This window comes from Ixodes scapularis, unplaced genomic scaffold (assembly GCF_016920785.2).
Source record: "Ixodes scapularis isolate PalLabHiFi unplaced genomic scaffold, ASM1692078v2 PGA_scaffold10__122_contigs__length_95168666, whole genome shotgun sequence".
Taxonomy (NCBI): Eukaryota; Metazoa; Arthropoda; class Arachnida; order Ixodida; family Ixodidae; genus Ixodes; species Ixodes scapularis.
The window spans coordinates 86512538-86799109 of NW_024609836.1; the positions used below are offsets into that span (position 1 = coordinate 86512538).

The following is a 286572-nucleotide window of genomic DNA, read 5'->3' on the forward strand; positions in this document are numbered from 1 at the left end:
GTGTGTGTTTTTTTGTTTTTTAAGACGCCAGAAGTGAATATTAGGACTATCAGGATAACCTCCTGGCAACTATAGCAAAACAATTAATCTAACACGGCAGCGCCAGGCGTCACCACCAGCCGAAGGAAGCGCCGACCTTGTTTGAGAGGTGTTGGCAGCGCTCCTTGAAGTTTTCCACCTTTCCGACCTTGCAAGTCGAAAGAGCCGTCGTAAACTTCAGCATGCAGTTTCCGTCGGTCTAAGCCTACTCGATGTTAAAACAATCAGTGTTATACTGATACTAAGTACTGAACGCGTGCACTTTAATTTAAAAAAAAAAGAAAACTCTGTTTCGTTTTTTTTTTTTTTTTTTTTTTTGTTACATTTTATAATATTGTTGAACGCAGGACCGAGCGTTGCTTGCTCGGTGCTGCTTTTTCCTGCGCAAGAAGACTGTTCAAGGAGACTACCAAGACCCGAGGAAGCCGCCACGCCAAAAGTCAGCCCCCGGAATTTGGACTTCTACCGGACCACCCAGAGGACGAAGTCGACGAAACCCGCTATGGCCTCACGGGGCCTGCAAACTGAGACTCCCGCCGCTGCCTCCCCCGTCGTTTACCTGCCCGTCACCCCTCGTACGCAGACGTCCTTCCACGACGAGATCCACGAGGACTTCGAGGACTGGATCCAACACTACGAGCGCGTGGCACGCCACAACGGATGGACCGTGGAGCAGTACTTGTAGAACCTCTACTTGGCGCTGGATGGTACTGCGTGGCACTGGTTCGAGAACCACGAGGCCTCGTTTACTTCATGGGACATGTACGTCGCCGAGATGAATCGGACCTTTACGAGCCAACACCGACGACAGCAGCAGGAAGATCTGCTTCAAACACGGATTCAGGCCCCCAACGAAAGCGTAACCAGCTTCGTTGAAGACTTGCTACGTGTAAGTGCACGCGCCGACCCACAAGCCACTGAAGAGAAAAAGTGGTGCTTTCTCATGAAAGGCGTGAAGTGCGAAATCCTTGGCGGACTTCTTCACAAGACCTCGACGACCGTTGAAGAATTTGTGACCGAGGAAACCAACATCGAGCGAGCGCTGTGCATCGACTGTTTCCGCCTTCTCAACATCTATAGCTTTGACGTCGACGATGACGGTATTGAACACCTTCGCCAGATCATCTGCGACGTCGTCTAGGACGAGCATAAGAAGCTACTTCCAGCTCCTAACTGCTCTGATTCACTCTCGATCGTCGAAGTAGTTTGTGAAGAGTTAAAACGAGCTTTCCAGCCGGAGGCTTTCACCGACGTGCCAGCTCCCGAGAAACCAACGCTGAGCTACGCCGCAATGGTCCCACGACCGCTACACCGTGCTTGGCCCTGCGCGCGGCAATATATAGTAAACGAGGTCGCTACGGCTTGACGCGACATAAACTCAGCAATTTACCCCTCTAAAAAGCAAAGCCAAACTTTTTAATGTTACTTTTTAGGTTACGAAAGCTGATGGCTGAGGTGAAAGTCGAGATTGGAGATCCGGAACCAGAAACGAGAAGGGTGTTCAAAGGTCAAGCACACAGAGATCGTGAAATTTAGTCCTTCATCAAGCCTGAAGGTAGAGCGCCTGGAACTTGTCCTCGTCTGCATATGTCCAGTGTCCGATCCTGCACACCAGGATTGCGTCCGGCGAAATGACATGTCTCTGATGTTGTCAGGCGGAAATCGAGGCCACCCCTTTGAGCGCGGTAAACACGCCAGTCGAAGACGCGTTCCAGACACCCTACTAGAGTCATCTATTGTTGGGAGCACTCGGATTGAGTTGACATGTTCATAAATAAGCGCGGTCACACTTTGTCATACTTCGTGGAAGTGTCTTTGGCCACTGGTCATAGGGGCACGTAAGGATCGAAACTCAAATATATATCGAGCTGAGGAGCAAGACAAGGTTGCTGTTGTACGCGTTCACCAAAAAGAACCAAATGGCGTTACTCCTTAACGTGTCAGGACACGTTTCCTGCACCTGTTCGCAGCAAGTAAACTGGGCGTTAGATTTTAAGAGTCCAGTATGATAATTGGGTAGATGTACCAAGCAACTAGTTAAGAAATTGATCTCTCTACATTCGTGAAACATAACGTATGACTAAGATGGTGACTAAAATGACTAAGGTTAATAATTTATCTCGTCCTCGAAACCCCGTTTCTCACGCGACCTAAAAGCCCGATCCTAAACAAAACGGGCAAACAAATCGGATTTATCTCTCGGCGACCAGCAATTCACTTTATCGCACCTGCTGGAGCTTGAACACAAAGAACCCATAAACAGTCGGATGAAGCGAAGCAGTAAAACAAAAATGCCGCAGTCAACGGAGGCTTCTGAACACGGCGCAAGATAGCAACGCTTCCACACAGTCATCTTCATCAAATTCAGCTCTGATGATGCTGTCCGTTAAGGCGAGTATTCATTATGTTATTGCTACAGAAGTTGAAGAATACTAATGGGCTTGTTCAGTTTTTCAATAGACTGAGAAGGTTACCGCCCGCAATCGTACTGAAACAACGTATTCTTTTTATCAACCTGCCTTCGCCTCCCAGACAATGCATTTGACAATTTCACAGATATTGATACGTGCATGTTTGATATTTATCATCCAAGGCGAACGTCGATAAGAGTAATTAACAAAATGTACCTCCGACACGCTGTAATCTGATAGCGGGCAAGGGGTGGGGGAGGGGGGGGGGGGGGGGGGGGGGGGGCTGGCTGAGGAGTTATCGCGTCCTCTTCAGACATTTCAGGCATTTCTAGTAAACAATACGGTACAATGTCTGACAAGAACAGGGTCCCTTCGCTTTTCCAAGAAATCGTGAAACTTTCGTATTAATCGATGCATGCCACTACAGGTCTGAATGTTCGAGGCACGTTACGTTATTTCTTGTGATATGCGTTCAACGTGTATCGGTAAACGAGGCAGAAAAGTCAAGCAGGTTTGGTTTTACAGTTGACTATGTTTAAAAACGATTGGCGTGAAGTTGCTCAAAAAGGATATAAAAGACACTATTATACCCAAGTAAGTTACACGGACACCCCTAACTGGAGTCGCATCAGTCAGACTTAACTGCGGTTAATGTTGGAAGGGTAACTGGGATTATGGTTAAGGTGCCCGTGTAGCTAACGTATTAGAAGACAATCTCCTTAGCATAGTGAACAAATCTGTCTGTGAAATTGTACGTTTTTGGTTCTGCATTTGATGTGATGAAAGCTCGAACAGTTTTTCAAATTCGTTTCGGCATCAGCCTTTGTGCGAATTTATGAGACTGCAGAGCGTCTATGTTTTAACACTGAGCGCGTTCTTGGGCTCGTCCCTTCCCCCTCTCTCCACCCTTTGCGAAAGTATAACGACAAACGTACGTTCACCCACTAGATATTGAGGATTTAGTTTAAGTAAGCAATCCTTGACCGCATATTTTAAACGCGATTTTTGTCAGACATGACGATAACAGGCGGCTTCTATTTTCCTTTCACTACTACGTTTCTATAGCGAGGAAAAATAACAAAGGCGGCACATTGTTTGACTTTTTTTTTAATAATTCCAAGACCGTTTTTTTTATGCACCACTGCATGAATGTTCACTTGGAGTCGTGTTCGAATGAAGCCCATCCTCAAACGCACTCGTAACTTGTGACTTCACGGTGATTTTGCCAGGGGCGCTCGTACACCACCGCAGTGCAGGTTGCCTTGGGCTGAAATAGGACAATAGCTCGGTATAAAGTTTTTGTTTTGTTTAAGCTTTACAGGTTTGTTTAAAAAAAGCCGTGAAAGTTACACCTATGCGGCTTGTGGAAGTGAGTTATACGGCCAGGGAGACATTATGTTGGTGACTAATCTTTGCGATAAGTCGGCTAATTAATTAAAATTCGTTAATTAACTTTTTTAATTAATGAAAATCGACATATGGTTCCAATTAGAAACTTACTGAGCGTTATCGAAAACTACTACATGAACTATTTTGAGAACGACTTGAAGCTCGTGGGAAACTCGGGGCCGCACCAAAGTTACCACTTGTGAAGCAGGCGCAAAGCTAGCAGTGGCGGAACGCGATGATAATCTAGCCATCCGCGTTCCGCAACCGCTAGCCTTGTACCTGCTCTACGAGTGGTAACTTTAGTGCACTAGTACGCTTCTCACGCGCTCAAATTTTTTTCTGAAAATTACTGATTTAGTGGTTGTTGATGACTCGAAGCAAGTTACTAATTAGAACCATATGTCTATTTTTATTAAATAAAAGTTAATAAACGAATTTTAGTAAATTAGCTGTCTAATCGTTACGATTAGCCCCCTATACTATGTCCACCTGGCCGTATAACTCACCTGCACAAACCGCATAAAATGCAACTTTCACGGATTTAAAAAAAAAATCTGTAAAGCTTTAAAAAACAAACAAAAAAACTATATGTTAGAAGTGAGTCGAATTATTGATAGCAGCAGATACTTGGTATCCTGATACTAGGTTTGTGAATCCCTGCAGTCACTGACGACTTAAGAACAGTAGTCGATGAGATTGCGACATTAGCCAATATGAGCGCCAAAGCACGAATCACGATGCAAGGAACGTGAATTAGCGTGTCTGTTTTCCTTAATGAATCTGTCGTTAACTATACGGTCTGCCGTAGCCATCAAAAAGCCAAAGATCAAAGAGCGGGTTGGTAAAAATACAAGAGTCAAAGAAAGAATAAAAACACTTAGAGACAAGGACAGACAGCACAGTTCTTTCAGAACTGTGCTGTCTGTCCTTGTCCCTAAGAACTGTGCCGTCTGTCCTTGTCCCTAAGTGTTTTTATTCTTTCTTTGACTCTTGTATCATCAAAAAGCGCTCGTCTTCGATACGGAGTATTTCATTACGGACTGTCTCTCCTTATCTCTTGTGTAGCTTGGTGATCAGCAGCGTTCGGCCAGGTTGCCCGTTTGTTAAATCGTATCTCGTGATTTGTACCACGAGGTGGCGAAGTGTAATCGGCCAGGCTAAAGCCCCGTGATAAAAGCGTTTTTTACAAGTACCGCCAACCATTGTTGTGGAAGCGCTCGAGACACGTGCCATGAGCAGGTGCTCCGCCGCCATTCGCTTCCAAGGCCCGCTCATTTCAGTGCTGCGCCGCCATTTGCTTCCAAGGGCCACTCGAGACATGGGCCTCGTGCGCTCGCGCATTTGACGCCACTTGCAAGACGAGCGCAAACACATCGAGGGGCTTTAGGCCAGGCGAGCGGCGCTGCTGATAAAAGGCCGACGCAGAAGTATGCTCGAGGTCTTGGAATCGCGGCGCGGGCGATAGTGGTCAATAGATGACGACGTGCTGTTGAACCAGTGCGTTGTGTCATTCTCCGAAACGAGTACAATGGTGTAGATTCTGGGAATTCGAGAGAATTCCCAGAATCTACACCTCGCGCTAAAGGCATTGCAGCGAATCACGACGCACTCAGAAACCGTGGAAGTGCACTCGACAACGGCACGCTGGAAACACCATTCATCGTTCCCCCTCTAAGACGTTAAGCCAATGAGGAGCGTCGTGTAAATCAGGACAAAACAAATATTCATAATTTGCAAAAAAAAAAAAAAAACAGAAAACAACGGAAAGAAGGGGGTCCAGGGGGGGGGGGGGGGGGGGGCGGGGGGCGGAGAGGGGAGGGGAGGGGCTTCTTTGGCCGTTTGGGCGCGTCACTCGCCTTATTGGCTAAACTTCAAACAAAAAAAATATATATATTTTTTTTTTTTTCTTTAGGGTTGAGGGGTTATTTATGGCGAATTCCACTGGTAGTTTTGGAGTGGGCCGGGATCAGTAGACTAGTTCCGAGATGGAGCAGGCGATCCTAACGGAGTCGCTCCGCCCCGGATCTCCTGTTGAACGTGACCGCTCCTCCGAGATGCCTCCCGTCATTCACCTTTCCGGGAATCCCCTTTCCGCGGTCCCGGCGAGATGCCCGGCGAGAAAGGAAGTATCGCGTGCGCGCCGATGGCTGGCCAGGCTGGCTTCCGGTCGGACTTTTCTCGGACCCAGATCGAGATCGGGAATGGGAGCTGATCCAAGACGACGAGTGGCGAAACACGTCCGCCTCGATCCCAAATCGCCCCCAGTGAAAGGCACGTTGCAGAAAAGTCGATCCCAGCGCGCTCCAACACGACCAGTTGAATTCGCCGTCGGGTATGAACTGTGTTCGGTCGTGGGCTGTCAGAATCTTTGATTTTGTTTTATTCTAATGGCCGATTTGATTAGATGAGATTCACATGTCGAGTTGTAGATGTCACCATGCAACGGCATTTATTACACTCCGTTCCACATAAGCGCAAGCGAGGCCGAAGCTACAAGCGCGAGCATGTGGCCCTGAAAAGTGCTTGCACTGCACGAGAGCGCGTGCTTGGTATGGACGCTGGAAACCCGGAGCTCGCACTTGAGGCTTCCGCTACGCTCACTCTTCGAGTGAAACGGAGTATTGATGGCATATCCATCGAAGGAAGCAGTATTTCTGCCTTGTGAACAGGAGTGAGTGCATTATAGGATTACTTATAACCCAGTGAGCAGGCTACTTCCACACGTGGCTATCTGGGCAGAGTCGCCGACCCCCACCCATTGTGAATGCAATGAACATTTGAACCGGTATTCGCGCACCCCCACCAGCAACCTCGTCTTCCGCCGATGTCCCACCCTGGATTGCCACGTTTGGCTGTCCGAGCGCTTCGTGGGAAAGACGGCACTCCAGATTGTTTACAGTGTTCCCGCTACTGGTTTAAAATATCTAAGAATGCAGAGCCCGTGACTATGGTAAGCAGCGTTCCGGTCTGTTCTATTATTCTACACATTGCGAGTTTCTTTTCCTAAATCCGACGTCTTGTCGTCAGTCAACGTCAAAGAGAATATCACTACGGGTCGGAGGCTACAGGAGCGCACCTCTCATTTAGATCCGATTGGCTGCGGCAAAACTGATTTTACATTAGAACGCGAAGACACAGCTAGCATACGAGTACTTATACGAACCAGATTGACTTTTGGCAGGCAGCGTTCCCGGGAATATTCATCCACTCCGACTTTGCAGGCAGTCTCAGCCGTGCTGAACTTGAGTCGGTAGTTCATTCCAGCGACAACCTGGAATGCCAGAAATCACAATCATGCAGCCGGTTTTTGAAGCGAGAAGTGGTTTCAGCGGCTTAGCACCAAATTAAAGTTGCACTTTTTATATTATCTGAGTGCCCAGTGTTGTACGGTAAGCATATCGTTGGCCGTTTTTACTTTGTCGCCCCTAAGAGCGTTATGCGTAAACCATTAAGTATCCATATCGTCGGTGGCGGCGATTGAATCTACGGAAATTTATATTCTATGACTAGTACGAACAGATCGATCGTAGAGATAGTCGAAGCTGAGAAAGGAAGAAATCTACAACAACCTCCAGGAAGCCTCATACTGGAAGATGACATTTCGTTAAGAAAAATACTTAGGATGCTAAGCATCTTATTGAAACTTTAAATGCAACTTCGAAAGCCAGGGTCACACTGCTAAAACATCATGCAAAATACAGTCTGCAAACATCAGTCGCGGGATTCGTGGTTCGAGTGCCGCGTGCCAAGTTTCTTCTTGAACTCGTTGCCGTGCAGCATTTGAAGCACGTATCTCGTCGTAACTGGCTTTCGAATCTGTTTGCAGACTGCCGTTTGTATGATCTATAAGCAGTGTGATTGCGGCTTAAGCCCCGCTCACACACTTGCCCTTGCTTAGGACTGGGCTGTTGTGATTTCTTACGACGACAGGACTAGCTGGAACGCTGGCGTCATCTATCGGGTGATTCTAGAACGCTAGAGCAAAGGTTTTGCGCTATTTGTGATGTCAAACGTATGTACATATATCTATAATAACATTGTCAGTTATAACATTGTCAAAAAAGTATAATAAGGCGCGAAATAATAAAAATTATGAACGGAAACTGCGAGTGTTAGTCGACAGACAACGCCATGTGTTTCCTAGTCGAAATAGATTTTAAAGGCGCACCCAAGTGGATTTTGATATATTCTGCCTATGGTGTTAACCCAATCCACGAGCTCTAATAATCGTAAAGAAACCGAAGTCAAACTTATGGGGGCCCAAGTTTCCTTTTTTAATATCTAATCAAAACTTCTGTCGCGCCCTTCTTTCTGCGTCTTGGAGCACACAACAGTGGACACCGTCAGATGGCATTTTCAAACAATAACTGCTGCGTTACGTCTCCTATGTGCAAATGTATAACGACTTTGTCAAGATATATCATATAATGCACAACGCGCCTAAAAAGAGCATTTGAACCTAAACTTCTTTGTTCCAGCACTACCGTGCTGAGAACACCAGACAAAAAGCGTCCACAAGGTAACTTGACTGGGTCTGGTGTCCCTGCATTTTAATAAAAAAACACTACGCAATATAATATGTCTGAACAAAACACGCGCCTATATCGTTTTGTCTTAAACAGTGAATATTAATGCGGTATATAATAAACTTGTTAAGTGACCTAGGCAGGCCATGAGCAGTTAACTGCCGCGCTTTAATTCTTACAAAGATGAGGCACATTCCAGAACTCTCTGCGTCGGATATGAATAGAAGATTCAGGTCTTGTGAGGTGGGATAAATTAGACAAATAAGAAAGAAGTAACTAACGCATCCGTTGACAATAAATAAAAACATAGCAAACCGTACACTAGCAACTCTCATGACGTTCGGAATCTCTACGCATTTAATTGTTTTATTGGTCAAATCTAATGGAGGTGGTGGGAACCCGAGGAGGCCCCCCATGAGAAAATAGGGCCCGTGTATATTTCTATCGTTGTTAGTTTTCTAGGGCGCCTTTCCATCTAGAACTGCTCTATTCTATTGACTAAAGTTCTTCCCTAGCTTTTCCTAGATCCTGGCTCTACAACACGAATTACTGGAATGGAGTCGGGCTTTTAAAACGGACGAGCAACTAGAACAACTCGGAAACATTGGAAGCGGAAGCATCCAATCAGGGACGCAATATTGTCACGTAACAACCCTGTGGCGATGAGGATGACAACTTAGGACGGGGTTTAACTTAAGTTTACCTTGGTTCCGGTTTGGATTTGATTGATTTTGGGAATAAATAATGTCAAAACGTTGAGTTGGTACATTATCAACGTCATTTAAGTATATAAAAGCACGTTTACAGCGCGCAACTGTGTGTCTAAATAGTGCAAGAAAAGTTCAGTTGTAAGTTAGCGCTGTGTCTTTTTATATCTCCCTCGTTTGTGTCTCGTTGCGTTTTTTAAATATCGTAAATCACCAGTTGGCCCAACTTTCTACCCTTGTAAAAAAATTAAAATGTAATGATGATGATGCCGATGCGCAGCAATTCGATTGCTGCGTCTGAACGCGGGGTGTTGCTTGTGTTTCGACGTCAAGTTGCAGCGGAAAATTGCTCCGTCTGAAGCGGGCCTTTAAGGGACACAATCGTAAGCAGTCGCAAGTGCGTGAGCCAGCCATAAGCCATTCATGGGTTACCTCAGTAAGAACTCCAAGAACAGGAGCACCAACTGACCTGAGTCTCCACTTCTAAGAGCTCCAGGACAGTGTCATAGAACTCGCTGTCCCCCGCTTGGCTCGAAACGGCGTAGTGGGCCAGCTCGGCGTACGCGGGATCGCTGTAGACGTCCCTCGACCTCCAGCCACCAGGCAGCGATCTTCCCGCCAGGGTACCGCAGACTGCCAAGCTCAGCAGGACCACGCTGGTGCTGAACACGCCCATCTTGTCTAACGTCTTCGTTGTCGTCGGCTTTGAAGTCGATGCGTCGGGGAATCTTCTGAGCACTTTTATATCAGACAGTTTGCGCCAGCTGCCAGAAACTCGCACGGGGCAGCTCCTTCGATGCGTGAATAAAGCGCGATAAGATAACACGGCGGTTTTCTTCCTATAGAGGCGGTACTTGCCGCTGTTGAGATAGAGATGATAAACAATGTTTGCTTCACTGGGTAAGTGATGTTAGAAGTAAGCATACATATAACGAAATATGAAAGCGAAGGACGCCTCCCTACGAGGTTGTACGAAAAACCACCTGTTCACTGTCCGTATACGTCATGTGACCTACAGTGCAAAGTTGCATTTGCCAGGAGATTATCAGCCGGCCACGCGGATGTGTGTGTCGGCGGAGTCGGCTATCGCATCGGACTCAATCAATGTCATCGTGTATCTGTTGTTACAATTTCGTGCCGCAGGTACGCTGACCTTAGTGTATTTAAATGGCTGTTTTGTCCTATTTCCAGCTGGCGTCTTCTGGAGCTTTTAGTCGGGAACGATCTCCCTTCGCAACATGTTTGTTTATGCGGAGAAAACACTGGCTTCACGTCCGGGTGTTTCGAAATAGAACCTGTCGTTCCCATTTTATTCTGATTAAGACAAAACAGTAATGGCATAATGTTTTGTTCTTTTTTGTTAACGCTAATGTAATGCATATTCAAATTCAACGATTCCTTGGCAGACATGTTGGCGGAACAATTTTGGATTAGGATATATAGTGTCAAGTAAATCAGGGGGGCTATGTTGCACGTTTTGGACTCCCAGGAGACTAGGAATAAGGAAGTGACGTCAACAACGCTCTTTGGATGTTGATTAGTGGAGTCGCTGATGACGCCTTGCGTGGTGCTGCTAAGATACGTTCATTCACACCTACGTCACTTCCTTCCCCCTAGTCTCCTGGGAGTCCAAAATGTGCAACATAGCCCCCCTGATGCTGCACATACACGGAGTATAAATTACATAGTGGCAAATGACAATGCCTTTAAAATGCTGCCCGAACTCGCGTAGAAGCTGGTATCAGCGGAGTTGCGGACGTTGCTAACCAAGCTTTACTCATTTGATGCATATACCAATGGCATATACACACTAGGCGCCATATTTGAGTGCACTGTTCACTGTGCACGTTTAGAAAGAGCTCACAATGGTAGGTTCCCAAGACCAGAAATCTTGGTGGTGCGGAATGCACGCTGTAAAAGCTCTGTGGAAGCTCGCCATTAACATGCGCTGACTCAGCTATGGCCGCCAAGCCCCCCACCGTTATTAGATTACGTCAGTTCTGGAACTCTCGCAGATGGGAGCACCCCCCTCCCCCTCACTCCTGTTATTCCGTCTCCCGTCGTTTGAAGGAAATCGTTCAAAACTGTGTGTCCCGTAGAGTACCATGAATAGGTGAATAGATGGCGGCTATCCCCTTTGTATCGGGCGGTGACTTGCTCTACCTAGCTAAGCAGTGCTGTTAGTTCCACGCCAAATTTTCACTGAGTCAATTTAATCAAACTTAATCTGTCCGTCTCTTGATTTTCGCCGCCCTTCCTCTAAGCTCCCTTCACTGATTTCTACTTCTTGGAAACGGTTAGCTTCACCGTTCTCATCGAATCCCAGAGCCCTGAGGAAGTCAGCCTCTTCGCGTGATGTTCTTGGGTGGCCGAGCCCCCGCACACTCCACAGTGACATGCTCTGGCGTTTCGACTCCCTCCCCACATGTCGTCCATGTTTTATCGTAGAGTACTGTGAAGCGCCATCTAGACGCTGTGCTTTGAAACATACGTATTTCATCATGGCCCCCGAGATTCTCGGCGCGCAAAGCTCTCCTCCGGCCTTTCCAAACTATCGGTTGCCCGGGAGAAGGAGAGTGTAGCACAGCTTCTCCAGAGCTCCGCAAAATGGGACGGATGCAGAACCGTGTATCCAGAAATAGTTCAGTTTATTTAGTTGGCCACTTTGTCCAGCGGATACAGAATCGTTGTTTGTGAGCGCTTGCTGCCACGCCCGATGGACCTCCATCAGCTTCCATCCAAAAAAGTGCTACCAGACGCCCTGGGTTTCTCGATAACGACACCAAATCCAGGAAATGCAACCGACGAAGTCAGTGAAAACGCCTGCACAACCAGCACAGGCGTCCCAACAACGTAGAGAAAGGAAAACGGGCCGTGCGTGCTGTGCGTGCAGACAACGAAAACAAGACTGGAACACTAGTGGAGAAAGATTCTAGAGAATGGAAGATAATCATCTTATAAACTTATTTTACAGTTTGTGTTAGTGAAGAATTTTAGAGCTTGGCCGCTACAAAGAAAAAAAGCCGTATTATCATCATCTACAAGCACGACCGGTACGCCGTTTATACCCATTCAATGTTGGCACTAAGGATTTGATGCGAGGAACCAGAAGAAATTATGAGTAGCCTGCTGAACACGTGGTCGCGGCGGGATGATGTCCTGACCACCTGTGCTGTGCTCGAGGTTACGTCGAACGAAAAGGCTGTTCAGGCAGCAGCCACGCTTTGAAATGTCAAATTTGGATACCTTTTCCCGGAGCTGAGGGCAACATACATTAACCTCAGCAAAGATCTGCACGGCGAGGACACGACCATGGACGAACTACAGTTCAATGAAGGAAAAAGAAGGAGGGCAGCAGACCGCCTGGGCCCGCGTTATAAGTCGTTTCTTTTTTTTAGATGTACGTCGAGGGGATAAAAGTTTAAAACAAACAGAATGGGCCAGCCAACAGTGGCGAGAGAGCAGACATCAAGAGGCAACAGTGCGGACTCGAGGGTGGATGCAGAAAAAGACCTTAGAGCTCAGTTGGTCCAAAATGGCAGAACCAAAACGCTCATATAGGCACGCACTGCATGCAGAGACTCAAGAGAAGCTACTTGACAGTGCAGCAACACCGATCTTCTAGTTTATTTAGTGAGGCAGGTAGAGCGTCACACGCTTATTCTACAGCCCACGTATATTAGCGACACTTTGTTTTGCAGGCGATCTATTATGGTTTCTATCCCTGACGTCACGGCCGATATGATTAGTAGCGACTAGCGACAAGTTCGATGGTGCGTAAAACGCGCGGAGGAAGCCTAGTCATCACGTTCCTAAATCAACACCCTCAAAGTTGAGAGTCTAACTTTTTTTCTTATTCCCGTCGACGAGAGTAAAACTAATCCTACTTTAGACGCCATTGGCGACGTGAGCGACCAGAAGCGTCGCTATGGTTGGCCCACCACAATGGGCCCAATGCTGACTATGACGTCAGCAAAGGATGTTTCATCGACGGAAATAAGAGGTATGTAAGAACTCAATTTTGACGCTGTTGGCAGTGTTGCTTTGAGAACACTATGATTTCAGGCGTTCACCATGCTCATTATAAACACCATCGAACTTGTTGTTCACAAGGTAATGACGTCACGGAAGGTAGCCGAACGAGGGCGCCACCGAAACATCTCGCCGCTACGTTTTGACAATCGTGGGAGGCAGAGCCGTGTGTTAGGAGAGTTTGGACAATGGGGGCGGAGCAAAGGCCGCCGCCAGCGCGGTTAGAGCGTAAACTAAAGGTACGACACAGCGTCGACCAATCAGGAGACCGCGACGTCACAATATTGCAAACGACCTTTAAAGCTTGAAATAGAAGCGTTCAGTCTCGGCGTCTCTACTCCCTCTCACAAATGTATGCAGTAAAGGCAAAGGCACAGGCGCGTGAGCCTAGCGCAGCGAAACGCTTTGGTTTGTACGAGAACTCGTGCAAAGGAGGCACTTTCCAAAGCCACGCGCTCGTGCCCATGCCTTTGTCTGCACTGCTGATGTTTGTGCAGATGGAGTATCGGTGACAGTTTGCTCTGGACTGGCTTGCTAGAACAGCGTCACAGCTGCAACTGGCTGAAAGAAAGCAGCGCAAAGGGTGGGGCGCGCGAGCGTCTTGAGACGCGGAGTCCCGCTCGGCTCGTGCGCTGGCTTTGGCAGTGCTTTCTTTCTCCGTCTCAGCTGAGACGCTGTTTGTAGCAAGTCGGCCCTGGTTTGGAGCGCACGTTTGTTTATTCTAAACTTGAATTTTGGCGTGACGAAAACCTCACATGCGCAAAGTTTTCAGTCACCGAGAGCTAAACCTTTTCACCATAGCTTCGCTAAAACGACTTAAATTAGCCGTGACACAAATTTAGAGCACACGACCACCACCGCTAGGGGCTGTTTCGCGGCCTGTGGTTGACCCCGAGATGCTCGCCTATTCAAACCAATGTATGGCCAAACTCTCTCAATAAACGGCTCTGGCGGGAGGATGATGACAGCGACGATTGCCAGAAAAAACGTACGGCACGTTTGGTTATGCCGTAGTCACACTGCTTATACATCCTACAAACGAAAGTCTGCATACTAATTTGAACGCGAGTCACCCAGATATTCTTGCTTCGAACGCCGCATGACAACGAGTTCAGGGTGAAACTAGGCACGCGGCATTCGAAGCACATACATTGCGGTGACTCGTGTTGGAAGATTGTATTTTGTTGGATGTATGAGCACTCTGACCCCGGCTTTAGCGTAGCTCATTTAGTGACTCCAGTTGACCCGTGTTCTTAAAACCTGTTCACCATTTTGTGCCTCGTATTAGTTCTTAAATTTTTGTCGGTGTCGCAACGATAAGCTCGGCAAAACGAGCTAACACGAAAGGTCAGTGGCAGTAGATGGGCTGTGCTCAGCTATTGTCCCTTACCCTTCAGTTGTCGAGACAACTCCCATCCGCTTCAGCTGGCTTGGTGCAAGCCATCTCACACACATCGATAAGTTGAGGCCGCTGTCGTCGTGCTGCGAGATTCATGCTCAGTGAGAGCCCTAAAAAATCGGCGAGGGAGCTTTGCGATAAGGTTCACTTGACTCTCCAAATACTCCGAGTCACATCTCGCTAGAAACACCGTAGTAACTTCCCGGCGACTTCCGTAGATGAGTACTTAAGCCTCGTGTATTTTTCCTCTTCATTGACCCCTTTCTCGTACAGCTCAAAGGTCGATTCAATAATCACAAGAGAAAACTTGAACTCCTATCAGCCGTACTCCCCATAAACGTCTCCAAAGGGGAGAAAGAACCTTATGTAGACAAAATCGATAGCCTCTATGGGGTATTCATTTCCTGAAACGAGCTGCCCGGGGAATTTCTTCTTTGGCCTCACAAGTGAAAGTACCACGATGCTTTGCACGTTTCTGCAGTGCTGGCGATGTCTCTTTGCGCGAACGCCCTGGATCCAAACATCCACAAACTATTTCGAACCCTGGTAACCCTGTCTGTTAGCACACCCGAACCGCAGCGCTCGTTTTCAACTCTGTGAAAGATGGAGACATATATAAAATCGTCCTCGTCCCAAGATCGCCCCTGACGATTCACTGAGACATCCCTCTCAGCCAAAAGAACGTTATATCGTCTCTCTGCATCGATCGGCGTCGGCTTTGATTGGATGTGTAGAAAGCTGTTGACTTAAACTGGTGTCAACCAGTCAGTGTAAGGACGCACAATACTGACGACTGCTTTTTTCTTTTCGTGTTTTTTTTTTTTTTTTGCTTTTTTGTGAAAGTGAGACGTTATGACTTATATTTCTGATTTTTGATAATATTGGTAATATTGCTTGCAGTTTTCTATTTCTTCTTATTGCATGCTTAAGTCATGAATTTTTAATATGTATTATAAGATACATTCTAAATGTGCAGATGAATAAGCCGTATTGTTAAACCAATCAGATCAACTGTAAAACCTGGGCCGGCACTGTGATCTGAACAGCCCCTTGTAACACTTCCGACAGCACTGTTAGGCCTTCCGGTCTCATATTCGACGTTTTAACCACCACAGCAGCTCTAAGATAAACTGGAGGCACAAGACACGGCACACAGGTTTGTGGGTCTTTTCTGGACGAAACCACGTAACTCATCCTTCCAAATGCCACTGCTGGGCATTGTAATATTACATCACGACTTACAAAAAGAATATAGGAGAGCTCGTGATTTCCAAATCCCAGACCCCCCCCCCCCCCTCCCCTTTCTTGTTACACCACTACCCAGCTCCACCCAGGGCAGTAGAGAGCGAAGCACGAACTAAGTAGTTAAGTGCAGGCGCCTCGCACAGTCGGGCTGGCACTTGCATCCGGTTCAAGCAAGAATCCCAGCCGGAAGTCGACGACAACCCACGAGCCTCCCCCCAAAATACGCTACGTTACCCCAAACGGCGCAGAAAGCCTAGCACGAAAACACGGGTGAGAATGTTAGGTGATATCATGCTGGAGTAAAAACGCACGACAAGAGTGGCTGATTAAGTCAGATTTTGAGGCAGGTGAGTCCGGGCAGAGGAGGGCGTTACGAGAAAGCTTTCGATGACATTAAAGAGCACAAAGTGTCGGTGGCGGACAGTTTGTGCGTGTTGGAGAACAGGGGTGTTTGGTTCGCTTAGCTAGCCTAACCGATGAGTGCAGGTAGGCACCATCCATGGAGCCGTCTAGAAGCCTGTGGAGGAGTCGATCACGTGCCACAATTCTTCTGTGTTGAAGTGGCTGCCATTTGAGTGCCATTAGTCTCTTTCCGTACAGTGGCAGAGGCTCCCGCAAATGAAGAAGGCGGGAGTGAGGAGTCCGAGTCGCGCGACGCTAAAATGCCTTCGAGTTTGGAAGTGAGGTGAGCCTGGGAAGGAGACCAGACGGAGCTGTAGTACCCCAACCTCGGTGGTACCAGGGCAGTATTGAGCACTTGCAGGGCTTCAGGGCCACATGATCTTAATATCTGTGTTACGAAGCGAAATGTGCGTCGGTGTTTTGCCACTGTGTCTCCGATGTGCGTGGAGAAGTCTAGAGATGGAGTGAATGTAACGCCCATGATAGGAAGTGACTGGACAGCCTCGTTCGGGGAATCTGCAACTGGCGGATTGCCCGATCATGGCGGTGTGTCAGGCGGTGACTCTGCTGCTAGATATGCGCATAGCGGCACTGTTCTCAGTGCTTACGCTGAGATGGTTGGAGAGAGCCCAGCTATCGACAAGTTGAAGGTGGCTCTGGAGATCTGTAAAAGAAGGAGACGATGTAGGGGCTAATATTACGGTGCCGTCGGCGTATTGTCCAAGCAGACTTCCTGAGGAGTTCGGCATGTCGTTGACGTACAGGATGAATAACGTATATGCCAGGACAGTACCCTCAGCTACCCCTGATAGGACAGGCAAATTTTTTTTATGCTTGGCCGTGGAATAGCACACGGTAGGAGCGATCAGCGACGTAGCGCCTCACCCAAAGAAGAAGAGGTCCATAAACACCTGAAGGAGCAACCTTCAAGAGAAGGACAGAGTGGCCTAATGTGTCCAAGGCGTTTCGTAGATCGAGCTGGAGGGCTAGGTTAGACATATACATGCACATTTTAAAAGGCCATGGAAGTGACGTATTGGTGTTTGATTGGTGGAGGGTGCCCTGGATAACGTTTGTGGGGAGGCGGCTGTTCAGGTTAAAACTCACACAGTGAGTCACAGTGGCCAGAGCAGTTTCACAGCTGCGTTTACGCCTGAACCCGAGCTGGGAGGCCGAGAGCACATCGTTGTCTTCTATCTAGATAGTAAAAAAGATGATGGTTGACGGACCGTTTAATTGTGAAGCAAAGGATGGAAGTGATTAGAATAGGTATGTAACTTGATAGGTCACAGGGGGGCTTTCTCTTGCTTTTGTGTGTGGGTGTCACGAGAGCCCTCTTTCAGGTAAAATAAAGTGTCCTTCGTGAGCGCTGTATGGTATTGTTTTAAATGAGACGCCAATTTATTGGGCCTCGCTGTTTTTTCAGTGCAAGAGTTGATTTTAACGCGAAAGAAGCCCAACGGCCAGATTTTTTAACTTAACCCTTAATAAACCATCAAAATCACGTTTGCGGTTTGTTTTAAGAAGAAGTAAACTCTCCCCCCCCCCCCCCCCCCGCCCCCCAAAGAAAATAGGGTAACTAGCGCCACCGGAAGCGTCTTACGGGGTGGCCATATTTAATCCAATTTAATCGGCGTGATTAATTAAGAATGCATGTCAAGTGTTTTTGGTGAGCGTTTATCAGTAATATCAGGCTTTCAAGGGGACGTATAGACCCTTTTACTATTTATAAACATGGCCCGCCATTTGCGTCCCAAACGACTTCCCGTCGCTCCGCATTTAGAAGCCTGTCGAGCTTGCTTATGCCACTAGTGCTAGAAAGCATAAATGCTACACATGCATCAAAGTTGGAAATTTAACGAGGGCCTTTGACTGTGCAATTTAACGTCTTGGAGGAGGCAAGTTGGTTTACAAGAATATTCGAAACTTTTAACATATCGCGCTTCTTCGTCCTTTGGCGTTCACCTGGAGAATTGGGGGCTAAACGCTTCTTCAAGAGTTCAAGCAGCGGTGTTAGGGTGGGTTTCGTTCATTATATTTAAGAACACGAAGTTTTCTGGGGCGTCAAAGGCTGGAGCACCACCTGGTAACGTTTGCCATGAAAAGAGTCTATATTTCCCAGCTCTAGCTCTTTCTACCAGGAGCGGGGTTGACTTGAGGGCACTTCTCAAATCTCCCAAGAAAGAAACAGAGCTCCAGAGCATTTGACGGTGCGCTCCTTACAAGATATTGATAACTTATTGAGTTCCTAGCCTTGGGTTGATAGAGTAAGCCTTGCGAGCAACTGATCGGCCAGTGGGGGAGCCTTGTCCAAGCGGTTTAGTTTTGAAAGTGCGCTTCTTGGGTTTGACAGCAAGACCGCCCTTTCAGGTGGAAGGTCTACAAGCACGTCTAATGCGGCTTCCAGTGCCGTTAGCACTGCTGTTGTTGAGATTGTCGCAAAGTTAAATCACATGTATTTCTCAATGCGTTCTTAGGGACGACGAGCGGCCACGGTGGAAGTTCCTGTGGCGGGATTGGTTGAGCCATCTGTGTAAACTTGCATCCAGGCCTGCAGTTCCACGTGAGTTGGTTTGCGGCAAAGAATTTTACAACGGCGCGGACCCAGTCTTTCTTTGGCAAAGGAAGGGAGTGTCTCTTCGACAACATAAATGGTATGGCGAATAGGAGGTGGAAGGCGAGGATGATGCTCTTTGAACGGACCTATTTACTACGTAAGTAAAATGCAAACAAGAAAAAAAAATATGTTGAACTTCCCTTTGGCGAAATTTACTGATCTAAACCGCGGGATGAAATATAATTTTTCAGCCATGTTGTTTTTGGAGAAATTATCGCTCAACCAGTGTGCAATCACGGGTTTTCTCCACACCTGGAAGCTCCCATTAAAACACATCGTGAGTACTAAAGAACAAATACTTCTGAGCTCACCTTGCATGGAGTGCAACCAAATAATGTGAAAACTATAGGTCGCTATAAGCTATGAGAGCAACCACAAGCTCGGTAAAAAAGAAAAGCGTCAACCGTTAACATTCTTTTCAGAAAGGACATTTTATTTACTTTCCTCGGTGTCTCCAATATAGAGGTGACAAATGAAAGCGTGCTTGCAATACCACCTCGAAGACGAGGCCTGCCAATGATGTCATCATTAATAGATCCCCGACTCGCCCCAAGCGACAAACACGCTAAAACTCGACTTTGCGTCGCCGCCTGGGAGCGTCGCGTTCTTTGCGAGACGCTGCAAGAGACGCTGGTGGGGATGCTGACGCAAACTAAGCGGTGCTGCGAGGATCCACCAGTGGTGACGTTTCGGGGTGTAAAAGAACCGGACCTCGTCTTCTAGGTGTTCTGCGGAGGACAAGTTCGTCTGCTTCTTGCACACGGGTTGTGGTGACGTCAGAATGACACCAAGCTCTTATTGGCTGATTGAAAAAAAAAATAGTGGGTACACCTCGAGGCATCTAGCGTTAATGTCTACCCACTATCCTTTCAACCAAAGCCAATCAGAGTTTGGCGTCACTCTGACGTCAACGCAATTCCTGAACAAGAAGCAGACGACTTGCTCTCTGCATTGGTTCACGCCAATCATTCAGCTCGCTTCACACCGTAGACACGGTCGCTGCAGTCGTATGACTTGAGGCTGGTTCTGTGCTCCCAGGGCATATAGTTGACCACGGCTGTGCACAGCATGTAAGGCTAAAAAGTAGAGAAAGACATCGCAACTTGAAAGGCCAAGCACGATGGGCCGAAACAAAAATTAGGACCCTCCGCTCATAGCGGGGGAAGACAGCTGATCGCAGAATACGTTTAAATGGAGCTCGTATATCGTTCCGGTGACTCCGATAACGATACGCGATACCCCTTCGGCACCTCGACAAGGGCATCGCATTGGTATCGGGTTATCATTATCGTTATCGGAACCATCTACTAAAACTTACATATGTCCGGTTTGCTTTGTTGCCATCCCACATGCAGTATTGTACGCGTTATCCGAAAAACATAATCAATGATAAGTACTGTTATACGCTTGGTTAAAAAGTATTCAATCAGATTCCCAGATTACCTGAGAAGACAAGAAATGGGCTTCTGCTTGTAAACGAAAGTGGTACTTTTACGATTACTTGAGATTTTCATATCGACAGATTTTTCTGCCGGTTTCAAAATGTGTCTTCTTGTACTGTCTATTATTGGAATAGAGTCATGAAATTATAAACTACGTATCTTCTTAAGCCAACAATTTCGGTCAATTATCCTCGGAGACTGCGTTCCGGAGAACTTTTGGAAGAAAACTTGTAAAAAACAAAGGGCACCATTAGAAAGGGGATGAAAAAAATAGTAACGGTTAGAAATAATATTTGTACTTTCAAAAGTAATCATATATTTTTATGTAATTACTTGTTAATAAATATACTCAAATTATTAGAAAATTACTCGAAAATTAATCGATTACAAGTAGTTGATTATGCTTGTAATGTGTAAAGGTACAGAACGTGTGATGGCATTAAGTCAGCAAGCGCATTACGCGTGCGTTGTATAGTACTAAACATTTTTACTAGAAAATATAGTTGCAAGTTTTAAATTATTTTAACAATGAGACACAAATTACCTATGATGGATGGTTTATAGATGCACAGAAATAAGACGCTTTCAGAATGAAAGTATCTAGTTCATACTCACAACGTCAACCTTGAGGTAGCAACGCTCCCTGCTGTACGAGTCCACTCCAATCACGCAGTAGGATTCGGCAACCTTCATCTTGAGCTTGTAGTCCACACCCGCAATTACCTGCGATTGTACGAACACAACATCCTCCTATTTGACAGGTTTCTAGACACGAGAAAGTTGAAAAACTCCAAATGACAAAGTGGTACTTTCATACACACGGAAAGGATGATGAGAGCTCTGGTTTCCGCTTCATTTATACTTCTACGCTGGAGCATTTACGGGAATCTTGAAACTCATATTCCGGTGATTCCCCATTGAAACCTTTTCCTCTAGAAAGAGACTCAGTACCATCTTACAAAATTAAAGTAGTCCACTTTTTTTTAGGTCTTCAGCAAATTGAAAAATCAGACTCCAGCAAAAATCAAAGACTTTAGAAGCGTGGATAAACTAAAATTAGAGAAAGCCTGTTTTAGTTAAAGCTTAGTTATTACATGAACCTGTCCCGACAATCATGTTATAATATATTTTTTTCTACTTTTGGTTTTACGACTGAACGACGTTGACTCCTCAAAAGATGCAATCCCCACGATGAATAGTTCATAAACGTGCGTGATACTCAATGGAGAGGCATCGTAATTGATGTTACGGCTAGCTGGCACAAAAATACGAGCCCAAATAGAAATTCCACCGGTTCCGTAATCACTCGTGACTTTTAGTGTTTCTTGCTGCAAGGCGTGTTTCTGTTAAAGACCAACGCGCTGCTTGCAGACAAGGCCGCGTTTCGCAGGAGTGGGCACTGCGCATTCGCAGATTGGGGTGAAGCGTCTGCGGATGCACCGTGCCCACAGCAGCGACACCGCAGGGGCTTGACTATCCGAAAATACTAATCGATTACAATTATTCTCGATTAAAAGGTATCCAATTAAATTACTTGAGTATTGAGAAGAAAATAAACTGGCCGGCACTCGAAGAATTAACAGTCGTCTTGAAGACGGGTCTTTCCTATTGTCCGTTATTGGATGAAAAACACCCAACTATAATCTATTAATCTCGTTAGTTCATCAATTTTGGTAAGCCATATCCTCCCGTTGTACAATCAAGGTACGACAGTAGAAATGGGTTGACAAATAGTAACGGTCTCGAGAAATTTTACCACTTTCAAAAGTAGCAACTTTTGCGACACTTCCTAATAATTATATTTATATGATTATAAAATTACTTCAAAATTAGTTGATTACGAGTCTGCTTCAGAACCGCCGCTTTTTATTCTATAGACAAGGACCCGAAACTGTCAACATCTCCTGTACACATTATACCTGAGACTCGACGCTGATGAGCGTCATGAGCGTGTCGTAGTTGGTCTTGCCCTCGACCTGGGAAGAGATGGCGAAGTGGGCCCACTCCCTGTAGCGGGGGTCAACGTCCGGATGGTGTTTCCTCCAGACCCCGGGAAAGGCCGTGGAGACACAAACGACGCCGAGGACAAGGAGCGCTGCCTTCACGATACTCATCTCGATCCGGTCTCGAACGGTGAAGCTCTGGCGCTTTTTGGAGCCCATTTATACTGTCTTCAATTGACATCCAGCGAGGCAACGACGTCGAGCCTTCGTTATCGGTGATAAAGTAGAGGCAGGTGATAATCTAAATTCGCCCGTCCACAAAAACAAAAAAAACACTTGATTGCAGGAATATATTAGAATTGATAACAATACATCCAGAAAATGTTGACAGCCTCTCTATACACGAAGAGGTGGCGCCGCCGTGGGCCCGGCACACGCCCAGACGCTTCCTCCCACGCGAATCTGGTGTCTGCGCACGTCCCTGCACAGCCGGCCTTGCAACACGGAATACTGCAAGCCAATGGCGATCGCAGCACGATTGTAATTTCTACGGGGAGTAAATATCTCTGCACCAGCTAGCCACAAGAGTAAATGCGATGCCTTCATTGAGCACTGCGCGCGTTCTTCGACGAACTCTCCAGGTGAATGTTCTTCGAACATTCACCTGGAGAGTTCGCCTTTTGAGGCGTCATCAAGGTTCACTTGTGAAACACGAAATTGAAACAAAAATATTACAAAGTGGTTGTCGGGACTGGTGCATGAACAACGAAATAGCTAAAAAAAGAGGTTTCTGTGAGGAATCACCAGCGTCCGAATATCTAGGTACATATGCTTTCGCATATAGATATAAATGAAGCGAACATGAAAGTCATCCTTTCCGTGTATATAAATGTACCGAATTGTCATTTAGAAGTTTTGAAATTTTTCACATTTATACACTGCCAAATAGCAGGTACTGTTTGAGACGCGGTTGTGATTGTTCCATTTTTTTTTTTTTATTTTCCTTCGCGTCCGGGTTTTTGTGTGTGTGTTTTTTTGTTGTTTTTTTTTCAGAACGGTCGCTAATTAGCTCGCATGCTCAATCGCCAATATTTTTAAAATTACTTTGTCGGAATTTTCTTATTTATGAAAGGATCGACTTGGTTGCACAAATTCGGGGATGATGCTTGGTTTCTTATATTGTGAGATAATAAAGAACCGCACTCAGAATTTAAACAAATTTTACGCAGTTGTCGTTTTAATTTAATTCTAAGGAAAGTCCCACAGAAGATGCTAGGCCTTGTGCTGTCGACAAACAAAAGAAGCTAGGTTTAGAAATAGAACTGGCAAGCAAACGAAACAATGCCATAATTTCTTATATATTTCCGCACTCAAGTGTATCATTTCATGGACGCGCGAAATTGGAAGCTCATGTGCCTCCAACTGTATCTCTGATAACGAAGGGTCGATGTTATTGTCCCGCTCAGTGGCAATTAAAGATTAAAGATAATCCCTGGTAAAGAGGGGAAAGCAAATAACAAAACACAACGCCGTCTAAACACAGATATAATGGAGATGGAGCAGGCGAACTTGTGGGTGATCATAGTGATAAACCCCGAAGACCGTGTATTTTTTGTCCGCTTTGTTTTTTCAATTGTCTCCAATGTTTTTTCAGAAAAAAAGTAGTGTTCGTTGTTCAATACGAGAAAGAGAGGAGAATGGTGTGTCTGAGAAGGGAAGAACGAGCTAACGAAACGTCTTCAGATTCCCAGAACGTCACAAATTAAGAACACAATAATGTAAGCAACCTAACGTCCAACAAACTTTCTTATTTTCCCAAGGTCATCTTTATTTGAATTCCGGAGTATACATTTTGACGTAATAGTTGCTGAGAGTGCTTTCGGCTGACAGCGCAGCCACAGCTCGGTCTGGCGGGAGCGTGCTCGTCGTCTTTTCTTGGAGAACGGTGTGTGCCGCAATACATAACACAGAATCACCACTGGCTCCCTCGACGCTCCAAAAGGAAGGTTGACACTTTAGTTGGGGCCGGTCAGCTCTACTTGGAACTCGGGCGATGGGCGTTGTTGGAATGCCGGTGCTCCAGGTTCCGGCGACGGAATCTCCGATGTAGCAAATTCTGGTGGAATGTTTGTGGCCGTGTCCTTCAAAGCAATGAGACTGACTCGTTTTCAAAGTTGCTTTACTTGGCGATGCCAACTGGTTCCATCTTCCAGAACAACCTGCGATAAAGAACCCAGTCAGGATCCCGATCGGAAGTTCTTTGCCAAAACCTGTTCTCCGGGTTTAAGTGGCGGCTGTCGTTGAGCTCCGCGATCTTATCGTTCTTTCTGTTGTAGCTGTCCGAGTAGAACCTTAGAACGGACGTCAGGATGCAGTAAGTTCCCTGCAGCCTGCAGTCTCCATCCCATAAGGATCACGGCAGGTGTGGGTCCACTAGTTTTATTATGCGTTCTGCGGTACTGCAGGGGGCACGTGAAATCTTTGTCTGGAAGTCTACCACCGAAGCCTTCTTGAACGTTTTCTTAATTGTCTGGACAGCTCTTTCTGCAGCACCATTAGATTCAGGGTGGTAAGGTTTAATTCTCATTCCCCGAATGCCGTTCCTCTTCAGGAATTCCGAGAATAAGAAACTTGTGAATGCTGGCACCTTGTTACTGACAACCAGGTCAGGTAACCTATGCGTTGCAAATACTGTTCGCAGCCAATTCACTGCTGCCTCCGCTGAATGTGACAGAACGACGATCACATCCAGCCACTTCGAATGGGGATCCACGCGGACCAAAAAATATTGTCCTTCAAATGGCCTTCGAAAATCGGCTTGAAGGTGCGACCACGACTTTTCTGGAAATGGCCACTGTGTTGCTGGCATTGGTGGCGTCGCTCGCTGTTTTTCTTGGCACACCGAACAGATCTCAACCTTTAGCTTGATGTCTTCGTTGATGCCAGGCCACAAAACGTGACTTCATAAGACCATTTTCGTTTTAACGATTCCCGGGTGTCTGATCATGACGAGGATCTAGCACACTTCGTGTCAGTGGACTGGGAACGACCACTCTCGGACCCCATAGCGCGCAGCTGACCTGCACGCTGTGCTCTTGCGTCTTGGTTGAGTATAGGGCTGCCATTCTGGGGCCCATAGCATTTCCCGTTCTTTTGATAAGACGAGATCTCGATCCGTAGCTTGAGAACATGATAGCGCTTCAAGACAGAGACAAGAGTAAGAACGAGACAACATAATGCGCATTGTGTTGTCTCGTTCTTTCTCTCGTTCCTGTCTTGAAGCGGTATCATGTTCTCAAAGTTTTGTTTGCAGTTCTGGCATGTCATATTAGCATAACAACTCGCGGTTGAACTATGTGGTTTCTTGCTACGGAAGCATCGTGGCTTGGCAGCCTGCGCTGACAGGCGGTTCGTCTCGACATCTGATGTCGTTCCAGTCTAACTCGTAATTCCTTGGAAGTCTTTTGTCGCGGCTTCTATGGCAGGACAACCTTGATCGCTTTTTTCAAAAGTCAGTTCTGTAGTTCTGTATCCTCTAAAATGCAGGTCTGCATGATATTATTACTGATTCCGCAGACTAGCCGATCTTCAAGTATGTCGTTGAAGACAGTGTCAAAGTCGCAGGAGTTTGCTAACTGCCGAAGTGACGTAATGAAGTCGCTCACAGACTATCCTTTCTGACGAACTCTCGAGTGAAACTTGAGGAGGTCTCGACAATAATGAAATTATGGATTATGGGAGACAGAACTTAAAATGCATTCGGCTGGCAACGCAGCCACAGCTCGGTCTGGCGCGAGAGTGCTCGTCGTCGTCCTTTGTTGAAAACCGTTGTGTGCCGCAAGACATAACGCCTACTGTCTAGCAAAATAACTGAAAATATTTCTTCAGCATGAACACAATGTTTCAGCAAATGTTTATGAAGACTGTGGCTAGCGCAAGCTTTTTTATCTTCGAGGTAAGCTCTGAGCAAAACAGACCCTTTTTTTTTGAAGTGCGCGCCGTCTAGCAGTTGCTGCGCCGACTCTCGGCGTCCGCCATTGTTTTTGCACGTAATATGATTATGTATTTAACTTTAACACGAGATGTGTGTCAGTGTTCGGCGCGAATTCAGCTTCGCTCGTCCCGAAAACGTGTACTGCGTCAGTGTTCGTTGAGATCTCTGATTCAATCCTATGATTATGGCCCCAGAAATGCAACCGGTAATGTTATGATAATAATAATAAATCTCTATTGTGTTTCATCACCGAAACGGGGGACCAAGACAAAAAGCTGCTGCAGTAGCTTGACGGTGGTCCTGGTCCCCTTTACAGCAGGTGATTCTCAAGCAATTTCAAAAACGAACAAGATAGCTACATTGAGAGAAAGAACACTATTTTAAATGTACTATCGGGGAAAAATGCAATGCGAACAGAGGAGCGCGTGGCTCGCGGTACAGGCTGCGCCACCTGGAAGTGAGCCTAGGGCGAAGGTGCGTGGCCTATACTCCGACGTGTTCACGCCCCTCCCTCTGCGCTCCCCAAGCTTCAGGAGTGCGCCTCTTAGTGCGCTGAAAGCTATCACCGCTATCTTTGCTGGCTCAGCGCGTGCGGTGCAAAGAAGCTCGCCGCACTCGCCGAGCAGGCAAAGATAGCGGTGACAGCTTTCAGCGCACTGAGAGGCGCACTGACGAAGCTGGGGGAGTGCCAATCGAGGGGCGTGAACACATCGGAGTAGGCCACGCACCCTCGCCCCTAGGTTTACTTCCAGGCGGCGCAGCCTGTACCGCGAGCCACGCGCTCTTCTGTTCGCATTTCATTTTTCCCCGATAGTACAGACCACAGATCAAACAAAACAAGAGAAAAAATGAAATTAATACATTCATTGTGGTATGCAATGGTAGAGTAATCCGTATGCCTTAGCCGTACCTCAGAAAACAACCCTAAAATAATGCTAGTACCTCTGCCAGCGTCATTGCATGAATATCAACACCTTTTAAAAATAATTAATTTAATAAAGAAGTTAATTGGTAATTCAGCGTGTGGTTATAATATAATGTATGTGATGGTGAAACAAACCATTTTTCTTTAGGGAGGAGTTGATATGAGGAAGTGAAAGAGACTAGGTTACATAATTCCTCAAAAACTTTATTCTTAGACTGCGTAGACTTCTTGTACGCCACAAGAAATCGGGACCTGTAAATATTTGAAATTGGTTTTATGTTAAACAATGAGAACAAGTGTTCAGTATGATCATAGTATGAAACATTGGCAATAGCACGCACAGCTTTCTCTTGTAAAATATGTAGTTTATTTATATTTGTTTTGTTGTATTTCCCCAAACTAGATGACAATAATTAAGTTGGGAATATACCAAAGCATTGTAAAGTTGGAGCTTAACACAATGGAGGTAACAATGATTTAAACTTGGTTAGCAACCCCACTGTTTTCGACAGTTCAGACGAAAAATAATCAACATGTTTATTCCAAGACATACTATTTGTAAACCAAACGCCCAAAGTCTTAATAGTGTCGACAAATTCAATTTCTTCATTGTTCAAAATCAGTGGGTTTGGGATCATAACTGTAGCATGCTGACTTTTAAATAAAATGACTTTGGTTTTTTGTGAATTTAACTTAAGGTGATTATCTTGTGTCCATGTTTCTAAACGACCAAGAACGCTATTACATTTAGTTACTAGAGCACGGATATCTTTATTGGAAAAGAAGATGCTAGTGCCATCAGCATATATAATAAACTCAACTTTAAGATCACGATTTACATTCACAATATCGTTAATATAAAGAATAAAAAGTAGGGGGCCGAAAATGCTGCCTTGGGGCACACCATTTGTTATTTTTTCAAATATCAGATCTAAAGTTTGATATAGACACGAACTGGGTACGATTCCTTAAGTGAGATTGTAACAAACTTAATTTTTTCCGACGAATGCCTTAGCGTTCTAATTTTGCTATGAGGACATTGTGATTTGTTGTGTCGAAGGCCTCAGAGAAATCTAAATATATACCGACTGTTAATGAGTGATTGTTTTAATAATGCTAACTCAGTGGAATAACTTTTACGGAAACCAACTTGAGAATTTGTAATTAAAAGGTATTTCTCAAGATGGAGAGGCAATTCTATTTGAAACTATTTTTTCGAGTGGCTTAGAAAATACAGGAAGTATAGAAATTGGTCTAAAATTGTTGATATTATTTAAATCACCACATTTATGCAATACACTAACTTTGTCAATCTGCATTTTGATAGGAAACTCACCGGACTCAAGTGCGAGATTTTATATAAGTTAGGTATGGTGCTAGGATATCTGGAACATGCTTTGCTTGTTTTATTTGCATAATGTATGCATCAATACTTCTACTATTGTTTAGGCTCATAAATTGTTATAGACTTTGGATACATCAATGGGAAAAAGAAATATAGAATTAGACAAGGGTGAAGGCATGCACTGAAGTGCATTATTTACAGTAGTAGTAAAAACAGGAGATGTGGTGTGATTTACAAAATAGCTATTAAAAGCATTCATCATATCCGTCCCCGACATTATACAACCATTTATGTTAATTTCAACTGACCTAAAAACCTGTGGTTTGTAGTTAAGCAATGTTTTGAGTCTGCCAGATCACGTCAATTTAACATATATCATCGATATTAAACATATTAACGTAATAATCTTTCTTCGCTTGTCGCAGCATGCTTGTTAGTTTCTTTCTATATTTCTTAAAAATATCAAGTATCGAGTTTTCCCTAGATTTCAAAAACTGACCATATAAGTTGTTTTTTGTGCGAATCATAGTGAGAAGTTTTGGTGTAACCCAATGTTTGCGAGAGTTTTTGGAGGGTTTCACGGTTTTAAATGGAAAATATTTGCCATATATTCCAATATTTAAGTCCAAAAAAGAATTATAAGCATCCTCTACCGATCGACTTTCAAAAATAGCAGACCAATTTGTATGCTCAATGTCATAGCGGAAAGCATCTAACTGGTGCTGCGTGATAGGTTGGTATATAATCATCCAGCTAATGTAACGTTGTCTAAAGTGACGTTTTTCTACCGATATAAAAATCGGAATGTGATCCCTGATATCTGATGAAATGACGCCGGCAGAGAGTACGGAAAGTTCGTGGTTTGTAATAAACAAGTCAAGAAGAGAAGCTCTTGTACTAGTTACTCTTGTAGGGTTCTTGATGACATTAGAAAAACCAAAAGATTAAACAGAGTTGTAAACACAAATTGCAAGTTACTATCAGTAAAAAAATCAATATTAAAGTCACCAGCGATGTAAGATCTATAGTTATGATCATTTGAAAATCCACAGAGCTCTTCAAAACATTGAATAAAAGGCGCAAAGGCAGCACTTCGGGGACGATAAACTACGGGAAATATAGTATCATTAACAAGTATCATTAATTAACATTAACAAACTACAGAAAATACAGTATCACTAACGTTGCTTGATGGGGCCCAGAAAAAAATCTATTACAGCAAGATTGCTCCTTAATATGAAAGTATTTAAGTCAGCATAGTGTTTCTAGGAGGCTAATCTCACTTAAAACGGCGTCCAGAATCGTTATAGTTGACTAAGAGCAAGTATAAAAAGCCTCTTAATTCTGTTCCTAGAAAGATGAAAAAACGTGCAGTTATATTTGCAATTTTCAGTGAAACTGAAGAGCAATATTCCGATCATCGTCATTCCTTTCTAGAGATTGCAGAAGCGCATGACTGGAGACGAGTGCAATTAAAACAATTCCCTTTCAATGGGCGTATCGACCAGTGCATTGTCTGGGATGAAAGATGCCTGCAACCTCAAAAAGCGGCCCATACTCGGACCATCACCCGTGACAGAGTTATCAATAGTTGCAAGAGCGTGGCAAAACTATCCTGCTTTATCATATCTCTCGAAAGGATTACGCACTGCAGGTGCATAGGCAAAATGTCTATAAAATGTAGCCCAACAAGTACCGCTACTGTATCGCTCGACATCGAATAGAACCCGAGATGAGTCTCCTGAATGCAGCCCTTGTTTGTTCCGTCGTCGTTTCGCTTTCCACGGCCTTTCCCGGGATCTGGAGGAGGCACCACCCGGACGTAGACCCCCGCTACAAGGAGTGGGCACACTTCGCCATCTCTTCCCAAGTCGAGGGCAGGACCAACTACGACACGCTCCTCAAGCTCTTGAGCGTCGAGTCACAAGTAATTGCTTATTTTTTATTCCTTTTCTTATTGTAAAATATAATCAGTGAGGACTATAAAAAGAAAGACTGTTTACGAAAAAGTCAGCGTTGGCCCCCACCGGGCACTGCGCGTTCGTAGAGACCAGCCTCGCGTTTGTTTATGCGCCGTGCCGACCGCAGCGACACCGCCGTCAGGTCCGAGAAACAACACAAACTTGAACGAGAGAAACACGATACAATTAGGTAATTTAATTTTCTGAAATGGGTCGTCCAAACTGCTGAAACAAAATGCAACGGAGCAAGCAAAACGATTCTCAGCAGCAGGCTACAGGGACACAAACGCATGAGATTAAGAAATCCATAAGAGAGTCAAACTTAAACCCACAAAAATTGCGTTGCCTTTTGCTGTCTATTCAGCTAATAAGAAAAAAAAATAATACATAAATATTTTATTTTATGGTTTCTATAGATGCCTCGTAAAAGTAAAAAAATTAACGAACAAATTCGAGGGAACAGCATGAGACACCAAACAACGTCTTCTGGAAGTTGCTGATGGTTTAGGGAAAGAGGGAATCTCTAAAAGCAAATAATGACCTGACTCGCTTTAGAAAACACTAAAAATCCATATTTGTTTACGCATAACGAGTGCGTAAAAACAAAAGATGGCATGTATTCCGTACCAACTTCAAAACCAGCGCCTGTCACGATCTCATGCGGTTCGCCCAGTGAGTATCCCAAATATTTAAATTGGCACAAATCGGAATTTAGAATGTTTAGCTGCTCTCCATTTGTTAATAAAGCGTTAGCAGAGTCAGACGCCAAGAAGGTTTGGCGGCGCATTTTCGTGGTTGAGATCCGTGACGTCATGACCAGAATTTGCCTCGTAGTGACGTAACGAAATGTGACCCTAGCTACTTACCACCAGTTGCGACGACAAGTTCGGTGGTGTTTTTAAACGGCACACTGGAAATTAGAAACCATCGCGTTCTGAAACTGACACCGTCGACGTTTACAGACTGGCAATGCTCTTATGTGCGTGGTTTGACCAATTGTGAAAAGCCCGATGCTTTTGGTCGTGCAAGTCGCTAATATCGCCCGAAACACACGTAAATATCTGTAAATCTGTAAATGTCGAATACGTTTAAACCGCTGCCAACGTCCCGCATGCACAAGAAATCGGTTGTAACCTGGGCTGTCAACACCGTAAAAATGGTAGGACTTGAAGAAAAAAAATATCCTGTAATTTTTCGGATTACACAAAGCCAGAAGCTTTGAGAGGTCCTTTAACTCTGTGCATCTAGTGAACGTTATACAGGAAGAACTCTGTAGTGTAGTGTCGAAAATAATGCCTGGAGAAGGAGAACAAGAGGGACAAAGGACAAACACAAATCTCCAAACACAGCCAGGTGACTGGTGCGCGACCAAAAGAAATCCGCCTGGTCCGGGCATCGAACCCGGGACCTCTCCATTACAGGTGGAGCGCTCTACCAACTATTATCTTCGTCATTCTTGTTCAGCTAGCTTGCACCTTTGCATTTAATTGCATTATAATCGTAGTGTATTGTGTTGTTACAGTCCATTTATAATTGTAAAATCACTCGATTATACTATACCTTAGCATGAACTAAGAGCAAAGGCTGTAAAAGTGCGAGTGGCTAGCCTTGAGACTGCCTTGACTGGAGCCATGGCCTGCTATATACTGACAAAGCCTGGCAGATCGCCACGAGAAGCGGCCACTGAAATTGAAAAGGTAGCGCGGCAGACAACGGATGAGAGGAGAGCCACGTGACGGGCGCCCCGCTGCGGCGAGTCGCCGAAACACACTTCTCCTGAGCGAACCAGTGTGTTTCGGGGCCTCGCCGCTGCAAAAGCTGCGCGCTGACGTCCAGGTTTCCGGAGAACTGGCTCTTTGAAGCTCTGCGCTACCAGATCCTCGCGCTCCAAATCTGTGACCGTCGTCGAACTGCCAGGCTTTGTGAGTGTAGGAGGGGCTATGGCCTGAGGCAAACAAAAGCGTGTGAGCAGAGGGTAGTAGGGTGGTAAGTTGGGCTAGTTGGTAGTTATTCATCGTGGTTTTAAAAGCGCACAAAAGACGAGGACAGAGTAAGAAACACAAACGACGGACGAGCGCTCACTCGCAACTGATAGGTTTTGTTTTTCATGAGGTTCCAATAAAACCTATCAGTTGCGAATGAGCGCTCATCCGTCGTTTGTGTTTCTTACTCTGTCCTCGTCTTTTGTGCGCTTTTAAAACCAAGATGAGCAGAGGGTAAACGAGCGAGGCGCTCAAGGGGAAGACGAACTTGTGAAGGTCATCTAGAATGTTTTCCGACGTGAATGCAGGTGATTGCGGGTGTCGACTACAAGCTCAAGATGATGGTAGCCGAATCCACCTGCGTGGTCGGGAAGGACTGGTACAGCAGAACACGCTGCCACCCCAAAGTGGACGCTGTGAGTATGCAGCAGCCCAGCACGCCCGTGTTCGTCGCTTCCGAAGCCGCGGGCGACGCACGCGCCTTCCGGCTCGAGCTTGCAGGTTTCACGTGTGCTAAAGAGGCATTGTTCCCCCGCTGCTTCCTTGTATGGTGTTTGTGATTGAGCAGCGTCGGTAACGCGGCCACTTTGAAGACATTCTGCTTTCCATTAAAGTGATCGCGCCTTTTTGGCCCAAATACTTCGGGACTCAACATTTTTGTATTTAAAACCAACAATTCGTGTGCGTTTTAACAATTGCGTGTGCGCGCCCACGCGCGCGCGCGCGCGTGTGTGTGTGTGTGTGTGTGTGTGTGTGCGCGCGCGCGCGCTTTGCGATGGGGGAATCATAGGAGGGCGCCTCCAAAACATGTTTTTGTGGCGCCCTCCTACGGTTCCCCCTCGTGACGTCATTACCTCCCGAAGAACAAGTTCGATGGTGTTTGTAATGAGCATAATGGAAGCTGGAAATCATTGCCCTTTGAAAGCAACACTGCCAACACCGTGAAAATTTAAGTTCTTGCATTACTGCTATTTCTCTCTACGACAAAGCCTTTGCCGGCGTCATAAGCCTAGTTCACATGCAGCGGTTTTGGCTCTAGAGCGGCGCGATTTCTGCCGTCGCAGCGCTCTGACCAGCACCAGCAATTCTGCGGCACGAGCGCCGCGACGGCAGAAATCGCGCCGCTTTAGGGCCAAAATCGCTGCATGTGAAACCCGCTATAGTCAGCATTCGGCCAATCGTAGAAAGCCAACCACATCGACGCTTTCGATAACGCACGTCGCCAATAGACACCTTCAAAATCACGCTCACTTACGGTCGAACTCAAAATACTGCAAAGTGGCGTGCGCAAAAGGCACCATAAAAACGGAAATCTTCCAATTGTATACAGCCCTTTGGAAGAGAGTATTATAGACTCGCCAGCTTATTGGCGTTTATTTTTCAGATCGACCGTAAGAATTGGCGTAATTTTTGAAAGTGCCTTTATCTTCTTTGGTTGATAACTTGGTCTTTCTACAGCCCCACATGTTCTGCACCGCCGTCGTCAACTATATTCCCTGGGAGCACACAAAAAGTATCAAGTACTACAGCTGCGGCGAACCTGTCAACAACTCCTAGAGGTCTGAAAGACTGCCGCCTGTTTCGAACCAAATGGGAGGCTCTACCTTATTTTACAGGAAGAACGCCGAATAAATAATTCAATAACGAAACTACAGCGTCTGCATTTTTGTACACTTCTCTCTTCATATTGGGGGGATCGGTGGCCGAGTGGGCTAGCGCACACCAGGTTGGACCACGTGGAGCGAAAGCTCGCGCTGCAGAACCCAGACATCCTGGGCTCAATCCCCGCTCCTGTTCGTTTCAATCTGGATGAGCACCGTACAGGCGTGCGGTCGTGTATCACTACTGCGTGGTGCACGTTAAAGACCCCAGGGTAGTGGTCGTACTGCACTGGCTAAATTGCTCATCTATAGCTGAGACACCAGACGCCCACTGAAGCAGACTAACTTCCGGCTGTATAAACATACACACAACAATTTGATTTCTCTTTATAATACAAAATATTTAGATAAAATCAATAAAACAATATAATTCTTAGCCCACTAATACTGAAAGGGGCCAGGTTCAGACATATGAAGGTTAATTTAAAGGCCCATTTTTAAGGGGCAAATGTTCTGCGAAAAAACTACGAATATCACCCGGCGTTCTTCTCTCGGGGCATGGCGCCAGAAAAGTTCATTTTGTACCGCTCGGATAGCCGTATATTCTTTCCATGCTGTGTTGCCGAATCATGAGCACTTTCAAATATTCGACATTTTCAAATATTTTGCTCTAGGTTGTATTCTGGAATATTGGACTTTCATTGCGTCTGGTCCCAAAACCACTGCTCTTTGACGCTTTCTGCGTCATGCACAGATAAAAGACTTATTTCATTTTAATTGCACGGTTCACCAACCGAGCTGCACTCAGTGTTGCCACACATGCAATGTTTGTACTCGGCGCCAATCATCAGTGAGCGCATGGCTGCAGGTTCAACGCTGAAACTGTGAACAGCGTGCATCGATCAGACAGTGCCAGGACTAACTGATAGTTATGTCGAACTTGTCGAATATGATGCGCTGTCTTCAAAGGATGTGCCATGCATTTTATGGTGTGTTTTATTGCGAAAGCATTAAGTGTCCCATCGAGCGAAGCCGACGTTGTCTGTAACCGTCTGTAGCAGAAAAAGCGGCAGCTAAATTCCCATTGGCTGCGACGCGACATAGGGCTCCTTAACAAAGGCTCCATCGTTGCTAAGGAGCTAGCCGAACTGCTGTCGGCGCACTGTGAGGGGGCGACGCGAGTATGCGCTGTCCTGACGTTGCGCGAGTATGCGCTGTCCCGTGCCATCTCTTTCAGTTCCCTAAACAAACGCCCCCTGAGATGTGGGTGAAGCGTGGGTGGCCCTGACGGGTAGCACGCGCTACTTTTTCTGCAGGTGGGGCCGTCTTGTCAGCGAGGCCATACCGTGCCTCTGGAAAGCCCTTACAAACCCAATGAGCGACTCCGGTGGCTGCTGTGTGAGTGCACAGAGCTTGTCCTGCATCCGGATTTTGTAATCCGACGGCAGGAACTCCTTTCTGAATCGCGAAACAAAATCCGCCATACTCGAGAAACTTTGTTGTCTCTTTCTCGAGAACGCTACGCTATCAGTCAATGCGACCGGCAAAAGGAGAGTGAGCACGGTTTCATCGTCGATTTCCGACGCAGCTTGGTAGTCCCGCAGTTTCGAGAGGAACTTCGCCACATGACTTTCTGTCTGCGTACCCCGAAAACGCCAGAATGCTAAGCGAGAGCCGTACGTATTCCTTGGGGGGCGGGGTTCCAGAAGGTGTAGGGCTTGAGCGCGTCATCTGCTCCCGTTGTAAGTGAAGGAGCATGGCCATGGCCATCCTTAATTCTGCTAGACCCCCTCCGATGATGCGCCTGCCGGGACCGAAACTACAGGCTTAGCGTCTGCGTTTTTGTTGTTGTTGTTTTTTTTTTTTGTCGCTGGCGGCGGTATTTCTGGGTGCGCCGAGTGTCAAATCGTCGTCACTGCAGCAGCTAGCCAACGATGGCACCATGCACTGGAAGAAGAGAAAGACACGACGGACACGGGGGCACGATGCAATAAAAAACAGGCATTCCGAATCGCCATTCTGGCTGATGCGTGCTGCTTTGTACATGGTGGCAGCGGCTAAACTTATTGTGAGCGAGGCACGTAAGTGACCAGCCTATGCAGGAAGCCAGACCTGACAACAGTGGCAACGCGACAGAAGACCGCGAAGGACGCCCACGAGACAGACAGCGGCATCATGACCTGTCTGTTGCCCTCGTCGCAGCAGCTAGACCCAACTGGTGAACCTTGGAATACATGGAAAACGTGGATCACGGAATTTGAACTCTTTGCGGTGGCAACGCACCTGAAGGACCAGCCAAGCAATGTTCCAGCCGCAACGCTCCTCGTCCGCTTCGGAGAGGAAGGTAGGCGGATTTACAGCACCTTCACATTCGAAAACGACCCAGACAGAGAGAACATACAAGTTCTGAAGGACAAGTTTGAGCAGCACATGAAGCCAGCTATAAACCTAACGACGAATTTGTTTTTGGAAAGAGAGATCAAAAAGACGGAGAGAAATTCGATGAGTGGTTGACCGAGCTAAGGATCCTCGTGCGAAACTTCGAGTACGGTGGTGTCGAACAACGCATGTTGAGAAGCCGAATAATACTCGGGACTAGAGACAAACAGCTACAGCAAAAGCTTATCAACGACAATCTCACTTTTGCGAAAGTACTCGAAATGTGCCGAACAAAGGAACGAACGCAGGAGCAGTTCAACGAAATCCGCAGAGAGTATGACCGAAATGAGGATGACCGAAGTGAGGACCCACCAGGAATACAGGCGCTGCGAAAAGACCAAGCGACATGCCGCTGTTTTGGTTTCGTACACCGCACGAGCGCATGCCCGGCTACAGGAAAGCAGTGCCTTAGCTTTGGTAAAGTTTGACATTTTGCAAAATGCTGCAGCAAAGGTCCACAGTCATCTAACAGCCGACAGCAGCGCCAATGAAAAAGATTGATTGATTGATTGATTGAGTTTGAATGGCGCAAAAGCATCTAAGGCTATAGAGCGCCAAAGTCCGACTATTTTATGAATGGTTTCTAGAGAGGAAAGAGGGCTCTAGTGGCCAGTGATAAAATAAAAGGATGTGCATGAATCTGTATATAAATAATGTGGGTGAAAGATTTAAAATTGCAAAGCAAGTTTAAAGTTGACGTAAAAGTCCAGTGCTTTCTAGGAATTTAAAAACATGCATGAGGTATAAAAGGTTCATCTCCAAGCAAAAGAGCAAGGTGTAAAGGCATCTGTGCTGAATAAAACTGGGCGAAGTAGAATTGGCGGTATTTGTGATATGCGGGGCACTCAAGATGGATATGCACTACAGTTAATGGTTCTGAACAGTGTTCGCATGTAGGTGGATCCTCTCGGCGAAGCAGATACCCATGTGTTAGATGTGTGTGGCCAATTCTTAACCGACAAAGAATTACCTCGAAAAAACGGTCCCTATGACGGGCACTCGCCCACTCCTGGATCGTCGGCTTCGCAACATGGAGTTTGTTGTTGGTTTCGCGGGACCATTCCTCTTGCCATTTACACTTGATACTTTTCTTTATGGTCGTTTGTAATCTTGGTAGGGTATGTCGTGAATGTCAACCTCCCTTGAAGCACATGTGGAAGCGGCACGATCAGCAGCTTCATTGCCGGGAATACCCACGTGACTAGGCACCCAGCGAAAGACTACCTGCAATTTGTTGTCCCTAGCCGCAGCAACCACTTTATGTTGTAGCTGAGTTATTAAAGTGTTTTTTGCTATCTCAAGGGATCTGAGTGCTCTCAGAGCACTTAGTGAATCAGTGTAAACAACAGAGTATGGATGCCTATTTTTGATAATATAGTCTGTGGCCAATAGTAAACCGCATAATTCAGCAGTCAAGATAGTTGCACTGGAATTAATTCTCCGCACACATTTAAGTGATGGTCCAATCACGGAACAGCCGACACAAGAATCGGTTTTTGTTCCGTCGGTATAAAAGTTGGTGCAGTCTTTATATGTATTTTGTAGCTCAAAGAATTCCTGTTTTAAGACTTGTGGTGGGGTATTTTTCTTAGTGTACTCAGTAAGTGACAAGTCTGTGATGAGCAGACCATGTTCCCATGGTGCCACTGTTCCCAGAAGCTGAGCAACAGGTGGGTTTGTCTCAAGGCTAGCCAAAACGGCCGCGGTCTTGTTCCGCAACGAAAAGGGAGGCTTAACAGCGGGCTTGCTTTCGAAGGTTCGTTCAAAACGTGTTTCCTCTACTAGTTCGCGACACGGATGTTGTACTACAGACAGTATCCTAAGGGAATACATTAGACCTAGGATATCTCGCCTTTTCTCTAGAGACATTTCATTAGCTTCAGCATACAGGCTCAGCACAGGAGATGTACGAAACGCACCGGTGGCGAGCCGGATCCCTGCGGGATGGATTGGATCCAACATTTTCAGTGTTGATGCACTCGTTGATCCATACACCAAACATCTATAATCTAGGCGTGACCGCACAATCGATTTATAGATTCTTAGGAGGCACAGTCGACCGGAGCCCCAAGTCACGTGGGAGAGAACTCTCAGAATATTAAGGGATTTCTGGCATTTTTGTTTTAGCATTTTGATATGCTGGCTGAAAGAGAGCTTGGAGTCGAATATAAGCCCTAAAACTTATACTCCGTTTTTACCTGAACTGCTGCATTGTATATGGTCAACGAAGGCGTCGGCATCACACCATGTTTTCGTAAAAAACAAACACAAGCAGTCTTCTCCGTGGAGAACTTAAATCCGTTATTGTCAGCCCACCTTGTCACATTATTAATAGTCAGTTGAACACGCCGTTCGCAGATTGCGAGGTTACATGAGGAAACAGCGATCTGGAGGTCATCTACATACAGCGAGTAGTGGACTGAAGGTGGTATGACACGCGCGATAGAATTGATTTTTATAGCAAACAGAGTAACACTTAGGACACCGCCCTGTGGAACGCCGTTTTCCTGTACGAACCATCGTGAGTGTACAGACCCCAGCCTTACTCGGAAAGTGCGTCTACCTAACTAGCTCTCAATGGCATGGAACATGCGGCCCTGGATACCAATGTCAATCATGTCCCTCAAAATTCCATACCGCCAGGCAGTATCGTATGCTTCCTCAAGATTGAAAAACACAAAGAGGCAGTACTGTCTATTGACGAACGCCTCTCGAACAGTTGTCTCCAATCGAATTCATTGATCCTGCGTCGAGCGGGACGAGCGGAAACCACACTGGTATTTATCCAGGATGCAATGTTTTTGCAGGTGCTGCATCAGTCGCCTATTAATCATTTTTTCAAGGGTTTTACACAAGCAGCTCGTCAATGCTATTGGCCTATAACTAGTAGCAGCATCCGAGTTCTTTCCTGGTTTAAGCAGGGGGATAATTGTAGCCGTTCTCCAAGCTGATGGAAAACGTCCCTCCTCCCATATTCTGTTGAAAAGGTATAATACCAGATCAAGTGTAGACGGGTGGAGATGATTCAACATGAGGTAGTGGATACCGTCAGGACCAGTTGCCGAGGGCTTGACGCTATGAAGGACCATCTTTAGCTCAGTAAGAGTGAAGGATCTATTATACGGTTCCCGTGCACCAACAGGTGCCTGTGAACGTCAACGTGAATGACAGCCACAAATCCAGAGGCGCGACATGCGCAGGGTTTCGGTACAGTGGCTGTAGTTTCGGTTTCGTCTTTCTTTTCGCTCAGGATGACTTGAAAGTGAGCGACGCGACTGTGGCTCGAGCGATACATGGAAAGAGAAGAAAAAGAAAAGGAAGACGCGCGAAGGCCGGGAAGAACGTCGGTCGGGCCACCTTTCAATCTGTACTGTAAATAGACGTTTCTTTTTATTTCTCTCTCACTGATGGAGTCCTTTCAGTCATTTTTTTAGACCATCAACATCCGCACACCATTGGCGTTCCCAGTCATCGGGTCCCTGACGCAATCCCAAGAAGAAAACGAACCTTCACTGGCGCAGTCGACCGGATTGCGTCAGCGGGCCCCGCCGGCTGGAACGACCCAGCAGATTCAGCGGACAGCGACTCCATTCAACAAGAAGAGAGGCGGCAAGTTCCTGGGCCTCGGCAGCCGTGTTTAACGAAGAAGACTTGGATCGCCGAGACTTCGCGTCGACGCGGCTTCGGAAGTGCTGCAGACCCACAGCCCTGCGAAGCGTCTACACGACTCGGACACCGTTATCGGGCCGGACTGTTCCGATCGGCAGACTGCGTGTGCTTGCCATAGGGACTTGTCAACCTTCAAGGGTAAGGTGATTATTTTGACTGGTGCCCGCCATGGAGCTACGCAGTGGGGAACGGCTTAGGCCGGTTACCTTGTTGGTTCGGGATGGAGCTAATGATAACGATGTCGGCGAGCGAGGTGAACCGTCACCTCAGAGTAGACCAGCGGCGACCGTGGAGACGCACGAGGAAGGGGTCCGGGATGGCCAATCGAGTAGCTCACTGATTGAAAGAGAAATTGAGCTCGTAAGAGAAAAAGAACGGCTAGTGCGTCTAGAGCTTGAACTAGAGCGAGTTCGTGCAAAAAACAGACCCAGAACCAGTGGAGGCGGCGCAGAACTCAACTTGAGGGAGGAGGTGCTTAGCTTTTCCAGGCTCATGAAGGGTGTGTTCACACAAATGCCGTCGTCCGAACTGCTCGTACCAAGCTGGTTCGACGGTGTCGAAAATGACTTTGCGACATATGAGGTGCCTGAGCGCCTGAGGGGTTCGCTCGTGCGATTTTATTTTACAGAGCGCATGCGGGCGCTGGTGAATAGGCTACCTCTCGGCGAAGCGAGTGATTACGGTGCGGTTAAGGAGCGAGTTCTCTTGGAACTCGAACTGTCGCCGGCTGAGTACAGGAGACTTTTTCTCAAAGCCACTAGAATGGAGAAAGAATCCTGGACTCAGTTTGCGACACGGGTTGAGAGCTGCTTTGAGTATTATGCTCGAAGTCGCTCGATCGACTCTCTTGAGGACTTGCTAGCATTAATGGTTTCTGACCGCATTAGAGATTCCTTGCCCGTCGACATGCAGACCTATGTAACGCTAAATGAGACCGGAAAATGGCTTAAACCAGCAGAGGAGGCTGCGCTGGCTGACCGTTTTGAAGAGGGAGAACGATGCAAACAACGCAACAACTGCATATGCGAAAAACCGCGAGTCTGAAAAGAAAAGAGGGTCCAGTCCTGTCGGGAAAAAGCATGATAAGGTAGGGCCGGGCTCAATTTTGAACCAACCAGGGTGAAATGTTTTAATTGCAAGGGTATGGGACATTTTTCCCGTGACTGTCCTAGTAAACAAGCGCGGGACCGAGACTTGAAGAATAACTCCGTGGTGGGTTACATCTCAACAAATTTAACACCATCCCAGCAGAGTATATCCCAGGACATAAATGTCAATCAGAATGGTACGCGCGCTGATTTGCGGAGAGCGGACATGAAATGCGGCCCGAGGATGGTGCAGACGATTATCGATTCCGGAGCAGATGAGTGCCAACCCTCACGACTTGACGCTCAACATCGAGTGCTACAAGAACGACTGGGACGTTGCGGGCAAGCTGAAACGGGAGACCTTCGAGACCATGTCCACCGAGCTGCTAGCGCGTGCCGAGCGTACCATGGCGTGGGCGCTGATGGTGGCCGGGCTGCGGCCGACAGACGTGGAGTCGGTGGAGCTAGTCGGGGGCGGTACCTGGGTGCCGGCGGTCAAGCAGCTGGTTTGCAAGGTGTTCCAACGGAAGCCCTCGACGACACCGCACCAGGACGAGGTTATCGACCGGGGCTGCGCCCTGCAGTGTGTCTTGCTGTCACCCATCTTCAAGATGCGAGACTTTGCGGTGGTGGACGCCCAGCTTTACTCCATCGAGCTGTGCCACGACCCGGGCAAGGGATAGGACAACCGGGCAGAGGTGTTTCACCGTTGGCACCAGCTGCCCCTCGGCAAGATGTTCACCTTCTACCGGAACAAGCCTTTCAACCTCGAGGCCAAGTACCTGCAGGAGGCGGCGGTGCCCCACGCGCACCTGCAGCCGGGCAGCTTCACGGTGAACAAGGTTGTCTCCGCGGCCGGGGGCGAGGTGTTCGGGATCAAGGAGAAAGTGCGTCACAACCTGCGGGGCACGTTCTCGGTGGTGTCCGCCTCGGCCGTGGACCGCAAGCCCGACGGTCGACAGGCAAGTGTTGGGTGTGCAAACGATGGCTACCTAGCGGTGGCGGGGGCGGTGACTGGCGAAGAGGCACCCCCGAACCAGGGTGGAGACCCCGACAAAGTGGCTGAGGGCGAACCTGTCAAGAAGGAGGATTGGCCCAGCCCAAAAGTGAAGCAGGCCAAGGCCACAGAGCTCCCGGTGGAGGGCCGGGTGTCGCAGCTGAGAGCCTTCGAGATGGACCAGCTTGTGGAGCGCGAGGTCCACATGGTCCGCACAGACCGCATAGAGAAGGAGCGACTGCTTTGTCAAGCAATGGTTTTTGGTTCGTCGCATGCGCGAACCGAAGTTTCGGTGTGTCTTTTTAAATGGATTGTATACTTTAAGTTGGTGAGATTTTTTGTTGTTGTTGGTATGACTGAACGGGCAGTTGGGGGTTTTGGGAAAATAGCCTGGTTTAGAGAGAGCATATGTTCCGCGTACGCCTTAGCAGATTTTTTTAGATGCATGTTTTAGTTCATATTATGCAAGCCTTATGGCACTTTTGGTAGTAACGGGGTGTTTAGAGCCTTGGCGGGCACATTCAAAATCACCTTACCAGAGCGACCAGTGTATGACGGGGGCCTTTTTGTTTTTGTGTGTGATAATTTTGTGACATTGAGGCCCCAAAATTATACTTGTTGGGGAGGTGTGAAGGTCAACGTAAATGACAGCCACAAATCCAGAGGCGCGACATGCGCAGGGTTTCGGTACAGTGGCTGTAGTTTCGGTTTCGTCTTTCTTTTCGCTCAGGATGACTTGAAAGTGAGCGACGCGATTGTGGCTCGAGCGATACATGGAAAGAGAAGAAAAAGAAAAGGAAGACGCGCGAGGGCCGGGAAGAACGTCGGTCGGGCCACCTTTCAATCTGTACTGTAAATAGACGTTTCTTTTTATTTCTCTCTTTGGAGCTCCAATGCTCCCCACACAAATCCGCTCTCCTTACCTTTACGCCGCCTCGTCACAAACCCCTCCAAAACCCCCCCATCCAACTTTTTATACACTCTGACCTAATACCACACACACAACAAGCTCGACTTTTAGGCCTCACCCTCACACACAACAGATCACCCGCACCCACCCTCCAATACGTAAAGAAATATGTTACCCAAACCTCACACCTCATTAGAAGGATCGCCACTAAACACCACGGCATCAAGGAACAGGACCGCCTCCGACTCGTCCACAGTTTTCTACTCAACCGTATCATATACCAGCTACCCTACCTTAACCTTACACCCACCCAACTCGACTCCCTTGATGCGCTCCTCCGGAAGACATATAGACATGCTCTCCTACTCCCTCCTCACGCCCCAACGCACCGCCTGCTCGACCTCGGCATACAAAACACAATACGCGAACACCTAGACGCCCACCACATGTCCCAACTCACCCGCCTCGCATCCTCACCCACAGGGCACTACATTCTTAACACTATAAACATACTCCCCCCACCATCCCAATGCCCCCACTCCCCATTCCATCGCACATACGTAACCGCATTCGAGTCCACCCAATCCCTCGCCACATGCACCCAACTTTCCATAAAGCCCGGCGACTAGCACGAGCCAACATCCACGCCAAACTATACCCACCATCACCATGCACACTACACTGATGCCACACCCTACCCTCACAAACCTGCACACTGTGTAACTGTTCTCGGCCAACATCCACCATCAAACGTCACGGCGGCCACCATCCTCACTACAAACACAACCACGGCGGAGGAAGCGGCCATTGCCCTTGCGCTCGCCCAGAGCCCCACACCCCAATTCGTCCTATCTGATTCTCAGCAGGCCATCCGCAATTTTATTCGCAGCAATATCTCCCCCATGGCCTTCCAAATTCTCGCCAACAACCCTCCATCCGACATTGTGACCCTGCTGTGGACACCAGCCCACACAGGCGTAGGCGCTAATGAGATGGTGCACGATTGTGCTCGCGAACTTATCGACCGAGCCGCCGTTTCAACTGCGCCTACACGCGATGCCCCTGCAGGCAAGCCTACCTCCCTCCTGCAATACAGGGATATTGCCCTACACTACCGACTCCTCCGCCGCCGATACCCACCTCCGCACCCCCACCTCTCCCAAGAGGCAGCACACATGCTGCGCCTCTTACAAACACACACTTTCCCCCACCGAACACAAATAATACACACTCACCCAAACCTCTTTACCACCCCCGCCTGTCTTGCCTGCGGGGCATTCGACACTCATTACCATTCCCTTTGCGAATGCCCCGCAGACCCATACCCCCCTCTTCCCTCCCCTCACCTCTGGGAGCAGATGTTGCGCGACCCGGAGGAGTCAGCCCAAGTCCTGACCACCTCCCGGGCCCTGGCGATCGCGGCGGCCCTCTGGGCCTCCGCCACCCCTAATACCTGATCCCGGAAGAATAATAAAGTTTCCTCCTCCTCCTCCTCCTCCTCACTGATGGAGTCTTTTCAGTCATTTTTTTAGACCATCAACATCCGCACACCATCGGCGTTCCCAGTCATCGGGTCCCTGACGGAATCCTAAGAAGAAAACGAACCTTCACTGTGCCTTTATGGCCCTGGCTTCTTTCTGCTGTTTTAGCCGAAGAAATGATGGTAAATAGTGCCTGGAACTTGAAACAGATTCGAAATGTTTCCCGAGAATATCGGCTTGTTCCTCTAGACTTTCTGGACGGGTTCCGTTGCAGGATAGCAGGGGGATGGTGAAAGCACTATAGGATCCATTGATTTTGTTAATTCGGTCCCAGACCTCCTCCGGTGATGTGTGGCTATTTATTGATGTCGCATACCCTTGAAAACTTGTTCTTTCCGATTGCCGGCGAATGTACCGTGCACGGGCCTTCATTTGCTTGAAGTGAAGACGATTGCTTGATGTCGGATACCGTCGAAATATGCTCCATGCCTTGTTTTGTTTTTTTTCGTGATTCTGAGCATTCTTCGTTCCAGCAAGGCTTGGGACGGCGTGGGAGGCGTCCTGAGGTCATGGGGATTGCCATTATGGCTGCCTGAAGGATACAATTCGTTAAGTATTCGTTTACTTCATCAATTGAAAGCTTGTCAAGAGATGTGCATGCGAGCAGTGAGAATTCACTGAATTGTGACCAGTTTGCCTTCTCAAATTTCCAGCGGGGAGTTCGCCTGGGGAGGGTCACACCAGGGTTATTTCGTCTTAAAACAATCGGCATGTGGTCACTACCTAAAGGACTATCTGTAACCTTCCATGAAAAGAATGAAAATAAAATAGGTTCACTTATAGAGAGAACAATTGATGTCAATGAGTTTGTGGGTGCACTAAAATATGTAGGTTTTTTTTTTCCGTTAAACCGACACAAATTTGTAGATAAAATAAACCGTTCGACAATTGCTCCACGAGTATCGCGTCTAGTACTGCCCCATAAAGGATTGTGTGCATTAAAATCGCCAAGAATAATGACTGAATGGGGGAGTTGCGCGATGAGTGACTCAATATCTTCACACCTTAAATGAAAGTTTGGAGGAATGTAACGTGAACAAAGGGTTATCAGGCGGTCTGACAGAATGCGAACAACCACTGCTTCCAAGGCGGTCTGCACGGGAACCTCAGCACATGCAGCTGATTTTTGCACTACTATGGCCACGCCGCCAGAAGAGTAAGACGAGTGATCGCTATCCTTGCGGAAAAAATGAAAGTGCCTAAAGACACCTCACTGACTTTCCTTCAAGTGAGTTTCCTGGAGACACACTGCCAGTGGACGATATTCCTCCAAAAGGGAGCAAACATCGTCATAATTATGTAGGAGACCTCGGCAGTTCCATTGAATAAGACTCATTGTCGGTTACAAGTTTGAAACTCAGGACCTCGAGTTCGTAGCCTTAGCGCATAAGCAGCTAAAGCTGTAATGCACCACTCACAAACTAGGGTTCTAAGAAAACATCTAAAAACTAATTTAATAAAAACCGAAAGAGGACATGAATGGGTGTGGATGTCAACAGGAGGGCAGTTCCGACCAAACCTTCGGGGAAAGACAAATAGAGGTAGTGCCCCAGGCGAGGGAGTCGCCAATAGTCCTCTGGCTGATCCTTGTGGAGCTGCCCCCTCTGACCTCCGAGGGGGTCAAGACTTTGGGCCAACACCACTGGCAAGGGAGTCGCCATTATTCCTCTGTCCCAACTGATCCCTAAGAGCGAGTGAGGTAATGCAGGTGAGCGACAAAGAACAGTGATGCTGTGAAGTGTATGAAGTGATAATGAAATTTGTTGGGAGTTGGAACAGCATCCACGACTAAGCACTTGCTATGTGCCAGCTTCTGGACCTGTCGCTTTAGTCTTTTTCTTTGGGTCCTCAACTTTTGAGGAGATTTTACCACCCTTCGGGGCAGGTGGAGGCTCCGGCGGGCTGCTGGAGACATCCATTGCCTCAACCTCGCGATGCGAGGAACATGAAGGGCGCCCCTCAAGGCACTGTGACTCTGTCGTCACAGTTTTCTCACGAGGACGTGCGGGCATACGGCGCGGGGCCGTCGCCTTTGAGGATGCGGTTTGAGTTGAATCCCTTTGTTCTTGAGGAATTCCAGGTGAGATTTTGGGGGCTTGAGGTTTGCGCGGGGCAGAAAGGTCGAAAAGGCAGACCTGTGTCCCCACGGAAGCCGTTGTCGGTGCAGCCCCCTTGCTGACCGCAGCGGCGTAGGTGCCTCTCTGTAGGAATGAGAGGCGTTTTCGGGCTTCAAAGTAGCTTAGATTTTCTTTGGTTTTCAGTGTTAGTATTTCTTTTTCTTCTTTAAACTTTGGGCATGAGCGGGAGTATGCAGGGTGAGCACCTGAACAGTTCACGCATTTGGAAAAATCACTTGCACAGTTGTCCGTAGGGTGATCATTGCTTGAACATTTTCCGCAGGTTGTTCGTCCCCTGCAAGTGGCTGCCCCATGTCCGAAACGCTGGCAGCTAAAGCAACGTCTCGGATTGGGGATAAACGGTCGAACCTTGCAGTTGAGATAGCCAGCCTTGACCGTCTGGGGGAGGGTCGTGGAGTTAAATGTAAGCACAAGGTGCTTCGAAGGCTTCTCTTGGTCTTCGCGACGAAAGGTAATACGCCTCACTGCAATCACACCCTGATTGCTTAGTCCTTCAAGGACTTCATCTTCAGTACTTTCCAACAGATCATCTTCGGAGATCACGCCCCGAATGGTGTTGAGAGATCGGTGTGGCGTTACTGTGACTTTGTGATCAGCTATACTAGTAAGTCCAAGGAGCGCCTTACTTTGTTGCTCAGTTTCACCCTCGACAAGGAGGTCTCCAGAGTGAAGCTTCTTTGATTTGTAAGATTTTGCAACACATGGTTCCAAGGTTTTTGCCACAAGGAATGGGGAGAGCTTTCCAAGTGGTAGTTCGTTTTCGGAGTGCATTACTAGAAACTTTGAGAAGGCTTGAGTGTTATCTGTAGTCCTTAGAGGAACGGTGGCTTCATTGCGAACTCTTTTCAGAGATCGATCAGAAGGAAGTTTTGCTTTGGAACCCATATAAAAATGGAAGATCTTCGACATCTGCGGTGTGCCGCCCACCATGGAGCCCAACATGGGACAGGGTAACGGCACATAACAAAAATGGCTTTGCTGTGCACGTTACTCAAGTAGCACCTACCCAGATGTTATACCCAAGAATGGGTCTAGACTAGCGTCCTTCTCCACTCAAGGTTGGCCCTTGCCGCCAAGAAGGTGAAAGGGGAATGGAGAGAAAAGAGAGAGGAGAAGTATAAGTAAAGGTGGGAGTGAAAGATCGGAGGGAATACTAGAAGAAAAGGCGACTAGACTGAATCATCCTGGCCGGGCCTTACCAGGACTCCCGTCTATGAGAAGCGGGGGCCGAAGTGGTGTATTGCCTCACATGGGGGGCCCTGAAGGGTCCAAACCTACCCCGGGCTCGGCTCAACCACCAGGATGCCCTTTTCCCCGGACACGGGAAAGCCACGCACAGCCAGACGTGGGCGGGCGAACCCGCATGGCTTGGGGTCCGTGGATTCGCCACTCTCCAAACACCTGGATCGCAAGGTTGGACATTTGAGAAAAGGTACATGGAAGTGACGTAATGCAAAAAGGGAGCGTATCCTAGCAACACTCAAGTGGCGGCTCTACCCACTTTGACGCCGCTACGTCATCGCAAACTTGACACCCGTCACCCGTTTCAGAAACGTCCGGAGCCAACCACCGACGAGCGGAAGTAGCTACGCATTCCCTGAGGCGTCCCTACGCGCGGGATACGGGGTAGGATTTACTACGACGCGGGGAGCAGTTCCTGCGTTTAGCGAAGGAACGGCAACCAATCCTGTGCGTCGCTGGCCGTCGCATCTGTTCTAGTACAGGTAAAAGTATTGAAAAACAATGAAAACCTTTTGGGCGTTGTTAAAACAAACCGCTTTTTTGTACCCTTTTGCAATACATTTAAGAATTAATTGGAGAGAAAGTTGTTCCAATATTATGCGGGATGTGCGCTACGCGCCTTCTTCAAACCAATATGTCGAACCACTAGGAGCCGGGTGTGCCGAGGGCAGCGGAGGGGTCGGCGGAACCAACGGGGAGCGCGCGAGTGACGGCTGCTTTAGTCAGAAACAATTTTTTTATCTTTCGAGAACTTGCTATTGCTGTGCTCAAATAAGAATGTTTGGCGCAACATCTGTGACAATTCTTTCAAAGTGGTCCAGTGTTTATATGGTGGTATGCTAGTCAGAGAATATATATATTTTTTTTTCCTTTCGAAATTTAACTATTGTGCTCAAATAAGACCAGAGTGTTCAACAAGATACCTGTGATATATACTTAAGATTGCCCAATTGCTTACATGGTTCCAGTCGATGCTCAGTTTTACTTCCAAGAATGAAATATTACATTCCATGTTATCACACTTTTATTCATGAAGTCACAGGTTTTTCTTTAAGAAATAAAGCAATTTTCAAAACAAACTACATGTGCACTGTCTTGAGATAACACAATCACCTAACTTTGATGAAGTACCATAAAAGAGATAATAAAATGGAGCAGAAGGCAAGACGCTTTGAAGCATTTGTAAAATGAAACAATGCACATGACAACAATATCCCTGGTTCAATCAGCAACTAAGAAAGCAATCTCTGCAAAAGCAAGCATTTCTTTCTAGAGGTAGTCTAAATTACTTCTGAGTTCTTTGCAGGGGCAATCCAGGTGATTTGTTGGTCTGGCAACTAAACCTCCGAACCTTTTCTGTCACTGTCGACTGCGTCTCGTGCCTTCTGCTCATAAGAATAAAAAAAAAAGGCTGTATCGATTTCACCGCGATGCACTCGACACGTATCTGGAGGCAGCACGCTGGCTGTGCGACGAACTTCACAAGGTGTAGGAGCTGAAGAGAGCATGTAGCTTGTGGACGGCGATGACTGTGGAGCAGGAAGCGAAGTGTGCACTTTACGGCTTCCACGCGTGGGGCTTCACTGAGGGCAAGGATGTGACGGGGTCCTTGGTGGTCAGGACCTCAGTCGTGGTGGCGAGAGGTTCCCTGTCGCTGGCGGCATCCGTGCTGGGCACCACCGCAGCGAGGGCGCTGAGGGGCTTCCCGACGGTGTCCCTGGTGGTCGAGACTACTGTCGTGGCGGCGGACCCCTTGCGTGTGGCGCTCCGCACGGGCACGTCTGCGGCGGGTTCCGAACCGGGCGACAAGGCGCTGCCTCAGAGCCTTCCCCCTGTCCGAGAGGCCGACCGGAAGGCCGACCGGAGGGCCGGCAGGAGCCAGCTTCTCGGGAGCCGACGCTGACCTCTCCGAGCTCGGCTCAGACTCCAACTCTGACTCTTCAGGGTCGCAGTCTGACTCCGGTTCTGGCTCGCTCGATGCAAGGCAGATGTTGTGGAGCACTGCACATGCCGAAATAATGGCGGTGGCTGTTGAAGGGTGGTAATACAGAGCCCGGTGCCTTTGCAGACACCGGAATCTGTTTTTCAACAGCCCGATGCAGCGTTCCACAACAGACCTGATCGAGGAATGCGCCTTATTAAACCGGCCGCAAGCGGTGGAGGTCGCGTGGTTCCAGGGGACAGGGGTGATGAGCCAAGGCTCCAAGGGGTAGCCGCTGTCACCTGCACATGTAGAAGATGGAACATATTACATTCTTTACTTTTTAAAATAAAAGGCAAGAAAACAGCTGTGTGCAACTATGTCAATTATAATGTAACTTAAGTGGGACTTAAAAGTGTGTTAATATTTCTGCACTACAGTATCAGTTTACATTATGATTAATTAGCACCAGCTTGCATGCAAACTCCCTGTTATTTCATGTAACTATGTGTTTTCCTGGTGGGTTGTATGGGATGAGTGCACAATTTCTTAGGGGTGCTGTGTTGTATGCAAGTGCATTATTAGACCCTTGCATCGGACAGATAAAAGCTCTGTTGCTTTTGGGAGTGTGGCCGTGACCTTAGGCACGGGCAGAGCAGAACACGCTGGCCTTGTCTTTGGCAAGCAAGGGGATAAGGCGCCAGTTCGACGAACCTTTTCCCAATCCTCGGTGGAGTTGGAGATGGGGAAAAGAGAGGGGGTGGTTAGATTGGAAAGGAGTCAGGTCCTATTGGGACACGGAGGGTCTAATAGGAGGAGCTATATAAGCAGACCGAAGAAAAAGGGTCAGGGAAAAGAATCCAGTGTGTGAGACAGAGTCGACCCGAGGACAGATTTGGCGAGCCCCAAGTGGCCAAGGAGGAATTGATGCCATTCCGTACAAACTGACGACCGTCAAAGCGACCAGGCGAGCCCCCAGGTATCAGTGAAAGATCTCCAACTTCATGCAAAAACCAACCAGCAAGAGGGTACAGGCAGACAGTAACAGTGAGTGGGCCGAACCGGACAGCGACTCGCACTGCGGTCGCATGCCTTGCATAGTTTGTCACTGTCGTGAGATTGGTGTAGTGTGGTTTTCGTAGCCTGCAGAGTGTGAGAGTTATGTGGACATAAACAGAGATTAATGGCCAAACTTTGGGTGTTGTCTCACTTCAAGGAGTTCCAGCAACTGTGTCTGTGTGCCTCACAACAAGCACAGTATATGTGGTACTGTGGCTTTCAAGCAGTGGGAGCCACCGTGTGCGTAAGGAATGAATTTAGTATGCTCACCAAGCAGGAACCGGCCGTCGCGTGGCACCTGCCCTTGCTCGAGTTGGCTTCGGAGCCAGGAAAATTGCCACACGAAGGAGTCGTGCACCGACCCGGGATACCGTGGGTCGATGCACATTATCCGGCAGTCGGCGTCACACACCTGAAAGTGAGAGAGATATTGACATGTAATTACCTAAATCCACAAGTAGTAGATTGTACTTATGGTTCACAAAGCAGTCGCAATTTCAGAACCTTTTAAGTTATTTTGTCTGACACATGCATGTCAACACACCTTCCTGGAAGCAAGGTACAACTAACTACCTTGAAACAAAAATAATGTTTTTTTTTGTTTTTTTTACGGATGCTTGCACGTTTTAACAGACAAGTATTATTTTTGGGAGAAGAGTCTCACGGCTCACATGCTACGTGGAGCACACGCTCGCGCAGTCGTGAGACCCCACAGCCCGCAGTCATAAAACGGCCTACTTAAACCGTATTGGCAATACGTTTTTTTTTCTACAGATTTGGGGCGCGTTTTGACAACGTAACATGAGTGTACTTACCACCATCACGTTGAGGGCGTAGAAGTACTTGCGGCACCAGTACGCCGCCTTCGTGACGGTGGGGTCGTTCTTGGACGGGCCGACGATGGAGACCATGGTCCCGCCCACGCAACCGATGACGCCGGGTATCCTGCCGAGCAGCCTGAAGCCCTTCTCCGCGTCGAACCTCTCGCTCGGCGTCTCGGGGAAGTGGATCCAGTCACGCTGGACCCCGAGACGACGCACGATAGCGACGGACACGGCGCGGACCGCAACGCTGACTGTCTTTTGGTCCCGCGCTACGTGTTCGTCGCTCGCCACCATGCCTTGGAAGCTCCCCGTGCCGTAGAAGCGCAGTGCACACAACACTTGAAGCTCCACAGTCATGACGTGGTACGCACTCTCCTCACCTCCGGTTCCTCGCGAAGTTCGTCGCACAACCGCCGCACCACGATCTTGGGCAGGCGGTATTGCTTCCGAAAGATCTCCTCCGGGAGCTCGAATGCATCGCGGTGTTCCCGATACAGCCTTTCTGGCTGACGAGACGAGACGGTGACACCTCGCCGCCGAAAACATGCTGCCAATGACACCTAGTTCCGAGCAAGTACCTTTTGAAACGTACTCGGTACAAAACGAAACGTCATTTCGTTGTCACGTCCGGTAGCCGACTCCGCCCAATTTTGCCGACTCCGCCCACATTTTTGTAGGGAAATTACGTCACTTTTGTTTCCAACCAATCAGACGTGATGACGTCACTTCCGTGTACTAAAAAAAGGTACATGTACAATGTCGAACCTAGCTATCCTGCTTTCACAGGTGCCCCCTGCGGGGCGCAGCAAGGTGATGAGCGTGCCAGAAAACCGGAGGGCCCGGAGTGGTTCGGATGTGGTGTACAGTGGTGTGTCGCACATTCCGTGGCAGCCCGCTGGGTCGCGTTAAACCGAGATATTTGGCGAGTATGGCGCGGTACGGCGAAAGGCTTTCCACATTAAGTACTTTAATGCTGGGCTGGTGGGTGGTCGTACGCTGGCCCAGCGAAGAAAGTCCCGCTCTCGCGTCAATGAGTTGGTCGTGACGGCGTGTTGTGTCCGTTTTCCGTGTCACCAGAAGTGAAATACTGTGTCGTGGTGAAGAACAAATCCCGACATAGAAAAAAATGACCGCATCTCCGCGTGGTGAATGATGTTGATTGGGGCGAAGCTCTGGTGGTGCTGATGATACTGATTTTGTTCATAGGTAGTGCTGATGGTGCTGATCTTTTTTTTATTGCTCATAGGCAGTGCTGAGTTCCGGGTTGCGTTGGTATGGAACGTAGTTATATACGCATTTGAGCATATGACCGCAGCGCCCTCTCGTCTATAAACGTTGAGCGAATGCATGCAAAGTTTAACGCGATTATATACACATTTGACCACAGCGCCCTCTCCTGTATAGACGTTGAGCGGCTATATGCAACGCTTCATACATGGCATCCCCAGCTCTTGAGTTACTACCACATCTCAGAGCCCCCTACTCGTCCCGCAGTCGTGGCCGAGTGGTTAAGGCGATGGACTAGAAATCTATCGGGGTCTCCCCGCACAGGTTCGAATCCTGCCGGCTGCAAAAACATATTTTTCTTTTTTTAAGAAGACAGATGGGATGGCAATCGATGTGACCACGGACGCCGGACAAGGCTAGACCCTAAGGAGCTTCGCCCCTAAAAGAACGGCCAGTTTATTGGCCATGGCAGCGGCGGTCGGCCAACGTTCCGGTGCATCGCGTGCCTGGGTAGCAAGTCTTCTTCTTCGAGCTACGTAGCATAGCGCACGGCCGTGCTTCACCGAGGCAGACGACGACGAGGCGAAGGCTGAACGCCGAAATGTTGGGGATAGCGCGTCGACACATATCTCTGTTTTCTTTTTTCATCAGTCCCTTCGTCTTGCTTCTGCTTTTTTTTTTTTTTTTTTTGCTTCCGACACTTCAATTGTAAGGTTCAACAGCTCCGTTTTCGCCTTTCTCTGTCCATTTTGCAGGGCAAGAACGAATTAGTCGCCTTAACGAATGTCGTCGCAGTTGTCATGACCTGCATTGGGTCTTTTAGTATTTATTTCCTACCGTCTGCAAGCTTGTTTCCGTTTTCAGTGCTATTTTTTTCGCTTGGAATCGAGCTCTTTAAAATGTTAAGACACCTACCGTCACCTCCGCCAGAGGCGATGGAACTTGCTTCGCGGAGGGGGACCTCAGAATCCTCATTAAAGGGGTATTCACACGAGGGAGAAATCCCAGGGATTTCTCCCCGGCTTGCGCGCATCACGAGACGAAAACGCGAAGCTTTTGCACATCGCAAAGATTGACGTTTTCGTCGCAGGATGCGCGTGCCGTGGAGAAATCCCCGGTATTTCTCCTTCGTGTGAATACCGCTTTAACCGCACAGTACTGTAGAATGGGCTCGCAATCAGCATTGGAATACGCCTCCACCTCTGGACCTCGCGCTGTTCAAATTATGGGTGGTGTATCCAGGTAATTTAAAAACGTTTATGTCATCAGAGTGCCATTTCCCGGAGAACAATATGACATAAAAAAAAACCTATCTGGGTAAAAAAGTTGTCAAGTTTAACAATCTCGTTTTTGGCAGATTGTGTATGTAAGTAATAACATTTCATCGAGGGTTTATGCCCTCGATGAATGATTTATAGTGATTTATTTCAAAAGAAAGAAAACTTTGCAAAACTATGCCGTGTGACATCTAAATGTAGACAACGTTTGTTCCAGCTAAACAATCTGAAGAAGGTCATGTTCATTGCTGATTCGCTCCAGGCCAGATTTCTCCGCCTTCTTCATCAGTATTTTTCTCTAAGATATCCACAGAAATCTCCAGTTGTTGACCTTCTTCTGAGTAGCCTTCCCAAGCAACACTTTGTTCTCTGGGCACAAACGTTCAATCACGTACACTCGTTGTGCGAGATGAGGTGCACAATTCCATTTGGTTTTGCCTTATCTTTTGTCGGGACACAAGATAAAATATGTAGCGTCTTGGGCTGTTCCAGACTCGACTCGGTAGTTAAGCTGGTCTGGAACGGTTGGTAAGAACACTAACGTTTTATTTAGTTAAGATTTGGCCGAATTTAGAATAATGATGAAGACGCGATGTCGGCGTCTGTCCAGGCCACTGGTCCGAAGTCGTTCTGTTGTGCGCCATCTCCTGTTGCGTCTCCTTGTGTCGTCCTGCGCCGCATTCTTTTCAACCCTCGGACCACTTCTCGGTGGCGTGAAGCGGTGCAATCGCGAAGCAATACGGCTGCCAGACGAGACATCAGTGTCCCTTGTGCTGCGGTGAGATTGCCAGGATATTATCCAACGTTATGCAATGGATATTGCGCGAAACTGATGTAAGCAGGCGGCAAGGTCGGCCGACGATCCAGGGGCGCCTGAGCCGGGTAACCTCACCCGAGGCTTTCCGGAGCCGTTCGGGTCGAACGGAGAAATGCAGAAGCGCTGTGTGTCGGTGTGGATTGCAAAATTTATGTGAAGGTTTTGGTCAGACAATTAAAGAGTGTCATCCAATGCCTTGTAGGGTCGCACCAGACATGAGGCAGAAAGGAGTCGAATTATTGGCACTAACGTTCATGTTGCGAGATGCATTTTGGAAGGTTGTAACGCTCTCGAGGGACGAGTCGCAATGTCGCAGCAATGTCGCAGCTCGACCTAGACACAACTTTTGATTATGTGTCACATCAGGCACTTTTTAGTGTTTTGGAACATGTAAATGCTGACTCTATTATAATTAAGGGTGTGAAAACGTCGTACGCGAGTTGTTCTACATAGTGAACAAAAGTGTAAAATAAACAGTTGAAGGTCGGTCCTCTGTGCGACAACGTTGCCCGTTGTCGCCCTTACTTTTTTCCATTTTCTTAGAACCGTTTTGTTTAAGGATCGTCAGAAATGCTAATATTTGGGGTTGTAAACGACACTCAGCGTTACTAAAACACTGAATTGGGAAACTCACCCTTGAAACCTGTATCGCTGGCGTCTACCAATACCAAACTGAATACGATAACAGCGCCACCCTTTGGCGACGAGCTGAAACATGACCGCTAGCCCCTGTTTCCTTGAGTACCAAACTCCCGGCTCGAGGGGCTAAGATGGCTGCTCAATTTTTTTTTCTTTACTGTGGCGAGCGTGAGCTTTTAGAAAGCATGTTTTTGCGTAAAAACAAACGAAAAAAGCTCTTTTTGTAGAAAGTTTTTCTTGGAGATTAGTATAGAATAACAGGAGCGTGATGTTTTCATATAATCTTTAGTTTACAAGGTTTTGCGGCACAATTAATATTGTTTTGATACAACCTTGCCTCACCGCTGATTTCAGGTAGCGCGTCCTAACTTCGGTGATCAATTGCGGCGCGTCCGCTTGGGAGAGGGGGGTTGGCAGCCCTGAAACTTTTGCCATTCTATACGTTTCGGCGCCAAAATGGCCGATCAAAGCCAAAATCGAACAGTAACAGCGAACGCTATCGAATGTGATACCGATACTCTGGTGTATCCATGCAGTTCCCGGAGTGACCGCTGCAAGAGAAATGGCGGCGTTGCTATAGCAACGCCGCCATTTCTCCTGCAGCGGTCACTCCGTTCAGCACTCGAGAACCAAACTAAAAAAAAAAGGCTCCGTTCAGCACTCGAGAACCAAATTAAACACGATATATCGTGTTTAGTTTGGTTCTCGAGTTCTGAACGGAGCCTTTTTTTTCATGCAGGCTCCTATGGCAGTTTCCCGAGTATTCTAGTAACGTTGACTACACTCTAGCGAGGTGAAAATCCATTCATACGCAGATGATATTGCCGTTTATTTTTTTTATTTGATCAGAACAGTTTGTGCGAGGTAGTCAGCACTGCTTCGTCTTATTGTGCGAAATCGGGTAGCTAATTAACTGGGGTAAATGCACAGGACTCTGGCATGGTAACTAGGACGCCACACCTAATGATTTCTTAAATGTTCAATGGACGACCTTGTCGGAGAAATGACTCCGTCGTGCCGCTAGAGCATTACCGAGATACTGCGCCATATTGGAACGATGAGACGGAGAGGGTTAGGACGAAAGCGGAGAATTGGAAGGGGCGGGATTTGGTGAATGTTTGCGCGTTCCACTCTCTGTAACCTGTTTTTGACTTCAAAATATGGTATGTTTTGAAAATTTTTGTCCATGTTGCGTATCAACGTGCGGAGACTGCACAGAGTGTTCGCTGCCTTCATCTGGAGTTCAGCCTGGGAGCGCACAGCTCCGACGAACTTGTTGTGATCAGTTCGAGGGGGTGGACTAAGCTTGTCTCACTTGTTTATTCAGCATATTGTATCTAAGTTTATGTTTCTGCGCCATCAGGAAGATTTGTTTTTTACGCAGTGTTATTCAGATGCGATTACGGAACTCGTTGACCGGGTTTGTAGTGTCGTCAAGTAATGTAATCTACACGAGTGTCCAGGGTTATTTGCGCGGACTGGTGCATAAAATTGTTAAAAGTGCGATTTTCTTTAGAGTATTTGGGTTCGGTTTCACACACACAAAAAAAAAACTATAAGGATTTAGTGGAGGTCCTAATGCCAATCGCCCCCGGTACAGGTTCTTATACCCAGATATCCAACCTTGAACGTTTTGAAAAGATTTTAAAAAATGCCGGTAAAGCCCACCGTTATTTTTTTTTAGATTACACTGCGGCGCACTGGCAGTAAAGACATGGCTGGAGGAAGGAGGCTTATTTGGACCGTGGTCTACCAATTGCCTTTTCTTTAAAGAGCCTGAAACCATAGAGCATGTATTTAGCGGATGTTGCGACGCCATCTTTCACTTAGACATCCTCCAACACATTCTTAAATTGAGTTACTCATAACTGCGTGAAGAATTCGCTTCCTGCCAGTCGAAAACAACGGTTTGGACCGCTATGACATCTTTCATAATATATGAAAGCCGGGGATGCGGATGCGCCACGCGGATGTGAACGTCCGCACGGTCAGAGAGAACTCGGTTCAAAGTGTGGCCTATATCTAGGGTTCAATGTTTTCGGAGTTTATTTTTCGTCACATTCGGAAGGTGTTTCTTTCGGAGTTTATGTTTTGCCGAAGATTCGGAATTTGTTCGGAGTTTATATTTGTTTGATTTCCCATTCTCCGAAATTCGAAGTTTAATTTTGCAGTGTTTTCTTATCAAATAAATATATAAATAATAACCGGATGTAAACGTATCCCAGATAAAAAAATAAAATAAAATGCCCTTGTATCAATTAAAGTTTTTTTTTTTTCAGTTGAATTTGGCGTTGGTGCCATTTCTATTGGTAACACTAATCGGTCCCACGACAAAAGTCGCAAACAAGTGTTGCTTCGATAAACATCGAAACCTTAAAATCAATAAACTGCCGGAGGTAGCTCGTAGTCATCCCACCAACCTATCCCGCGGCCGCGCGAAGTGGAGTGGTTAAGGATGTAACAGAGATGTTACAACTGCCTCCCTTCCATATTTTATACAATATCTATGGTACATAGCTTTCAGTACTACAAAAACATACCCTCTCGTTTATCTAAATCACAAATCGCATAATCCGAACAGGAAACCGAAAAGAGTAGCTTTTGTCGTGACCCGAGTATGCAATGACCTGTTGCCCCGAATCAACCTTGATAAGACAAGCGCTAAGACTCCTGTTGACAACGGTCGGAGTTTTCAAGGATAATTACGGTGGCATTTTCCCAGGACCATTGACCCTGCGCTGCTCAAGTTGTAAAAAAAAAAAATAATAATAATAATAATTTGTGGCGGGAGGGGAGGGGGCATAAAAAATTTTAGTTTATCTGATAAATCCGAATTGACCAAAACTCTACTGGCGGGTGGCTGTCGGAGTTTTTCGGATTTATCCAAAAACACGGAACCTAGTACCATCCTTGAAGTGCATCGGGCGTACCCTGTAGCCTGTACCCCCTAACTCGTGGCCAGTCCTGAATGATTCGGTTCCCCTGAAGATATTTTCATGTAACCACGTCGACAAAGAATTAATTGACGTGTTTGAGCGTTTTCTCTATTTGTTTTGTGTACCAAAAAAAAAAGTAAAAAGAAATAAAAAAAAAAGAACGAGCGCTACTTTATGTTTAAACTTTTTTGCGCGTCAAACGGTCGTGCTCAGAGTATCCCAGCCGGACAACCACATTTTGATTTAGCGTTTCCACCACGAGTTTGGGACCGCGACAGGCCCGTGCCGGGATGCAGCCTAGGATATGTTTAAACCGCGTCCTTGACAGCCCCTGTCCAGGCATCGACACGTGCCGCGGCGTGACCTAATTATGAACCAAAAGGTCGGGTTGACTCCTTTGTGCAATGTTCCATATTACTGCAAAAAACAATCGAGAGCAGAGATACAGGAATCCATCCCATTGTTGAGGGGTTGTTCCCCGTCCGATATCGTCATCGCAGCGAGATAACTCCTCGCTCCAAGTCGGCGACGTGATCCGTCGTCACGACAGGTAACCTTATAAAGCGCTGATTATTCTTCAGGAGTTTCAGACGACCAGTCGCCAGCACGATGGCTTTCTTCAAGGCTGCCGTATTCCTGGTTTGTGTGGTCCTCGCAGCGGCCGGGTCGGTGAGCAAATTGAAGGGGGCCCTGATCAGAGCCTGGAGGGACCAGGACCCAAGCAACCCCAAGTACGAGAGTCTGGCGCACTACGCAGTGTCTACCCAAGTCGAAGGTCGAGAGTACTACGACACGGTCCTCGGGATCTTGGAGGTGAAGACTCAGGTGAGAATGCCCCAGAATTTTTGAGCGCTAAAAGAGATCACGCAGCGAATGTTCCTTGTCTCCCGCGTTCGAGCTGCCTCTTCGGGACGAACGCATGACATCAGGTGTTCCAGCCATTGCCTCTTGCACTATGCTTTCGCTGCTTTGCTACGATTGACATCTGTGTTATATCTTTGTCAAGCTCGATTAAGCGGTTTATTGGCCGAACAGGGATTATCGGGGCTCTCCGGTCAGGCGTGTCACCGCGCAGATCCGTTGCTAAAACTCTAAACCTCTTTTGCGCCTCATCATCCACCCAGATTGCAGCGGTGAACTCTATTAAATGGCCTGTGGCAGATAAACACACCGGATTTCATTGAGTGTAATATGATTAGCCCTTTCGCAAGCTTGATAATGTGTAAAGCCTATGAGCTCACGTCTGGCTCACCTTTTGGGACTTTCTTTCCGCAACTTTAATCTCAACTTTCACGTCGGCCATCAGATAAAAAAACGCAAAGAGTAGCATGAAAACAGTTTCGCTATTTTTTTGTCAAGTAAAGGTTTCGTCAACCGGTAACAACCTTAGTTATCTTGTGAACACGTGGAGAGAAAGGGAGCTCAGTGTCGTCTTTTCTTAACGCACCTGTCTTATGCTCGGTATCCATGCAATTGTGTTTGCTATTGCATCGAGCAGATTGTGGACGGCGTGATGTTCATGTTGAAGTTTACAACGACTCAATCGACGTGCAAGATCGAAGCCGGCGTGGAATACTCCAAGCTGAACTGCCATCCCAGGACAAGCAAGGTTTGTGCTTGCTTTGCACGGCGTCGTCGCCAGCCGCGCCGCGGGTATTTGCCATCATATTAGATCATTCTTGCTACAGCTGCGGGTGAGAGCCATGATAGTTGTCTTCTTAATAAAACGCAAGATTATGCTAAACAGTTCATTCCAAGCTGATAATTTATTATTTCATATTCTTTATCAGTAAGCTGCTTTTAGCTTCAGTCGGCATGAAGATTATAAGAACGTACTATATGTCGGGCGTGAGTCTAGTTACCGAAATTTTAATATTGTTTTCTTTTTACACGTGACTAAATATCATATACAATGTTGCGGTTTCACGCATTAAAATTTTCATCCGCATAATTTATCTCGCAATGATTAGATTGACATGTTTTTTTAATGCAAATAGGGATGAACAAGGCGACATGGAAAAGCGATAGTCCTTTTCTTTGTATTCGCCTACAATCATGCCTTGTGAACATAAACCGTTCGCCCAAAAGTCGCCGATATTCTGTCCATCATACTGAGACAAAACTGCACGTATTTCCCCAGTTCTTCGCCAGAAAGTTTGTTCATATAGATCGTTGTGTATCTTAACCGGAACTGTAGTAATAAGACATGGGAATGTTGTTTTTTTTTTTGAGCACCATGCACTGACTAGCTACTAACAAGTTTTGTTGACTTGCATAGGTCGGTGGCGTCAACCAGGAGCCAACAGAAGCAAATTCAACTAAACGCAACTGAAAGCGGGTGCAGCGAGAGTGTTCGATTGTGTGCTTCAAAGGCGTTTCAGCGATCCTGCAGTTTTCTCAGTTTGCTTGTACGGATGGGTTACCCATTTTTTCGATATTGATTCGTCGGGAGTTTTTTTAAACACACTGCTTTTTAAACACACGTTAGCAGTTGGACGATTCCCTGCTAAGCGGAGTGTGACTTTCGTTACACAGCAGGTTTTAATCCTACCTGGAGCAATCAAGCGGAAGTTACACAAGATTTGCTACCCGGCGTCAATGTGCTGCTTCTATCTTGAGTTGACAGGCAGAGCGAAACTTATATATGTATTGGTGGCTCTGCATGGGGACAAGAGTCAGCTCCTCCTGCAAGTCCTACTGAGCCATATTTTCATTCTGCCCTGACAACTCGCCGGCTGTTTCTAGTATAGTCGGTTGCAAGCTAAGAACAATCTTTTAGCTCCACCCACAAGCGCATTGCGCCCATCTGAACTGCCTCCGCTGTCGAGAAAGTAGTTCGCTAGCAACGTTGCTTTTTCTTCCTCCAGGAAACGTGTCTTAAACTACTACATTATTTATTTAATTCTTTCAGGACATTTAAATAAGTTAGAATACGTTTTGTCAACGAAATAGCTGTTTATTAAAGAAAGAAAGTCATGTCCAATGTACCGTCTTCCCAATTCATTTTCTGTCCAAGATACTGTCTAACATACCGTCTTCCAGCGCCTCTGATTGAGGGAAAGCCGCTGGGGAAAGCGAAGCACTTATAATTCCTGCAAATAATAAATATTTAGTGATTTACTTAGTTTTGTGAGCTTTGCGCACGAAATGTGTGTCTTTATTTTGTTGGATGAATAGAAAACAAGAATAATTATACTTTTCGGGTTTTGACAAATCGGCACCCTCCCAAGTCATCGACACCACCACCGCGCCCCGCTCTCCTTGTCTAGAGCACTATATAGCTCCTTCGGAGCAGAGTAGCGCAATCTACAACGCCGCCTCTCGGCGACTAGCGGCGAACGCCAGGAGGTTCCAACTGCGGTCAGAAATACATGGAGAACGTGAGAAAATCGTTGTTACTTCAGTGTTGTGGGAACGTACGGCATCGCAATCATTTTTGACATAATAATGGAACACTTTAGAATACTTTGCGCTAAGTTTTGTGCCCCGCAAGGACCTGACTTTTTTTTAAAAATTGCCTGAGCGGCATCAAGCAGCAGACGACACGGCGACGTCACACCATTCACGTGACCCGCTCCGGCCAACCCGAAAAGCCCATCTCCGCTGCGAGCAAAAATCGTCTGCTTCAAACGCCATTGCCTTGGAAATTGCCTTCTCAAAATTTGCACACGTATCCGATATTGTTAAAACTTTGATCAAGTGTTTAGGGCTTTACTAACTTCTCGACAGACTAGTTTTGAAAAGCGTGAACTCGCCGTTCATTTTTTAATCAGCCGTGTTGTGTCGATCTCCATGTATTCTCCCATAGGGCGGGCCGCCTCCTGGAACCCTGAGTACCACGTGACTCGCGCCGAGCCGCTCTGTCGGCCATGTTGTCGGCAAAACACGGAGTTCAAAGGATTGCGCTACTCTGCTCCGTAGGAGCTATATAGTGCTCTATCCTTGTCTTCCGTCATGGATCTCACTGAGGTGACATCGGAAAGCGATTCCCCTGATTCTTCTTGGACGAAACAGCCTGGTGCAGCCTTACCGGCGAACCCAAAGCGGTTCTTCAAGAAGCACAATCCAACGAAGCAGACGACGTCCGGCGTAGCTTCTCACCTCTCAGCAGTGCTAAGCCTCGCGCCCGCTTCGAAATTTTCGTTGGCGATAGCGTCGCTGGATTCTCACGTTGTCGCGCAGAAACTGCTGCAAACGCAAGCCGATACCATTAAGATCTCGTGGCGTAACCTCGGGTACGTAAAACACGGTGCAAAAAAGCAGAATAATTGTCACGAGAAACTAGCGTCGCGTTGCTAAGGCCAGCAGCCATGTTGAGCTTTTTTTTTTTTCAAAAGGATCGCGATTGGTCCACAGAATCGTGACGTCAAGAAAACGATTGGCTGGCGTTTCTCGGCGTAGGATTACATTTTCCTCTGAGAGGCATTTCCGGTTTTTTCTTAGCTTGCAACCGACTATAGTAGTTAGTGGTGAGGGTAGCGGAAAGCCGGAACATGTTGGCCACTCCTTTAGTGGGGGCGAGTTAGTTCCGAGGAAGGAAAGGGGAGGAAAGGGAAGATCAGAAAAAGTTAAAGAAAGTAGAGAGGTCAAGAAAAAGAACGGATTGAAAAGAGAAGAGAGATAAATGGGAGGAAAAGGGTTCAAAAAGAAAAAAGAAGAAAGAATAAAAAAAAAAGGAACGATTGGTCAGCAGTTCTTGTGACTCGGTTGTTGATGAGTTGCCATCGCCCAGTGTATGTCAGACACCGGAGTTAGAGGCGGTCAAATAAACTGGTGTCCTCCAAGAACTTGAGAAGTGCGGCGAATGTTCTCGAGACATCGCGTGCAGAACCTGGGGGAAAAAGAATATCCTGTGTTGTAGCACTTGCTACGCCTAGGGTGCCTCAATGTCCTTCTGTTTAGGGTGATGCCACCCTTTGTAGTACCACATGCCGACAGCACGCGCTCACGGGAAAAATACAAAGAAATCGACGAAAACAAAATGTCGCCATAGCACAGTCAGCGCCACAAGCGCGTGCAGGGACACGCTCTTTCACGCGCTTCTGAACAAAAAATAAAAATAAACGTGTGTGACAAAATGGCGAGATGCCACCACCCTAAGCAGAGCGCACATGAAGGCACCCTAGCTACGCCTGCTTGCCGCAGCCCGCCGAGAAACGATTTTCTTTTGTCCGCTAGAGTAGGGCAGGTCCAGAGGAGATGGTCCTGGTCCTCGGGAACATCACAGGATGGACAGTTTGGGTTTATTGTTGGGTCCATACGGTGAAGGGCTTTCGCAGTAAAGGCCTAACCAGTGCGAGGTCTGTGGAGTAGAGAAGCGGAGGCTCGGGACAGCTTTGGAGGCACGCGTGCGGGTGGCTTCCCGGTAGAGACGCGCGTGTCCGGATGTAGTTTCTCTATTTCTTTGTGAATAATAAGTCTGGCCTCATACATCTTCGGTATAACAAGTATTAGTACATGAATGTGGTGAGGTGCATTAGCGAGACGATCGGCTGTCTCATTGCCCGAGATACCGACGTGTGATGGGAGCCACTGGTATGCTATGTGCCATCCTTTAGACTCTAAGTTTCTTGTCATGTGTCCAATGTATCTGGCATATTGTGGGGCGTCTTCAAAGCTACCGAGAAGTTGTAAAGCTATTCTGGAATCTGTGAGGAACACTGCTTTCCACTGTGAGGAATACTGTCGAGGATGTCAAGGCCTAGCCAAAGCGCCGCAAGTTCGGCAGTGGTAGATGTAGTGTGAGAACTCAGTTTCCTTGATTTGGCCATTTTTAGTTCCGGTATAAAAACTGCTGCAGTGGATGATTTGCGGCTATTAAGCACCGAGCCGTCCGTATATACACGCATCCATCCTGGAAAATCGACCTCAATTCGGTATTCTGCGAGGGTTCGAGCGAAAATTTGTGCAGTGAAGCGTTTGCTTCTGAGTTCCGGAATAGATTCACTGATGTTCAGCGGCGAGGCGTAAGGTGGTGGTGCCGGGTAGATAGCATTAAGGTGCCCACAATTCCTTCAAAGACTCTAGAGAGATCCAAGGCGAGATTGAGGACAACTTCGAATATGCTTCAAGAGGGCCCTGTTGACCGGCAGGAGGTTTGCCTTGCGATGTGGCGAAGTGTCAGCTCTCTGCCGTGGTTCGCGACAAGGTTAACCTTCGCTTCAACCAGCGTTGGAATGTTCGGGGAGTATCTCGGTAAACCCAGACAGAAGCGAAGTGCAATTCTTTGCAGGGTCTCAATGCCTGCAGACTGTGCATTGCTCACGTGAATCAGCGGCAAGACGTATAATAATCTCGAGAGAATGAGGCCTCTGTATAGCTGTAGCATCATGACCTGAGACGTTCCCCACCTGCTGCCCATCATTATTCGAATGGCGTTGGGGTGTCGGCGATATCTGATTAGTGTTGCCTTGACTGCAAGCTTCCAGGAGATGCGGTCATCCAGAAGAAACCCCAGGTAGGAGTACGTCCGGACACGTGCTACGTCTGTTCCGTTAATTGTGTAGATTCTGTTGATCGATGCTCTAGCCGTTGGATCATATTGAAGGGCAGCTGTTTTGGAGGAAGAAAGCGTAAGGCCTAGTCTAGAGATCTCGTCTACAACTATAGTCAATCCGTCCTGGAGGGTTTGTTGCATCTTGCTATATATCTTAGTCGGGGCGGTAGTCCAGAGGGCCACGTCGTCAGCGCATATAGCGATGTTAATGACTGGTCCCGATGACTTCATACGCCGGAGAGCCTCGGGCAGTGCCGCCTTCGAATTCCACCTAGGCGTACGTGCATAGACCTTCCTGTAAGAAAGGCGCGTACGAATGCCAGAGCTCGGCCTGCGACCCCGAGCCTTGTAAGCTGAGCAATGATGGTTTCTTGTGGAATTGCATCGAATGCTTTCTTAATATCGAGAAATAGTGCTGTTGTAGCTTGCCCTGTTGCCTTTGATTGTTCAATGTCTGATACGAGGCTGGCGATCGCGTCTGTCGTACAACGTTGTTTGCGGAAGCCAGACAGCTGATTAGGCAGGGCGCCCGATGTCTCGAGCTGCCAGTCAAGGCGCCGTAGGACTATTCGCTCCATCACCATCCCTAGACAGCACGTAAGAGATATCGGTCCATACGAGCTGGTGGCACCTATCGGTTTTCCTGGTTTATGAATGGGAACAACCTCAGATCTGAGCCAGGCAGTAGGAATATCAGACGAGCGCCAAATATGATTTAAGTATTCCAGAAAGCCTGGAAGCGTCGTATCATCAAGGTTACGAAGCGCTTGAAAAGTTATCGCATCTGGGCCTGGTGCGGTGCGTTTCCGAGAAGAACGCTGAAAAGCATGCTGCAGTTCACTCAGCGTGAAATCGGAGTTGCCGGCAACCTGCGCTGGCGTGCTGGTAGCAGTGGCTGCGACAAATCCCTGTGGCGGAGCAGGAGCAGAGGTGAATTCATCAGCAGGGAGTTCCGCGGCTTGAGGCAACGTGTTGTTCTGCGCGATAACAAGGCCGAGGACCGGTGAGCGGGGAACAGCATGACCCGCCAGGATGCGGGCCATTCGCCATGCTTGCCTTTCGCCACCGGAAGAGTGAAGGGTCTCACATCGCTGTTGCCATTGTTTCCGATGTAAGCGCTTGTTATGCCTACGAAATGCCGCATCAATCCTTCGATACCGTTGTATATCCTCTTGCCTTGATGTCTTCAAGGCACGTCGTTGTGCTTTGGGGCGCGAAGCACGTAGCCTTAAGTATTTTAGGTCTGGGTTGGGTCTATATATAGGAACCGTAACTCTCCGTGTCGCTTTGCAGAGCGCCTGAGAGATAGCGGTCGTGTGATCAGTGGTGCCAGTAGATACTATATTTTCGAAGTACACTCGGTAGGCATCCCAGTTTGTTACAGAACAAGTCTTATGGGTCAAAGGTCTTTTCTCTGGAGAAGTGAGTATAATAGGGAGATGGTTACTGCTCCAGCTGTCGGGTTCGGCGAGCCCGAGCGCACGTACTGCAGCGGTGGCCAAACTCAGGTCGAGCACACTGTTCTCTACGCCAGGTTTCACAAATGTTGCAGTGCCGTCATTTAGACACCGGAGGCCAATAGCTGTAGTGGTATCCTCTAGAGACCGGCCACGAGCGGACGTTTGCTTGTCCCCCCAGGCCTCGTTGTGGGCGTTAAAGTCCCCAAAGATCAGCGTGGCCGGCTCACACCGAGAAAGAATCGTGCGTAAGACGGAAGGGTTCCATGGAGATGTAGGCTGAATATATACCGATATGATTGTCATGGCGCCCGAGTTGTCTTTTTGTATCGTGACAGCCACGTATTCTGCGCTTGGTCGCAGAGATGTGAAAGATCCACTTGGAACTGAGGTAAATCTCTGTGTATAAATAGAGATGCCTTAGGTGCGTCTGTTGTTGTTGATGTTGTTCGGGGAGTACTAGTGTAGATAACATTGGGAGATAGTCGGATCGCTCCTTACTTCAAGTTGGTTTTCTGAAGGGCGAGTACCTGGACTTCGTGTCTCTGTAAATGTTGCCGTAAGTCATTTATCTTGTTTCGAAGCCCATTGGCATTCCACTGTATTATTGTGTGAAATAAGCTGCTTTTATTGCAGTGTTTCGTTTTTCACTTTGCGATGTGTTGTTCCCGATGAAGCAGTCTAGTTGCACCAGGAAGTGGCAAGTGGAACAACAATGTTGATAATTGGGATCATTGCTTGAGTGATGGGTGACTGGAGAGAAGTGAGGAAGGAGCGCAACAACGTTGGCAATTGTGCACAACCCATTACCAAGGCTTTGAGACTTGGGCGTTGCAACTGATCTTGGCTTCGTTTGAGCTGGGTATTGTCTTGCCCCTTTTCTTGGTACTTCTTGGTTCTTAGAAGTATTTTGGGTCGAAAAAGCTTCTGCATTCTTGGCTGAAGACTCTGGCTGCTCTGCAGACGGGACCGTTGGTTTCGGCATGATTTCTGACGACTGCGTATCCAACGGAGGGAAATCGGTTTCATTCATCTCTGGGATGATAGCTTTCTTGTCTCCTTTCAAGCTTTGCTTTTGCTTGTGGGGAGTGCGGTGCTTCTCCGGTCCTCGAACCTTTGTTCATTCGTGATGACAGTTTTAGCAGACGTATAGTCGACATTGTTCGAGCTTCTGTTGTTAGTTATCTGCTTTTCAGCTTTGTAGGCTGGGCAGTTCCGGGACGTGGCATCGTGGCCTCTCTTGCAGTTTATGCACCTTGGTTGTTTCGCTTCGGACTCGGTGACGACATGTTCTCCCCCACATCGGCTGCAGCGTTGCGTTTTGGAGCATGTGCTTGCCAGATGTCCGAAGCGGTTACACTTAGGACACTGCCGCGGTTTTTCAAGGTAGGAAAGGACACTGTATCGTGTGTGCCCCACAAAGACGTATTCTGGAGAGGTTCTGGTGGAGAAGACAAGCTTTACCGCCTCTGTCTTGCCGAGTCTCCTCACTTGAATGACTGGTGCTTTTTCCCTTATTGATGCCCACAGGTCCGCGTCTGTGATTTCTGTTGATACGCCGCGAATAACGCCAACATTGGAAGATGGGGTGCTGGCTCATACGTCTGAACTTGGATTGTGCCAAGCTTCTTCAGTTGAAGAAGGGACTTCGTTGATTCTATATTTCTTGCATCTATGGCCAATAGATTAAGGTGATAATTTGGTCGAATTTGGATTACTCCGTCTGGTGTCAGGTTTTCCAGCATCTGTTTCAGAGCCAGAGGATTCATGTTAGTGATGATTGTGGTCGGATTAGTAGGTTTGACAATGACCACAAGGTTGTGAGTCGGCTGAGTGATGATCGTCGCCTCACTGCAATTGGATCCGTGGCGTTGTTTCTTTGCTGCTTTGGTGATCCATCCACCTTCGTCATCAGACTCCTCCATGACGTTATCAGGGGAGCACTCAGAGATGTTGGATGATTCGGCTGATTGATCTGCGCTGCATGCTTGTAGCGGTGCGTTTAGATGGCTCATTTTCCTTAATCCCCGTTGGTCGGAGACGGGTCACTGCTTCAAGACCGGGGACAGCTGCCCCTCGTTGAAGAACGAGGGGTTGCGGCAGAATCGGTGGCAGATATATATGTAAAATTGTTATTTACCTCTAGAGCAATGTAGACAATGGTCCTACCGGACTCGTCGTCGTTTTTCGGCTGTTTCGACAACAGACAGTCCTTGCTGACAAGGTCAAGGGAAGGCGAATGATATCGTAAATTATTAAAGTGTTATTGACTTTTCTACTTTCTGAATCAACTTTTGCACGAAGTGACGAGTGTAATTTTTTGAACCGTTACCTTTGTTTCACTGCCGACTATCATCGATGCACTCACCTCATCATCTTCTGACTTGCTCTTTATATGAATCTTTGCAGGTTGAAAATGTATGCACCGCAGTCGTCTACACGGTTCAACGGCAGAAGATCAAACGGGTTGTGTACTACATATGCGAAGATCCTGAGAGCGAATTGACGGCGGCCCCGTTCGGAGCCTGGAAGACGCAGGCCCGAATCGACCCCAAGTACGAGAGTCTGGCGCACTACGCAGTGTCCACCCAAGTCGAAGGTCGAGAATACTACGACACGGTCCTCGGGATCTTGGAGGTGAAGACTCAGGTGAGAATTCCCCAGAATATTTGAGCGCTAAAAGAGATCACGCAGCGAATGTTCCTTGCCTCCTGCGTTCGAGCTGCCTCTTCGGGACGAACGCGTGACATCAGGTGTTCCAGCCATTGCCTCTTGCACTATGCTTTCGCTGCTTTGCTACGATTGACATATGTGTTATATCTTTGTCAAGCTCGATTAAGCGGTTAATTGGCCGAACAGGGATTATCGGGGCTCTCCGGTCAGGCGTGTCACCGCGCAGATCCGCTGCTAAAACTCTAAACCTCTTTTGCGCCTCATCATCCACCCAGATTGCAGCGGTGAACTCTATTAAATGGCCTGTGGCAGAGAAACACACCGGATTTCATTGAGTGTAATATGATTAGCCCTTTGGCAAGCCTGATAATGTGTAAAGCCTATCAGCTCACGTCTGGCTCACCTTTTGGGACTTTCTTTCCGCAACTCTAATCTCAACTTTCACGTCGGCCATCAGATAAAGAAACGCAAAGAGTAGCATGAAAACAGTTTCGCTATTTTTTTGTCAAGTAAAGGTCTCGTCAACCGGTAACAACCTTAGTTATCTTGTGAACGCGTGGTGAGAAAGGGAGCTCAGTGTCGTCTTTTTTTTAACGCACCTGTCTTATGCTCGGTATCCATGCAATTGTGTTTGCTATTGCATCGAGCAGATTGTGGACGGCGTGATGTACATGTTGAAGTTTACAACGACTCAATCGACGTGCAAGATCGAAGCCGGCGTGGAATACTCCAAGCTGAACTGCCATCCCAGGACAAGCAAGGTTTGTGTTTGCTTTGCACGGCGTCGTCGCCAGCCGGTCCGCGGGTATTTGCCATCATATTAGATCATTCTTGCTACAGCTGCGGGTGAGAACCATGATAGTTGTCTTCTTAATAAAACGCAAGATTATGCTAAACAGTTCATTCCAAGCTGATAATTCATTATTTCATATTGTTTATCAGTAAGCTGCTTTTAGCTTCAGTCGGCATGAAGATTATAAGAACGTACTATATTTCGGGCGTGAGTCTAGTTACAGAAATTTTAATATTGTTTTCTTTTTACACGTGAGTAAATATCATGTACAATGTTTCGGTTTCACGCATAAAATTGTTCATCTGCATAATTTATCTCGCAATGATTAGATTGACATGTTTTTTTTTTTTTAATGCAAATAGGGATGAACAAGCCGACATGGAAAAGCGATAGTCCCTTTCTTTGTATTCGCCTACAATCCTGCCTTGTGAACATAAACCGTTCGCCCAAAAGTCGCCAATATTCTGTCCATCATACTGAAACAAAACTGCACGTATTTCCCCAGTTCATCGCCAGAAAGTTTGTTCATATAGATCGTTGTGTATCTTAACCGGAACTGTAGTAATAAGACATGGGAATGTTTTTTTTTTTTTTGAGCACCATGCACTGACTAGCTACTAACAAGTTTTGTTAACTTGCATAGGTCGGTGGCGTCAACCAGGAGCCAACAGAAGCAAATTCAACTAAACGCAACTGAAAGCGGGTGCAGCGAGAGTGTTCGATTGTGTGCTTCAAAGGCGTTTCAGCGATCCTGCAGTTTTCTCAGTTTGCTTGTACGGATGGGTTACCCATTTTTTCGATATTGGTTCGTCGGGAGTTTTTTTAAACACACTGCTTTTTAAACACACGTTAGCAGTTGGACGATTCCCTGCGAAGCGGAGTGTGACTTTCGTAACACAGCAGGTTTTAATCCTACCTGGAGCAATCAAGCGGAAGTTACACAAGATTTGCTACCCGGCGTCAATGTGCTGCTTCTATCTTGAGTTGACAGGCAGAGCGAAACTTATATATGTATTGGTGGCTCTCACTGATCTCTATGTCTATTTGCTGGATCGCGTTTGACCAGCTCCTCCTATGGACCGGAATGCGGTCACTGGCGGCCATCTTTAGGTAGAGTTATATCATCTCTAGCCATCATAGTAATATGGCGGACAGTGCAATGGCGGCAGTCTGCCATAAAATAGCCGTAGATCTAGTACACGGTACCGTGGGTGACATTTCGTGCTTGATTGAAGTTGTTCGACGAAGCATATTCTTGAAACCCGGCGTGAACGGTAGCCTCATCTTTGAGGACCCGGCAAAAGTAATACGAAAGCGCAGCACCGGGGGAAAGCAGCGCAGCTCGCATCAAAAGCAGACTCCGTACCGTCGACTGCTTTCGATGCTTCTTTCGATGCGACTTTTGATACGGGCTGTGCTGCTTTTCTCCCGGTGCTGCGATTTCGTGAAACTTTTACCAGGTCCTCAAAAACCGGACTACTGTTCACGCCGGGTTTCAAAAACATGTTTCGTCAAATAATTTTAATCAAGCACGCAATATCACCCACGCTATTTTGACCGCAGCCTGCCAACCCACCTGCCAAAACGCTATCTGCCATGGATAGATGATAGTGGCTGCAGCAGCTTACATTGGCTAGAGGTGATATAGCTCTACCTAAAGATGGCCGCCAGTGACCGCATTCGCGGAGCGGGCAAACGCAATCCAGCAATTGTCATAGAGATCAGTGGTGGCTCTGCATAGGGACAAGAGTCAGCTCCTCCTGTAATTCCTACTGAGCCATATTTTCATTCTGCCCTGACAACTCGCCGGCTGTTTCTAGTATAGTCGGTTGCAAGCTAAGAACAATCTTTTAGCTCCACCCACAAGCGCATTGCGCCCATCTGAAGTGCCTCCGCTGTCGAGAAAGTAGTTCGCTAGCAACGCTGCTTTTTCTTCCTCCAGGAAACGTGTCTTAAACTACTACATTATTTATTTAATTCATTCAGGACATTTAAATAAGTTAGAATACGTTTTGTCAACGAAATAGCTGTTTATTAAAGAAAGAAAGTCATGTCCAATGTACCGTCTTCCCAATTCATTTTCTGTCCAAGATACTGTCTAACATACCGTCTTCCAGCGCCTCTGATTGAGGGAAAGCTGCTGGGGAAAGCGAAGCACTTATAATTCTTGCAAAATAATAAATATTTAGTGATTTACTTAGTTTTGTGGGCTTTGCGCAAGAAATGTGCCTTTATTTTGTTGGATGAATAGAAAACAAGAATAATTATACTTTTCGGGTTTTGACAAATCGGCACCCTCCGAAGTCATCGAAACCACCACCGCGCCCCGCTCTCCTTGTCTTCCGTCATGGATCCCACTGAGGTCACATCGGAAAGCGATTCCCCTGATTCTTCTTGGACCAAACAGCCTGGTGCAGCCTTACCGGCGACACCAAAGCGGTTCTTCAAGAAGCGCAATCCAACGAAGCAGACGACGTCCGGCGTAGCTTCTCACCTCTCAGCAGTGCTAAGCCTCGCGCCCGCTTCGAAATTTTCGTTAGCGATAGCGTCGCTGGATTCTCACGTTGTCGCGCAGAAACTGCTGCAAACGCAAGCCGATACCATTAAGATTTCGTGGCGTAACCTCGGGTACGTAAAACACGGTGCAAAAAAGCAGAATAATTGTCACGAGAAACTAGCGTCGCGTTGCTAAGGCCAGCAGCCATGTTGAGCTTTTTTTTTTTCAAAAGGATCGCGATTGGTCCACAGAATCGTGACGTCAAGAAAACGATTGGCTGGCGTTTCTCGGCGTAGGATTACATTTTCCTCTGAGAGGCATTTCCGGTTTTTTCTTAGCTTGCAACCGACTATAGTAGTTAGTGGTGAGGGTAGCGGAAAGCCGGAACATGTTGGCCACTCCTTTAGTGGGGGCGAGTTAGTTCCGAGGAAGGAAAAGGGAGGAAAGGGGAGATCAGAAAAAGTTAAAGAAAGTAGAGAGGTCAATAAAAAGAACGGATTGAAAAGAGAAGAGATGTAAATGGGAGGAAAGGGGATCAAAAAGAAAAAAGAAGAAAGAATAAAAAAAAAGGAACGATTGGTCAGCAGTTCTTGTGACTCGGTTGTTGATGAGTTGCCATCGCCCAGTGTATGTCAAACACCGGAGTTAGAGGCGGTCAAATAAACTGGTGTCGTCCAAGAACTTGAGAAGTGCGGCGAATGTTCTCGAGACATCGCGTGCAGAACCTGGGGGAAAAAGAATGTCCTGTGTTGTAGCACTTGCTACGCCTGCTTGCCGCAGCCTGCCGAGAAACGATTTTCTTTTGTCCGCTGGAGTAGGGCAGGTCCAGAGGAGATGGTCCTGGTCCTCGGGAACATCACAGGATAGACAGTTTGGGTTTATTGTTGGGTCCATACGGTGAAGGGCTTTCGTAGTAAAGGCATAACCAGTGCGAGGTCTGTGGAGTAGAGAAGTGGAGGCTCGGGACAGCTTTGGAGGCACGCGTGCGGGTGGCTTCCCGGTAGAGACGCGCGTGTCCGGATGTAGTTTCTCTATTTCTTTGTGAATAATAAGTCTGGCCTCATACATCTTCGGTGTAACAAGCATTAGTACATGAATGTGGTGAGGTGCATTAGCGAGACGATCGGCTGTCTCATTGCCCGAGATACCGACGTGTGATGGGAGCGACTGGTATGCTATATGCCATCCTTTAGACTCTAAGTTTCTTGTCATGTGTCCAGTGTATCTGGCATATTGTGGGGCGTCTTCAAAGCTACCGAGAAGTTGTAAAGCTATTCTGGAATCTGTGAGGAACACTGCTTTCCACTATGAGGAATACTGTCGAGGATGTCAAGGCCTAGCCAAAGCGCGGCAAGTTCGGCAGTGGCAGATGTAGTGTGAAAGCTCAGTTTCCTTGATTTGGCCATTTTTAGCTCCGGTATAAAAACTGCTGCAGTGGATGATTTGCGGCTATTAAGTACCGAGCCGTCGGTATATAAACGCATCCATCCTGGAAAATCGACCTCAATTCGGTATTCTGCGAGGGTCCGAGCGAAAACTTGTGCAGTGAAGTGTTTGCTTCTGAGTTCCGGAATAGATTCACTGATGTTCAGCGGCGAGGCGTAAGGTGGTGGTGCCGGGTGGATAGTATTAAGGTGCCCACAATTCATTCAAAGACTCTAGAGAGATCCAAGGCGAGATTGCGGACAACTTCGAATATGGTTCAAGAGGGCCCTGTTGACCGGCAGGAGGTTTGCCTTGCGATGTGGCGAAGTGTCAGCTCTCTGCCGTGGTTCCCGACAAGGTTGACCCTCGCTTCAACCAGCGTTGGAATGTTCGGGGAGTATCTCGGTAAACCCAGACAGAAGCGAAGTGCAATCCTTTGGATAGTCTCAATGCCTGCAGACTGTTCATTGCTCACGTGAATCAGCGGCAAGACGTATAATAATCTCGAGAGAATGAGGCCTCTGTATAGCTGTAGCATCATGACCTGAGACGTTCCCCACCTGCTGCCCATCATCATTCGAATGCCGTTGGGGTGGCGGCGAATATAATTGGGTTGTGGGGATATTTATACAGCGTGTAGTTGGTCTGCCATTAATGTTGCGACGAGTCACACGCTGTAGATGAGCAATTTAGCCAGTCCAGTACAACCGCTAGCCTGGGGTCTTTAACGTGCACCACGCAGTAGTGATACACGACCGCACGCCGGTACGATGCTCATCCAGATCGAAACGGGCAGGGGTGGTGCTCGAACCTAGGATCCCTGGGTTCTGCAGCGCGAGCTTTCGCTCCACGCGCGTCGAGCTGGGTGTGCGCGGGGTGGCGGCGATATCTGATTAGTGTTGCCTTGACTGCACGCTTCCAGGAGATGCGGTCATCCAGAAGAAACCCCAGGTAGGAGTAGGTCCGGACACGTGCTACGTCTGTTCCGTTAATTGTGTAGATTCTGTTGATCGATGCTCTAGCCGTTGGATCATATTGAAGGGCAGCTGTTTTGGAGGAAGAAAGCGTAAGGCCTAGTCTAGAGATCTCGTCTACAACTATAGTCAATCCGTCCTGGAGGGTTTGTTGCATCTTGCTATATATCTTAGTCGGGGCGGTAGTCCAGAGGGCCACGTCGTCAGCGTATATAGCGATGTTAATGACTGGTCCCGATGACTTCATACGCCGGAGAGCCTCAGGCAGTGCCGCCTTCGAATTCCACCTAGGCGTACGTGCATAGACCTTCCTGTAAGAAAGGCGCGTACGAATGCCAGAGCTCGGCCTGCGACCCCGAGCCTTGTAAGCTGAGCAATAATGGTTTCTTGTGGAATTGCATCGACAGCTTTCTTAATATCGAGAAATATTGCTGTTGTAGCTTGCCCTGTTGCCTTCGATTGTTCAATGTCTGATACGAGGCTGGCGATCGCGTCTGTCGTACAACGTTGTTTGCGGAAGCCAGACAGCTGATTAGGCAGGGCGCCCGATGTCTCGAGCTGCCAGTCAAGGCGCCGTAGGACTATTCGCTCCATCACCATCCCTAGACAGCACGTAAGAGATATCGGTCCATACGAGCTGGTGGCACCTATCGGTTTTCCTGGTTTATGAATGGGAACAACCTCAGATCTGAGCCAGGCAGTAGGAATATCAGACGAGCGCCAAATATGATTTAAGTATTCCAGAAAGCCTGGAAGCGTCGTATCATCAAGGTTACGAAGCGCTTGAAAAGTTATCCCATCTGGGCCTGGTGCGGTGCGTTTCCGAGAAGAACGCTGAAAAGCATGCTGTAGTTCACTCAGCGTGAAATCGGAGTTGCCGGCAACCTGCGCTGGCGTGCTAGTAGCAGTGGCTGCGACAAATCCCTGTGGCGGAGCAGGAGCAGGGGTGAATTCATCAGCAGGGAGTTCCGCGGCTTGAGGCAACGTGTTGTTCTGCGCGATAACAAGGCCGAGGACCGGTGAGCGGGGAACAGCATGACCCGCCAGGATGCGGGCCATTCGCCATGCTTGCCTTCCGCCACCGGAAGAGTGAAGGGTCTCACATCGCTGTTGCCATTGTTTCCGATGTAAGCGCTTGTTATGCCCTACGAAATGCCGCATCAATCCTTCGATACCATTGTATATCCTCTTGTCTTGATGTTTTCAAGGCACGTCGTTGTGCTTTGCGGCGCGAAGCACGTAGCCTTAGGTATTTTAGGTCTGGGTTGGGTCTATACATAGGAACCGTAACTCTCCGTGTCGCTTTGCTGAGCGCCTGAGAGATGGCGGTCGTGTGATCAGTGATGCCAGTAGATATTATATCTTCGAAGTACACTCGGTAGGCATCCCACTTTGTTACAGAACAAGTCTGATGGGTGACAGGTATTTTCTCTGGGGAAGTGAGTATAATAGGGAGATGGTTACTGACCCAGCTGTCGGGTGCGGCGAGCCAGAGCCCACGTACTGCAGCAGTGGCGAAACTCAGGTCGAGCACACTGTTCTCTACGCCAGGTCTCAGAAAGGTTGCAGTCCCGTCATTCAGACACGGGAGGCCAATAGCTGTAGTGGTATCCTCTAGAGACCGGCCACGAGCGGACGTTTGCTTGTCCCCCCAGGCCTCGTTGTGGGCGTTAAAGTCCCCAAAGATCAGCGTGGCCGGCTCACACCGAGAAAGAATCGTGCGTAAGACGGAAGGGTTCCATGGAGATGTAGGCTGAATATATACCGATATGATTGTCATGGCGCCCGAGTTGTCTTTTTGTATCGTGACAGCCACGTATTCTGCGCTTGGTCGCAGAGATCTGAAAGATCCACTTGGAACTGAGGTAAGTCTCTGTGTATAAATAGAGATGCCTTAGGTGCGTCTGTTGTTGTTGATGTTGTTCGGGGAGTACTAGTGTAGATAACATTGGGAGATAGTCGGATCGCTCCTTTCTTCAAGTTGGTTTTCTGAAGGGCGAGTACCTGGACTTCGTGTCTCTGTAAATGTTGCCGTAAGTCATTTATCTTGTTTCGAAGCCCATTGGCATTCCACTGTATTATTGTGTGAAATAAGCTGCTTTTATTGCAGTGTTTCGTTTTGCACTTTGCGATGTGTTGTTCCCGATGAAGCAGTCTAGTTGCACCAGGAAGTGGCAAGTGGAACAACAATGTCGATAATTGGGATCATTGCTTGAGTGATGGGTGACTGGAGAGAAGTGAGGAAGGAGCGCAACAACGTTGGCAATTGTGCACAACCCATTACCAAGGCTTTGAGACTTGGGCGTTGCAACTGATCTTGGCTTCCTTTGAGCTGGGTATTGTCTTGCCCCTTTTCTTGGTACTTCTTGGTTCTTAGAAGTATTTTGGGTCGAAACAGCTTCTGCATTCTTGGCTGAAGACTCTGGCTGCTCTGCAGACGGGACCGTTGGTTTCGGCATGATTTCTGACGACTGCGTATCCAACGGAGGGAAATCGGTTTCATTCATCTCTGGGATGATAGCTTTCTTGTCTCCTTTCAAGCTCTGCTTTTGCTTGTGGGGAGTGCGGTGCTTCTCCGGTCCTCGAACCTTTGTTCATTCGTGATGACAGTTTTAGCAGACGTATAGTCGACATTGTTCGAGCTTCTGTAGTTAGTTATCTGCTTTTCAGCTTTGTAGGCTGGGCAGTTCCGGGACGTGGCATCGTGGCCTCTCTTGCAGTTTATGCACCTTGGTTGTTTCGCTTCGGACTCGGTGACGACATGTTCTCCCCCACATCGGCTGCAGCGTTGCGTTTTGGAGCATGTGCTTGCCAGATGTCCGAAGCGGTTACACTTAGGACACTGCCGCGGTTTTTCAAGGTAGGAAAGGACACTGTATCGTGTGTGCCCCACAAAGACGTATTCTGGAGAGGTTCTGGTGGAAAAGACAAGCTTTACCGCCTCTGTCTTGCCGAGTCTCCTCACTTGAATGACTGGTGCTTTTTCCCTTATAGATGCCCACAGGTCCGCGTCTGTGATTTCTGTTGATACGCCGCGAATAACGCCAATATTGGAAGATGGGGTGCTGGCTCATACGTCTGAACTTGGATTGTGCCAAGCTTCTTCAGTTGAAGAAGGGACTTCGTTGATTCTATATTTCTTGCATCTATGGCCAATAGATTAAGGTGATAATTTGGTCGAATTTGGATTACTCCGTCTGGTGCCAGGTTTTCCAGCATCTGTTTCAGAGCCAGAGGATTCATGTTAGTGATGATTGTGGTCGGATTAGTAGGTTTGACAATGACCACAAGGTTGTGAGTCGGCTGAGTGATGATCGTCGCCTCACTGCAATTGGATCCGTGGCTTTGTTTCTTTGCTGCTTTGGTGATCCATCCACCTTCGTCATCAGACTCCTCCATGACGTTATCAGGGGAGCACTCAGAGATGTTGGATGATTCGGCTGATTGATCTGCGCTGCATGCTTGTAGCGGTGCGTTTAGATGGCTCATTTTCCTTAATCCCCGTTGGTCGGAGACGGGTCACTGCTTCAAGACCGGGGACAGCTGCCCCTCGTTGAAGAACGAGGGGTTGCGGCAGAATCGGTGGCAGATATATATGTAAAATTGTTATTTACCTCTAGAGCAATGTAGACAATGGTCCTACCGGACTCGTCGTCGTTTTACGGCTGTTTCGACAACAGACAGTCCTTGCTGACAAGGTCAAGGGAAGGCGAATAATATCGTAAAATATTAAAGTGTTATTGACTTTTCTACTTTCTGAATCAACTTTTGCACGAAGTGACGAGTGTAATTTTTTGAACCGTTACCTTTGTTTCACTGCCGACTATCATCGATGCACTCACCTCATCATCTTCTGACTTGCTCTTTATATGAATCTTTGCAGGTTGAAAATGTATGCACCGCAGTCGTCTACACGGTTCAACGGCAGAAGATCAAACGGGTTGTGTACTACATATGCGAAGATCCTGAGAGCGAATTGACGGCGGCCCCGTTCGGAGCCTGGAAGACGCAGGCCCGAATCGACCCCAAGTACGAGAGTCTGGCGCACTACGCAGTGTCCACCCAAGTCGAAGGTCGAGAATACTACGACACGGTCCTCGGGATCTTGGAGGTGAAGACTCAGGTGAGAATTCCCCAGAATATTTGAGCGCTAAAAGAGATCACGCAGCGAATGTTCCTTGCCTCCTGAGTTCGAGCTGCCTCTTCGGGACGAACGCATGACATCAGGTGTTCCAGCCATTGCCTCTTGCACTATGCTTTCGCTGCTTTGCTACGATTGACATATGTGTTATATCTTTGTCAAGCTCGATTAAGCGGTTTATTGGCCGAACAGGGATTATCGGGGCTCTCCGGTCAGGCGGGTCACCGCGCAGATCCGTTGCTAAAACTCTAAACCTCTTTTGCGCCTCATCATCCACCCAGATTGCAGCGGTGAACTCTATTAAATGGCCTGTGGCAGAGAAACACACCGGATTTCATTGAGTGTAATATGATTAGCCCTTTGGCAAGCCTGATAATGTGTAAAGCCTATGAGCTCACGTCTGGCTCACCTTTTGGGACTTTCTTTCCGCAACTCTAATCTCAACTTTCACGTCGGCCATCAGATAAAGAAACGCAAAGAATAGCATGAAAACAGTTTCGCCATTTTTTTGTCAAGTAAAGGTCTCGTCAACCGCTAACAACCTTAGTTATCTTGTGAACACGTGGAGAGAAAGGGAGCTCAGTGTCGTCTTTTTTTTAACGCACCTGTCTTATGCTCGGTATCCATGCAATTGTGTTTGCTATTGCATCGAGCAGATTGTGGACGGCGTGATCTACATGTTGAAGTTTACAACGACTCAATCGACGTGCAAGATCGAAGCCGGCGTGGAATACTCCAAGCTGAACTGCCATCCCAGGAGAAGCAAGGTTTGTGCTTGCTTTGCACGGCGTCGTCGCCAGCCGGTCCGCGGGTATTTGCCATCATATTAGATCATTCTTGCTACAGCTGCGGGTGAGAACCATGATAGTTGTCTTCTTAATAAAACGCAAGATTATGCTAAACAGTTCATTCCAAGCTGATAATTCATTATTTCATATTGTTTATCAGTAAGCTGCTTTTAGCTTCAGTCGGCATGAAGATTATAAGAACGTACTATATTTCGGGCGTGAGTCTAGTTACAGAAATTTTAATATTGTTTTCTTTTTACACGTGAGTAAATATCATGTACAATGTTGCGGTTTCAGGCATAAAATTTTTCATTCGCATAAGTTATCTCGCAATAATTAGATTGACATGTTTTTTTAATGCAAATAGGGATGAACAAGGCGACATGGAAAAGCGATAGTCCTTTTCTTTGTATTCGCCTACAATCATGCCTTGTGAACATGAACTGTTCGCCCAAAAGTCGCCCATATTGTGTCCATCATACTGAGACAAAACTGCACGTATTCCCCAGTTCCTCGCCAGAAAGTTGGTTCATATAGATGGTTGTGTATCTTAACCGGAACCATTGTAATAAGACCTGAGAATTTTTTTTTTGAGCACCATGCAGTGACTAGCTACTAACAAGTTTTGTTAAATTGCATAGTTTGGTGGCGTCAACCAGGAGCCAACAGAAGCTAATTCAACTAAACGCAACTGAACGCGGGTGCAGCGAGAGTGTTCGATTGTGTGCTTCAAAGGCGTTTCAGCGATCCTGCAGTTTTCTCAGTTTGTTTGTACGGATGGGTTACCCATTTTTTCGATCTTGGTTCGTCGGGAGTCTTTTTAAACACACTGCTTTTTAAACACACGTTAGCAGTTGGACGATTCCCCGCGAAGCGTAGTGTAACTTTCGTTACACAGCAGGGTTTAATCCTACCTGGAGCAATCAAGCGGAAGTTACACAACCTTTGCCTCCCGGCGTCAATGTGCTCCGTCTATTTTGAGTTGACAGGCAGAGCGAAACTTATATATGTATTGGTGGCTCTGGATGGGGACAAGAGCCAGTTCCTCCTGCAAGTCGTACTGAGCCATATTTTCATTCTCCCCTGACAACTCGCCGGCTGTTTCTACAAGAGACACTCCTTGCTGACATGGTTAAGGGAAGGCGAATGATATCGTAAAGTATTAAAGTGTTATTGACGTTTCTACTTTCTGAATCAACTTTTGCACGAAGTGACGAGTGTAATTTTTTGAACCGTTACCTTTGTTTCACTGCCGACTATCATCGATGCACTCACCTCATCATCTTCTGACTAGCTCTTTATATGAATCTTTGCAGGTTGAAAATGTATGCACCGCAGTCGTCTACACGGTTCAACGGCAGAAGATCAAACGGGTTGTGTACTACATATGCGAAGATTCTGATTATGTCGAGGTCGCTTGACGTCAGCCGCATGTTAAATGACATGAAACGATGCATGGAGGTTATAAATATAGAATGATTCAGCATTAAAAAACAACAACGTTTTGATAATGCGCTTTTAAAATCCTCTGATTGTATATGGGACCCAGACAGGCTCGTTACAGTAATTCTTCTTGCATCAATTAATACGTTGAAAATGCTCACTGCTATCATCTTCCAGTGCTGATGCAGTAACACTGGACGCAGGATGAACGCAAATGGTTTTTCCGGACCACCACCAAAGCGACAAATTCGGTCAAATCTAGAACGTGTCTCGAGGTGGTTTCTAAAGGTTGCTTGCTTGATGTTGAGTAAAAAATAAATACACAAAACTTGACTGTTTGGTTCTTGTTCCTTCATCTCGACACACCTGTATCTTAGGCGAATGGTTCCTATTTTCTTTTTTGGGGGGGATATTTGAATAAAGTGAGCATCAAGGTTTACAAAGCTTGACATACCTTGTCGTTGTTGAGTTTCCCTGCAGTCTGCTGGCTGCATTGCGCAAGTAGAATAAATATGTATAACCCAAAATCAAACCATTCGTTTTATTATATTCGTCTTTTACGAGCCAATGCTTTATTTCTTGTGTTTGTGTACGCAATAAATTGTTTTATATCCTCAAGTACGTAAAAAAATGTTCCAGAATGTTACACCTATGACGATACCTTTTCTGCACCCTTATTTAAAGACATGCACTCTTTAAAGTGGTAAGGTAGGGCGTTGTGGCATGAATCACTGTTCATTATTTCAACGGCGTAAAAATTTGAAAAGGGGAGCTGGGGCGTAATATGGCGAAGCGATAATATATCCGCCTTATGGTACGTTCATGTGGATCAGTCAACAGGCCTGCGATGCGGATCTCTTGTCTGTTTTGCGGCGTTCTACGTCTGCATTCGTGTAATGCTGTTGCCAGTGAACGGTATGGGGCGCAGAGCTCCGGAAATGATATTTGAGGCTTGTCTAGGATAATCTTGATATTCAAAGTAAAAAATAAAAAAAAAAGAAATTAAAAGGCGTAAAAATTGTAGTGCATGCAAATATAAATATTTAACTACGCAACATATTCCCTCTGTAATATTTAATTCTTAAAACTCACAGCTATGCGTTCCCGACTAAAACAAAAGGAAAAGTGCAGGCTCACTTTGCGGAGCAAAAAGCTAGATGACTAGTTTTCAATAAGGCGGCCGAGTACATCAGGAATACAAGAACGCGTTCAATCGTCATTTAGGTCATGCTTACGCGACTCCGCTTAAAATTGTCAGAAGCCAAGAATCAGCACCTCGTACATTTTTTCACGGGATGACAGGTGAGTTTATACGGGCAATACTCGGCATCAATATGGATGTGCGAGGTTTTGTGACGTAACTGAAGATTTCCGCACTCTCAAGCAGCTTTGCACCTATGGTCGCTAGAAACAGCGACGCTGCCAAATCAGCAGCAACGCTGACGGACAAACGTGCGTCACAGCAAAATAATAATGAAAAATAATTTCTAATATCTTTAGAACTAGAGCAAGGATCTCCACGTGAAAGATGTATAAAACAAGTAAAGAAACCACACTATTATCACATTGGTGTGGCCGTGTACACAGCGTATCATCAACTGACACCCACCCCTTCAAGTATGACATTTCGTGACTTATAAGCACACTACTTGCCTCAAGAAACGCTAGAGAATTTTTTTTTAGAATTTGTGTGATTAAAAGTTTCATGAGTTCATGTAGGATCAGGGAAACCAGTATCACATTTGAGGAATCGTCACATGAGCGTCTTTGTTTTTGTCAAATGTCTGCTTTCAATGGTCAATACACTCAACCAAGCAAGCAGAGAATCAAAAAGGGCAATAAAGTGACTGCGAAGAAGCAGTCAAGCAGTCAAGCAGTCAGGTACATCCTCGTGCAGCCTAGAAGGCGACTGAATGGGTACCTTCAGTGAGATGTGCTTCGGGAAGAGCTTTGGTAGCACTCCCCAATTTGCTTTATGACGTTATGCCAAAGAACTTCTCAAAGCAGCCGTCTCATTCCTGTGTATTTGACAGTACAATGCGGACGAATTGTCCTTTAGTTCGTTTTCACAGATATAGTGTGGAGCTACGGCAGTTTGCCGTTAGCTTCAAGTATTTCAGGGCCTCGCCGCCGACGCCGAGCCAACGGTCGGGCTTCACAAGTTTCGGACGCTATGAAATTCGACTTGGACATCAACCAATATTTGTCGTAACTAGCGAAATCAGAATAAATATGAGTGTGTGTTTCAGTGACTACGCTGAAACGCACCAAAACCGTGCAAAAGTTTGGTCGATTTTGAGAGATATGAATGGAACCTTTTGAAATTTAAACGCTATGCCCAAGATAATATATATATATATATATATATATATATATATATATATATATATATATATATATAAATATATATATATATATATTATCTTGGGCATGGTGGCGGGAGGCCGGAAGGGCGCCACGAGAGCGCACGACGGGAAAGCGCCGCGACACGAGAGCGCACGTGCGCGCCTTGGGAGTGATAGGTATTGGAGTCTTCAAACACATGTTTTCTCGGATAGCGCAGTTTTTTGCACGTAAGTTAGTTGCCCAATAGATCGTAAATTATATGCAACATAGAAGGCGTTTTTTTTTAATTTCTTTTATCAATACGATATTTGTTTTTAATGTAGGGCTTTGTGCTTTGTGGATTTTGTCTTCAATGTGTGCTGTTCAAAGTTGGTGGACATTAGAGGTGCCAATATACGGTAAAATGTGTACGTGTCCAACGAGGACCAACAATCACGTCGAGTCCTGGCACAATGCATTCCACACGTACAACCTAGTGGCCGCCTTCCAAAGAGAGCAAAGCTTGACAAAGCAGAAGCTGGAGGATGTACTTTTTGGAGGGCCTCAAAGGAGCAGCAAGGCCTCAAAGGAGGGCCTCAAAGGAGCAGCAGACCTACGTTCGCGTAGCGAAGAATCGGACAAGCTAAATAGTTGAAGAGTGCGACTATAGGTGCATGCTAGACTATTTCCGCTGTTTCGCGCAATCATTCAATCGATAATTTTTCTTTTTTTTTCAACTTTTGAATTTCGATTGATAAAGATTTATATTTCCGAAACTCTGTATCTTGCTTCTTAATTTCGAGTTTGCGAAAATTTTTATTTTTTAGACTTTTCACAGGTCTGCGTAGTCAACAAATAAAATGACGTAAAGCGTTCGATCCGACAAAACATGTGTTTGAAGACTCAAACATCGATCATTCCAAAGGCGCATACATGCGCCCTCGTGACGCACGCTCTAATGGCACGCGCTCTCGTGTCGCGGCGCTCTCCTGTCGCGCGCTGTCCCGTCGGCGCTCTCGTGGCGTGCGCTCTCGTGTCGTACAGCCCGGGAGGCCGAAGGCGTGGGCTTATAAATGAGAAGAAAAAAACCCTTGGTGAAAACAGCAACAACGGACGATTTATTCTTCGACGTTTCGGCCGGAGTCCGGCCTTCGTCAAGAAGACAATTATATATATATATATATATATACGGTAAGAAGGTTCAACGGGCCGGCTGGACGTAACACGAAAGTGGAGGAGATCCAGGAAAGGCCTTTCTTTACTGCACCGACGTTTCAAGCGGGGACCTCTTTTCTTCAGGGTGAATGGTTGTGAAATGTCCTCTTCTTCTTGTTGACGTTCGTGTGGAAGAGGAAGAGTTACTATGAAGGGTATTCAAAATATTCAGAACAGGAGCAAAAAAATTATCGTAAATCTTTGAAATTAGTAATTATAAACAATGTTAATCCAAATCAATAAAACGAAATAAATTGATTTGTAGTATTTGGCACAGTCTTTGTCACAGCTCCTAAGCACAATGACCCCCGAGCAACCGGAGCGCACACAAAAGTAGCAATGAGGATGTGTTCGGGATTAACACCGCTTCGAGATCGGAGATCTAGACAGCGCAAGGGTGCCGTGGCGGTTTTTTATGAAGTATTTATGTCATATTTGAATGATGTTTACGCGCCCAAGAATTTAACGCAGCGGAAGGATTACCACGGGACGCACGCTCACGAGGATGTTCACGAGAGGCGTGGAACGAGCTCACGATGGCAGGCGCCTTTGGTGCAACAATGTCATCGACGCGCTCGGCTAGTACAGTCCGTGCAAAACGAAAATAATTCTGTGGCCTCGGTCCTACACACAGCGTGGCAGCCAAGTGAGCACGCCTGGACTTGCATTAATACCACAAGCAACCGAATTGAATTTGTGAATGAAAAAAGCCTCCTTCAACTCTCTGTCGTGATCAGAGCTAAATACAGATTCCAGAAGGATGACACGTATTTTTTCAATGCTATGCTCTTTAAGATGCATGTGTTTTGAGAAGGGGAGCGAGGGTAAGGACTTGATATGAGACTTGTGATTGTTGAAACGCAATCGAAATGAAGTACTGGTTTGTCCTATATAATCCATGTTACATAGTTTACAGCGTAAAAGATAAATAACGTTACGCGTACCGCAGTTGAGGTTTCCAGTGATTTTGAAAGAGAAGCCAGAGTTCGCGCTAGTGACAAGATTGGTGGTTTTGACATATTCACAAATTTCACACTTGGGCGCCTGGCAAGGTCTACAACCAGAAACGTCAGAAGTTCTATTTTTCGAGCGCACCAATATGTCCTTAAGGTTTCTACCTCGTCGATATACCACGCGTGGTGATACCGGAAAAAGGGTGCGTAGTTTATCGCTTTGCTGCAAAATACTGTGATGTTTCCTGAGAATATTGTTTAAATTTGGAAGGCGGGCTGAATATGTAACCACCAGGTTTGCGTGCTCGTTTTGTGACATTTTGGGTTGGGGTTGATTGATAATTTGCTCTCGGTCGAGAGCACGTGCTTTTTCAATGGCCTTATCGACAATGGCTGGTGGATAATTCTGCTTGGATAGCACGAGTTTCAGATTGCTGGCGTTGCGTTCGAATTCATCTAAACTGGAGCATATTCTCCGGAATCTTTGAGCTTGAGAAAAGGGAATGCTTGTTTTGCAATGTTTAGGGTGGAAGCTCTTGAAGTGCAGGTATTGTTGACGGTCCGTCGACTTCCTGAAGAGTTTTGTTGTAAGAGCATTCCCGCTGATCTCGACTGTCACGTCAAGAAAGTCAATGCTCGTTTTAGAATAAAAAGATTTGCATAGTTAGGGGCCATCTTTGTGCCCATTGCAGTTCCCCGAGTCTGTAGAAAGTGTCGTCCTTCGAATTCAAAGTTGTCGTGTTCTAAAACTAACCTGAGAAGTGTTGCGAGGACGTCGTTGTTGACACGAATTGTTGGAGGGTCATTGTTATACGCCTTGATTACTGCTTCGATGCCATCCTGGTGAGGGATGTTTGTATATAAGGACGCAATATCCATGGTGACCAGGATTGCGTCAGTAGGAATTACAAGTTCTGTTATTTCTCGAAGAAAGTGATTTGTGTCCTTTATGTATGATGGCATCGTAGGAGGAAGGTTCATAATAAGGAAATTGACAAAGCTAGAAATTCTCTCTGTCACCGTGTCTATTCCGGATACAATTGGTCGTCCAGGATTTCCTTGTTTGTGAATTTTAGGTAATGTGTAAAAGCGGCCAGCCTTTGGATAGGCCGGCTTCATTGCTTTATGCATCTCCTCCGAAATGTCTCTATTATCCAGCATTAAATCCAAAGTGTCCGTTATTAGTTTAGTGAATTTCTTGGTCGGATCTGCTTGAAGTTCTTTGTAAAATTGTTGGTTCATTAGCTGGCGAAATCCTTCATTTAGATAGTCTTGCTTATTCATAAAAACTATGGCTCCTCCTTTGTCAGTAAATTTAATAATAATATCATCTCTTGAGCTGAGTTCACGCATACCGATGCGTTCAGCAGGAGTGAGATTGTGACGTAGACATTTTCGTTGTTGATAGTTTCTGATCACATCACGCTGTACCGATTCGATGTACAAATCAAGGTACTTGTCGCGTTGCTCTTTTGGAGTCCATGACTTATTCGAAGTATTAGGAATGCGCTCTCTGGTGTCTTGCGGATGATCGTGGAAATACTCTCTGAGTCTCAGGTTTCTCGCGAAGTTATCGAGGTCCTTATATATTTGAAATTCATTGTATTCTCCTGACGTGGGGCAGAAGCTGAGGCCTCAAGAATAACACTGGACAAGTTTATAATATTCAGCGATTGGATGCTCATTCCTCCGGTAGATGAGCACTCAGTAGGTGCAACTTGTGTGCATCGTTGTGGTTGGTTTGAGGTAGTGAATTGTGAACGGGGTTGAATGTTAGTATGGTCATCTGAGATATGGATCATGTCCGTACGGCGAGTGACAGTGTTAGAAGGAGCAGCCGATAATCCTACCACATTGTCGCGTGCCAACTTTTTATTTTTGGTTACGTTAATTTCATTTAGTCTTTTTCGCTCGTATTCTTCAAGCGCGTTTTTCTCGGTGTGAGATAATAATTTGCTAGACTTCTAACTATACTCTGTGACGGCAAGGTCACCGGCGCGTCGTTCACTATGTTTGACAATAACATTAACTAAATCCAGAGATGCTTTTTTTAAGACGTTATTCCACTCATTCATTTCTCCTTCGTTAAGAGTATTCATGGATGGAGTCAAATGTAAGCTTAGTCCCCTAGGCGCGGTGCCACAATTAAGATAGCTACGGAGTGTTTGAGCATGAAGGTGAAATCGTATTCTCTTATCTATAATTTTGCGTGCCTCAACTGCGGTACGCGTAACGTTATTTATCTTTTACGCTGTAAACTATGCAACATGGTTTATATAGGACAAACCAGTACTTCATTTCGGTTGCGCTTCAACAATCACAAGTCTCATATCAAGTCCTTACCCACGCTCCCCTTCTCTAAACACATGCATCTTAAAGAGCATAGCATTGAAAAAATACGTGTCATCCTTCTGGAATCTGGATTTAGCTCTGATCACGACAGAGAGTTGAAGGAGGCTTTTTTCATTCACAAATTCAATTCGGTTGCTTGTGGTATTAATGCAAGTCCAGGCGTGCTCACTTGGCTGCCACGCTGTGTGTAGGGCCGAGGCCACAGAATTATTTTGGTTTTGCACGGACTATACTAGCCGAGCGCGTCGATGACATTGTTGCACCAAAGGCGCCTGCCATCGTGAGCTCGTTCCACGCCTCTCGTGAACATCCTCGTGAGCGTGCGTCCCGTGGTAATCCTTCCGCTGCGTTGAATTCTTGGGCGCGTAAACATCATTCAAATATGACATAAATACTTCATAAAAAACCGCCACGGCACCCTTGCGCTGTCTAGATCTCCGATCTCGAAGCGGTGTTAATCCCGAACACATCCTCATTGCTACTTTTGTGTGCGCTCCGGTTGCTCGGGGGTGATTGTGCTTAGGAGCTGTAACAAAGACTGTTCCAAATACTACAAATCAATTTATTTCGTTTTATTGATTTGGATAAACATTGTTTATAATTACTAATTTCAAAGATTTACGATAATTTTTTTGCTCCTGTTCTGAATATTTTGAATACCCTTCATAGTAACTCTTCCTCTTCCGCACGAACATCAACAAGAAGAAGAGGACATTTCACAACCATTCACCCTGAAGAAAAGCGGTCCCCGCTTGAAACGTCGGTGCAGTAAAGAAAGGCCTTTCCTGGATCTCCTCCACTTTCGTTTTATATATATATATATACATATATATATATATATATTGTGGGATTCCCCTTTGAGGGTGTACCACTTAGAAACACAGAAAGGTTCCATGGGTCCGGATAAAGACGTGTTTATTGGTTGCAGTGCCAACACGCTTCGCTCTTAGACAATGAAAAGTCTGGGCGCTGGCTCAATTGCCAGTATCACCCGGTCGGTTTCCCGCGCTGCCGCATTAGACAGATTCACGGGAAGTCGGAGGCCCACAAAGAAAAACCGAGCTCCGTAGAGCCAGGGCCTCCGCCGACGAGAGCCCCTGGCCCACCTTCGGGGCCAGCTTATGTAGCCTCGGAGAATGGACGCGCCCGGGGAGGCCACTAGCAGTCGCGTCCATTATAACTCTGAAGGGTGTGCCGAAGGCGCGTTCACCCAAATGGGCAAGGGAGAGCCGGCCCCTTCGGGAAATTCGGCCTCGTGGTTCCTTGTATCCGGGAGGCCGACGCCATTGGTGACGACGGCTCCCACGGCCTGCTTGAAGCTAGGCCTGGATAGGGATAGAGGGAACCCGATGGTTCCCACAATATATATATATATATATATATTTGAGGAAGATATTTGTCAGACTTGTAACTTGAAAAAAGGTTATTACTGTCAAAACTATTGAATGGAAGTTAAACATAAACACTAAAATGTTATTAGTCTTATAAGTTTGCAGTTGTTCGACTCGATGACTTGCGGCAAAATGTGCAAATATTTCTTTAATCTTTGCCACTTTTTGTGGTTTCAGGGAATCTCCCATAGAAAACCATGCTGAAGAAATCAGTGCTTGCGGCCGTCCTGAGCTGCCTGGCCCTGGCTTTGGCCCAGGCGACACCAGAACCAGGTATGTGAGACTTACTTAAACAGAGCAAATGTAGTGGGCTCAAAGAACTATACTGTTAACAAATCTGGCAAAAAAAGCGAGGACGCGCATCAATTTTATGAAGATAAAAGTTTTAACGCTGTAAACGAGTGTTGTGATACATCACCTGTAAATACGTAAACGCATCAAAACACAAGCGTCAAAAATTTTTTTTCAAATATCATTCTACATTATTCTTAAAGTACTACATTTGTACATGAATTAATTGCAAATATGTTTACTTTAAACTTGCGAGGAACGTAACTGGCCGAGCACAATGCATCTAATATTAAAACCTAAACACATCCGAAACGTTAGTCGCTGCCAGGGGCGGACGCTGGTGGTTATAGAGGGGAGGGGAGGGGGGATGTCAGCGAATCACATGTTTGCGAAAACACCCCTTCCCTTCTTTTACCGCCCTAAAACATTACAGACGCGAAATTTTAGGGTGAAAAGGTCAGCACCCCCTCCCCCCCCCCCCTTTTTTTTTTTTTTTTTTCTTGTTCTACATCTACCACTGGTCGGTTCGGGCTGCATTAAGAGGGCGCGGTACCTCTATTTATTCTTCCGTTTCAGCCACCAGATGGCGCGCGGCTCGAAACGTGGTTGAACGCGCAACTTCTAGATGGCGCCAGTATCGAGGTGTGAAAAGGCCCGCGTTATCCGCTGCGTGAAATAGATCCCGAAATGTGCCGTGTTCTCCCGGCGGAGGAAGTTTCTCCCTCCCTCGCGCGCGCTTGGTATGTACGGGCGGTGGCCGAGTCCGGCCTCTCCGCTGTGTGATGCAGTGGGTGGCGCTCGTTTCTGTTCGGAGGTAGGAATAGAAACGCCGGTCCCCTTTTTTACGACGCTCGTTTCTATAACTTGTTTTTCTTTTTTTTCTATCTCAAGTTACCTACAGTACCGCCTGTTCGAAATCGTCCTTTGCGGTGAGCGATTGAGAGTCAGGTTAGCATTTTATTTGGGTCAGCACTACACGTTCAATGGAGACCTCGGGCGGCGATGTAAATATGCATTGCTCCCCAAAGTGTGTCCAAGACGCGCAATGACATTGAAAAGGGTATTGAAGGCGCGCGACCGTCGGCTGGTAAAATACGTGCGTCAGATTCACTTATTCAGTCTAATCATTTTGTCAACGTCTTTTATCTGTTTCGACAAATGACATGGTCGAGTCTATTGATAATCTTAGCTAGATTGGACGTACGGAGTGTCCGGGCTTTAAATAAATTTGCTTCGTTTATGTGAATGAATAACTGTTTTCTCTTTTCCGTGCTCGGTGCTATGCAAAAATCGCTGAGATGTTATGGTAGCTCAGTATGGCGGCGTTTTGCACGCTGACTCGCTATTGCATTCGCTGTGCACAATATGTGTTCAGATGGAATGTGCCAAATCGTATTTCCGATCGATATGATAGATTTACTTTGCTACAGTGTTAATTATATTTTCCTGATTTAAACTGGTTCGTCCCTGATCTGAGCCTAAGTTCAAATTCGAAGGGCAGACAGACTTAGCGTCGTAACAGCCGCAATGCGCAGAAAGAAATTAGTACCATGAAAGAAAAACAAAAGGATACGAGGTGGCTCGGTGTTATAGAAGTAATGAGTGTGCAAAAGATGCCATCGTACGTGTTTTTTTTTTTTTTTTTTTTTGTGTTTTTTTTTTTTTTTTAACTCTCCGCATCGCTGGGAAACGCTCAAGGTACCAGCAAAGACAGCGAGCTGGCGTGAAATTTCCATCGAGGGGAAAACGAGTGTCATTTTTATTTCATCATGCGCTTTCATTTTGATATGGCTCAAAATGAGCGCGAAATAGTAACAGGTAAGGCAACAAAATTTAGATGTTAGGTCTGGAGCACCGCCATACTCAGCCGTGTTGGGGGCATCTCTCGCGAGTCATTACGGCAAAGGTATTGCGCGTCGAAATGTACGTGAGAGTTATCCATTTCAGCGAAACCTTGATTTCGCAAAACTATTGTGGCTCGAGTCGTGGCTTCCAGTACTTAGAAGCCACGAGCGAGAAATAAATGACAGTTGATTTTGAAGGCCAATCGCGACGTGGAAACCCATAAAAGAGAGTTCCAATAAGACGAGAGCTTCCCCTTCTTTTCAAGTGCGTGGGTTACGCTCTCAATTCTGTACCTGTGGTAACACTGCAGGCTCCTAAAATCGCTTTGAAAACGTTCCTGATCGCAACAACGTTTTTTTTTTTTTTTTGTCGAGGCGCTATTTCATTTTTTTTTTTCTTTTTGTCTACCTTGATACCCTATCAACAAAAAAACTACCATAAACTAAAAAAAAAAAAATAGTGGGCATACAACACAACGCACCCACTGGGACCCGAGTCAAGGCAAGAACAACTAACTACTAAAAGGGGAAAAAAATCATGTTCGCATACACAGACAGAACGCCTCCATCGAAAGAAATGAATCATGCGCTTGTTCTGCCAGTCTGGTTGTGCGTCTGTCAAAAGCCACAAAGGAGAAAGACAATCAGCGCCTACACCACCCCCCCCCCCCCCCCCCCCGCCCCGACCACCCCTAAAAAGAAGAAAAAAAAAGGTTTCTTGGGCGCGCGCGCGGTCGCCCAAGCGATGACCTTGGAAGAGTATGCGATTGTAGCACGTTTGTCCCCCGGTTGTGCCCCTGTCTCAAATGCCACGGTCCGTTCCTCCCAAGTGCCCGTCTTATCTTCCCGAGTATCAGTTCCGCAGTGATTCTGAATCATTCCGATGCTTTCCAACGTTGCAAAACTGTTAGACGAATATTTGCACAGAAGTATACACTGTTCGCAGAACTATCTACGGCGCTAAAATTCAAAGGCGCCGTGTTGGATTCAGGAACTTGTGTAGGTTTAGCTCATTGTTGGAACATTCTTATTCACTCGATGAACTCCACAAAACGTGTAAATATTAGAATGAACTTTCCAGAGAACGATAGTTGTTGTCGGGGTTCCAGGCGACCGGACAGGTCGCAATTATTGGCTGATTAAAAATTTTATTTCATAATAACAATCGTATCATCAAGGGCACGCCATTTCCTCATCACTTCTACGAAAAGAGTTGCTGTATTCGTAGCATACACAGACGGAAACGGTTGAGACTGTGCCCAAATAATATCTTCTTTTGGCAGGTACTGCGCAGCGATTACACACAATGCCTCTAACATAAACATGCTGCTCCACATGTCTCTTCACAAGATGCAATACATCGTTCTCCCAACTTTGTTGAAATGGGCATGAAAGCGCGTAACCGTCACTTTTTTGAAGTTCTACTTAAGGCCCGTTCACACTCTTGCGACCTCTTAAACCTAGGTTCCTTAAAACTTCTTAAACCAGAGAATACACTGGCGCCATCCATTGGGAAGCAGTGTAAACTCGGCGGTCCGGCATATTTTTTTTTTTATTTATCGCGCATTATCCTTTCTTTCTTGGCTCGAAAAACTTTTGTCAATGTTATAAACGAGCCTTTCTAGGGTTATTACGCACATTTGACCTCGGAAATCCCGCAAAACCTTCGCTCTTGTGAAATGCAGTTCCAGGGTCACCGCATAGATGGCGCCACAATACCAGTGTGTTCCCTCATTCTAAAAACATTTAAGAAGTTTTAAGAAATCCTCGTCTCTCTCAGTCGTACTCGGTCGTACTCGGTCGCAAGAGTGTGAACGGGCCTTTAGAGGTGAAGTGTTTACCGTAAAAGGTCGTCAATTATTTATTTTTTTCCGTTCCACTACAAAGCTCGATTCACTTAAATTTTTGTTTTTATATCGTCTCTACAGCGCTTTTACGTCGGTACTTTCGTGTTAGAGGACATCACATAATTTGCGAAAAAAAACAACAAAAAAACGGTAGGATCGATGCTGCATAGCCTTTTTTTTTTTTGTGGACATCAAGAAAAGAAAAAAAGATAGTACTTGTCTTCACTTCGCACTGCATGTTTTAGCACGGAAGTTCCTATTTGGTTATAATGTCTTTATTTTCTTAAAAATTATACACAGTAATTTAAATTACCGAATTACAAAAACGTCGAAATTGTATAATTGCTTTTCGTTGGGACGCCATGACGACAGCGACACTCGTGTTCCCTCGTGGTTTTCGCCAGCATTTCTACGATGAATTGCCAGGATCGCGAGATGCAACAGCGTGACACTCCGTCTTCTGTGACGTCATTTGTTGCACTTTGGGACCACTTTTGATGTATGGCCAGCATAAGACGCTAAACACACCAGTCGGAGATGCGCTGCAGGCGCCATAGTACTGCTCCTAAAAGTAGCTGTCACGTGCTTTGCTCCGCGACTGTGATTCCCTCACAGCAGCTCTGACTGAGGGTTGCCAAATTACGGTGAAACGGAGTATAGACAAAACAGACCGGAAACGAGCTGCCAGTACACGTTAGTCAAACTTCCAACAAAAAGGATTAGTTTCTTCCCAAGCTGGACGACATTTACCGGGCAACTTTAGAGCTGCGAAGCTCAAAATCACGCGTACTCATAAGATCTTTTTTCTCGCGTGTTTGTGATTTTTATGGTGTCCTGCAAGCAAGAAAAAAATATATATGGTGAAGTCACTCCGATAACCGATACCGATAACTGCGAGCCACGAACATGAAGGATTCGCTAACATCCGTCAGGAGTGTGAACGGTAAATCGTCACGCAAACATATTCTCACAAGCTGCAAATATTTATTTGGCTTAGAAAGTAGAATACTAGTATACTAACGACATGTGATTATTGTACACAAGATACCATTTCTCGGTTCTTCAAAACCATTTCCCTAGTCTGAACGGTCGCGCTACGGGCCGCGGCTAGCCGTGCCCTCGATAGACTACAGAGCTGCGTTGTGTCGTCTGCTACTGTACCGCCAACAGGAGAGCGACAGCTCTGTGTGCTCCACAGATGCGTGTTGCGGTATAACTCTGTACGTCTGTCCTAGATGAAGACAAAAAGATAGGCTCTGTGACCCCCTCCTAAGCTAACAAAAACAAACAGAAGTATACGCGTTTGGACTGAAAGGTTTACAAAATAGTGACCAGACATTGGAAAAGCATATGTCACAGAACTTGGTTTATGAAATGGCATCATTGTTTTGAGCAAGAAATCACCTGCTCACCACTGAGACGATGAAATCGTCACTATTTATTGCGTCAGGTATATTTGCGCTCATGAAGAAAATCTGAACACATCCTTCTCCCAAAGTCTTATGTCGAATAATAAACACTTTTTTAAACAGCTATGCACAAATAACTCATGTTTTTCTACACTTGTATATACACGTTAATTAAACGACGTCAAACCGCATTTTTGATTAGATCTTGATGTCTACACCAACTACATTCATATTTTTTAGGGCTTTATTGAACGATAACTTCAACTATAGTTAATGGAACACGATGGCTCGATCTCAACAAAAACCTCAACGTGCGAAGCTTCCACAGACGGTCGCTTGCGAGTATTCTCAATGTGAGACTTCAGAAGCTTTCGCTTGCCATAGGGAGCTTGCTTTCGACTACAGCACTGCACGGGCCCGGAAAGCGCGGAGCGCGCTGCTGTGGGGAGAGGTTGACTTACAAGATGACGTGTTACGTGGTCACGTAAGATGGCGTCATTTCGTGCAGTGTGATCACGTAAGATGACGTCATTTCGTGTAACGAGATCATGTAAGATGACGTGTTTGTGTCACGTGATCACGTAAGATGACGTCAGTTCGTACGAACTGACGTCATCTTACGACAACGTCAACAACATTAGTGTCGTCCGGAACCATTGACCTTAGAAACGCGCCTCTTCGCTTGAAGAGCTGATATGCGTTGATTGTTATTTGTTTCTTTTGCCTACTACAGACCATTCAAAAACTCGCCTTCTGGGTGCCACCAACTTCGTCACTGGGCTGTGAAGCGCGTTCGAGCGTGCGCAATACCTCTCTAGGCCGAAAGATTGTACACTGAGTATGCGTTCACAGCTCAAAGACTTAGGCATTTTTCGTCAGGATAGATGCTCCCACGAGAAGAGCGTAAGGGATATGTGAATAGAATTGGAAATTTGAAATGTTCTTGTCCGATCGCATTTTTCTTTGGTTATCAACGCTTTTTAGCGTCATCACAAGACGTTCAACCCACAATACACTGGTGATTAAAAAATAAGCACCGAAAAACATGCACCGATTTTCGCTCAAAAATAAACACCGGAAAAAACATACCGTAATCATTACCCATGTCACCTTTTTGGGTGATATGTGAATTTCCAGAAGAACAGCGAGTTATCACCCTCCCCTAGGAATACCCTGACTACAGAGCAGGCGACCCGTTTTTCCCCGCGTTAGATTGCGGTGACCACGACCCGTACGGAGGTCACAGGACGTCCATGAAAAATAAAAAGGAGGCAAACAACGATCTACTCTGTGCACGCCTCATCCCCGATTTCCACGATCCCAAGGCCGAAGGACGTTTGTGTGAAGGATAACGATATAATAAAACTTTGCGTAAAAAAAGAAAAGCCCGTTTTTAAAAGAAAAAAAAGTAGAAACAAGCACAACGCGTTGACGGACCGCGAGGTTGTGGAACACCTCGCGGTCCGCTTGCCACAGGACGGTTGTCTTCGACCCATAGCTCCAAGGTGAATTTGCCACTTGCGAAAACACGGAGACCTACCCAGCGAGAACCAGGAAAGCAAGACACGCACACTGATGCCTCGGCGTGCAGAATGAAACAGCTAGGATACGGCCGCGGAAGAACACCTCGCACAGTGCCGATCCGGCCGATCTCCGAACGGACGATTTCGCATTTCGTGGACAGCGAGCGCCACCGCACGGGAGAGAGAGGTTCCTTAAAAACGACGAAAACAAGCACCGACACCTTGGTTCTTTATATTTGCTGTAGTTACGGAACAAATCGACTTGCATGAATAATTTGAATATTATTCGATTCCGTAATAAATTTAGAAGACATTAAGCGCAATAATTCTTATGTTTGAATTTAGATAATTTTGTAAATTCGCTCCGAACGCAAGAGTGCCAAATTAGCCGATTTTGATCATTTTCATGATTTTTTAAAGAATATAATTAAATTTATGATGAAACATTTGTTGCGCTTAGTGTCTCGATAATGACTCAATGTCTTTAAAGCCGAAATTTTCAAGAAGATCCGCGCAGCCGTTATTATGTGAGAATTGTTTTAATTGGGTGAAAAACCTCATGTATTCTCTATGGGGCTCTGTGGTGCGCCCCCTCTTAATTTTAAACTCTTGAGAGCAGAAACACGTTTTTATCTTATTTTGCTTTGGCCGAAACTTTTGAAGATAAGTGGCACAAAGTGCGCAATAAAATCTCTTTGCTGGACCGAAATTTGTATGTCGCAAAAATAAGGCCGCAGAAGCGTTGAACAGGACGCTACGAACTCTAAAACGTCACTCATCTCAAATGGATAACCGTATTTTTAGAAAAAAAGGGCGCAATCAAGCGAGGATTGTGACGTCATGGTTAGTATGGAACAGTTGAGAATGAGGGGAAGCGGCCTCGCTTCTCTCCTCCTCGCTTCGATTCACCTGCTTGAAGGGAACGAAGCGAAGAAAAGAGGGAATCAGAATCATGACGACACCTGTCTCGTCGGCCCCGTCGGCCCTATTCAATCGCGAAATCTTTTTTTTTTTTTTAAACACGGCCATCCGTTAGTGATTCCGCTATATGAGCGTTGTTTAGGGGTCTTGTAGCGTCCCGTCTGTCGCTCCGGCCTTGTTTTGTGAGCTCCGAATTTCGGTTCAGCATTTCTTTAAACTGAACATTGCACCGAACACGGTACCATGGCCAGCTAGCCGTATCTTTAGCGCATGCAATACATCACATTACTTGGAATACCAATCCCATATTTTTCTCTACAGCTAGTTCAGCCAATGAAAAGGTTAATAAGTATTATGCCTCAATATTAGTGCAGTAACACAAGCATGAGGATTATAAGCATCATTGGAAATTGCCGTATGTTCTAATCGTCACTGATACTGCCTGGCCGTTGGAGACACCTAATTCCTTTCTTGATGCCTGAACAGATTGAAATAAAAAAAAATTATCTGTGTATCGATCGTATTGAATTCCAGCACACACTCAAGGAATTCTGACAGAGAGTATGTCTTAGCCATGAATCTGAGAGTGAAACTATAAACGAAGATCCATCCTTTTTTTTTTCGCAGAGGACTGTTTAGGGCTTCCAGCCGACTGGACGAAAAGGACGGATAGCATGCTCGTGCACCTCCCTGAAGGGTACAATTCAGATATTGGCATTATAGGTGTCCTCGATCAAGTGGTATTTGGAAACGCAACCATGACAAACATGAGTCAAAATCTGGAATTGGACATCGCGTTTAGTACGTTCTGCTATGGGGACAAGAGACTCATTGTCTTCAGCATACGATGCCGGCACGAATGCCTTCGACTAAGCTTGCCCTGCAGTCACGCGGGCCTCGGACTCTCTGGCGAAGCTGTTTCGTTACTCAGGGAACTCGAGCTTCAGGCAGAGGTAGCGGTCACCGAGACCGAAGACCGTAACGTGTACGATGTAGTAAGAGTCACTCCCAGGAAGCTGGAAGCCAGAGCGTTACACATTGCAGCTTTTCCCTGGTGGGCCAAGCATGCGATCAAAGTGCTCGTGGACCTGTTTCTCAATCGTACGTTGCAGGAACTTCTCGCAAAGAATCTTTTCGGTGCTTTCAGACGCGCCATTGAGCAGAATAGCCCCTGAAATGTACCGAGTCCACTCTAGTTTTTTGCTATTTTTTTATTGAGCGCTGCAACATTGCCTCGATAGCATGCGCTAGATTTCACGTGGGCCGTTGTTCAATAAAAAAAAATAAGATTTGAAGAACAAACAACGCGTGATATATCTTAGCACCTCTCGGTCACATGCTTCGTGGCGCAAGCTAGTCAGGCACGCGTGGCATGGAACCGGAAGATCATCCTAGTAGACTGGCTGCAAAGAGAAGTACGTTGTCTCTAATAAACATTTAGATCTATATGATTTTTAAAAAATACAAGACGATTCATTGGTGGATTCTCAGGGAATATGTTAGCATGACCCTTGGGAAACGCCACACGTCTTCCTTTGGGAACCGCTAACGCCGACCCCTTCACTTTTCTGTTTTGGCTTTCTCTTAGGCTACCTCTATTTTCTGCTGCCTAGTTTTGACCTCTTTACGGGGTCAGTGTTAGCGTCTCTCAAGGGTCATGCTAACGCACAGTAATACCACTCGTGGAAGGCACCGCATCCATCGTTTTAAATACACACACACATCACAGCCACCGTACCGTTACTACGGAAACCCACAGCGAAGCACAACCGGCGACGGCAGAGCGGCCACCGAGCACGCCAGCATTCCACCGCGCCGCGGCGCGTCCTCTCTGGCTCCGCGCCAGCCGTGCGACGCTCCTTTGACAAAAACAAAAGCACTCGTTTTGACTAAAAACACGGTAGTGTGTGTCAGTTTGTCTGCGCCGGGGAGAGAGAAAGAGAGAGGGGGAGGTTGACGCGTGCTGATGTCAGCGCCTCGGACCAATGGAAGCGTCGCACGCGTCACCCTCTCCCCTTGGCACTGACAAACGACAGACATCGCCGGGTTTTCCTCCAAACAAGCGTTCTAATGCTAACTCATAAAACATAAATCGTTATGTTAGCTTTTCAGATATGAATTTATACGTAAAGCAGAAGTTGAATACCATCTGCTCCGAGAGTGTATATCAGACCAAGCCACGAAATCTGGATTCTACAAAACACGCTGCAAAAGCGTGCAACGGGATGCTACAAACACCAAAACATCACTCATTCAGCGATATATCCAACGGATGACCGTATTTTCTAAAAAAAAAAAAGGAGGCGCATTTCACAGATATGTTTACGTCTTGCGTTTCTGAGGAGGAGAGGGAACGGCCTCGCGTCTTCTCCGCCTCGCCGCCTTGAGGGGACCAAGCGAAGAGAGGAGGAAACGAGACATCTTGGCGTCACCCACCTCGTCGGCCTGGTTCAATCTCGACCTTTTTTTCAAAAAATACGGCCGTCCATTGGAGATATCGCCTTACGAGTATAGTGTTGTGGGGATCGTAGCGTCCCACCTATATCTCCTGCATGGTTTTTCTGAAATCCAAATTTCGGTACGCCATCCGTTTAAGAAACATTTAGACAAAACGTCGTAATATTTGACGTGTGGTCGTCCTAGGTGATACTGAAGAGGGCTGCATTTTTTTCTTTTTTTTTTCAAAAACAGAAATGAAACGGAGGTGCCATTTAATAGACAGAACGGATGATTACTAATTTCTGAGGAATTAGTAAATTTGCCCCATAAACTTCAAGAATATAGCAAAAAAAGGACAATTATTTTGAAATAAAGTTACGAATTTTAATTGTGATATATTTGCCACGTGTGAAGGACGCACAATCCGCTAAGCTAAGAAAAAAATAAGAAAACCGGTGAGTTTTTTTTTTTTTTTTTTTCATTCGCTAAAGGTTCGGCTATTTGTTCTCCGCATCTGCCAGTTTTTGTGGTGAACTTTTCTCAGGTGAGCTTTTCTCCGTCGCCCTTTCGGAATACTGCCCTCTGTTGGCAGTTTGGGAATCCGTGCACAATGGCGGACTAAAGCAACAATGTTACGGCACACATGATACGTTTGATTGGATTAGAAGGCAGACGACACACCCACAAAAAGGGTGGTTAGCGCAGTGACGTCGCACTTCCGACGATGTTTGATTGGTTCGTCGGCAGCTATCGTTTGTCGCACACAGACGTTCGCTATCTTATGAAATGACTTGCATATTCCAGGCTGTCAGTTGCTCCGCCATTCTGCAGTGGTTCTGACCTAGTAATCGGCATGTAACTTCCGAAAGTGGTCTACTGAGAAAAACAACCCGGCAATGCTAAATCGGCGAACAAGCAACGTGTTGTGACGTTGCGTTTTCCCTCTTTTTGTTTCCTCTGTCTCGGGTGATAGTATGTGGAGTAAATAACAACCAGCTTGACTGTCTAGTAACGTTGTCTTAGCTGTCTTCAAGAACCGAAGTTCTGTGACTTGTATTGATTTTATTGAAGGTTGTGAATACCAGCATCACTGATGAAGTAATGAAATAATGTCTACTACCAGATGCCTAGTTCTGAAAAAAATTAACGATATACAAAAATGAGTTGAAATTTTTCAAACGTCGAGGTGAGATTAACCTTAAAATGCAGGCCGTTCACTCTTGTTGCTGTTAGAGTGGTGGCGGCCGATAAAACCCCTTTGCTATATTGACGTCTAACTCCTGGTTGCTTCAGGCAATAGAGCGCTCCACTAGAGATGGACGGTCCCTGGTTAGGACGCCAGGACTAGGCGGATTTTTTCGGTCGTTCACCAGTCACCTAGCTGTGTTTGAAGATGTGTGTTTGTCATTTGTTTCTTGTTCCCCTTCTCCAAAGATTATTTTCGTCATTTTCGTCCAGCTCGCTTGCACCTTTGCATTGATTGCACTTTCTCCATCGCAGTGTTTAAAATGTATTACCTAGGCACAATTATGTTATAGTATTCGTCAGTCGTACTAGGGAAACGGATAGCTTCGCCCAGCTGGAATGCTTTCATGGCCAGTCGAAGTCGGAAGTGAGAACATCATATCGGCTGACTGAGGCGAACGGTAAAGACTCGCAATTGCTTTCCTGGGATACATGAACGGCAATGGTAACCTGGAAGGCAGGATGAAACCACTTGTTTCCAAGCTATCAGTGGTTCAATGAATGACATCAAAGGAGATCAAAACAATCCTAACGAAGTTCACCGAGGCCCTAATTGTTTCCTCACATTCACGACGAGCATCGCAAAGAAGAAAAACAAACAAAAGAAAACATGACCTGATTGTTATCTTTTTACGTTCGATAAGAGCGCTGCATCGCCTAATAAGATCCTAAAGGGAGAAGTGGGAACATAAGAAGCGCTTATTAAGTTTGGTTTTGTGCGTATGTTTATGCACCCTCAAGTTTAGTCTGCATTGGTGGGCGTCTGATGTCTGAGCTGTAGACGAACAATTTATCCAGTGCAGTACAAACCGCTATCCTGGGGTCTTTAACCTGCACCAGGCAGTAGTGATACACGACCGCACGCCGGTAGGCGGTGCTCATCCAGACCGAAACGTGCGGGGGTGTGGATTGAACCCAGGATCCCTGGCTTCTGCAACGCGAGCTTTCGCTCCATTTGCTCCGAGCTGGTGCGGGCTAGTCTACTCGGTCACCGATCCCCCCATAAGCGCTTCTTATAAGAGCACTAACATCCCCCGCCCCCAATTTTTTGTTTTTCCGCCATGCAATTTACTATGTTGTCAGAAGACTACCCAATCAAAGTTTTACTACAGCGTCACGTATATTATTAAAAAAAAAAAAACGCAACTGCTCGAAACCAGATCAGAAAGTGGACTGGGGAGGAAGGAGAAATGTAGGTTGTGCTCCAAACTTTACTCGATCCGACTTCGGAGTAAAGGTTTCGTACCGTGGCGCTTGATTGAAACTGTTCTCGCGCTTACTCGATGACGTCACAACTCGCGTTCCAGAAGCGGGTTGTTTCCTCCGGAGTAATTACTCGCGCTACCCTCCCCCGATCGGTGCGTAACGTGACTAATGACGTCACGTGATTTGTTCGCCGTCTGTTCGTGATCTGCTTTCTGCACTCACAGCCGTCGAAGCTCGTCTGCTTTCTTGGCTTTGGTGGCGGGTGTTCTAAATAGCAGGAAACGAGGTGCAGCCTTTTATATATGGTCATAGTGATTTGCCGTTTTCAACATACAAATGGACTGTGCACCACATCCAAACCGTGCACCTTCCGCGGGAAGGTGAACGGTTAGAGTGCGATCGTAAACCGGAGCTTATCCTCTTCTTTGGCGTTGGAGTGAACACTGTGTTCTTACGTTCAAGGCTGAAGATGGTCGAGCGCAGTGAATGATCTAGAAGTAATTTTGTTTTCCAGAATGTGCATAATGGCGCTTGTAAGCCAGGGAATGCTTTGAAGACTTCATGTATACGATCAGTCAACCAACCCCACCCTTTCTCTCATCCCAAGAAAAATATTGGTTTGAAGGTTCTCTCTGCAATTTTTTTTTTCGTGTCAAAGCTAAGGTGATTAGTTTACATGCATCACTGTTACACCGTGTGAAGCGGATTCTGAATTTCCGCAGAACGTAATCGATGCAAGTTACAATGTGTGGAACGCGTACGCTTAGGGCACCTGGAGTAGAATTGAAGCTAGCAGTGCCAGTTAATAAAAAACAAATGTTTGATGTCTAAAATAAAGTAGTAGTAGGTCATTTTGATCTTAATATACAACCCCAAAAGGAAGGTGACTAAGTAGAGCCGGTGGAGCCCGCTCCGAAAACACTATGTCGTCACGGTCAAAGAAAAACTTCACAGCAGTTAATACTATTGTCTCTTCGAGTGCTTTCTTCGCGATCAAAAGAAAGATGTGTTGTCCCGTCCCCTGTCTTTACGTATACAACTCTTTCTAAACCTACATCATTACCAACGCGCTCACTAAAAAGTGTCAAAAGCGAACGTCGGCTGTTTTCCGCCTTTGCTGCATGCTTTCTTTTTGCCATAGCCTAAGGCGAAGCCGATCCACGTACAAACCAGGTGAGAAATCCCGGCCGTTCAAAAATCGAGTGGCGGATCGTTTATTCGCCAAGTCACGTGGTATCACGTGACTTCGCGTGGGTCACGTGGAAGTCACGTGGTCACCCGTTGACGTAGGAGACAGGTTGCTCGGGCAGGATTTGGAACATAGCCATAAATGGAGGAGAGTTGCAGGAAGTCACGTTGCTACACGCGACCGCGTTTTCTTTTTTCTTTTCCTTCGTCATGTCCGCGTTTTGCAAGCTTTTACAAATTCGCGTTCGTAAGACGAGCGATGTCTTCAGCCAAGAGAAGGGGCGACGACTCGGCGACGTCTTCGTGCGTATCAGCTTGGTGGACGGCCGTCTCGTACGGAATAAATCTTAACTGTTTTGATCGCTAAACCATTTCTCTTTCGAAGCTAGACAGATTCGTCGGTACCGCGAACAACAGCTCTGAAGTTGAGGTCCCACGCCCGCTGTCCGCCGCCATCATTTAGTCCGCTCCGTTCAGCCGTCCAGCCCACGACTGCCACGATACGACGCCATGTTGAGGATTATGCAGAAAATACACTGACTGCTTCCGGTTCTCTGTGCAACTTTTTTTTTTTAATCAACGTATTAGCAGTTTTCCAGAAGCCACAAAAAATGGATAACATATTCGTTTTTGATTATCGGGTGTGTGCCTTCGATGACCCCCCGCTTTGATTATATTTGATGGTTGTGTCTAAACCATAAAAAACGGAACATGACCACGGAGAAGAGAGTGAGCGCGTCTCAAACCGGCCACTTCTCAATCGGTGGTTTTCGGGCGGAAAGATAATGACTTTCGAGCCGCAAATTGTGTTCTGGGTAGTTGGGCTCTCATGTGTCATGTACAAATAAAAACCCTGGCAAGCATAAATACTCTGTCACTGCCCCTTCAAGCTGTCAGTGGCATTACCTTATGGCCCGGGCTGAGAAGGCTCAGACCCCTACCCGTCCTTTTTTGAGGGAATTTTTTAATGCTGAGCCTCGGGCCAAAATATGCTCGAACCAAGCAACAAAGCGAACCTTTCATACGATGAAAACACAGTGAGTGCGCAGGCGAGCTGATGATAGTTTATCATGATGTTTAAAACCCGAGACTGTGGTGAGGGAACATAGAAAAAACTTTGAAGGCGAAGTTTTCATTACAGTGAACCCGTTGTTCTCTGTATGCTGTATGCAAGTAGTGCGACAGCGACTTCACGCCGCTGTCGCACCACTAATACATCGCACAAAAGATAGTGTGCAGTCACTGTACGAAGTGCACTTCTTCCATTGACGGCTCTGTCAAATTGGGCATAGAAAAACTTCGACTTTAAAGTTTCAAAGTTTTCTCTCACCACCGTCTGGTTTTAAACATCGTGACTCTTATACGAGGTGCCTCAAGTAAGTAATGAAACCGCTGTCATAAGTACGGCTTATTTTTACAATATTACAAATACACTATTAACCCTTTCAACATGTTCCCCACCCCTATCCATGCGCTGTCACGTACGAATTTCGTATTTCTGGAAACAGTGCTGCAAGTCATGTCTTAGGTGAACCCTTCCCTCAGCGCCGCAATTTTCTCGTTTACCGCGTCCACAATCCTTGCCTTTCCATTTGCAATCATTTTTTTTTTCGCCATCATCTTTTGAAGATAACGGAATCTCAATAACAAATTTCTACTTTATTTTTTTCTATTCAGTTTAAATTGTGGCAGCTGGTGCATGATACTAACGGCGTCTCTCAATGACTGATGTGAATAATTAAAAATCCCCGACTGATGTTCTGAGGACATCGCGGTGCACCGATTTGTGAGTCTGTACGACAGTGGTTCTCAAATGAGGGTCCGCGAATGAATCCTAAGGGTCCGCGAAGACCTGCCTCCCGGCAATAGGGAGTATTCACTGGCGGCCATAGCTGTGTGCGCGAATGCTGAGCGCGTGCTGATGGCGAGCTTCCACAGTTCTTTTCCAACGTGCATTCCTCACCATCGAGAGTGCCGGTCTTAGCAGCCTATTGATGTGAGCTCGTTCTGAGCATGCGCTCTAAACAGCACCCACAAATATCGCGTCCAGTGAATACTTCCTATCAAAGTTGTTTTTTTTAAAGACTGAGATTAGACGTTCCAATTTTGGGGTGAGTTTCCTCGTGTGTATGTCAATAAGAGATGTCTACTTCACACTAGCCCTTAACTATATCCATTTATTAAATCATTCTTATATATAACCTATAACTTTCCTCTCCTCTCACCACGAACGGGGTCCTCCGTCATCTCCGCCGATCTACAAGGGGTCCGCGAAACATCAGTGGTTGAGAACCATTGCTGCAGGGTATAAGTATTACAAAGTTGAAGACTCGAATTAGACAAATAGTCATATATTTTTGCGTCAGCACCGTCTTAGTTTTTATGATAACGGATAAACACACTCATAAAATATGCCCAGTCGGGGGGAATATAAGCCGACACAGCTGAGCGGCAGCCGAAGGCGGTGAAATGCAGCGCGGTTTAATAGCTTAGAATGCATGCTTTCAGCACGCCAAGGCATAGGCCTTCCTGCCGCGATGCCACAAAGTGAACCTGGCCGGTCCATTCCAATCTCTCCATTAAAAGCGTAAGGCGTCAGACGGCTCCCCGTAGAGCACTTTGTCAGTCAGGACTGTACATCGCTGTGCCAGCTCGTATTGTCGCCTCCTTACACCTACGTAAAAAAAAAAAAAAGGCTAGAAACAATATTTGATTTAAGCGAGACAGACTTCGAACATGTATGAAGAACGCCTTTTATCATCGTTCTAAGCAATTCTTAGGTGTCCCGAGATTTTTACAGCGTGACCGACTTTTATTAAGGCGTAAACAAATCGTATTACACAACCTTGACCCGTGGCCTCAATTCTTCATAAAAACAAAGTAGAAACCAGCCCAGATGTGATAATGCATTCAAATGAAAGATTGTACCGCCCTTCAGTGTGGCGTCCTCTTTTCTCTCCCGCACTTAGCAGCGAGCGTTAGTTCCAGAGGTTGAGGGGTGAGGCTCATGCTGTGAGTAACCTCCGCAAAACGGTGCCCCACATAACTCCATGCTAAAGTTGTGAAACGTCGCTGTCGTCACCGACACCTTCCACAAACGACGATATTGCGACGAGAAAGTTCAGAGTATTCACAACAGTCTTGGGTAAGTTACTTTTAAAAAGTAATTCGTTACAGTTACTTTCAGAAAAAAGTAGCGAAGTTACCGTTACAGTTACAGCAACAAAGGAGAAACTCGTTACAGTTACAATTACTCTTAAAAAGTAACGGCGTTACTTTTCAGTTACTTTTGTACACAAAACAATTAAGAAAAAACTAGAAAACGCCCTCACAAAGTTTTATTGCGTAAAATTAAAGAGTACGCTTTTTACTTCATATTGTAACTTAGCAGCAATTGCTTCTCCAAGTTTGTGTTTGAAAGTTTCCGCGCTGGAGTAGGGGCACAAATCAAAATACGAAACATGCGCAGTGCCCTCCACGTGTATTGTTGTTTCACGGTATTCACCCGATTAAAAAGCGTTTGCACAGAAAAAAAACAAACATAGATAGTGCTTCAAGACACTAAGATGTAAGTGCTCAGTCACAAAGTACAAGCGCGTGCGTAAAGGTAACAAGATCTTTTTTTTTTCCATAAAATCTACACGTGGCTATATTCGGGTCGTGACTCGCGAGAAAGAGCGTATTCACAACTTTGTGCAAGGCCGACTTGACACTCGAGATGTCGGAATAGGTACGATTTGGAAAGTGCAGGGAATGGCTAAATTGCGCCCTCATTCAGTGATATATTATTCATAAAACACTGGAAAGTAACGACAAACGTAACGTCGTTACTTTCATCGTTACCTCAGAAAAAAGTAATAGAACTACAGTTAAAGTTACATTTTTAAGAAGTAACTCGTTACAGTTACAAGTTACCAAAAAAGTAACGAAATTCAGTAACGCGTTACTATTCAAGACTGATTCACAGCCCACCTAGGGTCAATCTAGAAAGCATTGACTTTAAGCGTGGTGTACAGAGGTAGGGGCACGCGGGCGCGACGTCATGAGTGTAGTCTTTCAATCGGCTGTCTCGCGGTGTTGCTTGCACCAGCTCCGATGAAGCTCGCTACGAGTTTTTGTTTCATCATGGCCTCGTCTATACTGACAGAGCCTGGCAGATCGCCACGAGACGCGGCCGCCGAAAGTGAAAATGTACAGCGGCAGACAAAAGTTATATAACGGGCGCCCCGCTGCGGCGAGACGCCGAAACACACCTCTCCCGCGCGTTGGAATGTCCGCTCGTGCTTCTCCCGCTCCTCGGGCTACCGCTTCTTTTCTCGTCGGGTTTGAATACCATGTTTCGGGTCCTCGCCGCTGCAAAAGCTATGCGCTGTATACTAGACTCCCCGAGTAATGCTCTGTGCTACCAGGTCCTCGCGTTCCAAATCTGCGACCGAGCACTCCATGGCTCCGTCATCGAACAGCCAGGCTTTGTGAGTGTAGAGGAGGCTATGGTTTCACAATCTCGCTGGAATTTGAGCACCGAGGAAGTTTGGATGATTGACATCTTGTCCCGCGTGACACCACCGTCGCGATACGGTGGTGTCGGGCACGCTCCTCACACTCCGCGAACTTCGCCCCCATATGTGTATTTGACGAGTTTAGCGACCCAGCTATTAAAACTATTGGCGACATGCGTTATCGAAAGCGTCCCTGTGGTCGGGCTGCCACGATTGGCCGAATGCTGGCTTTGACGTGAGCAAAGGATGTCTCATCGACGGAAATAAGAGGAATGGAAGAACTTCAATTTTGACGGTGTTGGCAGTGTAGATTTGAGAGCGCAGTGATTTCAATCTTCCACCATGCCCATTAAAACGCCATCGATCTTGCTGTTCACAAGGTAATGACGTCACGAAAGGTAACCAAACGAGGGCGCCACCGAAACATCTCGCCGCTACGTTTTGACAATCGTGGGAGGCCGATGACAGCGACGCTTTTGGTCGCGCGCGTCGCCAATTGCCATAAAAACGTACGGCACGTTTGGTTATGCCGGAGTTACACTGCTTATACCTCATACAAACGAAAGTCTGCATACTAATTCAAACGCGAGTCATTAGGAGATTCTTGCTTCGAACGCCGCATGACAATCACTTCAGGTGAAACTAGGAACGCGGCATTCGAAGCACATTCATTGCGGTGGCTCCTGTTTGCACATTGCATTTTGTTGGATGTAGGAGCAGTCTGACCCCGGCTTTAGCGTAGCTCATTTAGTGACTCTGGTTGACCCGTGTTCTCAAAACGTGTTCACCACTTTGTGCCTCGCATTACTTCTTTCATTCTTGTGGGTGTAGCGATGATAAGCTCGGCAAAACGAGCTAAGAGGAAGGGTCTGTGACAACAGCTGAGCTGTGCTCAGCATACACGGGTAAATTACTTTCAAAATGTAATTTAATTACAATTACAATTACTTAGCTCACCAAAGTAGTTTAACTACAATCGCAATTACTACTACGCGAAAGTAGTTCATTGCAATTACAAATTACTTTTTAAAAGTAATGCAATTACTTTACAATTACTTATTTCTGAGAGTTACCCACCTTGGGCCATATAACTGTAAACGAGTTATATGGCCGCTGTATAAATGTCACACATTGTACTATCCTTTTATCGAATTTGTTATATGGATTATAGAACCTAATAGTTTGGAGTAAGGAACTCCTGCGTTCTTATATTCTAAAAAAAAAAATAAAAAATAAATGGCGACAAAATCCACAGGTGCGAGCTGAATTTCCCTAGAGCTTACGCAAATGGTATCCAAGTCAAACCAACAAAAAATAAACTTAGAAATAATGCAAGGAAACAAATATGCGACAGTACTGGTATAATAAAACTCACGTAAAAATGGCTAATAAGAGAAGCTTGTAAACGACGTCAAAGATTTAAAGAATACGACAACTTACGAAAACATTTCAGCTACGTTGATTCGCTGCCTCTCCCTGTCTGTGGACTTGTAACATGCCGGATGTGGGTAACCGTAGCACGCGAACTGTGGTCGCTTCCACAAAACTAGTGTCACAATAGTAGCAACTCTATTGCCAGGGATTCTGGGTTAATTCAGTGCACGGTAACACCCAAAAAGCTCTTGAGATAGATAAAAAATGTAGGATCGTCATGTAGCTAATCATTAGGATAGCAATGATTGTATCGATGTTATGCGTCTCATAAAGAAGACCGTTTTGGATTTAGCATGGCAAGAACAACCTCGAACAATTATGATACACTGTAAACGACTTTATTTTCACCAATCGCCTACAATTCGCGAAAAATAAGTCCCGCGAGCACTTCCGGTGAAATGTAAACACATTGAAATCTATATTGCGACCCCATCGCGTCGCGAAAATTAGAGTCCGCGAATTATTCCAAAACTGCTGCCTCTTGGACGCCTCGATTTTATGAGTTACTTGAGCGTGTGTCAACTGCGAGATATAGACGATCCATTATTATTTTTTTTTATAACTGTAAGTATTATTGAAAATGACCAAAACGTTTCCTACCTGCAAATGTTTCCGCAAATTGAAGGTCGCCTTTCGGTTTGTTGAATTTGTTTTCAGAAACAGTGCGGAGAGTTTGCACCTCACGATTATATTTTTTACATTGCTTCTAGTCTGTTTAAGGAATTTTTGTAACAAAGCCCGGCAGCCTTTCCTTTTCCATTGTAGATAAGACTGTTGCAGGTTCTCAATGCAAAGCAGCACTGCGCGCTTCGGGACGGTTCCACAAGCCAGGACGAGAGGACAACGCGTGGAGGGTCACGATAGAGGTGTAAAAACAAGGTGCAAGCCAAGCCCTTTATATATAAAAAAAGAAGCCTTGAGAGAACAACAAATGTAAAAACAAGCACCCTACAGTCTAAAGCCGCGGTTTGTAAGTTTTGGAATCTCGTCCAATAAGGCTGACAAACGGTTGAAAGGGTTAGGTACACCGAACACTAAATAATGAAGATTTATACAAAAAGGTAGACGAGGATTGGGAGAAAAAAGAGAAGTGTAGCAACAACAGTTGGAAGTAAGGCAGGGTGAGTCGTGTTAATGAGACCTGCTGCTTCTTTGCTTCTTCGCCTCGATGTTAGAGTAGCACGACTTACTGTTAGTGGTACCAACATACGAGGTAGAGGAGAAGGACTTGAAAAGCTCATAAAGAAAAGAGAATAATTTCATGAACAAAAAAGTCCCCAAACTTGACTGAAATATGTAAGCGAATATGCTAGGGGCGAGGACGCGTAAGGAGAACCTCGAACCTCCCCGCCTCGACCGGATGATGTGATCGGAGCCAACCAGCTCGACTTCGACCCCCGATGCCCCCGTGTGGGAATGAGAAATAGAAAGACCCCTAGAAGCAGGAGCAACAGGAAGCAAACGAGACGAAGAGTCAGATTCAACTACGACAGAAACGAAAACGGACGCGAATGTAGCCCTCATTTATCAAATTATTTTTCAAATTCTTCATTAAATCGTTTTACAGTCTACAAAATCCTTCATTCCGTTCTATCCCAGCCTCTCTTTCCCATCCCTCCTTTCCATATTTTTTTAGCAGGTTGGGAGACGCTCTCTCCCCTGTCGCTTTGGCTGTGTTGTCGTCTCCGGGGCCAGCGGGGAAAAACGCCGCCTCCGCGCAATCTTGCAAAAGTAATTGTAATTGTGCCTGAAATTTAGCAATTACTGACGCTTGAAACTAATTAAATTACAATTACAATTCCTTTTAGCCAAAAGTAATTATTACAATTACAAATTACCAGGAAAGTAATTAAATTACAGTAATTCAATTACTATAATTGATTTACTAACCAAGCATGGTGCTCAGCTATTGTCACTTACCTGGTGTCGAGACCACTCCAACCCGCTTCAGCTGGCTTGGTGCTGGCCGTCTCATATTTCGACGAAATTGAGGCTGCTGTCATCGTGCTGCGAGATTCGTGCTATGTGAGAGCCCTAAAGAAACGGCGAGGGAGCTTTGCGATAAGGTTCACTTGACTCTCCAAATACACTGAGTCACATCTCGCTAGAAACAGCGCAGTAACGTCCCTGCGACTTCCGTTGATGAATACTTAAGTCTCGCTGTATTTCTCCCCTTCATTGACCCCTTCCTCGTGCAGCTCAAAGGTCGATTCAATAATCACAAGAGAAAACTTGAACTCCTATCAACCGTACTGCCCATCAACGTCTCCAAAGGGGAGAAAGAACCTCATGTAGACAAAAACGATAACCTCTATAGGGTATTCATTTCTGAAACGAGCTGCCCGGGGAATTTCTTCTTTGGTCTCAGAAGTGAAAGTACCACGATGCTCCGCACGGTTCTGCAGTGCTGGCGATGTCTCTTTGCGCGAACACCCCGGATCCAAACATCCACAAATTAGTTCCAATTCTGGCAAACCTGCATCTTAGCACCGCAGAGCCGGAGCGCTCATTTTCAACTCTGCGAAGGTTGAAGACATATAAAATCGTCCTCGTCCAAAGATCGCCTTCTGGAACTCGCACTTCTGACGATCCACTGAAACATCCCTCTCGGCCAAGAAAACGTTATATTGTCACGAATGACAAGTGATGAGGCGGTGAATAACTGAGTAAACTGAACTTTTAATGGGGCGAACTTGTGCCCAAAAACAAAAGGAAAACGAAAGATAACAACAGAGCGTCGCGGGGGTCGAAGGCGGCGAAGCAGCAGGATCGAACGCTGAGGCGAAAAACTGACTCGACAAGGTCGCGGGCGGCCTCTAATCTAGAGTGAGTCACTATCTCGAAGATTCGGCGGAGAAGGTTCGAGCGTAACGCGCTCGGGGCGAGAATGAACAAGCACTTTCTAAAACAAAAACAGGGAGAAACGATAGTTATGTCCGCAGCAAGAATAACGAGAACTTTCAACAAGTCTGTGACCCTGCGCGCGGCAATATCGTCTCTTTGCATCGATCAGCGACGGCTTCGATTGAATGTGTAGAAAGATGTTGACCGCACAATACTGACGGCTCTTTTTTTTTCTCGTGTTTCTTTGCTCTTTTGTGGAAGCGCGAGACGTTGTTAATTGTATTTCTGACCTTTGACGATATTGTTAATATTACTTGCAGTTTTCTATTTCTTCTTATCGCTTAAGTCATGAATTTATAAAATGTATTATAAAATGTATTCTAAATGTGTAGATGAATAAGCCGTAATGTTGAACCAATTTGATCAACCGTAAAACGTGGGCCGGCACTGTGATCTGAACCGCCCCTTGTAACACTTCCGACGGTACTGTTAGTCCTTCTGGCCTCATATTCGGCGTGTTAACCATCACAGCAGGTAAAAGATGAACTGGAGGCACAAGACACGGCACCTAGGTTTGTGGGTCTTTTCTGGACACAACCAGGTAACTCATCCTTCCAAATGCCACTGCTAGGCATTGTAAAATTACATCATGACTTACAAGAAAAAATACAGGGGAGCTCCTGATTTCCTAATACCAGCCCCCCCCCCCCCCCCTTTTCCTTGTTACACCACTACCCAGCGCCACCCAGGGCAGTAAAGCGCGAAGCTGGAACTAAGTATACTTTGTCTCACCTTGTGTTGTACCGCAGGAAAGGCTACAAGCGCGAGCTCCTTGCTCTAGAGCACACCTCGGCGGCACAAGCTCTCGTGCACCATGGGGCAACTGCCAAAGCTATGAGCTCGCGCTTCTAGCCTTCGCTGCGGTACACCATAAGGTGAAACGGAGTATAGTTAAGTGCAGGTGCCTCGCAGAGTCGGGCTCGCACTCGCATCCTGTTCAAGCGCCAATCCCAGCCGGACGTTGGCGACAACCCACGAGCCTCACCCGTAAAACACGCTACCTTACCCCAAACGACGCAGAAAGCCTAGCACAAAAACCCGTCACACGGGTGAGAATGTTAAATGATATCATGCTGGAGTGAAAACGCACGACAAGAGCGGTTGATCTGATCTTGAGGCAGAAAAGTCCGGATAGAGGAGAGCGTTACGAGAACGTTTTCGATGACATTCAAGAGCACAAAGTGACGGTGGCGGACAGTTTGTGCGTGTTGGAGAACAGGTTGTTTGGTTCGCTCAGCTAGCCTAACCGATGAGTGCAGGTAGGTACCGTCTATGGAGCCGTCTAGAAGCCTGTGGAGGAGTCGAACACGTGTCACAATTCTTCAGTGTTGAAGTGGCTGCCATTTGAGTGCCATTAGTCTTGTAGCGTTGAGGCTACATAAATATTTAATACGTTATTTTAAAATACATCCAGTTCGAACCACTAGCCCCGACGAGATCGGTTCCTCCAATCTTCTGTCTCGAGATCCGCGTTTCTTCTTCCTCCCCTTCGGTCTGGCCGTTCACTACAATATTCCCCCCCTAGCGAGGAAGCGCAGCGACCAAGCGGTTGTGTCTTTCTTTTCTTTTTTTAGAGGATTAAAGCGAAGTGGGCTTGTTGGTGGTGTCTGTAAAATGAGTCAGATGGCAGAGGTCGCACTGTTGGAGTCCAAGTGGGCGGGCTTGACGCGGTCGATGGACACAACTTGTTGTTTGTTTTTGATTAGCACCGTGAAGGTTTTGGTGTCACGACAAACCACCGGAAAAGGGCCATCGTAAGGAGGTTGGAGAGGCGCTTTGACACCGTCGTGCCGAATGAATACATGTGTACACTTTGCCAGATAAGGGCTGACGAAGGTACTCCGTGTGGAGGGAATTCTTGTAGCAACGGGGCGTAGGTCTTGCATTAGAAGTCGCAACCGCTGAGCGTAGTCCTCGGCGCTGTCAATTGGGGGATTTATGGCTCGTTGGAAAAATTCTTGGTATTCGGAGAGACGTTCCATAGACCAGCTCGGCTGCACTGCAGTTCAAGTCAGTCTTAAACGCTGTGCGGATGCCGAGCATTATCAAAGGCAGGGTTTCCGTCCATGACGCAGTCTTGTCCTGTGTTTTGATGGCAGCTTTCAATTGCCGATGAAAGCGTTCTACCATTCCATTAGACATTGGGTGGTACGCGGTGGTGTGAATATGCTGTGCGCCCAGCAAGTGAGAGAGGTTTTTAAACAATGAAGATTCAAATTGTCGTCCGCGGTCCGTGGTGATGTTTTGTGGCACCCCGAAACGACTCACCCACATGTCGACACGGGTCCTAGCGACCGTCAGTGCCGTTGCATCTTTCATAGGGGCGACCTCCGGCCATCGCGTAAACCTGTCGACACATGTCAGGAGGTATCGGTAATCGCGTGATGGAGGAAGTGGGCCCACAAGGTCGACATGAACGTGAGCAAAACGAGCGTCAGGTGGATTGAAGGCGGTCAAGGGGGTTACCGTGTGACGTTGAATCTTGCTCCGCTGACAGTCTATGCATGTTCTTGCCCATTCGCGCACGTCAGTGTTCATACGCGGCCACACGAACCGGGAACTAACTAGTCGTTGGGTGGCTCGTATGCCAGGGTGGGCCAATGTGTGGATGGCCTCAAAAACTTTATGCCGAAACGAAAGAGGAACGAACGGGCGGGGTTGACCAGTTGACACGTCACATACCACGGTGTCAAAAGAACCATGCCTGGGGACATCCTCAGAAACCAGTGTCTTAGATGATGTCCGTAAGCGTTGGAGTTCCGCATCGTCGTTTTGACACGCTATAAATTCGGTATAGTCCAACGAAGCACCTTCGGAGATGCAGAGAGGACGCCTATTCGAGAGAGAGCGTCTGCTGCAGCATTATTGGAGCCTTTAACAAAGCGAATGTCGGTGGTAAATTCAGATATGTAGAGCATTTGCCGGACCTCTCGTGGTGTGTGTGCCGCGCTGGACGACGAAAAGGCGTACGTGAGTGGTTTGTGGTCTGTAAGTACAAAAAAATTGACGGCCTTCGATGAAGTGCCGAAAGTGTCGTATGGCAAGGTAAATTGCAAGCAGCTCCCGACCAAAAGTGCTGTAGCGCGTTTCTGTAGTACTGAGGCCTTTAGAGAAGAATGCGATGGGATGCCATGTGTCCCCAACAAGCTGCTGCAGGACAGCTCCAACTGCCTTGTCCGACGCGTCGACAATGAGGGAGGTAGGAGCGTCACTTCTCGGATGCATGAGCATGGTAACGGTTGCAATGGTTTCCTTGACTTTAGTGAAGGCGCCCTCTGCTGCGTGTGTCCACTGTAGTGGTGTCATTTTTGGTTTCGGGTTCTGCAGCAGATCGTGCAAAGGCTGGGGAATATGAGCGCAGCGGGGAATAAACCGACGGTAAAAGTTGACCAGTCCCAAAAACTCTCGTAGCTTTGTAGCCGTTGTAGGCCGTGGAAAATTGCGAATAACGGTCACTTTGTCAGGCAGCGGTTGGATTCCGCAAGCATCTACGTGATGGCCGAGAAAATCCAGTTCCTTGACTCCGAATTCGCACTTCGTGGCATTTGCAACGAGGCCGTACGACGTCAGGCGCGTAAAAAGCTGTCGAAGGTGACTGGCATGTTCATCAGGTGTCGAGCTGAACAACAGGATATCGTCCAGATACGCGAAGCAGAAGGACAGTCCACGAAGGACTTGGTCTACGAATCTTTGAAACGTTTGAGCTGCGTTGCGGAGGCCGAATGGCATCCGCAAGAATTCATACAGCCCAAATGGCGTTGTGACTGCAGTCTTGGGAACGTCTTCGGGTTCCACTGGAATCTGATGGTAGGCTTTAACAAGATCGATTTTGCTGAAGATTGTCGCGCCTTGAAGCAACCCGCCGAAATCTTGTAGATGGGGTATGGGATAACGGTCAGGTATCGTAGACTGGTTGAGTGCTCGATAATCACCGCATGGCCGCCAGTCTCCTGTCGTCTTCGGCACCATGTGCAGAGCTGACGACCAGGGATTGGAAGACGGGCGTACATAGCCTAGTTCAAACATATGTTCAAATTCGTGTTTGGCTATCTGAAGTCGGTCTGGTGGCAGTCGTCGTGGACGTGCGAAGACAGGGGGGCCTGTAGTCTTAATATGGTGTGTGATACTGTGCTGGATTTTCTGTGGAAGGGCATGTGGCCCAAACACCGAGGGGAACTCATCCGTGATGCGCTTCCACTGAGAGTCCATCTCCCCACGTGGGAGAAAAGGACGCAGTGGCGGTGTCTTTGATATTAACACTTGGGCACTGAGCTGCGTCTCGGTATCGATGAGCTGGTATTGGCGCAGGTCGACAGTGAGCCCGAATCGTCTTAGAAAATCCGCCCCGATGATGGCTTGTCGCACGTCAGCGATGATAAAGATCCAGCGAAATGTCCGCCGGAGCCCGATGTCTAAGGTCAACGACTTTTCTCCATACGCTTTTATTGTGGCTCCGTTGACCGCTTGCAGAGGAGGAGCTTCTTTGCGATATTTACGATCCTCCGGCGTAGGGGGTACTACGCTAACCTCGGCACCGGTATCTACTAGGTACCGAACATTGGTTAAGCGGTTGGTCACGTAGAAAAAACGGCTGGATGACGAAGGGCCCTCGACGTTTGCCGCCTTCAGTGAGTGCCCGTGCCGTTTCCCGATTGAGAGCAAGGCTGTCTGCAAAATCGGGCGGCGTTCCCATAACGACTATGGTACCAGCACTGACGTTGGTTAGTAGAGGTTCCAGGCGAGCGAGTGGTGTGGTGCTCGACATTGTCTCGAGTGCTTGCGGCTGTGGCCTCCGACCGTAGCGTCCCTCTTCGAGAGTGGCGCTGCATGTTTTGGAACTCGCGACTGAGGTCGTCAATTTTCTTTTCCATACGTGCGTAGGCCGCGACCAAGTCAGGGCTTTCCCGCTGGTAGTCGTTTTCGGGAGCAGGAAGATGGGAGCTGGGCTGAGCCGTTTCGTGGTGAACCGACGAAATGTTGGGCGAGTAGACGTCCATTATATCGTCCGCTTTGCGGGCCAGCGTCAGAATGGAGTTCGTGGTTTCCGTGGTTAGGACCATCCGGACTTGCTGAGGAAGACGCTGGAGAAAAAGTTCACGCATGATGGACGCATCCATCGTCGCCGCCTTGCCTCCGAGGAGTTGCACCATTCGTCTAAGGAGTTCCGTGGGTTTTCTGTCGCCCAACTGCTCCTCTGTCAGCAGCTGCTGAAGACGTCGGGTTTCCGATTCTGTTGTACGCCGTATCAGTTCCGTGCGTAAAGTCTCGTAAGGTTGGTTCTCTGGTGGGGACCGTAAGATGTCGCGGACTACGGCCGCCGTCGACTGCGAAAGAGCGGCGACTACGTAGTCGAACTTCGTAAGCGACGCTGTGACTCGATGCTTCCGGAAGACGGATTCGACTGTGAGAAACCAGAGCTCAGAATCTGAGGACCAAAACTCTGGAATTTTAATCGGGGCCGTGGTGGCTCTTACCGTAGGTGAGGCCGAGGAAGTCGCGTCGCCTTGAACGTCCATCGTTGGAAAAAGGCGGAGGTATGTCCAGCTCACCTCAAACCCAGGGTAAGGAAGGTTGCCGATGTTACTTGTTTCGGGTCACCAATATGTAGCGTTGAGGCTACATAAATATTTAATACGTTATTTTAAAATACATCCAGTTCGAACCACTAGCCCCGACGAGATCGGTTCCTCCAATCTTCTGTCTCGAGATCCGCGTTTCTTCTTCCTCCCCTTCGGTCTGGCCGTTCACTACAGTCTCTTTCCGTACAGTGGCAGAGGCTCCCGCAAACAAAGAAGGCGGGAGTGAAGAGTCCGAGTCGCGCGACGCGAATATGCCTTCGAGTTTGGAAGTGAGGTGAGCCTGGGAAGGAGACCGGACGGAGTTGCAGTAGTCCAACCTCGGCGGTATACCAGGGCGGTATAGAGCACTTGGGGTCTTCAGGGCCACGTGATCTTAATATCCGTGTTACGAAGCCAAATGTGCGTCGGTGTTTTGCTACTGTGTCTCCGGTGTGGGTGGAGAAGTCTAGAGATGGAGTGAATGTAACTCCCACGATAGGAAGTGACTGGGCAACCTCGTTCGGGCAATTAGCAGTTGGCGGATTGCCCGATCGTGGCTGTGTGGGGCAGGCGGTGACTCTGATAGATATGCGCATAGCGGCACTGATCTCAGTGCTTCTGCTGAGATGGTTGGAGAGAGCCCAGCTGTCGACAAGTTGAAGGTGACTCTGGAGATCAGCAAAGGAAAGAGCCGATGTTGGGGCTAATATTGCGGTGTCGTCGGCGTATTGTACAAGCAAGCTTCCTGCGGAGTTCGGCATGTCTTTGACGTGCAGGATGAATAACGCATATGTCAGGGCAGAAACCTGAGGTACCCCTGATAGGAGAGGCAAATCTTTTGATGCTTGGCCGTGGAATAGCACATTGTAGGAGCGAATAGCTGAACGAGCAACCTTCAGGAGAAGGACAGAGTGGTCTAGAGTGTCGAAGGCGTTTCGTAAATCAAGCTGGAGGGCTAGGTTAGACATTTACATGTACATTTTAAAAGGCCACGGAAGTGACGTGTTGGCGTTTGATTTGTGGAGGGTGCCCTGGATAACGTCTGTGGGGAGGCGGCTGTTCAGGTTAGAACTCACAAAGTGAGTCACAGTGGCCAGAGCAGTTTCACAGCTGCGTTTACGCCTGAACCCGAGCTGCGAGGCCGAGAGCACATCGCTGTCGTCTATCTAGGTCAGGGGTGGCCAGGCTGACCCGGCCTAAGAGCCGCAAACAAAACCACGAAACTTCCAAGAGCCGCGGGGGAGGGGAGGGGGAGAGGGAGGGGGGGGTGGCAACTTTTGTTTAGAGCAATAAACGAAACTCGAACTACTTTCAACCTATCCGAGTCAAAAGCAGTCCAACTGTACGTAAGGTAGCAGTGGCACAAGACTACCAAACCGCAACCTGCCTTTCGATTTAAAACTAGTTCCATTTCTCTTTTGAGGGAAGCGCTCGTGTGACCGGGATGGAGGCGGAGGAGTAGGGGGGGGGGGGGGGGGGAGGTGATAGGGGAGGGAGTCGCGAGCCGCACTTTAACACGCCAAGAGCCGCATGCGGTTCGCGAGCCGCAGCTTGATCTAGGTAGTGGAAAAGATGATGGTTGACGGCCCGTTCAAATGTGAAGCAAAGGATGGAAGTGATTCGAATAGGTCTGTAACTTGATAGGTCACTGCAGGGCTTTCCCTTGCCTTTGTGTGTGGGTGTCACGAGAGCCCTCTTTCAGGTAAAACAAAGTGCCCTTGGTGAGCGCTGTATGGTATTGTTTCAAATGAGACACCAATTTATTGGGCCTCGCTGCTTTTTTAAGTACAAGTGTTGATTTAGGCGCGAAAGAAGCCCAATGGCCAGTGCTTTAACTTAAGCCTTAATAAACCATTGAGAGCACGTTTACGGTTTGTTTTAAGAAGAAGCCAACTCCCAAAGAAAAATAGGGTAACTAGCGCCACCGAAAGCGTCTTACGGGTGACAATATTTAATCCATTTTAATCGGCGTGATTAATTAAAAATTCATGTCAAGTGTTTTTGGTGAGCGTTTGTGAGTAATATCAATCTTTCAAGGAGACGTATAGCCCCTTCTACTATTTATAAACATGACCCGCCATTTGCGTGCCAAGCGACTTCCGGTCGCTCCGAATTTGGAAGCCTGTCGAGCTTGATTATGCCACTAGTGCTAGAAAGCAATTAATGCTGCAGGTTTAACGAGGGCCTTTGACTGTGCAATTTAACGACTTGGCGGAGGCAAGTTGGTTTACAAGAATATTCGAAACTTTTAACAGATCTCGCGCTTCTTCGTTCTTTTGGCTTTCAACTGGAGAATTGGTGACTAAACGCTTCATCGAGATTTCAAGCAGCGGTGTTAGGGTGGGTTTCGTAGAATATTTTTAAGAGCAGGAAGTTCTCTGGGGCGTCAAAGAATGGAGCACCACCTGGTGGCGTTTGCCATGAAAAGGGTCCATATTTCCCTGCTCTAGCTCTTTCTACCAGGGCGGAGTTGACTTGAGCGCACTGTTCAAATCTCACAAGAAAGAAACACAACCCCAGAGCATTTGACGGTGCGCTCCTTATCAGACCTTGCTAACTTATTTAGTTCCTAGCCTTGGGTTGATAATGAGTAAGCCTTGTGAGACACTGATCGGCCAGTAGGGAGCCTTGTCCAAGCGGTCTAGCGCTGAAAGTGCACTTCTTGAGCTTGAAAGCCAAACCGCCCTATCAGGTGGAAGGTCTCCAAGAACGTCTTATAAGGCTCCCAGTGTCACTAGCTCTCCTGTTGTTGAGGTTGTAGCAAAGTTCAATCGCATGTATTTCTCAATGCCTTTTTGGGGACGACGAGCGGGCCACGGTGGAAGTTCCTGTGGCGGGATTGGTTGAGCCATCTGTGTAAACTTGCATCCAGGCCTGCAGTTCCACTTGAGTTGGTTTGCGGCAAAGAATTTTACAACGGCGCGGACCCAGTCTTTCTTTGGCAAAGGAAGGGAGTGTCTCTTCGACAACATAAATGGTATGGCGAATAGAAGGTGGAAGGCGAGGATGATGCTCTTTGGGCGGACCTATTTACTACGTGAGTAAAAAGCAAACAAGAAAAAAAAATATGTTGAACTTCCCTTTGGCGAAATCTACTGATCTCACCCGCGGGATGAAATATAATTTTTCAGCCATGTTGTTTTTGGAGAAATCATCGCTCAACCAGTGTGCAATCGCGGGTTTTCTCCACACCTGGAAGCTCCCATTAAAACACATCGTGAGTACTAAAGAACAAATACTTCTGAGCTCACCTTGCGTGGAGTGCAACCAAATAATGTGAAAACTATAGGTCGCTATAAGCTATGAGAGCAACCACAAGCTTGGTAAAAAAAAAAGCGTCAACCGTTTACATTCTTTTCAAAAAGGACATTTTATTGACTTTCCTTGGTGTCTCCAATATAGAGATAACAAATGAAAGCGTGCACGCCATACCACTTCGAAGACGAGGCCTGCCAATGATGTCATCATTAATAGATCCCCGACTCGCCCCAAGCGACAAACACGCTAAAACTCGACTTTGCGTCGCCGCCTTGTAGCGTCGCGTTCTTTGTGAGACGCTGCAAGAGACGCTTGTGTTGATGCTGACGCAAACTAATCGGTGCTGCGAAGATCCACCAGTGGTGACGTTTCGGGGTGTAAAGGGAGCGGACCTCGTCTTCTAGGTGTTGTGCGGAGGACAAGTTCGTCTGCTTCTTGCACACGGGTTGTGGTGACGTCAGAATGACACCAAGCTCTTATTGGCTGATTGAAACAAAGAAATAGTGGGTACACCTCGAGGCATCTAGCGTTAAGGTCTACCCACTATCCTTTCAATCAAAGCCAATCAGAGTTTGGCGTCACTCTGACGTCAACGCAATTCCTGAGCAAGAAGCAGACGACTTGCTCTCTGCATTGGTTCACGCCAATCATTCAGCTGGCTTGACACCGTAGACACGGTCGCTGCAGTCGTATGACTTGAGGCTGGTTCTGTGCTCCCAGGGCACATAGTTGACCACGGCTGTGCAGAGCATGTAAGGCTAGAAAGTAGACAAAGACGTCGCAACTTGAAAGGCCAAGCACTGTGCGCCGAAACAAGAATTAGGAACCTCCGCTCATAGCGGGAGAAGACAGCTGATCGCAGAATACGTTTAAATAGAGCTCGTATATCGTTCCGGTAACTCCGATAACGATACCCAATACCGCTCCGGCGCCTCGGCAAGGGAATCGTCTTGGTATTTGGTATCGGCATCGGAGTTATCATTATCGTTATCGGAACCATCTACTAAAACTTACTTATGTCCGGTTTGCTTTTTGCCATCCTACATGCAGTATTGTACGCGTTACTCGAAAAACCTAATCAATGATAAGTACTATTATACAGTTGGTTAAAAAGTGTTCAATCAGATTCCTAGATTACTTGAGAAGCCAAGAAATGGGCTTTTGCTTCTAAACGAAAGTGTTACTTTTACGATTACTTTAGATTTTAATAACGAAAACTTTTTTTGCCGGTTTGAAAACGTGTCTTTTTGTACTGTCTATTATTGGAATAGAGTCATGAAATTATAAACTACGTATCTCCTTAAGCCAACAGTTTCGGTCAATTATCCTCGGAGACTTTGTTGCGAGGAGCTTTTGGAGGAAAACTTCTAAAAAAACGAAGGGCACCATTAGAAAGGGAATGAAAAAAATAGGAACGGTTAGAAATAATATTTGTACTTTCAAAAGTAACCATATTTTTTATGTAATTACATGTTAATAAATATAATCAAATTATTAGAAAACTACTTGAAAATTAATCGATTACAAGTAGTTGATTATACTTGTAATGAGTAAAGGTACAGAACGTGTGATGGCATTGAGTCAGCAAGCGCATTACGCGTGCGTTGTATAGTATTAAACATTTTTATTAGAAAATATAGTTGCAAGTTTTAAATTATTTTAACAATGAGGCACAACTTACCTATGATAGATAGTTTATAGAAACGCAGAAATAAAACGCTTTCAGAATGAATGTATCTAGTCCATACTCACAACGTCAACCTTGAGGTAACAACGCTCCCTGCTGTACGAGTCCACTCCAATCACGCAGTAGGATTCGGCAACCTTCATCTTGAGCTTGTAGTCCACACCCGCAATTACCTGTGATTATACGAACACAACATCCTACTATTTGACAGATTTCTGGACGCGAGAAAGTTGAAAAACTCGAAATGACAAAGTGGTACATTCATATACACGGCAAGGACGATGAGAGCTCTCGTGTTCGCTTCATTTATACTTTTACGCTGGACCATTTACGTGAATCTAGAACCTCATATGCTCGTGAATCCCCATTGAAACCATTTCTTCTAGAAAGAGTCTCGGTATCATCGTACAAACTTAAAGTCGTCCACTTTGTTTAGGTCTTCAGCAAATTGAAAAAATCAGACTCCAGGAAAAATCAAGGACATTAGAAGCGTCGATAAACTAAAATGAGAGAAAGCCTGTTTTAGTTATTGCTTAGTTATTACCCTGTTCATGAACCAGTCCCGACAATCATGTTATAATATATCTTTTTCGACTTTCTGTTTTACAACCGAATCACGTTGACTCCTCAAAAGATGCAATCCCCACGATGAATAGTTAATAAACGTGCGTGATACTCAATGAAGAGGCATCGCAATTGCTGTTACGGTAAGCTGGCACAAAAATACGAGCCCAAATAGAAATTCCACCGGTTCCGTGATCACTCGTGACTTTTAGTGTTTCTTGTTGCAAGGCGCGTTTCTGTTAAAGGCCAACGCTCTGCTTGCAGACGAGGCCGCGTTTCGCAGGGGTGGGCTCTGCGCATGCGCATATTGTGGTGAAGCGTCTGCGGGTGCACCGTGCCCACAGCAGCGACACCACAGGGGCCTGACTACACACCAGCAGTGTTGTATACATCACCCGAAAATACTAATCGATTACAATTACTCTCGATTAAAAGGTATCCAATTAAATTACTTGAGTATTGAGACGAAAATTAACTGGCCGGTACTCGAAGAATTAACAGTCGTCTTGAAGACGGGTCTCTCCTAGCTACAAAATACTTATCTAGTTAGTTCATCAATTTCGGTAAGCCATATCCTCCCTTTGTACAATCAAGGTACGACAGTAGAAATGGGTTGGCAAATAGTAAGGATCTCGAGAAATTTTAGCACTTTCAAAAGTAGCAACTTTTGCGACACTTCCCAATAATTATATTTATATGATTATAAAATTACTCCAAAAGTAATCGATTACGAGTCTGCTTCAGAACCGCTTTATGTTGGTCTATAGACAAGGCCCCGAAACTGCCAACATCTTGTGTACACATTATACCTGAGACTCGACGCTGATGAGCGTCATGAGCGTGTCGTAGTTGGTCTTGTTCTCGACTTGGGAAGAGATGGCGAAGTGGGCCCACTCCCTGTAGCGGGGGTCAACGTCCGGATGGTGTCTCCTCCAGACCCCGGGAAAGGCCGTGGAGACACAAACGACGCCGAGGACAAGGAGCGCTGCCTTCACGATACTCATCTCGATCCGGTGTCGAACGGTGAAGCTCTGGCACTTCTTGGAGCCTATTTATACTGCCTTCAATTGACATCCAGCGAGGCAACGGCATCCAGCCTTCGTTATCGGTGATAAAGTAGAGGCACGTGATAATCTAAATTCGCCCGTCCACAAAAACAAACAAAAAAAAACACTTGATTGCAGGAAAATATCAGAATTCATAACAATACATCCAGAAATTGTTGACAGCCTCTCTATACATGAAGAGGTGGCACCGCCGTGGGCCCGGCACATGTCCAGACGCTTCCTCCCACGCGAATCTGTTGTCTGCGCACGCCCCTGCACACCCGGCGTTGCAAAAGGCGGGCTTGCTTGGAGACAGAGCCTGTATCAATAACACGTCTTGCAACGAGAAATACTGGAAGCCAATGGCGATCGCAGGGTGATTGTAATTTCTACGGAGAGTAAATATCTCCGCACCAGCTAGCCATAACAGTAAACGCGATGCCTTTGTTGAGCACTGCGCGCGTTCCTCGAACATTCACCTGGAGGGTTCGCCTTTTGAGGCGTCATCATGGTTCACTTGTGAAATACGAAATTGAAACAAAAATATTACAAAATGGTTGTCGGGCCTGGCGCGTGAACAATGAAATAGCTAAAAAAAAAAAAAAAAAGGTTTCAGTGAGAAATTATTAGCGTCCGAATTTCTAGGTACATATGCTTTCGAATATAGATATAAATGAAGTGAACATGAAAGTCCTCATCATCCTTTTCGTGTGTAGGAATGTACCAAATTGTCATTTAGAAGTTTCGAAATTTTCCACATTTATTAACCGCCAAATAGCAGGTACTGTCTGAGACGCGGTTGTGATTGTTCCATTTTTTTTATTTTCCTTCGTGTCCGGGTTTTTCGTGTTTTTTTTTTTGTTTTTTTTTCCAGAATGGTCGCTAACTAGCTCGCGTGCTCAATCGCCAATATTTTTAAAATTACTTCGTCGGAATTTTCTTATTTATGAACGGATCGACTTGGTTGCACACATTCAGAGATGATGCTTGGTTTTTTATATTTTGAGATAATAAAGAACCGCACTCAGAATTTAAACAAATTTTACGCAGTTGTCGTTTTAATTTAATTCGAAGGAACGTCCCACAGAAAGGGGCAAGGTCTTGTGTTATCGACAAACAAAAGAAGCCAGGTTTAGAAATAGAACTGGCAAGCAAACGAAACAATGCCATAATTTCTTATATATTTCCGCACTCGAGTGTATCATTTCATGGACGGAGGAAATTAGAAGCTCATGTGCCTCCAATTGTATCTCTGATAACGAAGGTTCGATGTTATTGTACCGCTCAGTGGCAATTAAAGATTAAAGATAATCCCTGGTAAAGAGGAGTAAAAAAATAACAAAACACAACACCGTCTAAACACGCAGAAATAATGGAGATGGGACAGGCGAACTTGTGGGTGATCATACTGATAAACCCTGGAGACGGTGTATTGTTTGTCCCCCTTTTTTTTTTAATTGTCTCTGGTGTTTTTTCAGAAAAAAAGTAGTGTTCGTTGTTTAATAGGAAAACGACAGGAGAATGGTGCGTCTGAGAAGGGAAGAACGAGCTAACGAAACGTCTTCAGATTCCCAGAACGTCACAAATTAAGAACACAATAATGTAAGCAACCTAACGTCCAACAAACTTTCTTATTTTCCCAAGGTCATCTTTATTTGAATTCCGGAGTATACATTTTGACGTAATAGTTGCTGAGAGTGCTTTCGGCTGACAGCGCAGCCACAGCTCGATCTGGCGGGAGCGTGCTCGTCGTCTTTTCTTGGAGAACGGTGTGTGCCGCAATACATAACACAGAATCACCACTGGCTCCCTCGACGCTCCAAAAGGAAGGTTGACACTTTAGTTGGGGCTGGTCAGCTCTACCTGGAACTCGGGCGATGGGCGTCGTCGGAATACTGGTGCTCCAGGTTCCGGGCGACGGAATCTCCGATGTAGCAAATTCTGGTGGAATGTTTGTGGCCGTGTCCTTGAAAGCAATGAGACTGACTCGTTTTCGAAGTTGCTTTACTTGGCGATGCCAAGTGGTTCCACTTTCCAGAACAACCTGCGATAAAGATCCCAGTCAGGATCCCGATCGGAAGTTATTTGCCAAAACTTGTTCTCCGGGTTTAACTGGCGGCTGTCGTTGACCTCCGCGATCTTATGGTTCTTTCTGTTGTAGCTGTCCGAGTAGAACCTTAGAACGGACGTCAGGATGCAGTAAGTTCCCTGCAGCCTTCAGTCTCCGTCTCATAAGGATCAAGGCAGGTGTGGGTCCAGTAATTTTATTATGCGTTGTGCGGTACTGCAGGGGGCACGTGAAATCTTTGTCTGGAAGTCTACCACCGAAGCCTTCTTGAACGTTTTCTTAATTGTCTGGACAGCTCTTTCTGCGGCACCATTAGATTCAGGGTGGTAAGGTGGAATTCTTATTCCCCGAATGCCGTTCCTCTTCAGGAATTTCGAGAATAAGAAACTTGTGAATGCTGACCCCTTGTCACTGACAACCAGGTCAGGCAACCTATGCGTTGCAAATACTGTTCGCAGCCAATTCACTGCTGCCTCCGCTGAATGTGACGAAACGACCATCACCTCCAGCCACTTCGAATAGGCATCCACGCGGAACAAAAAATATTGTCCTTGAAATGGCCTTCGAAAATCGGCTTGAAGGTGCAACCACGAATTTTCTGGAAATGGCCACTGTGTTGCTGGCATTGGTTGCGGCGCTCGCTGGTTTTCTTGGCACACCGAGCAGATATCAACCTTTAGGTTGATGTCTACGTTGATCCCAGGTCACCAAACGTGACTTCTTAAGACCATTTTCGTTTTAACGATTCCCGGGTGTCTGATCATGACGAAGATCTAGCACGCTTCCTGTCAGTGGACTCGGAACGACCATTCTCGGAACCCATAGCGCGCAGCTGACCTGCACGCTGAGCTCTTGCGTCTTGGTTGAGTAGGGCTGCCATTCTGGGGCCCATAGCATTTCCCGTTCTTTTGACAAGACGGGATCTCGATCCGTAACTTTTGCGACAACTTCAGGAGAAAGACCTTTGTAGTCATGTTCTAGCATGAAAACATCTGCAGTTTTGGGCACTGTAAATTTTCTGGTTGACAGTGGCAGTCAAGTCAATGCATCTTCATGGCCCAGGCTCTTTTCGGGACGGTAGGCTGTCTTAGTTGTAGCTTGCATGTTTCAATGCTCCCCTTTGGATTCTTGTTGAGCACTGCAGGGGAATTCCTTTGTCAGCCCCTATCAGACCCAAGAGTGGCTTGTGGTCTGTGACTGCCTCAAAGTGTCTACTCTATAAGTATTGATGAAATTTAATTATTCCAAACATCAGGGCTAGGGCATATTTGCCAAGGTGGCAATAGTTTTGTTCAGCCACCATTAACCGACGTGATGCGAATGCAATGGGCTTCTCCTCTCCCGTTGAATCCCTGTGTGCCAGCACATCTACAAACCCGTACGGTGGAACATCGGAACTGAATACGAGGTACTTTTTGAAGTCGTAATGCAGGAGGACACCAACAGAAGTCAGTAGTTTCTTCCTGCGCTGGAAAGAAGCCTTTTGCTTTTTCGACCGATTTCAGCACGCACCTTTTCCAAGCAAACGATGCAAAGGCTCCAGGACGCTTGAAAGGTTGGGCAGAAATCTTCTATAAAAATTGATAAGGTCCAAGAAGCTCTGCTGCTCTTTAGTGTCTTGTATGCTTGGTGTCTTTACAATTGCTTCTACCTTATTCTGGGAAGGGTGAAGACCGCTGTGGTTGATCAAGTGCCCTAAGTACTCTAGTTTTTAAAATAAGAACTCATAATTTTCAAACCTCAAATTCAGGACTGATTCGCTCAGTCGTTGAAGTACCCTTTCGAGGTTTTTAGTGTGGTCCAAGTCATCCATCCCCATTATCAAGATGTCCTCAAAGTAGACGATCACGTGTTTTAGGTCGCAAAAGAGATTTTCAAGTTTAAGGCGAAAGCCTTACTTGTTCCATTTCGCGAAGAGGCGGCTGCGTTGTGCCCGAACGATGGCCATAAAAATATGTCATCCGGTGCACGCGCAGCTCAATTGTATGCTCAAAAACGACGTCGTCCTCTAGGCGTCGTCCTTGACGCCGTTCTCGATGCCGTCCTAGACGTCGACCTTGAGATCGTCCCAGAGATCGTCCTACAAGTCGCCCTAGACTTCTTTCCTGACGTCGCCCTAGAAGTCGTCCTAGACGTCCTCCATGCGTCTTTCTCGACGTCGTCGTACACCTCGCCCTTAAGGAGGTCCTAGAGGTCGTCCTAGAAGTCGTCCTAGAAGTCGTCCTAGCCACCGTCCTAGCCGTCGTCTTTGACGTCGTCCTCGATGTCGTCTTAGAGATCGACCTTGACGCCGTACAGGCGTCGATCTCTAGGACGTCGTCCCTGACGTCGTCGTATACGTCGTCCTAAATTTTAATACGCGTAGAAGCATCACTCAAAACCATTTCACCCGCGGGACTATAATGCATTCGCGTTCCTACACGTAAACAGTCTTAAATGTCTTCCTGTGATTTTTGGCTAGGAAATCGCAGACCCCGATGATACACCAAATGGTAGCCTGGTGTGTTCAAACATTCATTTATGTGTGTTGACTGTTACATGCTTTCTTGAGGCTGGAAATAGGATAACCTGCTGGTATGCATCATTGAGATCAAGTATGCTGAACTTGACGTCTCCGGACAGCTTCATTCACAGCTCTTCGACTCTCGGAATCGGATATGACCAATACCACCTAGAAGACAAGGTCTGTGCATGATGTTTGGTTAGTAGATCCCCGACCCGCCCCAAGCGGCAAATAGGCTGAAGATTCACGAATGTATGGGCCGAGTCACAACTACGTCCCATTCATTGGCGGCCACAGCTGTGTGCACAACTGCCGAGCGCGAGCTGATATACTCCGTTTCACCTTATGTTGTACCTCTGCGAAGGCTAGAAGCCTGAGCCCATAGCGTTGCCAGCTGACCTTGGTGCAAGAGTGCTTGTTTTGCCGAGATGTGCCCTAGAGCAAGGAGCTCACGCTTGTAGCCTTTCATGCGGTACAACACAAGAAACAGAGTATAGCGAGCTTCCACAGTTCATTTGCAACGTGCACGCGACACCATCAAGATTGCCGGTCCTGGTAGCCTATTAATGTCAGCTCGTTCTGAGCAGAAGTTGAGATGCTACTCAAGAGGATGTGACGAATCCCCTTTGTACATATAATAAATACGTTTCGTATATAAAGACACTTTACACACGCGCCAAATTACAGCCGCCACTGCTGCCCTTCTCTTGTCTTTCCCAGATGCCGAGCCACTAAAGCGGGCGTTGACAAGCCTCCAGAAAGGTCAATGCTGTGGAGAAGGACACTGTAGAAACTAAAATGGCAATAACCTGCCCCGCTATGGTAACGATGAAGTGAAGTAAATGTAATAAGAGGAAACAAGATCTGAAGTCGGTTATGTTGGCGCCCATGCACAGCTGCTGCAAAGCGTCTATATACCGTAGTTGAGACTGCAGTAAATGTTAAAGGCGCGAGCTAGGACTCGCTCCTTGTTTTGAGACGTGCATTTCTAGCGTGAGAGCTCCTGAGGAAAAATGCTTCAAAGCAGCGACCTCAAGCTCTCGTGCTTGTGGCATTGGCTGCATTCTCTGCTCAAAAGTGAACGGAGTATAAATAGCGCCCTCATAAATCTTCAGTCATCGGAGCACCGGCCTCCCTGAACAAGGAAGGCCGTGCGTTACGGGACGGCTCGCGCGCTTTGACCAGCTTGGGCGCGCGGGCCGCCCGCTGACAAATTGCTACGATCCACATTTTGATCGCGGCGCAAGACTTAGGGGAAATTTCCGACTCCTTTTTCTGATTCGGCTTAATATTAGGTTTGTGCAGAAGGGCTGCTTGGTGGTGCTTGGGACTGGTCACGGTGCAAGATAATACTAGGTGAGGACAGCGCGGTCCTCAGAACGTGCCGATGAAGTTCGCTTTTCACTTTCTCCCTTTCTCTCTCTCACTGTGTTTTAAAGCGGCGCCGGCAGGTGACTCGTCGACCGTGGGCACGGTGTGAGACGCAGGAGGCAGGCAGCAGTGCACAAGACGGCACGTGCCGCCTCATGCTCCACACGCGCAGAGCTCCAGCGAGATTGCCCCACGTGCAGAAAGACCACGGTGTACCGGGGTGTTAAGGCAACGAGATAATTTTTTTCGCTCTCACACAGTTTCGCCGTTCGGCCGCCGGCGACACTGTCAGCCGCGGGCACGGTGGCCGCAGAATGATGCAGTCTTTCGGATGCCCGTTGAACGAACGGTATCTTATTCCTCGCGCCGCGCAATCAGCACCGCCGTGTCCTCACCTAAAAAGTGTATCTTATACCGTGGGACTGCTGTATTTCTTAACGGCCTACTAAGAAGACAGACACAAGATCATAGCTCGACTAACTGTGAAGGATTAGACCCTTCCCCCGACCACTTCACCGGCCGCTTCGCTCGGCTGGGATGGGCGCCTTCGGGCGGCTTGGCGTTGCGCGGCGGCGCGAGTTGGCGGTGCGACTCTGCAAAGACACCACTTCTTTTTCTCTCTATATCCTCTGCCCCCCTCCCCTTCCCCTTTAACAAAGGTGTCATACCAAGCCACTAAGTCAGGAACACTTCCTTTGATTTCGTTACTCTCAAAGCTCGGACTGACTGACTGCGTCCAGTGCCAGCGTCCAGCGTCTAGCGAAAGTTTTGCAGCCCTTCGCACATCAGTAAGGCATTTTCACTCATGCATTTGACGCTCCATGTGAGCGTCTAACTTCATCGTATGTTATAGCAACAGACACTCGGCGTGAGCATATGTTTCATCATCTGCTACGCAAAGCACTAAAGCAGTCTATGGAGCAGACGATGTTGCAGACGATGGAGCAGACGATGGAGCAGACGATGTAGCACATTCGGGCTAGCTAGGGGGCACTGAGAGGATCTACTAGTGATGACGTTTAGAGGGGGAAACGCGCAGGCCTTGTGTTGTACGTAATATTGATATGACTCTACACGAGCCGCTGCGTTAACGAAAACTTTGAAATCTCCACAAATTCCCACCCGACCTTCTTTCTTGAGTACCAATACAATCGGTGCCGCCCTGTCGGACGTCTTCATTTGCTGCATAATTCCTTCCCGCTCAAGTCGTTTCACCTTTTGGGTCACCAGATCTTGCAGTGCAAAGGCAGCTAGCTGGCCACGGTTTGTAGTTGTGACCCATCTGGGGCGCAAATATTGGCTTCCACGTTCTTGAGAACCCGCACTGCCTTGTAGAATACATCTGAGAACTTGCGAAGAAGACCCTTCACCGTGGTGTTGTGGATGTTGACAATGTCAGCAACTGGAATTCCCAGCGCATGAATCTAGTTTCGCCCTAGTAAAATCGGAGAGGGTCCACTCACAACTTATAAAGGAAGGAGCAACCTGCACTTCTGGAAATGTCGCTCAGGAGTGTCTTTCCTCCATTACGGAGACGCCGGCCCCAACTTCCATCTCCATGTCGATGGATTTGCCTTGAGCAATGAAAGTTAAAATAATTTGTGGCACATGTGTCGCCTTGAAATGCCACATTTTGTATGTCGGCTGGTCATCTTCGCCGTCTTGATCGTCGGGGTCGTCCAGGCTACGAACTGTAACGGCCAATGCAGCTTTCATTGGCCTGCGCCCTGGTGAATCCCTGGTGAAGCAGAGGCATGGCTTTCCTGCCTCTGTTGACGCACCTCGGCTCGTCCCATGGACTTGCGGTATAGATCGCAGTCAAGTGGCCAATTTATTTATTTTTTTTTTTTTTTTTTTTGCAATGTGGAGTTTTGGGCGATTTGCTATTGAAACTTTGAGAACATGGTAGAGCTTCAAGACAGAGACAAGAGTAAGAATGAGACAACATAATGCGCATTGTGTTGTCTCGTTCCTGTCTTGCAGCGCTATCATGTTCTCAAAGTTTTGCTTGCAGTTCTGGCATGTCATATTAGCATAACGACAAGCGGTTGAACTATGTGGTTTCTTGCAGTGGAAGCATCGTGACTAGGAAGCCTGCGCTGACAGGCGGTTGGTCTCGACAGCCGATGTCATTCCAGTCTGACTCGTAATTTCTTGGAAGTCTTTTGTCGCAGCTTCTATGGCGGGACAACCTTGATCGCTTTTTCTAAAGTCAGTTTTGTAGTTCTATATCCTCTAAAAGGCAGGTCTGCATGATATTATTACTGATTCCGCAGGCTAGCCGATCTTGAAGCATGTCGTTGAGGACAGTGTTCAAGTCGCAGAAGTTTGCTTACTTCCGAAGTGACGTAATGAAGTCGCTCACAGACTCTCCTTTCTGACGAACTCTCGAGTGAAACTTCAGCGGGTCTCGACAATAATGAAATTATGGATTATGGGAGACAGAACTTAAAATGCGTTCGGCTGGCAACGCAGCCACAACTCGGTCTGGCGCGAGAGTACTCGTCGTCATCTTTTATTGGATACCGCGTTGTGTGCCGCAAGACATAAAGCTTACTGTCTAGCAAAATTACTGAAAATATTTCTTCACCATGAACACAATGTTTCAGCAAATGTTTATGAAGACTGTGACTAGCGCAAGCTTTCTTATCTTCAAGGTAAACTCTGAGCGGAATAGACCTTTTTTTTAAAAGTGCACGCCGTCTAGCAGCTGCTGCGCGGACTCTCGGCGTTCGCCATTGTTTGTGCACGTATTATGATTATGTATTTAACTTTAACACGAGATGTGCGTCGGTGTTCGGCGTGAATTCAGCTTCGCTCGTCCCGAAAACGTGTACTGCCTCAGTGTTCGTTGAGATCTCTGATTCAATCCCACGATTATGGCCCCAGAAATGGCAACCGGTAATGTTGCTTCATGGGACCCGGAAAAAAATCTATCACAGCAAGATTGCTCTTTATTATAAAAGTATTTAAGTCGGCATGATGTTTCTAGGAGGCCAATCTCACTTAAAACGGCGTCCAGAATCGTTATAGTTGACTAAGAGCAAGTATCAAAAGCCTCTTAATTCTTTTCCTAGAAAGATGGAAAAACGTGCAGTTATATTTGCAATTTTCAGTGAAACTGAAGAGCAATATTCCGATCATCGTCATTCCTTTCTAGAGATTGCAGAAGCGCATGACTGGGGACGAGTGCAATTAAAACAATTCCCTTCCAATGGGCGTATCGACCAGTGCATTGTCTGGGATGAAAGATGCCTGCAACCTCAAAAAGCGGCCCATACTCGAACCATCACCCGTGACAGAGTTATCAATAGTTGCAAGAGCGTGGCAAAACTATCCTGCTTTATCATATCTCCCGAAAGGATTACGCACTGCAGGTGCATAGGCAAAATGTCTATAAAATGGAGCCCAACAAGTACCGCTACTGTATCGCTCGACATCCGACAGAACCCGAGATGAGTCTCCTGAATGCAGCCCTTGTTTGTTCGGTCGTCGTTTCGCTCTCCACGGCCTTTCCCGGGATCTGGAGGAGGCACCACCCGGACGTAGACCCCCGCTACAAGGAGTGGGCACACTTCGCCATCTCTTCCCAAGTCGAGGGCAGGACCAACTACGACACGCTCCTCAAGCTCTTGAGCGTCGAGTCACAAGTAACCGCTTATTTCTTATTCCTTTTTTTATTGTAAAATATAATCAGCGGGGACTATGATAAGAAAGACTGTCTACGAAAAAGTCAGCGTTGGTCCCCACCGGGCACTGCGCGTTTGTAGACCAGACTCGCGTTTGTTTATGCGCCGTGCGACAGCAGCGACACCGCCGTCAGGGTCCAGAAACAACACAAACTTGAAGAACAGAAACACGATACAATTAGGTAACTTAATTTTCTGAAACAGGTCGTCCAAACTGCTGAAACAAAATGCAACGGAGCAAGCAAAACGATTCTCAGCAGAAGGCTACAGGGACACAAACGCATGAGAATAAAAAATTCATATGACAGTCAACCTTACAAAAAAATGACGTTGCCTTCTGCTGTCTACTCAGCTAAGAAGAAAAAAAAACATAAATATTTCATTTTATGGTTTTATAGATGCCTCGTAAGGGAAAAAAAAATTAACGAAAAAATTCGAGCGAGCAGCAGGAGATATCAAACATCGTCTTCTAGAAGTCGCTGATGGTGTAGGGAAAGAGGGAATTTCTAAAAGCAAATAACAACCTGACTCGGTTTAGAAAACACTAACAATCCATATTTGTTTACGCATAACGAGTGCCTAAAAACAGAAGATGGCATGTATCTCGTACCAACTAAAAAATTAGCGCCTGTCACGATCTCATGCGGTTCGCCCAGTGAGCATCCCAAATATTTAAATTGGCACAAATCGGAATTTAGAATTTTTAGCCGCTCCATTTGTTAATAGAGCGTTCGGCGAATTTTCGTTGTTGAGATCCGTGACGTCATGACCAGGATTTGCCTCACTGTGACGTAACGAAATGTGACCCTAGTTACTTACCATCAGTTGCGACGACAAGTTCGGTGGTGTGTTTAAACGGCACAGTGGAAATTAGAAACCATCGCGTTCTGAAACTGACACCGTCGACGTTTACAGACTGGCGATGCTCTTATGTCCGTGGTATGACCAATAGACCATTAATTTGCTATATTACCCAAGCATCAAGTAGAATGCAGGGATTGGTGTTCCACGCGCCACACGCGCACACCTTCCCCGTATAAAATATTCGAAGTAAATAACCAAAATAAAGCGTTGACGGACCCGCGTGCAAGATGCCATTTGTTTTAGGTATTTGCTTTGGAAAAGTTACTATCGGTGAGCCCCGCACGTGCGGCGCGTGGAACACCATTCCCTGCATTCCCCTTGATGCTTGGGTAATATAGCAATAGGTCTATTGTGAAAAACCGACCACAACGGTGCTTTTGGTCGTGCAAGTCGCTGGTATCACCCAAAACACACGTGGCAGAATCTGAAATTAATCTGTAAATGCCGAATACGTTGGCACCGCTGCCTACGTCACGCATGCACAAGAAATCGGTTGTAACCTGGGCTGTCAACACCGTAAAAATGGTAGGACTTGAAGAAAAAAAATCTCTCGTAATTTTTCGGATTACACAAAGCCAGAAGCTTTGAGAGGTCCTTTGACTCTGTGCATCTAGTGAACGTTATACAGGAAGAACTCTGTAGTGTTGTGTCGAAAATAATCCTTGGAGAAGGGGAACAAGAGGGACAAAGGACAAACACAAATCTTCAAACACAGCTAGGTGACTGGTGCGCGACCAAAAATGTCCGCGTGGTCCGGGTATCGAACCTGGGACCTCCTTATTACAGGTGGAGCGCTCTACCAACTATTATCTTCGTCATTCTTGTTCAGCTAGCTTGCACCTTTGCATTTAATTGCATTATAATCGTAGTGTATTGTGTTGTTACAGTCAATTTATATTTGTAAAATCACTCGATTATACTATACCTTAGCATGAACTAAGAGCAAAGGCTGTAAAAGTGCGAGTGGCTAGCCTTGAGACTGCCTTGACTGGAGCCATGGCCTGCTATATACTGACAAAGCCTGGCAGATCGCCACGAGAAGCGGTCACTGAAATTGAAAAGGTAGCGCGGCAGTCAACAGATGAGAGGAGAGCCACGTGACGGGCACCCCGCTGCGGCGAGTCGCCGAAACACACTTCTCCTGAGCGAACCAGTGTGTTTCGGGGCCTCGCCGCTGCAAAAGCTGCGCGCTGACGTCCAGGTTTCCGGAGAACTGGCTCTTTGAAGCTCTGCGCTACCAGATCCTCGCGCTCCAAATCTGTGACCGTCGTCGAACTGCCAGGCTTTGTGAGTATAGGAGGGGCTATGGCCTGAGGCAAACAAAAGCGTGTGAGCAGAGGGTAGTAGGGTGGTAAGTTGGGCTAGTTGGTGGTTATTCATCTTGGTTTTAAAAGCGCACAAAAGACGAGGACAGAGTAAGAGACACAAACGACGGACAAGCGCTCACTCGCAACTGATAGGTTTTGTTTTTCATGAGGTTCCAATAAAACCTGTCAGTTGCGAGTGAGCGCTCGTCCGTCGTTTGTGTTTCTTACTCTGTCCTCGTCTTTTGTGCGCTTTTAAAACCAAGATGAGCAGAGGGTAAACGAGCGAGATGCTCAAGGGGAAGACGAACTTGTGAAGGTCATCTAGAATGTTTTCCGACGTGAATGCAGGTGATTGCGGGTGTCGACTACAAGTTCAAGATGATGGTAACCGAATCCACCTGCGTGGTCGGGAAGGACTGGTACAGCAGAACACGCTGCCACCCCAAAGTGGACGCTGTGAGTATGCAGCAGCCCAGCACCCCCGTGTTCGTCGCTTCCGAAGCCGCGGGCGAGCTTGAAGGTTTCACGTGTGCTAAGGAGGCATTGTTCCCCCGTTGCTTCCTTGTATGGTGTTTGTAATTGAGCAGCGTCGGTATCGCGGCCACTTTGAAGACATTCTGCTTTCCATTAAAGTCATCGCGCCTTTTTGGCCCAAATACTTTCGGACTCAACATTTTTGCATTTAAAACCAACAATTAGTGTGCGTTTTGGCGTGTGCGTGCGTGTGTGTGTGTTTGTGTGCGTGTGTGTGTGTGTGTGTGTGTGTGTGTGTGTGTGTGTGTGTGTGTGCGCGCGTGCGCGCGCGCGCGCTTTGCGATGGGGGAACCATAGGAGGGCGCCTCCAAAACATGTTTTGGTGGCGCCCTCTTTCAGTTTCCTTTTGTTACGTCATTACCTCCCGAGCAACAAGTTTGATGGTGTTTGTAATGAGCATGGTGGAAGCTGGAAATCATTGCGCTCTGAAAGCAACACTGCCAATACCGTGAAAAAGGAAGTTCTTGCATTTCGCATATTTCTGTCTACGACAAAGCCTTTGCCGGCGTCATAGTCAGCATTCGGCCAATCGTAGAAAGCCAACCACATCGACGCTTTCAATAACGCACGTCGCCAATAGACGCCTTCAAGAATAACGCTCGCTTACGGTCGAACTGAAAATACTGCGAAGTGGCGTGCGCAAAAGACACCACAATAACGGCAATATTCCAATTGTATACAGTCCCTTGGAGGAGAGTATAATAGACTCGCTGCAGCTTATTGGTGTTTATTTTTTGCGCGCGCCACTTCGAAGGATTTTCAGATCGACCATAAGAATTAGTATAATTTTTGAAAGTGTCTTTATTTTCTTTGGTTGATAACTTGGTCTTTCTACAGCCCCACATGATCTGCACCGCCGTCGTCAACTACATTCCCTGGGAGCACACAAAAAGTATCAAGTACTACAGCTGCGGCGAACCTGTCAACAACTCTTAAAGGTCTGAAAGGCTGCCACCTGTTTCGAACCAAATGGGAGGCTCTACTTTATTTTACAGGAAGAACGGCGAATAAATAAATCAATAATGAAACTACAGCGTCAGCATTTTTGTACACTTCTCTCTACGTATTGGGGGGATCGGTGGCCGAGTGGGCAAAAGCACACCAGCTCGGACCACGAGGAGCAAAAGTTCGCGCTGTAAAACCCAGGGATCCTGGGCTCGATCCCCGCCCCTGATCGTTTCAATCTGAATGAGCACCGTACCGGCGTGCGGTCGTGCATCACTATACTGCGGGGTGCACGTTAAAAACCCCAGGCTAGTGGTTGTACTGCACTGGCTAAATTACTCATCTAAAGCTGAGGCACCAGACGCCCACTGAGGCAGACTAACTTCCGGCTGTACAAACATACACACAACAGTTTGATTTCTCTTTATAATACAAAATATTTTAGATAAAATCAATAAAAGAATATAATTCTTAGCTCTCTAATAATGAATGGGGCCAGGTTCAGACATTTAAAGGTTAATTTAAAGGCCCATTTTTAAGGGGCGAATGTACCGCGAAATAAAAACGAATATCGCCCGGCGTTCTTCTCTCGGGGCATGGCGTCAGAAAAGTTAATTTTGAACACCACGGATAGCCGTATGTTCTTTCCATGCTGTGATGCCGAATCAAGGGAAATCTCACATAACACGGGAGCCTGCGATATTTTTTTAATATTTTTCTCTATGCTGCATTTTGGAATATTGGACTTTCATTGCGTCTGGTCCAAAAACCACTGCTCTTTGACGCTTCCTGCGTTATGCATGGATAAAAGACTTATTTCATTTTAATTACAAGGTTCACCGATCGCGCTGCCGTCAGTGTTGTCACACACACAATTTGTGTCCTCGGCGCCAATCATCAGTGAGCGCAGGTTCAACACTGAAACTGTGAACAGCGTGCATCATCAGACAGTGCCAGGACTAACTGATAGTTATGTCGAACTTGTCGAATATGATGCGCTGTCTTCAAAGGATGTGCCATGCATCTTTTGGTGTGTTTTATTGCGAAAGCATTAACTGTCCCATCGAGCAAAGCCGACGTTGTCTGTAACAGTCTGTAGCAGAAAAAGCGGCAGCTAAATTCCCATTGGCTGCGACGCGACATGGGGCTCCTTAACGAAGGCGTCATCGTTGCTAAAGGCCCACACGCACATTCGCGTTTAAGCGCGGTGCGTTCCGTAGCGGCAAGCGGACGCGTTGTGTTGCGAAGACCGCTTGCGCCAAGCTTGTACGCACAGTTGCGTTGACACGCAGTCAACCGCAGTCAAGAGCCAATAAGAACGCGCTATCGTCGCTAGTGGCTCACCAATAGTAAGCGAAATCCAAGGCAACATGGCGGCGCACGGCGACAGCGTCGGTGTTCGATCTTGGGACAATCTCGCCGGCTTCCCCAACGTTCTGTCAAGCTTGAACCATCGCAGCCTTGAAAAATACAGTCCCCACCGCTCCCCAAAACGAAAAAGCAAGCACTGTGACAGGCGAACCGGATACGTCTCGCCGAGTCGGCCGGGTGGGGCGAGCGAACACGTCATCCCCTCTCCTCTTTCGGCTTCTGATTGGTCGAACGCACCCGAACGCACCGCAACGCTTGGGAAAGTTGAGCGAGTCTCTACTCGCTTGCGTCGCGCTACCGAGCGTTGCGGGAAGGCGCGCGTCGCTCTGCAAGCGACCGCGCCTGGCCGCAAGGACTCCGCAACGCACTCAAACGCGTTCAAACGCGAATGTGCGTATGGCCCTTAAGGAGCCAGCCGAACTGCTGGCGGCGCACTGTGAGGGGGCTACGCGAGTATGCGCTGTCCTGACGTTGCGCGAGTATGCGCTGTCCTGTGCCATCTCTTTCAGATCCCTAAACAAACGCCCCCTGAGATGTGGGTGAAGCGTGGGTGGCTCTGACGGGTAGCACGCGCTTTTTCTGCAGATGGGGCCGTCTCGTCAGCACGGCCATACCGTGCCTCTGGAAAGCCCTTACAAACCAAATGAGCGACTCCGGAAACTGTTGTGTGAGGGCACAGAGCTTGTCCTGCATCCGGATTTTGTAATCCGATGGCAGGAACTCTTTTCTGAATCGCGAAACAAAATCCGCCATACTCGACCAGGCGGATTTTTTCGGTCGCTCACCAGTCACCTAGCTGTGTTTGGAGATTTATGTTTGTCCCTTGTCCCTCTTGTTCCCCTTCTCCAGGGATTATTTTCATCATTATTGTCCAGCTCGCTTGCCCCTTTGCATTTAATTGCATTATAATTATATCAAGGAACTTTTTTGTCTCTTTCTCGAGAGCGCTACGCTATTTGTCAATGCGACCGGCAAAAAGGGAGTGAGCACGGTTTCATCGTCGATTTACGACGCAGCTTGGTAGTCCCGTTTCGAGAGGAACTTAGTCACTGACTTTCTATCTGCGTACCCCGAAAAAGCCGGAATGCTAAGCGAGAGCCGTACGTATTCCTTAGGGGGCGGGGTTCCAGCAGGTGTGGCACTTGAGCGCGTCATCTGCTCCCGTTGTGAGTGAAGGAGCATGGCCATGGCAATTCTTAGTTCTGCTAGACCCCCCTCTGATGATGCGCCTGCCGGGACCGAAACTACAGGCTTAGCGTCTGTGTTTTTGTTGTTGCTGTTTTTTTGTCGCTGGCGGCGGTATTTTTGGGTGCGCCAAGTGTCAAATCGTCGTCACCGCTCGCGTTTTCGGCGGCACCCTCCGTAGACGACATCAGTAAGAGATTCCGAAGGCAGTTCATTTCGCTCAAGTGAATTTAAAGAAAAAAAAACAAGCCCCGTTAATGCGGTTAAACTTAGAAACTCAAAAATGACTATGTAAGAAGCAAACACGAACCCGGTTAGCGGCAATCTTCACAGACGAGCAGCATTTCACGTCTGGGCGCCAGTCTGGGAATTACCTTTGGTGCCACCCGTCTCGGTGAATGACACAAGGCACTCGTTCAACAAAACGTACACATTTAAAGATACCCGCGCCGCGATCCCCCGCAGCGCATAGGCTGAGACGGCCCTTTATCAGCGGCGGAGCGCCGCTCGCGTGGCCTAATCCCTTGGCCCTTTTGCAGTGGAAATGGCCACTGACGATTTGGCAGGCGAGGAACCTGGGCTAACGCTTTGGATCCCCAAGTTGCCCACAACCTTCAAAAAGGGTGTATAGAATTCCTGCTGGAAGTAATATTAATGCCTCGCGATCGAAAGAAGCGGACTGCAGAAGACATCGCCGAACAGAAGCAAGGGTCCATTAAGGCCCGTTCACATATGTAGCGGAGCGCTACAAGCGGAGCGCTGACCTCGCGCTAAGCGCGTACTGAGGGGAGAGTTCACCAGCTTTGTGTCGCACCGTCAATACCGTTGTTCATGGCAGACAATAAGTAGCAGACGACACGTGAGAAGCGCTACATTAGCGCTTCGCTGCATGTGTGAACCGGCCTTTAAGGCCCAGCGGCGTGCGCATTGTACCAATGATAAGCCCGAAAAAGAAGAGCAGCGTTTGGCTGGACAGAGAAGCGAGGTGGTCTCTTTCCGCTAGGACAAAGGAAACGAGGGTCCACTCAATTTAATCAGCAGAATATGGTCTTCATAGAAGAAAAGTCGAAATGGAGCTTTTCGGCAGAATCTGCAGCGAAGCACCGAAGAAACGCAGCTTCATTTTTTGTACACCTATATTTCAATAACACTGACAAAATGTCGAAACGCGGAAACGCTCTTCAAGCAGGCGGTCGGCTACCGACGTCAACCGCACCTGTTTCCGGCGGTGTTGAAGCAAACATGCGAATGTATATCCGCTTGGAAAACTCTGTGCCAGGAAAACTTGGCACGTGCCAAACGCTACGCCCCCCCCCCCCCCCCCCCCCCTTTTCTAGCAAATCAAAGCAAGGAAGGGAAGAACGGGACCGTTCTCCGCAGGAGTGCACTCAAACGATAAGTTGTCAAGTGTCTCGCTCCGACACTCTGACTAGCCCGCTAGGTCCGTAGTTATCGTCACTTGTAAGGTTCACGCGAAAAAGATGAATTTTTGAATAGCGGTAGCTTCATCGAGGAAACGTCCGCAATTCTGCGCGGTTGTTGCAACGGACGGCGAAGCTGAAGAAAGCTGAAGAATCATCGGCGCATACTGTTGGGAGTTTGCTCGCCCTTTACCACTGTTGAAGAGGTGAGTGATAATTTTTCGGTCGTATTTGAATGGACCCTCGGGCGAATATCGAATTTACGAGTAGACGGTGGCTATTTATTTATCCCACACTGCTAGAAGTGCGGACAGTTAAGTACAGTATACATCGTACAAAGGACAGACTGCATAGAGATTCGAACGTGATTCACCGCGATATCTGTGCTTCGAATGCCGCCCGGCAATGAGTTCAAAGAGAAGACTTGGCACATTTGAACCACGGATGTTGTGGTGACTCGTGTATGGAGACTGTCTTTTGTATTACGTATGAGCTGTGTGACCCCGGCCTTATGCGTCCACAATTCTGGCAACTAGAGCTACTAGATAAACTACCCTTCAAAGTAACGAAACTTACCAATCTTGGTGCCTTAAATCATGGTTGCCAGTTATATGATGCTTTATCTGAGATCACAAGAAAATCTTTTCTGTTTTTCACAAATGTTGAAACAGTTCGCGACCGAGCCAAGCATTACTACATGGGAAGTCGCACTTTTCAATCATGACGAGCTGCGTCTGCTCTGTAGTTACCACCAAGATGTCGGCGCCCACAACAATATCAGGGAGTAGAGTGCCGACACTATAATAACCCATTCACACGGCAGCGTAGAGGTACATTTAGCTAAGGTCCCTCTAGTAAAGGGAGTTGGAGATCGTAATCACACGGCGCAAAAAATGTCACTTTAACTAAAGGAGTTTCTATATTAAAGGGGCGGTGCAACGATATTCAATTGGAATGTTTTTCACTTTACACGAGCTTACTAGCACTAGTGGGACTCAGGGATACTCGCACGCAACGCCACTGGCCAAGAACCTTCTTTGTGGCGGTGTAATTTTAAGGGCAAAAGCGATCCTTTCATTCAATCTCTCCTTCGCAAAACCTGATGACGTAGCTGGGCGGTAGCAGTACCGCCAAGTGACGATATTTGAATGCGGCTCATAGATTGGACCCGAGGATGGCGTGGACACACGATTTGGGCTCGTGATAATCGACAGCTCGAGACGAATTCGGGTAGAAGCCCGTGTCCAATCGCTGCAATGACGACAACAGCCGAACCATAACAATGTCTGGAACTCAGCGCGTGTCCTGTGCCTTACCAACCCCAGCGCATGGCTATGATAACATTGGTGGCATATAATCGGCTCCAGATCACGTGGCCGCTTGTTCTTGCTGCGAGTTGAGGGGGTGAACTCTGCTCGTTTTTCATTATTTTTATCTGCAAACTCGATTGCGTGTAATGAAAAACGAACGGGTATTTCACAGGTCATTAACGTCAGGGATCCGTTCTAAGCGGTATTTCGCAAAATACAAAAATCGTTGCATCGCCCCTTTAAAGGAAGCTCGCCAAACTCTTTATACAGCTAAAGCAGTAGCCTTGGACCCTTGTACTCGAAATAAAATTAATAGATAGATATATTTATGATGTTTAATGTGTTATTTTTCCAAGTAGCAATTACCGAATTAATTCTGAACACAAACGTGGTGCAATACGCTAGCGATAAATCTATACTTAGGGGAGCCGATTCAATTTTTACACGTTGCGTTAAACGTTTTTATGTAAAAACTATGCCCACTTAAAAGGACGCTGAACCCAAACATTTCAGTGTCTATAAAAAGCGGCGCACCATCTTTTTTGATGAGTCAGCAGCCCCTGGTGTGCGCGAGCACACGCAACGAAATTGACGCCCATTCACGCTTAATAAGCTCGAATGGGAATAAGATGACGTCGATTTCGTTGCGTGCGGTAGCGCACACCGGCAGCTGCTGACTCATGGAAAGATAGTGCACCGCCTATTATAGACATCGATATATTTAGTTCAGTATTTTTTTAAGGGGGATTCCATAGTGTATCAGGCTCACTTGCAAATCTCTGCGTCAAACGGGAAGTTGCCACCCCAATCGCGGCTGACTTTTTGTCTGGGCATCACGGCAGAACAAGATGAATAGTTTTTTTCTAATTCAGGTTACCAAACCTCTCTCCATCTGACTTTAAAAAAAAAAAAAAAAAAAAAAAAACGCGAACGTATTGTGATTAGTTTTACAACATCGAAACTTGCGCAGACTTGTATGAGCGACGCGGTATCCTTGAAGCTGGCGTCCGAGGCTATAGTGTTATTTTTCCGTGCGAAAGATGGCGCTCTTTTATCTAAGGAGTCTATATGGTGTTTCTGAACCCCATTCAGGCGTGAAAAAATAGTGTAAGTAAGCCTAAGGATGGAGTGCAATGAAACCTCTCACTAACGGGACTTTTGATGGTTTTAACCGTAAAAGACCGACCACAGCGAGCCTATCGTTCATCGCATAACTTTATTTATTACCTAAATCATAGCTCACAATGTTCTTGCCCTACTTCTCGTTTTGCAGATCGAATCCCTGTTAATTGAAGGATGAGCTCCGAGGTGTACCGGGACGTAGAGGGCCCATACATCCCCTTCAAATTCCAGGAAAAGACGGTCCGATCGGTACTGTCCTACGAGCCACAGGAGGGCGACATTTTCATCGTATCGTACCCCAAGTGCGGCACAACCTGGGTGCAGTACATCACCTACAACATCTTCAACGATGGCGTCCGTCCGCCGAGCATGCTAGACGTCTTGAGGTCCGTCCCATTTCTCGAGTGCAGGGGCATCCCAGACAAGGACTTGCCCAGACCGGTGGCCATGAAGACGCACCTGCCGTTCAGCGAGCAGCCATACTCGGAAGGTGCCAAATACATTTACGTCTCCAGGAACCCGTACGATTGCTGCGTTTCTTTTTATTACTACGTCAAAACAAGGCTACAGCACCAGTTCGAGGACGGAACCTTCGACGAGTTCTTCGAGTCCTTCGTCCGAGGAAAAGTCCTCTTCGGCGACTACTTCGACCATCTTCTGTCCTGGTACGCGCATGGGAGCGACCCCAACGTTCTTTTCATGACCTACGAGGGCCTTAAGAAGGACACCGAGTCGTGCGTTTTGAAGGTGGCCGACTTCATTGGGAAAGAGTACGGCAGGAAGCTCCGGGACCACCCCGAACTTCTCGAACGAATCGTCTCAAACGTGAGCCTGGAGGCAATGAAAGGTCTCGAAAAGGAGATGAAGACAAAAGCCGCCGAACGGAGTGTGACCGAGCCGAGTGAGATGCCAGAGGGTGTTCGATCAAAGACGGCGTTATTTGGCGGTCCCGTTGCAAAACCGTTTCTCGGTGACCTTGTACGTAAGGGCGTCGTCGGAGATTGGAAGAATCATTTTTCCCCCGTGCAGGTTGAGCGAATGAAGGAGTGGATCGCGCTCAAGACGAAAGGAAGCGATGTTATGTGTCTGTGGAAAGACATCGATCTCCCGTGACCGCCAAGGCACCAGCATCTGTTCTTTTGATCTTTTAATAAAGAAGTTTATTCATCATTTGACATTCTGTCGCAACACTCAAGGATGGTACTTGAGGAACGTTGACACACATAGCACGAAGGTAGAGTCAGAGAAGACAAAAAAAAACCAATAGAAACGTTCCGTAAACCTTAAAATGGCAGTGGGATTTCTTTAAGGAGCTGAACCGTATTCAGGCGGAATCTTAGTCCCTCAACAAAAAGTCGTGCTGGCACATGCGTGCATTTACAAGCTTGCCCAGTCCCTGAATTCGTTTGCGCGTGTATTAAGATGCTTTGCTTGTTTTATATTCCCCTGCCTATTTTTCTCGGTGCATGTTATTTAGGAGCTTTTTGTCCATTGTCCACCGTAATGTCTTCAGGCCATGTGCGATAAAATAAATAAATAAATGCTACGTTCACGCGCAGGCTGCACATGCCTGCACATGCGCCATGCTTGAAATTCCCTATTCGCGGGAAGAAGCTCGCCAAAGGTGCTCCTGTTTTCCTCCCTATGGGCAGTGCACCTGCCACCGACGCGGTTATGTTTTCATTTCCATAGTGCATAAAACCTTGGCATTGCACGTGCTTGCACCAGCAGAGGAAGGTGAAGTATCCTCACTCTAGGTTGCGAAAAAATTCCACCAGGCGGCGACACCCAAACTTATGGCCGCGAATAGTCGGTGACCATGTAGATGCACCAGCTCCAACGCGACCATTCTGGCTTTATTAACGCTAGGTACGCGCAGCCAAAGCCAGACGCAAAGCGACGAGCGCGTCACTTTTGGTGTTTCCTGGCAATTTTAGTGTCTACTTGCAGAAAGTGGCGTGACAACGAGGTTGGGTAGTAGCCGGCGCAGTCCCGAATCGCGCTACGAGAGCTTTGGTTTTGAGGCTTCATCAGCGCACGCCTGCAAGTGTGTTTACATTGTTAAAATAAAGGGAACCACTGCGTTCTTACTTCCCATGGGGGCCACCGTTTCGTGCGTGAAAACGAACGCAGCAGTTGCTGACCCTTCACCAGAAGAGGTAACAATATTGTAAATATGCATGTTTTTCGATTTTTGTCACTTGACGTCAGCTTTGCATGAAAGTGTGCGTCACATATTCGCAACGTGCCGTTTTTAACCTTTAAAATGATGGTTCCTGATGTTAGGACACACACGGACGTTTAGGAAGATGGGAAGAGTTAGGAATGGTCGGATGTGCAACGTCGAGCATGAGTGTTCTGTTTAGTATTATGCCGATACATGAAAATCGCGAAATAACGCGAACTAAAAAAGCAATATTATTCTGTTTTGGAACAAACTACTTGTGAGCCGCAAACAGGATTGTTTTAATAATAATAATAATATTATAATAATATTAATAATACTAATAATTTTATTTGCACGTACTGGAAGGGGTCCATGTGGCTAGGCAGAAAGCTGAAAACCCTTACGCAGAGTGCCTGCCAGCCCACCACCACATGTGAAAAAACAAAACAGACCTATATATGTACAGAATATACACACTACAGAAAGTACTTAAGATGGAAAGAAAAGAAGGGGGAAAATATGTATCGCATTATGACGAGGATGCCTCCTGCATCCCATACATCCTGGCCAGCTCTCGGGACTCTGCCCGTTTGACAGCAGTGGGCTGCGCACACTGAAAGTAATTGTCAGCTGTCAGTCAATGTTTCAACTACCTCGTTGCATCAATGGAAAGGTCAAATTGAAATCACGTTATCCAGAATGTACCGCATCATTTGTCACTTGCGCAGTGGACGTCGTAAATTACTGGTCGATCGTCTGTTCTTGAGGCAGACAATATTGAAGAGAACCACACTCCCAAAGGCTCACAAACGCACAGTTACCGTGTTGCCTACTCCGCACCTCGCCGTAACCACTGGTTGTACTGAACTGTACGATGGTCACAGCACGACTGCTCGGCGTCCACTTGCAATCCACGGCCCCGTCGCGTTCGCGCGCGTGCGCAGACATTTGCCGAATTTTCGCTGAATCTTTGCCAAACTTTTCTTCAAGATTTCGGCATGTGCCGAACTTTGCCGAATCTGAAGTTCGGCAGATACGGTCCATCACCAATTTTTATGGCGCAGACGATTGATCCCCTAGCAACGACGCTCACGCGGATTAGCTGCTTGGCAACGCGCGGGAATTTAAATTTCGGATTCGGACGGCGCGTGTACACTCGAAGCGCGTTAACCCACCACCCCGCCTGCGTTCACGCCGCTACGCGGCGGCAGTATGCGGCTACTAATTACAAAATTACACTTAACCTCCTCCCCTTGTACACGCCGCTTTGCGGCGTCCAGCCGGCAACCCAAGCCCCGCTGTCTCCCATGAACTTCCGTAAATACCATTTAGTTCAGCGAAATTTCGTCAACAACATTGTTTTTTTTTTTTTTTTAGTGTTAATTACCAAAAAGAAATGTAAATATCGCCAAATGCCTTGACAAAACAAAATGTTGGAGAAAAAATAAAAGAAGTAAGCCCACACCGTGAATCGAACCCAAGTCCGCTACGTATGAGGCAGATATCGTATCACTAAGGTATACGCTACCGCTTCGGAAACTCGCGTTGCAACCGCTCCACGAACCATCCAATCCGGCGTGAGCGCCGTTGCTGGGGTGTGTATGGCCTGCGCGTTAAAATATGCCCCCGCGGGTCTGGGGGCGGTGCCCTTGGTATTCCTTGGGCGCCGCCGGCCAGTGTTTGCCCAGCCCAGTAGCGGCGGTTTCAGGGGGGGGCAAAATACATGCCTTGCCCACTGAGAACTGGGGGGGGGGGGGCAAGCGCCCCCCTTGACCCCCCCCCCCCCCCCGGGTTGGTACGCCCGTGTCGCTGACGAACTGGTATTCCCATTTGTTCAAACCCTTCTTCGCATAAAAACAAGGCTCCCAAATCACCGTTTTATGATAAGTACATCACCGACACTCAAAACCATAAAGTGAGATGTTTTGGTGGCGCCACCTTGCGGGTGCCCTCCTCTGACGGAGCTGGTAGGGTGCGAACAGACGACGCGCTTTGTCAAAGAAGAGAGTGGCAATGTTGTTAGCATCTACGCCGATTAAAAATGGTTTATTTATTAAAGAAACGTGTATGACGTTTTTGTGAGTGATCTTTCTAGAGAATAACAGCGCCACAAATCTGCTTTTTATACTAAAAGAAAGAAGAAACCTGGAGTTTGACATTATAGCTTGCGCGACGTGCGTCAGGGCTATTTACAGCCTTTCTGATTCTTGTTTTTTTCGGATCTGTGGAGGCTGCAGTAGGAAACGGTTTTGCATCCACCAGAGTAAAAGACGTGCTGTCTTCTTAGCTGTGCACCATTGTATTGCAAAGCGCCGCACACTTGTTTTAGCTACATTGAGCTTGCCGATACCGATGCTTCTATCCAAGTGTGACTCGACAGTTGCTGACGAGCATCAGCAACTGACGCTTAGCCACCTGCATCGAATACCTGGCAAAGAAGTTTGTCACATTGCGACTTCTGCTCGAAAAAAAAACAGACACTTTCATAAATTGTTAAATTTTCAGACATGACCCGGCAAAATCAGTCAATTAATTATTTTATTCCACCCAATATTTACTAATGGTTTACAAATTTAAAATCGCTCGCTGAGAAGTGCCTCAAGTATTATGCGCCATTTGTGTTCGCAAAATTAAACATATAAACGGCAGTAATTCATAGCAGGTGTATACCTTAATTTTTGGGACGCTGAAGTGTCGCGGACTTAATAGATTTAATACTTTGATCGCGAGGGTATCTCGCACGTTTCCTGTCGAGCGGGTGGATGAACAGAGATTTAATTGAAACGACTCCGTAAGCCAGCCATCGCTTCTTCCTGCCAGGTATTTTTGAGGAAATGTTTGTTTACTGGTTTACAATATAAAAAAAAAAAACGGAATCCGGAACTAATAAGAGACCAGCACTCGCAGAACACATTATATTTGACAGGGTGTTTTCACTGACGTAATTTTGTCCCCCATTTTGTTGTTGTGAGCTGTTTGGCGTGTGCCGAAGGCGAGCATTTCAAGGTTTTACATGGCCCCTTAAATGCGTACAGCACAGAAGTTTATAAGTCTTACTACGCTGAAATACCCTCAAGAGGTTGCGATGCAATCCTTCATATTAGTAAATTTGTTTAAAAAAACAAACAACAAAATGGCGGATTGACGTCATGTGAAAACACGGAGTCACTTTCACTAAATTGTTTACTACACACGCGAGACGTTCTCGAATTTCGCTTTCCTATTTTAAATTTGATGAGACAATCCTTTCACAGTTCCATTCATTTGTCCAAATGAATAAAAAAAAAAAAGACACCCTATTCGCCATGGCAGGTGCTGTAGTGGGGTAAAGCGCTCTATTTTCCATTTTGATCATTCAGCTTTCTGTACAGGGGTAGAGCACAGCACACCGCCATCCCAGCGCTTCGACACCTTAGCGCCAAGTGTTTGTTAGCACGACTACGCGTGCTATGGTTTCAAGCTATGGTAAAACACCCTACTACAAGCGTCACTTCACCAAATAAAAAACCCAACGCGTGAAACAGGCTTTGCCGCGCGTTACCCAATCAGCGCATGCAGCGAGCTGAAGAGTCGAGGGATCCAAGATCTGCACGGTCTGTCCCAGTCTGTCCTACCCTTGACGTCACAAACGATGATGATGATGATGATAGCGAGAAGCGCCCCCTGTAGTTCGCGAACGCCGCTAATACGGTGACTAGAGCTGTCAAATGCATATTTGTGCCATTTTCATTTCCTCCTACATCTGTAAATACAGTGAAACCCGTTTAGAACGAACCCACATACAGCGAATTATTGGCGATATCGAACTCGCGGAAAATTTAAATAAAAATGCAAGTAAAAAGTACTTTTTATAACGAACAACATATTGGCTATATCGAACCTTTCCCCCCGGGAAGGCTTCCAAAAACGCGCAAACAGTCGTCTTCTGGCCTGTCCCTTCTCCCCCTATAAAAGTGGGCAAGAAAGAAAATTCCAAAAGCTCAAGTTGCATACATAAAATTCAAAGAATAAAACAAAGAGGACAAGCACAGGACAACCACTTTCTTTGAAGGTGGTTGTCCTGTGCTTGTCCTCTGTGTTTTATTCTTTCAATTTTATGTATTCATGTTCAACCCGTTCGCCTTCACCAGTCGCTCAAGTTGCCAACAAAATTGAGCGAAGAGACGCGATCCAGAAGGGGAGAAAGCTAAAATTATCCTCTGCAAGCAGGTACAGAAAAAAAAAAAAAAAAACTTTTTATCCCAAAACGGTTGCCCACGATGAGAAGCGATTCAGAAAAGGAGATAAGCTAAAAGAACAAACTCTGCAAGCATGCACAAAAATAAAATAATAAAAAACTTTCCAGTGTGTTGTTACAAACCGGAAGCGAATATATGAGAAAAAAAGAGAAGCTCTCCAATCTCGATCGCCTTACAACCAACGCATCGTGGAACTTCGTTGTAAATGGGTTTTCCTATATCGAATTACTTGCTATATCGAACTGATCGTAGCGTTTCCTTGTCTGTTATAAACGGGTTTGAGTGTATTAAAGTTGACCAACAGTTTTTTTTTCTCATTTGCTTAAGTTATTTTAGGCGCAGGTGTTGAGCAATTCATAGTGAAAACTAAAAATGAAACTTCGGCACATGATGCATAGCAGACTTTCGCTCATGGCGCAATTTATGCAACTGGCACAACACTCCCATCACTGCATTTTATGTCAGAAGTCATCAAAGCTACCATCATCACATACATGTTGTCCTTAGCAAGCCAGGCCTATAACAAAACAAAAAAAATATATATATATATGTATATATATATATCATGAGAAAATGTTTGTTTGACAACACAGTTTGTGGGAAGACTGCTTTCTCCTCATGTTACCAAGTGAAGTACTAGTAGAACACATTCTAAAGACCATAGTCTGGTAAATAAAAATATGAGCACATCAGGTCAGTTGGGTATAATAAGCAGTCATTGTCTTTTACAAGAATGGAAGCCTTTTTAATAGCCTTTTTTTAGTGATGTTTAGGAGTTTTTGAGGCCACCGCATGGTCTTTTCATTCGTCATAGCCCTCCCCCACTGGCTTTGTTCTCCCAGTGTTATCTGTGTGCTCTAAGGCGACTTAATTATGGAGAGTCTGATGTTATTTCATTCCTTCGTGTCAAACGAGAGTGGTGTAAGGAAGGCTCTTTCCCCTTCTTTCAGTTTGTTCAACCCTTATATAATGGGTTCCGTCCGCAGTAAAATTTTAGTTGTGTTTGAGACATTCGCCTTCTCTTGATGTCAACTTTTGTATTCCTCGGTGTCGGGTTGCTTCAAAATGTTGAGTATACCTCTACGCCAAACAACACATTCAACAACAGCCAGACAAAGTAATATCCCGAATCATCGCCCACCCCTTTTTTGGGCTAATATCGATTTAAAAAAAAACACCGAGTCATCGGCCACCCCTTTAAATACACCAATGCTGCCTCCGCCATCCGCGAACATTCATCCTAACCGAATGATGCGGCCGCAGACCTTACAGTTGGAGGATGTCCGTGACAAAGTAAAACAAATGAGAGAAAGACACTTCTTTGTTTATGCATTTCTCACCGCGAGCGACCTCGAAGTCGTAGTGTATCCGTGCGAAAAGAAAACGATGGAGATAACAAGATAAAAAGTTTGTTTTGCTTACAAAAAGATGGTCCCGAGAAAAAATAAAAAGTCGGAAACATAACACATGCAGTAACCCATCCAGGAATCGCGAGGTAAGCGAATTCCCCATGTCCTGGAATGTGACCGCGAAGTTTAAGGTCAAAGTCTGTCTCCGCCGCAAACCCGCTTCTTCTCCCGACACGTCAAGGCGGTTTTGCAGTGTTTAAGACACAACCAACAGGTAAATAAAGCTTTGCTGGAACGACGCACACAAACGTTTGTAGAGCGTCCCATCTCGAGCTCCGTGTTTGTGGTGCCGTCTACGCCACGCAGAAACGCCGCCTTAACCCTCGTTGATAGCACGCCGTGCACGAACGCACGGATGTATGCACCAAACGAAAAAGATGCGCAAGAGTTTGCGATTGACAAGGCGCCCGACTTGGTTCGACGCCGAAGTGTTTACCAACGCGATCGCCGGCTTTCCCAGCATCGCTCTTCGTCGCTTCTTTGGTCCGCTCGCTCGCTCGCTGGTTGTGACTGTTTTTTTTTTTTTCTATTTTCTTGTAAATTTTTTTTTTTAATTTAAACGAAGAAAACGTAGCGGTGTAACGTGCTTTCAAAGAAACAAACGTTGGAGCTGTATGCCGATCGGCGGTGTTCATGGCGCGCATGCAAGCAACTAACTTCGCGATAGTAAAACGTTCTTTCATAAGCATGCTTTGTATAAAACAATAAAACTAATTCGAGTTTCGAGTTTAATGTATCTCTTCTGCAGCTACGCTAAATACGCAAAAAAATGGCGTTTTCTTCCGATTTTTTACTTTTTGTGCTAACTCACCGAGACATGGCCCACCCCACTTTTTATGAATTTCAGGCGGCAGTAGGGTGGGCGATGACTCGGGATATTACGGTAGGTGTTCTTGGAATGGAACAAACCTCTTGTTACTTATAAAAATGACCCTAGTACTGACAAACAAAATACGAGGGCGGCGGGTCAATGCTAGAGATGTCCCAAACCTCAAAAACTTCGAGTTTGAAATGGTTCAAAATTTTCTCATTTTAGTTTTGGAGAGTTGGCAACCTTCGAACACAGCCGAGGTTAAACTATTTCGAGGTTTCTAAAATATTGTGATTGGGTTTCAATTTCTTGAAGGTTCAAATTAAAAATATTTCAAGACTTCAAATATGTATGAGGTTGAAGTTAGAAAAATGACAAGGTTTGAGATTTTTTTCAATCCAAATTTGGAAAGTGAAGTTTTCAAGCCTCTCAGAAGACATAGTTCCAGTTTCTAATAAAGTTTCTCCGAACTCGTCGTGAATTATTATGAACCAAGTTCGACCAGCACAGAATGAAAAAAAAAAAACTAATCGAATTATTACATTTTGTACTTATTTCATATGTTAATACAAAAATGACACTCCACATTCATCAATGAAAACCATAAATATGGCTTCCAGCCTATTACTGCATGAGAAGAGGGTACAAATATCACAATTAGTCGACACTAGTCCTTACCACCAATTCAGTTCGATGACTACCGCAATAATAACGGTCGCATCACACAGCAACTCATCACAGGGAAAGCTTATGCGAGTAATTATCATACATGCAGCACCTTATGAGCGAGGACAATTGCACGACTAAACATCTCACTGCACTTAACCGATATCGTAACGAAGAGATACCCCAACAAAACAGAAAACGAAAGGGCTTAGTAAGTACAACATAATCAGAGTAGGAAGTTGAAAATGTCAGCAATAGAATCTCCAGGGAGCAAAGGTAGCAGCAGCTGGTAGGAAGAGGTCATCAAGGAGGAGGTCGGTGAATGCTCTTAGCTGGCTGCCAGTTTGCTGGTGGTTCCTTTTTCACAAATCGACAACTGCTGTATAGAGAACTACCGAGACGGAGAGCTCCGAGAAAGCGATAAGGAACGAAACTACACAAAGAAAAATTGCAGTGGGCATGTCTGCGTAATTTGGAAACAATGTCAGAATGTCAGACTAACTCCAAAGGGGGAAAAAATGCAAGTAGAAACAATAAGGGGTACAATTATAGTATCATTACATAATCATCACTAGACGCGGCGCCACAAACCTTTGTGGCACGGGCTGTTGCCCCTTTGCAGGCCACTGCTCTTGAGAAAATAATTAATATTATTATTATTACTGTTATTTAAAAAGCAAACCATTGTGTTAGTATGCCATGCATAAAGGCACTTTCATCAAAACGATAACGATACTCACTGCTTCCTTCTGACAAGTAGCAGACGACCCGAAAAATCCCCAAAGCACCATTCACGACAAAGGCAGACAGGCTTTTTTTCACCCAGGCATTTCACAAGCATTCAAACCATTCAAAGTGTGTAGTCCAGCCCGGTTATATATCACACTCGGGTATTTCGAATTATTGTTTATATCAAACAGTCCAAACATCCCCTTGAAAATCACATGCAATACTATAGGAGCCTTGTCTTTTTGTATCCAACTCCCATGGCAGGGACACTCGATAAAACAAACGAAGCCTGACCGCCCTTGTTGCTTTTCCCGCGACCCGATTGCGCTGGTGGCGAGCACATCGCTAGCGTTGCGTGGCTGGCAGACCGCCAAGCCAACATGCACGTGGGAAGATACGCAGCTAAAAAGCAGTTGTAAAAGTAAAGAGAATGAACCGCATAAAAAAAAAGTGGAGGATGGCTAAGTCATGTGGAAAGGCACGCGGCGTGCGCCGCGCATAAGGGGAGCAGGGAGTGCTTGCTCTTGAACAGTATAGCCTGCGCCCTTTCCCCGAACACTGCTGATGCTGCGCGCCCCTCTAGCCCCAAAATAAAACAGCAAAAGTCTTCAGCAAGTCGAGTGTGCCGAAATTTACGGTTGTGCAACTGCACTTTGAACGCCTTATCTTTGTTTACCTTTTTTACAGCGGAGCTGTTAAGGGCTAGGTTCCCTAGGATCGTGTCCGGTACCAAACAAATGTCGACATCCGTGGCCGACACAACACTTTGCTTGCCGTTATCGCTCAAAGATGGCGGTAGATGTCCAGAGTGTTATGTTTGCCGGTTGTCTGCTTGCCGCCGTCACTCAAAGATGGCGGCAACATTTCTTCGAAGAGCGGGAACGGAACGAGCGCCGATGTGCGCAGCAGCGCGAAGGGTTTCGCAATTGGCGCGAGGCCGCTATCGCCTAAAGTTCCACTGCGTCCGACGCTTCAGATTTCCTTGTGAAAGAAGAGCAGACCGCTCGTCTGGAAAGCCACCGCGGAGAGCAGAAGCTACAGCTCCACTGCTCCTCCTTCTTCACCAGTGGAAAGGCTGAATTTTTTTTCTTTTGTCGTTACTGCTTTGCCCGTTTTTTTTTTCCTTTCTTTTTTTTTAAATTTTGTTGTTGCTTGCTTAACTTTTTTTTTATGGATGAAGATAATTTTTTTATGTCTCGCTTTTCCTTTTTTAATTTTTTTTTTTTTCTGTTTTGTCATTTATGCTGTACCAGGCGCGCGGGTAAGCACGGCGGCGGTGTTTGCGGTCTCCGCTAACGCATTTAGCGGCTTTTATATGCTCTATTTGGTAAGCTCCCGTTTGTTGCAATCTTCGGTATTAGCAGAGACGCCAGGAAATTTCAACTCGAGCTTAATTTACCATATATTTGTATATCAAATTATTGAGATTTCGAACTATATTAGATCCCCTTTCAATTCAATATATCCGGGTTTGACTGTACAACCTTTTTGCTCATACACTCTTCTGAAAAGGCAAAACTGCGAGAAACCACAGGACTATAAGAAGATAAATAACGCCAATAAGCTCAGTGCTTCTTCAGCATATGTTGATCTTGAGACTGCAACACAAATGGATGACAAACACAAAACAAAGATCTCAAGTGAGGTTCTTCTCCACCATTGAAACGGGCTCAAAATATCGGACACCAGGACATGCTTCAAAGTTCACTTCAAGAAGGCATAACCAAAAAAAAATGTGCAGTCAGTATCACTGGAGGACATTAAACTACACTTTAGCAGCTGACATCAACACATCGCTTGATACCACTTCATCCCTAGATGTGACCAGGATATCCCTAATGCATATCACTATAGGACACCGGTATATCCCTAGGTTGTTCCAGAGCCTCCGAACTTGCTTTTAGAATCCCTGTAGATGCCCAAAAATTTTACCTAACCATGTCACCATAAAACACCAAATGTGACTGGATTGCTAGAGAGCTGCCAAGACAATTTCAAGACCTGTCTAGATGCCAAAAGAATGTTATTATCCATGTCCCCATAGGACACCGCAGTATATCCCAAAATGATTGCAGAGATCCCTTAGATACTTCCAAAATCTGCCTAGATGCCACAAGAATGTTCTTAAGTCACGTCACCATAAGATACCACAATGTCCTTGGACTGCTAGAGGGCCTCCCAAGACACTTCCCAGATCTCCCCTAGATGTCAGAAGAATGTCCCTAACTCCTGTCACCATGGGACACCACAATATCCCTAGCTTGTTCCACAGCCTCCCGAGACACTTTCGAAATTCCCCTGGGTGCCACCAGAATGTCCCCAGCCTACATCGTGGCATCCCCTAGACGGCCTCTGTGTTTCCCAAGAAGAAGCAGGCGAGGGCGGTTGTCCTCAGCCAGCGGCACGTCTGGTACACCGAGATGGCCGACTGGGCGATGCAAGCCTGCATAGTCACCACCACCCTGCACCACCAGGAGGAACAGTGCCGCAGCTGGTCCGTATACACGGCACGCACGCAGCAGCGGGCCATGGTGATGAAGGAACGGGCTGCCCCTCTTGTGCCTTCAGGGTTGAGGAGAAAATGATGGACAACGTTGTTTAGAATTCTTACATGTTATCATAATTTAGTCACTTTAGTAGACGCCACTCAATATGTTCAGTTCTTAGCCTAACTTTGGCAGTTGTTTTCAGGATCATTTTCTCATGGCAAGCCCGCCGATCCTCACCGAGGCTGGTCTCGATGCCCCTGAGCAGGTCATTGGTCTTGAAGATGAAGAGCATCTGCCGGGGCACCATGTTCAGGATCTGTGTGATGAGCGACAGGTGCTGGCTCGCAAACTCACGGATGTCGTGGCCCTGCGTCAAGCAAGGGGGAAGAGAGAAAACAAACACAAATATACTCCATGAATCCACCCAGACTTTGGTGTAACTAAAGAGAAAATTCTTTCAATTCCAAACATTTCAGGACAACGACACTTGTGTTCCCATGACCCAGTAAGAGAGTGAAACAGGACAGGTGTGGTCCACAAAGAAAGCAGCAGACTTGCGTGTTCCGGGTCAGGACAAAACAAGGCTGCAGGAAAGATTTGTTCTCATAAAGCTTGGGACTCCCTTACATAAAATTGAAAGAATCAAACACGGAGGACAAGCACAGGACAACCATTTGTCCTCCGTGTTTTATTCCTTCAATTTTATGTATTCACTTTCAACCCGCTCGCCTTCACCAGGACTCCCTTATTTGAGGAAAGCTCCGATTCTGGGTTTCTCCAATTTGAAAAAAAAATTATTTGGGGATCGGTTTTGGAGGTCTATTGACCGATACTGAAAACACGAAACCCTCTAGCTGGGACCAAGTTGGATGAAGCTGACTCAATTGTGAAGAGGTTCTTTGAAAGAGAGCCAACCTCTGCCCTGGTGGCCTTCTTGCGGTCGATGCCCTGAGTGATGGAGTTCCAGGACCTGCCGGACACGATGCAGGACAGGATCTTGTGCAGGTCGCCTGAGATGCCCAGGCGGCTGCTCCAGTACCGGAGTGCCTCCAGGTCCGTGCGGATCAGGGCCAGCCACAGGTTGGCATACTGCAGCCGGAACTGGTCCGTCAGCTCCTGGGGAGAGGCCAGTCCCATCCCGATCGAAACCCAGTCTCTTAGAATTTGTTTCACGTATGTAACCATAAAAAATAATGAGTATTGTGGAACTAGCTACCGAAGTGCAGTTAAAAACAGAGGAGACCCCAGGCACACAGAAAGGTTTGCAGTCACAAAAATATACACGGAAAAGTTTTCATTGGCACTTCATAGTGACTTTTCATCAGGTTCTGTACAGTTGACTTTTTATCTATTTATTTTGAAACACTGACAACCCTTCTTAAAGTCATTACAGGTTTCTTTTTTTTTTCTTCATTTAATTGTCCAGATAAAAAGATAACAAAAAAAAAAACAAGTAGCCTCATAAAAGGCACTGTTTTATTCATATTGATAAAGATAATGTGCATCACACTGATAAAGATCATTTGCATCATTCTAGAATTATTCTAGAACTAACAACCACAGTTGGAAAATACCAGAAAGTAAGGTGGATAGGAAATAACCACACAGATATAAGTTGACTTAGCAAAAAATGTTTTTAACATATTTCACACAATGTTGCCAAGGGAAGAGAAAAATTAGGTATACAAGCGCTCCAAAATATGAAGAAAGGATTAGAGGAAATCTAAAATAAGAATGTCTTGGGGAACAAAGTAGTAGCTGGCGGTGCTCATAAACAAATAAAAAAAAATTAAATATTGAAAAAGAAAAATAATCATTCGATTCGGTCTGTAGTTAAAGAACTCGAAAAACCCTCGATGAATGTAAGCTCAATCGAACTACCAGGAGAATTAAAAAAATGGCGCCAAATGTTTGAGTCCGAGCGTGCACGCCGCTCTTCCGCCTGCCACCCGTCGACTAAAAATACGATGGCACCCACCAACTGTTCTATGAAATTGGTTTGTTTTATGTTGCACAGAATTATTTGGGGCCATACTGTCTTCTGTTAACTTTCATGAGCCTCTGTATTTCAGCAGACACTCTTGTTTGTTTTATCCCGGTCAACGGAAGGAAGTGTTTCTTTTTACCAGCACGCAAGTGTCTTTTAATAATGTTTCACCAAATATGTCTTTCGATGCTTTTACACATATTATGCATATTTTAAACGCGAGCTCGGAAATATTGATTTACTTGTCGTAACCACATTGTTTTCCTATATTGAGACTTTGGTCGTTGTGAGGAACGGAATAATAAAGCGTCACTATCGTCATATCGCCGAGACTCAACCGTGCCGAAATGTTGGATCTGCCCACCCAAGCTTTCCAGGGTATTCCCTCTGAAAGTCATCCCAACCATCTTCGATTTTCTTCATAATATTCCCCAGGCAAGCAAAGGGACTCACGGTGTAGAGGCCGTGGTCGAGCAGCACCAGGCTGGCTCCCTTGGGGCTGTTGCGCACCAGGAGGTTGCCCGGGTGCGGGTCGCAGTGCACGTAGCCTTGCACAAAGATCATCTCGCTGTACAGCTGCCCAAGCCGGTCGGACACCTGCCGAGAAAACCCCGAAGGATGCTTCACACACTTGCTTACGGCAGAGTTACCTTAGAACCTCTTAAAACTTGAAGGATGCTTAATTCCGGCCTTTTTCTGATCTACCCAAACAAATTGAATTTCCTGAATACCCGGACTTTAGTCTTTACGGTGTGATATTTATTTTCCCGAAATTCAAAATAGCAAGTGAGAAAACCGTAGATGAAGATGATGCCGAAGCCAACATTCAAATATCCACGCGCTCTCCAGTGGTGCGACGTCACAAATGGCGCAGACTTTCAGGTCCTGCAGGTAGTCTTAAACAGAGTATGTCGGCCGTTTTTTGCATAGTTCTCAGTGAATCAGTTTCCAAGCATTCTTCTCCCATCATCAAACGTCTAGCAATCAGTTGGGAGCATGGTTTACTGCCCACTTTGTACCAGTTCTGTCGTCACACTTCAGCGAGGCCAGTAGGGGCTCTCAAATCGAGAAACACAATGACAACGGAATTGGAAAATTCAATAACTTCACAAAGTGTTTTTTTTTTTTTTCACACAATACTTAGAAAACTGGTACAGACGTGTCTATCGGAGTGTTGAGCCAATTTTGAGGCAAATCAGCGACCATGAAAAAAATCGCTGGAGTACCCCTAAAGCTTTGCCTTTAAGAGTGGAACGCGACAGCGTTATCGGGCCCCGCCTTCTCATTCGCTTCTCATGCTCTTCTTGGCAGTGAGCAGGAAGTGCGGCAGACATGGCAGAGTCAGCAGCGTGTCTGGCTCGCAACAGAGGGGTCGTGGATTCAAATTCCACCTAAAATTCTTCAAATTTTTCTTTAAGGGGAGACACTGCCCAGAAAAAAAAATTTCTGCAAAAAAAGTTGATTATGAAAAATGACATCTTTACATCCACCAACATTTAGAGAGTACAGTAAAACCTCGTTATAAAGAAGTTGAAGGAGTGGTCGTAATTACTTTGTTATAACCATTCGTTTGTTATAGCCAATGTCCATTTCTTCCAACTATTCAAGCAAGGGGAATTATGATTGCTTTGTTATATCCATTTGTTTGTTATATCCCATTTTGTTATAACGAGGTTTTACTGTATTCCCAAAACGTTTCATTAATTTTCACTGTATAGTTAATTTTTTATAAATTATTTTCTGTCCACCAAAGCTATAGAAAAGGTAGGGTTTGGAGCACTTCGAACACATTTTTCTCTGTTCCACTTTTTGGTATAAATTCCATTTTAGTCAATCTATCGTTTGATAATGGCAAAACAGGGAAAGCTCATTCTTCCCTTTTCCTGACTGAAATTTAATAAGGAGTGCGGCTATGGAAATTTTTTGTCACTTTATGGATGTCTTTTGTAAAAAATGTTGACATTTTGTCGAAGGCACAGAAGACCAAAAAGTTGACCAATTTTGCAGAAGAGAAAATTTATAGAAATGAATTACTTTTTAGAAAAAATGTTCCATAGCCGCACCCTCTAGGCATTCTGCTACATATCTAGCAAATAAAAATCTTTAAAATCGCAATAGTTTTCTAACGATAGATTAACTAAACAATGTAGGCGTGTTGCTGATAGAAGCTACTCTAATTTCCTTCTCATATAACCGACAGACCTGAAATTTTGTTAGGCAGCCTCTAGCATGACCACCAGCCTACCCTGTAAATTTCATTAATTTTAAGACAAGGGTTCAAAAGTTGACCCCCCTAGGGGGTGAGCCCCTTAAGGCAAATGAATGACTTTATAAAGTGAAATCATTTGAGACATGTGGCGACTTTTAGTTCACATTACGTGTCACGTTTTTTAATCACTTTTATTTTAAGCGTGGTGTCACATTTCATGTGAGCATTGTGGCTTGTTTGAAATTCCCACGCGAGGTCATGTGGCTGTGACGTCACGACCCTATTGCCCAATCAGGATTTTCTTGTCACGCCACCGACGCCGGCTTCTCTGCCACGCCATTGAGGCCGGCTTTTCTGGGACATGAGTTTTTAACGCTACCGCGTTAAAATGTCTTGCAACTACAGAACACGCTGGCGCCATCTACCGAGTAGCCATCGAACACTCATCATTTCTGCACTACTCTTCTCACTCATTAAGCTTTCTTTAGTGGCTAAAAAAAAATTGACGATGTTATAAACAACTATTTCTTGTAGATAGTACTATGTGCATTTGATCTCAAAAATATTATGCAAAACCTTCGCTCTAGTGAAATGCAGTTCCAGGGCTACCCCATAGGTGGCTCCAGCGTTTGTCGCAAGAGATCGCAGGAACTTGGTCAAGGAAATGCAAGTTTGAAGTTTATTTGGTTTCTCGTGGGCATGAGAATGCACATGACAAACCAAATAAACTTCAAACTTCTCACAGTTCATAACAGCACAACTTCCGTTAGTTTCCATATATACGTAAAGAAAGTAAACAAATTATCTCAATAGCAGCAAACATGCATACTTTTTACACCGTGTGCTAACCAGCCTTGATGCTCAGAAACGTAGACAGCAATCGGAAACTACTTGCCAATTCAATAGTCCACATGCCGTGTACAATTGTCTGCAATGAAAAGTTTTAACTGACCGAGTGATTTATCAGACTTGACCGGCAGCAGCTAAACCTATGATCACCAGGAAGCCTCATATTTCCAGATGAAAGCAGAAAAGGTTGTTTTTGGTAAAACATAAAAAAAATGCTCGAAGTGCAGGCGAGCTGGTGTACATTGAACATGATGGAAAACCCTGACCCTAGTTAAAAATAATCAAAACAATAAGGAAGATTTGATTTGTGCTTCCTCCCCCTTTCTTTCTTTCTGTCTCGCTTATTGCAATCACACTTTTCCACCCAAGTCTCAAGGTTTATAATCATGTTTGTTCTTGGTGAAATTCTGTTCATTGTGCTAGCATTAGAAGAACACATAGCTGTTTCTTTTAGTTAAAACTGCACATTTCCCATAACCTTTTCCAGGCTATTATTAATATTATATACGTAGGGAGTGTTCTTCCACGTTTGCTTAAATATGTAATTGATTTCACGACACTCCTGCAATGACCCAATGTGCAGTGGCGTAGCCAGGAATATTTTATTTTAGGCAAGGGGGGGGGGGGGGGTGGCTGAGTGTAATTTGGGGTGAGGGGGGGGGGTCTAAATGGCATGCATATATTATGGGGTCGGGTGGATTTTCACGAGGGGGGGGGGGGGGGGGGGGGCTGGAGCTGCTCCCTCCGACTACACCACTGCCAACATGTGGGTCATAGTATTTTCAAATAAATCACTAAACAATTGGTAAAAGGTTGCAATCCACAACTTTCTGTTCTAGATGCCCCACCTCCTTGCCTCGATTTCAGTGCAACTAAGTGAAGCTGGTGATAAGCCAAAGTGAGAAACTTCACGAGGAGAGAAACTTTGCACTGGTCTGAGCACGTGCGACCGCAAGTACATAACATATGTGACAAGACGTAACAATGAGCACGGTGACTGTCAGCCGTCAATGCTGGAGTGGATGCTGAAGTATTGGGTCATTGACCTGTGAAGTCATTTAATATAGCCCCACATTAGAATTTGTAGCTGAGGGACCCTTGCCCCTTCTTGGTGCTGATGCAGTAGGGCAGTTTGAAAGTCTTTAGACTTTGCTAAAATTAAAGCATAGACATAGGAGAGAATAGGTTAGCAGACGCTTTGGGTACTTGAGGAACAAAAGCCCAAGTACCTATTCTGCAAACCGTGTGTTTTCAAACTGGGAACCCAAAGCACCCTTGTTTGTTCCCCGAGTTCGCATAATCCCTGACCACCCTTAAATAAAGCTTTTCTCCACCCTTTCAGCAGATCTGAGCCAGTTGTGGATGCATAACTGAGCCAAACATTCTTTACAGGGTTTGAATGCTTGTGCACTGCTTCGTTGCACCCTATCTGCCTTGGCTTCCATCCAAGGCAGATAGGGCGTTCCTCAAAATGAAAAAGCTTGAAGCTTTCAATCAGACATCGAGAAAATCCATGGAGATTCTGCAAAGTAAATTAGGCAAATTTTCGGAATCCAGAGGTCCGACGGCCAGTTTCTGACCGGGCCCAAGAGCCGCTGTCGAAATAACCTCCGTGCGGGGGATTACCTCGGTGGCCGAGATGCCGTTGTCCGTCAGGTACTTCTTGTCGTTCACGTGGCCCCCTTCGCAGAAGTCCATGGTGAGCACACGCTTCGTGGTGAGGCCCCAGTGAATGCCCGGCACCTGCCGAGCAAATCCAAGCATCAGTGCGGCCAAGCATTTGCAATATGCAGATGATAACTACAGTCACTGACAAGGTGACTGACAAGGCATAGTGCAGTTCTTTGAGCCAAGGTATGGTTCTTGTCTGGCAATTTAGGGCCTTTAAAGTCCGTCTATATTGGTCCTAATTCGCTAGACGAGGAAGAAAGTTAGGTTTCACTGCTGCTAGTTTGGCTGCCATCTGGCATCTTCAAACCTAAATCGTCAAACAAGCTCCAGACAATTAGACTTCACTTCACGTCGCTCACTTTTTAAGATTATCACCAAACAATTAAGTGCCTGAATTAGGATTTCTTGCTGGTTCATACGTGGCATCCTTGGCTTGAGACTGACAGTTTGGTAATTACCGTAAAATCCCGTAAGGATGCCCGCCCGAAATGGAGATAAATGATGAAAAAATATGGGATGGGCTATCTCTGGGATTGCGACGGCGAAAGTTTATAAAATATTAGTAATAAATACCGGGGCACCCGCTGCAAACCACTCGACACGGGAACTTGTACCGCAGATTGCGGACACTGTTAATTTGCGTTTCACGGTGCGATAAACACGCGGGAATTTGCTACTCTCTCTTGCATCACGGGAAAGTATACCACGAATTGCGAACGCAGCATATTCGAGATTCATGGTGCAATAAACACGCGGAAGCTCCCTGCAAACTTGAATGTCACGGAACGGATATCGCAGATTACGAATGCAGAAAATTCGCACTTCACGACGAAATATATGTGCGGGGACAACTCTCGTGTCGCGGGAACCGATATTGTTGGCGCAGATTGCGAACCAAAACGTGGGAACCCGCTACGAACCTGCCTGTCACAAGTACGGGAATCAGACAATGTCGGGGGACGGCGTTTTTAAGGAATTTTAAGGTATGTGGCGAGGCAGAGAAAGGTCATGGAAACGACAAAATAATGTACAGTTGAACCCGCTAATTATTTTGTTAAATCGAGAACTTTGCAGAATCGAGAAAGTAATTCTTCCAGCATATGTTGCGCAAGGAATCCGAATTCGTTTGTTAAATCGGGCAATGCGTAAAATCGGGTTTCGTAAAATCAAGGTTCTACTGTACTCTGGCACTAGCTATCGCCTTGGGCAAGCAATCAAAGCACCTCATCTGCATGTCTCAATCTCAGTTTGCTGAAGACAAAAAATGGGCATGATTTATAGCATTATTATTCTATGCGCGGGCGAGAATACAATGTTTTCCAGGTCGAGCAACCTTCTTACAAAAGGTCATCTAGAATGACTCAATAAAAAAAAAAAAACTTTTTCCCAGAAAGCTTACGATACACTGAAATTGAAAGAGTGAAACTCAGAGGCACTAGGCAGAAAGCATTCAATGGCAGAAATTCATATTTATCGGGAAACAAAAAGAGATCCTCGAGAGTGTGGGGGAATAAGAAAAAAAAAAGTTCCACTTACTGCAGAAGCCGCACTTAAACGTTTCCACCTACCAGAAGATGAGAAGACCGCACTAAAGTAAAGAAAAAAAGTTTTTCGTAAATTTCTAAGTTACGTACCTAGGAAGTTACATTTAGCGGGAGTTAGGTACAAACTATGTCTCGCACAAACACCATTTCGAGAGACTACGGTAGTTTCTCCCCCGCACGTAAAGACACGCCAAACTGACCTCGGAAGGCACTCGCGCCCGAAGAGAAATGGTGTACGCACCACGAGCCAGTCGAAGTGCGAGAACATGCGACGCACACGCTCCTGGTTGTGCGCCTCGTTGACAAAGTTGAGCTCCAGCGGAAGGTTGCGCTTGGTCTCCTCGGCGAGCCACATGAGCGAGAACTCGGGGAAGAGCTTGGCCACTATGTTCACCAGCAGCTGGGGGGGAAGCCACAGTCAGACATCTCAGGCATCGCACAAAAGAAGCGGCGTTCACTGCAGAGGCAGTGACAAAGTTATCTGTAGAAACGCCTCGCGCAGGTTTGCATATATACCTGACTGCAGATAGTCCATAATGTCGTGCAAAGAAGTCTGCGGACTGTCTTTTGGATTGACAGCGTGACCGCGACCTTACCGTTACTTCCGGGGAAGGCCCCAACAATTCTTCCTAAATTCTTGCAGAAGGTACAAATCAGTTCCTAGGATTCTGTAGTCGAAGCTTATTCTTTTTCGAAGATTTCTTTTGCATCTATGTTCAGCGTTGGACAAATAATCGTCGATCGAAGACCAGACAAGGGTGTGGAATTCCCGAACCTCCGGGAATGGTGTGCTCGAACGACTTGAAAAACATCCCAGCACCGGCGAGAAAATCGTGCGAGGGTTCCAGAAAAGAGAAGCAGTCTCGCGGACAGGTCGGCGAGACAACATGTAGGTAAAGGTTCCTTCCAGCGAAGCTCGCCTTTTTCATCTTCGAGGGAAGATCTGGTGTTTTCGATTTTCCTCCATTCCGATAAAGCCGTCCCGGAGGTAACTACTTTTACAGGTTCGTCGGTGGACTGCGTATAGTGATTGTGAAGCTATCACGAGAGCTGTCCAGTCTTGAACATCTTGTATGCAGTTGTAAATGAATCGAACAAATGCCACTGCGTACATATAACGGTCTTTTAAATGCTCAAAAAACTTTAAAAAAATGCGAGCGGCTTAATGCGATCGCAGCAATAGGTGGCCAAGCTTTAAGCGATAAAGTTTGCCACTGTAACGGCAACACGGCACAGACCAGCCTCTTTGAATGACTTATAGGTCTGTCCGGATATATATGGTAGACAGTGGGAGCAACCAATCTCAAAATGAACTACCTAATTGAACAGTGCTATACGACCACTAACCCCGGGCCTCCAACGTGAGCCACGAAGTAATACGATTACACGAGTGTAGCTAGACTGCAACGTAAATTATGTCGCAAATGATTTACGGTGGCTTTGCACAGCATGACACACTTACCTGACAGCCCGTCTACGACGCCAATGGTGCGCTGTGCCAACAGTTATCATACATGCATGCAAGCTTTCAAAATGCCATGCCGGGATCAGTTTCGACGCATAAGTGGAACAGGATGCTAGACACATCGATCGGAGACGTAATGACTGCGCTTGCAATTAGTCACTCCCGTCTTTACCCCGCGGCGCAGAGAGGGGGGTCTGACCTCCATGGTTGCCATGTCGACCACCGAGTTTCCCAGCACGCTGGGGTGCTGCACCTTGACCGCCACCGTCTCCCCAGAGTGCAGGGTCGCCCTGTGCACCTGGGCCAGGGAGGCCGCCCCAATCGGCCGCTCCGAGAAGCTGGCAAAGATTTCCTCAGGCTGCACACAAGGACAAGGTAATTCAACTCAATTCAATGGACCATTTTAGAAGGTTCTGGCATGAAAGTCTGCGCACGTGCGAGTGTGGGCACTCCCTAGACCGAGGAAACAAGACCCTCTCTATTGAGTTGCACTTAGTAATCTTTTTGCCCCCAACTTCCTTCTAAGATGCTCCTTCCCTCTCCTTCCCAATATCCGCATCCTTTCGTCCTTTGAGTCCTCTCACCTCATCTTCTGCAAGGCAGTGCCAATTATTTCTGAAATGGTGGATTCATCTATTACCGGTAAGGTGCACCTAGACGATGTAGCCGAAAGAGCAGATGGACCCATAACCAGTCGGCCAGTTTGGGTCCATTAAAATTGTTCACACAAGGTACAAGTCAGCGATGGAGGTTATAAAAAAACTAGATGGAAATTCTACAAAACAAAAAATATATGATACTTACACTTACCTTCTGTAGGTATAATTAAGCTATTTGATTCTCTTAAGCTGTTCTAAATTCCTTAAAAGCACTAAAATGTACTCCTCTATAATTTTGCCAAAGCTGTTTCAGCAATCTTTAGACATTTCATTTTTATGTGATGACTGAAAGGTGAAAAGGGTGGTGCCTCTACGTAAGGGCGGGCCTCAGCATTCACCCAATAACTTACGTCCATTATCTTTAATGAGCGTTCCCTGCAAAATTTTAGAGCATATTATTTGCTCGAATCTTGCCAACTTCCTTGACTAAAACATCCTCCTTAACCAATGTCAGCGTGGCTTTCGGAAATCGTTCTCTCGCGAAACACAACTTTTATCTTTCACTCAATCTGCATACGATTTTGGACTGTGGGTCACAGGTGGACTGCATATTCCTTGATTTTTCTAAAGCTTTCGATAAAGTTAGTCATCAATTATTGCTTTTCACACTAAGTAAACTTACTACTGTAAAGACTGATTATAACAAAGTCGCTTATAACGAAATAGCGGCTACAGCGAAGCGATCACGATCTCCCATTCCCTTTTGCACTTCGTTAACCAAAGTTGGTTATAACGAAATAGCGGATAAAGCAAAGTGATTTCCAATTCCCGTTGACTTCGTTATAACCGGTCTCGACAATATTGACTCAAACACACTTAACTGGATTGAGTGTTTTTTGCATCATCGCTCACAATTTGTAATAGTCAATGGTTCTAAATCTTATTTAACCCCCATTAACTTGGACGTTCCACAAAGCTCAGTTCTAGGCCCATTGCTCTTTCTCATAGATATTAATGATCCGCCAGCCTGCATCTCTTCCTCTGTTTATTTGCCAATGATTGTATAGTTTACCGAGAAGTATTAATCGATAATGACATCAGCCTTTCGCAGTGTGATCTAATCTCAATAGATAACTGGTGCCGCACATGGATAATGGAACTAAACATTACTAAGTGCAAATCAATGCGCAGATCAAGTCGTAACACAGTTTCGCCTGTTTACTGCCTTAACACCATGCAATTAGAATCCGTGCAAATGTATAAGCACCTTGGTCTTCATACAATGTCCGACTTGTCTCTCAGAAATAAATAGCGCAAAGGTCAACTACAAACTGACCTTTGCACTATTTATTTCTAAAATGCATATCCAACTAACCCACCTTAATATTTTAGTCCTACTTGTCATGGAACATTCATAAAGTGCACAGTGAAAGCTGAGCATCCGTTTAGCATTGTTACCAATGCTAACCGGATGCTCAGCTTTCTAAGAATAAATTTTCGGTTCTGTTCCCTTGTTCCCTCAAGCTCCTTCTCTATAAATTACTGGTTCGATCGAAGCTTGAATACGCAACCTCCATCTGGGACCCTGGCAGGGAGTACCTCATTCAATCATTAGAATCGATTCAAAACAAATCTGCACATTTTATTCTTTCTAAATATCATCGCGCTTCTAGTGTAACCTCTATGAAGCTATCCTTATCCTTGCCTAATCTTGCTTTACGCAGACAATTACATTATGCAGACTAACAACCCCGTCATATATTTCCCGTCAATTAGACCATCAACATAATGTTGGTGTCCTGCCTTGCAACACAAATGCATTTTTTGATTCGTTCATCCCTCGCACTGCTGTGGAACGGAACCACCTTCCTCACCATATGGCAACCTTACCTGATCCAATTGGTTTAAAAAATGCCCAGTCTTTCTTGATGTTTTCTGACCTTTCGTTTGTTTATCTGTTTATTACCCCCCCCTGTAATGTCTTTTGACCCTGAGGGTTTGTAAATAAATAAATAAATAAATTGCAGGAGCCACGGAATTTCAAAACCGAAAGGTAGTGCTTTGGTTATTGGCTAAAATCATGCGAACATGGAAGTGGAAGAGCAATCCATATTTTTGTGCCACGTTTTGAGTGCGCTTCAAAATTCGAACAGCAGACGCAAGTTGGTAACCGAATGACCTTCTTCTTTTATGAACCTTTCGAGCGGTGCAGAAGCGTACGAGCTTTGTGAACAATAATGCTTGGCTCACATCTGTTAGGATCTGAGACAATACTCTACGTCACGACCAGGACAGTAAAAGAACCCTCGAGCGTGCCTTGGGGAACCCTTGGGAACCCAGTTTGAGAACCGCTGCACGGCCCTACCCATTTTCTTTCGGCGACGTCCGAAAGGAAAGGGGGCAGGAACGCACCTCTGCCTTGAGGTCCTCCCTGAGCACCTGCTGGATGCTGGAGAGGGGCGAGGCAGGGGCCTCGCTGTGCAAAACGCTCAGTGTGCGGACATACTCGTCGGGTAGCAGGTAGTCAAGGGCCCCCACGTGCTGGCCCACCTTGATGAAGGCCCCGCCGTTCACGCAGCACAGCCGCAGTAGCCGCCGAGCAGACCGCAGGTGCGCCTGCACGGCAAGACGCACGCCCAAAGCTCGAGCTATCTCCGCCACCTGGTTTGAACTCGGCCTCAAAAGCCACACCTGGGAGTTTTACGTGCCGAACCAACCAAGGGCATGCTCCGGCAAAGCGTTCCTTTCGACCACCCGAGGATCCTTTGACATGCAACCGAAATCACAGTACACAATTCTAAAGCGCATTGTTTCTCTTAGTAAAATTTACCTCAAAACTGCCAGCGCATAGAATCGAAAACGAAACCAAAATTGGCGGCATGTACCTCGGATATAAAACCTGGGTGCACGCCGGGGTAAATACTTTAAAGCCGCGGAACTGAAATTTATAAATTGGTTGGAGAAAGGAAAGAGAGGTAGCACGAAGAAGCACTTACGGCAGATCTCGCGTGAGCATACTCTTCAGAATCTTTGGCCATTCCCAGGGTGGCAAGTTTGTAGTCAAAGGCTATCCTGGACACCTGGGTCAGAAAGGAAAAACATGCCCACACATTTAGAATAATAGATTCATATATTTGTCGTTGATTCACATCACAAATTCACGACGAAACAGTCCAATTAGTGCATTCCAATCACGTCTGGTGAACGTCAACTGAACCACACAGCATTTGAAAAACAAAATGTGAAATAGCGCCATTTGTGTTCAGTTCAAGTTCTACAGGGAGTTTTGTCAGGTTTCCTATATGAAAAAGATTTCTGGATTACTAAAAGACGCAACGAATGCTAAAAGACCGTTCACACTGGCATTTGCTTAGGACTGAGCTCATGTGATCTCTTACAAAAAGAGAATACTGGCACGATTCATGAGGTGACCCTCATGTCAACAGAGAGAAGGTTATGTGCTATTTGCAAGAATGTATGTTGTATCTGCGAGAGTCGTTCATAACTAGAGTTCCCCGTTTTTCGGATAAATCCGACCAACACTCACCAGTAAAATTTTTGACAACTCGGATTTATCCACAAAACTCTGAATTTCGAGGTCATGATGGCAAAATAAAAAACCAAAGAAGACATTATTTTACGAATTAATTTTGTCAGGGCATGGAGCTAGTGGCCCTGAAAAAAAAACCAAGTCAGTATTTTTTTTCCCTTGGACTATTGACGAAAGGGAGTTTCCCCGCTTATTGTATCAAGGATAGTTCAAAAGGGGAGTTTCACGCTTATCTCGTCAAGGATAGCTCAAAAGGGAGTTTCCCGCTTATCTCCCCAAGGATAGCTCAAAAGGGAGTTTCCCGCTTATCTAATCAAGGATGGGCCAAATTCTAGCAAAAAAGCATTTAAATACAAATACACAATAGTTAGACAAAAATGTATTTAATTATAAATTCAATTACACTTCTTCGAAAAGTATTGAAATACAAGGTACACATACCTACAACAAGGGTATTTGATAATCTTAATATAATTTAACAAATGCAATATGTTCTCATATCTAACATATTAGACCCAGGTAAAAAAAAGAACATGACCAAGTAAACAATAGAGTCTATACAGTATACTAAAAATAAAGAGCTTAAAGGGGCGGTGCAACAATATTCAATTAAAATGTTTTTCACTTTACACCGGCTTACTGGGACTAGTGGGACCCAAGTGTACTCGCCCGCAATGCCACTGGCCAAGAAACCCCTTTGTAGCGGGGTCATTTCAAGAACAAAAGTGAGCGTTTTCATTAAGTCTCTCCTTCGCAAAACTTGATGACGTAGCTGGGCGGTCGCAGTACCACCCAGTGACCATATTTGAATGCGGCTCATAGATTGGACCCGATTCAGGTAATGGCATTCGGATAATAGCCTGTGTCCAATCGCTGCAATGACGACAATAGCCAAAGCCTAACAATGTTTGAAGCTTGGCGCACGTCCTGTGCCTTGCCAACCCCAGCGCGTGGCCATGATCAACGTTGGCGGAATATAATAGACTCCAGATCACGTGACCGCTTGTTCTGGCTGTAAATTAAGAAAATGAACGCTGCTCATTTTTTTTTTTTCTGCAAATATGATTGCAAAAGGTGAAAAACAGGTGTTCCATGAGTAATTAACGTCAGGGATCCGTTCTAAGCGGTATTTGCGCAAAGTAAAAAAATCGTTGCTTTGCCCCTTTAAAAAGAATGTTGCAGCTTTAGAAATAGAATTTGTTCCCCATGACTTTATAGGCGGGTGCAACACAAGGAAAAATAATAAAGTTAGCGTGAGAATAATTTCAAAGGCTGAATCTATGCATCGAAACCTTTTCGAACGTGTCATGAATGTAGCGTGTTTAAAAACCTAAATCACACAACCAAGAACTCCAATAATTGTGCTTATCCTTCCATTTCTTGTTCTTCTGTTCCTTTCTTTTTATGCTTATTATAAGCAAAGTGCAGCCTGTTTGATGCTCTTTGGACATGACTCACATCGCAAAGAGAGTCTGCTATCGCATTTGATTGAGAAGAACAGTGACCAAAATCGTGTTTGGGGACATATTTAAGGTACGCAATTCTGAGTATTTAAATGGCCCGTTCAACACGTTGAGGCTCGTTGTAGGCAAATTGGTGACTCAACAACTGGATACAGTGGATAATTCGTCATAGGGCAACCGGTCACTAGGCGGATTCGGTACAAGCATGTGAGGGCGTACAGACGGCACTTGCATTACCTCGACACTACATGGGCACGCCACACAAATATATTCCCCAATATGTAATCAAATATGAAATATAAAACAGTGTTTCAAATACTTGTATTTTAAATACTGCCCATCCCTGGTTCAGCACAACGAGCCAATGTACTTCTGGACAACGACAAAAGCCATTGTTTCGGTTTCTCTTTTGGACCATACTATTTGCGCTTCTTAGGTGGTGTCATGTTTTTATCGCAGTGAAAGATGCAAATTTGTGGATTTCATATGGTGGAAATGTCAGCTGAAGGTTCTATGGGTCCAAGAGTTTGGTTATTTCAAAGTACCAACATTTACTGAAGTTACGCTTCTTTTCAAGATTTGTCGTGGGAGAATTAGTGCTGACAATCACAAGGGTGCCAATGCCAAATGCAGCTGCAAACATATAATTCAATATTGGCGATTTTTTTTTATAAATTTAAGGCATGTTTTTCTCCGAATTATTTATTTTTATTTAAAAAAAAATAAAAACCAAGTAAAATTAAACTCTGAATTTTTAAGTATTGGGAACCTAGCAAAAATAAACTCCGATAAACCCCAAATTTCCAGCAAAGAATGAACTTAAAAAACACCTTTTGAATTTCACAAGAAATAAACTAAAAAAACTTGGAACCCTATCAATAACGTTGTCAAAAGTTTTGCAAGCGAAAAAAATAAAATAAAATACAAAATAAAAATGTACTACAAGTGTTACCCTGTAGATAGCGCCAGTATGTCGTCTCGTGGTAAGAGATTTTAGGAAGGTTTAAGGCACATGGTTGTAAGCAGTGACAAGGGCATGAACCTGCCTCCAGTCTTCGAGGGTGGAGAGGCCTTTTTGGTACTCTGTACTTTCCTTCCTTTCTTACCACCGACGAGAAACACGGAAAAGCAGGTTGGTGGCCACTCACGGTGATGGCCGCTCGGCCGAACCTCACAACGCCGATGTTGGACACGTGCCACTGGTTGTTCTGCAGCGCAAGGTAGGTGACGCCGATGGTGCCAGCCACCGCGCCGGCCTGCACCGTGCGGCGCAGCATGGTTTTCTCCCCTTTCGCCTCTCGCTGCGAGCATGCACCTCAGTCGACGTGACGAAGCAAATTAGTTGGCTGCAAACAAACACACACCACACACTTTTCACAATCCATTCGTCAGAACCATGGTGTCCATCTAATTGCTTCTCTCAAATTCACAAACTTTTCCAGGTTGTACCCGAACATCTCGAACGAGATTTCCCAACCACCGCAAAAGGAGACAATGCAGAGGAAAGAGATGCAGCGGCCGTTTGGGCCGTGCCTGCTTGTCATGCCTCGGGCAAGCGTCGCTTCGATGCGTGTTACTGCGCCGCGCTCCGAGAAATAAGAGTTGAATTGGAGGAGGTGTGGTTTGAGCATGTTGCATGACAATGACAACCCTGGGCAGCTGGGAGCCATTATTCTTTGGAGAGCACAACAAGAAATAAAGAAGGAAGGTTTATTCAATAATTCAAGAGTGAGCGGTCCACTGTTTGAGGAGAAAGACAAGAATCTCAAAGAGTCACTGAAAAGAAAAAAATAAAAAGCTTTTTTTCTTTACACTATGGTTGAAACACGCGTGTCATAAAATACATTTTACGCTCTGAAGTGAATACATTATCACACAATTAGAAGTTCACATTAGAGGAACGTGCGCCGGCAAAGTGAAGTTTTGAAGATCGTCTGCTAAGCTCGGCACCAGCGCACTCGACGCTTCTGACCCTTTGTCGGTGGCACATTTAACTAGGCGAGCCTGGTCACGACATTGTCTGCAAATGCCTACGCAGATAGCCTGGAACAGGTTTTTCTTTTTTGAACATGGTAAGCTGAACCGTTAATATTTTCACCCCATGCCTTCAACACCCAGCCGCATCTCTGTAGTGAATCGCAATGCAATACGTCGAAAAACTAATTTTCACGGGCAGTCTAAAGTGCTTTAAAAGTGTTAGTTTACATGCTGTGTGTGTATGCAGAAAAATATATGTTATCTAAACTATGAACGAAAAATACAAAAAATAGACGCCTGATTGCTTTGTTTTTCTATTGCCTTCTCAGTTGCTCATAAGATCAGCCAATGGCACAGTGACTAGGGGAGGTGTTAGAATCGGCGAGCGAGAAAAGGAGCAGACGGTCAGGATGCAACGCTGCTGTCGACACGAGATGCGTTGTCCAATCACGTCCGCTGCCACTCGGGTGTTTTATTGCTCTGCGAGTAAGCATCGCACGCGATTAGCGCTCCATCAAATACTTTAAAAAGTTAAACTACCGTAGAATACCGCGCATTCGCCTATTCCACATTAAGCGCCCATTGCAAAATTTGTAAGATCTAAGAAAATATGCACAGCATATTTATATGTAAAACTGATGACTGCACAAGCGCCCATCCCCCATTTCTTTGCGATTATCTCCAAAGTTTGAGTGGGTGCTTGCTTGGTATTTTACGGTATGTTGATTTTGGACGAGGTTCGCGTAACATGAGAATAAACTTGTTGACACTTTTGTCGTCGTCGGAAACGGCAAAGAGGGAGGCTTTCTTCTCTTTCTAGCTTGGGGCAATCTCTCCAGGAAGAGCATCTCAAACGGGCACTTCTGGCGACGCAGACGAGCCATCCTGCTACGGCGTCTGCAAATGGCATCTCCTAAAGCCCCTTGATAAAGGTGTTTTCACAAGTACCGCCAACCATTGTTGTGGAAATGCGCAAGACACGTGCCACAAGCGGGTGCTCCGCCGCCATTCGCTTCCAAGGGCCGCTCATTTCAGTGCTGCGCCGCCATTCGCTTCCAAGGGCCGCTCGAGACCTGGGCCATGCGCGCTCGCGCATTTGGCGCTACTTGCAAAGACAAACGAAAACATATCGAGGGGCTTTAGCATCTCCGAGTAGAGCGTGCCACCTATCGTTGTCATGATACACCAGAGCGCCACTGCCATGGCCTCCGCGATTTTTTGTGTGCTGGCTGCGCTGCTTAGGCCATTGCATTCGCCATTAGAGACTGATACTGTGTGGCACTTGGTGGCGCTCGCAACCAAACCAAACAATACAAATAAATAGTCGTGAATTATCATTATTATAATTATCGTCGGTCTGCGGAACTTTAGAGCAGCACGAAATGTGCTCACTGCCTCTCGCCGCAACACACAGACCTTTGGCAAAAAAGAAGCCCGAAATTCGGAGGTTCATCTTTTCAAAGTGCGAAAGGTGTAGAACAAATGTCCGTGCATGTAAGTGAAGTTCAGAAAGCTGTTCTCATGCATGACGACAAAAATATTGCTACACTTGTCTCCTGCCGGCCCAGACCGTATCCGCAGGGGACAAATATAAATTCAGATTAGAAGAATGAATAGGTGGGCGATTTGGTAGGAATTCACTGTGTCATAGTCATGTAATGTTGCCATGGAATGAAGGGTCGTTTTTGTGTGTCTTTCTAATAAAATTCGTCTGTTGATAGTCAGCGTTCGCCCCTCGTGTTTCTTCTTCGTCTACATACTCATGTTTTCACGCTGTTTCCACAATGAGTTGATTCACGCTAAGTCCTGCATTCTGAGGTATCATCCAGAGAAACGGTGCTAATACTGGAGCAGCAAATAAAAATTACAAATCAACAGAGATCGACCTGTCTCTATTCTGATGATGATAAGTGAAAATGCAAGGTTTATGTTGGAGGCTCACACTTGAGAGTGTGCTTTGAAGCGATTCTTTTTGTTTTGGATCTAAGCAGAGCCTGCAGAGATCCAGGGGACAGGCTCGGCTTGCTTTTTCTGCTATGCAGCCGAGCATTTGGACAGGCCAGAGCAGAGGGCGGCGGAAACCTCGGAGACCATGCCACCACACACGGAGCAAGACGCACAATTCTGACACACCCCCTTCTAGCCACCGTAAGTTATTTGATTTTGTTGATTTATTAATTGCTACAAAAAAAAAAAAAAAAAGCTGCTTCTTTCTTAGTTATGAATGCCGGGAACCAGTATTCCTTTTAACACGCTACTCATGCAAAAAGAAAACTAATTAATAAAAAAAAGCTCGCACATGCCCATTGTCCTAACGCATCTGAAAGGCAGTGCAGCTATAAAGAACATTTAAGAAATAGGGAACATGATTATTATAGAAAGAAGTGGTACCGGTCGCTTTTTATAGTGCATAAACGGGAAAGCTGGAAATGCGTAATCAAGTTTAACGACATCAATATAAGCAGCAAAGAAAAAGTCTGAGAATGAAATTCATATCTTTTTCATTTCATTTATTTTCGACTCTGGAGAGGCGGGGTACAGCATTGAGGCCGAAGGCCCATGCCAGGTGGTTTGCAGACTTTTCTGCAGGCCACGTGCAGACTTTTCCACGGTTAGAGCATTCAAGTGCCGTCTGACGGCACTTTGCGTCCGCATACGAGTGCCGTCATGGATGCCCGTATTGAGCAAATGCCGTCCTTTAGTAAAGAATGTCTTGCTTTTGGCACTTTGTGACCGAAATTAGTATCCCTACTTTAGCTGTACTTTTTTTTTTAATTAAATTTGCCATTTCATAAAATTTTCTTTATAATAAATAGTAACCGGTCTCACAAATATATAGGGTGACTGAAATCACCAGGCACAATCTAAAATAAGCCGTAAAAAATTGGCGCCTGCATGTAGCAATCTAAACTTTGTGTCAAAGGTGTATTTCACAGGTCGTTTCCTTTCTTGTAAAATCAGAAAGCGTAGCTCCCCTTCTGTAAAAAATAGGGCCAAGAAACTTGCCCGGGTCAACGGCAAGCAACGACGCAGACAACCAAATGGAGTTGCAGGGCGTGTTTGCCACTCGAGTGATAGATGGCGCTACCTCCTTATCGAGACTGCTCGCGACCACCTTTGTTTATTAAAATGAACATAATCTTTTCGTAATGTACCTTTGGTTAAAAAATAAATGCGAACAATAAAGCAAAGCTTAAAGTAAAAAAAATATATATGATTGCATAAGGACGGCGCTTTTGCTGCCAACAGATTTTCATCTGTGTGTTGCCAGCTTTCTATCACTGGATGGCTACACCTTCCGACGCTGCTCCCAACGCCATCTATCAATACATGCACCTCGCAACTCGGCCCAGACATCTGCGTCGCCGTCCGCCATCAACCCTGGCAAGTTTTTTGGCCTTATTTTCTTACAGAAAGGGAGCTACGCTTTGTACTTTTACAAGAAAAAACCGACCGGTGAAATACACCTTTGACGAAAAGTTTAGAATACTTGGTGCAGTCATCGATTTTCAAGGTCCATTTTAGATCGAGCTTAATGACTTCGGACACCCTATATATGCCTCACAAATGTTTAGGTTTAGCATGAGTACCTTAAAAACAGATGTTTTTTTTGTGTTTTTTTTTTTTTTGGGGGGGGGGGGGGGGGGGGGGGGACGGGGTATATTGCCGTTACTTGAGATCGTTGTTGCCATCACTCGAGAAGAACTCAAATTTATTTTACACAACAATCGAATCACACTCGCAAACTTCGAGAGTGCAACTTCGTCAAACTTGAAGAGATCGCGCGCCACACAGTGCAGGCGCAAATGTACGTAAGGAAACACGCTGCTCACTCCTGTAGCGTTTGGCTCAGTCGGGCTCTATGGAACAGATGTCAGAATAAGCGCCACTTGTGCTTTTTCAGACGGCACTTGAAGGCTCCGCAACAGTGTCGTCGGACGGCACTCTAGACACAGCCTTAATATGCATACGGTTAATAATAACAAAGTCAAAACAGTGGATGGTCAACACTGCTGCAGCAGCGAAGTTTCTTTGTCTTTCAAACGCTTTCGATTGCTAATACTTCACAGAGCACAACAGACAACACACCATCAAAACAGATCCACACAAGGAAACAACACTCACGCAGCGCTGACTGTCAACTCTCGGATACATTAAACATCATCGATGTTTAATGTTTAACGACGACGATGCCAGGAAGCTATACCGGGTGACCGGGGCGCTGCGTTCTAGCCCTGGACGTCAATGCATCGGGGGTGGCAGCAGTCTACTTTGACTGGGCCACCGCCTGGAGCCGCTGCCTTCAACGAAGCGAGCGAGCGCACCATCAACCTCCAGGGCTTTACCATCCAGAAGGTCCACTGAACTGCCTACCGAAGGTCACCTTGGCTCGCTTGCCTACTGGCCTGAACCGCCGCCGAACCTCCAAGACTCGTGCGGCGGATCAAAAGAGCACGTCGTCCTCAACACCATCAAACTGCCAAGGCTTTCCCAGCCGCACGGTGAAGCCTCCGGACATCACCGTTCGCCCAGGCACTTCTTACAGCTGGTAGAAATGTCTTGGCAAACCCCAAAGCAACGCTGCTTGCGATGTTGAGAAGGCCGCGTCGTCCTCCCCCCCTTGTATATATCATCTCATAATCATCATCACTAGACGTGGCACCGCGGGCCTCCATGGTACGGGCTGTCGCCTTTCCGCGGTGCCACGGCTCTCCTGAGCAAATAAAGATTACGATTACGATTACGATCATCTTCGTTATCTTTTATTCTTACGCACTAAAAAAGAAGAAAATAAAAGTCAACTAAGGAAGAACTTTCGATTGATTGATTGATACGATGTTTATGGCACAAAAGGTAAAACGTCTTCGATCGACATTTGAGGAAGAGACAAAACTTACCGGAATGTGTGCTTCTTGTAAGTTGTGACAAGGCCCTGTCAGAACCTCCCAACCACTATAATACTGTTTTCTTAGCGTAAGAAAACAAACAACACCAAAGATTGAGAAGTAAACGAAAGAACTTCGGAAACTTGTCGCCGGTTGCTTCAGCTGGCTTCAGCAAGTGAGGCGTGTCGTGTCAATTTAAACTAGTGATGGGACGAATCACCCGAGATTCGGATTCGGACAGATTCGGAAATTTCCGAACTTCCCGCGACGAATATTCGGCAGATTCGGAGATTCGTCCGAATCGTCGCTGGTTGCAGGCGGCAGCATAAACCTTGTCGTAAACCTCGCGAATGCGGTCAGTTGTGCTTTTCTAGCTACTGTTACTGCATATGACCAGAATTCGTCTTGTTTATTTCAACGTATGGTATGTACTGTACTGTCATTCTAGACCCTAGCACGCGCCCAGGTCCAGCTGAGCTGATCGGTGTGGTTGACGTAGGCCTAACCAATGCACGGTCTCGCTTTCTGTGCGGTTTCGCGGTGATTGGCAAAATGTAGCGAAACGCTGTATAGTATACATAATGTGGCGCAACGAAAAATAAATATATATTCAGCCAAGGAAATGATTCGTCTCCTTCTCTACAGCTGCGTATGTCTGTACCTGTAAGTCGCGAGAGCGAGATACCGGTGGCAAAGAAAAACGTCGCACTGTCGTTTCTCCGTTCTCGGCAGCAAGTTTTGTATACGTGAACTTTATTTGATGAAAAAGAAACACAATACAGGGGTGTCCAACGCAACTTCATTGTTCGGAAACAGACACTAACTAAATCGGATAGCATGCATTAACGAAGTTTCAGATTGTTTCCCGTGTTCCGATAGCAATACCTCAGTGGATAGTCGATCGTTGTAGATAATCGAATCGAACATACTCACTTGTGTGGTGTGTGCCACACTGACAGTAATTATCGGCACGAAATGTGTCTGTACCGAACAGCACTTACGGCATCGATCTCTTGCGGCGATGAAAACATGCGCTTGTATTTCCACGTGCGTGCATCAAGCATGCCTATTTGGGTCGTAATCCAGAACCAAAACCAACTTTCCCGCGATGTCTGGCTACCGTTCTCGATAAACATTCAAAATAATATAAACAAAGTGGAACATTTTATTTAGTACTGTGATATTATATTACAATAATCTTTCGTGTACTTCGTAGAATTTAGTGAATTTAATATCACAAAAAGTTGAAACACACATCAACGTGATTTAGCAACCATGGCAACGCTCCGAATCTTTCCGAACTTTTCCGAATCGCTTGAGATTCGGCTACTTTTCCGAATCTTTCCGAATCTGCAGATTCGGCTCCGAATCTCGATTCGGATAAAGATTCGTCCCATCACTAATTTAAACGAGTGCACTAGAAAGTTGACAAAAGTGCTCCGAGATGGCGCGTTAAACATCATCATCATCATCATATTTTGAAGAAAACTATTGTGTGTTTTGGTTATTTTAACTTTAAAAATCAACTTCGCTTCTTTAAAAAAAAACAAAAAAACAATTCAGTTTTTTTAGTATCATTTTGCAACAAATGACGTCACGAAAGCTGGAGTGTCATGTTGTCGGATGTCGCGATCCTGGCGGTTGGGCATAAAAATGCTGGCGAAAAGCACGAACGAACATGAGTGTCGCTGCCGTCATTGCGTTCTAACTTCTGGCTGCTGTACCTTCCGTGGACTGTCACACCAGAGAGTGCCAGAGAGCGACCTGCAGCAGAACACACATCTGCTACCAGTGTCTGCTACACACTCCACCGACTCCACCGCTGCTGAAATACCGCCAGGTTCGCAGTAGGCGACAACCTGACACTTGTTGACGCCATCATGCGGAAATCGAGGGATCACTTTTTTTGAACGTGGTAAACACACCAGACACGTTCCAGCCTCCAGGTACCATAACCCCAGTTTCGGTTCTATTTCTTGCCCTCCCCCCCCTCCCCCCGCACAAGTCGCTCCAATCACTTCAATCCGAAGCAATCCAATCCAATGCGATATTTCATAATCGCTGTGCGTGCGCGTAGGCAGCATTGACCGGCTCAGGGCTCATCACCGTCATCGCGTTACGGCGTTTCTTCACGCGGCCGTCGCACCTGAGTGTCGGGTTGCTTGAGGAAAGGCGGTTTTCTTGTCGGCCCGCAAATGGCGTGCGAGCGTCTGCGGCGAGCTCTCTATCGGGCCTTGTACGTTGTCATCGGTACGTGCATATCCCTCTACGTCGGCATTAGAGTCGGAATACAGGTGCTGATCCACGGCAAAGCCATCCTGCAGTCGAAGGAACGCAAAGAAGAACCGGCCTGCCTACGCGATCCGGCGCTGGGCCAACACGAATTCGTAGAATTGGAGGTGAGTTTAATTTTCAAAGCGTTGTGTGTGTGACAGTTGGTGCTCCAGCCGCAACTGGCAACTGGAACCGGTGTAAGCTTTCGGTGCGCGTGTTGCTATACCCCATGAACGGAATGACGATCGTTTCGTGGCTGAGTTGGTTTTCGCTTTTAAGACAGAAAAGAAAAAGTAGTTTCCGGAATACTGCCACGAAACGACGCCGCGCCGTTGTTTGAATGGGGAGCTTTGTCAGGTTCTCTTGATTCATCCACGGGTTCCCCGGCTGTCCTCCTCTCCCAATGTGCAGCGTCACGGCTGAAAGTGATATCTCCAAGCTCGGTCGGCTCCGTTTCGCATGGAAGCCGGCGTCGGTCAACCGTAAACGCTTCTTGGCTGTCACAAATCACGCACTCCGCAGCACTCGAACCGTGGAGAGAAAAAAAAACAACAAACAAACAAACATAGTAGACGGCGCAAAAACGAGCGAGGGCTGTCCGCGCGGGGACGACGCCACGCCGCTCCTCAGTGGACTTGGCCGGTTTTGCATGTCGCGTCAGAAGAACCCAAGCAGGAGGGAGTCGAAAGACGGCTGCGCTCACGCTAGAGGTGATAGGCGATCAAACGTGGTTGCATAAATTTGTTTCTAGAGGGCCGCTGCTTATCTCCCCTTGTCGTGACGTATCAAACGCTTCCAGTGTGATGTAATAACGAAGACCACTGGGGCAGGTAAGATTTCTTTCAGATAACCCTTCAGAGATATGATACAGTCGCAACTTCAGACAAATGTGGCCAAGATATTGGCAACATCGGCCGTGCAGGGGGGCACAGAACAGATAGATATTAAATAAGGAAGAAAGTCGAGCTGGTGAACTTTCATCAGTACGAATGGTGACTGTATGGATGTTAGGGGTAGTGTGCACATCCCCAGGTGTGACTGGGATGATGTCATAGGGAGATTGCCAAGGCGCTAGAGATTGAGAACACCTGTCACTGAGTGATCAGGGAGTAAGCCAGTTTAATTACTATAGATATTGTGTTGATCAGTAGGCTTTGATGTGCAAGGATTTTAAAACTTCCCTTGCGGAGTGCAGGTTATTAATCCTGAAGCCTGTCGTTAATTCGGTTCCTGTGAAATTCGTTTTTAGTTTTGTTTCTTTCCTTACAATGTTGAAAGAAATGTGAATAGTGAAAGTGATATACTACTGCTCAGACATATATTATCAACCCTAAACCCTTTCTTAAAGAAGTATTTCCCAAACTGGCTTTTGCTACTTTCCATAGCTGCCATAGTCAAGGGGAAGTTCACAGACCTGAGTGCCCGTCGCGCCCGATTGTTTCATTCATTTCATTCATTTAACTTCGAACAGCGTTGAACCGTCAATCCAATTCACACATGAAGTAGAACAGACTATACTCGGCGACAACTTTTCTTGGCAATGCTGTGGAAGGTACAGGCCCGCATTCCCTCTTCCATTTTGAGTGTACGCAGGCTCTCCTCCTCTCCCCGGAAATGAGGGAGGAGGAGAGCCTGCGTACACTCAAAATGGGAGAGGGGACGCGGGACATACCTTCCACTGCATTGCCAAGAAAAGTTGTCGCCGAGTATAGCACACTGCTTTTCCTAGATATTAATATACTGTAAACGACTTAATTTTCGCGAGGACCTAATTTTCGCGAATCGCCTACAATTCGCAAAAAATAGGTCCCGCGAACAATTCTGGTAAAATGTAAATACATTGGAATTTATGTTGAGATCCCACCGCGTCGCGAAAATTAGAACCCGCGAATTATTGAAAAACTTCAGCTTTGACCTAAATCGCGAAATAATGAGCTTGCGAGGAATAAGTCGTTTACAGTATATTGAAACAGCACCGGACACACAGAAACAAGAGTAGTCTTAAAAACCCTGCTACATCGGTCCAAACACATTCTCCTGATCCAGAACTGCGAGCATCTGAAGATACAGTTCTTTTCGACTAGCTGCTGAAGCAGGATTATCCTACACGTTTTATTGAAAACATGCGTAAGCAGATGGGACAGGAGAACTGTCAGGATAAAAATCATAATAAAGCAGGGCGAGTAATAATTCCGTATATTAAAGGCATGTCTGAGTCTATTCGCGGGGCCCTCGCCCCTTTAAACACCTGAACAGCATTCAAACCCCATCTTACACTATGTGACCTCATTTCCAAACCAATAGCCTAGCACCCCCAGAATCCCAGTGTAGTGTTGTGTACAAATTGGACTGTCTAGATTGTGACGCATCGTATATTGGGGAGACCGGCCGCAAAAGTTGCACCTGTATGAAAGAAAACAAATCCGTTGTAATAAAAGCCACGCCTGCCCCTAGGGCAAAGACTGAGCTGGTGGACCATTTTTGGACAAAGGGTCACAGTCTTGACTTGGAAAACACATTGACTTTGTCACGTGAACAAAGATGGGGTCCACGAAGGTACTTGGAATTATTCTGCATCCGGGGTGATTAATCGGCTTCTAACTTTAACCGCGGCCCCTTTCCCGAACTGTATGCGGACCTCCTTAAATAGGATTTCTAGTTGGCGTTCTTCTTGTTGCGGCCTCTTGGTTTCACTGATGGTATCTCCCGTAGGGGAGACAAAACGTCCGATTAAATTGTTCGTGTTACGTCAAGTCGGTGTAGTTTGTCCAATCATGATGAGTCCCGGATTTTGGAAATTTTGCTATGTCCTTCGTTGTTAAAAAAAAAAGGCAGGACTGTCTGGTGACTGTGGCTTGGTCTGTGCTGGTGTACTCTGTTAGCATTGCCCTTTTGTCTTGACTTCTGACAGTCTCAAAGCACGCTTCTGTTTTCTTTCTTAATATTGTAAACAACTTATTTTTCGCAAACTCAATGTTTTACGATTTAGGTCAAAGCTGAAGTTTTAAAATAGTATGTGGGCTCCAGATTTCGCGATGCGGTGGGATCTCAATATAGATTCCTATGTATTTACTTTTTACCGGCATAGTTCGCGGGACCTTTTATTTCATAAATTGTAAGCGATTTGCGAAAATTAGGTCCTTCTGCACATCGTATAATATGCAATACATTAGGCAAATTAAAAATTTAGGAAAACAATTTCCACGTCTGACATGTGTCTTTCTAAGTGTCAAGGTTTAACAAGGTGACTCTACATAGTATTCATATTTCTTGGAGGAACCCCCGTTAGCCGTTTTAAAAATATGTTGACTCTAAAATTGGCTGCTTCTTTCTTTTAATCAGCTTTCCTCTTCTGCCAGGGGAATCCCTTTGGTGTTTTTCTCCCCTCGCGAGTGTTATTCCCCTTCCGTAGGGGAGCGCTTGAGTGACCCTGACCCCCTGACGCGGCACCACCCACTTGCGCAACTTCTGCAAACTCCTTCGTGCGTGTCTATGCCTGTAGGACCGCCCCTTGGCATTTACACGTCGCATACCTTTACGGTCCGTCTGTTTTTGCGCATCCTGGCATGACTGTGTGCGGAATCCCAATGTAGTTTTTTTGGGGTGTGGGGTGCAGTTTTAAGGTATGGACCAGCCAAAAACATAATTTTTTTTATGCCTACCACCTTTGTAATTTTGGTTACGGTTTCTTTGTGTGCCTTGTATATCTTTGCTATTGTTTCACCATGCATACATGACAAGGTGAGAACTGCTGGGAGGAGGTTCAACTGCTTCGCCTCCATCCCGAGCTTCCTACCTATCTCGTCCACCTTGAGCCCACGCGTCCTGGATGCCCGGCATTCGAAAGGCTGTCCTCATTCTGTTTGCCAATAGCATAGCCAGAAATTTATTTCTGATGGAAGGGGGGGAGGGGGCTGAAGGGGGTGGAGGCTGGGATGTCCATGACTTGGGGTGCTGATGAAGAAGGGGAATCAACACCCTCTCTCCCCGACTATGCCACTGCTCTTCGTGGATATATTCATTTTGGCTTTTGTATTCTCCCGGTTATCTTTGGCAGAGCTTTCTTTTAGAGGTACTATGTAGGATAATGTTTGGCCTGTAGAGGCAGAGAATGCATGCCAGCTTTGTGTGTGTGACATCACTGCAAAGCAACGCACAATACATTTTGCGATACTGCCGCCTTCGCCACGAGAGTGCAGAAAAGGGGCGAATTTTTAAAGTTCGCTTTAATGAGCTCGTTTCGAGCGGCACATCTTACGCATGCAGTCCGACCGACAGCTGCGTCTATGAGCTGCCTCCTGCAGCTGTTGAGCGAGCTCATAGCAGGGGAGAGTCGGAGAATGGCACAGTTGAAGAGTGTCTTGATTGCAGGTTGGACATATGAATGAACTTTTTCAATACCGGAAGTGTCACAATCTTTATCGGCGTGATAGGAATCACAAATCATGCGGTGGTGTTGTGTTTGCGGTAGCTAACCCAGTTGCTCCTTTCCATTTGCCAGTTTCTTGTGCTCTTGAAATTGCTTTTGTGGGTGTTTATTTAGAATATGAAAGAAATTATATATAGTTTGTTACCTTAGTCTATCAAAAGTTACTGTACCTTCTAATGGTCTGCATAATTGGACTAATCTAGTTATCGTAGGGTTTCGTGGGTTGCTTATAGTTTGAATGGGTGACCATAATTACTTTAAATGACTTAAATTTTGCGAGGATCTAATTTGCGTGAATTTCACGAATCGCCTACAATTCGTGAAAAATAGGTCCCGCGAACAATTCCGGTAAAGTATAAACACATTGGAATCTATATTGAGATCCCACCACATCGCAAACATTAGAACCCGAGAAATATTTCGAAACTACAGCTTAACCAAAATTGTGAAATATTGAGCCCACGAAAAATAAGTTGTTTACAGTATCTAAGTATTAATTGTTACAGTGCCTTTTCCTCATCTTTTGCTTTCACAGCTGAAGTTAGCGAGTTTATTAACTTACGTTCAAATTTTAGCTTAGTTTAGCCATTCACCTGTCCATGTTGTACCTAATATTCACCACTCATGCAGACACCAATCAATCAGTATCACATTGTCTCAAATGGAAAAAAAAAGAATTGGGGCGTGTGTTTGTTTATACAGCTTAGAACTTAGTCTGCCTCAGCCAGTGACTTGCCTCCCGGCTGTAGACGAGAAATTTAGCCAGCGGAGTACAAACCTCTATCCTGGGGTCCTTAACGTGCACAATGCAGTAGTGATACACGACCGCACGTTGGTACGATGCTCATCCAGATAGAAATGGGCAGGGGTGGGGATTGATCCCTGGGTTTGTTTCAAATGAAAAGGGTACATGAATGTAAAACACTGAATAAACAGTTAATGAGGCAAATTTCTGCGTGCAACTAAACGAACAGGGCACCATACATCATGCAATGGTGGTGGGAGGGTGAGCGACCTGAAGCAACATGGTATGGCTCCTTTTTTACACACATGCTATCTTGAGGAATATTCTAGCCCAGTGAGTGTAATAATTTTACGATAATAAACTGAACCCCCTCCAGTGCAGCAAGAACTTCTAAAATAGCTGAATTTCTGAGCTTATTTCTAGGTTTATACGTTTTTAAAGGAGCAGTGTCACATCGGACACATCGATCTCCTAGTGGAAAAGACACGAAAAGGAATTTTAATATGAATTAAATGATTAATAAAAAACACCTGGTGGATGTTGCTAAAACCTCATTCGTAATGCCCGTCTAGGAGCCTTGACAGGTGTTGGCAATGCATGGCAGTGATCAGAACTTTGACTGGTTGTGACGTTGACAGGTAGTGATGAGAGGGGGACCCGCTGAAAATTCAAGATGTTTCAATAAAACACGCAGAGAAGTATAAACCCCTAGGAGTCTTGCTGAATTAAGGTGGCGAAAAAATATATCACCAGAGTCAAATTCAAAAGATATCAACTCAAGTAGGTCTCAAAATAAAAATATATCACCAGAGTCAAACTCAAAACAAATATATATCATTGGAGTCAAACTCAAAATATATCAACCGAGTCAAACTCAAAATATATCACTCGAGTCAAACTCAAAATATATCACCCGAGTCAAACTTATAACATATCACCAGAGTCAAACTCATAACATATCACCAGAGTCAAACTCAAAACATATCACCTGAGTCAAACTCAGAATATATCATCCGAGTCAAACTCAAAAAAATATCACAAACTATCACTGATATCACAGGAGTCAAACTCAAAAAATATCATTCATATCACCGGAGTCGGTTCACTCACGGGATTACATGGCGTCTCTCTGAACTTGCTGGGCTGGCCTGTCCTTCACCGCGCTGGAAGGGGCAGTCACACCCCTCTCCGCTCAGGCGAATTAGCGTCCGGTGGGGTGGAAGGGAGAGGGGGGTTCTCCGGCTTGCTTTTTTATGGCGACTGCGGAAAGCGCTTAGGGAAGACAGCAGAGACGCCGCTCATTTTGCTTCTTTATTTTGTTTACTTTTTTTTATTCTTGCGATTAAGAGCCAACGCCCGTGTTTTGATCTTTTTTTCCTGTTTCGTGAAAGGCTTGAGAGGAAGCGTGTTTGGGCGACCACCGCACTAAGGAAGTATTATTCTGGTTCTGCTTGTTATTTTTAGAGGTTGTTTATCTTAGTTAATCTCATTTTTGTTTATTTTTGCATTAGGTTGGAATATTACTGATATAGCAAGAAGGGATTCTGCAACACTGAAATTAATAATAGTTTGTAATGACAAAAAAATGAGGTAGTGTGATTATTTTCAGTAATAATTAAGTCCGCGTTATCGGACAAGTTCCTCTCAAGGTCAAGTAACTCGAATTTTGGCTACTTACAAGTACTATATCAAGATGAACTTCAAAGAACGGCGCACCTGCTTTCAAATTGGTTTGTATTGATGACTGAGACACAGAGCGGTTGACCTGGACGTGTGTCATAGTCGGCTACTTTGTACTGGTGTGGAAGGGCAGTCCTCTCGACTCCAAAGTCGACATTATATCCATGACTGCTGAAACCTTGGAGCGCACTGTTTTCCCCACGAAAGTAGCTCTCAGTAAGCCCTATCTCGCACTTTTTCTCGTGAGGATCTTCCGTTTGTGGAAATCTGTGAGCTTTCGACTGGCGTGATATTGGTTTGCTTGGTTGTGTCAAGAAATAAAAATAAACACCAGGCAAGGGAGAAGCTTACGGATTGTCACCTTGTCTAACAACACGCTCTCTGCAGCTTTGGAAAATGAGCAGGCTACGAAATTGCTCCTACTCTGGGGGCCGCACAATACCCTCCCGAAGAGTGACAACAAAAAAAAAAAAAAAAAAAAAAAAAAAAAAAACAGATATGTAACGCAATTAACAAAAGCATGTTTTCTTAACACCGTGGGCACGTTGTTGTTGAGAATGAAAGCGGGAATTAAAGGAGGGGGTGAAAACGCCGCCTGTCATCGTGTTCTTTTCTGAGTGGGCGGACGATGCCGTGTATACGGTATACAAGCCTTTCAAGACGAAACTACTCCATGGTCCAGTGTCCAGATGGATACCGAGAAATGCTAAAAGCCGTAAAACCAACAATAACCATGAGAAAGCAAAAAAAGAAAAAAAAAAGACGGAGAACATTAGCTTGTCTTTTTCCCATGTGCACCGGCATTTCTTTCCTCCTGTTTTCCTAACTTTTTCGTTTGTGTGTATGTATGCCTGTGTATATTAATGTGTCACTGTAAAGTCTCAACTCTCGTTTTTTTTTTTATGCCGTATCTCTCTCCTTTCCTTAAGTGAAATCAGCTATGTCCGCCCGGAGTAGGGAGACTGACATTTTCTTGCCATTCAATCTTTTATTTCTTTTTTTTTTTGTTTTTTCTTTTATATGTTCTACTTACCCATAACCTAACTTAAATTTAGGAAGAGGACGGTGGCTGAGTGTGCCAGTGCGTGCATCACTACGACGTGATGCACGTTACACACCATAGGTCATCCGTCGTACTGCACTCGCTAAATTGTCCATCTACAGCGTTTAACAATATCACCATACCTGGAAGACTAAGATCATGCAGGCTGTTTATACAATAAAGACAAATTTTATTTTATTTTTGCTTAAATTTACAAATCTTCTTGAAAAAGTAGCCAAACTACAGTAACTTGAGTATAGTAATTATATTTCGCGAATATAATTTGTGATATACTTCATCCTACAGATTGAAGAAAAAAAAATTGGGTTGTGTGGATGTCTAGACAGCGTAGAGTTTGACAGCCATTTCAAAGAAGGGACGAGTCTCTCGCTGCATATGAGCAATTTAGCCAGTGGGGTACGACCGCTAGCCTTGGGTCTTTTATAGGGAGTTTAAGCGAGTCGTTTCTGGCGCGAACGGTTGCGAAATCACGAACGGTTCGGTTAAACCGTTTCAACGAGTCGTAAGCACCAGACGACGGTTTTTAGTGAGTTGTAGAACGAGGACGAACGATACGAAACGACACGACCAAATCAGCAATGATTATAACTGCTTGTTTGACCCAAAGCGCCATCCCCTAGTTCAGTGGTTCTCAAATGGTGTTCCGTGGACCCGAGGGGGTCCACGGAACACCATTTGAGTCCATGTGCAAGGTGATGTGAACTGTCTGCAGTAATGCTTCACTGCATTACCGCAGACAGTTCACATCACCTTGCACATGGATCTTGCACATGGACGTTCAGGCCGGGCGTAGCAGTACTGCAGACAGTTCACATCACATTGCACGCAAAGTGAACGCAAAACGTGGAGGGGCTAGAGGGGGCGCAGTGAAGCGGAACTTTAGTCCCTTTTTTTTTGCAGTGTGTTCAAAGATTTCTCATATAATAAATATTTTGGCATTTGTATTTGGCCTTTGTATTGCATATTAAATTTATAGGGCACATAAAAAAATTAAGATTTTCAAATCGTTTTTTTTTTTTTTTTTTGCGGTAGGCAAAGGGTTAATATGTCAAAATGCTGTACATTCTTAACATTATAATTAATTTTAATTATGCAAGGCCAGTTGTATTGAGTCAGTGAAGAATTCTGGTGATCTGACAAAATGCAATGCGTTTGTTCCAATTTGCTTGTGAAGAATGCATAACATTCGAATGGGTGCGTCCTTTATTACGGCCTAATTAAAGGGCAACTCCGCTCAATTCCGAAGATTTCGGGATAATGATTGATTTCGAATTAAAAAGCCCTAGTAAAACACACATTGTTTGCTTCGCGAAAAATGAGATATATATTTTTAAATCTAATTTTAAACACGAGCGGAAATCGAAACTGAAACTTCGGCTCCGCCCGGCAACATTGGCCTCGGGTCGCCAAGTACATGGCCATCACGTGGTACGAGATGTCATGTTATCCTCGGCCCAACGACGGGCGGGATTGGGGCGGGCGTGTGGCAGGCGCGAGTGTCGTCTGCACCGCACTCTTCGCCACGTTTTGGTGTCTACGGCATTCGACGACGTCTGCACAACTGTGGCATAAGTCTGCGCACGTGGTGTCCGTAGTGTGAACGAAACTCCGAGAGACAGTAATCACAATCGGTGAGACGACGACGGCGGTTGTGACGCGGAAGACGGCGGTAACGGCGGGACCACGGCGGGCGGCCGGACGGCTCCCAAGAAACGCGCTGCGCAGGCGCGTTACAGCAATCACGTGGACACCGCTGAGCGCCGAGAGGCAACGTTGCTGACGTCATGCGCTACGCTCGCACGGAGAAGTGAAAACAAGCAAAAGGGGGCCATGATAATGACGTTTAGCTCAATGTTGGCTCCGCCCATGCCGTAGCCTTGACTGCGCTGTTGGTTGCGCCTGAATTCGCCCGCTCAAGTCGGCCGATTTCGGCAACTTGGCGAGTTGGAAAGTTTGCCGGACTGTTTAAGAAACATTTAGACAGAACTGCGTTATAACATTTCGCGTGTAGTCTTCCTGGGCGATACTGAAGAGGACTGCATTGTTTTTTCAAAACGAAAAATGAAGCGGAGTTGCCTTTTAACTGATTTCGTGTTTTCAAACTTCAAACAGACTAGTTGCATAGACTACTGGGGCAATTCTTGGCTAATAGAACCACACCCCCATATAAATGTGAGTCGGTGAGATTATTGCACTCCTGCACATAATATTTATTAGATTAATAATAAAACCTTGGTATACTTTGGCATTCATTAATTCTACCTGGAATAACCATGCCACGACCAGTGGTTCTCATCTTGTATGAATGCCTAGTTATTATAAGTTAGAATATAGACCAACTCGTGTTTACAAACAAACCAGAGTGCCCCTAGCGGATACCACCGGCGCCGTGTATGCGCTATAGAGTGTGGGCAAGAAGCTTGCCGTCGCCCATAAACAAACCATTGGAAAGGCGATGTTGTCGGTGTCGGTGTGAGTCCCCATGCTCTTTTTCGCAGATGGATTGTTGATTCTACGTCTGCCTGGCAATGTCTTGACAACTTGAGCGCATAGGTCGGCATTTTAAATAGGAGTCATTCAATATCATCTATCTTTCACAAACTCTCCCCCGAATTCATTCACACTCGTATCACGAATTTTTCCACCATCCAAAAACAACACGAGTCAGATCGAGAATTTTACCAAGGCCTCAAATTCACCGAGACTCATCTCGGTGAGAATATTAATATAACTGATATCACAGGAGTCAATCTCAAAAAAATATCACCAGAGTCAAATTCAAAAGATATCAACTCAAGTAGGTCTCAAAATAAAAATATATCACCAGAGTCAAACTCAAAGCAAATATATATCATTGGAGTCAAACTCAAAATATATCAACCTAGTCAAACTCAAAATATGTCACTCGAGTCAAACTCAAAATATATCACCCGAGTCAAATTCAAAATATATCACCAGAGTCAAACTCAAAACATATCACCGAAGTCAAACTCAAAACATATCACCTGAGTCAAACTCAGAATATATCATCCGAGTCAAACTCAAAAAAATATCACAAACTATCACTGATATCACAGGAGTAAAACTCAAAAAATATCATTCATATCACCGGAGTCAGTTCAATCACGAATCACGTGGCATCTCTCTGAACTTGCTGGGCTGGCCTGTCCTTCACCGCGCGGGAAGGGGCAGTCACACCCCTCTCCGCTCAGGCGAATTAGCGTCCGGTGGGGTGGAAGGGAGAGGGCGTTCTCCGGCTTGCTTTTTTATGGCGACTGCGGAAAGCGCTTCGGGAAGACAGCAGAAACGCCGCTCGTTTTGCTTCCTTATTTTGTTTACTTTCTTTGATTCTTGCGATTAAGAGCCAACGCCCGTGTTTTGATCTTTTTTTCCTGTTTCGTGAAGGGCTTGAGAGGAAGCGTGTTTGGGCGACCACCGCACTAAGGAAGTATTATTCTGGTTCTGCTTGTTATTTTTAGAGGTTCTTTATCTTAGTTAATCTCATTTTTGTTTATTTTTGTGTTAGGTTCGAATATTACTGATATAGCAAGAAGGGATTCTGCAACACTGAAATTAATAATAGTTTGTAATGACAAAAAAATGAGGTAGTGTAATTATTTTCAGTAATAATTAAGTCCGCGTTATCGGACAAGTTCCTCTCAAGGTCAGGTAACTCGAATTTTGGCTACTTACTAGTACTATATTAAGATGAACTACAAAGAACGGCGCACCTGCTTTCGAATTGGTTCGTATTGATGACTGAGACACAGAGCGGTTGACCTGGACGTGTGTCATAGTCGGCTACTTGGTACTGGGGTGGAAGGGCAGTCCTCTCGACTCCAAAGTCGACATTATATCCACGACTGCTGAAACCTTGGAGCGCACTGTTTTCCCCACGAAAGTAGCCCTCAGTAAGACGTATCTCACACTTTTTCTCGTGAGGATCTTCCGTTCGTGGAAATCTGTGAGCTTTCCACTGGCGTGATATTCTTTTGCTTGGTTGTGTCAAGAAATAAAAATAAGCACCAGGCAAGGGAGAAGCTTACGGATTGTCACCTTGTCTAACAACACGCTCTCTGCAGCTTTGGAAAATCAGCAGGTTACGAAATTGCTCCTACTCTGGGGGCCGCACAATACCGTCCCGGAAAGCGACAACAAAGAAACAAAGAAAAAAAAAAAAGAGAGAAAAAAGCCCAGATATGTAACGCAATTAACAAAAGCACGTTTTCTTAACACCGTGGGCACGTTGTTGTTGAGAATGAAAGCGGGAATTAAAGGAGGGGGTGAAAACGCCGCCTGTCCTCATGTTCTTTTCTGAGTGGGCGGACGATGCCGTGTATACGGTATACAAGCCTTTCAAGACGAAACTACTCCATGGTCCAGTGTCCAGATGGATGCCAAAAAAAGCTAAAAGCCGTAAAACCAACAATAACCACGAGGAAGCAAAAAAAAAAAAAAAGACGGAGAACATTAGCTTGTTTTTTTCCCATGTGCACCGGCATTTCTTTCCTCCCGTTTTCCTAATTTTTTTGTTTGTGTGTATGTACGCCTGTGTATATTAATGTCACTGTAAAGTCTCAGCTCCCGTTTTTTTTTTATGCCGTATTTCTCTCTCCTTTCCCCAAGTGAAATCAGCTATGTCCGCCCGGAGTAGGGAGGCTGACATTTTCTTGCAATTCAATCTTTTCTTTCTCTTTTTTTTTAAGCTTTTTTTTTTTTTTTTTACTTAACCTAACTTAAATTTAGGAAGAGGACGGTGGCTGCGTGTGCCAGTGCGTGCATCACTGCGACGTGATGCACGTTACACACCATAGGTCAGCCGTCGTACTGCTTTTGCTAAATTGTCCATCTACAGCGTTTAACAATATCACCATACCTGGTAGACTAAGATCATGCAGGCTGTTTATACAATAAAGACGAATTTTATTTTATTTTTGCTTAAATTTACAAATCTTCTTGAAAAAGTAGCCAAACTACAGTAACTTGAGTATAGTAATTATATTTCGCGAATATAATTTGTGATATACTTCATCCTACAGATTGAAGAAAAAAAAAATTGGGTTGTGTGGATGTCTAGACAGCGTAGAGTTTGGCAGCCATTTCAAAGAAGGGACGAGTCTCTCGCTGTATATGAGCAATTTAGCCAGTGTGGTACGACCGCTAGCCTTAGGTCTTTTGTAGGGAGTTTAAGCGAGTCGTTTCTGGCGCGAACGGTTGCGAAATCACGAACGGTTCGGTTAAACGGTTTCGACGAGTCGTAAGCACCAGACGACGGTTTTTAGTGAGTCGTAGAACGAGGACGTACAATATGAAACGACACGACCAAATCAGCAATGATGATAACTGCTTGTTTGACCCATAGCGCCATCCCCTAGTGCAGTGGTTCTCAAATGGTGTTCCGTGGACCCGAGGGGGTTTGAAAAGACGTTTCGGGGGTCCGCAAGGCCCTCCCTGTTTCATAAGTCAAGCCCGCAATAAAAAGTATTTTCTCAGATTAACAAGAAACGTTCCGATTTTCGGGTCAGATTTTTCTTTTGTATGTCAATGACCCTTAGATGTATCCAAACCTTAGATGTATCTATTTATTATATCATTATCATAATTCAACTAAACCTCTCCCTTGCCCCATCCACGATTGGGGTCTTCCATCATCTCCGCCGATCCACAAGGGGTCCACGAAAGATCAATGGTGAGACTGTTCTATAGTGCAAAGGAATACTGTTTTTTTTTTGTTTCATTTTCAAGCTTCCTACAGAATCAGTGGCCGACTCTGTCTCGCCGTTAGCTGTTGCCGTCGTTTCAACCACAAAACAGACCAAGGCAGCGGCGATCGAGACATGCTCGTCTCCTAGCGCTGGTTTGCTTACCCTACTCTGGCAATAAAACGCCGATACCGCCTAAATCAAAACTGCCTCCAATACCCAACTTAACCCTGGCCAGGACAACCGCCCTTTTCGGCGGTGACCACGGTGTAACAGTGGCAAATAAAACAGCATCGATGCAAAAAGAGACGGCCCATATCCTTAGCGGCACGCCAGAGAAAGGATCGTAGCGTTAGCGTATATGTGGTCTCGGCAGTCAGGAAGGAGGTAGAAAAATTTTAAAAAGAGTCACGCAAAATGCTGAACGCTATCCGCGCCTCCAGAAAGGCAAACCGCACAAAGCATTCTAAGTTTAAAGCTATAGTTAGGGTCTCGTGCCTAATTCATCCTCCTGCATCAAAATCGCTGGTCGCGCTGCGATAAAGCTTGAAGCTGTCGAGTGAGGGTCTGAAAACACTTTACTGGAGACGCGAATACACATCGCAAATTGCCGGCACCTCGCCCCACATTGACATTTCTACAACTGTTAGGTATAAAAGGTCCATAAAGTGGACGTACCGAGCGTGAAGCCATTCCGTACAGTGTTTATCTCTACACCGCACAAAAAAGCACATCCTGTCGGGAATGCTAAAACCACTTTGCGGAGAAACTGCGTCGATCACCAAACCCGATGCAGCCCCCACCACTTTGAATATCACAATTCAACGGCGAGCGGGCACTTGTAATCATCAAATCGAGATCCTGCTATTCAAACGGGAAGGAGCCGGATTCACTGGGTCCACTGAAGAGGATTGCAGGCACCCGCTTTCGCTGATTCATCGGCGCGTCTCGCTGTTACCCGCATTCTTGCACCTCGTTAGCCCTTGTTGGCTGCGTCCTTCGTGTTTATGCTGGTTTAGCATCCTGGCATCAGTGATCACCGTCCACCTCGCGCTGTCCTGACAAGGATTCACGGGAAGCACTTCCCGCAGCAGCCAAATGTCTGCTTCCACGGTGGATCGAAGATTTTCTTTTGGGCCGCTTCGAGCTCGCCTTGACCGGTCCGCCATTTTGGAAAGCTCTGAGTCGTGCTGAATAGTTCCCATTCGCGCGAACGGTTCCAGCGCCATGAGTCTTAACGATTGGAGCAAACCGTTTGCCATCTCCCGAACGACTCGCAGGCGCATGCGCAGTGGAGTCGGCGAGTCGTATTGGGGTGAATCGTTCGCCTCGAAACGACTCACTAAAACTTTCTAATATGCCTCACGCACTAGTGATACACGAACGCGTGCCTGCACGATGCTCGTCCAGGTCGAAACGGGCAGGGGCGAGAATTCGACAGATACCTGAAGATTATAATTATTTCTGTTTTTTTTGTTTTTTTTTCGAAAGCCTTAACGAGATGCGCGCAGGAATGCGTATGTGTGTGCACTGCGCACGTGTCCGTCACGGTTGTCATTTTTCTGCTATCGTGTTTGTGCGCATATGGAAGTTCTGCCGCAGGTTTTCTGTTTGTGGAGCATTAAAAACTAAAAGTTTCCGTTGCTGCTTTAGTCAGCGAAGTGGGGATCAGGAATGGCAACGATGATTAAGCGATTAGTTGTTTTGTGTTAAATTTCATGAGATGAGCTGATCCGTCATACTTTTCATGCATTGGATAACCGACCCTTAATATGCAGACGAGTCTCTAAAGCAAAATGATACCTTCCGATCCGTATATAGTTCAAAGAGCAATAAAATGAAGAGACGGGCTTGTGGTACATAATTAATGTTTCATGCAGCAGCTAGCCTATCAAAGAGATATGTGGACATCATTGAGCGAGCTCTTGCTGAGCTTTCGTGCCAGGTTGCTGAGATGCGTGCTTACCCGAGGGTTACACTTTTGCGTTGCATCTGTTAACCCTAGCGCGCGACACCAACAACTCATCGTGTTTTCCAAAAGCACAAGATAAAGCCAAATTAGCCGCTGAAATGATATGACAGCATCCACAGCCGTAGTGATCCGGGCGAACACCCGTACAGTTGCCTGGAAAGGGAAACTCTATTGGGATACTGATTTAAAACGGGTATGTTAACCCGAAAGGCTGTGGTCAATAATCTGGTGGCATCTTTACAGGTAAGTCTAATATGCAACCGCTTTGAACACAGCCATAGTTATCTCCATTCTACTTTTATATATTTGGCTGTTAGCGTACGTAAAGAAAGCGAGCATAAGCCATCAGGTTTGTTCATAATGATGCGATCAAAATAAAAACAGTCTTGAAGCCTTTGTTATTGTGGCGGCGTCTGTAGTAAACGCCCTTGAAATACGTGGAGCTGTCAGAACTCAAAAGACAAGATTGTGCCAAAAAAGAAAAAAAGTCTGCGAACACTCCTAAAGAGAGAAAAAAAAACAAAAAATGTTATGTTAGTGGGCATCATGTGGCATGCGAATCGAAGATACCTGCATGCGTTGTATAGTGATATAGTGATATCTTCCACAATATTTTTTTGTCGGAGGCTCAAGGGTTTTTGGTGTCCACCACAAGTAAATACTAAAGATCCGTTCATTGTAAATTCAATAAACGACGGCATCATTTTAATAAATACATACACTTGTCACCAGACACGAACCTACCGCTCTGGACTGGGGTTGGTATCACGAACACATACAACAATCCAAACACTAAGGCTTCGTTCGTAACTGATCATAATTTAAAGATTCGTACCGGCACATTTCCGTGCCAAATTATCAGGGGTGAAATAATCCAGGCTTGTACAGGAGAGTTTTAGGAGTTTGGGACATTTTGGTGTGGTTACGTTTTGGTGCAGAACATGTCGATGGGGTTTAATAACGCACGGGCTTTTCTGTGCACAACATTTCGGTGGGCAGATGTTTGTTGTATGAACGCTTCAATAAACACGCCTAACTTTACTTGTTAATATTCAGGTTTTTATGCAGACAAGATAATTTTTCTGAGACTAGCCCATCCCAGTTATATAGTTTGTTTTTCTTTTAGATAAGAATAGCTCCTTAAGTGCTACAGAAGTTGTGTAATTAACTAAGTAATCAACATCTAGGAAAAACACACATAAGGTTCGATGCAGATTTTCGAAATCCGTAAATTCTTTAGGCGTATTTATTTAGATTTGAGTAAAACATTTCGTGATAAGACACATGCACAACAAGATGATTTCATTTGTGATTTGTGTGTTGAGACTGATGAGTCTCGACTATTATCCTCCTGGTTCCCAATATCGGAGATAGCACAAGTGATATTACTCAAGCATATATCTGGCATCCCCTTGTTCGAAGAACTTTTTTATAACCGTTCTATGCCAAAACACCCTCCAGTCTAACCTCGTCTGCCGGAATTAACTGGTACGCAAAGACCCTTGACCGTGACTTTCTCGCAACTCGAAAGCTTAACCGACCAAAACGGCCAGAGTCACCAATGACTTCGCCCACAAACCTTCACAATACACGCGCCATGGCCGTCAAGAGTGAATGAGTCAGCTAAATTCGGTAAGTCTGACTCCGAGGGTCGCTGTAATAGTAAACCGAGGTCACACATAGCCCAAATGCAAACATCACCTCGCGTGCGTGCTCGAAGGAAAGAGAAACAAAACAAGCATCCACTCCAAAAACAAAAACCAGCTTTAAAAAAAAAAAAAGAAAAAGGCACACTAATCCGAACGCACGGAGGTTACAGCAATACCCCCTCCGCAACCTTCTGGGCATCCCAGTGGATAAGCGGGGTCCGACCAACAATACAACGCGAGAAAAATAAAAATATCACGAAAAATACGCTGGAATATCGTGACAGCGACTCATTTAATTTTTCTGGAATTCCATCAGAAAATTGGGAAGCAGATTCTCGTTGAAGTGGGCGGGACTTTTACATGCCTTGTTCGGTTAGAACCTAATCATCTGAAGTAGTTTGTTTTGAGCCGGGTCATGTATACAACCTGGCTGTCAAAATGGGACATGCGCAGGATGCAGGCCTTGTTAAGATTCCTGGTTTCGCTATTCACGTCGATCTAAAGTACCATTTTAAATATGTGGGAAGTTCGCAAGATTGAAACAAGACCGTGTTTCGTTGTGTGAAGTTTTATGTTAACACAGGATTGCATTCTTACGCCTGTAGTATTTCTTGCTTGATAGGGCAGTCTACACCTATTTTCACTTTAGGTGCGAACAAAGTCAAAGCTAGAAGCGCGAGCCGTGTGTGCATCAACTTGTACGTTTTTGACTCGCACACGAAATTGTGCAGTGCATGCGGGCATTGAATTCTGGCTGCACGCTTGCGTTTTAAGCTTCGGCTTTGTTTGCACATAGGCGAAACAAAGTATAGACCTTTTCAGGCAGCTGTGCACGGACGCGGCTATAACTGACCGTCGCTTTCTGTTTTCATGTGTTCCGTCCAATTCACTTCATTACTGCAGTCCCAGGCCACGTTACTGAAAAAACAAGAACGCTGTGACCACAGCGTTTTTGATTCCGACGCAGGCCCCTGATGAGTTTGTCATTGCTTATTTCAGCGTCTGGGCACCTCGGCCGTACAACATACGGTAAGGTCAGAAATGGCGGCGCGAATCTGGCGCGTGCTAAAAAAGACTATCAACGCTGTTAGAAAAAAAGAAAAGGGAGTCTGCTTGGTGATATTGTTAGAGGAGACCGCCCGTATAGCGGGGGCAGACACACAAAAATAATCATGTACGGGAGGAATATTTTCATGCATTGCATGCACTAAAGCCTATCTTATACACTCCGTGCGACGCGACCGGCGCGTTGCCGCGCAGCCGTTACCGAAGGTAGGCAGTGAGAGCCGCAGCGAAACGAAACCACGTCGCGTACATTGGTACGCACTGAAATCGGAGCGGTGTGGTTGTGCTGGGTTGACAGCATGAACTGCTGCGTCCAAGTGCTCCAATAGTTATGCATCGTATCTCGTGGGGACGAAGTTTCACAGTTTTTCACCTCGCCGATGTTTTCTGGGACAGCGACAACGATGGACCCGTGCCGTACGACGCGAGAAATTTGATCTCCCGATCATGTCTGCCACTGTATCGGCACGGCTGACATATTCTACACTGCCGCTTTGCGCTCTGCGTTTGTTTTCGTAGCAGTAACGCCTAGATATCTCAGCTCGAGCTGAAATGCCATCCCACACTCGCGGGCATGCAGTGCGAATTTCGTTGAAGGAATGCCCTCCAAAGAAGTTTCGTCCCCATCGTACGTGTCGATGATATTTCCGGACCAGTATGACACGCAGTCTGTACTTCATGAAGAAAGATTCGGACAATACAAAAAGTGACAAATATGAATCTAAGGAAAACTACAATGAAACTTGGAAACACTGGACAATCGATGTTTGAGTATGGAAGTTTATGTGGTGTGCTTTCTTTTTCGATCAGCCTCCTTTTGGATGTGGAAAAGCTGACACACCGAGTCTTGTAGACAAGTTTTTTTTTTCTCGCGGCTTTAGGGCCAGATATCGCAAAGTTGTTCGAACTGGAAGTACCGTCCACTGGTCCCTTCCTACCTGTAAAGTGTGCACATCCTGGCCATGATGAGTGATCTCTTGACAGCCTTCGACGGTGAAAGCCGGTTCCAATTTAGTTACACCGCCCAGAAATATTTCCACCTGGTTCAACTATGCCACGTCTTTTAGGTATAAAAAGTGTTTGGTCAAGTTACGGTTGTTAAAGTACCTGTGTGCCGAAAATCAGCACCTTGCACAACCAGATTACTACACAACAGCTGACCGTAAATGCCTTTGACGGCCAAACCCTGTGTTGGCCGACAACTTGGTTTTTTTGGCTTTGAAACCACCTTCCGTAACATTGTTTCAATTGGAAGTACAGTGAACTAGTCCCTTCCTACCTGTAAAGTCTCCATCTCCCACGACGAGTGGTATTCTCTTGACGGCACTTTCACGGTCAAAACTGTTTCCCATTCTGTTACGCCGCTCGAACCAAATTTCCACCTGGTTTTCCTATGCCACCTATTTTCGGTATTATAGCTTTTGTGTGTCAAGTTACGGTCATGTCCAAGAACCTGTGCGTCCAAATCTGCACTTCGCACAGCCCGGCTATAACGCAACATTTTGGGTCCAATACTAGGATATTCCTGAAAGCTTTATTCCTTTATTCGTTCGAACCATAACTTTCACACCTGCTGTCTTAATAAAACTTGGCCAACTTAGTGCACAAACTTAGTGAACATCGCACTCGCCTCCAAATATAATCGTCCCAGCAGTCCTACCTTTACAGCGACAAGTGAAACAAATTTCCCACTGAGGGCATTTATGGTGACGGCCGTCTTGCTTTTCGGAAAATTTCTCGAACCCCTTTTTCGACCGCAACTAAAGAAATGACCCCTAATAACGACTCAAACTCAGTATATAAGGAGCGGAGAACAGCTAAATTCTCAACAAAAGCTTAGTGGATAAAGCAACGTTGAGTGGTATGATGATCGAAGCCTATGCTTGACAGCTCCAAATTTGCATTATTCTTTATGCTAAGATGTTCAGATCCTTATTTTCACAAGTAACTACAAGTCTGATGTTTGACAAAAATTAATAATTTGTAACAAAAATTTTTTTATGGCAGTCTGCCTACATAGCGCAGCTTTATTGGGTGCTTATAAACAGATGAAAGAAAATCTGTGGAAACCTTCGTTTAAATAGGCACTTGTGTAGAAGAAAGACATGTTTGCACCAAAGGCTCTATGTTCCTAAATATGCATGGTGGTATTCAGTGCTTATGAAAACATCACAGAAGGAAGTGCTGCTTTTAAACTGCAAAACAAATTTGGAACATTTTTTGTTTTATACTCATTGACTGTTCTGCCTGTTACTGCCAGTGAAGTATCCAGGAATTTTTTACGGGAAGAGGGGGGGGGGGGGGGGGGAAGGGAAGGGGGGGGGATCAAAATGCAGGTGTATACTATAGGGTCGGCTGGGTTTCGGGAAGGGGGGGTAGAGGGGCTGAAGCCTGATAAGCCTCCTCTCTGCTTGTGCCACCGGCTACTGCAAACACTGTGGCTTCCAGTGCTTTGATGCACCATATATTTCATTATTTTGTCACTATTTACAGCTGTTGGGCACCCTCTCCCCCGTAAATAGGCTACCTAGGGTTTGCTGCACGAAGTCCAAACCTTTCTTTTTTCCAGACTGCATGCCTTTTTTGGTCATGTAGCCAGCCCTCAGGCGCTGCTAATATCAGGAATGCTTTTTATTGCAGTAGCCCTTAGAACAGCCTGCAAAACTTTCACTTTGGAGGAAGGAGAGCCAGCAATGCTCAGATAAGATTGACTTTGGGACTCAAGCACTTAAGTGCTCAAACTCCACCAAGGACAGAAGAATAACCCTCACTCCTTATCTTTACCCAGGTTAACAGAAGAGCTTGAAAGAAAAAGAAGCCACCAGGAAAAGCTAGAGTCAAATGCTCCCTGGCCACTTAAAGAGTGTGTCCGGTTCTCTTTTGTCTTTCCATTGTCATTCTTTTTGTTTAGCTGCTCAGCGCTTTACTTGTGCAATTAGTCCTGATAACATTGCCTTCTCACGTAAAGAGATATTGGTTGCCCGCTTTTTCTTGAGGTACCCCAGCGGCATGTTTAAATAGTTGCTTGAAGGAAGCATTCACGTACATACGGGAGACAGCCTGTGATGGAGTGGTGAGGAAGCACAGGCTGAATGAAGCCAAGAGCTTCTGCCATGAGGTGTTTGTTGTCGTGCTTCAGAGCAAAGAACGAAAAAAAGAAGCCTGTCGCTGAAATGGTTTTATGGCACCAGCAAAAATTGTGAAATGCTGTTGGTGTGAAAGTTAAGCCTTTGGCATGTTTAGATTGTTGGCCACCTCTTTACAATGTGTCAGTGTCACATTATATGAGGATATACCTAAATACATGTTTTGCAAATGCATTGGAGATAATTTAAACTTAATTTTTGTTTCTTTTTTTCCACTTTTATGTTTTGGGACCTAGGCCACAGCCTTACGGAGAAAATTCCAACATTCTGTTTATGTGACAATTATCAACTTAGTATAATTGGATTTCTATTTGATAGCTCTGCTCGGCTAGACAATTTACTTTGCTCTATCTTCATTTGCTGGAGATTTCACAGTCCTTTCTCTAAATTTATTTTTAAAAAAAATGCAGAAAAAGAATTGTGAAATTTCAGAATTTAGAAACCATTGTCCAGTTCCATACCTTAGGATGCCTTGAGAAGAATAAAGCCTTTATCCCTGGCAAAAGGAAGCGTCTATAATTGCCGCCACATTTTTGACTCGTCCTTGTTCTAAAGTTTTGTGAGACATGCTTTGATTATATTCTTAATATTTTCAATACTTGTATCTGAAAATCTGATTACTTTGATCAGTCTGATCACTTTAGTGTACCTGTACCGTTTGAACCTTTCGGTTGCCGATAAAGAAAAATGTTGAGGGCAAGCAGGCGGCACAAGCCCCACTCACGCAAGTGATTGGCGCAGTGCGAGGCATGAAGTGGACACAAGTGCTGCATCGGCCTTGATTACTCTGGTCCAATCACCGTTTGCTCAGACTTTGCTCTAAAGCCCCTTGATGCAGTGAATGTCATCAGTGGTTTTAACCAAGGTCAGTGCTTCGTGAGTTCGCTGGTGAACTGAGCAATACTTCATGGCTCAGCTCGGCAGCGAGGGCACAAAGACAAGCGTCTAACTATGAATCATTTGACCTTTTTACAGGTGAGGACTCATTACGGTAGTGGTTTTTCACTTGATGTGTTACTTGTGCCTTGCTGCCGAACACAGCACTTTGGTTGCTGGTCCTCTGATCGCCTGTCATGACCAGGGACGGGAAAGAGCTAAGAGTATTTGTAAAGGCTCTGAACGGCTTACGTAGAGAAATAAGAACAGATGCACAGCGTGAAAGAAAGTGTAAAGTTCACGAGTGACACATATGATGAGGTCAAAGGAATGGCAGCTGAACTGAAGGAGGTGAAGCAACTTGCCGAGTCAAACCATAGCCTACGAGTTGAGAACAAAGCACTGTCGCTTAAGATTGAAGAACTGGAACAATTCCAAAAGGCTAATAACCTTGAGGTAAAAGGGCTGCCCCTCGCAGGTGACCCTTGCGAGGTTATAAAAAAAAACTGAAGTTTTGGGGGAGCCTATTCTGGACATAGACATCGATGTCTGTCACAGAGTACCCACTGCTAAAGACAATGAAAAAAACGCTATTGTGCACGTTATTCGACAAACATTGCGAAACACAGTTTTGGCAAAGACAAAGAAGATGCTTGATACCTCAGTGTTGGGTCGCACGAAGGAAAGACATCCAGTGTACATGAACGAGCACCTGACACGACTGAAAAAGCAGCTCCTGGGCGCAGCGATTGCACACAAACACGTTTCTGTCTGGAAATAATGTATGGTCCACTGGAGGAAACATTTACACCCGGAAAAACGACATCACTAATACAGTAAAGATTAACTGCCAAGACGACAAGGAAGAAATGACCGCATAACACGCTCACTTAAAGGGAAGATGGGGCACTTCTGCATTTGAGAAAAAACACTTGAATTGCGTTCATTTGGCCTTTAGAATAACAGATATCACAATTATGTTTCCATGCGATGTGCCTGAGAGCCATGAGAGCAATTTCAAAATAGGGCTGAAGCCTTGCCTCCCTGGCCTTGGGCAGCCAAAAGATCTGTCGATGACGTCACATACAGCGACTGTCTTTCGCGTTCAACAATACTTCCGCAGCAAATGGTTTGAGTATTCGGGTTCACGGGGTAAAATATACTAGAATTCACTTCTAAATTGCTTTTTTCAAAAACCTCCGTGGCTTCTCTTTAAGCGTGGGCTGCTGTGAAATGGCTGCAAGCCCATACAATTGGAGCCAATGCTGCGACATACCTGCTTTTCAACTCACTTCACAAAAACACAAGTCCTGTTTTTCTTCCCTCCACATGAACATGTGCAGCATGAGGACTAAGCTAGATTCACTTGAGCTATTCCTCACTTCTTGAAGACATATTTTCGATGCCCTCATTTTCACAGAAACTTGGCTCAATAGTAACTACCAGTTACCGCCATTGTTGGGCTACAAAGGAACGGGCATGGTTAGGGCCACTAAAAGGAGCGGGTGGAACAGTGATTTACGTAAAGAGTACTAAATCAGTGTTATAGACGAATTATGAGTAATCAATACAGAAGTTGGATGCATGGTGATTAATGCAGGAAAGACAATTATTGCTGTTGTGTACAGACCGCCTACCGGAAACGTGACATCTTTTCTTGGCCTTTTCAGAAATAGGTTGGCTTACCTGGGTGCTCTGCTTCTGCCTTTTGTGATCTCGGGCAATGTAAACATAAGTAACATATCTGATAAATCCGCGGCAAGGTGGTTTGAAAATCTGCTGCTAGCTTATGGTTGCGTCAACGTGATAACAGTGCCGACTTGAGTAACTGTGACAAGTGTGACATCATTTGATGTTTGTGTTACAAATATACATGTCGCTGATGTGATGCCTGGCATTATATCCCACGATATTAGTGATCACATGCCTATTTTTTGCTTAACAACATGCTTACGGTGACCATAATAAAAGCAAACACGTGTTAAGAAAAATAAACAATGATTCGCTCTTAAACGTTCGTGACTTGGTCACATATGAACTGGAAGATGTAAATATGGCTTATAATATATTTCATTCTAAATTTCAGCTAGGCTATGACACAGCCCTTCCTCTGGTTACATCTCGTGTCCAAAACAAAAAGATCAGAAAACCATGCATTGATGCTACCCTATTTAAGGAAATAAAAAAAGAAAGATTGTATGTATCGACATTTTATTAAACACCACAATCTCAAAGTAATAGCTGAATACAAAAAAAAAAAAAAAAAGTTAATGCACATTTTAAAAAAAAGACGTAGGAAAGTTTTAAAATATTTATAACTATCCTAAGAAAGATTGGGAAGCGGTTAACAGTTTATCTGGAAGAGCTCGCAAGCATATTCCTGTGCAGGAAATCAAGGTAGGTGACGTAAGGTTCACTGGCCAAGAGCTTGTGGAAACAATGAATGTGCACTTCACAACTGTGGGTGTATGTGCCAAATTACCAAACATGACAGGCCAGTCCAGCACATTGCGCAACAAAATCTTTAACCTCTATTATGGTCTTTCCAACGACACTGAACGAAGTAGATGCAATGATCTCAAACCTAAAAGTTGCACTGCTGCTGGCTTTGATGATATAAAAGCTCTTCCTATTAAGTATGTATCATTAACATTAAGTCCAATTGTTTCCTATTTAATTAATCAGATGTTCCTAACTGGGATATTTCCTGACCAACTACAAGTTGCTAGAGTGACTCCAATTCACAAAGGCGGGAATGATGCCGTTTTTCAAAACTATAGGCCTATTTCAGTCTTACCAATTCTATCGAAACTATATGAGCGCGCGATCGTACACAGAGTTGAAAATTTCTTTAAGGATAATACAATAACTGCGGCATAGTTTGACTTTCAAAGGGAGAACTCTACCAACCAGGCTCTTTTTAAAATAAAAGATAAAATTAAGAAAATAGGTTATACGCACTAGGCGTATTTTCATACCCTAAAGAAAGCGTTTGATATGGTACAGCTCAATATTTTGTTAAAGCTTGATCACTGTGGTATACGCGGAATTGCTTTACGGTTACTAAAGACGTGTCGTCAAACAAGTTTTTGATCAAATATGGTGTCCCGCAGGGATCCATTAGGGGTTCATTATTATTCTTGGTATATATTAATGATGTGGTCAATATTACGGGTTCACCAAACATTGTCATGTATGCAGATGACACAAACGTTTTCTTTACTGGAAAGATTAAACAACAACTCGAAGACATAATTAACAGATACTTGGTGAATTTGTTTCATTGGCTAATATCAAATAAACTGCAACTAAACGAGTCTAAAGCCAAATATCTAATATTTCGGCCTATCAATGAACGCGATAACAACGCCGTCATTATTAAATTTAGCAATGTAATTGTAGAACAAGTAACAGAACAAAAATTTCTTGGGGTTTGGTTTAATGAAGAAATAACGTGGAATACACATGGTCAGGCATATCAAGAGACAGCTATCAAGGTCTCCTGGATGTATGTACAGAATAACAAATTTAATCCCGCTCTGGCTGAAAAAGTGCCTTTATTACTCGCTGTTCTATTCTTATCTTTCATATGACATTTTAGTATGGTGTACTACGACCATTGGAAACTAGAATCGGCTTTCAGTACTACAAAATAGAGTTCTACGTAGGTATGCTAATTACTCTGGAAACCTGCAGGACTTAGACTGTGTTAAACATTACACCTTACATAACATGCTGAAAGTAGACCAGGTTTATTATTTTAAACTAACGCAATTCCTACACAAAAATAAACTCTATATTGAATTTAATGAAACTCGGGACGGTCATGCTCACTCCCTTTGGCACACCAAATGACAGATGCCTCGAATCAGGGCTAACTAGGGAAATCAGAAACTCGACTACCAGATAACCGGTCTTCGTAATGCTTTGGAGCAGAATGCAATTATTTGAGCAGCTTTGTACAATTCAAAACCGACGTCAAGCGTTTTCTGATGTGTACCGGTATTGCTTTTTGTGGGTAGTGGACTTTTCTGGTTTGCATGGAGTTTGCTTCTTTTCTATTGATGCTTTTTTTGTGTTGGTTTTATGCAACATGTGATTGCTTGCACTTGATTTTTTTTTTTTTTTCTTGGAAACATGTTGGTTGCGTTGGTGCCTTTGGCTGTGTGCGTGTTTGATTGAATTGTTCTGCAGTTATTGCGGGCACCTGGTTTTGATGCAATATTTCTGGGTTACATGTTCTATGGCAGCCGTTGTGTTTTTTGCTGCCTCTTTCGAGCAATGCTGTACAGCTGTAACGGGCGGAGAGGGCTTGTCAGGCAGAAGTGCCTTTTAACTCTTCCCCCTGGCCGGCCATGGCCTGTAAAATCAGTACAGAAAGAAAGAAAGAAATCCAGTTGTTTCATTTTTGCCATTGAAACCGAAACTAACTGATAAAGTACTGTACGTCGAAGAGGACAATCACCTCCGACAAAAGTAACTGTACCCAACAAAATACACCTTCCTTATCGCCATTAGCATGGCAGAAGCTAGACTGCTAAATCTACCGTTAAATACCGGGGAAGCGCCCATGCCACTTTCACTGAAAACTGGGTTAATCTAGGCATGGGCGCTTGTCCGGACAAATCGGGCGCTTGAACGAACAGGGCGCTTCGGCGCTATTTTACGGTATGCCACTAGATGCACATCGTTTTGAAAAGGGCCTACAGTTGCCTCAGGGTCGTGAGACGTCGGGTGACCCATTCTCGTTGTGACGAAATAATCGCGCTCAAGGAGAAAAGCACTCAACTTTCCTTTTATAGTCTCTTTGATGGAGCGGCTTCTAGAACCCAGTTCTCTAGCCGACCCATGTAACCTGCAGAGTTTGGGCCCAAAGCAAATTCTCGTTTTACCAGTGCAATTTGCAAAAGGCCATCTTTTTGTAAACAACCTTTTTTGTGTGCCTCGTATAATTGTTTAATGTTTTTTTTGTCCATTTGTCACCACTTCGATTATAATATCTGTGTATTCCTAAAGGTCATGTCTGTTTTCTCCCTTTTTTGCCAGAGGGAAACAATGAAGTTGAACATTGCTGTGAAAGTTTTGACGCGCCTGCATGCAAATGTAAACTTCCATCTCCTTCGCAGGACGTCCGGCTGCACTATGTCTCGGCCGGCGACAGGTCCAACCCTCTCATGCTTTTCCTTCACGGTTTTCCCGACTTCTGGTTCACGTGGAAGGAACAGATCCTGGACTTCAAGAAGGACTTCTGGTAGGAATTTGAAGCAACTTGACTGCAGTCACTCGCGCTCAAAGAGCAACTCCAGTCAAGCTGCTTTGAAGGTTACTTTAAAGGGGACTACTCTTGATCATCTCGCTCGGCCTCAAAGCCGTTGCGGCTTTGGGTGCGTCTTAAGAAATGCGGCACAAGTGACCTAGTGCTTCATTTGCCGAGTCGTCATGGTTCGTGCGAGGCTTCGGTTCTGAGGCATAATTTATTCGGTCAGCAACAAAGAAATGAATGCCGTTGGCACCCACGCATCACTTCATAGCTGTATTGGTGACCGTTCTAATTGCCTACCTTTTTAAAGGGGGACACTACCCTAGAGGGTCGACTTTTGTACCTTTGTTTGAATGTGAATGAAATTTACTGTATATACTGGCAGTTGTGAGGAAGGTTGCAGTGTAAAGTTTCATCTGTGTACAGGAATTGTAAAAGAAATTATGGTTGTTTTTTATCAGCAGCACACTGCTTCATTTAGGAAAACTATCATTAGAAAATAATGTAATATATAACGCTTTTCTTCACTAGATCTGCAGCAGAATGCCTGGAGAGGGCAACTGTGAAAACAAAATTTCCAAAAAGTAATTTATTTTATCCTAACATCACATTGAAAAATGAAATAAGTGTTTTGCCTTTTATGTCGTCGACAAAATCTTAACATCTTTAATTAAAGACATCCAGAAAGTCAGAAAACAGTTCCACAGTTGAATTGCTCATAAGGTTTCAATTGTGAAAAACAATGAGTGAGTCTTTTCTTTTGTCCCATTAACAAACAAGTTATCCTAAAGTGAAATTAATGGCAAAAAGTGAAATGGGAAAAAATGCATTCAAAGTGCTCCAATCCCTACCTTCTCTTTAGCACCGGCGGACCGAAAATAATAAAAAAAAATTAACTATACAGTGTAAACTATTAAACCTTCCTGGGAATACTCTCTAGATGTTTGTGGATGTAAGTATGGAACTTTTCAAAATCAACTTTTTTTTTTTCAGAGGTTTTGTTCTCTGGGTAGTGTCCCCCCTTAACAATATCACGCTAGTGAGAGTTAGTCATGCTCCGAAGAAAAAATAACAGCCGCTCCTGTTCATGAATGTGCTCCAGCTTAAAAACGTCGAAGATACAAAGCAATAGTAATATTGCCACAAATGAAAAGGCGAGGAAACAAGGAATAACTGAGGAAACTGAAGCGTTTAATGGGGGCAAACTTGTGCCCAAAACAAAAAGGAAACGGAAGATAACAACTGAGCGTCGCGGGCGTCGAAGTTGGCGGGCAGCAGAGTCGAACGCTAGGGCGAGACTGACTCCGCTTGCCTTGCAGAGTCCCTTATGTACCCTCGTTGGTTTCTGGATGATTCGGCATAGAACTTTCGGCACGTAGAACAATCGGAACACGATCAGGCGAGAATGTTCTTGAACTTACGAGAAGGCCAAGTTGAAAGAATAAATAAAAAGACAGTCCGTTGACTGGAATCGAACCTATACCTTTTGCGCGACAGTCAAGCGCGGTAACTACTCGGCCACGCACGTGCTTGCGCTCCAACGTGCGTGGCAATATCCCACGTAATTAGCACAAACATGCAATCGCTGTTCTCTCCTGTTCTCTCAGTGCTGCCCAAAAGCCGTCACCAAAACTAGCTCTGTGCCAATGTGTACTTACATGTAAGAGACTAACTTTAATTTGAAAGTATAATATTCAGTTGTCACCTACATGCGCAAAATGCAGAAAGGCATTGCTATTGCGCGCTCACTGTCCATGTCGCTAAGTGTGCCACTGAGAAAATTTCTTGCTTCTCCGGCTGTTTTGAACGCAGGGTGGTGGCTCCGGACATGAGGGGTTACGGTCTGTCATCGAAGCCAGCGCAGGTGGAAGACTACGGCATGTCGTATCTCATTGAAGACGTCAGGGGACTGATCACGGCACTCGGTGAGCCTTGGGAGTGCACTTGAAGTTGCACCATGTCTTGTGGAACCGCTTTATACGTACCACTTGTGGCGTGCGAGGTTTCACTATGCAGTGCACCTGAGGAATTGCACTGCACAATATGTTTGTGCCGAATGGATCCCTTTTGAATTTGCTATTGGCGACCATGTGCCTCGATTGTGCTCAAAAGTGCGGCTGGCCACCATGATCAAGCGAGGCACTGGCACTACGATCTATACCCTTGCAGCTGCGAGCACCAGCGCCGCTTGTCCAGATTCACTATCGTGAACCAGGAGTTAAGTTGACATTCCCTGTTTGCTCACTACAAATGGAGTGAATGACTACCATGGCACCCGCAACACAAACAACCGAAATCGGTGGCGCAGTTAATATTTGCAACTGAACGTTACGTGGAGACGTTTTGGTGCAGAACTGCAACTTTTTTCCGTGGATTCACTCTCGTGTCGGTGATTGAGTTGCTCGTTCGTTGGGAGGAACTCGCGAGGTGCCCCTGCATGTGCCCAGGCAGGAAGAAGGCGATTGTGGTGGGCCACGACTGGGGCGGCTTCGTTGCCTGGGTGTTCGCCTCCAAGTACGAGCACATGGTGGACCGACTGGTCACGCTGAACTCCGCCCACCCGCTGGCCATGAAGCACCAGCTCGAGAACAGCTTCGAGCAGATGGTCAAGTCCTGGTATGTGCAGTCTGACCACCTTTTCTTGTACAGAATGTGTCTGGAGCTAGAGTTTTCTACAAATATGTCCCGTAAAAGAAGTGTAATGCATATTTATTCATTTTAATTACTATCGGTCCTACAGAGAACCAAGATAGAAGTGGAAGTTACGCAACACGAGAAAACATGCACAAAATGCACAAATCAATCCAATCATTATAGTATGTTTTTGAAAACGGCATTTGACTACCTCCCATACCTCGGTGCACGCGTCGAGCTTCACTGCTTTGCACCAGGGAGCTAGAGCAGCGGCTGACCTGGGGGGGCTCCTGGCTTAGCGCAAATTAACGATATTCTTTCTGAATGTTTTCACTTTACACGAGTTTACTGGCACTAGTGGGACCCAAGTATACTCGCACGCAACGCCATTGACCAAGAAACCTGTTTTTTGCGGCGTAATTTCAAGGATAAAAGCGAGCCTGTTCTCTCAGTCACTCCTTTGCAAAACTTGGCGACGTGACGGCATAGTGTCCCAGTGACGATATTTGAATGCGAATAATAGACTGAACCCGAGCATTGCATAAGCACCCGATTTAGGCTCGAGGTAGCGACAAGCATTCGAGTAGTGTCCAATCGCGGCATTGATGACAATAGCTAAACCATAACGATGTCTAGCACTCGGCGCCAGTTTAATTAAAAAATAAACAAAGAAAAAACGAGGAGAGAACGAGAGAGGAAGACACGGGTGTACTATTTCAATAAATATGGTAGTCACGGCAGTTTTTGCGCAGCTGTCAATCGAAAGAGCAGCAATTACTCCGGTTCCTACGCTGCTAAAGAGTAGTGTCACCTTTAAAGGGACACTACAGGGTCCGATCGAGAAAAGTAAACCCTACTTTTCGGCCCGCGTAAAAAAGCTATGTATCGCAGAACGCTCAAACTCCGCCAGAATGTAACCCTAGCGGTCCAAGCAACAGGCCAAAGTTTCAGAGCATGAGCTTACCTGGATCAAAAGATAAAAGAAAAAAAAAACGAGAAACCTCTACGGGGACGCTCTGACCACGGAGAGACGCAGACTGAGGCCGTCTGCTTTGCGTTGCATCGCATAGGTGGCGCCACCACCCGCGGGTTGGCGGGTTATTACGGGCATCTGCCGGGCTTGGCGGCGAATTTGGAATTGTTCTTTATCATTTCTGAAGTTTCACTTACCCACTGCTTTCCACTGCAACGGAAATAAAGATTACACGCTCTAATTTGTGATACTTCGGTGCATTTGCTCAGGCATAACATCTTTTCATGCTAATTATTTTAGCAGATATCGTCTGCTTTGTTCTTCGCAAACCCGAACACCGGTTCTCCCGTTGATTACTTTCAATCTCTACCGTGTTTCGCTGCACTTTCCTGCCTGATGAGGCAATTAACCCAAAAACAACACACGGACGTTGTGGTTTGGTATTTAAAGTGCAGAAGCTTTAAGGATGCTCGCCGCCGATACCGTCGAGTGCACCGTTTTAGGCCGCCGTCAAAGAGAACCATCCGGAAGTGGGTCCAGCGTTTTGGCACACTGGGCAGCGTAACGAACAAGAAGCACGTCTTCGCCAGCACTCCAGAGAAAGAGCAGCTCACGTACGAGATCATGGGTGCTTTCGAAGCGGACCCGCACCTGTCCACGAAGAGAGCGGCGAGTTTGTTTGGAGTTTCAGATTACACTATGCGCCGGATTCTTCGCCGACACAACCTGCATGCCTACAAGGTTCACGTTCTCCACGAGCTGAAGCGTGAAGACTATGAAAGACAGCTCAATTTTGGCCGCGAAGAGATCCCAAGGATCGCGGCCAACCCCTCCCATCTGGACTTCCTTCTGTTCTCGTTAGGCCGTCTTTCACCTCGACGGAAAAGTCAATGCTCAGAGCTACGGGTACTGGAGCAGCGGCAACCCGCACTGGACAATGGAGAAGTCTCAGTACTCTCCCAAGGTAACTGTCTGGTGCAGGATCTGTAAGGAGGGTGTTGTTGGGCCTTTCTTTTTATAAGTCTGTGACGGGCAGAAGTTACCTGCGCATGTTGAAGGAGGAGTTTCTTCCTGAGCTCGAGGCCCTCCACATGCAACGACAAGTTTGCGTATTCATGCAAGATGGAGCGCCCCCACACTGGTGGACCTCCGTCAGGAAATGGTTAAGTGACACCTTTCCTGGACGCTGGATGGGAAGAGGCTCGCCCAGCATGCCATGGCCACAGCGATCCTCTGACCCCCACATACAATGCCCGAAAGGGCGCTTTGAGATAAATTAAATAAAAAAAAAAAAAATATTTGTGATTTTTTTGTATGGGGGTTTATCAAGTCACAGGTCTGCACCGGCCGAATCTCCACCCTCGATATCCTCAAGTAACGCATTGAGGCAGCGTTTCTGCTCATTACGGACGAAATGAGAGCTGCGGCGTTTGCCGAATACGAGGCGAGACTTGGATGTTGCAGCTGGGAGGTCACGTTGAGACAGAACCGTAGGACTACGGTGTTACCTTCCAGTGCCTGCCCCTGACGCACTCCACATACTTTCATCTGGAAGCAAGAATAGCTTCCGCCATGTGCGCGGTCTTTTCCCGTTTTTATTTCGTTTACTTCTGACATATGGCCCTTTTTAGGGCTGCCAATTACGGTTGTCAGGTGCTGAGCTACTGCTGCTCGGCGCTCTCCCGTGTCTCTCTCATCAGGTGTATCCGGACCATGCAAATGGTGGACCTGGATCTTTGACGGGGCAGCTTAATTGTCCAGCATTTAATCTAAATACCAGCAAACCAAAAGTACTGAATTTCTTTAATAATATTAATAATTATAAATTCGAACGTGTTCGAGACTCGACATAATGAATAAACCGGGTCACAAAGTCGCTGACTTGGCATTTTCTGCCTCTCCCTTTTTTAATTTTCTTTGCCAACAAAAAAGAAGAAAAAAAAGAAAAAAGAACCAAGTATGCAAACATAAAAAACGGTACAGAAGTTAAAAAAGGGAAATATATTGGCCCAGCTGAAGTTCATCTGCAATCGAAAGAAGGCTCCTCTGACGGCGGAGCCCAAATATTGTAACTTTAAAAAAATTAATTAGGTTATAAACGGTTTATTGGCAGTGAGCAGACTTGGCCACTAGAGGAAGCTACCACGTCCATACCGAACTTCACATAATCTGCAGCACCAAGTGTCGAAGGTGCTATCAAACGGAAAGAATAGGTGCACCGCGGCGTTCGGGTTTGCGAAGAGCAAAGCAGACAACATCTGCTAAAATAATTAGCATGAAGAAATGTTATGCCTGAGCAAATGCACCGAAGTATCACAAATTAGAGTGTGTAATCTTTATTTCCATTGCAGTGAAAAGCAGTGCGTAAGTGAAATTTCAGAAATGATAGAGAACAATTCCGAATTTGCCGCCAAGCCCGGCAGATGCCTGTGATAACCCGCCAAACCCTCAAAGCCCTAAAAACCCTCAAAAGCATCCTGATTCTGTGGATGCTTTTGAGACGGCTGCACTGCTTTCGTAGGAGCGGTGCAGCAGCCATGTCGGCACATCCGTAGAAGAGTCGGCCACACTTTCGGCACGCGACAGCCACAGCAAGGAGAGAGGATGGGGAAAAGCGCTCGGTCTAGCCAACAGCCCTTTTCACATCTGTCCGGCACAAAAATGGGGGCGCGTTTTTCGGTGCTACTACCAATTTCGCTTCGATTTTGGCTTCACGGGTAGATTTGCAGATCACGTTTCCCCGACCGCATATTATCACTCCATGGCGGAACAATTTGGGACTCGGATCGAGCAAGGTTAGGAATCTTGGATTCTGACGAAGATCGGCACGTCGGTCAAACAAATGCAGAAACAGTATAAAAAATGTTGCAACTGCCCATGAAAACGCTAGTTTGTTATATACTCTCGTTCACGTGGGTCCTTTCAAATGCACCCAAGTATGCGTTAAATAAGAAAACGAGTGTGTGGATTCCTCGAAAGGAGGCTTGTTGATGCATTCTTGTTGAAGAGTGGAGTGGCACATAATCAACAGAGTGAGTAAGACGAAACCAGTTGAAAGTGTTCATGCAACGCTCGGCAAAGGTGGCAATGCGTCCGCTGCACTGCGCATTTTGGTTTCGGGTCTGAATAATTTATTAGTGTGCAACCTTGCGTCTAGATGGCTCTGCGTGACAACACTGCTGCATCCAGGCTCTCTATGTAGCAATGTAGTCACGTTGCGCTATTCAGACACAAGGTTGTGCGCTAGCAAATTATTTAGACTCGAGAGTGTGCAGTGCAGTGAAGACGGATGGGTGCAGCGGTGGTGTCGACCGTCGCCGCTGCCGCAGTATTTCTGTTCTCTACGTGCGTCACTTGAGTGACAATTTACATAAAATTGATTACTGTTCACCTAGAAAATTCACAATACCGCTCATTTTTGCTTTGTGGGGCTGCACAATTTCTTTGTTTAACAGAAATATTTGTTAAACAGGAAGAAGTTGTAGTAGTCGGAGGAATACATTGAAGACATTGGAAATTGGACAGGCTGGAATCTACAACCTATGGGCTTATTTCTAAGAATATTAAAAATAGATACTAATGGACATGGTCCTCGCTGCTGGTAGCTTTCTCTCATTGCCAATACTCCACTAGGGATATTTAGCTGTGGTGGCCCTATTTTGTTCTTAGACAATTGAAGATAAGCTGGTGATGAGAACCTTATGTTGCTTGCTTTCAGACTTGCCTCAATCCTAACGATGAAAACGAGCAAAAAAAAGGCCAAGTCATTTGTTTAGTGTGACTACATGAAACTATACCCCATTTCACTTTAGAACCGACCGCAGCGGATGTTACGAGCCATCGCAGCCAATTCAAAACCGTCTGAGTGCTACGTGACCTTGGAGAGGGTGACGGGCACAGTGCATATCACGTGCTACGTTCACAGAGCTGGATTGGCCGATGTGGCTCTTAGCGCCTGCGGCGGTCGGACGTGAAGTGAGGCGGAGTAGAATGCACTTTTGCCCCTTAGGCGTGGATGAAAGGTGCGTCTTGCAGTAGCTCGCACTGCGCTGTCCTTGCAGGTACATGATTGCGTTCCAGCCGTCTGCCTGGCCAGAGAAGCTCATCCAGATGAGGGACTTTGCAATGCTGGACAGGATGCTCTCCATGCTTCCAGAGGAAGAAAGGGAGGCGCTCAAATACACCTTTTCACAGCCAGGTACACGGTTTCTCCCTTGAGGATTCTCGCCGGAAGTGTCAGCGAATACGCTAAAAGGTGCACGAAACGGGTCTCTTGCTTTGTCTTTTTGGGACCGGGTATCGCGTGCCTCATAGATCCTAAAGATCGGTAGATATTTTTTGTGAATGCCCCGTTTCTACGAGGCGATACGATTGATAGACTATCATCGGAGACGGGTAGTGAAAATAAGAGGCTGCGTGTAGAAGGCTAAAATTTTAGTCAAAGCTGTAATTGGGTGGCCGACTTTGCGTTAAAAAGTCTTTGACGTAGCTTTGTTACTGCAAAAAATGCAAACAAAGTCCTCGAAACAGTTGCTGATGCCAAGATCAATCGACAGTCAAGCCTTCTTTTAAGTTTGGCTCAAGTAAGAATCTTCCGAAGGAACTAAATACAAAGAAATCGGTCTGCGCCAATCACCCGTAAGCCGATTGCAGGAGTGCCGAATGCGTTGGCGGCATTGGTGAGCTTTGCTCTGAAGCAACTCCACCCTCCCCTCTCTGCTGTCTGCCATCGGCCAAAAGAAGTGTACACCGCACAAAATGATCAGTTCCCCTTAAGGCGAGACGCGGGTCTTAAAATGGTAAAAAATCGCGAAATTTGGGGTTTTTCAAAAATCACATGTTTGGATAGAATATAGTCTGAAGTACCTGCCTGCGAAGTTTCAATGTCCTATTCGACGTCTAAGTATAAAAAAAACGATAAATACGATGCCTCCGCGACGCTCAAATCGCGAATCCAACGCAAAAAAATAGTCAAACTGCGCGCCCGCGTCGCTTCACGACCGATCGTCGGATCGCGGCCATCTTGGTGTTGTTGGGGAGCTGGTTCTCTTCCCTACGTCCTCATCCCACTCACTATCGCGACAACCTTGGAGAGCGTCCGCATTCCGCGGGTTTTCACGACCGGAATAACGATTGCTCATTGGCCCGCGCGCGTACGTCACGGGTACGTCGTGCCGCGCGCGCCTGTCATAGGCCAAGACGCGCCCCTTTCCACTTTTGCTCCTTTCCTCCTCTTGGCGCGCGCGCCTCCAGCAGCGCAAGGGGAGCGTGGAGAAGCGTCGTCTGCTTCGTTTTGGCCCGTCGCTTTGTTCGTTTCGCGGCTGAGTGCACGTTGTTCCGAAATCGTTTACGTTCGCGCGTTCGCGTCGGACATCGTTGGTTTCTCGCTACGAAGTTGCGGGAGTTTTATTTCTAGCGATCAAGATGCCGGGGGACTCTCGATTGAAAGAGAGTACGCGGCGGACGTTCGGGAGGAAGACGCGACGTGCGTGGAACAAGCGGAAGACATCACCTGCAAGTGCGCCGCTACGATCTGCGCCACTGCCGAACGCATTGGATCTGCCGGGACCATCGGCTAGCCTTCCCGTTGACGATGCTGCGGCCTCAAGCTCTGGTCCGGATGGCTCAAGTTTTGCCGGCACCACTCGCGTCGACTCTACCTACTACTCTACGGCCGAGCAAGCGCAGCGCGCCGAGCGATCGGAGCAAAGCAAGCGCGTTTTATCGGAGAAGTCGGCGACCCAGCGGAAGTTCGATCTGCTTGAAGTCAACGGATCATGCCAAACAAGCGATGCCGGGACCCAGTTTGTCATCGTCGACATGAAAGTCCTCAACGACCTCTTCGCGCACGCGAGGTGTGGAAGCTGCGGTGTGGGATCTCTCACGCTCAGCAAGGCCGCGGACAAGGAGTACGGCTTGGCCGTCAAGCTTGTGCTCGTCTGCAGCACTTGCGACTTCCAGAAGAAGCAGTTCTCCTCTCCCAGGGTTGCTGGAACAGCAAAGATCACTCCCTTTGAAGTGAACATGAGGGCCATGAAGGGGATCCAATCCATTGGCAAAGGAGTGACAGCCTTGGCAGACTTCTGTGCCTCCATGAACATTTCTCATCGGGGCCTGCACCACAAGACGTACCAGGGACACCTGAAAACGCTTGTGCGGGCATGTGAGAATGCAGCAACCGACAGTGAAGCCGCCAGTGTTGCTGTCGTCAAGGGGCTCTACACAGGCTTTATGAACCCCATTGGCAACATCGATGTCATCTTCGACGGATCATGGATGACCCGAGGACGCAGCTCCCACATTGGTGTAGGCTGCATTGTGGAGTTGTACTCTGGCCTCGTCATCGACCATGTTGTGTACTCCAACTTCTGCCTTGGATGTGCCTTGGGACCGGAGCCCGAGGACGATGGCTACAGCGACTGGTACGCAACCCACGACTGCCAGAGGAACATTGACTGCAATGCTGGCCGTATGGAGGTGGAGGCTGCGCTCACAATGTTCCAGAGGTCTCTGACCAAGCATGGTCTCCGCTACACCACCGTCCTTTCGGATGGGGACAGCCGGACATTCCATGCCTTGTCTGAAGCGAAGGTTTACGGCTTCATCAAGATAGAGAAGAAGGACTGCGTGAACCACGTCCACAAGCGGATGGGAGCTGCCTTGCGCAACGTTGTTGAGAAGAAGAAGGCACAAGGCGAGTCACTTGGTGGGAGAGGAAAGCTGACACAGGAAAAGATCAAGAAGATCACTAACTATTACGGCTATGCTTTCAGGAGCAACAGCCATGACGTTCCAGGGATGAAGAGGGCGGTGGAAGCCACACTCCTGCACATGACCTCCACAGACGGCGCCCCAGACCACAGCAAGTGCCCCGAGGGAGCGGAGTCCTGGTGCAAGTACAACAGGGCCTTGGCAAACAGTGAGCCTCCGCCGCCGCACAAGAATCCTCTTCCGGATTGTGTTCGGGCTGCACTGGAGCCAGTGTTTGAAAGGCTCAGCAATGAAGACCTGTTGGCACGGTGTAGTGAGGGAAAGACGCAGAATGCCAGTGAGAGCCTGCATTCGGTGATCTGGACGCAGACTTCAAAGAATGCGAATGCCTCCCTGGACAGCGTGAAGAGGGCTGCGGCTGAAGCTGTTGCTGTCTACAACCAGGGAAGGAGAGCGACCAACGAGTCCATTGCTGCAGGCCTGGGCTACGCCACCGGTGACTGCCTTGTCCGCCGAAGCATCGAAAAGGACAGTCTCCGTTTACGTAAAGCAAACGCGGTGCACCAGAGCAGCAGTAGCGTGAAGGAAAGGTTCTCCAAGCGACACCAGGCAGGAGCATCACGAGATTACAGCCCAGGACAGCTGTAATGGCTTTTTCCAGTGCCATGTGGAACAAAGGCCCTTTTCAGGGCCAAACAAAATTACGTTTGGAGCTTGAAACTCTTGCTCGCCTCTCCCGTTGTCCAAAGTTGTCGGGTCGTCACTTTAGAAGCAATTTTTAGCCTATATCAGTAATTCTTCACCATTTTTGCAATCTTCTCAAAAACAAATTATTGCAATTTTTAAAATTATTTGTTCAGAATGCACTACACTACATCTTGATAACTATTATTGCATAAGGGTTTTCACATAATTTATTGTAGTCAGCGTCGAAACAGGAAAATGTGATTTTATCAACATTTCACTTGTTCTTTACTTCTTTCATATTTTTTTCCGAATGTTCCCATAAATGGATTACATCATCTTTTATGTCAAGTTGTTCATGAAGACTTACACTACACCTTGGTGGCAATTATTATTTATCATTGTTCACACAATTTTCTATGTTCAATGTCAAAACTTTAACTTTGATTTTCTCATCTTCATGTTTTTTGTCAACGTGCTTAGCCTTACGGGGGTTTTCATGAGGTTTTTATCGTAGCATTTTGAAACTTTTTATACCGTTTTATTCAGAAAGGACTGGACTGTGGAGTAAAGCTATTTTTTTGCAGTTTATAATGACAACGAAAATTTTATGATAAATAATGCGACCTCATTAGTGTCATAATTAGCATAATTAGTACATTTTTGTATTATAATGTAATTTTGTGAAAATATAAATAGCTTTATAATGCATGGCAGACCTTTAGCTATGCATCTACATCAATAAAAAAAAATATTTTTGTTCGAAATGGCCTTAACGACCCGTAAGAAATTAACCAAATTAGGCAACACTATTTTTTATAACTTGAAAACTAATTGAGATATTTTGAAACTGATTTCATATTTGAATTGAGGAAGAAGGAACACATATGCACAGTGATTTTCATTAGTATAGCTGCAAAAATAAAATAGTCCATTTTAGAACCAGTGTCTCGCCTTAATTTGTTCCAGATGTGGAGTCCCATAGCCTGTTGCTTGTACAGTCGCCGACCAATTATTCGGTCTTGGGGGGGGGGGGGGGGACCCCTAAATGATCCGAATAATCGGGCGGGGGGAGGGACACCCCTAAATGATTCGAATAATCAATCAGTCCGAAAATATGGTAGATGAAAAAACTTGCCTTTATTACGCCCTAGCAGGCTTCAAAAAGCAGTCAATAGTGGCTTGCTTCATGTTACGCCTGCTCGCGATGATGTCTGCTTGCATTTGCGCGAGCGTCGTGTTCTCGTCATACACATTCAACCGCAATGTTAATGCGTTCGTAATGTCTGCTGTCAATGGCTGCGGGCAATAGTTGTCATCGGAATCTCATTTTCCGCTTATGCGAGGAACAAGAAGGCGCAAATCCACGAGCACAAAATGGCGACTGGCGACGCGAAAGTGAAAGGAAACAAAGCAAAATGATAATGACGATGACATGCAGCTAAATGGAAAAAAAAGGGCTAGCATAGCGTCACCTAGCGGTAGGACTCAGGAGTACTCAAGTCGCGCTGCCAAACCAAGCCAATCCATTTGCAGTTAACATAGAATTCAAAATGGCTGCTTCTCGGTGGTGCTTCCCGCTGATCGCTCAGGACGATTTCGTCCGAATAATCAAACTTTCGGACTTCAAGCTGTCCAAAACATTGGTCGTGAATATACACTATTTCTATGGAGTAAGCCACGGTTCCTCCTTTAGGTCCAAATCATCGAACAAGTCCGAATTATCGGAGTCCGAAAAATCGGTCGGCGACTGCATAGAATAATGAGGCAAGCCCCTCCCACAAAGCTGTACGCTCGCCACAATTAGCGGTTTCCTTCCCTCCATTGTTCGCTCTACTAAAGTGGAAAGAGAAAGCATCGGGGGGAAAAAGCTTGTCCCGCTTTTCTTAACCTGCTACAGACTGTGCTCTATTCACCCCTTATCTGACTGTGCGTTGGAAGCTACGCGCTCACCGGACCAATCAGCAGCCTCCATTTTATCACCTGACCCCATTCCTTCTGCATCGGTATGGTGGGAGCCTGATCACATGGCAAAAGTTACAACTGGTGCAACGAGCACACAGCTTCCATTGCGCTGTCAGCTTAGGGTCAACAGAGTATCCATGTTTTTACGTAAGTTTGGCCAGCTTGTCCAATGACACTGTTACGAAAAATATATATATATATATTTTGTAGTTTCAATGCTCACCAAACAAAACCAAAATCTTTTCTGGAAAAAAAAATTTTTTTGTGGAAGAAGTTTAGAGACAAGCTATGTATAACGAGGATTGACTCAAAACATTTATCATTAAGTATCGACATTGTTATTCTTTTTTCAAGAGAAAAACTGCAAACACGACACATTCTGCAAAAATACTTTCAATTTATTTTCTTTTTTTCTTCGTATCTATAAATACCAGAACTTTCAAACTTAGCTAGCGTGGTGTCCTGTAGCTTGTTAATATTGGCGCTAAATATTGTTGTCCTGGCTAGCGTAACAAATTTATGAGAAATGCTCAAACGGGGCCATTTTAATCATTACAAGAGTTAGTATTTTGAAACTCAGTTAAAGACAAAGGTCATCTTCGATTTCTCGTTAACTCTCCCACATTAAGGCCTATGATACGTAATCGTATGATACGTAATCTGTAAAAACATTCTACATTATTTTTGTGTATGTATCTGAAGTTATAAAGCTATAAATATGACCAAATTGTGGCTACTGCAGCACCGCTGAGGACGATAAATGCCGTCCAACTCTGTGGTGTTGAAACCGTTCCGAGTTTTTATTATCCGTCCGTCTGAAGGTGGGCGGAACTTAGTTGGTCGAACAATGCTTTAGCGAATGCCAACTTCTCACCGAAAGACACTTTAGCAAATGGTCGGCCGTTGCGAAGCGGCGTTTACAGGTGGTCCAGGTCAGGCGCGAATCCAAGGGGAGGGGGGCGGGGGCCGCTTCCCCAAACAAAGTCGACTCCCCCCGTCCCCCCTTCTCGGAGGGCAATTTGACATGGGTGGACCCCTCAGTGCACACAAATGAATAAGAGAGTAGTATCCTTACAAATTCCCCCCCCCCCCCCCCCCCCTCCCCAAAAAACGGAGTTTCGAATCCGCCCCTCGTCCAGGTAGGTTAAAATCTTTTAATGAGCCCCCTGAGACTGTCGTTACAAAGCGGCATGAATACAGCAGGGCGGGTGGGCTGACACATGCCCAAGTCATTCGCTAAAACGTCGATTCGCTGAAATGACCGCTGTTCGCTGAAACGTCATTCGCTCATCCGATATGGAGCCCTCTGAAGGCAACTGCACACGGAGAGAAGAAGCCTGATCCTTGGGCCTGGCCGGCGTGCCCTGCTGTTTACACCAACGTGCGCCGGAGAGCCAGGTGGAGCGCGCTATGGTGCCTCAACGCCCTTCTGTTTAAGGTTATGCTTTTCTATGTAGAACACGATGCCTATAGCACTCGCTCACACTAAAAATGCAAAAAAAGAATTGCCGAAAAAAAAGTGCTGTTAATGTCAAGAGTTCGTGCATGGAGGGAGGCGCCCTTTCGTGCTTTCTGAAGAAAAATAAATGCACAAAAGCGTCCGGAACAAAATGTTCAGTTGTCGTCACATTAAGCAAAGCCCGTACGATGGTGCTTTAATTAGTGTGGTGCGCGCTCCGTCTGCTGCTCACCTCACGGGCGCCTGCCAGGAGGTGCGGCCGCATTAGCCACAGGCCCACCATGGCGGCGGCCCCAATGCCATGAGGAGGCACGCCAGTTTCGCAGCACCATATTGTGTTACCGCCAGTCAAAAGGCTGAGATGTTAAGTGGAGCCACTCCGGTTGCTTCCTTTATGTGACGTACACAGAGACCCTGCACGCCGGCCATTGAAAACACTTCGCAAAGCATGGGCATGAGAGTTCCTCTCAATCACTCAGGATCGCACGCATTTGGCAGTGTGATGCCCTACTCGAAGGACATGTGCTCAGCATGCTGTTGCATGAGTATGTTCTGAACAATGCATTTCTTGATATGTTCCGGGCCTTGTGGTACCCGCTTTCGCTGTAAGTGCATAGATGTCATTGGAGGTGACTGTGATTACTTTGTGCTGAGTGGTACCAGCACGTACAAGTGTAACTCTTGCACGAAGCGCAATGACTTCGACGAGGTCAGTGCTGCCACGAAAATACGCCCCCTAATGATAGCGACACGTCATCGGGAAACACCATCGTTGGGAACTGCAGCACTTGTGGCTGTATCAACGACCTGTTGGTGGCACTACATGACAAGATTGATTCTCTCGTCAAAGAAGTTGTCTCTGTCAAGGCGGAAAATATGTGTCTGCTTCTGCACCTGTCAAGAAACATGGAATTGCTGCGTCACTTTACCGCCTAATCCGTCGAGCCACGGCCAGCTACAATGCCGTTTTCGCAACCCGGTCCCGAGTCTGCTGGCTTCGTGACGATCCTCGGAAAAGATTTGCCTTTATGATCTGTCGCACCAAGCAGTCTGGATACGTCCGGAAGCAATTTTACTTCCGCCCTTCAGCATCCATCAACATCTACCGTGGTTCTCTACTCCTCACCGCCGCCCACAGTGTCTGTGTCGAGGCCACCTACAGACGCCGACGGTTTTACACTCATCCAACGCAAGAAAAGAATCCAGCCATCATCAGATTCCAGTGCAGGCAGTAAGCTACCTTCAGCCCCTAGAATGGCGAGGCTTGAGGTGCTTTTTGTTTCCCATCTCAAACCGGACACTTCAGGTAGCGATGTCGGGGAAGTGCTAACTAAAGTTTTGCGTGGGAACTCTTTTACACGCACGAAATTGAAAACTAGACACGAAAGCTACTCTTCTTTTTGCGTTGCTGTGAATGAAGAAGAATTTCACAAAGTGAGCAATGCCAATGTTTGGCCCATGGGCTCTCTTTTCAGGCCACTTTTCGGCATTGTACGGGACAATGAGGATCGTGAAACAGTTACGCCAAACTAGCTCGTCCAATGAATTGTTCAGTGTTTTATCAAAACGTCTGTGGCCTGTGTACTGAGACTAATAGGTTTTTCAACAACACTGCTTTAAGTTTTTATTTCTTTCCAGAATACAGAGTGTTGCGTCAGGACCGAGATTATGAAAAGCTTTCTGTTAAATTCGGTGGTGGTGTACTCTTTGCAGTTGTGAAACATCTGCGGATCACTTGCTTGTTTGATCTTGAATTTGAGTGTGAGTGTGTTGGGATTGAAATAACACTTTGTGATAACTTCTTGTTATGAGGTTCAGAGAGGGAAAGCCGGAAGAGATGTTGGCCTCCTGTGCGGGGCGAGTCGCTACCCGGCTAAAAGTGATACCATTAGTTTACTAATTGATATATATTGAATATATATTCGATGTATTTTTTGAAAATATATTCTATATACATCGACTCGTGATAACACTAGTTTACTAATCAGCACTTTTTATTTTCCTCCTAATCTCGACGAATCTAGTATGTTTTCAAATCACTTGATGCTGGTAGATAAATTGGATGTAGATTGACATTGTATGCTCATTCTTGGAGATTTCAACATTCCTGATATAAACTGGAATATGCATTGCTCTGTCGACTGGCACTGCCTCATTTAAGGTGAATGCTCTTTTTTCATTTGTTAACTTTCTTGGATTTACCAAATTGAATAGTTTGCAAAACTTAGCAGGACATGTGCTGGATCTGGCCTTGGTCAATTTTTTTCTTCGCAACATTGGGTGTTTACAGTCCACTGGTATTACGGGATGTTTGGCACGTTCCTTTTTCTGTTTCCTTCGCGGTTTTCACCGGGAAAGAAAAGTACAACAAGAGAGAGTTGCTTGCTTTCCCAAGAGGCGATTACTTTGGCCTTTATCAATATTTAGATAATGTAGATGGGGCATACATATATAGCATGACAGAATTAAATGGTGCCATTGAAACGTTTACAGACTGTATCGTATCTGCACTACTCATATTCGTCTTTCGAGTCGATTGTTATGAATTTCTCCCGACTTTCCATGTGAATCAAATCATCCCAACCAATCCCATGACCCGTATTCAACACTTCTATATTACCCTCGGCGTAATCCAACTTTTGTGGTGTTTGTAACTAACCTGTGATCAGTCTGTTGTGCGTCATTGTCAAGGCGTCGAGCTGTTCATGAGCACAGAAAATAAACAAATGAAGGAATTTTCTTATTCAAAAATGCACCAAGAAGTCTCACTCTAAAACCACCGACGGCCTTTGTGCCGTCAATTTGTTTCTTTCTGACCACCCTCCAGCATTTTTATACTTTCTAAAAATAATGAATTTGTCCATGTTAGAACATTAAAGTGCAAAACGACGAGGAAGGAAAAAAGAGGGAGACAGGAAAGAGTGCTTACTGACAACTGACAGTTTATAGGTACTCCCAAAAGAGAAGGAAAACAATGTTCAGAGTGTTATTAAAATGCAAAATAAAGAGAATAATTCTACAAAAACATACGGTATATGTAAAGTGAATCCCATTCACACCATTAAAGGGGAAATTATTGAGGTTACTTAGTATTCAGTAATGCATTCCCAAAATTAAATAAAAAAATGATCAAATTATTCTTTTTGAATAATTTAATGGTGTAAATGAGATTCACCTTATCTTTTTGTAGAATTATTTTCTTTTTTCATTTTGATACCCCCTTAAACTTCGTTCTTCTCCTTCTCTTTAGTATTAAATGTCAGTTGTCAGTAAGCGCTCTTTTCTGTCTCCCTCTTTTTTCCTTCCTCGTCGTTTTGCGCTCTAATATTCTAATATATACAACCAACGAGTGCTGCGGTAGCCTCAATTCACGGTGCTGTGGTAGCCTCAATTTGGTCATATTAACTTTATAACTTCAAATACACAAAAATAATGCAGCATGTTTTTTACAGTTTGTTAGTACCTATCATTGGCCTTAATGTGGGAGAAAGAAATTGAAGATGGCCTTTTTCTTTAATTAATTTTCAAAATAACTCTAATTTTTAAAATGGCCCCATTTGAGCATTTCTCATAAATTTATTTCGCTACTCAGGATAACGATATTTAGTGCCAATATTAACAAGATACAGGACAACACGTTGACAAAGTTTAAAAATTCTGACATTTATAGATTCATAGGAAAAAAAAAATTAAATGTAATATTTTTTGTAGAATGTGTCATGTTTGAGATTTTTCTTTGGAAATTAACAATGTTGAAACTTAAGGATACATATTTGGAGTCAATCCTCCTTGTACATAGTTTGTCAGTAAATATTTCTAGACCCCTAGCCACACCAGTTCCTTTGGGAGGGGTGCCTGAAATGCCAACTTCGTGCAGTTTGCAGAAAGCACTTGGACTGTGTGTGTGCTTCTAATTTTTTTCCACAAAAACAAAAAACAAAAATTTTGCAAAACAATTTTTGTTTTTGTTTTGATAGACATTGGGAGTTTACAAAAAAAAAATTTTTTGGCAAAAATTAAAAATGGTGAATTGTCATGGTCGGTTGAACTTATTTGAAAACATGGTATAGCACCTCTCGGGCAGAAATTCCGAAGCACGTAGTTTTCGTTGGATGACATCGTGCATCTCGTTGCAGGAGCGCTGACGGGCCCCATCAACTACTACCGGGCGAACATCCTTAGCCAGGACAGGCGGTTGCAGGGTTTGCGCTACAGCTACATCAACACCCCGACGCTGATCGTGTGGGGCGAGGGGGACGCCTACCTGACGCGCAAGCTGGCCCAGCTGAGCATCCAGCAGGCCTTTGGCCGCGTGGAGTACGTAGCCCACGCCTCCCACTGGGTGCACCGGCAGTGCCCCCGCAAGGTCAACGACCACATCCGCACCTTCCTCAAGAACACCGAGAGGTCGACGGCCGCCTAACTTCGAGCCGCTCCGACCGGCCGTCCCAAGTCTATTCTCTCTCCGACGTTGGACCGACCTCTTTCGGGACTGGGAAGGCAAACTTACGTTGTGTCTCCGATGTATGGCCAGCTTCTGGCAGACACACGCCCCACTTCTGGTCAACCTCTGGCCCACCTCCGGCCAACTTCTAGCCCACCTCCGGCCAACCTTCAGCCAGCATGTTTGGCAGACGTCCGGCGACGGCTAGACTTTTCTCGTAGTGCTGTTGCAGCAAGGCAGAGGCTGCCAGTTTGGTCGATTGCGTGGCTGGTGTATGGCCGACTTATGGGAACTCGCAACACTGCTTGGCTGCTATGTGACAGGCATGTCTCGCTTCGTTACTGCAACAATTGTGAATGGAAGCTGCCAGTTTTGTGATGCGTAGTATTTCGGAGTAACGGCGTTGTCAACTAGTTTGGATGGTTGGTTGGATGGAGTCTGGGGACGGAATGACCAATGCATACTCGAAGCATTTCATATCAACATAGCCCTGCGGTGGCAAGTTCGTGGCAGTTTATTGGTGGCTGCATTATTTGCGTGGCAACGGCGGGACTCGGAAAATTTGCGGCAAGAGTGCGATTGTGGTATGTGTATACCCGGAACACAAGCGGAGGTTTTATGGTAGAGCGATAAGCATTTAATGTGGCCAGAGTTGCGTCTCACATTGTCTCCTGCCGCTTGAAATTTTTAGGATGGACTACTTGAACAGTGGTAGCAAGAATTGTAAAAAGAATGACAAGTACAAGTGGTTGTGGGTGTGTTTCGTGGCTCATAGGTATTTTTGTTCGGTTCGACGTACCTTTGATTCGTGAAAGGAAGGGTCCAAAGACTCCAGTGCATCATGCTCAAGCTGGTATATTCTCCTAGCACATGTTTGCAATGTGTCCATGGGCGTACCAAACGGGGGGGGGGGGGCAAGGGGGCGTGTGCCTCCCCCAGTTCTCGGAGTGGGGGGGCAAGGTATGTGTTTTGCCCCCCCTGAAACAGTCAACACTGGGCAGCGCAAACACTGGACGGCGGCGTCCAAGGGGTATACCAAGGGCACCGCCCCCCCCGGCCCTGGCGGGGGGGGGGGGGGGGGGGAGGGGAGGGGAGGGGAGGGGAGGGGAGGGGAGGGGAGGGGGTCTGGTTTGCCCCCCCACTCAAAAACAAGCTGATACGCCACTGAATGTGTCTAACCTTTGGAATGACTCATTTTTGCCAAGGCCAAAGTTCACTCTGTTTAAAAGTATTTTTTCGTATGCGTTAGACTCAATTTTTTACTGTTCTTTTTGTTTTACTTGTGCGCTGAAATGTGTGAGTTTCCCATACTACGTAAAGTGGGCAGCTTGCCTGGTGCCCATATTGGCATTGTGGAGTTCCGAGGTGTGATGATGGCAGCAGCTTTTAGGCTGTAGCAGGCAACAGCTTCGAGGCTATGGAAGTACTCTATGTCAAAGGCTTCCTTATGCTTGGAGTAGTGAGATATTACGTATATTCCAAAATGTTCTCTAGCTCAACTGACTCACCACTAGCTGAAACTAATATGCCGGGCAACTTTCCTCATGCTCATTCTCCTGTCTAACAGTACTTTGAATGGAGCAGGGTTAAGAGTAATCTTCACACTGAAAACTGCTATTATAAATTTGATTTTTGTTTATAACTAGTCAGTTCGTTGTGGCCTACTGACACATAAATGTGCTTACATGTTATTGTGGCCGCTATCGTGGCTGCCGCTGCCCAAAATCAATAACGGAATGTAGAGCTAAGGTTAGGTTCTAATAATCTAACGGAAAAAAAAAATTAGAACACTTTTCTTTTTTTTTAGCTGCTGAGTCATATTTTGGAAATGCGCTGGGGTTTTTCCCTTGACATAAAAATATAGTGCATGAATTTCGGGAAGTGGTTATGGCCTTTGGAATATCTACACCCTCGGGAAACAGATATATATGCATTCTCTTAGATTACAAGGCATGCCTGGAGAGCAGTTTTGATGTCCCAAAAATTGACTCCTGTTTGTGCACAGCACTACATTTGTATTAACATCCACGTGTGAGTGCTCCACCTTGAAAGGAAGTCTCTCTTATTTGAGCACATATTTTTTTTTTAGTGGGAAATTGCAACATGTGATTCGGTTTTTGTTTTGTTTATAATATTTGTGCAGTGGCCTTCCCTTTAAGATGTCCTGGTTGTGTAAACTGAACCTGATTATTAACTAATACACTTCGGTTGCTGGTTCCGAGAAATATGAGGCCGTGTTCTGTTCGCATGTTTCAGTAACTAGTTAGGCGCAGTATGGCCATCGGAGCTCTGTCGCCATAAAACCCGCAAACGACGACAGTATGTTTCAGCAAACTCAAAATCTACAGAAATTGCTACAATGTCAAAATGTGAGTTTAAAAAAAAAAGTTGGGTTATTTGTTAGCAAGAGCTAGAACTTGGCCTTAAATACGTTAACATTTAGCATAAATGGCACTTGTGCATGGGCTGATATGTGCGTGATCCAGTTCGAATGTCCCAATTTTGTGATCATTTTGGGTCCGGTTCTTTCTGCTGTGGGCACTGTCCTTGTTAACACTGAGGGTTTTACCACTCCAAGGCTCATGTAATAAAAGCAAAAGCAAACACCTTCCAGTTTGATTTTTTTTTTTTTTTTTGCATTTATTGAACACATGGCTTCTAGAAACATGTCATTCAGCATCGCAACCAACTCCCGGGCTAATGCAGCTCCTGTTGCCATTTTTTTCTTATTTGCAATGAATAGTGTAGGGAGTTCTCAAGATTCTGATTATTACAACTTGGCCTATTGCGTGCTTCTGCAGTTAACTGTTAAAGGCTAGTTCACGCGGCCCCGTTTTCTTACGTCACGTGAAGTTGCGAAAGCTTACGTCTGCTTGCGCGCAAATCACGGGGACATCTTGTAGTCCTGTTCGGCTGGCCAGAGGGTGCGCCCCCCAGTTCAAGAAGATAGCCTGCCATGCGATATTCGAATATATGTAGGATTTCATTTTTTTTATGAGTTTAATTTTAGCAGTCTTGGGTAGTAACGCGTTACTGTAACTTAGTTACTTTTTTGGTAACTTGTAACTGTAACAAGTTACTTTTTAAAAATGTAACTTGTAACCGTAGTTCTATTACTTTTCTCTAAGGTAACGACGAAAGTAACGACGTTACTTTTGTCGTTACTTTGCAGTGTTTTATGAACAATATATCATAGCCATTCCTTGTTGCACTTTCCAAATCGTCTATTCCGACATTTCGAGTGTCAAGTTGGCCTTGCACAAAGTTGTGAATACGTTCTTTCTGGCGAGTCACGACCCGATTATAGCCACGTGCAGATGTTATGAAAAAATATCTAGTTATCTTTGCGCACGCGCTTGTACTTTGTGCCTGAACACTTACATCTTAGTGTCTTGAAGCACTACCTATGTTGAGTATTTTCTTTTTTTTTGTGCAAACGTTTTTTAATCGGGTGAATCAACCGTAAAACAACAATACACGTGAAGGGCACTGCGCATGTCTCATATTTTGATTAGCGCCACTACTCCGCACTGCGCATGTTTCGTATTTGTTTTTGCGCCACTACTCTGGCGTGGAAACTTTCAAACAGTAACTTCGAGAAGCAACTGCTGCTAAGTTAGAATATGAAGTAAAAAGCGTACTTTTTAATTTTATGCAATAAAACGTTGCGAGGGGCGTTCTCTAGTTTTTCCTAATTTTTTTGTGTTATAGAAAAGTAACTGAAAAGTAACGTCGTTTCTTTTTAAAAGTAACTGTAACTGTAACAAGTTACTTTTTTGTTGCGGTAACTGTAACGGTAACTTCGCTACTTTTTTCTGAAAGTAACTAACTGTAACAAACTACTTTTTAAAAGTAACTTACCCATGACTGAATTTTAGTGAAATTCAAAAAATGTGTTTCAGAGATTTTTCTTCTTTTTTTTTTCTTTTTTTTTTAAATTACGAGTTTATCAGAGTTTATTTTCCGAAATTCGGACTTTAATTTCGCACTTTTTCCTTTTTAGAAACAAATAATAGGGAGTTTTAGTAGACCGTTTTTTCCCCTCCGCTAACCCTCCGCTACGAAGAAACCGCCACTGCGCTTGCGCGCCGATGGCCTTGGCTGTAGAGTTCCGGGTAGCGGAGGGGGAAACACGGTTTACTAAAACTCGCTAGTAATAGGGAGTTTTAGTAGACCGTGTTTTCCCCTCCGCTACGAAGAAACCGCCACTGCGCTTGCGCGCCGATGGCCTTGGCTGTAGAGTTCCGGGTAGCGGAGGGGGAAACACGGTCTACTAAAACTCGCTAGCAATAGGGAGTTTTAGTAGACCGTGTTTTCCCCTCCGCTACGAAGAAACCGCCACTGCGCTTGCGCGCCGATGGCCTTGGCTGTAGAGTTCCGGGTAGCGGAGGGGGAAACACGGTCTACTAAAACTCGCTAGCAATAGGGAGTTTTAGTAGACCGTGTTTTCCCCTCCGCTACGAAGAAACCGCCACTGCGCTTGCGCGCCGATGGCCTTGGCTGTAGAGTTCCGGGTAGCGGAGGGGGAAACACGGTCTACTAAAACTCGCTAGCAATAGGGAGTTTTAGTAGACCGTGTTTTCCCCTCCGCTACGAAGAAACCGCCACTGCGCTTGCGCGCCGATGGCCCTGGCTGTAGAGTTCCGGGTAGCGGAGGGAAAACACGGTCTACTAGAACTCCCTAATATCCAGGTGTAAACGTATGTTGGTTAAAAAATAAAACGTGACTGTATCAATTAATATTTCTTCAGCTGGATTTGGTGTTGGTGCCACTGCCATTTGCAATATACTAATTTGTCCCACGACAAAAGTTGCGCACAAGTGTTGCTTCGATAAACGTCGATACCCTAAAGGGCCCATGAAACGAATTTTGGGTTGGGATAAATCATTTTTTGATTTGGGATTTTACTAATATCACATCGTTTAGTGGGTCAAAAGAAAAAAGGTACAAAGTCAAAAGCCTGACTTTCAGTGTGAAAATTTGAAAAGCACAGCACAGGGTCTGATCAGCGTTCAACTTTTATCGCATAAGTTTGTGCCCCGAACTAGCGATTTTCACCGCACTATAGGGGCTTTCATGGCCACCATGAAAATGTGAGAGAAAAAAAATCCCATCGTTCGTGTATGTGCACTGTGTCAAATAGTGTCACGCAGTGTACACACTTCACATCAGGTCGCTCTGCTGTGAACAAAAAAAATATTTTAAATTTGAGATAATTTTATTTAATCAGACTGATATCACTGTTGCTAGAAAATATTGATTTTTAATTATTTATCACTATATGCATCTTTAAACTGAGCTGAGCTCGGCCGTGCAGCCACTCCGGAGTCTGCCCGCGCATGCTGTGCTCGCTCGGTGGCCAGCCGCCCCCTTACCGGCGGCCGGGCCGCCATGAAGGGGTAGCACTCCTTGGAACTACGCCGCGCGAGAGCCAATGGGAGCCTCGTTCCTTGAAACTATGACACGTGCCAGCCAATGGGAGCCAATCCCTCTGATCGCTGCTACAGACAACGGGCTTCGCCCCATTAGGACAGGGGAGTTTAGGTGCCGTTCGGCGCGGCTTCAAAAGCTGATAACGCCGGTTCGCTCCATGGGACCCAGTTCATGCTTACGTAATAAAACCGGATTCTCGCGCGGACATCGCGATCCTGGTTGTTTGTCGTATAAGTTTCGGCAAAAATCACGAGCGGACGCGAGTCGCTGTCGTCACGGTGTTCCTAGAGCTCCTGTATAGGGAGTATTCACTGGCGGCCATATCTGTGTGCGCGACTGCTGAACGCGTGCTGACGGCGAGCTTCCACAGTTCTTTTGCAGCGTGCATTCCACACCATCAAGATTGCCAGTCTTAGCAGGCTATTGCAAGCTCGTTCTGAGCATGCGCCCTAAACATCGCCCTCAAATATGGCGTCCAGTGAATGCCCCCTATAGGCTCCCTACGGGAGCCAGAGTTGCGCGTCTGTTTTCCACGTGCCGCCGCGCCGCTATTCGAAGAGATCCGATCACGTGAGAAGCCGGATCTAATCCGCGCAGGAAAGTAGACGTTGCAAGCGCCCCGTTCCCCTGCTTTTGAGCGCGGCGCCGCTATTCGCCGAATTCAGTCACGTGAGGAGCAGGGTCAACATGCCGTGCAGGAAAGCCGGCACTACGGGGGTGAACACGCAACTCTGGCTCCCGTAGGGAGCCCATAAACAGGAATTCTAGGTGTCCCAACTCTTGGCTGTTGCAGCTTCCGTTGACTGTGCAGCTGGAGGGCGACCTGCAGCGCAAGAGGCGTCGGCCACACTCACCACCGCTGCTGCGACGCCGCTAGGATCGCGACCGGCGACCACTTCGTGCCACTTGTATCGCGTCATCCGGCGGAAATCGAGGAACCAGTTTTTTGGACACGGTTAACAGACCAGTCGGAGACCCGTTCCAGGGGACTATTCTGAGGGGAGAAGGGCGTGCCATCTCCACGGCCGCGCCCGACCTGGCGGAAGCCTCAGGGAGTTACGTTGAAATGACGCTGGTTGCTCCGTTCATATCGGTCGAACCATCGTGTATTTATGGACAGGTTATTACCCTAGACATTGTGCACCTCTAGTTCGTCCAGGAATTAGCAGCGTCTCGTACACATTCGCTTGTTTTACATACTTTGAAACTACATGAATCACGATAGCATTGAGGATTCTATGACTCTTTCATCTTGTTGGCACAGTCTGAGTAGTTGTCAAAGGTATAACTGAAGGCTATAGTCCTGGGATAAAACGCAAAAGGAATATTGTCCTATCGCTTCCTAATTGATCATAATTGATCGCTTTGGCTACGGCTAGAAAGGCCTTAGTGGTAGGTGCGAAAAAATAGAACATAAATAAAGCATCAGTTTGCAGTCAATTTTCTGAAAGGGGTCATGAAATGAATTTGGACCTGGGATAATTTATTTTCGATCGTTATTTTACTAATCGCTTATCGTTTAGTGGGCCAAAAGGAGAGGGGTACAATTTCAAAAGCCTGCTTTTCGCTTCGAAAATTCGAAAATATAGCGTACTATTTCGTACCTTTTTTCCATCGAAAGCCTTCCGCCTTTTCACCGCGATACATCCGCGGTACTTAAAACACGCCAGCCTACCCCAGCTCACGCATTGTACAGGAGGACGTACTGCGTCACTCGGACGGATGCGCTCGTCAACAATAAAGCCGTCAATGATTATTTGAATTCGCGTTCGTGGAGTGCAGCGACGACACTTAATATCACTTGCGAACGACAAGTTCCATTGTGTGCTTAGAAATGACGGTGGAAGCTGGGAGTCATCGTACTGGTGTCCAAGCGCGTCACGAACGCGTGATTTCTCATTTTGTTTTTGAGTTGAGGAAGAAACCTAAGGAGGAAGACCTTGAAATTAATTTCGTGGCCCCTGTAATAAAAGCCACAATGTAACTCCCAGTGGATCAATCATGCCATATTTGCCCTCGTATGTTAATCTTTGCGCTCTAATCAGTCAAAGGTCCTCAGAATGAAGCATTCATAAGACGTGCCTAAATAGTCACGAGAAATGCAGGCTATAGATATAAATTATTACACTAGCACGAACGAAAAACGCAAATGATTCTAAAATGAAGGTATGTTCGACTGACAAGGAAACAAAATCGGCTATCCAAGTTAAATAGTTTGGGAATAATGAAAGAATAAACACGTAAATCAAGGGGCAACACAACCATATCTTTCAATGATGGGGTCGTGTTGTCCCGATTATAGTAGACATTTGGGCGCGTTGGTAAAAGTTCATAGTGAAAAACAGCAGGAAAGGGGGAACAAAGAGAAGATAGTGTATCTCTCTTTTTCGTCCTCGTCCAAGTCGCGCTGGTTTGTACTGTGTTATCCCTGTTTTACAGGTTTCTTCTTGTTTTCAATCCTGACCCGCACCAACACGCTCTTCGTTCATCAATTAAATGGTTTTTCGAGCTTTTAAATTTGCTTGTTTTTCCTTTACTCTCCTTTATTTCCCGCTCGCCCATTTTACTATATTTAGGCTCCTTATCAGCGGCCACATCCGTCTATAGGTCTTATACGTTGTAGGAGCTATTACAAATGCAAAGACTGATCGACGTATTTCAAAGTAATTTATCTTTTCAGTTGAGAAAACGCCAGTCAGCACAGTAAACGAAATGAAGGTAATGAATTCACGTGCTTACCACAGCAAAAGCATAGTGGTAAAAGTTAGAAGTAGAGCCGTGACACTATTATAACAATGACATCCAAAATCTTAACCTCTCAGAATGAATAATTAAGAGGGTTTTACAGATTTAAGGAGCAGTTACAATAACTATACTTTAGAAACAGTAAAAAAAATCCCTCACACACACACACACTCTGGCCACAGTATGGCAGCTCTTAGAGTTGCCATTGACACAACCATTGTTTGAGGGTTTCGATATACATAGTTTCTCTGCTTGCGAGGTATTTTGTTTACTTGCCTTCCTGAAGCTCTCAAGCTAGACCATTACGAAGACTAAAACACCTTTGAGATTCCCCTAGCTTCTTCGAGACATCTGATCTTCCACGACTGCCATAATCACAGTATCATCAGTTGAAAGACGCAGCCGTATCATACCATGTCCATTTACCATCTTCTAAGTGATTATTACCTTTCCTTGGCTTCCCAGGCGACCACTTCTAGGGAAACCACAGCTTTCGAAATATTTCAGGACACAGTTCCGCGACAAAAGCGCGCGTTACCAATCCCAAGATTATTAATTAGTAGTGTAGGCTGCTGGGCAAGTTAGTGCATTTAGTTGGAGCATGTTTAAGTACAAAATAAAATAGCGCAGAAGAGACAAGGACAAGAAAGTAGCCACGCCCCGTTTTCTTTCTCCTCCTCGTCTCTTTTGCGCTATTTTGTTTTGAACGCCAAGATGATTCCTTCGAGACGTGCACAATTTCGGAGACCAGGAGTCTCACTCTTGCCGAGAGGTACGCATTTTGAAAGCCATCGGAGCACTGCGAAAGTTCACACGCACATCTTCAGTAGCAGGCGGCTTCAGCTAAGGTCTTCAGTGCCTCGGCAGAAGGGCACCCCAGTTCCAGGACCACTGCTTCCAAAACCACCCAATGAGAGACTTGGGGATGGACGACACCTCCCATTTCCAGAACCACTACTTCCAAGGCCACCGGACGAGCAGCTTGGAGATGGACGACACCTCCCAGTTCAAGAACCACTACTTCCAAGACCGCCCGACGAGCGACTTGGGTATGGACGACACCCCCAGTTCCAGGACCACTACTTCCAAGACCACCCGGTGAGCGACTTGGAGATGGACGATGAATGGTAGAGTGCTCCTGGTCCCAAGCGTCAGATGTTGGGTAAGTGGTCAAACTTGCGGGTTGCCGCCGCCTGTTGGTGCGTCTGCGCCTGCTGAGGCATCTGCCGCGAGTGCAGCTGCGAGGCTCGTACGTCAGGGGTCGGGTATCCGCTGCCAGAGTGGCCCGGGAGGTGCGGGAACAGCGACTGATGCTGCGTGCCGTTCTGTAGGAAAGTGGACTGTTTTCGCATTTCAGACACTTCGGGAGCGATGTACGAGCGTTCAGTTCACAGTTGCGTGGTTCCAGCATGACGGTCCGTCGGTATGGAATCGGAAAGATGTTGGTGATGAATTCCATACCGACGGACCATCGGGAACGACATCGATGGACGTCGTTCCCGATGGCAGACATCCGTTGTCAGCAGGGAAGAGGAAGTCAAGAGGGTGGAGTGGGAGAAAGAGATGGGGAAGGTGTAAAGTACGGGAGACGAGGAGAAAGGAATTTGATGTCTCTACATATTCTTCGCTACTGCCATTAAAACGGCACCACCCTGAGGGCTCAACTTAGAACCATGTTACATCCCTGAGTGCATAATGCACCGCGATCCACTCATCGACCATTGGTCTTTCAGCGAATGCAGATGCGATTGGTAATAATACTCCAATGGTCATTTGGTATCTGCGGCAGGAGGACGCGCCCTCTTGCCAAGTCTGCTCGCTACCCAGAATGCGATACCGCCCATTCTTCTCACTGGTCGAACTAACCCCCCAAAAAAGCCAATGATCATACGCGTAGCAGAAGCTACAAGAGCGAGTTATGAGCTTTCAGCGTGCCAACCGCACACGTGCTTGTGAGCGGCAACAAGTTCGCACATATAGCGCTCGCTCACGGATAAAGTAAAACCAACTATAGTGTTTCCAAGCACATCGCAAATCAGCATACGTATATACAAGATATTCTGATAGTGTTATTCCAGCCGTAGAGTAACATCTGTCATTCTACGACTGAACTGACCCTACCCAAACGATAGTTTTCTGCTTGCAACTTATACAGCGTAGGCAAAAATCAGTGTCGCACGCTTGTATATTTTAATTTAATTAAAAAAATATGCAGGTAGGTGCTGCATTTGTCTGTCTGTGTGTGTGTGGGGGGGGGGGGGGGTGTAAATATTAATGAGAAAACTTGAATTAACCAAAGAAACAAAACTTTGACATGGTGCAGTTAAGCCTTTTCTAGACTAAAAGTGGAAAGGCATTCCTCTGAGCCATTGTAAATTTTATTGGGAAAAAACAGCGAACAGCAAAGACAGTATTATTTTTCTTACCCTTTTTGTTATTTGTGTTAAATCAAACACCAATAACAACGCTTTCTTTTACATTGTCACAAGAGAGGTTTAGCTGCATACTGAGCCGTTTAAAATGTTTGTTTTCTGTGTTAACTTTTGATAGAGGCAAATTTCCTCTTGCAGGTTTTTAGAAAATGCTTCACCAAGCAGTATTTTTTTCATAGACTACAATGTCCAATCAAGCGAAACTGATTTTTGAGATTTATTTAAGTTGGATCCGTTAGACCCTCGCTGTAGCTTGCATTGTGAGAAAAATGGCATGTAAAGAAGGAAAGAGTAAAAGTCGTTGATGACGTTACCCTGGAGCGTTCCCTGCGGATCCGAATGCTGTTGTCCTCAGCGTCAAGTTCAGGGATTTTGCAGTCGGTCAGGTAAGGGTGTTTCAGCAGCTGCTCGCAGTTCCATCGCCTCGCAGGATCCTTGTCCAGACATCTCTAAGGAATACAGGACAAGCGCTTTGCACTCCTCGTACTGCGTTGCAGCTTAAGGGACAAATTAAAAATTAGAAAAAAAAATAAAGGGTACACGCTTGCGGGAAAGTAAAATACCATACCTTGAGGAAATCGATTCCAGAAGACTCGATAGAACTTGGAATGACGGATTGTATGGATTCCTAGTGGAAGAGAATAGATCACGCATTCACCGCAATGTTGGCAGACAAATCCGGTGCAAAACACGGGGTTACAGTCGAAGCTGGGTTGCCTGGAAGTCTCGGAGTGGCAACCGATGCTTCGTCGGGACCCCGTAGAAGCACTTGAGAAACGTCGGCTGTCCCTCTGAGGCTTTTATACAATTCCTCTTCGGATGTTTTCGGAGTAATAGAGCTTTCCGGAAATATGTGGTGCCCCCAGCGTCTGCTTTACGCATTGTGACATTTAGATGTGCAGCGGGTGAAATTATCCGAGAAGCGAAGATGAAGTTGTCGTTGGTCTAACAGTTCGTGATTTCAGCAAAACAGAGTATGCCATGACCTTCTTTTCTGTTCGCATAATTCTTGCGAGTGTTCTGAGTTCCTAACGACAAGAAAGAATGAATCGTCCTACTGAAAGGATATACGAAGCGTTCGAGCCGGCACGAGCGTGCATCTGAACACCCCCACAATGCCCCTCGTTGCAAGGTCTCCTGGGAGTTTCCAGAAAGGTCTATTGATTTTCAACAGAACGTTTGAATCGCTTTAAGCCAACTCTAGGCTAACCTAATATAATTCCAGTTTATTAATTCAGTCTAGCTTCCCGAGAACGAAACAAACGCGCATGACTTCTTTTCTAACATACGTGCGGTACAATGTGACCGACCTCAGGGACTCGGATACCTCGCAGAAATCGTGCAACATGAACTTACGATAACGTCCGGGTCCGGAATACTGACTCCGGAGAAAAAATCGTTCGTCTTGAAAATCTGCATATGTCTGGGTATCAGTTCGCCTGCAGAAGAGAAAAATAAAAATTGAAAACTAAGTCAGCAGTCATGATTTTTAATGATGACGAGAATGAAGAACTTAGATTCCCAGAATTCGTGTTTCAAAGGGTAGGTACATACCGTATTTACTCAAATAACAGCCTCACTATTTATGAACAACGCCCTTGAGTCTACCTTGGCACATAAGCCATATACAGCCAATCACTGTTTTGCGCATAAATAACATAGCGAATAACCAGATCGAGAACTCGATTGTCCATACAAATTCAATCTTCACAGAGGGTATCTTCGCAGGAAGACGTTATCTCTGTCCTGTAAACAGCTGGAATCATGCTGTCGATCGTGGCGATTGGCAATCTGCGTGCCTTGCGGAAAAGCGAACCTTCAGGTTTTCTTCATATACAGTGCGGCTATTACTCGACCGAATACGGTACAAGTTACTAGTGGTATAGATTCATGACAGTGTGGATTACCTTAGTGAGCATGAAAAGTAGGCATCGGGTAAGGACAGCATAAATGCAGCTGTAATAAAGAACAGAGCTTTGGAAAATTATAGCAGGTATCAGGTGATGGAGGGAAATGGGGAAGAAAGTAGGGCTGGACAATTGATCGATTAACCTACCGATTAATCGATTAAGGCTTTAACACGATTAATTTTTTTAACAGGTTAATCGGTAACTAGTGTTTTAACAAACCAAAATAACATAAGAAGTAAACGGTTTCACCACGCAGACGTGAACGAGAACACCTGTATGAAGGGCAAACTCTATGTCAAAATATAGTCTAAAGTAAACTCTAGGGGCAAGATTTGTAACTCCTGAGAAGTGCAGAAGGTTACACGTGTAGTTCAGCGCAACAGAGACTATAGTTTGAACAATTGCCGGATAATATCAACGAACCTCTTTAACTCATGCTGCTGAAGTAATACTATGTGAGTGTAAGTGCCTTTGAACTGTTCTTAACCACGCATCAAGGTTGATTCATAATAAAAATTACATATTCTGTCCTTTATCTCATATTCAGAACATGCAAAAACAGAAAACATATTAATTTTTGACGTTTTAAAATATTATGCAAAAAATTAGCATGGCCGATTAATCGAATAAAATGTTGCGATTAATCGAGTTAAAACTTTTAATCGACGCCCGGCCCTAGAAGAAAGTTATATTGCCGAGATCAACTTTTGGTAAACTGGCTTTGGGAGCGCAGGGTGAAGCTCTGAATCGGGGCGTACAAGGGGATGTGGGATGGTCATTTGATGGCAAGGAGCTAGTAGGACGATACAATTTAAAAGAAACTAAGGGACTTGGAAGAGGAACGATGAACTCGGAGAGTTTTTGGCTATTTATACAAGAAGGACGTAGTTACAAAGTGCAGAAAGCGAACGAGAAAACTCAAGTAATAAAAAAAAATGTTTGGGCAATAAAGACACAGATCAGAAAATTACACTTAAGAAGCGAGTTAAAACAGCGGAGAGGAAAATATGGAAAGCGGAGATGCGAACTAAATCGACTCTGGAAACTTATAAAAAACACAAGAAAGATATTGCTAAGGAAAGTATCTACGACTTTATTAGGGGAAGCTCGTTGTTGTTTGAGGCCAGGACAGGGCGTTACGAACTAGGGTGTGCAGAGCGAGACAGCATTGTCCTGTCGTGTTTGTTCTTCTTCGTCTTCTGTGTTTTTTTAGCTGTTTACCTCATCATGCATAACGTCTACCAACTGGCCCAGCTCATCAGTTTACTACGAGATATCGGGACATAGATACGGTGTGTGGGGCATGTGGGGAGGAAAAGAAGAGGGCTGAACACTTAATACTTTACTGTAAAGGGCTTCACCCTCCAGTCGTTCGAGGCCATACTGATTTAGTGAAGGCTTTGGGCTTTAAACGCAGCGACGGGAAAATAGGCGCTGAGAAAGCTGAGATCGCCAAGCATAGGTTATCGAACTGGTGGCATAAGTCGAGGGAAGACTGAAGTTTCGCAGAGAATGGTAGATGAAAGCTCGTGCTTAGCAGCCATATGAGGTTCTTCTGCAATTGTCCATTGATTTGGAATTTAATCGAAGATTAGTTAATTTTAATAAGAAGCTTTAGCTAGGTGGCGCAAGCCGCCGACTGATTTAAATGGTCCAGCCGTATTCATCCATCCAGTGATGATGAGAAAAGCGCAGTCCTTCTCTTTTAGAGAAATATTGACTGAACCTCGGATAGCCCCGTACACTCTGTGCCTGCGCACTCTCTCCAAAGGTTACCGATGGTCCTCCGGATGAGGAAAAGCTGGTCCACGTCCGACTTGCCCGGCCAGAGCGCCTCTCCGCGCATGAGTTCCGCGGCCACGCAGCCCACGGCCCAGACGTCCACGGCGGGGCCGTACTGGGTATCGCCCACCAGCAGCTCGGGGGCGCGGTACCAGCGAGTCGCCACGTAGTCCGTGTAGTTCTCTCCTGGACCTGGGCATGCCACCACAAAAAGGTTTTCTTGTTTCCCTCTCGCGCTCCTCTTGCAAATACAGTCCTCCGTTTCGCTCCAAGATGGAGCCCAGTGGACGCTTTCAGTCATCCCAGCCAACCCTGTGCCGAGAGCGCGCCACGAGCCTATCTGCAACTCGTAGCTCTCAGTTGGCTGGGATGCCTGCAACTCTCCTATGCTGCTGTTCATCTCAGGATGAAATACATGGAAAGATTCTCTCTTCTAATGTAATAAAGCACCATTTTTTATGTATATATACTTTGTGACAGCAAACGGCTTTAGTCTTATGGAATAATCTCCGTTCGAAGTCTGTTTTATGATAGTTACGCCGTTTTGTGGCGCCGAATATTCTCGGAAATGAACTCCGATATTCCGAAACCCTTTAATTACTTCAGAAGTCACTCTCACTTTCTTGCTGCTTAGGGTTAGGCGTGTTATAGTCTTCGTTGGAGTTTGTGAAGCAGAATTTGTATATTATGAATCGGAAGCATGCGCAGCGGACTTAAACATAATGAGAAAGAAACCAGTCCCTGTTCTCGAGGGGCGGATATACAGGTATGTGTTGTGATTCAGAAAAAAACGTACTCAGCGTTCGGGCGAAACCGAAGTCGCACAGTTTGACGACGCCGTCTTTGGTGAGCAGTATGTTTTCTGGCTTCACATCCCTGTGGATGCACTGTAATAAGAAACAAAAACAGTCCAAGAAATGGCGCTAAATATGTAGGAGTGAATCCGGTTAAGAAAATACACCGGTACCCGAGAAATTGATTAATTCCGCTTTTCATTGTTCACGATAATTCTGGTAGGCGACTACCCGCCTAGTTTCACTATAGGCGGACAAACAAGAAGCAAAAAAGGATCATCTATTACTGGACAAATATACACCCTTCTGGCAACCCTGCTGACGCTTGATCGTCACCACAGCCGATGCTCGACAACGCGTGGCTCTCGGCGAGTAAGAGAGAAGAAGCGAGGGATTCCAAATGCGCCAAGTTATGTCTGAGCAATACGTTTACAGTATAGTGTTATGTTCGTGCGCGTTTCGCTTCCTTCACATTCAAACGAACTTGACTTGACGCGCATATAGTGCACAGTCACCTTCGCCGTAGGACAGCGTTGCTTACAACTTTCGCCACACAGAATTCAACTCAAATCTGTCGTCGCGTCGTGGACAAAACTAGGAAACTGAAAGAGTTTGGAAGCAAAGAAAATATAAAGATTAGGCATCACGGGCGCATCTTTTCCTCTCTGCAAATGAGCAAAAAACAAAAACCGGCCCATGGCTCAGAACAGCACTCTATATCCGTCTTTGACATAAACGACTAATAATCAAGCAGCAGTTGCTCACGTGTTCGGAGCTCCCTGCCGGTATCGAGCTTTGTCTTGCTTCAACTAGCGCCTGCCCGAAACGCCAGCAAACAATAAAAAAAAAAAAAAAAAAAAAAAACCTTAAGACTATTAAGCGGCTTTGGTGAAGATATAGTCGGCAGAAATATTTGTTTCTTTTTTCTTTTTTGCCGCGTTGGTGGCAACCGCGGCGATTAACCTTCGCTCCGATAAACTTGCTAAAAATGTATGAGAGCTTTCAACGTGTGAGCAGTTATATTTGTCGAGCGAAACAAACATCGCCGGTGTTGTTGCTCGAATCTGTCGAAGGTGCGACTTAAAAAGAAGGGCACTGACGTTGTGCATGTGGCAGAAGTTGATGGCTTGCAGAGTCTGGTACACTATCCGCTTGGTCAGGGAGTCTGGTACTCTAAAAGATTCAACACAAAAAAAAAAGTACGAGAGGGGTTAGGAGTCAGTTCTGGAGGTGCCGCTAGTTGCGAAAGTAATCAGAAGGCGAGAAGTTCAGGGACACTCAGCCGTAACCCCGAAAACCTAGAAATATTGAGTGGGGCTGAGCTTCAATTGAAACGAGACCTACTTTAGAAGTACAGCAACAACAACTACTATTACTACTACTACTTATACTGCTTCTAGTACTGCTACTACTACTACTAATAATAATACTAGTACTACTACTACTACTCGTAGTACTAATAATAGTACTAATACTGCTACCATTACTACTACTACTACTGCTGCTTCTACTATTACTACTACTACTACTAATACATTAATTGCACACTAAAAATAATTATGCACAGTTCCGCGAAAGCATGGAGATGCATGTAAGCGGGGCCTGACAGCCAGCAGAGATGCCTTGTATGTAAAAAACAAAAATCGGAGAAAAAAAAAATAACACTCAGAGGAAAAAACGCGTGACCACCTAATTAGCCCGAAAAACAGTTAAGAAATCATAGCAATGACTGCGCAGAGGGACCAATTGCTGGACTCAACAACCTAATCAGCCCGGAAAAAAGTTAAGAAATTCTAGTAATGGATTGCGCAGAGGGCCGGATTGCCGGACTCACCCCTTGGGGTGCTTGTCGAGAAAATCCAGCACGGTGTGTTCGCAGTACTCGAAGACGAGGTGCAGCTTTCGCTTCCGCCGGAACACCTCGATCAGGTTCACCAGATTCGGGTGCTTGAGTTGCTACACAGAAGGCGCCAAAATCGTCAACACGTCGGAAGAGAACTCCACCGGTAGGGTACCATTACTCGCTGGCTCAATATGACTCGCTCAACAACGATTATCTGAATCCGATAGCACTCCTAAAGTTTACTTCATTTGCCTGCCAACGATGCATTCTTGTTTGTCGCTGTAGTCGGAAGAAAACCGACGTGCTTAGCTTCCCAGCACGAAACCGACAGACGCCGACCACTAGGTACTTGCGGAGCCGTCAGTTACACCTTACTAGCAACTTTTTTTTTAGCTTGATCGTTACAGACTGACCACTAAGGTAAATGCCACCGAACATGTAATGTACGGCAAAATATTGCTTCGATCCCTGAAAAAACAATACAAAAAACAAGCTAAATTCGCATGGTGGATGTGCAGAAATCGGTGTTGTTCCCGCTACAGTGACAACGATCGGAAAGCTTCTGATTGTTTACTCATCCGCGAAGCATTCGGAGCGCTGGTCATTGGTTTTCATTCGATGGACTGCGCCAACAAGAAAGACGAGCGGTATCATGCCCGAATGACCACGCAATTTCAGTGGGCAAAGGAGACGCCTCTTTCTGTAGATTACCATTAGGACACGACACAGATCTCCCTTCCTCTCATTGGATGAAATGGTTAAAGGGCGACCAATTACGATCGTTCCTCTTTATTATGCACCCGCGAACATCTGAGCAGACATGTACAAGTTACTGAAATTAAGTAAATAAAAACCGTTATTCGTTACTTGCTTAAGAGGAAACGAAGTGCCTTACTCGTCTTTAAAAGGTACTCGTTACTTCAGTTCCGAAGTAATATTACTCTGAATGTGGTCGTTTTCCTGAAGCCCATTAACCGCCTTTCAGTATTTTCCATCATGAATAACTCCTCGTTTTTAACGCATTCATTCGGGGATACCTGGGACGATAGTGACGTACCCTGTGCACATTTTGTTTTATTGTGTATCTAGCGTTCTTTTTCCCTTGCAAGTCACAGAATAGAGCTGGGGTGAGAGCTAGGTTGGATACTTGTGACGCCCTTCTCCAGAAATAACCGTTGCTCTTCATCAGAAAGTAAGCAAGATTCATTAACTTAAAAAGTAACAAAGTAACTAGGCGTAAGTAATGCGCAACGTATAGGTCTGTAAACGAACGTGTAAGAGTGGTTGCGTGCGCACCTTGAGCATGCGTATCTCCCTGAGGGCGATCTTCTTGATGAGCGGGTCGTCCTCGGTCTCCACGTACTTCTTGACGGCCACCAGCTGCCCGGTGTCTCGCACCCGGCACTTGAACACCACGCCGTACGAGCCCTCGCCGATCTTGGAGATCTTCTCGTACTTCTCCATCAGCGGCGTGTAGTAGTACCGGTTCTTCCTGCGTAGAAAATCGCCCGCCGGTCACGTCATGGAAGTCATTCGTTTCGGGTGTCGTCCAAACACTCACTGTAGAAACGAATGGAGTCCCTTTCCGAGTTTCTCAAGTACTGCATCGGTAGATGATAACAGCCCCAACTTGCTAGCGTAACAACGAAGCAGATGTCGTCTGCTTCGGGGTTCACGCTGATTGACAGTGGTGACATATTGTTACAGGTGGTGACCAAAAGTACAATAATTAAACAGAAAGAAATAAACGGTCAATGTGGGGAACTTGTGCCGAAAACAATAAGGGAATGGAGGATAACAACAGAGTGTCGCGAGCGTCGAAGTCGGCGTAACAGCAGGATAGAACGCTGGGGCGAGACTGACTCCGCTCGCCACGCGGAGTCCCTTATGTACCGTCGTGGGTTTCTGGAACATTCGGCGTAGAACTTTCGGCGCGTAGAACATTCGAAACTCGATCAGACGAGAATGTTCTCGAACTTAGGGGAACGCCCAGTTGAAATAACAAATAAAAGGACATTCTGCTCGCTGGAATCGAACGTAGACCTTCCGCGTGACAGTCAAGCGCGCTAACCATTCGGGCAAGCACGCGCTCGTCGGCTCGGCTCGCTCGTCGGCGCGCGTGGCAATATGAGAGACATTTCTATATTCATTAATGAAGGCAAACGGTGTTCGCATAAACCGACGACAACTCTTACAAGTAGACGTCCCATGCTCATGTGTTCAAGTTCACGTCATTTGAGAGATGCAGGGAAAAACAAGCGCACTTTATCTGCTTCTGCTGTCCGAGGGCGTTTTTTCGCGGGCAAGTTGAGTATCCTGTCTCTAACTTCGTCGTTCTGGTGACCCTAGGTTCTGAAAATGTGGAGCCTTACATGAACCGCTAGCGCTACATTCTCAGGGAGCCTGTTCTTTAGGCGTTGCGTGGCTTAGCTTTGCTGTGCGAAAAAACGGTTGGTTTATTTTTGCGCCAAATCATGCACACATTTCTCTGTTCCACGAGTTGAATGCTTCATTCGTGAAAATGCATTTTTTATCGCGAAGCTGTTTATGGCTGGCTTCTGGCGGATCGTCTTCGGCGACAGACCGAGCGTAGACCCACAATTTTCAAACGCAACGATGTATGTCCCCCTTTATACTCCTCTCCACCGCCGCCGCCTCTTTCCCGAGTCGTGTATACTCCTCCTCGCCACACGCAGCGTCTCTCTCCCTCCCCCTTGACATTGCGCAACGCCGCGCGCTCTTCGGCGGCCACTTGTGCGGCGCATCAGTGCCTGCGCCGTGATTGGCGTAGCCACGCTATAATGAAACGTCATTGTCTCTAACCACCAATCGTGTGTGTCCTTTTGCTTGTGACATAGAGATCGCGCCACTGTCCTTCCCTCCCCTTTTTGAATAAATAAGTTGAGCAGTCCCGCGTTAATCTACAGTACAGTCACTGCGATATCTGTCGCACGTAACGTCCAAGTCGTTGTGCATCGGCGTCGTGCTCACGCACTGTGGTTTGCGTGAACAAAAGCGTCCGGAACAAAATAGCCATCTAACATTTTTGCTCCGAACGCTTTTGTTTCTTTTTTTGTTACGGAGCACTTGAAAACGCGTCTTCCGGCACCAGCTCTTGGCACTGACAGTGCTACGATGACATTTTGTTATCGACTTTTTTTTTCAGTGAGCGCGTGCAGTGGGCATCGGATGCTACAAAAACACTAAGTACAACGCGGGTTGTTGACGCTGTGGCGTAGCTCTGTGGTAACGCCTCCGCCTCGCACGCAGAGGTCTCAGGTTCGATTCCCACGGGCGATCTTTTTCAAGCATTGGGCAACATCGGCGACGGACGCCGTACGCCTTACTGCGTCAACTACAACAACATCAACAGCTACAACATCATTAACTCTAAGAACACAAAGAACAAAAATTCTTGGAAACCTTATTAGCAAAAGGGAGTGAGAGCTGATCGAAGCGTACAATATGAGGTAGGCAGGAGAGGAAAGCTGCGTACACACTTCCGATAAGGAATTCGCCTTTTTTATGCGGGGACGGCGATTCTGTTTATAAATAATTGTGTTTTCAATAGAGCTTTCAGTTGTAAGTAGCGCTCTATGCTGTCCTGCATTCCTTGTCCTCGTTTTTCTGAGGCGCTCTTATCTGAATGTACACTAACTACGGACATCGTTTCCAGTGGTGGGAAAAGCCCGTAACAGATACCGCTGCAAAAAAGTGATCAGTGACGCAGTCTCACTTAAAAGGGCGGTGCAACGATTTTCTGGGCCAGTTAACTGCGGGGAATTAATCTTTGTTAGCTATGAAACCAAGAACAGAAAACCGTATTTTCTTCCGCGCGCTAGTTTTTAGTAAAACAAAATTAAACAGATCGAAGGTCAAAGTGCCTCTTGACCAGACTTGTAAAGTACCTAGGTACAAGTAACTGGAAATCGGTACCTAGGTCATTTTGTTGTACCTGAGGTACAAACCTAGAACCTTTCATTTCTTGGTATCTGTATTTGTATCTTAGGTACATTTTCCAGTAACTTGTAACTAAGTGAAGTTACTTTTTACAGGTACTTTTTTATTCACTTTGTCAAAATGGTAGAAACTATAAATCTTGAAGTATTAACACACTACCATGTGCCGTGATTAACGTTGAGTTTGGTACGACCTTGGAGGCACTGACTTGGTCGAACGACATTTTAGCAAGGGAGGCCTCAGCCATGATGTTTCATCGAACGACACTTTAGCGAATGGCGGTGTTCATTTGAGCGAACGGTGGATTAGCGATGCCATTCTAGCGACACAAATTTATCGAATCGCTTCGGAACTCCGTTTAGGGAAGGTAGCGACCTGCTTCCTTCATCTCAAACCGAAATCGACTTCATTGCGTGTTTGAAGCTCCTCCGACAGCTATGCAAGGGAGGAGATAACTTGAAAGATGTGCGCAGTTTGTGTTGCCTGCATCTTGTCCTGATGGTGGCTCTCTTCTGCCATAAATACAATAAAAAATATGATTGAAAATAAATTACAATTACAATCGTAAAGCATTGTAACATCGCGTATATAATACAGTTTCCACTCACTAAACGGACTCAAATTTTGCAGTTATCAAAGCTGAAAAAATTCCGAAAGAAAACAAACCTTATTTTTCTTCCAAGTAACAAAGCCAAAAAAAAAAAGAAAAGAAAAACGAGAAAGCTTGAAGTTTTATGTTTGTCGTCGCGAAGGTTAGTTGCATATTCACTCGACTCATGCGTTTCTTCATGCGGCCGGCGTCTTCTGGGCCCGTCGACGTCAGCACCGGCTCATGTAAATGCGTTTTTTCTTATTTCTCGCATTTGCACCAATAAAGCACATATATCGAAGTCGTTTTTGTGTGTATACTTAATATAAAAAGCTTTACTTCTTATATATTCTGACAAATTTGAAAAAAAAGTATTTTTGAAGTAACTGTACCTGTAATTGGTACATTTTAAAACGAGTACCTACGTACGTACTACCTAGGTGCCTTTTCGTATGAATAACTGTAAATGTATCTTAGGTACAGTTTTGAAGTAACTTTTACAACCTTGCTCTTAACTCACCACATCGTCTCTCGAGTGACGTACTCTGGGGGATCACGTGGTTTCCCGTTGGGTTCGCTCTTCAGAGACCCCAGCCGCGTCCTCCGCGATTGTCCATTTTTCAGAGTGGCATCGTCGAAGGTCGCGGCAAGTGACCGACACAAAAGACGGTTCGCCACGGGCATGACGGCGGGTGTATAGCAGCCGGGGGGGACAGGTTTTGTTGACTTCCGCGTATCCCCCAGAGCAGGGCTGGCCAGATATACTCTCAAAAGTATTTGTAAATACAAATACCAGAATACGTGGCGAAAAAAAGTTAAAATACTGATACTGAAATACATTTATAAAAATGTATCGCACTACGTATCAGAAATACAATTGAAAAATAGAAAAGTATTTGGAAATACAAGTAGAGGGATACATTTTGCTACGGCAGAAATACAGACACTGAAATACGTTGTTATAAAACATTATTGTAGATGTTTGGGTGCACTTTACGAAGAAGAAAGAAGCATGATTTACGATACGAGATTTTGCTTTTACACTAGCAAACAAGTACTCACTCAAAGATGGAGTCTGAATTTTGACGTGACGTTGTTGTGGCTTGAATTACATTTACTGCAGGACTAACATCTTGCATTTTTCGAAGTATAAGAAAGCAAACGATTTTTTACCATGAATCGAGCGAGGTTTCGTTTCGGCATCTCTTATCATCCTGAGACAAAATTCCCGTGACCTTTAAATCAATTTTGTGTCTTCCCAAATAACCTCGTGAAGTGACTATGATAATGTCTAATCCCGCTGCTTTCAGCGGTGACCTTATAACGCCTTAACGTCACCGGGGATTACGGGTTCATTGAACCCGTATTCTTTTATTTGCTAGTTGGGCGCACCGACCGGCCCTTCAACTTTTGAAATCTACAGGAAGAGTCGACCACCTGAAATGCGGTAAATCATTTGTTAACTTTTGTAGAATAAGGAAGGGGGTCATTTAGGGTAGGAGAAACAAAACGTGCCGGACGAAACTTTGTCTCGACCTTCTGTGTGAAGGTTAAACATATTTTAATATTGTAGCGAAATAGATCGACCCTAAAAGTGTCGCGATACCAGGAATACACCCGACAATTTATTTGGATACAAAACTACAAAATACAGTTGAAAAATTATGTCGCGGTAGAGAAATATGAACAGATAATGTCTTTCTGAAAAATGTATCGCGGTACTGCCCACACCTGCCCCAGAGACGCTGTCACTGTAGTTCCCGGAACCGCCACATGCGGCTGGAAATTGCCATATAATTCGTTTTTTTCCTTATTATTTTTTTTTGTGATTACGCAGCGGAATAGCAGTTTTTCGGGACAAGGTGACACGTTTTTGGTCACTTGTGCTTAGATAAAAAATATAAAAAATAATAAACTGCCAGTTCTTTCAACATTATAATCGCTGCACTATCCCTTTAGGAAAAATTTGCGGTGGCTTATCTCGGCTACGCCAGGATATACGTAGCGTGAGGTTATGCGCACAAAATGAGAGGCGCTATCAAGCGGCTCCGGTGCAGCGTCAGAGTTGGCTACTGTGCAACGGAGGCGCACAGCTGGGCACGCGGCGGCGCCAGTGCGTCTGCCGTGGCTATGACGTCACTCCTCTAAAATGCGCAGACCAGCGAAGCGCGCGCGGTGGCGGCGGAGCGCGCGGCGGCAGCGGCTCCGGTGCGCCAGCTGTGCGCCGTGTGACGTCACTGCTCCTCGCGCTTGCGCAGGACGTCTCTGACAGCCACGCGAAACTGCTCAACTTCGGCCAGTGTAGCTCACGCTACAAAAACCCACTTCCTGTAAAGCGTGCTTCCCCACTTTGAGAGTGTATATAAGGAGAAGCCGAGGGCATGAAACCTCTTTTGTTGGAAAACAATTTTGTTTTTAGCGCTGCAGGATCTACTGCTGGATAACCATGCCTAGAAGAGCTTCAACAATTGTATATGCAAATGCAACGAAACTTTATTCACTGTATGAATAAATCTAAAATCAAGCATAATCATCCATAAGAAAAAAAAATTGCCTTGTAAAGCGTGCCTTTGCAGAACTCTACCTATAGTGAGGGCAAGCCCACTTCACGAGCGCTATACTAATTTTACATTTTGTCTTTTAAGGGGCCCTGCAAAGTGCTTCTGGACATTTTGTATTCGTATCGCGTTCGCTAGAACTGGTGTGTGGAAATATAGCAACACATTAAAAATAAAATAAAGAATAAATATGATTTATTTTGAACATAAAACGTGAAAGAAGTTCAGAATCGTGAAAGAAACCAATAGAGAACGGACACGAGAAGAACCTGCAACAACCGCGCAAGATTTTCCTAATTGTCAGAATTAACATCCTGTGAACGCCCCGCCGATTTGCGGTTGTTCCAAGCAAAAGTTTCAGTGAGAAACATACGCTTGGAAGGACCAAAAAGGGCCATGTGCACCTATTCAGCCAGTCCTACATCCAGAATTTTATGTCGTCATTATCCGACGCTCTAGACTAAAGTCGTCACTGAACGCTCGTGTTTGACACGGAGAGACACGCCCTTCGAAGTACCATTTACTTTTCATTCATCCATTCAATTATTTTTCTTTCCTATTTTGTTTTCACAAATACACTTCGTCCCTTCGCAGTGCCCCGTTAAAGGGGTACTCCGGCGATTGTTTTAGCTACTCTAACATATATTTTCTCAGAATCACCGGCCTTCACCTTTTCCGATATGCTATTTAGTATCGGGAAATTCAGAATAGTTCTTGTGAAATCGGCAAGTGAAAATGATGCCAAAACCAACATTTCAATATTCCTGCGCTTTTCAGTGACGTGATGTCAGGGGAAGGCAGGCTTGCAGGTCGAGCGGGCAGTCTCAAAATAAACAAATGCCGAGCATTTCTTTCGTGCTGCTGCGCAGGTGCTCGAGCGAGCTTCCAAGGCATTAATTTGACACCATGAAACTGCTTCGAATCAGTTGGGAACAAATTCTACAATTCAAAGAGTGAACCCCTACCTCCTCCTGACGTCAGTGTTTCATTGTTTGCCAGTAGAGACTTTCACTTTAAAAAACACGGTATGGAGCAATATTTTAAATTCAATAACTTCGAGAGAAAAAAATATTTTGGCCCAATATTTGGGATACTATTTTAGTGACGTTTGTTTCTGTGTTTGGCAAATTTTCGGGCAATTCGTGGGCTATCAAAAAGACGCCGGAGTACCCCTTTAAGGGGCGAATCAACATTTTTAACTTCAAAAGAATTTGCAGTTTTTTTTAATTTTTTACGTAGTTTATCTTACCCAAAGATATTGAGAAATCGCCTCATTCTTTTAAAATATAGCGACTTCGTTGCTTGGAAGCAAATCAGAGAACGGAAGTATTTAGCGATTTGTAGCTGCGGGGTTGCAGCCATGGGAACTAAGCCGTGACGCACAGTTGGGTGCATTGCAATAAGTTAGCAAGATGGGCCATTATCTGCTCAATATAATGCTATATTTGATAAATATTGTCGTTCCAATATGAGTAAATTCGTCGAAAACCTTGTATCATTGACAAAGTTGTGGTACTAGATTCAGTTTTAGTGGCGCCATCTGCCCTGAGTGAAATAAACTATTCCTCCCTCGAGCCTCACCCCGTTGCTACTACGTCAGTCCAGCCTTCTTACGGCAAGGCAAGAGCTATGCTCCCCCCCCCCCTTTCCCTCTCCCCCTCTCTACATGTAAATCGCAAGCAGAGGCCGCGCGCAATTGAGGTGTTGAAAGAAAACTTTACCGGATTCTCCGTGTCATAGTGCACCTGGGAACACGTAACTCCGCACGTGACTCGGAGGACTGTGTAATCAATCGTTGACCACTCTCAACGAAAAGTCGAAACCTAAAAAGGCCAATTATTTGACTTTTTTTTTTTTAAGAACTAACGCGCGCAGGCACAACTAGTTTTCAGTTCTTTAATCTAGCTGTGACAGAGAACAACTCCCACAATTATTTGACCGAAGCCCCCAACATTGTTGCACGCTGGCAACTTCTTAGAACCGAGTACCTTAAAACATCTTAAAATCTCTCATGACGAGAGAACACACTGGTACGCTGGCGCCATCTATGCAGTGACCCTGGAACTGAATTTCACTAGAGCGCAGGTATTGCGGTGTTTGCGAGGTCAAATGTATGTAGGATGTTACCACGCCAGATCGTACAAATCGAACAATGATAGCCCGGCTTATATTTGTTTATGTTTATGTCAAACAGATACGTGAAAGCCGTGTTCTTGGGAGGAGCATGCAGCTATATGTGAACGCTGTAGCTAGTTTTTTTTTACGGAGATGGGAAATTTCGAAGCTCGAAGCGAGGACATTGCCAAAGTTTCCCTGTGGCACTTTGCGCAGCCGTCAACTTCACACCTAAATATGCACGTAGTAATAAGTTTTCCTACTTATTTATGAAAGGTTTACAGCATGTACGCAGAATATTAAGAATTACAATAAAATATGGCTATTAAAAAAAAAGCTACGAAATAGGTCAAGTAAACACGTTTAGAAACAGATCCACGGATTATTTACCAGCAAACTACTGTATATATAATGGCACAAAATGTATCAAAACGAGCATTTTTAAATGAATCTTTCGAATATATAAAAAACGATGCTTAGCCATTATTCTAGTTGTGTTATTAATGCAGAAACACAGTTGATTTATCTTAATGTAAAAAAAATTGCACGTCATTACTAAAAAAACAACAAAAAAACTTCATTTTTTATGTTTTGGGAACTCTGCCTATTCGTCTGAGGTGTCTTGAACTAACTTGTGATGGCAAAAGATTGAGAAACATACAATCTTCAAAAATGAAAATCGACAATAAACCTTCACTGAACTTGAGGTAGCTTGTCTTCGTTATAGGGGCTTTACCGTAAGACGTCGGCTTAAAAGAGACATTTTCTAGAGCCGACAAAGGCTGTACAGCGGTGCTGCTATATCGTAGAGTGTGGGAAGTCGTGCTGTTTCTAGCTCAGCTTTAAATTTGTGTTTCATCGCCCGATGTGCAAAGTACTATGGCGGAACCAAGGCTATCTCCACGCCTTGAGCTTCAAAATTTCACATCTCCGAAAGAAAATGAGGTACAACGTTCAAATATGCACCTTTCCAAAAAACACTCGACCCCAGGGGCAACAAACCGTTTTCGAGCCCAGTCACTGAGTTTGAGGCTAGACTCTCACCGGCGTCCCTCCTAACCCTAACCGAGTGGACTGTGATTTCAATAAGCGCCGCCTGTGTACGCGCAGTTTCAAACGCTGCTGGCGGCTAAATTCTCGTCTTTTTCCGGTGTAACATGTGCTTCATGGTGCATGTATTTTCCCGAGGACATTGAAAAAACATTGTACCGCATTAAAAAAAAAAAAAAAAGCAAAAAAAAAACTGTAAACTATTTTTGTTGGTTACGCGCGCGACAGAACGAATGCGACTGGAATGTATAGTTCAAGTTATTCGTTTTTTTTCTTACGATACGTTTTGACAGCGCCGCGGGATTCGCCCCGTTTGAAACGACAAAGTGGTTTGCTGTTAAAAATAAATTGCAACAGAAGAGAGCCGAAAGGCACGCATTTTTCACGCTCACAAATAACGTGTTTACCGATGGACAGGACACGGACATACAATTGAGGAAGTGTTAACATTCGAACAATATGTCGTACGTACCACACGATGCAGCGTTATCCTAAGAGAAATTATTTGAGAAAGATCTCAAATAACACAGTCACAGTCGACGACAGTCACATCTTGACGATCGGACGGAATCCGAGATGACTTTGTTTTGGGCCACGTTTTGGGGAGAGCTTCCTTTTTTCACAACCGCACCAAGGCAAAGGCACGAATGCGACTGACTCGTTTCCCACCCCGACCCCGAGAACTATTTTTGGAGATGACTTAGGATTCTACGGGGATTATCTCTGGGAGGGGGGAGAACAATGTTCGCAAAATCAAGTCGAGGGTCGTTCGACGTCCTCCACCTCCTTCGTTTCCCGCGAATGTAAAGCAGAAAAACTTGAATGGCAGGCACTTACCAGCCTTATTTCTCACAATGGAAGCTAACACAGAAAGGGTACGCAGCACGCATAAAAAAAAAATTAAGTGGAAACTTTCAAGAGGGGCGCAAAAACGTTGAATGCAAAACCACAAAAACGTAGGTAGAGAACCGCGCTGAGCGGGTCTTCACAGTCCAAGAGAGTGGCAGAAAATTTCTAGCTGATAGAGGGCGCGAGAGTCGCACCAACCTCATCAGCATCAGCAACATGGCGGCGGCCTAGGAGCGTTTTTTTTTTTTGGAAAGGTGTATAGATTAATGTTTCTTTCAGGGACATGGCTTTCATATACATGCAGGGCGTTTTTGTTTAAGCTTTACAGATTTGTTTGAAAGAAGCTGTGAAAGCAACACTTATGCGGTTTGTGCAGGTGAGTTATGCGGCCAGGGGGACATAGCACATGTGGCTAATCGTAACGATCAGTCTGATAATTAAGTACAGTTTGTTAATTCACTTTTTAATTGGTGAAAATAATGATATGGTTCCAATTAGAATCTTGCTGAGCGTCGTTCAAAACCTCCAAGTCAGTAATTTTCAGAAAGTCTTTGAGTGCGTGAGAAGCGTACTAGTGCACTAAAGTTACCACTCATGGAGCAGGTACAAGGCTGGGGCTCCATAAAAGACAGGAAAATGGCGCGGGCGCCTTACCGCAACCGCTAGCCTTGTACCTGCTCCACGAGTGGTAACTTTAGTGCACTAATACGCTTCTCACGCGCTCAAAGGCTTTCTGAAAAGTATTGGTTTAGTGGTTTTTGATGAAGCTCAGCAAGTTTCTGTTTGGAACCATACGTCTATTTTCATTAATTAGAAAGTTAATGAACAAATTTGACTTAATTAGCTAACTGATCATCATGATTAGCGCCCTATTCAATGTCCCGCTGGTCGTATAATTCATCTGCACAAACCGCATAAGTGTAGCTTTTGCAACGTTTTGTTAAATAAACCTGTAAAACTTCAAAAAAAAGAACCAACTGTATATGTCTTACTTTAATAAAAGACATATTGCCCGGACTGGAAATACCCTGCACTACCTATGATAAATGATCCTTTATAACATTGACAAAAGTTTTTCAATCCAAGAAAGAAAGCATGATGTGCACCAAAATAGGAGATAAACGGAATTGATAATTGTTTCACAACTCCTCGATAGATGGCGCAGTGTTTTCTCTCGTCGGAAGAGATCCTAGGCGGCGCTTGATTATAAGCAGTCGTAAGTGAGGGTGAACGGGAGACAGTACATATTGTTTGCAGCACCAAAGCGAAATACCACATTTGGTAATGCTGCCTCGATAAAGGTTTATAGAGGAAATACGGTAACATGAATAGTTAGTGGTGATGGCGCTGTGAAATACGCAGCATTCAAAGTAGACTGATCATTTTTAGGAATGCACCATATTGATGCGCGGGTTTGTGTGTGTGTTTGCTTTTATTAAGTGAAACTAGTTATCTAAATAAAAAGAGAAAAAATAGCACGCTGTTAATTTTGGATTCATCACTAGAGCACTGCTTTTTTTTGGGTTGACTCCCACGAACGCTCTGATCACGGAACCGTAGTTTACGTAAAAGTCGTATATGTTCGTACTAAATATTTTGCTCCGACAAACCACTGCCGTGCCATGATGGGAAGTCACTAAATCAAACGTAATTTTTTAATTGCCTGCATCATACCCCCATATGGACATGGCACGCAACTGACTACACACGAAAACGCAATGGAAGTTGGGCAACGATAAGCGTATATCAGAGTTTTGGTAACTCGAGTTATGGAACGAAATTATGTCAACCTGGGGAAATTTCCATTTCGTTATAAAATGTAACTTCGTATGTGGGTTGCACCATGTAACTATACCGCAATTCTGTTTTTTTGACGAGAGTGCAGGGGAAATAGCGTGCACTTGCTAGGCAGCACCGAAAGAATTGTGATGCAGCTAATACGAATAACCGATCGCCGGTGTTTTATGTGCTTCTCTTAAAAAACAAATACAGTAATGGGGGTGCAATGTACGCTATTCCTAGGCAGTGCCTTTTGCTGCAACTTTTGCTCTTCGTCACCAAGTCACATCCGAGGAAAACGCGAAAAAGCGGCTATTTTTTGTTCCCAATAATTGTACCGCGCTGTGGACGTGATTATTAGTTTCAGATTAATTCTACTTGTGTTTAGCAGAGACTACCGGAAATCCGTGAAACTTGAGGTTTTCGCTCCGTATACTGAGGTGAAAGTGGAAGAAAACATATAGAACCCCGGTGTCGAAAACAATAATTGAACGCGAAAATGTTCAAAACATTTTATGAGGTATTTCGTTGCAGCTTTGGCCAAAAATAGCTTCGTGTAAAGCAAACAAAGCGAAGCAGTTTTGAATACCTTTAATCACACGTTACCGCTTTCTCAGTGTGCCGAAAGCGCAGATTACGAATTAAATATGCGGGTGATTTTGAAGCCGCCGTAACATTTAGGTAAAGTTGTACCTAAAGTAAACGCTTACTCAAACATTGTAAAAGCAAAAAAAAAAAAAAAATTGTCCAGGTTTATTTTTATGTCAGTCTAAAATAAGCGCTAAGGTTCTAACGCAGTTAATATAAATAGCCACGCTATATTGCTACTTGAAATTTTTAAGCTTTGGTGCGATTAAAGTAGTGGTATCAGTGACTGACCGTCGAGAAGTCGACAGTATCCACACAGTGCGCTGAAGCTTCAGTGGGAAAGTTAATACATCTATCACAAGAAACATAGTGTTCGAAGAAATTGCATAACGTCTTTTAACTGCGTAACTAAAACCAAAGGACGAAAGCACGGAACAGTTTCGCGGGACATGCAGTGCATGGGTCACCTGAGCCACGCGAACATGGAATCCGAAATCCAACGCTGCATTTTGCACGGCAACCAAGACCCGCTTGAGCGGGTGACTCTTCGAGCTTCCCCCAACTGATTGAGACTTCTGAAAGCCCAGAATCTCCGAAGGCCGAGGAAAGAAGGCGCAGGACTCGCTAGGGCTTCATTCATTCCGACCTTGCGTGTAAGCCGACCGGGGCTGTTCCTTTTCACCGGATGCACATTTACGACAATGGCCTTTGCACGCATTCTTTTATGCGAGCAACAGCCGACGTCATTCATCCTAGCATTTTTCTCTATCTCTCTTTAGCTGTATTCTTCGTGGTTGTTTTGTTTTCCTTTCAAATGAATCCAGTTTTTTGAGGAGTTGAGTGCATACGTACCTCTTTCTTTTTCTAAGGAGCCACCGAAACGGACGATCGTTTCATCCACCGCCGTCTGCTATGTCTTCTCAGCCTTCCCGTAGCAGACGACACCAATACGCCGGTCGGGGCTTGGCTAGGCCTAACGCCTCCGCGTCTTTCGTTTCCGTCTAATGTCTGCGTCGGTGATGACCGTGACACCGCACTGTAAGTCGAGACATGGCAAATGGCATCGTTTTTGAAACGCCAATACGCATCGATATCGCGCATGCAGCTACTGGACGCAGTCCGCAATCGGCGCGGGCCACACGCCAGCGAGCGCTCGAGGAGCGGGCGGCGGGTTGATTGTTTGACTTGGCAACCGTTGCCATGGAGTGCGTTGCTACACCGGTAGCGGCAAGAACGCGGAATGCTCGGCGAAGGTGCCGATGTTCGCTAGCTTCGAGAGTCTGGCCTAAGATGTGGAGCGGTCGAGAGAGCGCCAAAATTAAATTCTGAGCTGAGCGTGGCTCGTGCCGTCGCTGTTAGGATCCGCATAAAGTCGCCTTCTGTCGTCTTCCACTAAGACATTACTATGTTCCGTTCACCCTTAATTAAGCTGAGACTGCAGCCTATGTCACAAGCTCGGGAGCTCATAGTCGCTGCTTTGAGACATGCGCTATGCATCTCTCAAAGCCAGGAACGCGCTTGTAGCTTTGGCCTGGTGTCTCAACTTAAAAAAAAAAAAACACCTAAAAATAGGAAAAAAAATTTTTTTCAACAGTTTAGATGAGACAAGCGTGTAAATAAAATACATTTTACGCGCAAAAACATTTTTTAGAGCAATATTGACGGCGAGAGATTTATTTCAAATTCTGCGCGCAAAGTACATGACGTCACGGAATGGTCTCACACTCTTTCCACCTCAACCAGATGGTCATACACCCTCCCCACCTCAACGTGATGGCCACAGCTTCGCATAGCTACAGCCTCTCTCCTCCGCGCGTCCGAAATGCCGAGAGAGAAAACAAGTGGAAGGGAGCTGAGTACTGAATAAATCGCGTTTCGCGCCGTCAATATTGCTCCAAAAGTTTTTTTTTTTCGCGTAAAATGTTTTTTTTTTTTTTTTTTTTTTTTTTTTTGGCACGCGTGACTCAGTTAGATTGTTAATAAATACATTTTCTGTTTTTGTTTTTTTTTCTTTTCAAGGATAGACGTTTTTTTTTTTTTTTTTTTTCCTGTCGTTCTCAAATACGTGGGTTCCGTATCTGGTACGCGGGACGAAAAATTAATAAAACATTTCGACTTGGGATATGCGAGAAAATATAGGTGGTGCAGAACAAGAATATGTGACGATCGCGCATTTTTCGTAAACACCTTCCAGCGGCGTGGAGGGATTAAAACGACGTTTTACCGCGTACCAGAAATGACATTCAAGATGGCTGCGCCTTTGTGAAAAAGGTGTATAGGAAGTTCTCGCATTTTTAATTGTTTCAAATTTCACCCGAAGCTAAAAAGGAGCAATTTGTGTCCGTGGTGAGTCGTTTTGACAAAACTCCGAACGGTGGAAATTCCAGCGACCGTGTCATTTCGTAGTTTACTATTGTTTCGTTGAAATGAACGTCACAAAATTCCTGGCCGACATATACCAACGTAACATTTTATGAATGCTATAAAAAAATTCCGTAAGAAATGAAGAACATAATGTCGAAACGTGTATTCCAACTTCCTGGCAATATGGATCGCGATATCGATAGCGCAGTAAGTATATTATTTGCATGTTGTGCCGGACGTCTAACTGTAAAAAGACGTTGCGTACTTCTATCAGAGTCCTTCAATATCAAGGAGGTTATAGTGTTCTATATGCTACCGGGCACGAAACTTCTTTGTAACGCTCTAGGGTAGCTTGGTACACGATCACGCGTGGCGCTAGCGTCGACGAGGTCGCCAATCTAGCCAGCACCTCTGTAGGTTTTCTCGCTCATTTTAATCCAAACGATGGTCAATGTAGTTCCATTCAATTTAATTAAGGCGTCAATCAATTTAATCCCAGCGCTACACAATTTAATCCCGGCGTTAGTCAATTTAACCCACAATATATGCATGCAAGTATTTGTCTTCAGCAGTCTTGTTTCACTTACACTTTTGATAACTTAAAGTAATCACTTATAATCAGAATTTGTTGGGGACAACTGATATTTCGATTATTATGTCCTTTGCTTGGAGTTACTATAGTCGCCCGATTGACGAAGCTTGATTGACATGTTGATTACTCATTTGGTAACCTAGGGTTACGGTGGCGTACTCGACTTTCTTATTACTTCAACTTATCATTGATACAATTCAGATGATATACGTACAATTGCAATCATTTGTACTCTTTTGTTTACTTTGCTTACGTGGCTAGAGGACACTATCCCCAGCTCTCATTATTTTCCTTCAGGTTATTCAGTATTTCGGGAAGACCGTGATTATGCCGCCAAGGGCGATATGGGAGAGGCGTTCTAACAGCCGTGGACGCTTCTTTTGTGTGCATAGAGTAGATCGGAAGGTGAATGGATCAAGATGACATGCCGTGATTGGCTTAATCATTTAATAGGGAACTACTATTTTCTGCCACACCTTAGCTCGAACGTTTTTGCACGTCATTTTAAAGATTTAATAAAGTTAAGCTACACGTGACAAAGTTTCGTGTGCATATATATGAGGATTTTAATCTACCTGGAATTGACCGGTTAGCCGGTTATAGCTCATTGAGGAGTGACGTCACCAGACTGAAAACATCGAGCCTGCTTCACTTTGTGTATTTTAATGGGTTTGAACAACGTAGTATCATTCAGAATTCAGCATGAAATAAAATCGATTTTGTATTGGTGACTGCTCCAATCAACTATATTTTTGCCAATCACTGACCGCTTAACACGGGGGATCGGCGGCCGAGTAGTCTAGAGCACACCAGCTCGGAGCACGTGGAGCGAAAGCTCGCGCTGCAGGACCGAGGATCCTGGGTTCGAGCCCCACTCCTGCCCGTTTCGATCTGGATGAGCATCGTACCGACGTGCGGTCGTGTATCACTACTGCCTGGTGCACCTTAAAGACCCCAGGCTAGCGGTTGTACCGCACTGGCTAAATTGCTCATCTACAACTGAGACACCAGACACCCACTGAGCAGAGGTGGCAGTAATGAAATCACTGTGATTGGATTACAGTAATTAAAATAATTTTGAGAGTAATTTGTAACGTATCTCATTTTTTTTTTGATGCAGGTATTTTAGTAACGCAATGAATTACCCTAGTGATGGAAATAGTAATTAAAATCGTAATTACTTTTTTGGATATTACAGGCACGTTTTTCTATTCGCCTGGAAATCAACAAAATAGATAGCAGTTCTGCGTTTCAAAAAAAATAAAATAAAGCTTCTTTAAAAAATAACGAAGAAAGCTTTTAGCTTTTCCAATTTGGTGAAGAAGGAAGAGTAGCGGATCTGTAGCTTCTGTTCTCGGCGGTGGCTTTCCAGGCGAGCGATCTGCTCTTCTTTCGCACGGCAATCTGAAGCGCTCGACGAAGTGGAACTTCAGGCGATTGCGGCTTCGCGGCGGTTGCGGAACCATTCGCGCTGCTGCGCACATCCCCGCTCGTTCTGATCCCGCCATTTTTCCTCCGAAGAAAGGTTGCCACCATCTATGAGCGACGGCGGTAAACGGTTGTCTGGTGGCCCCCGTTGCTCATAGATGGCGGTAGCTGTCCAGAGTTCGGTGTCATCATTTCTTTGGTGGTGGACGCGATCCTGGGGAACCTAGCCCTTAACAGCTCCGCTGTAAAAGAAACGACAAATAGGGTTTTCGTTTGTGGGCACTGGCTCGTGTGACGGTCTGACTGGGTGCCTTTATGTGCGCGTTGCTTGAAGGCCCTCTACGTCGGACTAAAGGGTCGTGCCACCTAAATCCTGCTGGGTTTCTGTTGCTGAGACCAAGAATAGGCTTCCCTAAACATGACTTTTGTCCGCCTTGAAGATTATCTTGACACGAAGTTCACACAAAGAAGACACAGCCCACAGGAATAATCAACAGCAAGGTAATTCGAACCCAGACGCATCCGGGGATTGACAGCGTGCGCAGTAGATATTTCTGACAAAATTGAACCCACAACACGGACAGACCCAAGGTCCATCGGTTCGGTTTGAGGGGCATGTTGGTTCGCCTTATCTGTCTTTGGTTTTGCCCACTGGCTTGGTGTGGGGTTGAGTGTTGCTGCTTTGCTAATGCAGAGCAGAGTGCATTCTTTTTGTTTAGCTCCTTCTTTGAAATATATGAAACAATAATTTGATAGTAATTTCATTACTTTTATGCGGTAATTTGTATTTGTAATTTATTACTTTTGTGTAGAGGTAATTTTTAACGTAATTTAATTACATTTCAGTCGTTTTTAGAAAAGAAATTAATAATGTAATTTAATTACAATAAATGAGCAATTTATCCACCTCCGCCCCTGAGGCAGACTAACTTCCGGCTGTATAAACATACAGACAACAATTTGCTTTGCTTAACACGTGTTGACCATTTTTATCCGCCTTTTGTTCTGCCATTTTTTTTCCGCTACGTCAACGGGTTCTATGCAGCTATGAATACTTCCAGAACAGCAGTGAAGATTACTTCAATATGCATTAGGACTTTCAGTAACATGACTGGAAAATGATCCTGAGTGACAAGTGCGCTGATTCAGCTGCTGAGTTTCTTACAAAAGTAGTCTCGAGCGCTATAAATGCCGGTGACCTGTCAAAGGTAGAAAACTATCGCCCTGTATCTTTGATGTATTCTTTTTCAAAGGTTTTTGACATTGTCATGCTTACCTGTGTATCTTTTTACTTCAGCCAAATACTAGCTTAGCTACCGTTTAGTAGGGTGAGTTGTTGGGCTAGTTGGTTCGTCTTAGTAAAACATATAAAATAGCACAAAAAAGACAAGGACAAGCGCCTGTCCTGTATACGTCTTGTCCTTGTCTTTTTTGCGTTATTTTATATGTTTTATTAAGTACGTTTCAGCACGGATTTATTAAAGGTCGATCAGTAGAAACGAATCTCTGTTCTTTCCTGGATTATGCAGCACCGATTGTTCTTTCGCGAGGACACGCTGACATTGCTTGACAAGAAGTAAAATCCCACCGAATAATTTAGAGGTTGCTGAGAGTAAAAACACAAGGACAGACCAAACGTTGTAGCCCACGTGTCACCTTCAGCTTCGATATTTCGAAAACATGTTATCGTTTCCTTTTCCTATTTTTGGAGTTTAGATTGTCCTCGGCTTATCCTCGGTTTGTCCTCGTTTTATATTCAGTTTGTCCCCGGACTTTCAAGCATGTTCGAGCTTGCGCATGAATAGGACGAGGTCAAAGGCGATTGAAGGCACTGGCCCAGCTGATCGCGTGCTGTTCGCTGTGGTTCAATAGAACTTAACACAAATAAAAGCATATTAAAAGTTTATAAAAGCTTTCTCTTCTTGTTCATGTTAACTTTTATTTTATTTAGCTTTTCTTTTCAGAATTTTTAAACAAACTTGTCCCAACTTGCGCATAAAAGGGACGAGGTCGTGTGTGTTTGGAAGCTTGCGAAAATTTTGGCGTCGTTTATCATCCGAAAGCGATGTCTCAATGTTGAAGGGGGTAAACTGGAAAAGCCTAATTAGCGACAGATCTTGAGGTTTAATAAACCATTTCCTGATGAAGAGTTTCGTTTTATGTTCGTTTGTGTTTTTATTCAGTGCACATTTCAGCTTATATAAGAACGTTGGCTGCACCATCCAAATCATTCCAGGTCTGGAGCTGTGAGGTTCGAGAGCAAACGGTAATGGGGAGATCTCCTTCAATCCTCGGTTTCGTCGGCCTGGTCGTCGTTTTGGGAGCAGACCAGAGTTCGGGGACTTGCCAATGTGACGAGGCACCTCTGAGGAAGTTCGACCTCCGAGCGGTAAAATCACAGCATTCTTCTTCGTGTTATTTTTTTAAATCGTTTTGCGCTACAATCGACGATTTGCGATCTTCGGTGCGCCACTTATCCTACACTGTCAAACGCTTCGGATTTTGGGGTTCACGGCTGGGAGATGGTTGCAGAGCGAGGCTTAGCTATGCATGGAACATTAGTGAAAAGCTTACAAAATCGATTGATTGTGACAAAATGTACGCTGCGAGTCCGGCATTGCTAATTTCGGTCGTCATGGCGAGCCACCTGGCTTCCTTCTATTCACGGCGGCTATCCAAGCTTCTCTCTTCACAGGACACATTAGCTGAGCTTATGAGCTTATAATATATCAATTTGTGCTATAGTAACTCGAAGTAATCAAGAGTCACGCAAATGTCATTTAGGCCGAAATAAAGTTTCGGTAAATAGTAACTCAAAGTAACCAAAAGAGTTAATTTAATTCTATCCAGCTCTTAATAAACAATTTGGTTAAATATTGGCTCAAAGTAGTCAAAAGAGTAATCACAATGTCAAACAGGCCGCATTAATGCAAATAGCGTCAAACGTAACTCGAAGTAATCAAAATAGTAACATTAATGTGAATTGAGCTGATAATAGAATAATTGGTGGCATAATAACTAGAAGTAATCAAGATTTACTAAAGTGTCAAAATGCCGAAATAAAGTACATGATGTCAATTGTAACCACATTAATCAAGAGTAGTCATAAATTATGCTCATAATAAATCACTTGGCTGAATATTAGCTCAAAGTAATCATAGGAGTCATTACATTGTCGATTACGCCGAATGTAGGGTTAATTGTGTCAATAGTAACTCGAAGCAATTAAAAGTAATTATAATGTGGCTAGGAGTAATCTAAATCTTCGTTCTTTTTTTATGTAGTTGCATTTGTCAATAATAATTCGAAGTAGTCGACTGAGTAACAAAAGTTTTGCTTCTATAAAGTTATTTCTGTCAAGAGAAAGTACATATAACCAAAAAGTAATCACAAGGTCAAATGAGCTTCTACGAAGTTATATTTTTGTCAATAATTCCTCGAAATGATCGAGATGGTAATGTTTGTATAACTTTTATCATGTAAATTGTGTTATTAATAGAGCATCTAGAAGTGCAAGTCATACGTCAGCTAAGCTTTAAATAAAGTTAGATGTGTCAATAATAGCGTGAGGTAATCAAGAGTAATCACAAAGTAAAATTGCAATTATTTAATTTGATTTGTATCAATAATAAGTGGAAGAGTAAACAAAACGTCGAAGCTAAAATTGAGTCGAGTGCTCAACTAATAACTCGAGGTTATCAAAAGAGCAATCAACATGCCAATTAAGCCTCGTCAATCGTACGACTAGCAACCCCAAGTAATCGAAATAGTGATCAAATTATCACTTGTCCCCAAAAAAACCTAATTGTATAAACAATTACTCTGTCAACAAAAGTGCAAGCGAAACACGACCACTGAATACCAAGAACTGGATGTATATATTGTGGATTAAATTGACTGACCCCGGGATTAAATTCGGTACCGCTGGGATTGAATTGGATGGCACTTGTACTAAATTAACAGTCGAAGTCTGCAACCAGAAAGTTGGATCGGAATTCCGAACCCGCTTTAAATGAGCCACCAATAGACCGCAGTGACGAGTCATCGCACTGACAGCGTTTCTCGATAATTTAAGTGTCTACAGTTCTGTACACTCATTCAACCGATAAAATTTCCCTTTCTGCTACGCTCTCCAAAATAACATCACTCTTTATTTTTTCTTCTTGCCTCGAAATGAATTCTTATTCCCGTTATCACCGTCAAAATTCAGCGCCGCGAGTAGCGCCACCAAGCAGAGGCACTGCGAACTCGTACATTCAATCGCCTGGCTCTTTTTTACTTGCAAGACGTTGTTCTGATTGAAAAGAAACAAAAAAAGCGTATTTTATTTTTTGATTGCTAGAGATAAAAAAAAAAAAGAAAGCTCGAGGTACACCTAAGCACCTCTTATGAGTTGTGAATGCGAAAGCATGCGAGCCACTCGTCCGCTCCCTTTGTCGTCTGCTCGTCTGCTCCCTTTTTCGTCTGCTGCGCACTTTTCGTCGCCGTTCTGCGGGCGTTCTCCCCTGGGCACGCTGACCTTGGACCTCAGTGTTAACAGCGCGCTGATGGACACGCAGCGCCATGGGGTGAGCGGTCGTGGAAACTGACGAGCGCAGCGGCCAATGGGAGCCCCGTCGACGCGCGCCAGCCAATGGAACCGAAGGAAACTAGGTGCCGTTTTCGCACTTCAAACTGATGACGTCAGCTCGCTCCACTGGACAGTTGATGCTTTCGCATTAATAAAGCATTTTCGGTACTTGCATCAAGTGATCAACTGTAGGCTTAACAAAATGTCTTTGCATCGGACATTATTTTTCATAAACTACTCGTTATCGCGAATTTGAGGTGGCGCACTGAGAGTGGGGTGGCCAGATAAAACTGCCCCTACTGAAACGGCGGCGCCTCTGGTGGTAGTGTTTGACCTTGTACGAAACTTTGGCCGAAGTTTAGTGACCAGTCGCTTATTGAATGACCTTGATTCTACTCTTTGGAAGAGTTATTGTGGTGGCAACCACTCTGATCAGCGGAAAGAGGGAGACGAATGATGCAACTGAAAGAAATCCTACCGCATTTAGAACTACAGAACGAAAATAGAGAGAGCACCGTGCCCTTTTCGTTGCTGCCAGCATCCAAACCGGACCCTAAAAAAAGCCCGTGCGTCTACTTTCCCGCACAACACTCGGAGGGCCAATCACCGCAACTTAGGGAGGCACCTCAGCGAATGACGATGCCGAAACATATGTTTATACAAAAAAACCCAGTCTGAGTTGTGAGTAAGCAATGCAAAACGTCACGCTTGCATTGCTCAATGTAAGAAGTCAGACTGCGCTTTTTGGTCTATGTTTCGGCATCGTCCTTCGGTGAGCTGCCTTCGTACGTTGCGATGATTGACTCTCCGAGTGTTGTGCGGGAAAGTAGACGCACAGACTTTTTTTTAGAGTGTAGTCCATCAGCGCCCTTCTTCTTCTCTTACCTATTTTATGGCCAAAAAACGCTTTCTGGCTGACCCTTCGTGCGCGAACGCAGACCTGCCATTGTCCTCGTCTTCAATGGCGCCTGGCCAATTTGATTTTTGCTTTTTAAACACGCACGAACGAGGCAAACGGAATGTTTAATATACGTTCCACGCATATCGCCACATGTAAGCAATAACTTAATGTGTTCAAAGTTGAAAGTGGTAGCAACGTACAACCAGATGCCTGGACATACATTTGTTATTATCATGTTCGAAACAAACATTGAAAAATAATTCAGAATGAAACACATTTGTTGAGTTGACAGCGTACTCTAGCTGTGAGGCCATTTCACTCTTCAATTGTGTGTACAAAAATTGGGTATTTTGAAACACTTATTATATTATAGGGTTGAATGTTTCATCGTGATTTTGGCCGTTTGATTGTTTGTGCATATATTTTGAGTATAATCCAGAGACAATTTCTAATTATCTAATGTACGTAAAACGAGGGAGTGTTTACGTGAGTTAAAATTGCGCAGTTAACGTCTTCAATAGGGAAGCAATCAAAGCACTCCATTCATCCCGCCGACAGTTCTGAGAAATTTCACTGGCACATATGCAACGGTGGCGTGTTTCCTGAGTGGCGCTGTCCTTCTAGCACTACACGTGGCGCTATAGAACGCCGGTGTCGCCATCTATAGATGGCGAGCCGAAGTAGCTTGCAGCGTCGCTGCTCTCCCTCGCGTGTCAGACGTCATTAACTTTTCGTGCATGTGGCCAGGTATGTCGTAAGGTTCGATATCAGCGAGTTACAAATGAGTTTATCTGAAGCCGTGTACATTGTTGATCGAAAGCCACATTTTAGACTCCACAATGTCTCTCGCCAGCTCGGCTGGGTTAATTAGAAATCTGCGTGGTATTCGCAGGTGTAGGGCGCGACGTATCTCGTAAGATCACGATATCGACGTCCTCACGGCTGAAGTAGGGTCAGGAAAGCTAACAACGTAGTCGAATGTATAGTGACTGACGAAGCGAATCCTCAGAATCTTAAAGGCACCATGAAACGATGTCTCTGCTTTCAATAAATGCTGCTGAGAATCACCCCCTAACAAGAAAGGGCGGTCACGTGGCCTGGTGCCTATCCTGTGCCGCCAACGACTAATCATAGCCACGCGCTGCGGTCGGCAAAGTAGAAAACGCGCGCTGAGCTCCAGGCATCGTCGGCTGCTCTAATCACATCAGCGGTTGGACACGAGCGTCCGCCGAGGCATTGATCGTTACGAGCCGAAGTCGAGTGCTCACGCACGTTCTCGTGTCCAATCCATGAACTTTGCTCGACTGCCGTCAGGCGGGTCGTTTCAATCCCACAATTGCGCAGTCCAGCTTCGCGAAGGCAAAACGAAAAGAAATAAACTTCTTTCATCCTCGCGATTTCACTGCGACAAAAAAAAAAAAAAAAAAGCTTCTGAATTAGTGGCGGTCCGTGCGAATATTCCCAGACTAGGACCAGTACGCCTCTGTAAAGTCGCGAACCTTCCAACCCGATGTCGTTTCATGACCCTTTTAAGTTCGCTCAACCAATGCGAATGCGGCATTGTCTGATAACAAGGCCGATGAACCACCGAGTGAACACTCCAGCTGTCAGTGACTCCGTTGATGACGTCAGAGGAGGAAAAGCGGTGGCCGTGTCCTCTAGGCGGTATCGATGTACAGCCGCCGGCAATATGAAGGTAAACACCTTAGCTGGTTTCTTGCCTGTTTCACGGCTCCCTAATGCTATATTAACTCTCAACGTCTCAAATTTTACATGGCCAAGGGTCTAAACTTTGCGTTCTAGCCCTTTTCTGGAACAGAGCTTGTTCCAAAACTTGCAGGAGCGTCAAAAACAAGAAGAGGGCTGTTCACCTTCATATCGGGTTTACAGCGCGTTCAGAGAATGGAGCAACGCAAATTTTGGCCAACGCCTCCTAGACAGTGAAGCCTTTGGTCGAGTCACACAAAAGATGGTGACACTGTTCGAGGCCTTCCTCGTACGACGGTACATAAAAAAAAAAAAAAATAAAAAAATAAAAACCTTTTTGCAGACAGGTTCGAAGTGAAACAAACTTGCTCGGAACCTGCTCGGGGCTTGTACGCGGGCAATTCTGCTATCGTATTTGAAGCGAACGTCTTTTGTCCGACCTAGAAGGAGCGTGGGTGCGGCAGCAGACCAAAGCGACCAAAGCGATCGACGTATAGGACGAGCTGGATTGGCGCGCCGCGTCTTCCGCGGGAAGGTGTACGCGCGAGTAATTGTTTTAAAGTGCGCACCGGGGGGCACGAGGGGCTCATCTGTATACCCGTCACTAGAAAGCCGCTTCGTACGCGCGCTCTGGAGCGGCGCGCCTTAATTGGTAAACAGCTCCGGTCCGCGCGATATCCGCCGCTCTACCGTTCGCTGATTGGTGAGCCTGGCTTCGGAGGTCACGCTCTAATTGGTCCCGACGGAACGATGCCTTGCTGTTCGCGCTTTGCAGACTGTGCGTGCGTCTCATAAAATTTGCGTATCGACGCTGGAACCGGTACCATTCAAAAAAAAAAAAAAAGTGCGTCCTTTTTTTTTTTTTTGTGGAATACGCGGGCAGTTTGTAGGTTTCATTGCAAACAATGAAGCCTAGAGTGTGTGATTTGATTTGAAATACCGATCGATTTTGGATCGAACGGGAAAACCTTACAGCGGTGAAGCGTTTTAAGGCTGGAACACGAGTGTCAGAAAACGACCGAAAATTTTGCGAACATAACCCTAAAACAGTTTCGCATTACGTTCCGAAAAACGAACAACGCGTGGCCATTTTCCGCGCGATTATCACAAATCAGTTTTTAACGAAATCATATTTGTCGTTTACCCTCGATTGCTGAAACTAGCCTTTAACAATGGTTGTTTGAGACGAGTTTCGTGCTAGTTTTGGCTGGTTTTGCACAGATCTGTTCCGGTCTTTTTTGTAGCGGGGCACATTGCATTCTCTATCCCTAATCGTATTTTGAGCTCCACTCATTTGCCGGAATACTTCCGACATTCGCACTAATTGTACGCGTTTCCGCAGGAAGTTGAATACGCGAGCGTCTGAAAATACACGCGCCAGAAGCCAACCGATAATCGAATGAAACTCGGAACATGCACAAATAATCTTCCGTCGCAATCAAAGCTGAAATACAGTCAGGTATGAATTTGATTGCTACGACGGCGCATTGGAGGATTACTCTAATGAGATATGGACTCGTCCCTGTTTCTCATTAGTGTATTGAAACACTGGCGGCTGATTTCTGCAGTGAGATGTCAACTGATTAGCAGCAACTGCGGTTGAGTTTACGTAATGATTCAAGTGATGTCATGTACAGATCTCCAGTACATATTGATCGATAGAATCGATCGTTTTTCATTCGAGCTTTTTATCTTCTTTTGTATTCCTTCGAAGCTTCCCCTGCTATCTCAATCGATGAATCAATATTCCCGTCGTAGAACGCAGACGCTCTCCATTTAATATAGCTAATATAGCTTTTGTATACTCGTTCTTTATCAGCGCAGTTGAGTTCAGAATTGTCTCAAACTTCTTTCGAGAGTATATAATTTTTTTGTGTTAAGCTGGATGTACTCACGCACAGTTCTAAGCATGGTAAAAGCACACACAAGATATGACTGTTTATATTTTTATGATTTTCCAAAAGCCACTTAACTGAAAAAAGGAAGTTCGTCAATGACTTATTGTTTTCTCCTCGCCTCAAGTATTTGGCCATTAATAATTATTCATTTAAATCTAAAAATAAAAAAAAAAAAATAAAGAAAGCCTTCGGGGTCGTCGAGACATTTGAAATGGCTTCGTTCCGTTGGTTGCAGCAAAATAGTTTTTTTTTTTTCGTTTACGAAAAACTGTTTTATATTAAACTATCTAGCTTTATTTTTTGTTATTTATTTTATACGTGTCATATATCAATTAGCGACCGAACTGTCGTTTTGTTCTTGTAATGTGTTTTGTGTGCTTTTACTAAAATGATATTCGTTGCCGCGTATGCAGCGTGTTAAAACTTTTCTTGTTTCTATGCGTACCTTTACATATTTGTAAGAGTCCCAAAGGGTCAGCAGTATAAATAAACAAAATAATAATAAATAACAGCTTCTACTCAAGCAGCCTGTCTGCTCACGACGTGGCTTGGGATCTTCGTATAATGATACTGCATAACTAGGGTTCTGATGAAATATCTATATATTATATTGACTGTCGGCGGTTTCGCAAAACATTGATCCATGCGATGAAGTACGGTTAACTCATCTGCATATTTTCGATTATTTCCTTTTTGGAGACCAGGTACGTTGATGAAATATGTCCTTCATTACTTTATATATATATATATATATATAGGGTGTTTTCTTTTTTAAGCTTAACAGATTTGTTTTAAAAAAGCCCTAAAAGTTACTTATTTGGCTTGTGGAGGTGAGTTATACGGCAGGGAAGGAAGGCATTACGTGGGTGGCTAATCTGTGCGATAAGTCGGCTAATTATTTAAAAATCGTTAATTAACTTTTTAAAATGGAAATAGACATATAGTTCTAATTAGAAACTCGCTGAGCGTCATCGAAAACTACTAAATCAGTCATTTTCAGAAAGACCTTGAGCGCGTGAGAATCGTAGTACTGCGCTAAAGTTACCACTCATGGAGAAGGTGCAAGGCTAGTGGTTGCTGAACGGGGATGATTAGATTATCATCGGCGAAATTTCGAATACCATTCGATCTCACGTTTCACTTGCTTATTGTCTCTCCCAGCCGGGAATGTAATATCACTTCAGGTGTCCCAACTGATTGTAAGGATATAATATTCAGACCTCTCATATGATATCACTTCGACATTTGATGATGGGTCAGCTTGAACTTAGAGAAACAAACGTAGAAAGAACGTTTGTTTGCATGTTCTTCCGTAAGTTCAATCTGAAACATGACCAATATGCATGTACCAAGTAGCTCAACTAAAGCCTGTGACACTTGTGGGCCACCGTTCAGTGGCCACCAGAGTGCGGCCTCATGCGCGCAACATATGGTAAAACAAAATGGCTAGGTGGCGTAAGCTACCGCCCGATCCAAAGGGCTCAGCCGTATTCATCCATCCATCCATCCATAACGCACCACGTGCACGAACTACGCGGAACAAGGGGGCGTGGCCCGGACAGTAAAAGACCGCCAGCTCAGGTGGCTTCTGGGCCGAGGTCGGCCATGGACAGCCGCACGCCGACTTTTTTGACGGCGAAATAACCGTCCTTCCAACATTAAATGTAGTCTGTCGTTTTCGAAATCCCGGCTCTGTGTTTTTTTTTTTTTTTTTTGGGGGTGGGCATGCAGCAAGGCAACCGTTCCCACACACTTGAGACTGGCTGCGCACGTCGCAATTCCTTTTTGTCCCGTCATAGCTTCGTAATGCACTGGGATATGCTTGTACTGTTCGCCGTGATTCGTTGTCTCGTGTTCTGCTCGAAAGTAAACTCGCAGACGTTTCTTGGAGTGCATCTCGGCAACGTCGACAACGGTCGGCTCAACGCTTTTTTGGGTCGAGACAGAGGCCAGTCTAAGTCTATGCTTTGCGTCTGTTCGGCCGGTGATCAGACCAGGTCTACAATATATGAGGTCTTTAGATTTGAACATTCCGAGCTTCTTGGGTGGGTTAAACATGGAAACCAGAGTTGTAAGGAAACATTGCGAACGATATTTTAGTCGACATATTGTAGGCCCTGAGATGGGGAACGTTTTTACCTTCGACGACTTTCCTGCAGAAGAATTCTTAAAGTGTATCAAAATAGGACGCGATTTACAAGTTTTTGATACGCGAATATTGAAGTCGAAGAGTACGAAAATGGTGACAAGGGGTGTCTTTCTGTTCCAAGCGGCCATCTCTACTCCGTTTGAATCGTTCAAACTGAAGTGACTGAAAATTAAAGACAAGTCAAACCCGTCTAACAAGATAGGTACAGTCAAGTAGTTTGGTAGACAATAGTTTTGCTAAGCATGAAATTATGACGGGGTATCTTTTTTCCTTATTTATTTTTCTATCTCTTCTCAACGCTCCGTTTTTTTCCCAGATCATACCGCTATCGGCTCCTGTTCTTTTCTATTTTTTTTTCTGTCTTCACTGCGAACTTTTCTTGATTCGTTTTGCGTGTTTCTGGAGAGCGTAAGGTGATCATGGCGTTGGTCGAAAGGCTCGTGAGGTGCTTACAGTCACAATTTCAGAACTTGTGCGTTCGTTAAATCTATATAAATTTTTTTAAAGAAGTGGCTAGTCATCGGTTTTGTTCGTCCTAGTTGTGACTATTGTTTATTGTTTGAATTAAGATGGTGATGCAGGCGAGTTGGTTCATTGCTAAATCGAGAAAAAAGCGACACTAATACAAAGATGAGTGAACAAATTTACGGTACTAGCGCTGACAGACAATTGAATGTTTATTGAAGAGACACGCGAAATAGTCAAAACAAACGCAGATGTGTGAAAAATCATCGGACCAAATATGTGGAATGCGCAGGGGTAATTTATAAGATCTTACTATCGTGTGGAAAAATGTATATCGGCCAGACCGGGAGGTGTATTAATAAAGGTAACCTGACAAAAGCTCAACGTACAAAAAAAGCTCACCGGGCAGAAGCTCACCGGACAAAAGCTCACCCGTTTTTTTCTCACCAACGTAAACAAAAGCTCACATCTTTTTTTTTTTTTTTGCTACTTGGCCGAAACACGGGCTGTGCGGACGCGGTGGACATTGTAGTAGGAGAATCATGGCACCCATCGCATGCAACGATGTCAATAGATAAGCCTAACAGGCACAGAAGCAACGATTTGGGACCAAACCTTAGGTCACCGAAACTGAGTGGAGCTGATAAGACCAAGCTTGGTTGACTCAAGGCATGCCGGAATCGTCTGAAAAATATTTGCGAGAAGTTCTAGGCACTCCGAAACCTACCAAGACTGCTGGAGGCAGTAGGGGACTGTATTCGATTTCAACCGATGGATAAATAAACTTGTTTCCACTCTAATCAACAAAGCATGCGTTTGTCAAATTTATTTTATTGTTGCATTGTACTGTCACACGCATGCACCTAAGTTCTCCGCACTCGTGTTAAAACTAACATGCAATTTTCTCCTGGTGAGCTTTTGTCCAAATCTGTGAAAATATGGATGAGCTTTTGTTCGGTGAGTCTTTGCCCGGTGAGCCTTTGTCCGGGATTCATTAATGAAAGAACGCAAGAGCATGGTTCGTTGTTAAAATCAACATCAGGGGGCATTTACCTTTCCACGTGACGCATTGTCGTTGCCGTCCTAACTTTAATAACATTCAAATCCTTGGCAGGGGGAATGATAAGACTGCACGCGAATTTCTCGAGGCCCTTGATCTAATCAAAGGAGGTGCAGATAGCCGCATCAGCCAGACGTCTGTTTATCTGTACTCGGAGGAAATCGAGTTTCTTAGTTTTCAATGACTTCTGGTTCAAGTTTCTTTTAGCTTATCATTCCCGCGTGCTGCATTGAGGTTTTTATCTTGTTGTTCATAAGTGTTTTTTTTATAATTTTGATAGTGGTGGCTGTGGCTGGTTTTTATCTAAATTTTTATTTGTCAGTCAGCGCTCGTCCCGTCCACTTCCCCTACTCGTCTGTTTTGTGGCGCTCTTTTCTAGATTTACTCCTTCGAATCTTTCGCCTTTCCTTAACAACACAAGGTGGTGCGCGCGACTTTTATGTCACGAAAATTACTTTTCTATCGCAATGGATGCCGACACCCTCTTTTGAACTGCTTCCTTTTTAATTCCAGATGTTCGGAGATCCCTTTTGAAACAAAAGTGATCCCCACTATAGTTGGGGACAACTTCTGGCAGTGAAGTCCAAGCTATAGGTGCGTTTGCTTGCCTGGAACGTTGACGAAAGCTGCGCGATCTCTACTTCTCAAATGCCAGAAAGACTTTGTACCCGGTTATAGAGATGTTTGTTGCTACGGACTCACCTTTGCGAACTTCCTCTGCTGGCCACCTCCGGGAAGGACCACCAGAGCGGAGGCGTAAGGGTGTCACTAATTCGGCGCGACATCGGGCGTCCCGCAGCTCGCGCTCGACTTCAAAACCGACCGGTCCGCGACAGGATTGAAACAGGAAAGTCCGCGAGCGACATGTCCGCGCGCACGCGATCCTAATGGCGAACTGCCCGACGGTTCGATATCGGGCAATGAGACGGCCTCAGTCACGCCACCGCCTTTGAACAAACACGTGGGCACAAGGAGAGGTCCACACAAAACGCGCTCGGTCTAGAGACAACGGCCCAAAAAAGTGCATCGATTAGCGGGCCATGCCAGGTTGGGGCTGGAGCTACGCCACCTAAGAGACAAGGCTTGCGAGTGACGTCATTGTTAGTGGCTCCCCGACCCTCTCCAACACGTCAAAGTTCGACGAGAGTAGGCCGCAGAGCGGCGGACAAGTCCGACTTGGTGTCGCCGTGAAACGCTGCGAGACGCGCTGTCGACGACGCTGACTCAACGTAGGCGGCGCTGCATGGTTCCACTAGTGGTGACGTCGACGGGGGAAAGGCGCGGGCCTTGTCTTCTAGCGGTATTGACCATGCCTGGCGGGGGCTGGAGGCGCGGTCGACCAATCGCGATGCGGAGAAGTGAGGATCCGAGGCTAGGGTTGTATTTTCGGGGGTTCGTGAAGCGTTCCTGGCCGACGCACAGTCGTCTCTATGGGAAACGCCTCGGGGAACTTCTAGGTCAAACAAACCTGTCTGGTGATCAACGTCTGCGAACCGGAGTACTCGTTTCGAGCGCACTTTGAGCAGGGCAGTGTCAACCCGCTTTTGCTCCTGATTGTGATTTCATGCCTTGCGGGGAAAATGCGGAGTGAATAAGTGAATTCAATATAAATATATGCTTAAGCCATCAAATTAAAAGTGGCTCGCAGGTTTCGTGCGTTGAAAACAGTAGCGGTAGTATACATCAGAAAAATACATTATGCGATTGAAAAACGGATTATTTTATCTGCGCACACTGCTTATCTGAAGGCGTTCGCAAGCACCCAGCCTATCTGTACGAGATGCCTGGTTAGTGAGCTTTTTTTCTTCCTTGAGAACAGTGAGCAGTCAATACGGTTCTAATTGTTTCAGAAGTAAATAAGTTTCTTAGCGGTCGGTAGTTCAAATGTAGCGTCTCCTGTCAATGAAAGCTGGGGCGATCTATATATTGTTCGACGAGGTAGAGGGGCTTCGAGCGATAAACTGGTATCCTGTTCAACAGGAAACACTTGGCCCCCACCATGTTGTACAATGACCACTAGACAATTGACCGTATCAAATCCTGAGGCTTTTACGCAAAACTGAGCCGAGATTTGTATTGCGATTTGTGTAAAAAACACACAAAAAAAATATTTTTTAAATACTGTTAAAACACAGATATCAGCGTCTAGCTCCGATAAAAACCCGAAATACAGCACCGCGGCTGAGGGCATCTAGCGGAGCCATTGCGAAGCTGCCCGAGTTTTTGTCGTAAAAGCACAATTAAAGATCAATAACCAATTATCTGTGCCCTGCATTTCGTTAAAATCTCGACGTAAAACTATAAGGTTACGTGTCTGGTGGTCAAAAATGTGCAACGTGGCGGCGGCCAATCGGGGGTCATTTTCTGCTGCCAGTTTATCGCCCTAAGTACATCTACCTCGTTGATCCGCGAACCCTTTGGGGTCCGCGAAGGCACTCTAAGGGTCCGCGAAGCCCTGCCTTATCAGTCAAGCCCGGTTATAAAAGTTGTATAAGAAACGTTAAAATTTTTGGGTGGGGTTTCTCGTGTCGATGTCAATGAGGGAAGTCTACTTCATACTAATCCTTAGTTATATCCATTTATAAAATTATTATCATAATTAACAAATAAATTTGTATTTCCCTCACCACGAATGGGTCCTCCATTATCTCCGCCGACCACAAGGGGTCCGCGAAACATCAATGTTTGAGAACCATTCGATCATAAGGACTACTGCATGGTTTCGGCGGGCTCAATTCTTGACCAGACCTCTATGTACTATTCCTATCAAATTCGCTTAACTGGGTAGATGACAGCCGTTGCTTATTTAAGGCCCGTGCTAGTTCCGAGTTGCGGTAGTGACGTAGGACGTCATTGGAACTTGTCAATGTCGAAAAGAACCCCTCTTCTAAGGTATTCATTTCATTTCATTTATTAATCCCTTAAATGCCCACGTGGGGCTTTACATAAGGGGGGCGGGCAGTATTTCTGAGATTTAAGTACACGGTACAAACAAGGAAAACAAACAAAAGATAGCAAAAACGTCAGTTACGAGCCGTAAAAGGTGGCAAGTGCTTCTCTAAATTTTGAAGTGTCCGATATGGTTACTATTGGATCTGGCAGTTTATTCCAATTGGTAACGGAAAGCTGCAGGGGAGAAAATTTAAAGGTATTGGTCCTGGGAGTGGATAAAAATAGTTTGCAGGAATTATCTAAGCGACGGGAGATATGAGGAGCGGGTATACAGTACAAAGTTTTCTGGAAAGGAAGATGGTAGTAAAAAAACAGGGAACCTCTCCTCCCCATGCCATGTATAGACCATTCCATTTAGCGCTCCCTAGTGAGGGAAGTGAGCTTCCCTAGTGAGGGAAGATTCGCAAGTGCTGCCGTAGTAATATTTTAAATTAAGGGGCGAGAGTGATTATTGAATGGAAATTTAGTATGACGTTTCTAGCGGGGACCGCTCTTCTTCAGGATGGCAGTTCTTCATGAACATGGCGCGATTCCGTCGCAGTTCAACACAAAAAACAGTGATACTAACAGAAGCCCACAACACAATAAGGAATAATAAGGAAAATAGATAATGCTGGTGGACTGGCTTCCAATTACCGCGTTGGAAGCCAGCCCGGCCGGAACGTCCCCCGACCCTTGAGGCGCCACGCGGTTGGGGTGGAGGAAAAGACGCGTGAGCCCTCGCAAAAAACGCAAACCTTTAAAAAACCAGAAAATTACACAAATGAAGAGAAAACGAGGCGAGCACAATGAAGCCACACTGAGCAAAGCACCAAAAAAGGGGGAACCGTAGCGGCATCAAGAGTGTTCATGCACGCGCTTACTGGATAAATCGCATCGTTACAGCCACGTACACCAATAAAAACAAAGAAAGGAACAGCACAAAACGCAACATCGGGTAAGGAGGGTCATCCGGGAAAATTAGGCGTTGGTCTGTTTCTCGAGGGGGTCTCTTTAATCGAATGTGGGTCACCCCTGACCCGAAACCATCCAGCCCGAGATTCCTTGTGAGACAAAGGGGATACCGGGTGGTGAGCTCCGTCCATGCCTGCCTTTGCGTCCCTGACCAGTGCTGTTTGAATCTTTTAGAAGATTTTTTTTTTTTTGTTATCAAATTTGTTGTTCAAGTGTGATTTCCGGTCGCAACATCTCCAACGCGTGTTTTCAAGGGAGATGAGACACCGAAGGAAACTATGTTTCTGCTATTGGTGTGGGGCTAGCTGCACGCTGAAGAACCTTCCGGGGCTCTCATTTAGACCTTGTATGAACGTGTCGAACTTGCGGAAAAAAAAAAAACGATTCCTTTTGTTCTTTTTCGATGGGCGTACGGAAGCCGGGTTCCAGGATTATAATCCAGATATCGTCGATGGTGTGTTTGTGGAGGCGCAGGTGTTCTGAGAGGGCACACCGGGGTTTTGTGTTCGTGTGACTTTTGCGGTTATTAAAACGCAGCCTATAGACGCAAGACCAGGTTGTCCGTCATATTGTTCATATGGTTGCATAGTTCATATGGTTGCGTAGTTTACACCTAGGCGTCCGGCACGATCGAGACTCAAGAATTTCGGGAATGGGAGTTTCTGACTTGACTAGGACGTCTTCGAGATTCCTTCCGCGTCGGTAAACAACGCGGGGTGCGTAGGTGAAGTTTTTTTTAAGGCGTTCGTTTTGTGACAAAATGTTATAATGTTTGCGCAGTATGTTGTTGATATTAGGAGGATTGCCCGTGTATGTTAAAATTAGATTGTACTGTCTTTTTTGTGGCACGCGTTGGTTTTTCTTTCCTATAAAATCCTGCCGGTTCAAATCCCTCGGCTTGTTTACGGCATCGTCAATTACGTTTAGAGGGTACTTCTGCCGAGTTAGTACGGGTTTTAATTACGAGATGTCTTCGTCAAATTCATAGCTGTTTGATCATATTCGCTTAAATCTGCGTCTGGGAGAAAAGTTTCGCTAAACTAACGCTGAAAATCAATAGGAACCAGGTTATTAGCCATGTGTGGGTCGTCAGGAGCAAACGACCGAGTAGAAAAGGCTGAAGTCGAAACGCGATGAGCTATCGACCCTGCTGAACATAAAATGGCTCTAAATCGACCCCTCAAAACGGGCTTCCTAAAAATCGATTCCAGCAGAATTTCCAAGCTTCTCTCCAGCCATTTATCGAATGCGGAAGATGTAGTGATAAAATAATACATGATCACTAGTTTACAATGATGATCATGTTCCACGAAGCGCTATACTTGGTTTCCCCTTAAGTCCAGACGCAGCCGACGCTACCAGCTGAACGGACCAATCAGTCAGCGTCAAAAATCGCACCATCATGGCGTTCGATGTTAATGCACGTGTTCCAATATCGCTGAACCAATCATAAACAAGAAAATGTCCAACGACATGCGCTTTTTACGCTCCCATTAGCTTGTAGCATCGACAGCGTCTGGACTTAAGCAGAAGCAAAGTGTTTAGTGATGTACAGAACTAGGGGCGAAGTCACACTGCTTCATACAAAAGGCACGCGTTGCAGAACCACCTGCGGACTCAAGCATGCTGGAAGAATGTCTGCTTAAGACATGCTTCGATGCACAGACCGTTTTTGGATGATCAATGAGGCCGTCACATTCTCTGCAGACTTTTTTTTTATGGTGAGTATGACTGCGGCTTAATGAACAGGGTTTTCTGGTTCATATTGGAGTACGTAAAGCTCTAAGCTTAAACCGTCAGGCAGATCAATTACGTGAGCCGCAAAAATCAAGAAACTCACCGAAAGGGTAGCGACGGTGCAGCGGGATCCCCGGATTGCTTGTTCGAATCGAGCACCATGACAACCTGTCTGACCGTCCTCAAGTTCGATTGGCGTCTCCAACTCTGGATCCCTTCCACAAACCGGGCTGCCGTCTGATTTTGAGATGTTTTCCTAGATGATGCTGAAATGCGAACAGAAACTATTTAAGGGTCAAGAAAAGTCAAATCTCAAATGACGCCACTTGCACAACGAACAGCTGGTACCCGATAGGCGCGGACACACGGGACACACAGAAGCCATCACAGAGGTGGCACAAGCGGTACTGTACAGTATTGTACCACCTCGTATGAAGTACTGATTGTCCAGGGCTCTCGGTTCCACCCCCAGTACGTGCAAAACTATCTATGAAGTTAGGGTTATCAGACCGGTGAGGGGCCCTAAACGCGTCAAATATTAAGGAATCTTTGTTTATTTTTATTTGCAGTCCTTTGCCGGTGCTGTATTCCTCTTCTTCTAGGGGACCTAGGTCTCTTTTATTTAATTATTTTAAATTTAATTTGAGCATCTTGTTTTTTTTGTTTTCTTTTGGTCTAACGGTGTTACCATCTTTTTTTTTTTTTTGTCTAACGGTGTTACCATCTCTGTTTTCGCGGGTTTTTCCTCTATTTCGAGGGTTGGGATAGAGAAGCGCTGACCCATTGAGGAGGTGTCATAAATGTCGGTTGCTAATTGAACTGTCCAGTCTGTGTGTGTCCGTCCCTATGTGTTTTTATTCTTTCGTGTTTCGAGTCATTTGTGCCAACCTGCCCTGTGTAAATGGACGAAAGCGCTTAGGCTTGTATGCCATATGTTGCCACTTTTTGTTCGGTTGTATTTTGGGCAGAGTGTAATAGCGGTGGCTGGGAAAATATTCACCAGTTGGTATAAAAAAACAGCTTCAAAATCCTGAAGCCGTCACATAATTTATAAATAATTATATTTAAATAAATAAATGTCACAAAGATTTTGTTGTGCAGGCTTCAAATTGAACATTACCAGATAAAAGAAAGTTTGCACCAAAAAACGTAGTGTTGCTTTTAGTTTTCCCTCTCTGCAAACGCAATAAGTTTGGGAACATAGGGTTAACTAGATCAAAAATAAATGACAAGAATCAAACATTTCTTGATATCCTAGTAAGAATATTGTTGGCGATGGAGGTATTATTTCGATGAAGAAGGTTCGTGAATTCGAAAGGCAATACTGTTTCCTTTTTTCTCACAACCTGTTTGTTTAAAAAAAAAAGCCACGCTTTTTTTTTTTTTTGTAAAGTCACGTCCTCATATTTGCACATTCAATCGCCATCGTTAGCATTATATTCAAGCAGGGTTCCGAATTTATGCAACATATATATACAGAGTTTACTTAACAGGGAGCGACAGGGATATTAATTTTTTTCTGGTTGAGCTCATAAAAAGGAAAGGGCACACCCCAAAAAGCAACCTAAAAAAAAAAAAAAAAAAACTTTGACAATCTATCAAGTTGATATATTTTAAAGGAACAAACAAGCTGGTGAATGATTAACATTTTAGACAAAACCCCGAGACGGGGGTAAAAAGGACAACACAACACAAAGTCTTTTCAGACTCTGTGTTGTGTTGCCCTTTTTTCCCCCAGTCTCAAGGTTTTGTCTAAAATGATATCTTTTATTCCTAGTTTTTAACAATTTCATACAATAGATATTTTATTCGTTTATTGTCAGCACTTTTTAAGTAGGATTCTAGTAATCCCCCTTAAAAAGTACTAACAATAAACGATTAAAATATGTATTGTATGAAATTGTTAAAAACTATGAATAAAAGATATCATTTTAGACAAAACCCCGAGACTGGGGAAAAAAAGGACAAAAAGGGCTTTGGGTCTGTTTGCCTAAAGGTTTTAAATTGTTCCTCGATAATTATCCGGAAGTCCCTAATTGCAGTTGCCTTTTTTCTCCGAGCTAAACTACATTTCCTGGACGTTGTTCGTCCGTAACCGAATACAATTCGATAGCATTGCGCTAGTTGGATATCGATAGTTTCTCGATACTCGACTATAAACAATTTCACGATAGTCGACTATTGATAGTGTTCTATTGATAATAGTATTGATAGTTTTGCTATAGTCGACTATCGTTAGCATTACTGATAGCTTTTTTCACTATCAATAGTTAAATTTGGCTTCCACTATCGATAGTACTATCGATAGTTTTGCATCATTTCCCCGCGGGCATGCTCGTAGGCTGACGAGAGGCCTTATCGAAAAGTTCACGCAAGAGGCGGGCACACTAAAAGACCTCTCGGCCGTTCTAATCCCGCCGCTGAATATACATCCCAGCGTTGTCTACGTACGACTTTGCTGTGTTTCGTTGTTCTTTCGAGCGAAGGGAAGCAATTTCCTTTTTTTTCCTCATTTATAGGCCGCAATAGGAAATGAACACGGTAGAGGCAGTTCCCGAGTGGCTATGGGCAGGGGTATACAGACAGGGCCTTGGTCCCTTTGACGTTAAGACTACTGGAGTGCACGCAGCGCCGCCTTGCTTGCGTCATGAACAGCGCGTTTCGCAGCGTCCGATAACGTTAGCACACGGCGATCCCAAGGCGGGCGCATCTGCCACTTTGCGGCGTCTCTTGTCCAAAAAGTTTGGCCGTTCATTGGGAAGTATAGGAGACAAATGAGGAGGCGACATTGGCCGAAAGCGGGCTGGGCGTGTTCCAGGGCCTCTTCACGAATTCGAATGTGGCCAACCAGAAGCCGGGAATAATACCCTGGTGGTGGTCGTGAGAAACGAAATTAATAAGTGCGATTGAGTAACTCTCGGTGAGTGAAAATATGGAGCACGTGATGTTTCGATCACGGCCACCCGAAATCGTGGTGGAAGAGCGCGACTGGCCGAACGATTGACATAATCCGTACGTCAGGCGCCGAGGGCCGGCACTCTGCCGTCCGAGCGGTCCCACTCTATCCGAGCAAAACAGAGTTTAAGCGAACACATTCCTTTCTTACATCTTTCTGCATGATCATGATCGAAACATCACGTATACCCTATTTTCAACCATGACGGGTTACTACCTTTCACTCTCGCGCGCTCACTAAAACCACATATCTATACGATTAAAACTGTTTGTTGCTACCACTGCTAAGGAATTCTTTTTGGCTTCTAGTTGGCCAAGAGAGCACGTCAAGCCCTCTTTCTGCATCTGGTGCACGCCCTGGCTCTGCCCGATCCTCCCATTGTCCAAACGTTACACGGCTCCGGGTTTGTGATGCAGCAACGATGACGCGAGGCGCTTGTTTTCTTGCTGCTATTCGCTGCACGCCCGAATCGACGTAATGGTTACGAGCGGGGGCTGTGCGGTCGGCCATCGGGGCGCCGCCCAGGCTTCATTTGCATCGGAAACGAAGAGGTGTTCCCGCTTAAAGCAATCTATTAACGTGCGGAGTCCTTGCTCGCGCCTCAACTGGGGCGCCTGGGCGTTCATTCGGGTGTTCTAATTCCGGGCCCGCTCGGAGCCGTGATCATAAAACCAAGAACAGGAATCGAGGTGGCGTTCTTCGAAAACGAGTTTCTGGATACGTGATCCACTCAAAGAGGAATTGGAACCCGTTCCTCTTGGCGAAACAATAACGAATTCATAGCTTCGTTATGGGAAGAGGGTAACGGGTTCCAGGGAACGCGTTACTTGCTCCAAGGTAGGAGAGCAAGAAGCAGCGTCATATGACCTACGGCCTTCAACTTAGCGGCGACCCCGCCTTGTTTGAATGTGCCGTAAATTTTCATTTACACCATTGGATCGATAGAACTGTCGCATATTTCTAGCAACCTGTTCTTGTATCTGTTTCCGTGTTTCTGCTTTCTCGACGCACCGGCGCTGTTTCCTATTTACCAACGGCTTATTGTAACCTTTGTTATTTTGTTACTTCAACACGCATCCCTCATTATGTAACGCTCCCGAATATGGCATTTAAGACTATAATGAACGAATGATCCAACTAAGTACTTTCAAAGTTACGTTAATTTCAGTCTTCGTTGGAACAGCTGTTTTCGCAATGAAAGCAACGCGTGTCGTAAAAGGCTGGGTGCGTATATTGGTCCTCCTATTTTGAGACATCAGACCATCATGCGTTTTTGTGTGTACATTCGAGCTGCAATTGTACGATGCTTTAATTTCGTCGCATGTTGCAATTGATAACCTTGTTTCAACTCTTCGAGTACACTACATTCTTTCAACCTGTCCCATAATGGCCTTTGAGTGAAGGCAGACAATGTTGACTGATAATTAGAACAAAAAATTTGATGAAGAAGAACACTTTCGTATGTCTTGGCAGAAACTTCTACCTTCGTTGCGGCGTTACTTGAAAATCCGCGGTCGCACTTGCGCGTGACGTATAAAAGTCGCAAACGTTATTTTCTTTTTTTTTTTTTGTACGATGGACTATGACTGAGGATTCACTTACAAGACTGCGGACAACGTAGAATAACAAGCGTCCCGGAAAAACGCCACGCCCCCCCTTCGCGTTCCGCTGCCTTTATCGGGACGTGTCCGAGCTCGTTCTTTGCGGCTAGCAACCCCGTCGGTGTCCGCTTCCGAATGCAGCGTGGGCCTTCACGGACGCCTGGCGATCACGTCCTCCCGACGCTTCCCCGTAATCGTGGCCGGCAGAGGGCGGTCCAGCGAGCAATCGACCTCGCAGCGAGGGAACCCCGGCGCGTGGGTCTCTGACCCGAGTCCACACCGACACCGAGGTCGTGACCTATAGGTCACCTGACCCGCGACGCCCACGGCGGAATACCCCGACTGAACTCTCTGACTTCTGCGGAGGCGCTGCTGCAAGCACTGCGCATGCGCAGACGCTTCATATGACCCGAAAGCGGATTCTGCGCGCGCGTAGTTCGGAAACAATGTGTTGATGTACACTGTTGTGTCTCGTTACGTTCTAGCACATGGTTCCGATGCCTCCGATAACGACACTCGATAGCCATCGGAAGAGAATCGGGTAGCCTTACCGGGGTTATCGAGGCGATCTACGAAAACTCGCTAATAGAGAGTTTTAGCAGATCGTTTTCTTGCCCGATAACGATACCTCCTCAACCCTCCGGCGGCCTTGGGCATGCATCGTATCGTTATCGTGTGTCGTTATCGGGGCGAAAAAACGATCTGCTAAAACTCTCTAATATCTCCCCCCCCCCCCCCTTTATACTCCCAAGTCGCCGACATTGCGAGTTGTCTATAATATCGACACAAAGAGAAAATGCAAAAAAAAATGGTCAAAGCGCGGGCGAGCTGATGCGCATTAATCGTGCTGTTTAAGCCCCAAAACGGGGCAGAAAACTTGAAAACAAAGTACAGGATGTCAGAAGAAAAATTTTGCAGGGTTTTCTTTTACCGCAAACATAAACTAGGCATCGTCGAACGCTCATTTTCCGCCCAAAGGTAGCGCTAGAGGCAGTGGCGTCACAAGGGGGGGGGGGGACGGGACGGTCTGCCCCGGGTGCAGCGCTCAGAGGGGTGGCGCCGCGAGAGCGGTTTGGGGGGGGGTGCCGCTGACCCTCGTGACGCCACTGGCTACAACCAGATGCCAAAGTTTCAGCCAATTCGATATCTTATTCACAAGTTATAAGTGATTTTTTTTTAAGTTTCAACGGGAAACAGGCGGCCGACGGAG

General features: G+C 45.7%; 12 protein-coding genes and 3 pseudogenes across 13 annotated transcripts; 8 read left to right on the plus strand and 7 right to left on the minus strand.

Moving 5' to 3' along the window:
* Positions 1-3541: 3541 nt before the first annotated feature.
* Positions 3542-9893, minus strand: LOC8037269 (salivary cystatin-L2-like). The gene is made up of 3 exons (XM_029979311.3): positions 9542-9893; positions 7003-7110; positions 3542-3717 (listed from the first exon to the last, which is right to left on the minus strand). The coding sequence occupies exons 1-3, from the start codon at positions 9746-9748 to the stop codon at positions 3637-3639; spliced, it is 396 nt and encodes a 131-aa protein (XP_029835171.1). The 5' UTR covers positions 9749-9893; the 3' UTR covers positions 3542-3636.
* Positions 9894-19179: 9286 nt separating this feature from the next.
* LOC115319325 (salivary cystatin-L2-like) lies at positions 19180-22357 on the minus strand. Its single transcript, XM_029979255.3, has 3 exons — positions 22129-22357; positions 20825-20932; positions 19180-19843 (listed from the first exon to the last, which is right to left on the minus strand). The coding sequence occupies exons 1-3, from the start codon at positions 22321-22323 to the stop codon at positions 19733-19735; spliced, it is 414 nt and encodes a 137-aa protein (XP_029835115.3). The 5' UTR covers positions 22324-22357; the 3' UTR covers positions 19180-19732.
* A 7756-nt stretch (positions 22358-30113) lies between these two features.
* Positions 30114-34013, plus strand: LOC121834831 (salivary cystatin-L-like). Its single transcript, XM_042288718.1, has 3 exons — positions 30114-30343; positions 32668-32775; positions 33818-34013. Exons 1-3 carry the CDS (start codon positions 30149-30151, stop codon positions 33914-33916), a joined length of 402 nt encoding a protein of 133 aa, XP_042144652.1. The 5' UTR covers positions 30114-30148; the 3' UTR covers positions 33917-34013.
* Positions 34014-43595: 9582 nt separating this feature from the next.
* Positions 43596-44523, plus strand: LOC121834832 (annotated as a pseudogene).
* Positions 44524-59277: 14754 nt separating this feature from the next.
* On the plus strand, positions 59278-69556 carry LOC121834809 (salivary cystatin-L-like). Its single transcript, XM_042288619.1, has 4 exons — positions 59278-59509; positions 60183-60293; positions 69047-69286; positions 69497-69556. The coding sequence occupies exons 1-4, from the start codon at positions 59294-59296 to the stop codon at positions 69554-69556; spliced, it is 627 nt and encodes a 208-aa protein (XP_042144553.1). The 5' UTR covers positions 59278-59293.
* On the minus strand, positions 63436-64533 carry LOC121834833 (annotated as a pseudogene).
* Positions 69557-73245: 3689 nt separating the features above from the next.
* On the minus strand, positions 73246-74084 carry LOC115331795 (annotated as a pseudogene).
* A 4705-nt stretch (positions 74085-78789) lies between these two features.
* LOC121834810 (salivary cystatin-L-like) lies at positions 78790-81349 on the plus strand. Its single transcript, XM_042288620.1, has 3 exons — positions 78790-79122; positions 79797-79907; positions 81245-81349. Exons 1-3 carry the CDS (start codon positions 78832-78834, stop codon positions 81347-81349), a joined length of 507 nt encoding a protein of 168 aa, XP_042144554.1. The 5' UTR covers positions 78790-78831.
* Positions 81350-89804: 8455 nt separating this feature from the next.
* On the plus strand, positions 89805-98617 carry LOC121834834. The gene is made up of 2 exons (XM_042288719.1): positions 89805-89880; positions 98070-98617. The coding sequence occupies exons 1-2, from the start codon at positions 89805-89807 to the stop codon at positions 98615-98617; spliced, it is 624 nt and encodes a 207-aa protein (XP_042144653.1).
* Positions 98618-121266: 22649 nt separating this feature from the next.
* Positions 121267-124443, minus strand: LOC121834835 (salivary cystatin-L2-like). The gene is made up of 3 exons (XM_042288720.1): positions 124234-124443; positions 122926-123033; positions 121267-121931 (listed from the first exon to the last, which is right to left on the minus strand). The coding sequence occupies exons 1-3, from the start codon at positions 124426-124428 to the stop codon at positions 121821-121823; spliced, it is 414 nt and encodes a 137-aa protein (XP_042144654.1). The 5' UTR covers positions 124429-124443; the 3' UTR covers positions 121267-121820.
* Positions 124444-133798: 9355 nt separating this feature from the next.
* Positions 133799-137839, plus strand: LOC115319364 (salivary cystatin-L-like). Its single transcript, XM_029979307.3, has 3 exons — positions 133799-134062; positions 136621-136728; positions 137644-137839. The coding sequence occupies exons 1-3, from the start codon at positions 133814-133816 to the stop codon at positions 137740-137742; spliced, it is 456 nt and encodes a 151-aa protein (XP_029835167.3). The 5' UTR covers positions 133799-133813; the 3' UTR covers positions 137743-137839.
* A 4014-nt stretch (positions 137840-141853) lies between these two features.
* Positions 141854-145330, plus strand: LOC8025512 (sulfotransferase ssu-1). Its single transcript, XM_042288765.1, has 2 exons — positions 141854-141934; positions 144312-145330. The coding sequence occupies exon 2, from the start codon at positions 144335-144337 to the stop codon at positions 145271-145273; it is 939 nt and encodes a 312-aa protein (XP_042144699.1). The 5' UTR covers positions 141854-141934; positions 144312-144334; the 3' UTR covers positions 145274-145330.
* Positions 145331-153311: 7981 nt separating this feature from the next.
* On the minus strand, positions 153312-173434 carry LOC8025514 (aarF domain-containing protein kinase 1). Of its 2 annotated transcripts, none has more exons than XM_042288721.1 (10): positions 173155-173434; positions 169990-170073; positions 169406-169609; positions 166594-166752; positions 165171-165329; positions 163341-163457; positions 159110-159253; positions 157585-157758; positions 156907-157036; positions 153312-156742 (listed from the first exon to the last, which is right to left on the minus strand). In XM_042288721.1, the coding sequence occupies exons 1-10, from the start codon at positions 173281-173283 to the stop codon at positions 156522-156524; spliced, it is 1521 nt and encodes a 506-aa protein (XP_042144655.1). In that variant the 5' UTR covers positions 173284-173434; the 3' UTR covers positions 153312-156521. The 2 variants fall into 2 exon arrangements, with proteins under 2 accessions (XP_042144655.1, XP_029835113.3); XM_029979253.4 differs by having other exon boundaries at positions 157585-157785; positions 173155-173433.
* A 7433-nt stretch (positions 173435-180867) lies between these two features.
* LOC8025515 (epoxide hydrolase 4) lies at positions 180868-228353 on the plus strand. The gene is made up of 6 exons (XM_029979252.4): positions 180868-181268; positions 208597-208721; positions 210543-210655; positions 211178-211346; positions 216399-216535; positions 227293-228353. Exons 1-6 carry the CDS (start codon positions 181065-181067, stop codon positions 227577-227579), a joined length of 1035 nt encoding a protein of 344 aa, XP_029835112.3. The 5' UTR covers positions 180868-181064; the 3' UTR covers positions 227580-228353.
* An 8495-nt stretch (positions 228354-236848) lies between these two features.
* Positions 236849-246025, minus strand: LOC8034049 (cyclin-dependent kinase-like 4). The gene is made up of 9 exons (XM_029979251.4): positions 245837-246025; positions 244532-244653; positions 243798-243870; positions 242700-242790; positions 241898-242095; positions 239568-239650; positions 238780-238839; positions 238526-238660; positions 236849-237104 (listed from the first exon to the last, which is right to left on the minus strand). Exons 1-9 carry the CDS (start codon positions 246002-246004, stop codon positions 236931-236933), a joined length of 1104 nt encoding a protein of 367 aa, XP_029835111.4. The 5' UTR covers positions 246005-246025; the 3' UTR covers positions 236849-236930.
* Positions 246026-286572: the final 40547 nt, after the last annotated feature.

What these genes read in the sequence shown, in the direction of transcription:
- LOC8037269 (XM_029979311.3), bottom strand. Translation starts at nt 9,748, where the DNA reads ATGGGCGTGTTCAGCACCAGCGTGGTCCTGCTGAGCTTGGCAGTCTGC. An exon ending in TCTTAGAAGTGGAGACTCAG is followed by an intron (nt 7,111 to 9,541) that starts GTCAGTTGGTGC and finishes CTGGCATTCCAG; the next exon opens with GTTGTCGCTGGAATGAACTA. An exon ending in GCCTGCCAAAAGTCAATCTG is followed by an intron (nt 3,718 to 7,002) that starts GTTCGTATAAGT and finishes GTCCTATTTCAG; the next exon opens with CCCAAGGCAACCTGCACTGC.
- LOC115319325 (XM_029979255.3), bottom strand. Translation starts at nt 22,323, where the DNA reads ATGAGTATCGTGAAGGCAGCGCTCCTTGTCCTCGGCGTCGTTTGTGTC. An exon ending in TCATCAGCGTCGAGTCTCAG is followed by an intron (nt 20,933 to 22,128) that starts GTATAATGTGTA and finishes GTACAATCGCAG; the next exon opens with GTAATTGCGGGTGTGGACTA. An exon ending in GCTACCTCAAGGTTGACGTT is followed by an intron (nt 19,844 to 20,824) that starts GTGAGTATGAAC and finishes TCTACTTTTTAG; the next exon opens with CCTTACATGCTGTGCACAGC.
- LOC121834831 (XM_042288718.1), top strand. Translation starts at nt 30,149, where the DNA reads ATGAGTCTCCTGAATGCAGCCCTTGTTTGTTCCGTCGTCGTTTCGCTT. An exon ending in TCTTGAGCGTCGAGTCACAA is followed by an intron (nt 30,344 to 32,667) that starts GTAATTGCTTAT and finishes ACGTGAATGCAG; the next exon opens with GTGATTGCGGGTGTCGACTA. An exon ending in GCCACCCCAAAGTGGACGCT is followed by an intron (nt 32,776 to 33,817) that starts GTGAGTATGCAG and finishes GTCTTTCTACAG; the next exon opens with CCCCACATGTTCTGCACCGC.
- LOC121834809 (XM_042288619.1), top strand. Translation starts at nt 59,294, where the DNA reads ATGGCTTTCTTCAAGGCTGCCGTATTCCTGGTTTGTGTGGTCCTCGCA. An exon ending in TCTTGGAGGTGAAGACTCAG is followed by an intron (nt 59,510 to 60,182) that starts GTGAGAATGCCC and finishes TGCATCGAGCAG; the next exon opens with ATTGTGGACGGCGTGATGTT. An exon ending in GCCATCCCAGGACAAGCAAG is followed by an intron (nt 60,294 to 69,046) that starts GTTTGTGCTTGC and finishes GAATCTTTGCAG; the next exon opens with GTTGAAAATGTATGCACCGC.
- LOC121834810 (XM_042288620.1), top strand. Translation starts at nt 78,832, where the DNA reads ATGCACTCACCTCATCATCTTCTGACTTGCTCTTTATATGAATCTTTG. An exon ending in TCTTGGAGGTGAAGACTCAG is followed by an intron (nt 79,123 to 79,796) that starts GTGAGAATTCCC and finishes TGCATCGAGCAG; the next exon opens with ATTGTGGACGGCGTGATCTA. An exon ending in GCCATCCCAGGAGAAGCAAG is followed by an intron (nt 79,908 to 81,244) that starts GTTTGTGCTTGC and finishes GAATCTTTGCAG; the next exon opens with GTTGAAAATGTATGCACCGC.
- LOC121834834 (XM_042288719.1), top strand. Translation starts at nt 89,805, where the DNA reads ATGCTGAAGAAATCAGTGCTTGCGGCCGTCCTGAGCTGCCTGGCCCTG. An exon ending in CCAGGCGACACCAGAACCAG is followed by an intron (nt 89,881 to 98,069) that starts GTATGTGAGACT and finishes TTTTTTTCGCAG; the next exon opens with AGGACTGTTTAGGGCTTCCA.
- LOC121834835 (XM_042288720.1), bottom strand. Translation starts at nt 124,428, where the DNA reads ATGAGTATCGTGAAGGCAGCGCTCCTTGTCCTCGGCGTCGTTTGTGTC. An exon ending in TCATCAGCGTCGAGTCTCAG is followed by an intron (nt 123,034 to 124,233) that starts GTATAATGTGTA and finishes GTATAATCACAG; the next exon opens with GTAATTGCGGGTGTGGACTA. An exon ending in GTTACCTCAAGGTTGACGTT is followed by an intron (nt 121,932 to 122,925) that starts GTGAGTATGGAC and finishes TCTACTTTCTAG; the next exon opens with CCTTACATGCTCTGCACAGC.
- LOC115319364 (XM_029979307.3), top strand. Translation starts at nt 133,814, where the DNA reads ATGGAGCCCAACAAGTACCGCTACTGTATCGCTCGACATCCGACAGAA. An exon ending in TCTTGAGCGTCGAGTCACAA is followed by an intron (nt 134,063 to 136,620) that starts GTAACCGCTTAT and finishes ACGTGAATGCAG; the next exon opens with GTGATTGCGGGTGTCGACTA. An exon ending in GCCACCCCAAAGTGGACGCT is followed by an intron (nt 136,729 to 137,643) that starts GTGAGTATGCAG and finishes GTCTTTCTACAG; the next exon opens with CCCCACATGATCTGCACCGC.
- LOC8025512 (XM_042288765.1), top strand. Translation starts at nt 144,335, where the DNA reads ATGAGCTCCGAGGTGTACCGGGACGTAGAGGGCCCATACATCCCCTTC.
- LOC8025514 (XM_029979253.4), bottom strand. Translation starts at nt 173,283, where the DNA reads ATGCTGCGCCGCACGGTGCAGGCCGGCGCGGTGGCTGGCACCATCGGC. An exon ending in TCGACCACGGCCTCTACACC is followed by an intron (nt 157,786 to 159,109) that starts GTGAGTCCCTTT and finishes GCCTCTCCCCAG; the next exon opens with GAGCTGACGGACCAGTTCCG. An exon ending in AGAAGGCCACCAGGGCAGAG is followed by an intron (nt 157,037 to 157,584) that starts GTTGGCTCTCTT and finishes TGCTTGACGCAG; the next exon opens with GGCCACGACATCCGTGAGTT.
- LOC8025515 (XM_029979252.4), top strand. Translation starts at nt 181,065, where the DNA reads ATGGCGTGCGAGCGTCTGCGGCGAGCTCTCTATCGGGCCTTGTACGTT. An exon ending in GACTTCAAGAAGGACTTCTG is followed by an intron (nt 208,722 to 210,542) that starts GTAGGAATTTGA and finishes TTTTGAACGCAG; the next exon opens with GGTGGTGGCTCCGGACATGA. An exon ending in GAGCAGATGGTCAAGTCCTG is followed by an intron (nt 211,347 to 216,398) that starts GTATGTGCAGTC and finishes CTGTCCTTGCAG; the next exon opens with GTACATGATTGCGTTCCAGC.
- LOC8034049 (XM_029979251.4), bottom strand. Translation starts at nt 246,004, where the DNA reads ATGGAGAAGTACGAGAAGATCTCCAAGATCGGCGAGGGCTCGTACGGC. An exon ending in ACTTCTGCCACATGCACAAC is followed by an intron (nt 242,791 to 243,797) that starts GTCAGTGCCCTT and finishes TTCTTATTACAG; the next exon opens with TGCATCCACAGGGATGTGAA. An exon ending in TTCCGGACCCGGACGTTATC is followed by an intron (nt 238,840 to 239,567) that starts GTAAGTTCATGT and finishes CTCTTCCACTAG; the next exon opens with GAATCCATACAATCCGTCAT.